This window comes from Rhinatrema bivittatum, chromosome 4, assembly GCF_901001135.1.
Source record: "Rhinatrema bivittatum chromosome 4, aRhiBiv1.1, whole genome shotgun sequence".
NCBI classification, from domain to species: Eukaryota; Metazoa; Chordata; class Amphibia; order Gymnophiona; family Rhinatrematidae; genus Rhinatrema; species Rhinatrema bivittatum.
The window spans coordinates 216,829,917-217,118,274 of NC_042618.1; the positions used below are offsets into that span (position 1 = coordinate 216,829,917).

Sequence of the window (288,358 nt, forward strand, 5' to 3'; positions counted from 1 at the left end):
CTACCTTTATCCATGGATTTACGCCTGCCGGAGGCAGACGTAAATCGGCGCGCGCCAGCAGGCTGCTGGCGCGCCAAGACCCGACCCCCGGTCCCGCCCCCGAAACGCCGCGTTATTCGGCCCCGCCCCGTCCCGCCTCCTTAAAAAAGCCCCAGGACTTACGCGCGTCCCGGGGCTCTGCGCGCATCGGTGGCCTATGGAAAATAGGCGCGCCAGCGAGCAGGGCTTTTAAAATCCGCCCTATTGTGTAAATGCTTTATTGAAAAGCCAAGTTTTTAATTTTTTCTTGAAAGTTTTAGTAGCTTCTTCAAGTCTTATTTCTGTGGGTAAAGTATTCCATAAAGCTGGTCCTGCAATGGAAAAAGCATGCTCTCTTGTAAATTGATGGTGTATCATTCTTGGTGAAGAAGTTAAGAGAAGCCCAGTATTTGTTGAACGTAGGTTTCTAAGTGAGCCTTTAAAAAGAAGTGTGTGTTTCATCCATTCAGTTTTATTATTATCGAGAGCTTTGTGGATTAGAGTTAGGGTTTTATATATTATCCTGTCAGAGATTGGTAACCAATGAAGTTGTTTAAGAATCGGAGTGATATGTTCTGTTCTTTTGCAGTTGGATAAAGATCTAGCTGCTGCATTTTGTAGAAGCTGTAAAGGCTTTATCGTTGAGATTGGAAGACCTAGGAGAATATGTGTGATTTTCTTACTCCCCGTCCCTTGCCAACTCGTATTAAGATTTTATTTGTTGAAAAAGGTAAAAAATCAGACAAACAGGCTAATTGGTTAGACTTCTTCTTATTTATCTATTTATTTATTTTGTTATTTATTTAGCTTTGCAGTTTCTTCTCCCCCCCCCCCCCCTCCCTTCCCCCCAATTTTAGAATCCTACCCCTGGCCCAGCTGTGGCAGTGCCCCATCCGTGGGCAGGAAACCCAGACCATGTCTCCTTCTGGAAAGCAGTTCATGCTCATCCTAAGCCTGGCAGGAGATATTGCCATTCAGCAATGGTTGGGACTCACTTTCAGCCTGCTCCCCCCATCCCCACCCCCGCCTCCACATCCCAGCCTTGGCCAGCCCGGGGGAGCAAACTAGTCTCATGCCACCAAACAACCTACAGCGGGGGAGCAGGGCTGGCGCTGCCCTGTGCAAACAATTACTGTGCTGTCCCTCCCCCCCCCCCCCCCCCCCGCCCACCCACACAGACATGGATTCCAACGGAGCCTTCACAAGCTTGTCCTTTTTTTTTCCTAACAATATCTTTGAATATCTGTAGTGCCAATAGTGGGCAAGCAGTTCATTTGAGGGGAATGGGGAGGAAGGGAGGGAAAGGGGTTTATCTGGTGGACTGTCCCAGTGCAAAACTGTAGTAATCTGCTCTCAAAATATACCTAAAAGCACATTCTTTACCTTTTGTTACTGCTAAATATTTCAAACCCAATACACAAACCTCAGGGATAGTGAGTGTTGCCTAAATACCTGGGAATTATACAATATAACATTCAAATCAGCCAACAAAATCCAAAAACTTCAAAGAATGCAAATTCTGTGTGGGAGACATGTACCAATCATGGACTTTGAACTGGGACCCAGAATATTTTACAATGTAGAGTTATTCATATTCTCTATCAGATAATAGTTTCCAACCTCTGGTGCATCTGGTTTGAATTTCTGGCTCATCCTCTCTTTCTCATTTTCTGCTTTTGTCTCTGTTCTTTTTTTTCCCCCTCACTCTTTGATGTCCTTTTTTCTGTTTGTTCTCTCACTCTCTCTTCCTTCTCTTTCTGCTTTTTTCTCCTGCTTCTCTCCTTTCTTCTCTTCCTTCTTGTCTCCTCTTCCTTTGCGTCTTTCCCCATTTTTCTTCCTTTCTGTGCTCTTTCCTCCCATTCCTCTTCTCTTTCTCCTACATTATCTTCCTGGATTTCCCCATCCCAACAACATCCAGGGTCCCCTCTCTCTTTCTCACCCTCATCCTCTCTCCCTTTTTGTCCACTCAATAACATTTCCCTTTCCCTTTCCCTCTCCCTGTATCCTCATTTTTTCTCCCTCATCTCTCCTCCCCCCCCTCACCTCCAATCCAGTGTACTCTCTCTCTCCTTCCTCCTGGGCCCCATCCCTAGGATTGCCAACTGTCTCTGGATTTTCAGGACAGGTTGATTCAGTCCTGGTTTTACCCCACTGCATGCTTGAACTTATTCTGATTTCCCTAAGAAAAGCAAGACTATAAGTACCTGTATGCATAGGAGTAAAACCAGGACTGGATCACCTATCCTGAAAATCCAGAGCCAGTTGGCAACCCTACCCATCCCTCCATCTAGTCCTCTCTCCCTCTCTTTGCATCCTTTCCCTCCCATCTTGTGTCCTCTCTTCCTCCCCTTCCCTATCTTTCTGTGCCCTCATCCCAGGTTCAATCTTCATTCTTCTCAATCTCCAGCAAGCTTTCCCTGCATTCTTCTCACTAACCAAAAGAAAACTCACCCCACATCCCCACTACCACCCCTGGAAGGCTCTTCCCACATCCTTTCTATCTCAGAAGGCTCTCCCCACAATCTGCTCTGTTCCCTCAAAGCTCTCCCCATGTTCCTGCCTCCCAGAAAACTCTCAATAAATCCTGGTCCCCCCCCCCCACGCTCCTCTCTGCCTGGCAAGATACATTTATTTTATGCCCTGAGAAGCTCTGCCCTTTTGCCATCCCCTTTCCCCCTGCATCTTCTACCTGTCAGGGTGGAGGCGTGGGAGTGGCAGGCTCCCTCATTCCTTCTCCCACTCTTTTGCCCTTTCCACTCCTTTATCGTCTATCCCCCTCGCTCCCTCATTCTCTCCCTTCCCTGTCACACACCCCCTTCCTTCCCATTCTCTTGCTCATTAACTCTCTTCCCTTCCTTTCATTCCACCAGCCTTTCTGTCACCTGGGTGCATCTCCACAGTCTTCCGCTGGTGCGACCTGGGAAAGCCCACCAGCCTTTCTGTCGCGACCATGCATTCTCCATAGTCTTTTGTTGATGGGCCTTTGGAAACCCCATCAGCCTTTCTCCTGCCACTGCTGCATGTGAAAAAAAAATTTCATCCTGCATGGGCTAGAATCATCCAGGAGGGGGGTGGGGAAGCTAGAGATGTGAATCGTGTCCTCGATCGTCTTAACGATCGATTTCGGCTGGGAGGGGGAGGGAATCGTATTGTTGCCGTTTGGGGGGGTAAATATCGTGAAAAATCGTAAAAAATCGAAAAAACGTAAAATCGCAAAACCGGCACATTAAAACCCCCTAAAACCCACCCCCGACCCTTTAAATTAAATCCCCCACCCTCCCGAACCCCCCCCCAAATGACTTAAATAACCTGCGGGTCCAGCGGCGGTCCGGAACGGCAGCGGTCCGGAATGGGCTCCTGCTACTGAATCTTGTTGTCTTCGGCCGGCGCCATTTTCCAAAATGGCGCCGAAAAATGGCGGCGGCCATAGACGAACACGATTGGACGGCAGGAGGTCCTTCCGGACCCCCGCTGGACTTTTGGCAAGTCTTGTGGGGGTCAGGAGGCCCCCCCCAAGCTGGCCAAAAGTTCCTGGAGGTCCAGTGGGGGTCAGGGAGCGATTTCCCGCCGCGAATCGTTTTCGTACGGAAAATGGCGCCGGCAGGAGATCGACTGCAGGAGGTCGTTCAGCGAGGCGCCGGAACCCTCGCTGAACGACCTCCTGCAGTCGATCTCCTGCCGGCGCCATTTTCTGTATGAAAACGATTCGCGGCGGGAAATCGCTCCCTGACCCCCGCTGGACCTCCAGGAACTTTTGGCCAGCTTGGGGGGGGGCCTCCTGACCCCCACAAGACTTGCCAAAAGTCCAGCGGGGGTCCGGAAGGACCTCCTGCCATCCAATCGTGTTCGTCTATGGCCGCCGCCATTTTTCGGCGCCATTTTGGAAAATGGCGCCGGCCGAAGACAACAAGATTCAGTAGCAGGAGCCCGTTCCGGACCGCTGCCGTTCCGGACCGCCGCTGGACCCGCAGGTTATTTAAGTCATTTGGGGGGGGGTTCGGGAGGGTGGGGGATTTAATTTAAAGGGTCGGGGGTGGGTTTTAGGGGGTTTTAGTGTGCCGGCTCACGATTCTAACGATTTATAACGATAAATCGTTAGAATCTCTATTGTATTGTGTTCCATAACGGTTTAACACGATATTAAAATTATCGGACGATAATTTTAATCGTCCTAAAACGATTCACATCCCTAGGGGAAGCATGGCAGAGAGTACTTTGGGTGAACCCTGTCATAGAGTTAATTTCCAGTGCATGAGGCCAGGCAATCTTGTGCTTTGAGCTCCTCATACCATGAAATTGGCCCTGCACTCTAGACGTTAATGCTCTTTTTAGCACTACCTGCTCCTACTGCTGGCCTGGAGGGGAAGAAAATAACAAGACCCCTGCGCATCCTGCCACTGGGGCCTAATTAATCAGGCTCCCTGCCCCTGCTGATTCCACTTGCCCGCTCAGCAGTGCCAGGCTGCCACCCCCTCAGATCTGCTGCCCTATGCAAGGGCATGGCTTGCACAGTGGATTGAAATGACCTTGCCTTTTTGGCCATTCTTGTTAGAAGAGCTCAGGTTCTTTCAAGATGGCTGGGGATCATTTGTGAACTTCAGTCTTCAAGTCTTGTCGCAAATTTTCTGTAGAATTCAGGTCTGGGATTTCTTTTTTTTTTATTTGAGCCCCTTCCTTCATTGTTGCTTTTGCTTTGTGCTTAGGATCATTGTCCTGCTGAAAGGTGATCTTCTCCCTAATCCCAGGTCTGTGGCAGACTGGAACAGGATTTCCTCCAAGATCTGTCTGCACTTTGCACCATCCATCTTTCCCTTATGTTCATAGCCTGCCTGTCTCTGCTGCTGCAAAGCATTCCGACAACCTAGTGGCACCACCGCCATGTTTTACAGTAGGGATGATGTTAGCAGGGTGATATTGCTTAGCATTGAGGCCAACAATCACTTTGGTTTCACCAGACCACAAAATCTTCTCCCACATGCTTGCAGTGTCCCCTAAGTGTTTCTTTGCAAACATTATGTGGCACATCGTATGGCTTTTCATTCTTGCCATCCTCTCATAGGCCAAGTTTATGGAGTAATCTTGAAATTGATAAACAGTCAACATTTTCCCCAGTCTCAGCCAGAGACATCTGTAATTCTTTTAAAGTAATCTTAGGTGTCGTAGTGACCTTCCACAGCAGAATCCTTAACCCATGGCTACTGATTTTGGAGGGACAAGCTGATTGCGGCAGTATCTTGGTGGTGCCAGTTTCCCCTTTCCAATGGTAGACTTGACGGTGCCCTCAAGGGATGTTCAGATGCATTGAACTATTCCTATAGCCTTTCCCTATCTGCACCTTTGAAAATGGTATCCTGGAGTTTTCTCGGTAGCTCCTTATTTGGCACATTTTGACTATTGCTTCAGATTCACTTCATACAACAGAAACAGCTTAATTCTGCAACTAGGAGTATTAAGGCAATGTTTTGAACCAGAGCTCATTTGGGTTTGCTATGGCAAAGAATGTGAAGATGTGCAATCAAGACTATTTTTTTTTTTGGGGGGGGGGGGGGGGCAAGTGCTTCCTTATGGTAAGTACTTTAGGAATATTTCTATAATTGTTATTTCATGATCAAAGTGTATAGAGTATGTTGTGTAGATCAGTGAAAAACTACTTTAATACATTTTGATTTGTATATTTTAGACAACGGAATGTGAAAAATACAAGGGTGTGAAGATTTTTACAAGGCCCAGTTTATTTTTACTAAGATTCCATTGCTGTATTATCTTTCAAATTATAGATTTGAGAAATTGAGCAACATATTCTTCCTTTCTTTTAAATCAGACCAAAACAATCATATTAAAGGGGGTTGGGTTGAATTATACTATTTGGAAAGTTATACAACCTTTTGGCCACTAGGGTGTGGACTCAGATAACTAACCAGTTTGAATTTTTGAAAACACAAATTTTGATAATGTAGCACTAGAGGCAAAAGAACTGTCTCCTTATAGTCATCAGTCTAGTTCCAATTATTATTAATTGGGCTTTTATATAGCACTAGAAGCCAGAGTCCTTTACAATGAATTACATAAGTACGAGTCAATATCCCAGATGGCTTAAACTTTAAAGAGATAATGTTGCTAAATCGAGCAGAAGTTAGCTAACAAAATGCAAATAAGTTACACCAATTTTTAAAAGTTCACTTATGCACATGTCTGCTTTGAAAATTATCCCGACAAAGCTATACACACACGAGCATACCTGATATTTGTTGTGCGAAGTTTTGTCAAGAGAATTTATCCTGATCATTTTTAAGATCAAAAAGTTTGTGCATACGTTCCAACCCTGTCCAGATTCCACCCCATGGAAAATCTCTCCCCATGTGCATAAAATTACACACATACAACAAGTGCAAGTAAATTTATACATATATCAATCACACATTTTTCTAAAGGGCCATTTGTACAGGTAAAGAAGTCCCTTTGGAAATTACCCTCTAAGACAACCATTTTAAAAGTCATTTCAACAAGTAAAGCAGCATTTTATCCATGGAAATGTTGGGTCAGACCAAGGTCCACTGAACCCGGCACTCTGTCTCCAAAAGTGGCCGATTCGGATCACAAGTACCTGGCAAATCCCAAATAGTTGATATATTTCACTCCAAGGGCTAAGAAATGGCTTTCCCAAGTCTACCTGGTTAATCACTATTTATGGACTTTTCCTTCAGGGACTCATCCAGCCCTATTTTAGCTGCCTTGGCCATGTCCTCTGGCAACAGATTCCATAGCTTGATTGTGCACTGAGTGAAAAATGCTTTCTACAATTTTTTTTAAATCTTCCAGTTGCTAGTTTTGTTTGAAAGGGTAAATACCTATTTTCTATTTACTTGTTCCACTCACCTCATGATTTAAAAAAATCTCAATCATATCCCCTTTCAGTCATCTTTTAGCTAAAGAACCCTAATCTGTTTCACCTTTCTCTATATAGAAGTTTTTTTCTATCATTATCATTTTTGTTACCCTCTCTGCATCTTTTCTATGTCCGCCATGTCTTTTTTGAGATGGGATGACCAGAGCTGCACACAATACTCAAGATGCGGTCAGACAAAGGCATAATGATATTAAGAACATAAGAAGTGCCATGCTGGGTCAGACTAAGGTCACTCAAGCTCAGCCTTCTGTCTCTGACAGTGGCCAGTTTGGGTCACAAGCACCCATCAGATCCAAAATAGTTCATCTATTTCTTGTATCTCACCTCCAGGGATAAGTATCGGCTTTCCCAAGACTACCTGGCTAGTAGCTGTTCATGGACTTTTCCTTCAGGAATTTGTCCAGTCCTCTTTTGAACCCCATTTCGCTAGTTGCTTTGAGCACATCCTCTAGCAACAGATTCCGTAGCTTGATTGTGTGCTGAATCATAAAATTCTTTCTCCAATTTGTTTTAAATCTGCCAGTTGTTCGATTCATGGAGTGTCCCCTAGTCCTAGTGCTGTTTGAAAGGTTAAATAACCAGGCCCCATTTACCCGTTTCACTCCACTTATGATTTTATAAATCTCAGTCATTTGAACACATGTTATAAAATCCGGGGTCAGCACGCGCAAAGGGGTGCACACTTGTGCACCTTGTGCGCGCCGAGCCCTGAAATTGGAGCAGCCTTGGAGGGAACTTTCCTTCCACCCCCCCCCCCACTTTCCCCTCCCTTCCCCTACCTAACCCGCCCCCCAGTCCTACCTAAATCACCCCCTACCTTTATTTTAAAAGTTGCGCCTGCCTCCGGGCAGGCATAGGTTGCACGCGCCGGCTGAGTGCCGGTGCGCGATGCCCCGGCATGGCCACTGTACCGGAGGCCTTGGTCCCGCCCCTGCCCCACCCCGGACCGCCCTGCCCCACCCACTCCCTGCCACTTTTTTCAAGCCCTGGGACATACGCGCGTCCCGGGGCTTGCGCGCACTGTATTGTATAACTCGAAGCAGTTCACAAAGTAACATACATAATTAAAAACATCAAAGAGGGCACATCAAACAAAAATAAATAAAAGCAGAAACATAAATATATTAATGACCAGCAACTTAAAAATTATATTTCACTGGAAAATCAAAGCATCCTGAAATTTACTCCACAGGGTCCTGAGATTTTTAGTACTTGTGCCTTCTCAGAATAGCCAGTAGCAGTAGCCTAGTGGTTTGAGCAGTGGGCTAGGAACCAGGCACCATCACTCTCCTCATCCTGCCACTGACCAGCATGGGAGGGGGAAAGGGGGATGTTAGTGGGGAGAAAGGAGGGAAAGTGAGAGGCAGATGGGGGAGAGGGAGAAGGGGTGGGGGGAGGGAAGAACAGTGGCCAGAGAGAGGAGGTGTGCGAGCAGGGTAGAGAGAGCTAGTGGGGTCATGGAAACAAAGGAACAGAGTAGGGAGGGGCAAATCTTGGTGGGCTTGCCCCTCTTCACTTAAGTATAAAGATGTTCTGCTGTCCCTGAGACCTTTCACCCAAATTCGGGAGAGGTTTTCTGGAGGGGAGGAGTAGGGTCTGGATGGAATTTTCATTTATGTAAACGCTTTTTGGTTTAAAGAAGTGCGCGTGTACATTTTCACTGCTAAACTATCTGCACCAAGTAGTAGGCGAGAGGGGGCATGCGAGTAATTTTGCCAGGGTAATTTTCAGAGTGGACTTATGCAAGCTGTTACAAAATGATCTCCTATAAAGTGAATTTTTAAACATTGTGCACAGAAAAACATAGCACTTGTGCACGTAAAATAGCATGTATGTGAGTGTATGCTATTTTAAAAACCTCAACATGCACGCATAAATCAGGGCCTGCGAGTAAATTTGCACCTGTGAGAAAGGGGCGGGCCAGGGGCTTCTGGGGTGAAGCCATCATTTACACGAGTAAGCTGCTATTTTACAACCTGCCAAAGTGACCTGCCTAAGTCTTTTACTCACATATATTTACCCCTGGTCATTATCTGGCGTAAGTATTTGTAAACATCTTAAAAGTGAAAGCATGGCAGCAGGGCCAATGCTAGCTTTTTTGCTGCCCTGTGCAAACAATTACTGTGCTGCCTCCCTGCCCCCTCATCATTCAGTCTCTGTCCCGTACCCATCAGAGAAAGCCAAGCTTCCTCCAGGAATCTATATTTTTAAAAACTGACACCCCTCCCAAAACAGAACCCATGTTCAAGGGAAGGGTTTTAGGTACCTTAAGAAAAACTTACAGCCTTGCACACGCACACACACACACACACACACACCCTCTCCAGATGCACACACACAATCCAATTATGCATTTATAACAGATTTCACATGAAAAAAGAACATTCAAAAGTACAGTCTAGGGAAAAAATATCACTTACAACATGCATATTATATTTGCATGCACTGCTGTGGTGCCAACCAGAAAATCCTGTACAAAAGAGACTTGGAACTTCTATGGAATTTCATTTTTTGTTATGTGTTTTGGGTGTGGGCTTGGCTCTCAGAAAGTCATGAATAAATGGAATTGCCATTATAAAATAGTTAATCTCTCATACCAAAACAACCCTAACTGCCAGCACTCAAACAGTACCAACCTTATCTATGAAAAGGTAGCACTGCACATCTTACACCAGGCTCTAGATTACCAATACACTGCATGTTAGGAAAGCAGAACAAATCAGATTGCATTTGCTATAGATCCCTAAAGATAGATTTTATGGTAGCAAAATACCTCACCTCGGTCACACATGAAGAACACAGACAGATCCTGATCAAATACAGAATAAAGAGATCAGAAAGTATAAACAGAAATGTGCTGAGAAGAACTGAACTGGAACCCACAACAAGCCGGCCTCTATATGCAGAGCAACAATGGAAAAATAGAAACATTATCATTCTTCATAAAACATTAAAAAATAAAATCAAGAATTATTAGACATCAATCATAATAGTAAAATCATAGTCATATAAAGAATAAACATTTCAAACCAGTTAATAGAATATCCCAAATTTCCCAAATATCAATACAATATTTCAAAACATCTAATGAATAAAAAATCAAATAATTAAAATATGTTCTAATATTTCCCCCAAAAAGCAATAAACTATTTCAAATCAGTAGAAACATCAAATTACACCCAATAATTAAAACTAATAAGAATTAAAAAATCTCCTGCTCTCACATTCATTCATTCTCTCACACACTCCATCTCTTATATAAATGCCTATGCTATCACACACACTTGCTACCTCACAGACACATATGTGTGAGCATGCCTGTGAGAACTTATATATGACATAGGCTCTCACAGCACACACACACATGCACATAGGCACTTGCACACAGATTTTCTCACACAGTCATGCATCTCAGGGTTCTGAAGGAACTAAAAAAATGAAATTTCAGATCTATTAGTTAACATTTCTAACCTATCATCAATATCATCCATTGTAACTGAAGACTGGATGGTGGCCAATGTAACCCCAATATTTAAAAAGGGCTCCAGGGGCAATCTAAGAAACTATAGACCAGTGAGCCTTACGTCAGTGCCAGGAAAAATAGTGGAAACTATTCTAAAGATCAAAATCACAGAGCATATAGAAAGACATGGTTTAATGGAACACAGCACGGATTTACCCAAGGCAAGTCTTGCCTCACAAATCTGCTTCATTTTTTTGAAGGGGGTTAATAAACATGTTGGTAAAGGTGAGCCAGTAGATGTAGTGTGTTTGGATTTTCAGAAGGTGTTTGACAAAGTCCCTCATGAGAGACTTCTAAGGAAGCTAAGAAATCAAGGGATAGGAGGCGGAGTCCTTTCATTGATTATAAACTGGTTGAAAGACAGGAAACAGGGAATAGGATTAATTGGTCAATTTTCTCAGTGGAAAAGGGTAAACAGTGGAGTGCCTCAGGGATCTGTACTTGGACCAGTGATTTTCAATATATTTATAAATGATCTGGAAAGGAATATGACGAGTGAGGTAATCAAATTTGCAGATGACACAAAATTATTCAGAGTAGTTAAATCACCAGCAGACTGTGATAAATTGCAGGAGGGCCTTGCGAGACTGGAAAATTGGGCATCCAAATGGCAGATGAAATTTAATGCAGACAAGTGCAAGGTGATGCATATAGGGAAAAATAATCCATGCTGTAGTAACACAATATTAGGTTCCATATTAGGAGCAGCCACCCAGAAAAAAGATCTAGGCATCATAGTGGATAATACATTGAAATCATCATCTCAGTGTGCTGCAGCAGTCAAAAGAGCAAACAGAATGTTAGGAATTATTAGGAAGGGAATGGTGAATAAAACGGAAAATGTCAAAATGCCTCTGTCGCTCCATGGTGAGCCTGTACCTTGAGTACTGGGTACAATTCTGGTCGTCATATCTCAAAAAATATATAGTTGCGATGGAGAAGGTACAGAGAAGGGTGTCCAAAATGATAAAGGGGATGGAACAGCTCCCCTATGAGGAGACTAAAAAGGTTAGGGCTGTTCAGTTTGGAGAAGAGATGGCTGAGGGGGGATATGATAGAGGTCTTTAAAATTATGAGAGGTCTAGAATGGGTAAATGTGAATCAGTTATTTACTCTTTCGGATAACAGAAGGACTATGAGCATTCCATGAAGTTAGCATGTAGCACATTTAAAACTAATCGGAGAAAATTATTTTTCACTCAACGCACAAATTCTGGAATTTGTTGCCAGGGGATGCGGTTAGTGCAGTTAATGTAAGTGGGTTTAAAAAAGGTTTGGTAAGTTCATGGAGGAGAAGTCCATTAATTGATATTAATCAAGTTGTCTTAGAGCATAGCCATTGCCATTACTGGCATCAGTAGCATGGGATCTACTTAGTGTTTCGGTACTTGCCAGGTACTTGAGGCCTGGATTGGTCACTGTTGGAAAGAGAATGCTGGGCTTGATGGACCCTTGGTCTGACCCACTATGGCAATTTCTTATGTTCTTTTGTTCTCACATACACACACACACACACATACACATGAACACAAGCTCTGACACAGATATACACTCAAGCTCTCACACAGATACACTATATACACATGCATTCAAGCTCTCACATAGACCCACAAACATGCAGATGCACACAAGCTCAGACACAGACCCACACGCAAGCTCTGACACAGACACATAAACACAAGCTCTGACGTAGACACACGCTCAAGCTCTGACACAGATATATGAACACAAGCTCTGACACAGATACACACTCAAGCTCTGTCACAAACATACACACATACACATTAACACAAGCTCTGACACAGACACACATTCAAGCTCTCATACAGACACATGCACACAGGTTCTCACACACACACATGGCTTTCTTTTTCCAGGCCATGGTGGGATGGCTCCAGTGCGGCTCCCTCTGTCCTCCTCTTCACGTTGGGCCGTAGTAATATGAGCTCCACTACGGCCCTGCCAGCCTCCTTCTCCCTTAAGTTTGGGCCATGGTGGGATGAGCTCTACTGCGGCTCCATGGGCTACTCTTTCCTTCAGCCTCACCGGCCTTTCTGCAAAGAGGGGAGGGGGCTGAGAGCCATAAAACTGTTGGCGCATGCACACAGCTAAAAGGGGAACTGCCTTTCCTCATTTTTGGCCGCCGGCGGGTTGAGCTATGCTGGTGGTCTGCCTGTAAGCGAACTTTTCTCATATTTGGCGGCCAGTGAGTTGAGCTCCCCCCCCCCACCCCCGGTGTGCCGCCCCATGCAAATGCACGGTGTGCACACTTGGTCATGCAGACCTGGGGATGTGGGTGAAATGGAGGGACTTTAGTCTGAAGAGCCACGAGGGACTTCATGGCTGCAGATGGACTGGGAGAACCGATAGACTAATTGGTAAAGCTGGTTATTTCCTTGCCGCACGCATATTAGAAAATCCCCTGACTTACACATATAAAAGCCAACTTATAGGGAGTACATCTGTTTAAATAATGTAAGTAAAATCTACTAGTATATCCATTTAAAATTTGAAATACAAATACACAGTTACATCGGAACTTAGCTGACTAAGTGTGCAAATGATGAAGTCCCTCGTGGCTTTTCAGACTAAAGTCTCCCTATTTCACCCAGATCCCCCAGCCTGCCATGTAGGCCCAGCACGACCAGGTGTGCACACCATGCATTTGCATGGGGCAGCACACCTGGGGGGAGGCAGCAGCAGCAGGAGAGGCTGTGGGGCTGCCAGCGGAGTACAACAAATTTTAACTTATCTGGATAAGCGGTATGGGAATGAGCAGTGATTCCCACAGGCCTGGAGGCAGAATTTCTGCCTCCAGCCTTTCTTAAAGCATAATCTTTATTCACGCTTCAGTCATATACACAACAGTAGATGGCCTTTATCTTCAGACAGTGTAATTTGTCTACTCACAGTTTGTACTTCGTCATCTCAGTTTGGTGTTTGCAGTGTTACGTTACAGGAACTGCCTTCCTCCCTGAGACCTGGGTCTGGTCTGGTTATCCCCACCTGGATCCCAGCTATTATTCCCCAGTGTTGCGCCCATCAGCCGCAGATGGCTGTGGCTTCTCTGTCTCACCTCTTTTCTGCCTTTCTCCATTCCATTTGGCAAGATGGCTGCCTCCACTTCCACACGCCGACTGCTCCCGTGTCCCTGGACCAGCAAGGGTGATTTGGTTCGCCATTTTCCTTCTGGGATCACCTAAGGCACGCGTGCGCATGTTGCTCTCCTTTTACGTACGTCATGGCGGGAACCTCTGGGGCGTCCAACACCCTTCATCCATGCTCATTCTTCTCTTGACGTTTTTCTCCAGCCAAGAGAAACTATGGAATTGGAGATAAAGAGCTGTTAGCTATTAAACTGGCCTTTGAGGAGTGGCGTCCATGGTTGGAAGGGGCCCAATACCAAATAACGGTGTATACAGATCACAAAAATCTGGAATATCTACGGCATGCGCAGCGACTTAATCATCGACAAGCCAGGTGGCCATTGTTCTTTAACCGATTCGATTTTCTGCTCAAATACCGTCCTGCGGAGAAGAATGTCCAGACGGATGCCCTCTCGCGATCCTTTCTATTTATTTATTTATTTATTTATTTATTTATTTTTAATTTTTATATACCAAAGTTCTTGTATCAGATACAAATCACTCCGGTTTACATAAAACAGTGAGATGCCCAAACGGAAGGGGCTTTACATATAACTATAAAACTATAATAACAATGTACAACTGTAACATGGTATAGAGATAGTTACAAGAGAAGGAAAAACTTTTGATATCAATATCATATTATAGCGATAAATAACAATGGGTATGGTAGATTTGAAAATGAGCTAAAATAAATAAAGGTAAAAGTAATGCATTAAAACAGAAAAAATGCAAAGTAATAAGCGCAGTATATACAAAAAGCATATTATCTTAATGGGGTAACATGTGGAAGCGTTGATTTGATTGAAAACTCTGTTGTATATTACGCAAGAATGCGAGCATCTAGGCTGTGTTAAGTGTCTGGGTAGGCTTGGCGGAAGAGCCAGGTTTTTAGTTTTTTTTTGAAAAAAAACAACTAAAAACTTCTTTCTACCAGAAGATGTGCCTGATGAACCTTGCCACATCATCAGCCCTGAGAAGGTGGTCTTGGCTGCCACCCAAGTGGTGCCAGCCGGTAAGACTGTGGTGGCTCGAGGTATGAAGAAAAAGCTATTAATGTGGGCACATGATTCTCGATTGGCCGGTCACCCTGGCCAAGCCCGCACGCTAGCCATGCTTCAGTGCTTCTATTGGTGGCTCACGATGAAGGCAGATGTACAAGCTTACGTAGCCTCATGTGCTACCTGCGTGAGGCAGAAATCCCCAGCCGGACATCCCTGGAGTCTCCTTCAACCCTTACCAGTGCCTGAAGAACCTTGGACACATATCGCAACCGACCTCATGGTAGACTTACCACCTTCCAATGGGAATAACATGATTTGGGTAACTGTCGATCGCTTCTTGAAGATAACCACTACCAGGGTTACCGTCAGCTGCGGAACTAGCCAAGTTGTTCGTGAAACACATTTTCCGCCTTCACGGCATGCCGAGGCACATCCTGTCAGATAGAGGTGTGCAGTTCACTGCTAAATTCTGGAAGGCACTGTGTCAGAAATTTGACATCTTATTGGATCTAACCTTGGCCTATCACCCGCAATCCAACGGCCAGACTGAGAAAATGAATCGGACACTCAAACAATTCCTACGTTCTTATGTGAACTTGTGGCAAAGCGACTGGGCAGATTTACTTCCCTGGGCTGAATTTGCCTTGAACTCCCATCCTGCTTCCACCACTGGATCAACTCCATTCCAGATCGTCTATGGTCATCAACCTCCACTACCTTTGCTCTTAGCTTCTTAGCCTCTTAGCTTCACCAGCTGCTCAAACCACTGCAGAAGAGCTGCAACAACTTTGGAGACAGACCAAGGACCTCTTACTCAAAGCAGGGCAGAGAATTAAGAAGACCTATGATGCTCATCACCGAGAGGTACCTCAGTTCCAGCCAGGTGACAAAGTCTGGCTCAGCACTAAGTACCTTTGCCTAAAACTATCCTCTGTCTACTTCACGCCACGTCGGACCCTTCCCTATTCTCCGACGCATGGGAGCATTAATTTACAATCTGAAATTACCTTCCTCCATGAAGATTCACAATGCCTTCTATGTGGCACTCTTGAAACTGCTTATCCTTTCTGAATTCTCGACCAAGATTCCTGAACCAGCACCTCTAGATGCTAAAGAAGATATTGCTTATCTAGTTCACGATGTCCTTGATGTGTGCAAGTGAGATAAACACTGAGAGTACTTAATCTCGTGGGAAGGATACAGACCAGAAGAGAATTCCTGGGAACCAGCTGTCAACATTCTAGATAAAGACTTGATTCAACGCTTTCATCAAACACATCCTAGGAAGCCAAACCCCCCTGGGAGGGGCCCTAAGAAGGAGGGGTACTGTTGTGCTTGTCGGCCGCAGATGGCTGCGGCCTCTCTGTCTCACCTCTTTTCTGCCTTTCTCCGTTCCAGTTGGCAAGATGGCTGCCTCCGCTTCCACACATCGACTGCTCTGGCATCCCCAGACCAGCAAGGGCGATTGCGTTCGCCATTTTCCTTTTGGGATCACCTAGAGCACACGCGCGCAATGATCTCCTTTTACGTACGTCATGGCGGGAACCTCGGGGGCGCCTCCTCCGCATGACGTCACTACCTCTGGGTATTTAAATTCCAAATTCCATTTCAGCTACGAGTTAGCAAGGATTTGTTCCTGCTGATTTTGCTCAGGTTACAGACTCCTTCGCTCTGTACACTACTTCAGACGACCCAGGTACCCGCTCCTCGGGGGCCTTGCTTCGTTCCTGTTTTACCCTTCGGGGTCAGTTTGGTCTAGCTAAGGATGCCCTTGGTACCCGCTCCTCGGGGGCCTTGCCTTGTCCTGGGCCTCCACTCCTCGGAGGTCCCTATCTTCATGAGCCTATCTCTACAGAGTGAGTACCCCAGCTTTCCAGCATGTCTCTTTCTCTCACCTTTCCACAGAGTGGATTCACGGTGTACCCTGCTTTGCGGACCTCTACCGGATCTACCTTACAGGTCTGCCATCTACATGTGGATTTATGGCGTACCCCACTCTGCGGACCACTACCGAATCTACAATCTATTGGTGAGAGTTCATCTCCGTGGGTCATGCTGTGGAGTGTCAGTGAGACCACTCCTCTGGGACCACCCTCCTCTGTGCAGAGGCTCTCTGCCCGCTCCTTGGGTTATTTCCATCATCGGCTGTATAATAAAGACTCTCTTGACTGCTGTGTGTGTACCATTAGAGTCAGCCTATCGCAGCAAGTCCCCACAGGGCTCCTCCCTGTGGGAGGTTCCATCTCTTGCTACGACCAAGGGCCCACAACACCACCAAATCATAACACCCAGTCTTTGATTACACCCTGAGGCCCACCTGCCCCGCAGGATCCCACCATAGAGCATTCTCTTTTTAAGGCATTTAAGATGGACTAGGCATCTAGCCCAATCCTGCACAGGTAAATAGAGGAACACTAGGGGCCCTGCCTCACATATCCTTCCTCTCAGCTTGCACCTGGGCCTAGCAACCCTACTCCCTTCTGGATCCCATCCAGGAGATTCCAAGATCTCATAGTCTCCTTCCTCTGGCTTCTCACCAACTATGCCTGGGAGCAGGGACCTCATGATATGCTCACCCTCATCTCTTAGGGTTACCCTCGACTGCATCATGACCACCACCCTGTGTGCCATTCTCGCAGTGCACATCCCCAGTCCTTTAAGTCCTTTGCTGGATCTGGGTTTGAATTCCACCCTGATAGAACATTATGGACTGACTGGGGAACCATCAGTGCTGGTTCGTCTGTAACCAGCTACACCCACTTCCTGGCAACTGGTATCTGTGATATAGAGCCTCTTCTTGGCTCCTCTGTATCTTCAGTTTCTGGAGTCTCCATAGCACCATCCTCTGGGCTCTTTGTGGACTCTTTCTCCAGGTTCTCTGCAGCTCTTCCCTTTTGGCTTTTCATGGTTTCCTCCTCTGTACACTCTGCAGTACCTCCCCCTAGACTCTCTGCAGTTTTCTCATCTTTAAAGTCTGCAGTGCCTCCCTCTGGGCTCTCCGCAGTTTCCACCTCTGTACACTTTGGCCACTCACCCACGCCAGTCACTGGATCCTCTACAGCCTCGCTCACTGATAGCTCCACAGCGCTTCCCTCTGGGCTGTCCATAGCATCTCTTGCTTGCTTTGCCATGCCCTCTCTCTCTGGGCTTCTCAAAGGAATTGGCTCTCGGCTCCCAGCAGTGTTTGGACACCCTCCAGGATCTTCCTCCGGACCTCTTGCAGCATCTCCTTCTGGTCGATCGGTGCTGCAGCCTATTGGCCACTCAATACTGCTCCCCCTGGGTTGTCTTTGTTGCCATCCCTAGGGCTCTCTGTGATCCCTCGCTTAGGGTTTTTCACCGCCCCCCTCTCGGGTCTTCTCACGGGAAGTGTATCAGGACTCCCACTAGTGTTTGGACACCCTACAGGGTCCTCATCAGCATCATCTATAGCGCCAACCTCTGGCTTCTCAATGTGCCCCCTTCTGGGCTCATTGCAGCCTCTCCTCCAACAGCACATTGCCAGAGCTCACTGAGCATCTGGTCAATCTCTGCTGCAATCACATTTATCTCTGCCACCATCTGCACCTATCCATCTCCCTGCCCAGCAAGGGCACCTGAGAGCGGGCTTTCTGGCTTCCCAGCTTCAGCTTTCCTCTCAAGCACCTGAACCTCCAACCTCAGGTTCTCTCTTCCCCTTGGCTCTGGAGAGAAGGGAACTCCTACCAGCTAGACATTCATGGCTGCACACCTTCCCTGCAGAGTAACTTGTTTGCTGGAAAAGGGCCCCACCCTGTTTCCATTCACAACACTTACAGCCCACTCTGGCAGTTTTTCCAGGGCTGCACCAGTGTTCCTTCCTCTCTTCTTTTTTTTTCAAGGCAAAATAAAGGTAAAATCCCCCTGCATAACCAGCAATAACTAAATCACTTTTAATTCCTTATCTACCTCCAGTCGGGCTTCTTCTGTTAGCCAGTACAAACTTTCCACTTCCTGGCTGACCCTGCAACCAGGCCACTCACAGTTTCCTCTCTTCCAGAAACTTTATATTTTGTTTTTTGTTTTTTTCTTCAGTTCAGCTTCTGAGCCACACCCTTTCACACAAAAAACAAAAGGAAGGGTCTACGTTTCTCCCTATTGCAATAAAAGAAATTAACCCTCACCCTTCCCATAGCCATCTTACCCCATCCATGGGGTCATAAAAGTCAAAATGGGGCAGGAGGGATCCCCAGTCATTCATGTTCTGCTTGGCTATGTTTTCAAAATTGGGCCATTCTGTCATACATCCATACAACAAAATAGTGCCAGCTTCAGGCCTAGCTGGCACATTTTGAAAATGGGACCCAATGAGGCAGGAGCAACTGGGGATCACTCCTGTCCCATTTTGACTTCTACAACCCCATGATGGTGTAAGATGGGTAGGGAGATGGGGAAGGCACAGAGGAAGAGGGTATTACATTTTTCATTGCAGCAGTATGGGGGCAGGGAGCTTTGGTGGTGGCAGAGAGACAGAGGCTGCATTCAGAAATAAAAGGCAAAACCCAACAAAAGCATTGGGGTTTTCTTTTTGTTTTGAAATGATGCATAACAAAACAGTGTTTCATTGCATTTTTTATGTTGTTTCAAAATAAATGCACAACCCCTATAGTTGACCTGCTAATATTGAAGGGCCCAATATTGAAAGCGCACTCAGCACTCGATAGCCAGTTAAGTAGGACTTAACCTGCTATCTTTCAGCCGATCAATTTGTGGGTGGGCGGGCTTTGGGCGGATCAGGGAGGAGCTACTTATCCAATTAACTGACCCCTAGATTCATCAAAAAGTGTTAATAACGCATTGATGGACTCTATAACAGGGTACCATTAAGCTAGGGTGAGCTAACATAGTACTAAATTTCATCTTTGTGAGACTTTCCTCACTCCAAATGATGTCATATCTTCACCAAGGTGTACTGTACTGTTCATACATCTCACTCTACATGAGAAACTGGTCCCTAAACCACCACCAACACCTCACCTGGACCTATTATTTGGCCCTCCTATAGAGATATAAATACTTCACTACTATGAGGGCCTTGGAGATAGTCTCTCTCTCTCTCTCTCTCTCTCAATTGGATAAATAGCTATATTTGCTCTTATCTGGTTAAGTTAATCAGATAAGTTAGAACAGCCATAGAGCTGGTCTACTTTAGCCAGATATAACTTATCCTGCTAAGTAGTGAGATATATGCAGGTAGTCGGGGGCATAGCCATACCGCTGAATATCCCTTGTACATATCCAGCTAAATTACTTAACTGGTCAACACCCAATATCGGGCTCAAATTATTGAAATGACATTGGCCTTCCAGATATCTTAAAGATGTGGTCTGGAAAGTTTGTGTACCACAGCCTACTTTATGATGGTCCTCTTAAAAATATTGCAACCAATCAGGAATCTCTACAGCTGTGGAAAGGAAAGAATCAGTTTGCATAGTACCTGGTGCTTGGATAGACAGAAGCAATTCTGTTTCAAGTGTGTTTTTCACAGACACAAAATGCACAGCAGATGAAAAAAAACAAAACCAAAAACGAACAAATAGAAAAAATAATTAATTATGAGGGAAACCAGAACTAACAAGGACAGAAGGAAAAACTCACTTGTAAGCCCAGAGCAGGTATCATAAAGCTGAAAAACAAAGGAAGAGCAATTCAGTTATAAAATATTGTAGCTCAATATTTTGACACTTTCATTTATAATTTAAATGAGGCCTTCTTTCCCAATAAAATCTTTAAAATACAAAGGGCTTCATTTATCATGCTCCACAAACATGGCAAAAGGCTGAGATTTGTAACAGAGCAAAACATTATCAGAGCAATTTGTCAGAGCTCGTTTCAGTTGACCTTGCTGGTGCAAATGGGTGTTCAGTATTGTGGTACACAGCAATCTTTGCCTGATGCAAATTATTTATTATTTATTTAGACATTTCTAGGGCACCTTAACCAGGGCACAACAAAAACGCTACAAAATGCAGAGTTATAAGTGAGTAGTATGCAGGCAAAAGCTGAGGCAGGAAAACAATCAAAATTTGACAAATGTTTGGTATAACCGAATGCAAGACTTGCAGAATCCAGTGAGGGCTAACTCAGTGGCAGTGTTCAGAGTCCTCAGGCCACTGTCAAGCTTGGTCACACATTGATAATTTACTGAAGCTAGCAGATAATTTGAGGGCCTTGCAACAAGGAATCTGTTTCCCATAGCTGAAGAAAACTATTCCATGACAAATTAACCATTTCTATAGTGCTACCCAGATGCATGCAATGTTGTACTGTATGAAGAAACAGCTCCTGCTGCATGGAGCTTGCAATCTAATCAAGGCAAGTTTGTTACCTGTAATTAGGGTCCCGTGCAGGCAGCAGGATGTATTATCCATAGCATGAGGGAGACATCATCTGAGGGTGCTGATGACATGAACCCAGTTCATAGAGCTCACTAAAATGTTTGCAGAGCATACACAGGATTTCCCATGTGCACAAGCTGCCTCGTGAGCCCCTCATTCTTTTCCAGAATTTAAGCTTTAGGGGCTGATGTAATAAGACCCGCAGTGAAATTGGCGCTAGTTGTCTGCTTATATTTCTTTTAGTGCACATAGCAAAAGCAGGGTTGTAATGAAGGAACCATATGCAGAAAATTCATGCAGAAGTAAAACAGGTGTAGAAATGCGTGCAATTTCACATGGTCAAGGCCCTATGAAATAGACCATGCAGAAACCTGTGCTGAAATCCGCATTAATGTCATAATGCCTCTGTATCGCTCCATGGTGAGACCGCACCTTGAATACTGTGTACAATTCTGGTCGCCGCATCTCAAAAAAGATATAATTGCGATGGAGAAGGTACAGAGAAGGGCTACCAAAATGATAAGGGGAATGGAACAACTTCCCTATGAGGAAAGACTAAAGAGGTTAGGACTTTTCAGCTTGGAGAAGAGACGACTGAGGGGGGATATGATAAAGGTGTTTAAAATCATGAGAGGTCTAGAACGGGTAGATGTGAATCAGTTATTTACTCTTTCGGATAGTAGAAAGACTAGGGGGCACTCCATGAAGTTAGCATGGGGCACATTTAAAACTAATCGGAGAAAGTTCTTTTTTACTCAACGCACAATTAAACTCTGGAATTTGTTACCAGAGGATGTGGTCAGTGCAGTTAGTATAGCTGTGTTTAAAAAAGGATTGGATAAGTTCTTGGAGGAGAAGTCCACTACCTGCTATTAAGTTCACTTAGAGAATAGCCACTGCCATTAGCAATGGTAACATGGAATAGACTTAGTTTTTGGGTACATGCCAGGTTCTTATGGCCTGGATTGGCCACTGTTGGAAACAGGTTGCTGGGCTTGATGGACCCTTGGTCTGACCCAGTATGGCATTTTCTTATGTTCTTATGTTCTTAATGTGGTGACCCGTGAGTGATTCTCATGGTAAAAGCCTTCCCCTTTCATAAAACAGTGAAGAAGTTAGAGGTCTGGGAGTGGAGCAATGTCTTACTGCTTCATATTCCATCTCTGATTGCGTGGCAGCTGTATTGGTGAGTGCTGGTAAGCATGGGAAATGCAGCAGAGTAAACCAGCCTCCAGATACATGCTTTAACTTAACTCCTGCCCTGACCCAGGCACTAAAATACCCACGTACAAAAACCTGCACTAAGTGATGCACGGCTTCCTGCATAGCCCATGAATAGTTAATTGCTACTTTGCAAGCCAGTTGCATGCACGTGCGCAAAACTAGCCACGGGTTTTTAAGCGGTTTTATGCACTCGTTTTTCACACACTGAACATGTTATTACATAAACACGTAAGACTTGAACAGGAAAAACGTGTGCAAAAACGTGTGCAAGTATGCACAAAAACCCACGGCAGCTTTAGCACTATTGATTGGCCCCTTAGTGAGGCAGTCGACTATCCAGAGAGGTAGGTAGGAATTAAGTATGTCTAATTCATCCTGCTGTCTAGGGAGAACCTGTTTACAGGTAAACAAACTTGCTTTCTCTGTCGACAAGTAGGCATGAATTAGCTATAACATGTGGGGAGTCCAAAGCTGAGGGCTACAGTGGTGCAACCTGACCCCACCAGTGGAGAATGGACTACTAGGCAAACAGATGTGCAGAACTGCTTGTCCAAAGACATTGTCACCCCAGGACATGTTGTCAATACAGTAGTGGGATGAAAAGTGTGAAGAGATGACCAAGTAGCAGCTTTGCAGATGTCTTCAATAGAAGTGGCCCTGAAATGAGCTGTTGAAATTATCATGGCTCTGGCTTGATGATCTTTGACAGAGTCTGTAAGTCAGCCAGAGCATAAAAGTGTGTGATACACTCAGCTAGCCAATTAGTCAACTGCTCTTCCCAATTTGTTGGGATCAAAGGATACAAACAGTTGAGATGTTTGATGGTGAGGAAGAGTCCTCTTTAAGTAATATGCAAGGGTTCTTCTATAGGCCAAAGAGTGAAGATCTAATTCTTGTTTGTGTGCATACGATCTTGGAAAGAATATAGGTAGCACAATAACTTGACTAATGTTGAACGCAGATAACATTTTATTTATTTATTTATTTAAAGGCTTTTATATACCGGAGTTCATGCACTTGTGCATACCACTTCGGTTTACACAGAACAAGGAACAGAAAATTACATCATTTTCAGAAAAAACATTTGATTATGATAACACTGAAGGTATGATGAATATGAAACCAGAGACTTTAGCTTGCTTACTCATCATACTGAAGTGATGGCCATGAGAAACACTGCTTTCTAGATGAGGAAACTAAAGTCCAAGTTTCAAAAGGAGGTTTCATGAGCTGAGCTAGGATTATATTGAAGTTCCAAGGTACTGGAGGTTTACTAACTGGAGGCTTAAAATGCCACAGTCCTTTCATGAATTTTGATATCAAAGGGTGGAAAGAGATTGAAGCCCCTTCCACCTGCTGGTAGTATGTCACATAGCGGTCAGATGAATTTTGACTGACAAGGTGTTATGATCCCTGCCCGCAGAGCTACTCTCCGCAATCAGGCCTCTCAGCTTTCATGCCACTGGGACCTCTCACGTGGCTGGGAAGCCGCCAAAGCTCAGGCAGCCTGGTCCTCCGTGCTGCTGAGCCCTGTCTCCGTCTTTGCCGCCTGCTAGTGCTGCTGCTGCCGACACCGGGACCTCCGTGGCAGGGCCACCGCTGATGCCATCTTCATGCAGCCTGGATTCCGCACAAGCCAGCTCCTCTCATGGCAGGGAGCCGTGACGTCATCGCTGGAGTCCTCATCGGACGGCAGGAGGTCGTCTCGAAGCCTGCCTGCTCCTCCCTGCGCTGTCTCCTTCATGCGGCTGGGTGCCGCTGTCCAGGGTCCTGTCTGTTCTTCCGCTTCTTCTTAGGTGCCGCACGCCTCTTCTCTGCATTTAAAGGGCCTGCGGTTGGATATGCCCCGGGCTTCACCTGATGACAACTTCCTGCTTCAGCTATATATAAGGGTTCCTCTTCAGTCACTCCTGGCCTTCGGATTGGGTTCCACAGTCATCTGTGTCTTCTCTCCGGTCCAGGTCCTCCATGGTCTTCTCCTGCTTTGACAGCTTCGTCTTCATGTTCCTGATGTCCTTTGTCCAGGTTTCCAATCGTCTTCATGTTCCTGATGTCCTTTGTCCAGGTTTCCAATCGTCTTCATGTTCCTTATGTCCTTTGTCCAGGTCTTCAGTTGTCTTCATGTTCCTGATGTCCTTCATCCGTGCCTTCAGTGTCGTCAGGTTCCTGACTTCCTTTGTCCGTGTCTTCAGATGTCTTCATTTTCCTGATGTTCTTCCTTTGTACCTCCTGATGTCCGATGTTCTTCCTGATACCTTTGTCTTTGCCTCTGCCTCCATGCCTTGGTTCCTTGATGTCCACCTTCCTGGCATGCTGTTGTTGTGGTCCACGACCAGCCCACGGGTGGGCTGTGTAGGGCGCCTCACGGTACAAGGCCATCTTCATCTCCACAGTGCAACCCTCCGGAAGACTTCTGCTTCAGACCTAAGTTTTTAATCCTTGAGAATCTTGAATCCTGTGCTTGAATCTTGTCCCGGTCTTCGGAGCCTATTGCAATTCGTGTCCGTCCATGTCAAGACTCTGTTCGACTCTGCTCCGTACCAGCATGGTCCGCGACCAGTCCCTCAGGTGGACTGTGTGGGGCGCGCCCCGGTGCAGGCCTGTTCAGTATCTTCGTCATGTTCTGGTATCAGCTTCCACTATCTCTCCTAGAGTCTGCTTCGAGCTCAGGCTGGTCTGCGACCAGTCCCGCAGGTGGACTATGTAGGGCGCGCTGCGTCTCAGACTTGACCCAGCGCTTTGATCCTTGCCTTCGACTACAGTGCCTTGATCCTTGCCTTTGTCTTCAGTGTCTTCGCCCGAGTCCTCGTCTACAGTGTCTTCGCCCGAATCCTCGTCTACAGTGTCCTCACCTGAGTCTTCGTCCCAAGTCTTCTGTGTTCTAAGGACTCCCTCTGCCCTTGTCCTCTGTCCGGCCTGCTGCCTCTTGCCATACCCAGCAGCAGGTCCGAAAGGGCTTGGAACGGTCGGAGGACTGTTCAGCAATCAACATTGCGTTGTTGGTCATCCCGGGGCGTGCAGGTCCGGTAGAGGGTCAGACCTTGTATCCTAGTTTTCACTTCAGTCTTGTCCTGCTCTTTGCTACCCATGCTCGCACCAGCTCACCTCCCGTGGTGTGTCTTGGGGCTCCTCCCTGAGTCATGCCGTGGCCAAAGGGCTCACATCACCTGCTTCAGAAACAACCGTGCCTCCACGCCCGTAACTATAGCTGAAGGCCTCCAAGCCCTTGGTTCATAACAGTTGCCAGAGATCATGCTCTAACAGGATCCGAAGGCCCTCAAGCCTTTGGCTTGTAACAGGATCCAAAGGCCCTCAAGCCTTCGGGTTGTAACACAAGGCGCTAAGAACTGAGGATGAGAGAAAGAACAGATACTGAAGCAAGTCCCTTGGGCCACAGAAGGGAATTCAAAAGGTGAGCACTAATTACCAGTGTCACAAGCCCTTGAGGGGACACTTGTTCCTGCATGTCCATCTTGGACAGGAGAAGCTCCAATCTCTCTCTCTCTGTTTGCAGGGCTTAAAGAGGCAATGAAAGTCTTCACCAGCTCTGACAACTGAGTTTCCACTGGTTGAGGAGTCCTCTGTGCATCAGTTAGATGAGAGACATCCTCTTCCAAGACCCAGATAGGCTCATCCTCACTAAGAGCCACTGGAAGAGCCAATGAGGAACTCGGTGCTCAAACAGCTGCCTCAGCTGAGGCCATAGGCAGCTCCAAGATGGTCTGCGCCAGCTGCACCAGTTGAACACACAATGCTTTTCATCTGTTCATGCCATCTCAGGAATGAGACTCATGGGTTTCTGCACCCAAGCATTTTGATCCAATGAGAATGAAAACACCTTGGATTGATGCCCTGGAAAAGAAAACTGCATCAGGGAGGTGCATGTTCTGCACCGAAGAAACCCTGGTCTGCACCGGATCTGGGTAGAACAGGTAATTCAGTTCCAGGGTGCCTTGCATGCTATGAAGAACAATGGCACCTGTGGCAACAAGGCTACTGTTCCTTTCATCATCATGGATGGCCCCAGCTTGGCACAGCTCTGCGCTGATGATACTGATTTCCTCTTTGGTGCTGAGGGCCATGGCCCCAGAGGGGACCCCTTGTGCTGCTTAGGTGCTCTTCTCAGCACATCCACCAGCACCACAAGCTTCTGTATCTTGCTCAACCCCTGACCTGTGATGGATCCAGGAACCGGTGCCAAGAGGGGTGGGAGCTTTCACATGTTTGCAGGAACAGGAGGGGGAAGGTCTCCCTTGATTTCTTGTGACAAGAGCTCGACAACACTTTGCTCTTAGACAAGGATTGGCTCCGCTGATCAGCCTCGATTCAAGACTTCAGACTCTTACTTGCCAGAACCTTCTTCAGGGCTTCATCTTCCAGGCATGGTTTTGCAGAACCCATGGAGACATCCAACCACAATTATAGCAGTTGGAGGAGTTGTGGTTTGAACACAGGTCGTGATAACATGCAGCATGTGTGTCCGTGATGGACATTAGGCATCCACAAATGCAGGCCTTGAAACCGCTAACCACAGACTTCTTGGCTTTGGGCTTCTCGATATTAAAGAATCTTCTTTTATTTATTTATTTGGTGGAACTGAAAAGGCAACAGCAAAAAAGAAAGATGCAATGAGGCATAAAACACAGGCCAAAAGAGGCCAAAATTGAAAACATTTAAGAGACTGGGGCTTGTATATGTGGTAGCTTGAATGAAGAAAGCCTAAGAGGCTTATGAGGCAGTGTGCGCACACGGGAACTCTCATGCATGTGTAAATGTAAATGGTCCACCCATTTGTTGCTTTATCTGTCACTAAAGGGTGATACGGGTTCGAGTTGAGTCTGGACGGGGAGGAAGAATAATATTCCGGAGCCCCTGGTGCGTCTATCCAGTTTCAATGCTCACACTGGAGGTAGAAGACCTCCAACAGGTGCCAAACAGTCCAGAGAAGGAACAATGAAGAGAATTACAGCAACAAAGGTAAATAAATGGATTCACACCAATGTCCAGCCATACAGTTCAAGAACTTAAGAACATAAGAACATGCCATACTGGGTCAGACCAAGGGTCCATCAAGCCCAGCATCCTGTTTCCAACAGTGGCCAATACAGGCCATAAGAACCTGGCAAGTACCCAAAAACTAAGTCTATCCCATGCTACTGATGCTAGTAATAAGAAAATGCCTTACTGGGTCAGACCACGGGTCCATCAAGCCCAGCAGTGGCTATTTTCTAAGTCAACTTAATTAATAGCAGCAGGTAATGGACTTCTCCTCCAAGAACTTATCCAAACCTTTTTTAAACCCAGCTACACTAACTGCACTAACCACATCCTCTGGTAACAAATTCCAGAGTTTAAAAAATCAGGAAAAAAATACTCTCTGGAGTCTAAGCATGGTGTTCAAATAAAATAGTCTTTACTGTAACTTAAAAAGAATAATCCAGGCTACAATGCCAAAAATAAAAAATAGCATCAGAAATATAAAAGCAATGAAGATTACTGTCACTTTGTCCATCTTAGGTGTTACCTCCCTTTTCACTTCTCTTGCACAATTATCCATGGAGGGCTGTTCTCTGCTGAGTGAGATTTAGGAGACTGACCAATAGAGTTCGGGCACGAGCTCTGTATTTCCATGTTTTCAGGCCTCAGGTGTGATTGAATTAAGGAAAGGGACTACTTTATTAACCTATTAAAGCTGCAAGAAACCAGGCTTCTGTCCTTCTATAAAGTCCATACAAGAAAAAACAAGAAGTGATGTGGCTGGGATTCTAAGTAAAACAAATCAACTCTTGAAAGCTAGCTTAGAGTACTACATAAATTCACATAGCCTATACAGTAACCACTTTATAAACAGAGAAAATGCTACATAGGAGTCTATGCATTAGAACTTGGACTAAAATTATTTTACTGTTCATAAGCTAAAAATGTTACTGTGCATACACACAGGCCAGCTTTAATAGTGATTCACACAGATAAAATTTTTACATAAAAACATAAGAACGTAAGACTTGCCATACTGGGTCAGACCAAAGATTCATCAAGCCCAGTATCTTATTTCCATTCCAACAGTGGCCCATCCAGGCAACAAGTACCTGGCAGGATCCCAAGGATTAGATAGATTCCAAGCTGCTTATTCCAAAAATAAGCAGTGGATTTCTGCAACTCCACCTTAATAATGGTTTAGGAACTTTTCCAAACTTTTTTTAAACGCAGCTACACTAATAGCTTTCACCACATCCTCTGGCAATGAATTCTAGAGCTTAATTATGCTTTGAGTAAAAAAATATTGGGGTCCATTTTCAGCTGCTGAGCAGCTAGATAAGTTAGCCGGATACTCCTATCCAGCTAAGTTACCCAGGATGTGGTGACCATGGAGCGATACAGAGCCATTATAATATCTGTTTTATTCTTCATTCCTTTCCTAATATCCATAGCATTCTATTTGCTTTCTTGGCTGCTGCTGCACACTGAGCAGAAGATTTCAAAGTATTATTAACGATGACCCCTAGATCCTTTTCCTGAATGGTGACTCCTAATGGGGAACCTTGCATTGTATAGCTATAATTTGGGTTACCCTTCCATAAGTGCATCACTTTACATTTGTCCACATTAAATTTCATTTGCCATTTGCCTGCCCGATCTCCCAGTTTTGCCAGGACCTCTTGCATTTTCTCACAATCTTCTTATGATTTAACAACTTTGAACAATTTTGTGTCATCGGCGAATTTGATCACCTCACTCATTCTTCCCATTCCAGGTCGTTTATAAATATATTAAAAAGCAGTGGTCCCAGAACAGATCCCTGGGACTGTTCCCTTCCTCCATTGGGAAAATGTACCATTTAGCTTTACTCTGTTTTCTGGGAAATGTCTAGAGTTGGAAAAGTAGTAGGAGCTTGACTGTTGGATCTTTTCTTCATCCCTGGATGAGATTTTTGGATGAGGTTTTAGGAAGAAGTTTGATTCAGCCTGGAGGGAATGGCGTTCTCCCAGGATCCTTAAAGGCTGTAATCAATCAAAGATCTTTTCAACTCCTTCTTAGCAAACAGAGAAAGTAAGGGTGACTAAAAGTTGGGACTCTTGACCAGAATGGATTACAGTATTCAGAGTTTTTTGACCAGTTGGACTTACTAAGTTTTTGGAGCCTGGGGATATTTTTCCAACTTCTGATCAGTGTATGCTGGAATTACACTTCAGTTATCCTACCCTTTAAGGGGAGGGGTTCCTTAACATGGATGGTGGTGCAGGAGAGAGAAGTAAGGAGATCTGGAATGGACAAGGAAACAATGGTTTTCATAACTTTAATATTTTTTATGCCATTCTTAATTGTTTTAATTCTGGCATGGATACACAATTTTAAGCTAATGTTAGCTGCTATTTTGAACACCACTCAGAAATCTGTTTGGTTATTTTCACAGTGCCTTTGCTGTATGGATGGACATTGGGATGATGATTGCTGCTTAATTTTTTTTCTTCCTTGCTACTGTTTTGGACTCTAACGCACTTGGTGGGTATCAAAAGCTGGCATGTGAGTTTGTATACTTAAGAGCTAGTGACTATGCCGGGGGCCCAGAAAGATAACTTTTCCCCCACCAGACTTGAACTCTGATAACCTGTAGCACCTCTGGATGAGGAAAACAGCACAAACAGGGGACTGATTACAGATATATAATCTCAAAATAATATAAACAGAAAGGTAAATAGTTCATTCAACATCATTCAAATGGCAAGTGTCTGCAATAAGATTGCTGATACAGATCTCTTCTGATATTAAACAGGCCTTGCTGTTCCTTGAACAGCTGGCTTTGAAGACTACATAAGAACATAAGACTTGCCATACTGGATCAGACCAAAGATCCTAACCAGTATCCTGTTTCCCACAATGGCCAATCCAGGACACAAGTACCTGGCAGGATCCCAAGGGGTAGATTCCTTGCTGCTTGTCCCAGAGATAAGAAATTGATTTCTGCAACTCCACTTTAATAATGGTTTATGGGCTTTTCCTCCAGGAACTTGTCCAAACCTTTTTTAAATGCAGCTACACTAATAGCTTTCACCACAATCTGCAACTGGACAATTATCTTTGAGCTCAAAAATTCACTTTATTTCATATATATATTAGGCACTGCTTATATTTATTGCTATGTTAAATAGTTATACTTCTTATATAAAATATTATATTTCTTTATTTATTACCAGTTAAAATATTATTACTTTATTTAGCACTATGTTAAATTGTCAACCAATTATACTGTTCCATATGTTATACGGTTCCATGTAAAGCTCCGCTCTTTGTTGAGCAGTTCTTCGTTGTATGTAAACCGGAGTGATTTGTAGTCCCTACAAGAACTTCGGTATATAAAAATTAAAAATAAATAAATAAAATAAATAATCCTCTGGCAATTAATTCCAGAGCTTAACTATTTTCTCTTATTAGTTTTAAATTTATTACCCAGTATCTTCATTGTGTGTCCCCTGTACTTTTTGAAAGAATAAACAACCAATTAACATTTACTCATTCCATTCCACTAATTATTTTATAGACCTCTATCATATCTCCCCTAGTCATCTCTTCTCCAAGCTGAAGAATCCTAACCTTTTAGCCTTTCCTCATAGGGGACTCATTCCATCACCTTTATCATTTTGGTTGCCCTTCTCTGTACCTTTTCTAATTCTGCTTTATCTTTTTTGAGATGTGGTAACCAGAACTGCACACAATATTAAAGATGAGGTTGCTCCTTGGAGCAATACAGAGGCATTGGGATACTCTCTGTTATATTCTCCATTCCTTTCCTAAGAATTCCTAGCATTCTATTTATTTTCTTGGCTGCAGCTTGTAAAGTTTGTGGACCCTTGTTGCTGTGAGGAGGTTGACTCAATTTACAGGGAAGGCCCTGTAGATCCTCCCCAAAGCTGGCGGGACTAGGCTAGTGCGAGAGTGGTCTACCACTTCACTTCTACTAGCCCCTTTCCCCTTAGGTCGAGCCCTCTAGTTCCAAAGACCTACAAGACATAGGGCTTAGTCTCTTGAAGCTTAGTAGCGTGGGAAGTCCCGGTCATGGCTAGGGTCAGAAGTAGACAGCAGGGAAGAATGGTCATGGTTCGGGCTAAGGTCAGAGGAAGGGGGCAGGCGAAAATGGTCGAGGTCCAGGTTGAAGTCAAATCTGAGAGTCAGTCCAAGGGCAGGCTGGGCTAGAAAAGATGAGACAAGCAGGTGTGCAGTCAGGGCTGGAGAGACAAAGTAGGCAGGTAGGGCTAGAGAGACGAGGTACATAAGAACATAAGACATGCCATACTGGGTCAGACCAAGGGTCCATTAAGCCCAGCATCCTGTTTCCATTTCCAATAGTGGTGCATCCAAGTCACAAGTACTTGGCAAGTACCCAAACATTAACTAGATCCCAAGCTACTATTCCTTATTTATTAATAGCAGTTTATGGACTTCTCCTCTAGGTACTTATCCAAACCTTTTTTAAACCCAATTGGGTTTAAAAACATAAAATGACTGTCCCCTAGTCATTTTATTGTCTGAGAGAGTAAATAACCAATTTACATTTACCTGTTCAAGTCCTTTCATAATTTTTTTGCTCTTATCATATTCCCCCTCAACCATCTCTTCTCCAAGCTGAACAGCCCTAACCTCTTTAGCCGTTCCTCATAGGGAAGCCGGTCCATCCTCTTTGTCATTTTGGTCACCCTTCTTTGTACTTTCTCCAGTGCAACTATATCTTTTTTGAGATGCAGCAACCAGAATTGCACACAGTATTCAAGGTGTGGTCTCACCATGGAATGATACAGAGGCATGATGACATCCACTATTTTATTCGCCATTCACTTCCTAATAATTCCTAACATTCTGTTTGCTTTTTTGATCACCACAGAACACTGAGTTGACGATTTCAATGTATTATCCAATATTGTTTTTTTTCTTCTTAATGCAATATCCACTATGTCGCCTAGATCTCTTTCCTGGGTGGTAATTTCTAATATGGAGCCTAATATTATGTAACTATAGCAAGGGTTATTTTTCCCTATATGCAACACCTTGCACTTGTCCACATTAAATTTCATCTGCCATTTGAATGCCCAATCCTCCAGCCTCACAAGGTCTACCTGCAGTTTATCACAATCCTCTTGAGATTTAACTACTCTGCATAATTTTGTGTCATCTGTTACGATGCTGCGTGCGGGCTAGGCCCCCAAGCAGCCTCTCACCTCTCTGCTGCCGGCCTGCCATCTCGACGACGCCTGTTGCGACCTGGAGGCTGCCGCCTGACTTCCACAGCGGTCGAGCTGCCGCCGTTCTGCCATTGCGGCAAGGAGACCGCTCACTTCCCTCTCCTGCGCTGTTTCCTCATCTCATCCAAGTCTCCACATCTCCTCGTCTCGTCCAAGTGCCTCATCTTGTTTCTGTTCCAGTACCATCGCATGTCCTCGATCTCTGTCCATCCCATCGCATCTGCCATTCCCAACTGCAGGTCCGAAAGGGATATCGAGTGGCCAGAGGTCTACCCCAGAGACCAGCATTGCGTTGCTGGGTCTCTTCTGGTGCGATTGGGTTTGGCAGAGGTCAGGGTTCCCGGTCTTCAGCCTGTCCGCCCTTGCTTGAGCATGTCTTGCCTCGGCTCTCCTTCGGAGTTCTCTGGGGTCGTGCCATGGCCCAGGGCACACTAAATCTTCCCGTAATCAGGATCGCTCCCTAGCGCTCCCGCAACATCATCCGCAAATTTGATCACCTCCAAATCATTTATAAATATATTAAAAAGCATCAATCCAAGTACAGATCCCTGAGGCACTCCACTGTTTTCCTTTTTCCACTGTGAAAACTGACCATTTAATCCAGGAAAGGGCATTACCTCCTACCCATGACATTTTAGTTTTCTTAGAAGCCTCTCATGAGGGACTTTGTTGAACACATTTAGAGAACAAAAAGGTTTTTGTTCACTATCTCCATCTGCTGGTGGGGATGCAGGGCCCACTTGTCTGAACTGATCTGAGTTAATTCTGGAACGAAAATTAGCAGTTCAGAACCAATTTTCCTGCATGCCCAGAACTGCTTTTGGTCCTCATTTATTAGGGTTTGGGGATTTTATATACTATTTTGGAATGATTTGCATTTTATGACCACATCCTGTTTTAAAAAAAAATCCCTGCTTCTGTTAATTCTTCAATTTTTCCCGGCACTGACATCAGGCTCAGTGGTCTATGGTTTCCCATATCGCCCCTGGGGCCCTTTTTAAATATCGGGCCACCTTCCAGTCTTCAGGCGCAATGGATGATTTTAAGGATAGTTTTAAGATTAATTGTAATATGTCTGAAATTTCCTTTTCGAGGTAAGCAGGCGGGATGACAGGATCAGGAATGTGGATCAGCAACTCACTGCTGTGGAAGGCAGGTGAACAGTTGTTGAAAGCGTCGGTCTGTGGCATGGCCAGGGTTTAAATACCCGGCTTTGTGACATCATCTTCCTGAGATATCTGGAGGGATTCGTGACACGGAGACTAAAAGGCTTAGGTGCAAGCAGTGCGCACATGCCTCAAGGAGAGCTTCGAGGCGATGATGATGGCAGCAGCCCCACTGCGAGGCTGTGTCGGCCCCTGTGAGCTGGCAAATGTCACAGTGCTGCACAATGAACAGAAGATTTCAATGTAATATGAACAATGACCCCTAGATCCTTTTCCTGAATGAAGACTCCCAATGTGGAACCTTGCATTGTGGAGCTATAATTTGGGGTTACTCTTCCCTAAGTGCATCACTTTGCACTTGTCCACGTTAAATTTAATTTGCCATTTGCATGCCCAGTCTCCCAGTTTTGCAAGGTCTTCTTGCAATTTCTCACAATCATCATGTGATTGAATAATTTGGTGTTGTCTGAAAATGTAATCACCTCACTCATTGTTCCCATTTCCAGGTCATTTATAAATATATTGAAAATCAATGGTCCCAGACGAGAGCCCTGGGGGCACTCCACTATTCACCTTTCTCCATTAGGAAAATGTATAATTTAGCCCCACTCTCTGTTTTCTATTTTTTAACCAGTTCGCAATCCACAATAGGACACTGCCCCATATCCCATGATTTTTTAATTTCTTAAGAAGCCTCTCATGAGGGACTTTCTCACATGCTTTCTGGAAATCCAGGTACACTATATCAGCTGGCTCACCTTAATCCATATGTTTATTTACACCCTCAAAAAAATATAGGAGACTGGTGAGGCAAGACTGCCCTTGGCTAAATTCATATTGGCTTTGTCCTATTAAACTAAGCCTATCTATATGTTCAGCAATTTTGTTCTTTATGTTAGTTACTACCATTCTGCCTGAGACAGACGTCAGACTCAGTGGTTTGTAGTTTCCTGGATCACCCTGGATCCCTTATTAAAAATTTGTGTTATACAGTTTCTCAGGCACCATAGATGATTTTAATGATAGTTTACAAATTACTAATAGCAGGTCTGAAATTTCATTTTTCAGTTCTTTTAGCACTCTGGGATATATATATATACCATCTGGTCGAGGTGATTTGTTATTTTGTTTCTCAATTTGCCCAATTGCATTCTCCAGGTACACTGAGATTTATTTCAAGCAAGATCAATACAAACTGGTAAATAAATATAGGAAAGATTGACTACATGAAAAGCACTGAGAGGCAGCTCAAATTTACTCAAGTGAACAGAGGGGTGTAGCAGCTCTTTTATAAAAATGGGGTGATGGGGGTGGGTTCACAATTGTAATGAACACTAGCGGCTGCATGCAGACTTGGCTTGGTGTGGTGGTGTATGGGAGGACGTGAGGGAGGGGGGAAGAGTTTTATTTCAAGACAATGGATTCCTAGTAAAACTCCACACAGTACCTGAAAAGAATTTCTACAGGGACAACTCTGAAGGTTCATGCCAGGACAAAAAAAAAACAACTCCTAAACATCTCTCATTAAAAACTTGCTATCCCCTGATCCTGCTCACAGATGCTCAGCAAATGTTTGCTTTTGCAAGGATGAAAGCGAGCTCGCATGAGGGTGCCTCGGCTCCTCCGATGAAAAGGGCCTGCAAGCAGGGAAAGGATGGAATGCGCACCCCTGGCCACGTGACAAACACACCCCCCTCACTGCAGGTGAGTCAGAGACCTGCTAGAGGTCCCGATCCCCTCCCCACCGAGGAGTGGCTATATGGCCAGGCTCCCAGGACCATCCGAACAGTGACTGCTAGTCAGTCTGCTTGAGAAGGTGCCACGGGCTGGGGTTCCCGCCCCAACTGCACCCCCTGACCCCGCTGGCCTTGCTGATATGCCTAGGCTGCCGGACAGCGAACCCTCTCATGCTCTGCCTCCTCGGGCTCGCGGTCCTAGCAAGCTGCGGGAGATGCCGCCACAGGACTTCCGAACCATTTCGTGGGAAAAAAACCTGTACTTGCTGATGGCCCTTACGGTGCGCCGCCTCGCCCCTCGGCTTCCATCCTGACACGACCTGGAGGGAAGTGTTGGGACGGGGAGAAGATTGAGGGGGGAGTCCCTGCTGGGAGTTGTTGTACATGGAATTGACTCCCAAAGTATGAAGGGACCGCAGTTGGAGGCTGCTGGTGCATGGAGCCATGGCCACTGGCAGGTTGTTAGCCAAGTTCACCCAAAGAAACTCCTCCTGTCCTTTTTGTGGACAGGAGGAGGATCTCCTTCACCTGGGACTGAAATTCCCAGGTTGACCCCATTCTTCTCTTTTCTCAAGGCATTATTTTGTGGGGTTTTGGTGGAAACTTTGCCCCACAACTCCTGAAATACGGGCGCGTGGCCAGGAAGGGGCCCCTGCGCGCGAGGGACATACCAGTCAACTTTCTCCTGTCTACTACCAAACAGGCGGAGCGGCACTCGAGGCAGGAGAGGGTTGGCCAGGGGCAGTCCCCTGGAGTCAAGGCTGGCGGAAGCACTAGGTGAGCTAGGCCTGCACCTAGGGTGCCAACCATTAGGGGGGCACTGCTGCTGCTCGCGAGTCGTGTCGGGCTGCGAATGGCGGCAGGGAAGGGAAGTGGGGATTTGAATCTCCAATCCTCCTCTATGCCGCCGCCGTTTGCGAGAGGTAGGAGTCAGGGCTGCGACCGGGGGCGGAGCCGGGGGGGGGGGTGGAGGTGTCAGCGTGATAGAGGGGACTGGGGGGGGGGGGGCAGGTGGGCAGCATAAGGCAGCAAGGGCCTAGGCTGCCTAATCCCCTTGCACCAGCCCTGGCCTGGAGTGTGGGGCCCTGCTCAAGGCCATGCTGCATGCCCGGATAAAAGCGGAGCACTTCTGTGCCGTATCCACCGCCAGCCTGGTGGAGGAGTTCGCCCACTGGTGGACAGTGGGACAGGACAGGGTGCTCTGCTCTCCTCCCCATTTTACCTTATTCCTGAATAAGGATGAAGTTCTTTCTTTTGAATTGTTTCTTTCTTCATTTTAGGGTGAGCCCCCCTTCCCCTCCCCCTCCCCTGAGAAGTAGAGCAGGGAGGCCCCCTTCTTTGGTTTTCCCCTTCTCCCTTTAAGGTCAGCAACCCTTCCCCTCCATTCACCCCTCCTGCCCTTTGGGGGCCAGCCCCCCCCCCCCCCCCCCCCCCCCCCCAGGAGAAAAAGGTGTCCTACAAGTGGCAAGCGGTGGTTGATGGGAAAGGTGGCACAGAGTGGTGCCCCCCCCCCCCTTCCATATTTTCCCTATAAATGAGGGCAGGAGTGGATCTGGAGGCTCCCCCCTCCCCACCCCCCCTATATAGGGATGTATAGCCCAGGATCCCCCTCCCCCCCTTAGTTTATTATATGACTTGGGGTGATTCGGGGAAAGGGAGAACACAGACACAAATGCAGGCAAATGTTTCCTTCTGTATTTATTTTTGTTGTGAGATTCAAATCCATCTGGCACTAGGCAGTGGCCTTAATTCAAAGTGAGCTCATTATCCTGAAAAAAAGACACCGGATTTTTTTTTTTTTCCCCCCTCGGTCTCTTGAATATCCAAAAGGGGCGGGAAGGCCCTCTGGCCGCCCATGCTTTGAAACGGAGCAGGTGACCGGAGCGAGGGAAGGGGGTGGACCTGGGTCGTCGGCCTTCGTTTCAAACAGCGTTCAGGGCTGTCAGTGCAGCAGGCTCCGACGGGGCAGGGCAAGCTTGGTCTCCCGCAGTGCGGTTAGAGCAGCAGCAGCAGCAAAGGGCATGGACGCAGGCATCTGCAAACTGAATGGGGTGTTTTCCCAGGTAAGGGGGGGTGCTGCAGACTGGGGAGACCCCCGCACACGTCCAGACAGCTCATAAAAGTCACTTTCCCCGCTGGCCAGCAGGGAGGTGAGAGAAGCGCGCGTCCTGAACTCCTGCATCCAAGGGCACCTGACAATTCATTTCATGATATTCTCTTCTGGGGAAACCCATCACTTAACGTCAGCCAGTGCAAGTTAGGAACGGTAGCAGTTTATATAATACCACTGGACCTGTTCGTGTTGTGCTGTACCTGTGTTGAAAGTTTATTAGATTTAGGCACTGTGCAATGCGGACAGCAAGGACCACACATTGTAAACTGGCGGAAATGCATTTTTTTTTTTTTTTTTACTAACATGGAATGCAAACAAAAGAGGCTAAATGTAAGTACTGATGCAGTGTGTCACTGACCTAAAGGTTAAAAAAAAAAAAAAGGTTAAACAAGTTGTAACAGCATGGCAATTTAAAAGAAAGTGTTTGATGTCTCCATGACCTGTGTGTGTCTTGTGCTTGTTGGAGAGAGTGTGCAGGAGAGATGGGGATGGTGGGAGAGGGGTGTAAGTGAGAGGGTGGTGGGTGGATGTAGCTTAACCCCAGTGTATCTTGTAATTACTGAGGGGGGAGGTGATGGGTACATCCCCCTACCTCTCCTTATCTTTATACATACTCCTCACCCCCATCACTGCTGCTCCACTCACGCTTCCTCATGCAGTCATCTCATCACTCCTCATGCTCCACCCCCCCAACAAAGCTGCTCAGACCACTGCTCCCATCCTCTTCTTTGGCTGGCAGGGTCTGGGGAGTTCCTGCACCAGAGCTTTTGTTTTCACTTTGTCCACCTGCCCCTACTCCCGGCCTGTGATGTCAGTGAGACAGATGTGCTGAAGGACAGATGAAGAAATTGAAACCATAGGCCCTGTTTTATTTTATAAAATGTGCTAAAAAGTATACCTCTGACCATTTTTTCCATTAGAATATTCAACTTAGAAAACATTTAATATTACTTAAAAATAACACTGCATAGTATTTTATTATGAGATAGTAAAATTGAACATAGTGTTACATCTGCATTTATAATAAATACATCTGCTAATAAGGCCCTACTAACCGTTCCTTCTGTTAAATCAGCACGCCTCACTCACATAAGGGAGAGAGCACTCTCACTGGCTGGAGTGGACCTGTACTATGGAACTCCATGCCACTCGAAATAAGGCTGCAAACAAACTTGAAACTATTTAAATCTAAGCTGAAAACATGGCTCTTTAAACAAGCTTTCTTGAAAAACAAAGAGAAGGAGGAAAACAGTTGATAGATAAGGACGCACCGAGCAATCAGCTTTTTTCCCTTATATCTCCCAATACATATTAACGTAGATTTGAACCACTTTATAGTTTCCTAACCAACATTTAACCTGTATTCAACACATAGTCGCAATTATTAAAATATGTTACCGTTCTATGTTGGCACATGTTTAATTTGTAATCTATACCAATCATACTATTTTTATTGTGCCTTTCTGTAAACCGTTGTGATGGTGAATTAACTTAACGATGGTATAGAAGAGTTTTTAAATAAATAAATAAATAAATAAATAAATAAATAAATATAGATTTAAATAATTTCATGCTTCTACATACATACATGGTTTAGTATTATTTAAACAGAGTGGATGCAAAAAGCTTTTTTTCATAATGGCTGTGCGCAGTCATTATATTCTGCACTGTATGAACCACGATGTCCATATTCAGACACAGTTTGGATACCAAAGTTATCCGGATAAACCTATCTGGCTAATTTTGGAGGTATATTCCAATAGTGCAGTCACATTATTGAATAGATCCGGCTATCTTAAAGTTAACCAGCTATTTTTAGCCGGCTAACTTTAGGACAGTTCTTTGGCCGGACCAGACATAGGCCTGGATTTTCTAAGGTCGCAGACCTTAGAAAATCCGACGATAACAGGGGGCGGGGTAGTGAAGTGGGGGGCGGGTCTGTGAAAGCTGGCAACGATCGCACCTCCGTGGTGTGATCGCTGCCGGCTTTCGCGCCCAATAGCGCCATCGTAAAATGTAGTGCTATTGGGCGCGAAACTGGCGGCGAAAAGGGCCCTTACCTTACCTTTTCACCGTCAGCGACATCTTCGCATAGTTGGCCCCAGTGCCGCCCCAACTCCACCTCTTCTGGGGCTGATTCCACCCCGACTCCGCCCCCATTTAGTGATCGCATGCGAAAAGTCGCTTTTCGCATGCGATCGCTTTTGAAAATGACCCCCTTAGCTGGCTAACTCAACTCCTCCCAGTTGAGAGAGTGGGCAAGGGAGACTCTAATCTTTTCAGTTCACAGGCCACTGCAGCAAATGGGCCACTGGCACCAATATGAGCCCCTGTGCTGTGGTGGGGCTACATCTAAGTGCTTGACGTCCGGGTGATTGGCTTGATTAGTAGGGATGTGAATCGGATCCGATATTGGATCCGATTCACATCCGATATCGGATCCGATTCACATCTATAGAGATGTGAATCGGAACCAGAATCGGATCCGATATCGGATCCGATTCACATCCCTATTGATTAGTATTCTGTAGGAATGGCTTGCCAGATGTGGCTCTTTGCTGATTTGTTCTTTTTCTGAGAGTACTTCCCATACAGACAGCTGCTGCTTGCCAGGACTTCCTGAAGAAGCGAAGCAGCTTATTCTCAGCTTTGGTAAACTTGCAACTGTGCAGATGTGCAGACTCTTGTTGTGAACTGGGCCCAGGCTGCTGGTTGGCTTCTGCCTGTGTGGTCAGCTGTGGGCCTCTGCCTGCCTGTTGTCTCCTTCCTCTCTTAGCTCCACTCTCTTTCTCTTCCACCCTGCTCTTGTATTTGGCCCTTCCTCTATTTCCTTTTTCTCCTATGCCCATCCTGCCTGCCTCCAACCCCTCTCATTCTGCAGGCTTGTGCACCCCCTCTCCCCGCTTCCCCTTTTTGGCTGCCCTATTTTCTGCTGCTTTCCATTTCTACACTCCCCACAGGCTGCCATCTGGTGCTCCTCTGCCACTTCTTCACCCTTCACCTCGCCCTCCTTATCCATCCCTGCCCTATCCACATGCACCCCAGTCATAATCCTTTGACACTCAGACATACCACCATCAGTCTCTATGCTCTCACCAGGCACGTCTAATACCCCTCTCAAGCACGCTTTGCAATAATTTTCATGCAGTAATGCTCCCCCCTGATTATGTGAAAAATACCACAAAATAGTTAAATTACACACATTATTTTGTTTTGTGGAAAATAGCGCACAACTGCTATCGCAAACCTCATTTAGATAATATATTCCATGAACATCTTTATGGCAAATTTTGCAAGTTAATTCTTCAGTTTTGCACAAAATCTTGCTGTAATAACTCAGCTTAATACATCAGCCTGGAAGGGAGAGGTGTACTAAAGGGTTCTTCCTATTTTGTATCTATGGGAAAAATGCTCAGTATACCTGGCCCTAACTTGAACAGATATATCAGTGAAAGAAGGGAGGTCAGAAGTGGTATAGTGAAACTGAAAGGTGAGAAGGAGTAGCAAACAAATGTAGAGAATATTAAACAAATACTTTAGTTTGGTATTCAATAAAGAAGATTCTGGAGAAGGACCATTGCTGGTTAAAAAGACCGTAGTTAGGAATGGAGTAGATGAAACTCCATTTACAGAAGAGAATGTATGGGAGGAGCTAGGCAAACTGAAAATGGACAAAGCCATGGGGCCGGATGAGATACAGTCCAGGATACTGTGAGAACTCAGAGATGTTCTGGCGGGTCCGCTGAAGGACCCGTTCAATAGATCCCGGGTAACGGGAGTGGTGCCATGGGATTGGAGAAGAGCAGTGGTGCTCCCACTTCACAAGAGTGGGAGCAGAGAGGAGGCCGGAAACTACAGCCCAGTTAGCTTCACCTCAGCGGCTGGAAAATTAATGGAGACTCTGCTGAAGAAAAGAACAGTGAACAACCTACAATCTGGAGGGTTGCTGGACCCAAGGCAGCATGGATTCACCAGGGGAAGGTCCTGTCAGACAAATCTGATCGATTTTTTTGATTTGGTGACTAGAGAACCGGATCAAGGAAGAGCGCGCAATGTGATCTAAGAACATAAGAACATGCCATACTGGGTCAGACCAAGGGTCCATCAAGCCCAGCATCCTGTTTCCAACAGTGGCCAATCCAGGCCATAAGAACCTGGCAAGTACCCAAAAACTAAGTCTATTCCATGTTACCATTGCTAGTAATAGCGGTGGTTATTATCTAAGATATGTTTTTCATGATTGCCGGTATATAAAAACCTTAAATAAATAAAATAAAATAAAATAAAAACTTAATTAATAGCAGGTAATGGACTTCTCCTCCAAGAACTTATCCAATCCTTTTTTAAACACAGCTATACTAACTGCACTAACCACATCCTCTGGCAACAAATTCCAGAGCTTTATTGTGCGTTGAGTAAAAAAGAACTTTCTCCGATTAGTTTTACTTGGATTTTACTTGGATTTCAGCAAAGCTTTTGATACTGTCCTCCATGGGAGGCTTGTGAATAAAATAAGAAACTTGGCAATAAGTGCCATGGTGGTGCTGTGGATTACAAACTGGTTGTCTAAAAAAGAGACAGAGTGTAATGGTAAATGGAACGTACTATGAAGAGAAAACCGTGTTAAGTGGGATACCACAGGGTTCGGTAATGGGACCGGTTCTGTTCAATATCTTTGTGAGCGACATTGCAGAAGGGATAAAAGTTAAAATTTGTCTATTTGCGGATGATATTAAGATCTGCAATAGAGTGGACATGCCTGAAGGAGTAGAGAGAATGAAAAATAATTTAAGAAAGCTTGAAGAGTGGTCGAAGACTTGGTAGCTGGGATTCAATGCCAAGATGTGCAGAGTCATGCATCTGGGATGTGGTAATCCAAAAGAGTGGTATGTGATGGAGGATGAAAGACTGATGTGCACTGACCAAGAGAGGGACCTTGGGGTAATAGAGTCTAGAGCTCTAAAGATGGTGAAGCAATGTGACAAAGTGACAGCTAAAGCCAGAAGAATGCTGGGCTGCATAGAGAGAGGAATAACCAGTAAGAAAAAGGAGGTGATAATCCCCTTGTACAGGACCTTGGTGAGGCTTCACTTGGAGTACTGTGTTCCGTTCTGGAGTTCGTATCTCAAAAGAGACAAAGACAGAATAGAGGCGGTCCAGAGAAGAGTGACCAAAATGGTGTGGGATCTTTATAGAAGACCTATGAGCAGAGACTGAAAGATCTATATATGTATACACGAAGAGAGGAGGTGCAGGGGAGATATAATACAGACCTTCATATACCTGAAATGTTTTAATGATGCACACTTGGCAAACTTTTTCTGATGGAGAGAAATCAGTAGAACTAGTGGTCATGAAATGAAACTCCACGGCAGGCCTGGTGCCACCGGGTGTGAAAACCGTGCAATTTCACAGGGTGGCACACCCGCGAGATGAGAATGCAGGAAGTGCTAGCACCGCGAGTTTTGAATTACCTTGGGGCCAGCAGATGAAGAAGAGCTGCAGAACGGCTTTTCTCCACTAAGAAGGAACAGGCTGGCAGCAACAGCGGAGGAGGAATGACCCATGGACTCTTACTGTCTGGTCTGCATGTGTGTGTGAGTGAATGGGAGGCTGCCTGGAATGAGTGGGTGTGTAAATGGGAGACTGTCTGGGATGGGTGTGTGTGTGAATGGGAGCTTGTCTGGGGTGGGTGGATGTGTGTGTAAGTGCACAAACATGCATGGGAGCCTTCCTGGGATCAGCAGGGTATGTGTGTGTGTGAGAATGGGAGGCTGCCTGGAATGAGTGGGTGTGTAAATGGGAGACTGTCTGGGATGGGTGTGTGTGTGAATGGGAGCTTGTCTGGGGTGGGTGGATGTGTGTAAGTGCACAAACATGCATGGGAGCCTTCCTGGGATCAGCAGGGTATGTGTGTGTGTGAGAATGGGAGCCTGCTGGGATTTGGGTGGATGTGAATGGGAGTCTGCCTGGGGTGTGAGAGTGTAAATGGAAGCTTGTCTGGGGTGTGCATGTGTGTGAGAAAGAGACAAAGAGAGAGAGAGAATGGGAGCTGTCTGGGCTGTATGTGTGTGTGTGAAAAATTGGGGGCTGCAGGTGGATTCCAACCTGCCAGCAGCTGAAATGAAGATGAGGACCTGGGGCTGCTGGTAGATCCAACCAAAGAACAGCTGGAGACGCCTGCAGGTTTATCTGAGAGGGAGCATAGTTAGTTAGGGCCGGGGGGCGGGTTAGTTAGGGGAAGGGAGGGGAAGGTGCCGGGGGGGGGGAGTGTGGAAAGAAAGTTCCCTCCAAGGCCACTCCAATTTTGAAGTGGCCTTGGAGGGAACGGAGGCAGGGTGCGTGGCTCGGCGCATGCAGGCTGCCGATTTTGCGCAGCCTTGCGCGCGCCGACCCCAGATTTTAAAAGATATGCGCGGCTACGCGCGTATCTATTAAACTCTGGCGTACTTTTGTTTGCACCTGGTGCGCGAACAAAAGTACACGCAGGCGTACTTTTATAAAATCTACCCCATGTGTCGAAAGTAAATGGTTTCCCTGCAAAAGGTAGGCTGAGCACAAGCATCATACCTGTCCAGGAGCAGGTGAGAGTACCTGTTGGAGATATGCCTGCATTTACCTGGAAGGTAAGATGCCCCTTAAAACTTGAAAAACAGGAGTTGGGAAGAGGGTTTGCATTTCCATGTATGCAACAATGTTAATATTTTGAGTTCGAGTGTGATAAAGTATCAGACATCTAGAAATTCTAGATGGGTGATTATGGGGGAGGAGGGAGCAATATTAGTGATGGGACTTCATTCCCTTTCAGTTCTTCTCTGTATTTTGTGTACCCTTAGAAATGATTATATTGACCACCTATTCCATAAGAGAACTATCAGTGTATTATGAACAGAGTGCAACCTAACTTGAAAGATTGATATCTGCTTTTATTGGTTCTGTACCTGAAGTTGCAAGCAAGCTTCTTGGACAATAACAAAAGATGTTTTTTTAAAGATTTGCAACATTGTTTTTTGATGACTTTTCTGCTTCTAAATGCTCATGTCCCCTTAGCTTAGTAAAAACTTGGTATCAACACTATTTACTGAACAGGATAGACAGCGGGATATTTTTTTTTTTGTAAGAAATTTTAATTATTTCTAAACAAAATTAATAGCTTATTTATTTTATTTTTCTTTCCATTGTTGATGCATGCTGGTGTACAAAGGTGATCTATGCTGGTGTGAAAAATACAATCTTGATTCATATTGCCAATGTTGCCTGTCCTAGCAAGCCCAGAAAACAAGAGATATGAGGTCACTTTTAAATCTAGGTCACTTGCAGTGGTGACAGGAGTTAATGATTTCCTGCCGTCACAAGGTTACTACCAAATGAAATTGTCACAATTAATTAGAAATAAGTTGTCCCGTAGTATGGTTGTCCTGAAGTATATAGAGAACAATGTATGGCTCTTGCTTTTCAAAATCTAGAAAACTCAGCAGAAACACCAGTCATGCTGTTGCATGTTACAGAAAAAGAAGCTGTCTTTCGTTATTCCTTTCTAAGCCCTCTTAAACTCTTGCTGTTGTTATCTTTCCTTTCTATTCTCTTTCTTCCAGCATGCCATCTTGGCTATTCTACAAGCCATGTTGTTCTAAAGCTTTCTTTTCATTTAGTGGTTCATATTTCCAATGTGGCAAGATTTTTGTTATTGTTTGTTAAAGTTCCTGGATGGAATAAATTATAGCTTTATGGAGCAATTGGTTCAGGAACAGACGAGAGAGGGAGCTATTTTAGATCTAACTGAGTGCAGGATTTGGCGAAAGAGGTAAAGCTGGTGGGGCCACTTGGCAATAGTGATCATAACATGATCAGATTTGAACTAATGACTGGAAAGGAGAGAATAAGTAAATCCACGGCTCTAGAACTAAACTTTCAAAAGGGTTTGATAAAATGAGAAAAATAGTTAGAAAAAAAAAACTGAAAAGTGCAGCTAGAAAGGTCAAGAGTCTACAATAGGCATGAACATTGTTAAAAAAATACCATCTTAGAAGTGCAGTCCAGGTGTATTCTATGCATTAAGAAAGGTGGGAGGAAGGCAAAACAATTGCTATCATGGTTAAAAGTTGAGGTGAAAGAGTCTGTTTTAGCCAAAAGCTCTTCCTTCAAAAATAGGAAGAAGGATCTATCTGAAGAAAATAGGAAAAAGCAGAAGCATTGGCAAGTTAAATGTAAAACATTTATAAGACAGGCTAAGAGAGAATTTGAAAAGAAGTTGGCTATAGAGGCAAAAACTTATAATAAAAACTTTTAAAAATATATCCCAAGCAGGAAGCCTGTGAGAGTCGTTTGGATCATTAGATTATCAAGGTGTTAAAGGGGCACTTAGGGAAGATAAACCCATTGTGGAAAGATTAAATGAATTCTTTGCTTCGGTGTTTACTAATGAGGATGTTGGGGAGATACCCGTTGCAGAGACAGTTTTCAAGGGTGATGATTCAGATGAATTGACCCAAAATCACAGTGAACTTGGAAGATGTAGGAGGCCAAATTGACAAACTGAAGAGTAACAAATCACCTAGACCAGAAGGTATATACTCAGGGTTCTGAAAGAACTAAAAAATGAAATTTCAGACCTATTACAAGTAATTTGTAATCTTTCATTAAAATCATCTGTTGTCCCTGAAGACTGGAAGGTGGCCAATGTAACCCTGATATTTAAAAAGGGCTCCAGTGGTGATCCAGGAAACTATGGACTGGTAAGTCTGACTTCAGTGCTGGGATAAATCGTGGAAACTATTATAAAGAATAAAATAACAGAACATATAGATAGACATGGTTTATAATGGAACACAGCCAGCATGGATTTACCCAGGGAAATCTTGCTTCACAAATCTGCTACATTTTTTTTGAAGGGGTGAATAAACATGTGGATAAAGAAGAATCAGCTGATGTGGTGTATTTGGATTTTCATAAGGCATTTGACAAAGTCCCTCATGAGAGGCTTCTAAGAAAACTAAAAAGTCATGGGATAGGACATAATGTCTATTTGTGGATTGCAATGCAAACTAGTTAGAAGACAAGAAACAGAGAGTAGGATTAAATGCTCTGTTTTCACAGTGGAAAAAGGTACAAAGTGGAGTGCCTCAGGTATCTGTACTTGGACCGGTGCTTTTTAATATATTTATAAATGATCTGGAAGGGGTACAACAAAGTGAGGTGATCTGATTTGCAGATGACACAAACTTAGAGTAGTTAAATCACAAGCAGATTGTGATAAAATGCAGGAGGACCTTGAAACCTGGAAGATTGGGCTTACATATGGGAGATGAAATATAATTTGGACAAGTGCAAGGTGATGCATATAGGGAAAAATAACCCTTGCTGTATTTACATGATATTAGGTTCCATATTAGGCATTACCACCCAGGAAAAGGATCTGGGTGTCATAGTTAATAATACATTGAAATCGTCGGTTCAGTGTGCTGTGGCAGTCAAAAAAGCAAACAGAATGTTAGGAATTATTACGAAGTGAATGGCAAATAAAACAGAGGATGTCATAATGTCTTTATATCACACCATGGTGAAACCACACCTTGAATAATTTGTGCAATTCTGTATGCTGTGTCTTAAAAAAGATATAGCTGCACTGGAGAAAGTACAGAGAAGCGTGACCAACATGATAAAGGACATGGAATGGCTCTCCTATAAGGGCTTTTTAGCTTGGAGAAGAGACAGTTGAGGGGGAATATGATAGATGTCTACAGATTCATGAAAGGACTTGAAAAGGTAAATATGTATCAGTTATTTACTCTTTTGCATTCTACAAGGAGGCACTCAATGAAGTTAATAAGTAGCACATTTAAAACAAATTGGAGAAAATAATTTTTCATTTAATACACAATTAAGCTCTGGAATTAATTGCCAGAGGATATGGTTAAGGAAGTTACTGTAGCTTTAAAAAAGGTTTGGATAAGTTCCTGGAGGAGAAGTCCATAAACTGCTATTAATCAATATGGAATGGCCACTGCTTGTTTCTGGCATTAGAAGCATGGGATGTTTGGGTACTTGTCAGGTACTTGAGACTTGGATTGGCCACTGTTAGAAACAGGATACTGGGCTTGATGGGATCCTTGGTCTGACCAAGTATGGCATATCTTATTTATTTATTTAAAACTTTTATATACCGAAGTTTGTATGGACATCACATCAGTTTACATAGAATGGATAGAGAGGAGGAAATGGAAAAGATCAGGGTAGAAAAATTACATTATAACAAATAACTGGTTGAAATAATATGGCAACGAGTAGAGGTTAAAAGATAGTGGAGGAAGGATAGGCAAGGAAGTGGTGAAACAATAGTAACAAAGTAACTGGAGTCAAATAATAGAATTAACTCAGAGAGGGACTATGTTCTTTTGTGGTATATATTACCTATATGGACAGTCAAGTATGCAACCATTTTTCCTTTTCTTCTCTTTGATGATTTATTACATTTGTGTCTTCATGATTGTATAAACATTTATTAATTTTAACAAAAAGAAAGTTCAAACAAAAAGAAAGCTGCAAATGCCAGTTTATTCATGAGCAACTGTGAAGTATCTGCCTATGGACTTTGCAGGCATCCCATTCATGTTAATAGGAGAGGACAACTAGCTACCACCTTTGATGGCTCTCTTTGTAGATAGCACAGAGAAATCCCATCATATTGGTATACCACGGAATGGCAGGAAACAAAAGAAACTACTCAGAGTGAGAGATTAGAAAGATGAGTTGTTGCAGCACACCATGTAATTGATATATTCCTAAGGAAAATGTAAGGTTAAAGCAGCATGTCAACAGATAGTAATGACATGGGCCTATTGCAAAATATCAACATGGATTGTGATAGGATTGCTATGCTTTAAGTAGGGCAAGGTTGGTCATCTGAAGTCCTCAAGAGCAGCAAATCAGCCTGATTTTCAAGATATCCACAATGAATATGCATACAAGATATAAGGGCATACAATGAAGGTAGTGCATGCATGCATATTCACTGTGGATATCCAGAAAACCAAACCTGTTTGCAGCTCTTGAGGATTGGAGTTGGCCAACCCTGATGTAAAGAATGATGGCTGGCAGTGGTTACTTCTCCTGTATACCTTCACGTCCCTCTTACCTGGAATTTTGTACTCGATCAGTAATCTTACTTCAACCATTACATTTTTCAGAGCCTACTTAAAAAATGTTGCATGTATATATGAGATTATGTCTCTTATTGTTTCCCAAATGATAAATCACCAACCTAAAAGGCTCTTCAGTGTATTTGTTAAACATCCAAGAATACTCAAGACACACAGGTAATATTTAATATAAATTAATCAACCAAAAAATATGTTTTATCTACTATGGGGCAGATTTTAAAAGGGTTACGTGCGTAATATACGCGCGTAACCCTTTAAAACCCCTCCTGCGCGTGCAGAGCCTATTTTGCATAGGCTCAGCAGCGCGCACAAGCCCTGGGACGCATGTATGTCCCAGGGCTTTGAAAAAGGGGTGGGAAGAGGGCAGGGGCATGGGCATGGCGCCGGTCCGGGGGCACGCCGGGGGTGCGACCGAGGCCTCCGGCACAGTGGCTGTGCTGGGGGATGGTGTGCCAGCAGCCGGCCGGCGTGTGCAAGTTACGCCTGCCAGAGGCAGGTGTAAATCATGAAAAAAAGGTGGGGGGGGGGGGATTTAGGTAGGGCTGGGGGGTGGGTTAGATAGGGGAAGGGAGGGGAAGATGGGGGGAGTGGAAGGAAAGTTCCCTCCGAGGCCGTTCCGATTTCGGAGGGAACAGGGAAAGCCATTGGTGCTCCCCTAGGGCTTGGCGCACGCAAGGTGCACTAGTATGCACCCCCTTGGGCGCGCCGACCCTGGATTTTATAACATGCGTGCGACAGTGCGCGCATGTTATAAAATCGGGTGTATATTTGTGCGCGCCAGGTAGCGCACACAAATGTACCCCGCGTGCGCTGTTTCTAAAATCTGCCCCTATATTTTTTAAACAGTTTTTTTAGTATTTTTAATCTTCAATATTTTTAATGTATTCTTTTAAAAACCTTTATAAACTATTTTTAACCTATCATATATCCCAAGCATCCATCATTTATTTCCCTTAATATATTTTTTCAATGTAACTTAAAGAATTTTTCTTCATGGAAAGGAAAAACCTCAGACAAACTGTTATGCACCCCGTCTGTGCCTGGCCCGCACATGGGCCTGCTCACCTCCATGGTTCCACGGCAGGTCCCGGGTCAGCCTCCCTAGCGGCAGCTACAAGCGCTTCCAGGCCTCGGCGTCCCGCGGCGGCAGTCGCCCGGGCCTTCCACTGTACACCAGGCCTCACACCGGAGCTCGGCGTCCTCGGCTGTATTGGCCACGCCCCTACGCGTGCATACGCACAGACCGCCCGGCCTCTTGTAGGGCCAAAGGCGGGTCCTAGCTCCGTGGCATGCCCTGATTGATTCCCCGATATAAGGAAGTCCCCACTTGTACTTCCTTGCCTTGGCAATCGGGTCGGCTTGTATGCTAGATTGTCACTGTATCTTGCTCTAGTCTGTTCCAAGTCTCGTTCCAGGATACTTCTTTTCCAGTTCTGTTCCTGCCTTGTTCCTGCATCCTAGTTCTCCAGAGCCTTCCTGTTCCTGTTCGTCTGTTCATCTCCCCAGGTAGTACCTCTGGACTGTCTCACTGGTACTGACCTCGGCTTGCTCCTTGACCTGCCTGCCTGCTGCCTGCCTTCTGACCTCAGCTTGTTCCTACATCTGCCTGCTGCTTGCCTTCTGACCTCTGCCTGCCTGTGACCTTGTCTGACCTCCGGAACCTGACCTCTGCTTTGCTGACTACTTCTCGGACTGACCCCTGGACTCTGACCTCTGCCTGCCTGACCACATCTCTAGATTCTGGCTCTGTTCCTAGCCTTGTCATCACCTACACTATTCTGGTCCTCCTCGTTCCATCTGACCTCCAGTCTCGAACCTGACCATGCTCCCCTTCTGTCTGTGGGCACGCTAGACTTCCATCCTTCCAGGAGACCCTGCGAGGCCCACCTAAGTCCAAGTGGCCCGGGTCCCTCGGGTGCCAGTTCTTCCCGGCAGAGAGAAATTATGCCATAGGAGATAAGGAGCTGCTAGCGATCAAGGTCACCCTCAAAGAATGGCGCCCCTGGCTGGAGGGAGCACAGCACCCATTCACGATTTACACGGACCACAAGAATCTCAAATACCTGCACCGGGCACAATGGCTCAACCCACGGCAAGCACGGTGGGCCCTGTTTTTCACCCGGTTTAATTTCGTGCTCCGCTACAGACTGGCCGAGAAGAATGCCAAGGCCGATGCCCTATCGTGGGTATTTGAATCAACGGAAGGCTCAGAGGAACCACGATACATCATCGAGCCGTCCCGCATCTTCTTGTCTGCTACCACGACAATCCCTCCAAGGAAAACCTTAGTTCCCCCGAGCTTGCGGAAACAAGTCTTGGCATGGGCCCACGACTCCTGCTGTTTTGGTCACCCAGGGCAATCCCGGACACTACAGACCCTGCGCCGGTACTACTGGTGGCCGAAGATTAACAAAGATGTCCGGGCGTATGTGGAGTCCTGACAGATGTGTGCCCGCCACAAGAGGATCCCCGGTTCAGCTCCGGGCTTACTTCAACCCTTACCAGCACCCTCAGAACCCTGGACCCATGTGGCAACTGATTTCGTGGTGGACTGCCACTATCCAGCGGCAACACAGTGATTTGGGTGGTCGTTGACTGTTTTAGAAAAATGGCGCACTTTGTACCATTGCCAGGATTGCCATCCGCTCCACAGCTGGCCCAGCTCTTCGTCCAGCATATCTTCCGGCTACACGGCCTGCCCAAAAGTATCTTGTCAGATCGAGGGCCTCAGTTTACTGCCAAGTTCTGGAGGGCCCTCTGTCAGAAATTTGACATCACGTTAGATTATACGTCAGCCTATCACCCACAGACCAATGGTCTCGCGGAGCGAACCAACCAGACATTGAAGCAGTTCCTCCACATCTACGTTAATGAGAAGCAAGATGACTGGACTAGCTTGCTACCTTGGGCCGAATTCGCTCTTAACTCCCATCTCTCCGTGGCTACCGGATCTTCCCTGTTCCAAATAGCGTATGGGAAACAGCCGCGTCCGCCTCTGCCCGTGTTCATCGCAATGCCATCCCCGGTAGACCAGCTCTCTGCCGAAGAACTACACCGCCTGTGGGTATCCACACAACACGCCCTAATCAAGGCCATTCAGGCGGAAAAAAGGTATGCTGACGAACGAAGAAGGCCTTACCCACCTCTCCGGCCAGGCCAAAAAGTTTGGTTAAGCACGCAATTCATACGCCTGAAGCTACCATTCATTGGGCTGTTTCCCATCATCCGGCAGGTGGGTGCAGTCTCATACCAGCTTCGTCTTCCCCCGTCCCTCAAGATACACAACACCTTTCACGTATCCCTCCTGAAGCCTCTAGTACTGTCATGGCCTTCCAGCACGCCTCCGACTCCTCAGCCAGTTGCCTCCGAGGATGATCTCACCTACCAGGTCCGGGAGGTTTTAGATGTGAGGAAGCATCGAAAGAAGTGGGAGTATCTGCTAGCGTGGGAAGGCTTCGGCCCAGAGGAGAACTCCTGGGAACCATTGGCCAACATCCTGGATCGGGGATTGCTGGAGCAGTTTCACCGTGATCATCCAGATAAACCCAGGCCTCCGAGAAGGAGCCCTAAAGAGGGGGGTACTGTTGTGTTCCGTGCCCGTGGACAGCCGTGAGTGCAGCCCCCTACCTCCTCTGGCGACCAGGGCAGCATCGGGGCTGACTGCCCTGCCCCGAGCTCCACACCCCCGCGTGACGGCGCGGGCCTTCGGGCTGGCCATCGGGATCAGAGCCGTCCCTGCTCCTCCCGCACGGCCACTGCTGCTCTCCTCCGTGGCCCGAATCCAAGATGGCTGCCGCCATCCTTGGACGCGAGGCCACACCCCTTCACCAGAGTTAAAGGGGCCTCGCCCCTTTAATTGCCCACAGCTGATTCTTACCTCCAGGGCCAGAGGAAGAATATAAGGAGACTTCCTCTGACCATTCCTCGACTTGGCAACGTCTTCCAACGCTGTCTAGTCTGCTTCCTTCGGTGAGTTCCTGGTGCTCGGACTCTGGTTCCTGTTTCGTCTTGGTGTTCCTGGTTCCTGACTTTGGATTGGCTTACGGTGATTCTCTGGTCCCTGACTTTGGATTGGCAAGCGGTGATTCTCTGGTACTCGACTTCGGACTGGTGAGCGTCGACCCTCTGGCACTTGACCTAGGACTCCTTCAAGACCATCGTCTCCAAGGGCCCACCTAAGTCCCAGCGGCCCGGGTCCCTACGGGCTCCTCCTGGGGGGACCGCGGGCTTCCAGGGCGAAGCTCCAGTTGGCCTTTGCACCAATACCCTGACCTCGCTAGGTCCACCTAAGTCCCAGCGGTCGGGTCCCTATGGGCTCCTCCCGGGGGGACCGCAGACCATCAGTGGTGAAGATCGCTCATCTGCTCATCTCCTTGTCCATCTCCACAGTAGATTCTGTCTTCAGTGCCAAGGGTCAGCTACTCTCCTCTTCTGTCCTGCCTCGCCACCCGACGAGAGAACCTACGGATCCTCCGCAAGGTGTACATCCCCTTGACAGCCCAAGGGTCCACAAGCCTGAGCATAACATAAATGATGGATGCTTGGGACGTATGGTAGGGTAACAAATAGTTTAGAAAAGGTTTTAAAATAATATATATAAATATTGAAGATTAAAAATAATTTAAAACAAGTTTAAAAAAAATATAGTAGATAAAAAATATGTTTTGGTTGATTAATTTGTATTAAATATCACCAGTGTGTCTTTAGTATTCTTATTCTTTTTTTCCATCTGTTGGTTCTATAGTGCTATGAATTATGCTCAAAACTATCTGTACAGGACAAGTTAAAAGTGCAAAACAAGAGAATAACAACGAAAGTAGGTATGCAGATGAGTGCACCAGAATCCATTAGTATTAGGCTAATGTTGGGGGGAAAAATTGTTATTGCTTTAGTTAATAGTTCTATACTAATATTTGAATGCTAAAATGCCAATAAACAGTATTGGTATTTTAATTTTCAATTACTACTAAAGAATACTACTAGCTAATGGATACTTAACAATTCCACACTAGGACTGAAAAGTGAAATTTCTAAATCAAAGAAAATTCCATACAAAACTGTTTTCTCACCATCTTATTTTAATGTGCACCACCTAGAGTAATTGTAACCAAATTAATGGACCATCATATTCAGGAACCATCTAACTCTTCTTAATGATTTTGGCTCAAAAATATAATTATAAGTCCATAGGGTCTCTGCTTTTCATGCTTTTATTTAATTGTGTGTAAAACTTATTTATTTTATTTATTTTGTTATTTATTTATATTTATATTCCGCTTTTCACACTTTTTTCAGCACTTCAAAGTGGATTACATTCAGGTACTGTAGGTATTTCCCTATCCCCAGAGGGCTTACAATTATTAATACAGCCACAGTTTTACTCTTAGTCCATAATTTAATTGCTATTGATTAGAAGCACTAAACTCATCTCTCATCCTGTCACAGATCTGTGTTTCAAGGTATTCTGCATCAGGCATTGATGGCGTCTCTCTCATGCTTATCCTCCATTTTGGATGGAATTTTCTTTTGACTTGGTAATGAATGACATTTGTGAATATGTCTATACTGTTAGATGATTTGAATGCATCATCTTAATATGAAACAGAGAAGAAAAAAAGGAACACAATGAAGTATAAACTGAGTCTTTATCTAAATTACTTATTTTCTTTTTTTTATAAGGACTCTATGTACATTGAAGAAAGCACCCAGAAAAATGGAATGATTTCTTTGATTGTCTCCTTGAAGGAAGAAGTCGGGGCCCTGGCCAAAGTACTTCGGCTGTTTGAGGTAACCGAGTTATTGCAGCTCTGTATTTTTATTTGCATTAAGAAACTTGCACTGGATTAACAGTCATGCTCATACAATTTTGTGTCAGAAGCAACTGCAAAGGAGGAGATGCTGTAACATCTTTTTAGAATGTCACGGTCGTCCTGAGAAATATGACCCTTTGGATTTTCCAGGTTTTTGGTACTGCGGGCTGCCATAAGTTCAGGATCTGCACTGCAAATATTTGTGTTCTAGCTGCTCCACAAATATTTGTGTATTAGTCAAACCCTGCTCAAGGACAATAGACATTGGTCAGTGTAACCACTGGCCTTGCTTCAGGAAACCAGCTAAATTCAATAAGTAAAGCTTGGATTGACTTCAGTGTAGGAGGCATTTATATTCCTCTGTAACCTATTACAGGAGGGCAAGTCATAAATGTGAAATTGAAATCATTTATTGCTATCAACTTTCTCCTCTGCCTGGTTTGCTTTGATGTTGAGCTTTAATGAAGATTTGAGTAGATTTCATTACTGCTTGCTTATTTTTTTTTTTATATACTGACATTTGATCTGAGATATCACATCAATTTACATTCAGGTACTGTAGGTATTTCCCTATCCCCAGAGGGCTTACAATCTAAGTTTTGAGGCAATAGAGGGTAAAGTGACTTGCCCAAGGTCACAAGGAGTGACAGCTGGACTCAACTGCTGGTCTCCTGGTTTGTAGCCCACTGCTCTAACCACGAGGCTATTCCTCCTCCCTGTTTGCTTGTATTATTTTAGTTGTGTTTAAGAACAATTTCTTTTTTTTTTAACTTCTTCACAAACACTGTATATGTGTCTTCTGTATATGATGTGCATCAGACATTTTGTCAAAACCAATTTTATGCTTGCTACGTGTAGGAACTTCTCTTCAAACTTCTTTATATGTACTTATCTTCCAGTTACTAGCAAAGGGGGTCATTTTCTAACTAGGTTCTCTCAACCTAGTTACCTAGATGGACTGCTAGGTTCTCTCAACCTAGCAGTCCATCAAGCTAGGTTGAGAGAACATTGCACAAATCTCATCTTTGGGTGAGTTTCCTCACTCCGAATGTCATCAAATCTTCACAAGAGAGCACTGTTCTGTTCGTACGTCTCACTTTGAATGTCAAAGTGGCCCCTAACCCCTACACTAATACTATTTCCTAAACCTCACCTCGAGTTACTAGGTGGGCCTCCCATAGAGATATAAATACCTATCTAGTGGGAGAGCATTATGGTCTCTCTCTCTCTATCACACACACACACACACACACACACACACACACACACACACACACACACACACACACACACACACACACAGAGTTCCTACCTTTTCACATCCTTAGGAAAAGGGGTGCACTTTTTTGCACTATCACATGCGATATTTAGTGCATTTTAATAAATCCAGGCCTAAATTTGAAGACTTGCCTCTGGAATGCCTCTCTCCCAGCCTCTTTCTTTTTTACCTGGCTAAATTTGTGTGGCTTGTGGTATTAACTAGACATATGTTTAGAGGGGCCATATTTTTAACCTGGTACATTTACCCTGCTAAAACTCAGTTTTAGCCAAGTAAATCTTTTGAATATTGACCACTTAGTGTCAAAGACTATTGAATAAGAACAACATATTACATGAAATATGTAAGGGATGCTAGATTACTGAAAACCTGCTGTGCCTTTTTGTTCTCTAAGACACTTTTCCTTGGTGCTGTTGTTTTAGGGAGCAATGCACATTTTACAAGATTTGATATGAAAATGAAAATCCCTATAAGCAAGTGTTCTTCCATCCAGCCATCCATCCCGCCATCTATCCATCAGTACACACTGTGTTAAATGATATGAGAAAATTAAAAGCATGTGTCAATGATATAATGGCATTGTGGTCCATAATGCATTTTTTCCAACCCACATTTGTACATCTGGTAATTAGGAATACTGTATGGTAGTTGATAGATATTACACTTTGGTAAATAGGAAGAGCTAGCCAGTAGTCCACTTTCTCTAGTAAGACAACTCACAATTCTGGGAAAATACAGTACAAAGGGTATAAGTCTCAGCATCCTTCTTGGATAAAAGTAGTGACCATGGTAGGAGATTATACTCTCTAGATGAAGACCAGAAGGTTGCAGCTTTCCACATTTAGAAATATTCTCTGTGTAAAGCTATTCCAATGTCTTGGAAATAGTGATTGCCAATAATCATTCGATAACATATTATAAAAATAATGTGATTCAGTAAGCACACAGTTAAAATTGGCTGGGTAAGGCACAAGTTTGTACTAAGAATGATTTATTATTATTGCTGCTAAAGAATTGCCCATTATATTTCATAGAATTTTCAGATGCTGATCATGTTTATAATGCAGTGATAGTGCCACAAAATTCTAAACTTCTGTCATGACAGCATGAAAGGGTTCTAAGATGTAGATTCAGAGGTGTGCACAATGCTGAATTTCCTGACATGTGTTTCATATAAGGAAGGCCAAACAACTGCCGGCATGGTTAAAAGATGAAGTGAAAAAGGCTATTTTAATCAAAAGAACATCTTTAAAAATTGGAAAAAGAATCCTTCTGAGGAATATAGGGCAAGTTAGATTTAAAAACATTGATAAGACAGGCTAAAAGAGAATTTGAAAAGAAGCTGGCTGTAGAGCCAAAAACTCATAGTAAAATCTTTTACAAATATATCTGAAACAAGAAGCCTGTGAGGGAGTCGATTGGACCATTAAATGATTGAGGGGATATAGGAGCACTTAGAAAAGATAAGGCCATCGTGGAAAGACTGAATGAAGTCTTTGGTGTTTACTGAAGAGAATTTTGGAGAGATTCCTGTGCTGAAAATTATTTTCAATGGTGATGATTCAGAAGAACTGATACAAATTACTGTGAAGCTGGAAGATGTAATAAGACAGATTTATACATTAAAGAGTAGCAAATTACCTGGACCAGATGATATCTCCCCCCCCCCCCCCCCCCTGAGTTCTGAAAGAACTAAAAAATGAAATTGCTGATCTGTTATTGGTAATTTGTAACCCTTAGTTGGGAACATCCACCATCTCTGAAGACTGGAGGGTAGACAGTGTAACTCTAAACTTTAAAAAGGTCTCTGTGGTGACCCGGAAATCTACAGACCAGTGAGTCTGACTTCCGTGCTGGGAAAAACCATGGAAACTATTCTAAAAAACAAAATCACAGAACATATAGAAAGACATGGTTTAATAGGACATAGCCAGCATGGATTTACACAATAGAAATCTTACCTCACTGATATGCTACATTTTTTGAAGGGATTAATAAACATATAGATAATGGTGAGCAGGTAGATGTTGTATAATTGGATTTTCAGAAGGCGTTTGACAAAATGCCCCATGAGAGACTCCTGAGAAAATTAAAAAGTTATAGGATAGGAGGCAATGTCCTATTGTGGATTGCAAACTGGTTAAAAGATGGGAAGAAGACAGTAGGACTAAATGGTCAGTTTTCGTAGTAGAGAAGGGTAAACAGTGGAGTGCCTCAGGGATCTGTACTTGGACCGGTGCTTTTTAATATATTTATAAGTGATCTGGAAAAGGGAATAAGTGAAGTGATCAAATTTGCAGATGATACAAAATTATTTCAAGTTGTTAAATCACAAGTGGATTGTGGAAACATTCCAGGAATATCTTGTGAGACTGGAAGACTAGGCATTTAAATGGCAGATGAAATTTAATGTAGACAAGTGCAAAGTGATGCCCACGGGAAAAAGTAACCCACAGTGTAGTTACATAATGTTAGATTCCATACTATGAGTTACTGCCAAGGAAAAGTACCTAGGCATCATAGTGGTCAATACTTTGAAATCCTCAGTTCAATGTGCAGCAGCAGTCAAAAAAGCAAACAAAATGATAGGAATTATTAGGAAAGGAATGGAGAATAAAATATCAAATGTCATAATGCCTCTGTATTGCTGTATGTGAGGCCGCACTTACAGCTAAATTTTAAATCCCCTGCATGCGGGAAAAATGGGGGTTATGTGCATTTTAGAAGAGGCCCGGCCATGTGTGTAACCCATGTTACATGCACAGGAGCCAGGCCTCTATCAAGGGGCAGTCTCGGGAGCAGGGAAGGGCGGTCCAGGAGGTGGGGTGGGGGCGGAGCTGGAGGCCGCCGGTACAGCGGCCATTTGCTGCTGTGCCGGGGGATTGTGCACTGGCAGCCTGCCGACGCGTGCAACTTACGCCAGCTCAGAAGCTGGTGTAAGTTCCAAAATAAAGAAAAAAACAAAAGGTAGAGACTTTAAAGGGGTCAGGGAAGAGAGGGGTAGGAAAGTTCCCTCCCAGTCCTCTCCTTTCCTTAATTGGAGCGGACTGGGAGAGAACTGGGGGAGGCCCGATCTCATCATTGAGCATAAACAGGGTACATCTCCCCCCTGCGTGTGCTGGCCCAGATTTTATAACATGCACGCGCCAGTATACGCATGTTATAAAATCGTGCTCACCGGGTAGCGCGTGCACATGGAGGTGAGCATGTATTTTTAAAAAATCTATCCTTTAGAGTACTTTGTGCAGTTTTGGTCACCACATCTCAAAAAAGATATAGTTGCATTGGAAAAGGTACAGAGAAGGGTGACCCAAATTATAAAGGGTATGGAATGGCTCTCCTACAAGAAAAGGCTAAAGAGGTTGGGCGTGTTCAGCTTGGAGAAGAGATGTCTGAGGTGGGATATGATAGAGATTTATAAAATCATGAGTGGAATAGAATGGGTAAATGTAAATCGTTATTTACTCTTCTAAAAAATACAAAGACTAGGAGGTATTCAATGAAGTAGTAAGTAGCACATTCAAAACAAATAAGAGAAAATTATTTTTCAGTCAACGCACAATTAAGCTCTGGAATTCATTACCAGAGGATGTGATTAAGGCAGCTAGCAAAGCTGTGTTTAAAAAAGGTTTGGACAATTTCTTAGAGAAGAAATCAATAAACTGTTATTAACCAAGTAGACTAAGAAATAGCTGTTGCGCTGGAGGTGGACCCTTGGCCTGGTGCAGGATTGGTACGGCCCTCCGGTCAGACCTGGAGAGCGCCTGCCACCAGGAGGCGGAGCACAGGAGGATCAGAGGCTAGCTGGAGCTTCACCAATAGCAACGCGGGGTTCCCTCAGGTTGAGCCCTTGGTTACTCGGGCTGCCTGGTCTTAGGTGGGCCTCGCAGGGTCTCCTAGAGAGAAAGTTCAAGGGAGTGCCCACCATGAACAAGGGTGCGCGGTCGGTGTGCAAACAGGGAAGTCCAGAGGTCACAGGAGGCCAGAAGACAGTGTCCCAGTGTATAGCGAGGATCAAGGCCAGAGTATCAGACTAGAATGGTCAACTAAAGCATGGTCAGTAACAGAGGTCAATCCAGGCGTAGTCAGGTCAGGCAAAGGTCAAGTTCCAGGCGGCGATCAAGAATAGTCAGGTCACAGGCAAAGGTCAAGTTCCAGGTGGCGATCAAGAGTAGTCGCAGTTCAGGCAGAGGTCAGATCAGGCAGCAATCAAGAGTAGTCAGAGAACAGGCAAAGGTCAGTACCGTGAGATCAGTCCAAAGGGTACTACCAGGAATGGAGAGACGAAGGAATAGGAGACACTGGAACAGGAGACACAGGAGATGCTGGAACAGGAGATGCTGGAACAAAGGAACTGGAACAGGAGACACAGGAGCAAAGACACTGGAACGCAGGAAGGCAAACTAGAGACACTGGAGTGTATGACCTGATTGCCAAGGCACCGTTCAAGGGAACGGGCCTTCCCTTTTATACAGAGGGAGTGTGATGTCATCGGGGAGCGCCGGGTTCAGGTTTCCTGTGCTTGGCACTTTAAGTAGAGCTCCGCTGTGAGGCCGGCGTTGGAGACGGGGAGCCGGGGACTCCATGAACTCGTTGCAGCAGCAGAGGGAGTGACCCCGGAGAGAGAGGTGAGCAGGACTGGCTGCAGAGCGGACGCGGCCGGGAAGCACAATAGCCATAACTTAGCACTGCGTGGTAGCAGCATGTGTTCTTTTTGGGATCTTGCCAGGTACTTGTGACCTGGATTAGCCCCTGTTGGATACTGGGCTTGATGAACCCTCAGTTTGACCCAGTATGGCAAGTTCTTATGCTCTCATTGTAACATCTTTCTAATGTAGGACCAATGTACTATAGTGCTTTAAGGCTAATGCAGTGTTAAGCATGTTAACATGCATTTAACATGTTTTTTCAATACGCATTCATGCTATACTAAACTTGTGTTAATGTCAATGTGGACTTTTGCCACAAAATTGTTACTGAGCTACATCACATGCAAAAGCATGCAAAGGAGCTCATTAAAATTCAAATAGATGTAATGCAAATTGAGTTAATCAACTTGATTTGCGATAACCATCTGGTAATATTAAAAAAATGAACTACATCTCCCCAAATTGTAGCTAAACATTTTCATTAGCCCTTGGTCTGCAATGTCTCCTCTTTCCCTCTGAACAGCACAGTAAGGCTGTTCCTGGGCTAGCTCAAGCCCTCCTCACTGCATCTCTCTCCCTTGCTCCAGACTGGGACCCTCAGGCCTACCCTATCAGCTGCAGTGGATCAGGAGAACATTCCTGTTTCTTGCATCGCTGGGCCTACCATGCAAAATGGCACCAACTATCCTCATGCAGTCATTTGCCCCCTCCCCCCCACCAATTTTGATGCTGTATGTTAATGGCCAGTTTTAACACAGCTTACTATATTATCCCCAAAGTTTATTGTGTTGAATATTCATTATTGCCATTACCGCTTTGGCAAACAATATAAAGCTGTCCTACATTTTTTATTGAATTGTCAACATTATAAAGGATATTTTCCTTTATAATGTTGGCTTATTTTGGTTGGCACAACTTTTTTCAGAGGCAATTTTATATCCTCACCTGAAAAACAAGAAAACAAGGAATTAAATAGCATGATAGGAACAAGAGCCGAATGAATGAATAAATAAAGGTTGCCACACTAATGCAGCACATGGAAAATACATTTGGAGGAACACAAGCAAGATCCAAATGTATTAGAATTGTCGGAGATTACAACCTAAGTTGCAAGGTACTTGGATGAGGCCCTAGTTCCAAAAGATTTTTTTTTTTCCCATAGGCAGAGAAGAAACTGTCCTTAAAATAGGGCCCTATATATCTTATTACATAATGTGAAATGCAGGAGTAAAAAAAAAAATAAAAATCATGCGTTGTTCTTGGTCTCTAGGCTTCTTAGATGTAAATCTTTAGCAGGACTGACAGAATGGAAGCAAGCTTTGAATAATTCAGAGTTTTCTCATAAATTTACAGTTCTTCCCTTTGGCTCATTTTGCTGCTTGCTAGCAAGAAATAACTTGTGTTCATTACTCAGCATTCTGAAAATTTGTCCCATAACAATGCTGCAGCTCTCTTCTATTTTGGTTCTGTGCTTACCTCTGCGTGTTCTTTGTTGTTCGGAGGGGAGGCTCATTTGTCTTGGGCAAATAAGTTTCAGATGGCTTTTGAAACTGCAACCTTTGGGCAGGTCATTGCAAGAAGGTCAGCAGACCATAGTAAAACACATTGAGCAATTTGATGGTTAGAAGCAGCCTATGGGTTTTCAGAGCTGGGGTCCACCTCCAGACAATTCTTGCACAACCTATTGGAGAGAGAACAGAGGAAAATAAGCAACCTATCTTCCACATGCATGCCTCTCTTAAATCATTAAACGTCTGTGCAACATTGTTTCTCTTCGTCCTCTGCCCTCTCTGCTTCCCTCCTAAAAAATTGGCCATTGAACATAGAAGATGCTAGAAAATAAAGTCATCTGTTTCTTTACAAACGTACATGGAGGTGTGGCAATGCTTTTTTTTTTTTCTGAAAAAGACAAGCACAATAAATGAAACAATAGTACAATGTCCATGACCAGTTTTTGGCCTACCTGCTGCCTACGGGTGATAATCCATGTTGATTCCTAAGATGCATATTGAAGCTTGGAGATGACTGAAGCTTTACATTAACTTCATGAAGGCTATAAAATATTTATTAGATCATAACTTATGAGAGTAACCTGCTTCTGTATTTGGCATTGTTGAATGTCGATTAATTCCTTGCAGCACTGTCAGTTTCAGCAGCAGTCCATCAGCTACCACCACCTTTCTCTGCCTGAGCCACCAGTCTCCCTTCGCCACCACAGTATGGGCTCTCCTTACATAGGCCATAGCTTCAGTAGTTGGCGGCAGAGGTTTCCTATCAACACTACCCAGAGTTCAATCAAGTGGTACCTTGCAGATCTCATTGAGGTTATGGCTACAGATCACTTGGCACACTGAACACACAAGATCAAGATCTAGCCACATCTCACTAAGGTCACCTAACCTAAAGGAATTCTTAACAGCGCTGATGGAAGCATAAACAATGGGTGCTGGCCCAGCATTTGTACTTCGGGGTGGGTGGGGATCCAGGGTGGAGAAGGCCTTAATTTTAGATCCTTTATAGTAACAGCAAAGGGATAGGGGACCAGGCCTACAGACCAATGTTTGCTTTGGACCCTTGGATGGGATAAGAGGGTAGGGAGAGCATGGCCTGACAGAGCTTTATTTGAAATTGGGGATAGGAGAGGAAGGAGAAACTCGGGCCATAAGTCCATTTAAGGGTTTTTTTTTCAGAGAACTCTTACCCGGGAATCTTTGAAGATACCTGGGTAAATAGCTAGTTATCCAGCCACACAAGGCCAGATAACTTTAGATCTTTAAAATTGACTACGTTAGCCAGATAACTTAATTCCTCGCTGAATTGCCCCTGAATACCTCTTTTTTTATCCGGTTAGATTTTATCCAGCTAAAATCTAGCAGGATAAGGGGCTGAATATCCCAAACCTTGCCATTTAGATGGATAAAGTTATCCATCTAAATGTTGTATTTGTGAACCACTCTGGCCAGATCTGGTCTCTGTTGTGTGGTATATAAGAAATAATAAATAAATAAATGTTTTTTTAATATTGACCTCGTAATGTCTGTATTTTGTTTTTGATCCAAGTATGTTTGTTTTATTTTTATATTTTATTTTATTAAACTTTTGTGATAAAATGTATTTATATTTTCCTCCAGTAGTTTTGGCTATATTTTATTCTGTTTCTGCTAAGGGGGACATAGGCCTTCCTGGAAGTATATGATTCTTATTTAGGGTAGTATTCCTTATATTATGTTTTATTATTATGTACTTTTGATATGCTTGAATTTATTTGCTAATGTTTAGATCTAATATTAAGTAAGTAGAATGGAATGCTATTTTCCATTGGGTGATGTAACCTATTCACTTGCCCTAGTGAGAGTGGAAGAAAGAGATTATCAGAGATTATTATTGCATGAATTATATCGTATGCCATTTTCTGATGTAAAGTGCTCTGGTCCCCTTAAGGGGAAAAGGCTATTCGTGGTCTGAGCCCAAATTATCTTAGGGGTCTTTTTGACCCATATTCAATGCTTATCTTCTATGGTTCACCAAGAATTTATGATTAGTCATTCCCACTTTTCAAAAAATTCCACTTGGTTGACACCTGGAACTGATCCCTATCAATAGCAGGCCCTGTTCTGTGCAACACATTACCACTTCTCGTTCAAGCAGAAGTGGATTACCTTACCCTGGTTGAGAGTCCATCAAGCTAGGATGAGAGAACTTTGTAGAAATCTCATCTTTGTCTGAATTTCCTCACTCCAAATCACATCAAATCTTCACCGAGGGCTACTGTGCTGTTTGCATGTCTCACTCTGCATGTAAAACTGGCCCCAAAACCCTACACCACTACCAAATCCTCACCTCTAGTTACTAGCTGACCCTCCTAAGTGTGCCACCCCCAGAGACTCTCTCTCTCTCTCTCCCCCCCCCCCCCCCCCCCCCCCCCCCTCTCCTTCAAAACAGAATTTAATTGTGTTTTGGGCATATCGCACATCTTAACGACAGGTGTAGCTATTTCTGGCGTTAAACATGTGTATGATACACTACCGCACGCTGCAACAATGCACCTCATTTTCATTGATCACACCCCTTTGGATAAATTTGCAAAATCTGCATGCTCGTTGCGATATCTATTGTGTGTGTTATGATGTTATCTTGAGCGTTAATGCCATAACGCATTTTGATAAATGACTCTGTTATTAAGCTGTGAGCTTCATATTTTTGGTATAATTTTTGGTTCCTCAATCTGAGGATAAATATCTCGAGTTTCAGTTTTTGTTCAGCCACAGGATCACAATTTTCTCTGCATTCAGTTTCAGGTTGTTATTATCATGAAGCCAACGAGAGATGCCAGCTAAACAATCATTGAGTGTAAATATTTACTTCTCTAAGCTTACTTCCTAAGGGTTTAAAGATATGCAATTTTAAAATGTACCTAACTTTCTTAAAATACATGAATTTTGTACATTTCTTTCCTTTTCTCCATCCAGATTTTCATTTCAAATTAGCAAGCAGACTCAGATTATGTACATAAGTTTGCTACTCAGATTATGTACATAAGTTAGTTTCTCAGATTTCATGCCTTTAGCTATCTCTCCCTCGTGCATCTAACTCAGCACCTCCCAGTTCTCTTATAACCTGTTTTTTGTAACTACTCTCTTCCTGCTTTTGTTTTTGTACCCCTGTTATATGTAAACTGGCATGATATCTCTGATGATGGTCGGTCAAGAAAAAAACTCAAATAAATAAATAAATAAATAAGAATATTCACCATTTAATGATAAGGGAGCTGCAAAACAAATCCTGAGAGCTGAGGAAAGTGTCTGGGAGAAAGAAATGAACCAGTTGTACTCCTTAATTAAATCATTGTAATGGCAGTAAGGGTTTTTCTGTACCTTTTTCTTGAGTCTTGGCATTGGAATGGCAGGTTTAGAGATCTGTAAGCCAGTACCCTAGGGCTTTTTGCATTTCATGGCTAAATTACCAAGAATTACACGGTCAAAAGATGGCCACTAGGGGTAGCAGTTGTACTAAAATAAAATCAGAGAGGTCAATCTTCAGTGAGCGGACAAGCTATCTGGCTACAGTTAGCCAGATAACTTGTCCTGGGTATTCAGTGGGATAAACATCCCACTCAATAATATCCCCGATTAAAGTTATCCGGCTACCTGTAGCCGGATATCTTTAAACCTAACTGGCTGTCTTTTGAATATCGATAGTTTAGTCTAAAGTAAGTGTAAAGTATATCAGAGCTGATGCTTCCAATGCTGGAAAAGCTGGGCCTGGTTGCAGTGATCTGCTACCGCAATCCGAGCTGAAGAGAAACAGTGTAAAGGTACCGGGAGGGTGGGAGGGTGAGGGATGGGATGGGACAGTGAGGAGGCCCAGGAAGCCCAAATATTGGTGCTATTTTCGGAGACCCGGGGGCATGCAGGGGAGGGGACGGGCAGCACCGGCCCATTCAGATGCTGTTCTGAGACTGAGAGGTGGGGGAGGGGATACAGGTGAGGTCCAGCAGGGCTATGTATTTCTAGCTCAGGTGGGGGCAATGACTGGGCCACAAGTCTTGCAACATTATTTTTTTTATAAACCTGCAGTTCGGCACTTTACTGGCTACGATCTTTTGAGTATAGCTCTGGTTAAGAATAAAGTTATCTGGCTACATGGGGCCGGATAGCTTTAGATCTGCTCTTAGCTACGTCAAGAGATAGCCAAATATCGGAGTAAGCCAAAAAGTTAGTTGGCCAACTCAACCCCCACCCCAGAACACCCCAACACATTTCTTTCGTATTTGGCTACATCTTATCCGGATAATGACTTTTCGCCTATTAAGTAAGGGGGATATTCATTCAGACCTTGCCATTTAGCCGATGACCAGAGCTTGGAAACTGAGTTCCAGCATTTCTTTTTCAGACTTAAGAGGCCCCTCTTGCTCCTACCGCCCCCTCCCCTCCCCCCCTCCTTTGCTGTTCTCCTGTTCTGCGGAGGCCAGTTTATGAGGCAATGGGAAAGTGGATGAGGGGCAGGAAAAGAAGGGGTAAGTGAGGACGGCATGCACTGCTACTCCCTTCTCTTCTTACTCAAGAAGGCAAAAGGCAGACCATGCTTTTGCGTTCTAAGGTCCCAGTCCAAGGAGGCTGAGGAGAGCAATCTGGCCTTATCCTCCAAGGCTGGATATAGCCCAACCGACTCTGGCTCGAAGGGGAGGAGGCCTGTGTCCTACTGGCTAAGAGGGGAGAAGAGGAGAGTTGCCGGAGAGGGCTCAAGGACTACTACAGAATGGGGGGAGCCTGTGGAATGTAATGTGAACAAATTTGTGGGGCCACAGTATGGGCTTTTAAGCACACGGAGGCTATTACAGGTTTTGCTCCAGTAACTGTTCAGAGTGGACATACTGCCCTAAGCATCTTATTCAAGGTACATTTGCAGAACAGGGAACTATTTCAGGAGCACGTTTAGCTCAGTGGACTTTGTATCTGAGCAACGGGGGCTTACAGTTTGATTCTAAGACTGACCCTGAACTAGGGATGTGCATTCATCCCTACCCTGCACCTTTTGCTTCTTTGCTAATTCCATAATAACATTGTTGTGTTTTCAGGGACCAGATTTTATAATGGGGTGGAGCAATAGAAATTGCTTTTTACAAGGCTTTGGAGTTAGTGGGTCAACTTGATGCATATCATGTATGAGCATTTGAAGGCAGTTCTTCTAATAAGTCAGGTTGGGAGCCCTAGGAACACTGGGGATTCATGGGGGGGGGGGGGGGGGGGGGGGGGGGAGGGGGTTGGGAATAGAGGACCAGGATCTCCAGAACAGAGAGGAGGAGGAGGAGAAGAGTAGAGAGAAAGGGCCGCTATTTCTCTACTCTCCTCCTCATTCCCAGCCCCCAGCAGTGCTCAACCACTAATTAGTGCTCATCAAGCAAAGAATGGCTGAAGATGGAGGATCACTGGGATAAGGAGGAAGAGGAATAGTGTGTTTGCATATGTGTGTGTGGGAGACAGCGTGTGAGTGTGGGGGAGAGAGGGTGTTCACACTGGCCCCTCTGCCAAGCACAGATCATACTTGGTCTTGTTCTGCCTCCTCCTTTCCCCCACTCCACAGTTCCACTTCTTTTTTGTCTACAAACTAATGCAGATAATTTTTATGCCATACTTCCCAGAAAACTCAGAACAGCACAGGACACCTTTCTGCTTAATTGGATTATATATCTTCTTATGCTTTTCCATCGATCCCACTATTATCCAGAACCTTGCTCAAAGACAGGGCCCAACTGATACTCATAGCTCCAACATGGCGCAGGCAAATCACTGGATTGTCCTTCTGCTTCAGGTCTCAGCACTTCATTAGTGAGAGTACATCTAAGCGCTATAGCTGCTCACCATACGCAAATCAATAATAAATCTATTTCCACTCATACATTAAGAGACCAAATTAATGAAAGGTTTGTGGCAGACTAAACCTCCAGTTACAAAACGTCCAGTTCCATAAGATCTAAACATGGTTCTAGCACAACACATTTAAACTGTTGAGTCAAATTCTCTCAAGCTCCTAACCTGGAAAGTAATATTCCTGGTATCAGTAACATCAGCCAGAAGGTTTAGTGAACTTTAGGTTCTAGTTCATTACACATTCTACCTGCATTTCTTCCACAATAGGGTAGGTAATGCTCCGCATCATCCAGAATTCCTACCACAAGCAGTATCGTCGTTCCATATTAATCAAGCCATCATGTTCCCTACATTCTTCCCAAGGCTGCATAAAGATGAAGGTGAAAAAGCCCTTCATATCTTGGTTTATTTACAAAAGAAGAACTTGGCCACATTGTCAGGCTTTACAGTTATTTGTCTCTTATGATCCTAACCAACTTGGCATATCAATGGCCAAACAAACATTGTCCAATTGGCTGGCAGACTATATGGCATATTGTTATACCTTAGCAGGCATCTAGATCACATACTCTATCAAGGTTTATCAAGTGAGAACCATGGCTGCATTAGTAACTCATCTACGAGCTGTATGTATTGAATACATACGCAAAGCTACAACATGGTCATCCATGGTCATCCTATTACTGACTGGACAATCTAACAAACAGTGACAGTAAATTCAGACAAGCATTTTTGTGTAGCCTGTTGACCTAGTAGTCCACAGTCCATAGTGGGATCTTGGCTGCTTTTTCAGTAAACATGCTGCTACAACTCCCCACATGCCATAGCTAATATAGACCTTATTGATGGAAAAAGCAAGCTTGCTTATCATAAACAATGTTTTCTGTAGATAACCAATGAAAGCCATTCTAAAAACCCACTCACCTCCCTGGAGAGTTGACTACCTAGCTAGAGTTAGCTCTCAAATCAACTGAGGGGGGCTCATGAGGCAAAGTCCAAGCAGGAATTCTTGCACATGCTTAGTAGGTCTGTTTGGTAATTCCAGATGACATCAGCCACATGTCATGGAGGGAGTTCAGGCTGAAGAACCAATTAGATCACGATGGCCTGGAGAAAGTCTGGATGAATTGGTGGAGTAATTGTTAAACTGGTAATTTCAATTATGCATGCATGTTTTAAAATATACCAACTTATGTGCATAAATTGGTTTTACAGGAGTAAGTCCTATTTTACTTTCACACATATGTTTTGAAAATAAAAGTATGTGCATTCGATGCATTGAAATACTTGCTTTCAATTCACTGCATGTATTCACGTGTAAGCATATATATGCGTGTATGTTGCAGGGTAGAGAGATGCGTATTTTCCAATATGTGCATATCTATTACATGTGGGTTATAAAATACTATTGTAGATCTATGTGTGGCCATATATGCACATATATGCCACCGCATGGAGTTGTTTGAAAGTTACGCTCATACTTTACAAAATACTGCATGCACATTAATTCTCATAGGCTAATTTTAAAACGCGTGCACATGCTCCCAAACATTCGCATATCAGTGCACGAGCAGAGATACGCTGAAATTTTAAATCGTGCATGCATATGTGCACATATGTTTTAAAAAATACCTCCTGCACTCAAGTATGTGCCTAATCTTAAGAGATTGCTCAAGAAAATATCCTTCGCATATCTTGCCTAAGACTTTGCCAGCTTTTACACATGTATGTAGGTGGATTTTAAAATATACTTGTGTGAGGGACAGTCCAGTTTTTCCAGTTAGTCCACCAGTTTGCCAGTTAATATTGAGGTCTTCAAGGTCCCTGTGTTTCTTCATCATTCTTCACAGTTGACCCAGACCCCTTACCCTGTCCTGTAAGCCCTAAAACTCGAGATCTAGAGACTTGCTTCTCATCTGGAGCAGCAGTAAATTTAAGTGGATAACAAGCCAACGCACGCCACGATCTCTAGTTTTAAAATGCAGAGTTACGTGTGTAACTGTTGACTCCGCCCCAGAATGCCCATGCTCCAACCATGCCCCGCCCCTTTTCCACCCCCTTATTTTTGACGTGTGCACAGGTATATAGGCGCGTACTTCGTGGCTTTTTTAAATCCGCATGCCCACATACATGTATAGTGGGCATTTTGAGCGAGTAATGCTTTTAAAATCAACCTCTTTGTGTTTATTCACACAGTATCATGATTGTGCCGTACATAAACTACATGTGCATATGTTTATAAAACAGGTAGAGAAAGTATGTGTTTGCTTGCATTGGAAATGTTCACAGGTACAGAAACATACACTTGCGCTTATGAAGTACAAATACACAGTATTTTCTAAACTGTGCAGCTCCTACTGCGCAATTGATAAAATACAAGCATTAATCTTCACGCATCCACTTACATGTGCAAATGTTACCATGGATATGTTTGAAAGTTGGGCTCTCTAGGTGTAATTTTCAAAAGCATTTACACATATAAATGGGGTTTTTGAAAATTACCCCAGGAATTATACATATAAAAATACATATGGAAGCAATTTTGTGCCTGGGGCAGAGTTAGGACAGTGAAATAATTTACATGCATGCTTTCTGTTTTCAAACGTATGAGTGTAACCTTCAAACAACTCTGTGCAGCCCCATATACATGTGTATATGGCTGCATGGAGATGATTGACGGTATTTTATAACCTGCGCTTATGACATACGCGCAGATTATAAAATATCCATATGTCTACCCTCAGATTTACATGTGTATATATAGTTACACGCAAATAGCTTCAATGCATTGAAAGTGTGTACTTTTCCTGCCTATTTTAGAAACATGTGCATATATTTTACGGACAGAAAAAATCATGACTTGCTTGCGTAAAACCTTGTTTACATGCAGAAACTCAGTATATTTTAAAGCATGCATGCGAAATTGAAATCACCAGTTTGCCAAAACCTCCCGCAGTTCACCTAGGCCTTCTCCTGGTCATGGAGACCCTCCCAGCTCTTCACTCTGAACTCCCCTCAATTTTCTCAGACCTCCCACCCAACCAACAGTAAACAATAGATGAGACTGATATTGATTACGCAAGATAATTAGCAGGTGTCAAATTACTTGAATAAGTTGGCAAATGGATGTGTGTAAGTCTCTTCTAAAATAAGAGCGTGCATGTGCAGCTCTTGGTTCTGCCCAGAATCCCTTAGACCACCACTCATTTTTTGCACGAAAATGTGCTTGTGAGACCAAAAATGCATGCGTACTTTTGATGATTTTAAAACAGCAGGTACCTGAGTATAAGCTACTTATGCACATGTATGCTAATTTTACGCACACAAATATTTTGAAAATTCACTCCTATGTGTGAAAATGCATGAATTCACATTTACATCTACTCCCAAGCCGGGCGTGAATGTGTGCGCATATGTTGCTCAGGGTTATGGATACTGGATAATTTTCAAAGCGGATTTATATGTACAAGTCTGCTTTGAAAATGAGGGTTGAAGTCCGCATGTTATAAAATTACCTTCTGTGTGTATATAGCATTCCGAAATCAGTCTGATATCCTACTATACATACGTTTCTCATCTGATGTTGTTTTCAATACCACTTGGATAGTTTCAATAACGCCCTGATTTGCTCATTAACCAAATGGTGACAGTATTCAGGTTTGCTTGAGACAGATATATAATAGAACACGGTAGTAAGGGCAAGGGAGAGCGAGGTGGCTGGAGATCAGGTAGGGTCTTCAAAGACACAGTAGGCAGGTGGTCCTTATCTACCACCAGACATGATCTGATGTTACTATGTTACAGTGTTTTCCCATGAACTACTGCAAAAGTGGTCAAATTCTTAATAGGAAGGAGAGTTGCAGAAAACATATGGAGAAGAATGGTCAACAGAAAAAAGGAAGTGATAATACCCTTGTATTCATCCCTGGCGAGACCTCATTTGCAGTACTGTGTACAATTCTGGAGTCCACACCCTCAAAAGGATATAAGTCGGTTGGAGTCAAACTTCAGAATTGCATGTTAAAATGAAGCACAGGGGCACGGCATAAGGTTGTCCCTTTGTTGTTTTTTGCCAAGGTCTGTTACAGGGCAGCAGAGGGCTGTTTTCTGCTGAATGAGATTCAGCAGAGCTGAAAGGCAGCAAATCTTAGCCTGCCTGCTGCCCCTAAATGTTTGCCACCCTAGGCACAGACATAATCGGTGTCTATTGACAAATCCAGGGCTGAAAAGGAAAGCAATTTTCTATCATTGTTCTTTGAAAAATTGCCTTCCTTTACAGCCCTGGATTTGTCAATAGGCACCCATTTTAAGATCATACAACCTATCTAGTCTGTCCATCTACACCAGCTATTCAGCTTTACAACGCCTACCACTCCATTAGAAATGCTCTGTGTTAATCCCATGCTTTCTTGAGTTCAGATACATATTGTCCTTTCTGCCACCGTTTCCATGGGTAGGCTGTTCCATGTATCCACCATCCTCTCTGCAAAGAAATATTTTCACTCTTTGGAAATATTGCCTGGAGGCAAGGACAGTATGTATCTGAACTCAAGAAAGCAAGGGATAAACACAGGAGATTTCCAACAGAGTGGTAGTGATTGTAAAGCTGAACAGTTGGTGTAGATGGGCAAACTAGATAGGCCATAGGCTCTGTTTCTGCTATCCTACTTCTGCATTTCTAATTTGTCCTTGCTAATTTCCAAAGAGAAACAATACAGGTAGTTTCTCTTTGAAAATGTATGTAAATTGGTCTTTGTAAAAGTGCCTGCATTTGAAAAATTGCCAAGAGTGCACTAACTATGGGTGAGCTTGCTAAGGCAGCAAATAGATCTACACAGGCCCATCACCAATGCCAACTCCTGGGCGGCACACCCAGGAGTTGGCATTGGGAACAGGGAGAGGCCCATGTTACCACCAGTGAACCCGATCTCACCGGCGGTGGAAGAAGCAGGAAGCATGTGCGGCCACCAGTAGACCCCGATCTCACCAGTAGTGGAAGAAACAGAAGGCTCGTGTATCCGCCGGCATGCTCCACCCCACTGGCGGCAGAAGATGCAGGTGGCCAGACCAGAAGATGACGTCTGTCTTGCAGCTGCTCCTTATGTGCTGGCTCTGCAGTAGTTCAACACCCGCAGTGCTATCACTTCCTGCATTCTCATCTTGCAATGCACACGATGAGAATATAAAGTACAGGAGGAGCTGCAGGATGGCAACTCTCCCCAATGGCAGAAGCAGTGGATGAGGAAAGACCCATGGGCCCTGACTGCCTGGTCTGCATATGTGTGTGAGTGAATTGGAGGATACCTGTTATGGGTGTTTAGGTGCGAATGGGAGGCTGCCTGGGATGGGTGTGTGTATGTGAATGGGAGCCTGCCTAGGATGGATGGATGTGTGTGTGTGTGTGTGTGCACATGCATGCATAGGACCCTTTCTGGGATGGGCAGAGTGTGTGTGTGTGAGAATAGGAGCTTGCCTGGGATTTGGGAGGATGTGAATGGGAGCCTGCCTGGGGTGTGTAGGTGTGAATGGGAGCTTCTCTGGATAGTGTGTGTGTGTGTGTGTGTGAGTTGCCTGGGTTGTATGCGTGTGTGTGTGTGTGTGTGAGTCAGAGAGAGAATGGGGCTGCAGGTAGATCACAACCTGCCAGCAGCTGAGATGAAGAGGAGGGTCAGGGGCTGCTGGCAGATCCCAACCAAAGAAAGCTGAAGATACCTGGGGTTTGTCTGAGAGGGAGCGTATGTATGTATGAGCTTGGATGTGTGTGCTTATATATAAGAAAAAGAGGAGAAAGTTTGTGTATCCCATGCCCACTAATCCACAGCAATCTCAAGGTGACTGGAAATCAAAAGTTCCTAGGTATGGAGAGCGTGAATTCTTAAAATCCTTTTTAGTTTTATTTTTTGGGGTGTTATTTAATGTGTCTGCTATTTTGAAATATTTTATTGGTGTTTGGGACATTTCAAAAAAATTTTGTGAGTTTTTAATTATTCGATCTTTTATTAGTCATCTGTTTCTGGAATATTTTTACTAGTATGTTTTTACTATTATGATTATGTATTTATTTTATTTCTTGATTTTATTGTTTGATGTTTGAGGTATAGTGATGGTTCTAGTATTTTACTACTGCACTGCATAGAGAGTCTGGCTTCTTGTGGTTTCCAGTTTAGGTTTTGTCACGTTTATATTTCTACTTTATGGTTTCTGTATTCTGTATTTGATGAGGGTCTGTTTATGTTCTGCATGAGTGACTGATGTGAGCCATTCTCCTAATAGGAAGGGTTTTAGGGCTTTTGGAGGATCAAGCCCATAACACATGGGCTGTGCATGGGTTAGAAAAATGGACGCTCATAAAAATTGAGCGTCCTTTTTCCTAACATGACTGCTGTCAAGACTTTTTTTTTTCATGTTGCTGCTTTCTGTGGTTGCTCCAACTTAATATCATCATCATACTAAGTCGGAGGAACAATAGAAAAGCAATATTTTCTGTAAACTTTTGGTGCTCCTCAAGACTCAACATCAGCTCCGGGGCTGGCGTTAATTTTTGAGGGTAAAAATGTGTGCGTTGGGTGCACATTTATTTTTTACATAAGGGGGTACTAGCTAATAGCCTCATCAACATAGAATTTACATGTGATGAGCGCTATTAGCTACGCACTAATTTTGGATGCACTAATCCCCTTATTGCATAAGGGATTATGGAGGCGCGTCCAAAACATGCATCCAACTGCGGGTTAATCTGTGCGCTAGCCCGAGTGCATGGTATTGCATCGGCTTTGTGAAAAAAAAAAAATGTGCACTAAAATAGCATACATGGCAAACAATAATTCATTCGTTTTTTTCTGTCATTTCAGATGAGAAATGATACCAACTAATATACAATGATACAACTAATATTGTGATGCATTGCTTTCATGTCATTTTAAAGCCATAGTACATCCCTAATAAATAGCGCAAATTGTCAAAATGCAACAATGTAATTTGTGAGCTGTAGTAATGCACTCCAAGGGTTGAGGATATGGCTGTCTTTCTATGTAAGGGACTCGTTCTACACAGGTACATCTCAAGTTTTGTGGATATCTCATAGGAATATCCCATATTTCTGTGCAGGATCTTAGCTGGATTGTAATGTTTGTGAATAAAAAGTCTTTCATTTTTCAAAGGAAAAGAATTATTCCATTCTGGAAGGTTTTAGAGCTTAAAAAAAAAAAAAAAAGAAGAAGAAAACAAAACCAGCATTTGGTTAACTGAAACCCTGCCTTTCTGAGTTACTTCCTAATCTGACAGCTGTTTTAAAATGTAATAGGGAAATGAATTTAGGGATTGTGTTCTGCTTAACCATATTAAAAGACAAGCAGGCAAGTTTTACTTCAGCGAATGATCAGCAGAGACGGCTAGATAAGAATAAAGATTAACGAGGAGGTCTCTACTACTTAGTAAATAAATCTGTCTTAAAAAGTTGAGCCCCCTCCCCATGTACTTCATAACCAAAGTAATGATATTCTATAATATAATTAAAAGGACATCTTTTTTGCAGTACAGAAACTTATACAAGTACAACAAATTGTTTCTCAGGGCTTTTAACATCGTTAATTGATTCTTTGCATCTCAGGCACTCAGACTGGGTTGACATCGCTGTAAACAACAGTTGGTGAACGTGCTTTTGACCTTTTCAGCTCAGCAAACTCTTTAAGTTCACCAGTAATGCCAGGGCGGGTGGGTTGGGGGAACTACTATTAATCATTCTGTGGCTGCGAAGAACATGGAAGGATATTATAACCCAGGTTTTGACCCGATATCATCCTTTGCCTTGCCAGAGTGTGTTAAGTCAAGTCTTGTCCCCTAAAGACAAGACCAACAGAAAACAGTCATGGTGCCCTTAGGACCTTGATTTCCCCATAGACACAGAATGGGTTAAAAGTCTTAGTAAATCAGGCCCTTAGTCATTTCAGTGAACAGTCTCTTGTAGCTATTCAGATTTTTTTCCACTGAAACTGTGGTTTTTTTTCATATGCTCATCTCTTATGGCAGGGCATACTGATGTGTCCTGTCAGGCAGAAACAATTATTAACAGAGAAGGAATAAGTGAGAGGCACAATCCCCCTGGTTTAATGGACCCAGTTAAGCTCTCTTATATGTTTATCAATTTATTTCCACAAATTTGTATTCTGCAAAATTCCAATGAAAATTGAGCAAAGCGGATAACAAAACATTCACACATCTGCACAAAGGAATGCAAAACACAAAAAGCAAGATAAAAACATTAAAAGATGAATTTTAAGAGACCTACGCGTGCCAAAGTCGGGAAATACGTGGGTATCTCAGGCCGGCGCACACCGCACGGATTAAAAAAAAACACGCAAGTGCGCGCATATCTCCTGGTACACGCACAAATCAAAAGGTTTAAAAAGGGGGCAGCGCATGGACGTGGTCTGGGCGGAGCACGGGCGGGATATGGGTGTTCCAGGAAGTTGCCCCTAAATATGTGCGAGAAGTATTTAACAGTGGGCTCTGGCAGAATAATGCTGGGATGAAGAGACACCCACTCTCCCCACTGTTACCCCTACAAAATGCTTTTTCTGCATTGGAGAATGAGGAAACCTCAGCAATAGATAATGAAGTGATTTCTAAAAGTGAAGTCACACACAATGCATCCAGAAGCCCTTCAACAGAATCAAATGTCATAAAAAAAAAGCTGCTTCTGCTGGGAGACTCAATAATCAGAGGAACCAATTTGGGAGCACATTTTGATGGTGAAACAACAGTTAAATGCCTTCCAGGTTCCTCAGCTAGTAGAAAGGCAAGCCATTTCATTGAAGAAGAAAGTAGGACATTTGTTATCAGTGTTATCATCTATCTGGGGACCAATGACCTCAATAGAAATGGCATCCATGAAGTACAAAAAGATTTCCAAAATCTAGAAATGCTGATAAGACACACTGCAAAGACTATTGTCTTTTTGAAAGTATTACCTGTTCATGGAAAGGAAAATGAGAAGCAATGCCATATAGATAATTTCAATTCCTGGCTCAAAAACCTGGTGCACAGAAAGTGGTTTGGGGTACATTGGTGGCTAGGGTCGTGTATGGAGCAGTAAAAGGCTTTATGGTAAGAATGGCCTACATTTGTCTGTAACAGGAAGGAGGATGCTAAGAAAGAAATTCAGATCATATATTATCAGACATTTAAACTAAAGAATGGGAATGGAGGGAGATGGCCAATGAAATTGAAATGTCAGCCCCAAGCAATATAGGAAGTGGGAGGAGAAAATAACAAAATTAATCAGTACAAAAAAGCAGAAAAAAGTGTCTAGGAAATGCAACAAATCAAGGGAGAAAAATTGGAAAACTATGACTACAAATGCTTGTAGTTTGGTCAATAAAATCCCAGACCTGCAGGCCCTAACGGTGGAGGTGGACTTGGACATTGTTGCTGTTATGGAGAGATGGTTCATGGACTCTCATGATTGGGATACAGCCATACAGCCAAAGAAATGGCAGAAATATTAAACAAATACTTCAGTTCGGTATTCATTAAAGAAGACCCTGGAGAAGGACCATCATTAGCTAACAAGACTGTGGATGGGGGTGCAGTAGACAAAACTCTGTTTACAGAGGAGAACATATGGGAAGAACTAGGAAAACTGAAAGTGGGCAAAGCCATGGGGTCTGATGAGGTTCATCAAAAGATACTGAGGGAGCTCAGAGATGTGCTGGTGGGTTCACTGCACGACCTATTCAATGGATCCCTGGAAATGGGAGTGATGCCGAGTGACTGGAGAAGAGCAGTAGTGGTTCCGTTTCACAAGAGTGGGAGCAGAGAGGAGGTTGGAAATTACAGGCCGGTTAGCCTCACCTCGGTGGTGGAAAATTAATGGAGACTCTGCTGAAGGAAAGGGTAGTGAACTATCTACAGTCAGGAGGATTACTGGACGTGAGGCAGCATGGATTCCCCAGGGGAAGGTCCTCTCAGTCAAATCAGATTGATTTTTTTGATTGGGTAACTAAAGAATTGGATCGAGAAAGAGCACTCAATGTCATCTTCTTGGATTTCAGCAAAGCTTTTGATACAGTATTGCATAGGAGGCTTGTGAATAAAATGAGAAGCTTGGGAGTGAATGCCAAGGTGGTGGCGTGAATTACAAACTGGTTGACGGACAGAAGACAACGTGTGATGGTAAATGGAACATACTCTAAAGAGAGAACGGTGTTAAGCGGAGTGCCACAAGGATCGGTCTTGGGACCAGCCCTGTTCAATATCTTTGTGAGAGACATTGCAGAAGGGATAGAAGGTAAAGTTTGTCTATTTGTGGACGGCACTAAGATCTGCAACAGAGTGAACATGCTGGAAGTAGTAGAGAGGATGAGACATGATTTAAGGAAGCTTGAACAGTGGTCGAAGATATGGCAGCTGGGATTCAATACCAAGAAGTGCAGAGTCATGCATCTGGGGTGTGGTAATCCAAAAGAGCTGTATGTGATGGGGGGTGAAGGGCTGTTGTGCATGGAGTAAGAGAGGGACCTTGGGCTGATAGTGTCTAATGATCTGAAGATGGTGAAGCAATGTGACACGGCGATAGCTAAAGCCAGAAGAATGCTGGGCTGCATAGAGAGAGGAATAACCAGTAAGAAAAAGGAGGTGATAATCCCCTTGTGCATGTCCTTGGTGAGGCCTCACCTGGAGACTATATCTCAAAAGGGAAAGAGACAGGGTGGAGGCGGTCCAGAGAAGGGCGACAAAAATGGGGGGGGGGGGGAGGGGTCTCCATCAAATGTCTTATGAGGAGAGATTGAAAGACTTAAATATTTATTTATTTATTTTATTTAGCATTTTTTTCTATACCGACCTTCAAAGTTAAATACCTTATCAGGTCGGTTTACATCGAACAGGGACATAAACAGTAAACATAAACAACTTATTATAATCAGGAGAAAAACAAAGTTACATTTAACAAGGACTGCAAAACTTGGAAGCTTAGAACAGCTGGAAAGAAGGCTTAAAAGGGTAGTAAGTTAAGAAACTAAGACCTAAAAGTCCGTGTTAGTGCTAGTTGAGCTGTTATGAAAGTACTGATGCTTGTGAAGTATTTAGAGAGGATCTGGGTTCCATTGCTCATGAGCCGGTTCATCGTCTAATGTGTGTCTGAGGGGTCCGGGAAGGCTTGGCGGAACAACCAAGTCTTGAGTTTTTTCTTAAATGTTACTAGGCAGGGTTCCAGCCTGAGATCTGCTGGGAGGTTGTTCCAGATGGCTGGGCCTGCTATAGAGAACGCTCGGTCTTTGGTCGTGATGAGGCGCGTGGCTTTGGTTGTGGGGGGTTGAAGTGCTCCTTTGTAGTTTTCTCTAATCGGTCTGCTGGAGGTATGGAGTCCGAAAGGGATTTCGAGATCGAGGTGAAGGTGATTATGGATGGATTTATATATTAAAGTGAGTGATTTGTGCAGGACTCTGAAGTTGACTGGTAGCCAGTGTAGGTTTCGGAGGATGGGAGTAATATGCTCTCTCCGGCTGGTGCTGGTCAAAATTCTGGCCGCGGCGTTCTGTATCATCTGCAGCGGCCTAGTGGTTGAGCTGGGAAGACCTGTGAGGAGAGCGCTGCAGTAGTCTATTTTAGCGAATATTAAGGATTGGAGAACTGTCCTGAAATCATGGAAGAATAGGAGAGGTTTGAGTCTTTTTAGTACCTGTAGTCTGTGGAAGCAGTCTTTGGTTGTGGTGTTGATCATTTTCTTTAGATTGAGGCGGTTGTCTAATATGACCCCGAGATCTCTTACATGAGTATGGGTGAGATGGGAGTTGTGGTGTGAGTTGCGTTGGGTCTGTGGAGTGAGGTTGTCTTGGTTGGAGGAAATGAGGAGTAGTTCAGTCTTTGAGGCATTGAGAACTAAATTAAGACTGCTGAGGAGACTGGTGATAGATTGTAGGCAGTTGTTCCAGATCGAGAGTGATTTGGTAATGGATTCTGTTATGGGAATCAGAATCTGCACGTCATCGGCGTAAATGTAGTGAATTAAGTTGAGACTAGTTAACAGATGGCAGAGGGGGAGGAGGTAGACGTTGAATAGAGTGGGAGATAGTGATGATCCTTGGGGTACACCACGGGAAGAATATGTCGACGGCGATTCTTTATTATTAATCTTGACTTTAAAGCTTCTATTACTAAGGAAAGACTTGAACCATCTGTGGGCTGTTCCGGAAATGCCTATGTCTGACAGGCGATTCAGGAGGATGGAGTGGTTGACGGTGTCGAATGCCGCCGAGATGTCAAGGAGAATTAGAAGAAATGAGTGGCCTTTGTCCAGCCCCATAATAATATGGTCTGTTAGAGAAATGAGAAGGGTTTCCGTGTTGCGTGATTTGCGGAAACCATATTGGGAAGGGTACAGAAAGTTGTGATCCTCTAGGTAATCTGAGAGCTGGGAGTTTACCAGTTTCTCTGTAAGTTTGGCTAAGAAAGGAAGATTGGAGATGGGGCGGAAATTAGCTAATTCGCTAGGGTCCAGGTTGTGTTTCTTCAGGAGGGGTTTAAGGGCTGCGTTTTTTAGACTATCTGGGTACATTCCTTGACTTAAGCAGCAGTTAATGATGTTGGTCAGTGCTCCAGAGATTGTGTTTGGGATAAGTAGCAGTAGTTTGGAAGGAATGCTGTCTGCGGGGTGGCTGGATGGTTTCTGCTTTTTAAGGATGGATTCGATCTCTTTGGTGGAAGTTAATTCGAAGTTGTCCAACTTGACTCCCTTAAGGGTGTGTGTGTTGCTGACCGGAGCGGGCGGTATGGTCTTGGTTGGAAGGAGTGCTAGAGTATTTGCAATCTTCTGCTGAAAGAATATGGCTAGTTCATTTGCTTTAGATTGAGCCTGTTCGTCAGGGATCGTTGGTGGTAGTGGCTTTGTGATTTGTGCAACATATGAAAAGAGAGCCTTTGCGTCATATTGGAGATCGTGGATTTTATTAGCGTAGTATTCTTTTTTTGCTTTTAGAATTAATGACCTGTATAAATGTAGAGTTCCTTTGTAAGTTGATAGGGTAGATGGGTTGGGGGCTTTGCGCCAACTGTTTTCTTTGTATCGTAGTTCTTGTTTTTTCTGTTTGAGTTCGCTGGAGAACCAAGGTTGATTTCCTTTTTTTGTTGGATTAATTACTTTGGAGACTGCTGGGCATAGTTTGTTTGCTACTGCTTGTGTGATCTTGTGCCAGGAGAGCACAGCTGAGTTGGGGTTAGATAAATCCAGGTGTGTAAGTTCCTTGGTGAGCTGTTCGCTGAGTAAGTTTGAGGCACACAGTTTCCTGAAGTGGATAGTGGAGAGGTGCTGAGGAGCGTGTGATTGTTTTTTTATGGAGAGGGTGGTTGTTATCAGGAAGTGATCTGACCAGGGGATAGGGGAACATGTGGGTTCCCTGGTGCTGGAGAAATTGGAGTTGATGAAAATAAGATCCAGCGTATGTCCTGCCTTGTGTGTTGGCTTGTTGATAATTTGGGTGAATCCCAATGCACTGATGGCGGTGAGGAGTGTTTCACAATTGGCTGAGTAGTGGGCGGCATCGATGTGGAGGTTAAAATCTCCCATGATTATGGTGGGAAAGTCTGAGTTGATGTGCTTCATTATGGCTTCGATGAGGGGGGAGGCGTCTGCTTCTAGTACTCCTGGAGGTGCATATACTAAGAGAATCTGCAGTTGGTTTGATTTGAATAATCCCAATTCTATTTTGGATTCTGACTTGATTGTGTGCGATGTTAATCTGAATTCTTTCTTGGAAGCTAGTAGCAGGCCGCCGCCTCGTTTTTTGTGTCTGTGAATTGAGAAGAAGTCGTATTTGTGCGTGGGTAATTGGTTGATTAATGCTATGTCAGAGTTTTTTAGCCATGTTTCTGTGATGGCACAGAAGTCAGGGTTACTGTCCAAGAGATAGTCGTTGAGGATATGAGTCTTTTTTGTCAGAGATTGGGCGTTGAATAATGTTACAGAGAGCAAGGTTAGCCCTAGGAAATGTGTCAGTGGCGTGATCATGATTGGGATGAGAGACCTGGGAGTTCTTGCCGGAGATTCTTGCACGTGAGGCATGCTGCGGAGTTGGCGGTGGTATCTGATAGGGATGTGTTGTGTTATCATTTCTTCAGGGGTAAGGCTGGTAGTGTTGTGGTTGAAGAAATAGTCTTATGAAGGTGGAGGGTCCTGAAGGCGATCTATATGGAGAAGACGCTTTGGTGGGATTCTGATGAGGGATGGGTGAACGAGGAATGTTTGGACTGAAGGTGTATTAGGTTAAGCTGTTGAGACTGCTATAGTATTTGTTGGTGTTCGCTGGGTTAAGCTGTTGGTGTTCGCTGGGTTAAGCTGTTGGTGTTCGCTGGGTTAAGCTGTTGGTGTTCGCTGGGTTAATGTATACCCTGGAGGAGAGTAGGTTTAGGGGGGATATGATACAGACCTTCAGATACCTGAAAGGTTTTAATGATGTACAATTGACAAACCTTTTCCGCTGGAAAGCAATCAGTAGAACTAGGAGGTCATGAACTGAAACTCCAGGGAGGATGAGTCAGAACCAATGTCAGGAAATATTTCTTCATGGAGAGGGTGGTGGATGCTTGGAATGCCCTTCTGGAGGAAGTGGTGAACACAAAAACAGTGAAAGATTTCAAAGGGGCATGGGATAAACACTGTGGATCCCTAAAGGTTAGAGGATGGAAATGAGGAAATGAGTGCATGGGGGTAACTTGCTGGTGTGATGGTTACTACCCTTAACAAAAAAGCCTTCAAACTGTTGATGCAACTCTATTATTGCTCTATGATGTAACTCAATTATTGCTCTCTGCTTTAATGGCAGGAGGAAAAGGGGAATTAGATTCAGACAGCAACCAACAAGGACATTGAATTTTACAGTCTGGGAAAAAAATAAGCTTGGGAGAAAACAAGCATGGGGGTAACTTGCTAATGTGGCTGCTGTTACTACCCTTAATCAATAAGCCTGATACTTTTAATGCAACTCCAACATTGCTCTCTGCTTCAACGGCAAGAGGTAACAGCGACTTGGACTCAGTCAGTAACCAACAAGGGCCCTGACTTTGATGGTTTGGGATACTAAGTATGAGGTTGACCTATATGGTGTGGTAGATGGTACCATAAGCTAGCTGGGTAGATTGGTTAGTAGGGATGTGAATCGTTTTAGGAAGATTAAAATTATCGTCCGATAATTTTAATATCGTCTTAAACCGTTATGGAACACAATACAATACAGATTCTAACGATTTATCGTTATAAATCGTTAGAATCGTGAGCCGGCACACTAAAACCCCCTAAAACCCACCCCCGACCCTTTAAATTAAATCCCCCACCCTCCCAACCCCCCCCCCTCAATAACTTAAATAACCTGCGGGTCCAGCGGCGGTCCGGAACGGCAGCGGTCCGGAACGGGCTCCTGCTCCTGAATCTTGTCGTCTTCAGCCGGCGCCATTTTCCAAAATGGCGCCGAAAAATGGCGGCGGCCATAGACGAAAAAGATTGGACGGCAGGAGGTCCTTCCGGACCCCCGCTGGACTTTGGCAAGTCTCGTGGGGGTCAGGAGGCCCCCCACAAGCTGGCCAAAAGTTCCTGGAGGTCCAGCGGGGGTCAGGGAGCGATTTCCCGCCGCGAATCGTTTTCGTATGGAAAATGGCGCCGGCAGGAGATCGACTGCAGGAGGTCGTTCAGCGAGGGTTCCGGCACCTCGCTGAACGACCTCCTGCAGTTGATCTCCTGCCGGCGCCATTTTCCGTACGGAAACGATTCGCGGCGGGAAATCGCTCCCTGACCCCCGCTGGACCTCCAGGAACTTTTGGCCAGCTTGTGGGGGGCCTCCTGACCCCCACGAGACTTGCCAAAAGTCCAGCGGGGGTCCGGAAGGACCTCCTGCCGTCCAATCTTTTTCGTCTATGGCCGCCGCCATTTTTCGGCGCCATTTTGGAAAATGGCGCCGGCTGAAGACGACAAGATTCAGGAGCAGGAGCCCGTTCCGGACCGCTGCCGTTCCGGACCGCCGCTGGACCCGCAGGTTATTTAAGTTATTTGGGGGGGGTTCGGGAGGGTGGGGGATTTAATTTAAAGGGTCGGGGGTGGGTTTTAGGGGGTTTTAATGTGCCGGTTTTTTCGATTTTTCGATTTTTCGATTTTTAACGATTTTTAAACGATTTTTCACGATATTTTCCCCCCCCAAACGGCAACAATACGATTCCCTCCCCCTCCCAGCCGAAATCGATCGTTAAGACGATCGAGGACACGATTCACATCCCTTGGGGTTTTTTTTTTTGCTGTCTTTTTCTATGCTTCTATATTTCTATATATTTACATGCACAAGCACGTGCTGGGGTCCCCTACTGCATAACTTTACTTCTGCTATGGACGGCGTGTAAATATTAAAATAAAATAAAGTGGGTGAGTCAGCGGGGTTTTAAAGGTCAGGATTAAAAGGGTAAAAAGGAGGCTACATAACAGGGGGGTTAGGAAGTCCAGTCCGTTAACTGGGGAACTGGGAATGAACTGGGAAAAAGGACTATTATGTCGGCATGCAATTTTTTAAAAATCCCCCCCACTTACATGATAGAGCTGGCATTTGCGCGCACATGCGCGTGTCCACATGTAACGCACACACGTTATAAAATGGCCGTATGCATTCTCTTGAGCTGGCATACATGCGCACATGTGCGCGGGCCCGGCTGTTTAAAAGTTACCGTCCCCATATTTGCAAATGCTTGTCCAAAATATAAAACTTTCATTTTCTTTCTAAATCTCAGATAGTCTTCTTCCCCTCGCAGCTTGCCAGGTAATGCGTTCCACAAAACTGGACCAGCAACAGAAAACTACCTTACCCTAGATTCTTGTAGCTTACAAATTTTATGAGAGGGTATTACTAGCAGCTTCTGTCCTGATGAGTGCAGTTCATGAGAGGGCACGTCCAAATGTACCAGGTTATAAAGACAATAATATACTCCATTATAGACAATCATATACATTACTATAAGAATTTTAAATTGAATCCACTGATCTACAGGAGCCAATGTAATTCCTTCAAATGTGGGGAAATACACCTCTTATATCCTGCCCCTGTAATCTTCCTAGTGAAAGCATTTTGAACTAGTTGTAGAGCTCATAACAAATTTTTTAGCAGGCCTAAGTGTAAGGAATTACAAGAGTCTGCATAACTTAATACTAGTGCTTGCAAAACTAGTCTAGAATCCTCCTTCACAATGCAATCATCCGAAGTTTAAAAAAAGAAATCTTAGCAATATGTTTTATCTGTGCTTTAAAATCTAGACAGGAATCCAACAAGAATCCTAAATTTCTAGCTTCATATGATTCTGAGATATCCTCCTAATACTGGTGATCTGCTAAGCATCAACTCTGTTTTCTTCACATTAAGACCATGGCTATTAGCTGACATCCAACCTGGTGTGGTTCCAAAACAGTGATTAAGAAAACTCTCAAGAAGACTCCCATCAAGTTTGCAGGACACACAGAACTGAATATCATCTGTGTATATATCATATCACATTCCTGACACTCTCTTTCCGAGTGCCTGTGGATATGGATTAAATAAAACTGCAGAGAATGCCGAGCCTCACAGAACCCCTGACTCTAAAGCTTTCCATGAAGAACGCTTATTTATCCCTATCCTCGCCCGATGCCTCATCCCTATCGAAAAGAACCATCCAAGAACATCACCTGTCCCAAACATTCCCAGCTGAGACAAGATCTTATGAATAATAGTATCAGATGCAAACAGACAAATCCAGCTAATCAATAGTATGCACTAGAGATGTGAATCGTGTGCCCGATCATTTTAACGATCAGGTTCGGATGGAGGGAGAAAAAAATCGGATCGTTAGAGATGTGAATTGGAATCGGTTCCGATTCCAATTCACATCGTTAATTTTTTAGTGAGGCCTGAGCAGATTAAAAAAACCCCACCCCGACCCTTTACAAATGACCCCTTTGCTCTCCCACCCTCCCGAACCCCCCCAAAATGTTAAATTACCTGGTGGTCCAGTGGGGGGGGGGGGGGGTCCCGGTGCGATCTCCCGCTCTCGGACCATCGGCGCCATTTTGGCTACCACTGATAAAAATGGCGCCGATGGCCCGATAAAAAAAAACCCACCCCGACCCTTTACAAATTACCCCTTTGCTTCTCCCACCCTCCCGACCCCCCAAAAAACCTTTTACATGTACCTGGTGGTCTAGCGGGGGGTCCGGGAGCCATCCCTTCAATCATACCCTCGGTGCCGGTGCCGGTGCTGGACTGGTTTTAAAATGGCGCTGATCGCCTTTGCCTCACTATGTCACAGGGAGCGACCGGCTATCTGGCTATCTGACTTACCTGAATAAGTAGTGCTTTTAAAGCCCCTACTTAGCCAGATTAATCGGAATTTAACTGCTATACCACGTATTTTTACTTCTAACTTTAAAAATATACAGGCAGAGATTTTACCTGCATAATTTACCCACATAAGTTGGATTTTACGTGTGTAAGTCGAGAGATTTTCTAACATGCGCGCAGCAATGAAATTTCCAGTTTTACCAATTAGCCTACCAGTTCACCCAGTCCATCTGCAGGCCATCAAGACCCTTCTGGATCTTCAGCTTCAACTCCCCCTATTTCACCCAGAGCCCCCACCCAGTCAGTATTTCACTTTTAAGACGTTTGCTGTCACTTACTCCAGATATAGAGCAGGTGTATAAATTTATGCATGTAAGCTGTCAGATCTACACATGTAAATTGTTTACAAAATAGTAACCTATAAGTATAAATGTTGGTACCTCCCTGGAGCACTCCCAGTCCGCCCCTTTTTTACACATGCAAATCTACTCGCGGATCCTTATTGCATATATTTTGAGGTTTAAAAATTACCTTATATGCGAGTATATGCTATTTACACACGTATTTACTGATTTTTACATGCACAGCTTTGAAAATTCATTTCTAAATGAATAAAAGCCAACAATGCAATCAGTTAGGACTCAGTCCTTTGCCCTTTTATAAACTCATATTGATTTGCATCTGGAACATCATGCTCATCAATAAATGCCTCCAATTGAATGTAACATCTGTTTTTCAAGGATTTTTCTTAGTGTTGGTAAATGAGAGCTAGGTTGGTATTTGGAGTTATCATCTGATGGCAAATCCAACATCTTTTTTATGGGATGAATGACAGCTTCTTTAAAACAGGAGGGGAAACAGGAAACAATCCTGCAAAATCCTTATAACCCAAAATGGGCAAGGAAGCAGTCCCCCAGCTAGCAATTTTCAGTTGAGAGATTACTTTTGAAACCTCCATTAATGTTATAGGTTTAAACTGGGCTCATCTCACAACAGAGCTGAACTCAAATCTGCTAAGTTCATTTTTGGTATCACTGCAAAAATATTTTTGACTTTTATCAGCCAAACAGAAACACTCACACCATCATTCTCTGGATGACATGGTTTCTTATATTTCTTCATTAATTTATGAACTACATAATTCAACCCTTTTTCTGGTTGATAAAGTTCCTTATCTGAGTGGAATAATACATTGTTTTGTCGCATGAATTGTCAACCTGTACATCCTCAGAGTAAATAGATAACAGTCTTTACTGTGACTGATAGGTTACCGAAGGTGCTCTCTTTCTCATAATCCCCTTCTTTTTTAACTCAACTCTGTGGTAAAACAGGGGGCAGAATTTTTGCTACCTCTTTTCCGACTTGGTTATTTCTGGAGCCACCTTATTAAATGTTTTCTGCTTAGCTGGTCTCCAGCTGTCTATGAAGTCAATAACATTGCCACCAGAAAACATATTAAAAAGACTGCAGCCTTTCTTTTTAAAACCTCTGTAGATTTAACTTTGCCCTACCACTTTCTTTATCCTAGTGCATACTTTTTTTATGTTCTTATCTCTTTTTGCAAGCAAGGTATTGCAAAAGTGGGTATATATGACATAAATATAGCTTTCACCAGCTCTTCCTGGCAGAAAAGTGGGTCCAGCGTATGTTCTGCCTCATGTGTGGATGGATGAACCATTTGAATCATCCCACGAGCTCTCCTTTCAGTTAAAACTTCATCAGCAATATGTGACTCACTATCATCTACATGCAAACTAAAATCCTCTAAAATAAATTATTTATCTCCAAATCTAAGCCTGATAACAAGTCAGCCAGCTCCAGCATCACAGTAGAAGAGAGACTTGGGAGCAATAACTCAAACAAAAAAGCCATTTTAAAAGTGCATCAGTATACCTTTCACTCCCTAAATTACATTTTATGGTTATCTCTAAGGAATTAAAATTGACTTAAATATAACCAACCCACCCCCACCCCCACCTCTCTTCCCAATCCAGACTTGACTTTCCCAAATAAATCCTGGTGGACACATCTGATTGAGTAACACCCCATCTGCTTCCATATGCCAAGACTCTTTAATAAAAGAATATCTGAACCACGTGTCACAATTAGTTCTACAATGTGTGTCCCTTTCTTCCAGGCAGACTGAGCATTGGGATACCTAACATTCATCTGATCTAAAAGGAGCAGTTACAAGGATTAAAAGTTTGCATGTGGTGTGGACATTATTTAAAAATACCATTTTGAAGCCCAGATAACCTGCATTACATGCATTAAAATAGGCTGAAGGAAATCCAAACAACTGCCAGCTTGGTTTAATGGTGAGGTAAAGGAGGCAATTAAAGTTACAAGGGCATTGGTCAAAAAATGGAAATAGGAAATAGGAAAAATGAAAATAGGCAAGAACATAAGCACTGACAAGTTAAATGTAAAACAGTAGTTAGACAGGCCAAGAGAGACTTTGAGGAAAAGCTTGCCAGTGAGGCAAAAACTAATCATAAAAACCTTTCGAGTACATTTGAAGCTTGTGAGGGAGTCAATTGGGCCACTGGATGATCAAGGGGCAAAAGGGCTGCTCATTGAGGACAAGGAAATTGCAGAAAAACTGAATGAATTCTTTGCCTTGATCTTTACAGAGGAGAATGTTGGGAACATACTCACCTGAAACATTCATTAATGTTAGCGATTCTGAGCAATTAAAACTAATATCTGTGATAATGGAGGATGTAATAGAGCAGGTTGACAAACTAAAGAATAACAAATCACTGGAACTGGATGGCATCCACCCCAGAGTTCTAAAAGAACAAAAATATGAAATTGCTAACCTGTTACTAGTGATCTGTAACCTATCATTTAAAACAGTTGTGATTCCTGAAGAATGGAAGGTGACCAATGTGACGTGATGCTGATTTTTAAAAAGGGCTCAAGGGGTGACCAGGAAACTACAGGCCAATGAGCCTGATGATAGTGCTGGGTAGAAGCCATTCTTAGAAACAATATCACTGGCCGTGGAGAAGGGTCAAAATATTTTTAGCAAGGGAAGTCTTGTCTCACCAATCTTTTAGAATTTTTGAAGGTGAAAATAAATATGCAGATAAAGGTGAGCTGGTTGATATAGTGTATTTAGATTTTCAAAAAGCATTTGACAAAGTCCCTGTTAGGAGTCGCGGTACTCACCCGCTCCTACGCAGCAGGAACACCACCAGACTCAGCTGGTGTGCAGTGGCGGGAAGTAACGGTCCGGCGCTCATTGATGACATCACTCACCGGCCCTTCTTAAGCCAAAGCCCTGCACTGGTTCCTTGCTGCAGCAACATGGCGTGAAACGGTCCCACTGCAAGTTGCTACTCTTTGCATTGTTTTGTCTTGCTCCCTGCTTGTTCCCTGCCTCCTTCCTTGCTGTAGTTCTTGTCCTGTTCCGTAGCCCCTCCTTGCCTTGTTTGTTCCTTGTCTGAGTCCTTATCTTCCTCGTCGTGTTACCCTTGGCTTGACATCCTGGATCCTGACCCTGGCCTGGACTTGGATCTTCCTTGATCACTGTCCGTACCTGACCTCTTGCTTCGGAACTGACTCTGTTCTGTCTACCACCTGCCCTGATTTCTGGCCTGATACTCGTCCCTGCTGTCTGACGTCTGCCCCAACCGTTGGCCTAGTATCTGCATCTGTCATCTGCTGCCTGCCCCAACTCTCGCCTGGATTTGGTCTCGCATCTTCAGAGAGCCCTAGGGACGCACCTGAGACCTGCTGGACACCAGAACCCAAGGGCTCCACCTGCAGGGGAGGCAGCTAGTATTGGCAAAGCTCCAGTCCGTCTCACTGCAGGGCTTCTCTGCCAGCTGTCGGCGGGAGCCTAGTGGACTTACTCACCAGGCAGCGCCGATCACCCCACAGTACCAAGGGTCCACTATTCCTGTGGGCATTACAGTCACCCCTGAGAAATTCTTCAGAAAATAAAAAAGTCATGGGACAGGAGGCAGTGTTCGATTGTGGATTGGTAGCTGGTTTTAGGGCCGGAAACGGAAGGTAGGACTAAATACACTTAACATGGGTAAAACCTTTGGACAGTTCAAAGGCAAATGTAGTATTTTAAGTTTCAAATGCCATTTAATGTGTGTAAAGTGCATTTATACATGCAAAACCCAGTTTTAAACAAGTATGTTTTTTTTAAAACTCAGGCCCTTTATGCTCACTTGTTGCTCACAAAGGTGTTGACAAAGGAGAAGGCCCTTTAATGGGCCCTTTGGCGAAGGCCCACCAGATGCTGAGTGATGTCGCTTATAGGGTGTGGAGCTAGCAGCTGGGAATGTGGCAGCAGCGGCTTCAGCTGGAACAGGGTTTTGGCCAGGAAACCTCTCTCAGTGCCAGGTCAAGGGCTTCATGCCAGATTGTCCTCAGCAGCAGCAGTTCAGAATAAATTGCACTGTGCTGCTACTGCTATGGGCCACCCCTTTTTTAGGCCAATGGTGACGCCTAGTGATGTCCCTTACAGGGGTGGAGCTAGCAACAGGGAATGCAGCAGCAGTGGCTTCAGCTCTGAGCCTTAAGTTAAAAAACAAACTGTTTCCACTAGGGGGTGGGAGCAGTAGCAGTTGATAAGGAAAGGATAAGACTGGGGTTCTCCCAACTTTCGGCATCTCACACACACACACACACATTCATACACACGAATGCATGCACACACACATACACACACACACAAACATTCATAAACACGAACGCATGCACACATGCACACACACCATTCTAGCATACCAAAGATAAAAAAACTAACCAAGCCAATAGAGACTTTTGCACACTTCAGCACTCCATCAGAAAAAGAGAAGCCAAAGGAAAGGAAAACAGTAAACGCTTAGACAATCCAGAAACGGCACACTCAAAACTCAATCTCTCTTCTCTCATCTCTGTCCAAGCACAATCCTATCTTCTGTATCTCTCCACATCCTCCTTGTGGCACTGAGAGCAAGTGGCAGTTAAGGTCTGGCTTTTATTCTTTTCTAGACGGATGGCCTTTTCTGTCAAAATTTTGCTGGTCTTGCTTAGTCCAAATACTGTGCTGCTGTTATATTTCCCAGGCGAGAAAAAGTTATCATGTGTGGTACTGCAGTAAAAATGCACACTTACAGGTCAGGTAGAGCTTACAAGCATTGCTCGTCCCATACACATTTAACAGTTTTTGTTTTTTTTTGGAGGGGGGTGGAGGGAGAGAGAGAGAGAGAGAATATAAAACTCTATATCTCTCACTGTCAGAGGAGCACTTGCAACTCAGGGTGGGTTTTGGGGGGGAGGGGGCAGTGTTCCATTGGTCTGCCTAGAGCGCAAGGGTCTGTAGACCCTTGTAACACTGCCCCTCCCAAACCCATCCTGAGTTGAAAGTGCCCGTCTTACAGTGGGAGATATATATAGAGTATCTTATTGTCCCTCTCTCTCTCTTCTGCGATTATGTTATTAAAATATGTGCGTAAAGGCTGTACACATACGTGCGGCAGGGACATCTGAAATGATATGCATGTACTTGCATGCACGATATAACATGAAGCATGTTTCTGGGCGCATGCGCGCTCCTTTTAAAATGTATCTGTTAAATGGCAGCTTTCAAATCAGTGCATGTGCGCACATTTGTGCACATACCTTGGCCCACACCCAGGGACATGGCCATTTCATAGCATATGTACGCATATACATGCATAGTATAAAAAAGCTTGGTGGCGCGCAAAGATGCACCAAATTTTAAGTGGGCGCGTGCATTTGCGCGTAAATGCTGCTTCTACCACATAAATTGGGGGATTTTCAAAGGGCTGCACGCTAACGGTGTTCCCAGTTTTACCAGTTCGTTCCCCAGTTTGCCCAGTTAAGAGAGAGAGCCTCCAAACCCCCCCTAGTTTAATAACCTTCATGCCCCCAGTTAGCATCGACCCTTAAAACCCTACAGATCTGCCTAGTGTTCTTTATTTTTTAACTCACACGTCATCCATAGCAGAAGGAAAGTTACATAGCAGGGGGCCTCAGCGTGCACAGGGTCACATCAGTATTTACGTGCACATCTTAAGTTCACGTCTCAAAATGCCCATGCCTCGCCCCTTTTGAAAATTTTTTTAGATGCGCGCTTTGCAGGAGGTACACGCGTATCTCCGTTTTTAAAATCCGCTCGATGCAAGCAAGCCTGACTTCCTCGTGTATCCCCTAATTAATGCATGCATTAGGCTTTTAAAATTCACCTCAATATTTTTACATATCAATTCCCAAGTACATACATTGTATCAGAGGTTGGGGTTACTTTGCATGATAATTTTGGTAGCTCAATTATGGTAAATGATGAAAATGATCACAGTTTAGTACAGCGGCTCCTAAGGAGTTAGATGCAATAAGCTAACAAGCATTAAAATTTGCAGGGTAATGTAAGTTCTGTACCAGTTTTAGTACACTTGGTGTATGAGGCTGTAATGTACAAAATAAATAAAATGCAGAACACTTTTGAGTTAAAGCACCATGTAAGTAGCACATAGCTTTATGTTGTGCAACCTGTGTTTGCAAACCGAACACTTTTTGGACTAGAGCAAATGTTTTGATAAATCGGCCCTGCATTGTCTATCATGTGGTGGAGACAAGGATGAGCTGAAACAAGGAGCTTATGGGGGATGAGAGAGAATACAACTAATAGAAATAAACCTGTTGGGAAATAAAAATCCTTTCATCTTACCTCATGCGCACATGTCATTTTGTGCATTTTCTTAGTAGTAAAGTCACAGAGTAGCTTGGCAGTGCAGAGGGAGAATCTAACACTTAAATGGACATTTCAGATTTGTTTTAGATTAGATAATATAATTCTTATGATAATACAATAATTCATAGCTTTATACACTATGCCCTCAGCAGGGGATCTTCTGAAGGTCAAAGAGTTTTAGGTGGGGATCCTGAAACACTGCTATAAGACATTTGATCCAGAATTAAGATATAGTTCTGTTTTGTCATCTGCAATCCATGTTATTAATATCTGTACTGTCTCTCCATGCCCATAGGAGAAAGATATCAGCCTGACCCACATTGAATCCAGACCATCTCGTCTCAACAAAGATGAGTATCAGTTCTTCATCAACCTGGATGACAGAAGCAACTTTGCCCTAGACGAGATTGTGAGGCGTTTGAGGAAGGACATTGGCGCCACAGTCCACGAGCTTTCCCGGGACAAGAAAAAGGATTCTGGTGAGAAATAAAAGGAATAGCACATTGATCATCAGGCAATTGTCAGTTTATATTAATGGACCTAAATCAGAGGCTACATTGATAGCTCTTCAGAGGCCTCCTTGTGAAATTGGTTGCTGTCCTCACTAGACAGCGGTTGTGTCATCACAAAAACAGTCGTCATGCTTGGTTGTAATTGGCATCACCCTAGTAGGTAATTTCAGCAGAAAGAGCAGGAGCACATGGGCATGGAATTCGAATTCCCTTGTCGGCCTCTTGAGCAGGTCCTCCTGGTTAGGCTGAAGCCCGTTGGCAGTGGGTCGCTGTGAATGCCGGCGGTGACGCTGCCTCTGTCTCTCCTGTTCTGTGGAGCTTTTGCTGAGTTACTGTCAGTCTGACACTCATTGCAAGCTCCTGGTGCACTTGGAGATGTTAGTGAAACAAATAGTCCTAGTCTAAGATGCATATTTCTCATTTTATTAATAGGAGATTTTTAATAAAGTTAGGCTGAATAATTACTTCCAGTCCAAATAATGTCTTTACTGTATTATTTTTATTATTTTTTTGAACATATTTCTCTCTACGCTACCTGCTAAAACAACACTCTAGAAGTATTAGAAAAGTCAATCTAGTTGTAGGACCCTTTTAACATATGGTTAATTACATTATGGGGGCAATTTTCAAAGCCATTTCCACAGGTAAAGCAGTGCTTTAGCTGCGAAATTGTGGTTGGTTTTTTTTTTACAATTACCCACATCTGTTTGTGGGTAGATGGGTGAAGGTAATGTCACCAGATGTATATTTTTACCCATACGTGGAGGAGGAATTCCTAGGAGCAGGGTTGGGGTGGGGATTGATGCAACGCACAATGTTTGGATTTTCAAAAGTATTCGCCTTGTTTTACTTGGTAAAAAATGTATTAGCTCAAAAAGGAGGTGCAAATGTGTGCAAGTACTTTTTCCATAGGGAATTTTTAAAGTAAAATATGCACATACATTTACTTTGAAAATTAGTTCAAATTATGGAGGTAAAAATATCCACATACTTTGCAGATATGCAGGCAGTAGGAAAATTGTAGGGATGTGCGGAGCAAAAGTTTATGTTCATAAGTCCATAAGTCGAAAGGGGGTCCCATTTGCGGTCAATATGGACATATGGAGAATTCCATAAGTTGAGTCCTGACCCCCCCAAGCTGGCCAAAAGTTCCTTTTGGGCCCAACGAGGGTCCCGGAGCAAACCCGCGGGGAATCACGTGACGCCGCGTCACTCCGACGTGGCACCGACGTCACGTGCTCCTCGCAAAGGAGTTCAGAAATGGCGTCCTGACTCCCCGCTGGATCACCAGGGAGTTGTGGTAAGTCTTGGGGGGGGGGGGGATTAAGGAGGGTGAGGGGTTTAAATTTTTATTTAGGATCAACAATCGCGATTTCCAACGTATTCAACATAGCTATGTTGAATAAGTTGGAAATCCGATCGTTTTCGCCTCATCACTTTTTTAAGTTAAAAAAAAAAAAAAAAAGTTGCGTTTTACATTTAAGTTCAAAACGAATGCACACCCCTAGAAAATTGCTTTCTATGACTGTAACTTTTAAAGCAGCGAGTGGGCACACATTGGTGCATCTGCATCGATGCGCACCCAGGAACACGGTGATCTTATAATTTGGGCGCACATATACCTGCATGTTGGGTGTGTGTCTAGGCTTGTAAATCCTGTTTCTACTGCATAAGTCAGTGTATTTTAAAATCGGCCCACGTCCATGCCATGACCAGTTTCACCAGTTTGTTCACCCAGTGTGGAGTGAGGTCCTCCAAACCCCCCTGGTTTAATAGCCTGCACTACACACAGTTATCCAGATATTTTAAACCCTTCCAAAACAGCGTTTTTGTTTTTATAACAACTTACACCTACTCCATAGCAGAAGTAAACATGCGGCAGTGGACCTAGGCGAGTGCCAAACACACATAAATATTTGCATGCACATCTCTTGGCCACACTCTGAACTGGTCATACTAGAGATATGAATCGTGTGCCCGATCGTTTTAACGATCAGATTCGGATGGAGGGAGAAAAAAATCGGATCGTTAGAGATGTGAATTGGAATCGGTTCTGATTCCAATTCACATCGTTAATTTTTTAGTGAGGCCTGAGCAGATAAAAAAAACCCCACCCCGACCCTTTACAAATGACCCCTTTGCTCTCCCCCCCTCCCGAACCCCCCCCCCCCAAAATGTTAAATTACCTGGTGGTCCAGTGGGGGGGGGGGGGGTCCCGGCGCGATCTCCCGCTCTCGGGCCATTGGCGCCATTTTGGCTACCACTGATAAAAATGGCGCCGATGGCCCGATAAAAAAAACCCCACCCTGACCCTTTACAAATTACCCCTTTGCTTCTTCCACCCTCCCGACCCCCCCAAAAACCTTTTACATGTACCTGGTGGTCTAGCGGGGGATCCGGGAGCCATCCCTTCAATCATACCCTCGGTGCCGGTGCCGGTGCTGGACTGGTTTGAAAATGGCGCCGATCGCCTTTGCCCTCACTATGTCACAAGGAGCGACCGTCGCTCCCTGTGACATAGTGAGGGCAAAGGCGATCGGCGCCATACTGGCAGTCGATCGCCTTTGCCCTCACTTTGTCACAGGGAGCGACGGTCGCTCCCTGTGACATAGTAAGGGCAAAGGCGATCGGCGCCATTTTCAAACCAGTCCAGCACCGGCACCGAGGGTATGATTGAAGGGATGGCTCCCGGACCCCCCGCTAGACCACCAGGTACATGTAAAAGGTTTTTGGGGGGGTCGGGAGGGTGGAAGAAGCAAAGGGGTAATTTGTAAAGGGTCAGGGTGGGGTTTTTTTTATCGGGCCATCGGCGCCATTTTTATCAGTGGTAGCCAAAATGGCGCCGATGGCCCGAGAGCGGGAGATCGCGCTGGGACACCCCCCCCCCCCCCACTGGACCACCAGGTAATTTAACATTTTGGGGGGATTCGGGAGGGTGGGGGAGGGTAAAGGATTGGTTTTAAAGGGTCGGGGTGGGTCTAGGGGTTGTTTTGGTGTGCCAGTTTTCCCGCCCTCCCCCCAAATAATTCCCGTACTCGATTAAATGATTTTTCACGATAAATCGAGGGAATTCCTATTGTATCAAGTCCCTTACCGATTAATGACGATTTTAAAATTATCGGACGATAATTTAAATTGTTAAAAAATGATTCACATCCCTAGGTCATACCACACCTCCTTTTTTAAACTGAGTGAGATGTATGCACAGTGGGAGATAACACATGCATCTGGGTGGCTTTTAAAATTCAGTGGGCACACGCAAACCCCACTTTTGTACACATCTCCTGATTTTGGCATGCGATGGGCTTTTAAAATTCACTTTTATTTGTTCTGTATAAAGGAAGTAATCACTTATTATTTGTACAGCATTCTGTACAGAGGAGTTTAGATGATACTTTCAGATCAGACAATGGGGTTTGGAAACCCCCTTGCTTCCCTATCATATTTGTTTTGTGACACAGTAGAGTGGTGTTAAATGTGTGTAGAAAAACATTTTAATTTAGATTTTTTTTTCATTTTATATTTTATTTGTTTTAGCACACACTAACTGGTTTAGCACATACTAATAATATGTGTTAAAACAATTTAGCCTGGATTTAAAATGAAGAAATCAAAATGAACATTTTGGGGCGGATTTTAAAACGAGCGCGAATAGCCTACTTTTGTTTGTGCTCCAGGCGCAAACAAAAGTACGCTGGATTTTAGTAGATACGCGCGGAGCCGCACGTATCCGCTAAAATCCTGGATCGGCGCGCGCAAGGCTATCGATTTCGTATAGCCGGTGCGCGCCGAGCCTCGCAGCCTACCCCCGTTCCCTCCGAGGCCGCTCCGAAATCGGAGCGGCCTCGGAGGGAACTTTCCTTTGCCCTCCCCTCACCTTCCCCTCCCTTCCCCTACCTAACCCACCCGCCCGGCCCTGTCTAAACCCCCCCCTTACCTTTGTCGGGGGATTTACGCCTCCCAGAGGGAGGCGTAAATCCCCGCGCGTCAGCGGGCCTCCTGCGCGCCGGGACGCGACCTGGGGGCGGGTCCGGAGGGCGCGGCCACGCCCCCGGGCCGCCCCGGGCCGTAGCCACGCCCCCGGGCCCGCCCCCGGAACGCTCCCGACACGCCCCGAAAACGCTGCACGGTTCGGGCCCGCCCCCGACACGCCCCCTCCGAAAACCCCGGGACTTACGCGAGTCCCGGGGCTCTGCGCGCGCCGGTAGGCCTATGTAAAATAGGCTTACCGGCGCGCAGGGCCCTGCTCGCGTAAATCCGCCCAGTTTTGGGCGGATTTACGCGAGCAGGGCTCTGAAAATCCGCCCCTTTGTGTGTATGTGTGTGTGTGTGTGTGTGTGTGTGTCATTTCCAATCAGAAGAAATCACAAAATGAAACAATAGATTTTTGTTGCTGTTTCCTTGTCAGTTTCATATGACAGCACATCATTATTGTAAATACAATGTTTCCTATGATTATTTCCTTTTGAAGAATGTTGAATGAATACTGCCATCAGACACTATTTTGCTTGGATGTCAACATTATGAGGACTACAAAAACCTGATGAAAATGTTCAGGACCTGAAGCAAATTAGTTAAAAAAAAAAAAAGGGTCATATGTGAAAATATTTTGCTATTTCCCTATGTAGCGAGGAATTTCTCCTGTTGTGATCTGATCCAGCAAGAAATAGCAACTCATCCAGGGGACATTAGACATGCCTCATCCAGTTGTCTGAATCAGGTCTGCTGCCCAGTATTCATTGCTGAACTGAGCACTGTTTGCCTATAAAGCACTAAGAAGCTTTTTAAAGATTAGATATGATCAAAGAAACACAGTCTTTCCTGACAAAGTGTAAATATCTAACAGCTCTCTGTGAAACATCCTACCACAGCAATTAACATTAGATTTTTTTTTTCAGCCAAGCAGACTGGTGCTTTATGACAGCAGGTTGTTGATAAATGCTTATGAGAAACTTGCATCACTACCTTTCTTTTCATGCGCATGTGGAAAAATCATGAGCCAAGCAAAAACATGGCTTATAATTTAAAATATGTACATGTTAATTATCTTCCCTCCTTAAATACTGTGAATTAAATGAATTTTGGCTTTCTGAGCCAGCCCTGTAGAATGTATAAAAAGAGATACACCAAGAATTAAAAAGTGATGGCAACAAACGGAATTACACAACGAATAAAGGCATCTCTATAACTAAGGCATAGGTCTATTGTTTGTTTTTGTTTGCTCATATGATAAAAAAGGGGGGCATGGTTAGGATAATTTTCCTGGTACCGCTTAGCTATTTTATCCCAAAAATATGCTGTGTTACTACTGGATAGGATTTTCTCAAGTTTCAGGCCTGCTGGAGAAAGAGAGAGATCCTCTTTATAAGGAACACATACAAGTAAACTATTTATACCACTGTAAGAGGGGCCACTAGCAACTCGGAGTGAGGTTTTGGTGGAGGGCTAGGTATTGGGGGGCAGTTTTACATGCACAGTCAGAGGTACGAACAGCGCAGTAGACATCAGTGAAGATTTTATGTGATTTGGAATGAGGAAAGTAAACAAAGATGAGATTTGTACATTGTACTCTCAACCTAGCTTGATGACAGCTAGGTACAGCGTGCATCAAGCTAGACCGAGAGTTCAGAATAGCCCCTCTTACAGTGGTATAAAAAGGTGACTAATAGGTGTGCTTTGCCAAAGGTTCTCTCTCTCTTTCTCTGCCCTAATTCCTCCCAGTTGAATGAAGTTTTCGAATTTTCATATGCATCACAAGATGCGTTATTTATCGCATGTGTTATCGCGGGCATTAGGGCCCTAACACGATTTGATGAATGACCCCCTTACACTGTAAGCCCTCTGGGGATAGGAAAATACCTGTTGTATTTGTACTTAACAACCTTGAGCTACCTTTGAAAAGGCACAAGCAAGTGATTTAAGATTTTTTTTTATCTCTGCAGAAAATCAAATGCCTACATGTACATGTTTTCAACTGTACCACACCAACCAGATGTGCTTCAAGGCTATTCTCAATTTAAATAATAATGGGATAGTCCAGTTTGGAACTGTAATTCATTTTACTCTCTCTGTGTATCTGCTCTGCTTGTTTATACATGAGAGTGATGCGTATACATCCTCTTTAGCTACTGAACAGAGTGACATAATGTAAGTAACCTTAACAAGCTTTCAGCTAGATCTGACTTGAAGAGACTGAAACCTTTAATCCTTTCCCTTACAATTTAAATTCCTTTGAAAGGGCAACACAGAAGGAAGTTAATATCTTTGAAAGACAAACCCTGACAATCCCTTTGCCTTTTTCATCTTGTCCGTGACATTGCATGTAATCAGGACCTCTCTTTAAATGGCTTTAGATTTCCCCTGCTGGAGAAGATGATAGGCTCAGATGTAGGAAGAGGAATCCATAAATGGATTTAACTATTTAGCTTCTCTTAGTAAACAATCGAGATACTATACTGATAGAACATTGTATTGTGCAGCTCATTCTAAGGCTACATAAGTTGATGTGTCCTATAATATTAGTAAAGCACCCAGGGATATTCACTCAGCCAAATTGCTTGACTTATTGAAATAGACCTTACATCCAGTTTTGGTACTGGGCACAGTGAAAAGGCATTTAGACTGTTCCAATGTAGACTGTAGGGGCCCTTGAACCTTCTTCCTCAGCACATTTTAATTTTTATTTTTTTTTATTTAGTAAAAACTGACAGCAAATACTGGCTTTACAGGTGTTTTATGAGAAGTTAATGGTTTCTGGAAATATCTTTTCTTATTTGTCTTCACTCATTTGTTTTGCTAATCGAATCACCTCCATCAAACGTGACATCCTTATATAACATGTAGTGCCACCAACAATACATGTTAACTTATAGATGTGTCATCTGCATTTCTATAAAGAAAATCAAATTTGTGACCAAGTAAGTAGGTCATCGACTGACTAAACTGGGTTTTGAACATTCAAATCTGGGTATTCATCTGTCCTCGGTTTTGTGGAAACATATTGATGCACTTCAGGAGATGAATATCCAGTGTCATAAAGGGTGTTTTAGGGGGAATAGCTGGGCAGACCTAAACAGACTACCTGAAAATGTTCTATTTTCAGCCTTTATATTGGCCAGAAAGTAAAACTAGTTAGAAGCATGATAGCTAGTGACCACAGAAAGGTAAATATAGGGAGACCAGTATTCAGTAAACTGGTGAGCAGAGAAATTATCCAGCTAAAGTTAGCCAGACAACTTGTCCCAGCTATTCAGTGGAGTAAATGTCCCACTGAGTATACCAGCCTAAAGTTCTCTGGCTACATGTAGCCGGATAACTTAAAAATCTAACCGGCAATGTTGGAATATAAACAATTAGATTTTAAAGTTGTATTCAAAGATATCCAGTTAAGGGACACTGTTTAAAATTTAAAAAATATTCAGGTCAGGCTTGTGGCCTGATTCCCACCCCCAGTACTTCACTAATTCCCCTCCTGAATTGAACCCCCCCCCATCCCCAAATCCCTCTGAAACTGATAAAAAATATATAGAGGTTCCAGGTCAGCCCCCACTTTCCCCGTTCCATAATAAATGACCCAAACTGCCCCTTTTCTCCTTCCCACCCATCCCGTACTTTTTGGTATGAAGGGCCCGCTGCTGGGATCGCAGGTTATGAGTGCAATCTCAGGGGCTTCCAACCTAACCTGGGACATCTAAATATTTTTAATCAGTTTCAGTGTGGGTGGAGGTGGAGGTGGGAGCTTGTCCTGGGAATTATGCTGCAGGTCTGAACTGCAATTTTTTAAAATTGTAAACAGTGCCACTTAGCCAGATATCTTTGAATATATCCAATTTAGTGGCAAGTTATCTGGCCACACAAGGCCGGATAATGTTAGGCCTGCCTCAGGGCAGAGCAATTTTCCAGGTAACTTAGCTAGATAGAAGTGAGAATCGGCTAAGTTAGCTAGATAAATCTAGCTGGATAAGTACCACAACATTAAAAAATTTGCCATTTATCCAGATAACTTGTGAATTATCTGGTTAAATGGCTTAAATTATTGACTTCTTTAATTTAAAAAAGATAAAGAAAATAGAAAAAGAACAGAAGTCACAAGAAAGAGGGAGAGGGAGAGAGCCTTTGTGGTAGCACACATAGTAGTCAACTATTTACAGCGCTATAGGAAGGTCATCTAGTATCTTGAAGTATGGTTTTGGTGGTGGACTAGGGTTTTGGGGCCAGTTTTACATGCACAGTCAGACGTACAACAGCACAGTACACATCAGTGAAGATTGGATATGATTTGTAATGAGGAAAGATACACAAAGTTGAGATTTCTACAATGTTCTCTCGCCCTAGCTTGATGCATCTCTACCTGGGCACTATCAAGCTAGGGCGAGAGAACATTGTAGTAATCTCATCTTTGTGTATCTTTCTTCATTACAAACCATATTCAATCTTCACTGATGTGTACCGTTCTGAATGACCCTGTAAATTGGCTGGGCATGTGAGTCCATAACTATGCAATAAATATAACAGGTGTTAAAACACCTACCCATTTCTGAGCAATATTCATCATGCCATCCTTTCTATGGTGGTGAGCACTAGTTCTGCAGCACCCCCTAGATAATTGGAGGCCAGGTTTGCAGGGCATGAATCAAGAATTGAACTTAAGTAGCCTGCATGGTAGCTAATTGCACTGTTACTGGTATAGAAATGTTGTGATAAAATTTCCCTGGTGCCTGCTGATTATGTTACGTGTACTTGATTGAAAAACTAGCATACTAGGTGGAAATATCATCCTTCAATGAATATTGCCCATCTACAAGCAGTGTGTTTTGAACTTCCATGCTGCTTTGAGGAAACACTTTCTCTGTCATTCAGTGTGCATCTCCAAACTCATTGGTCTAGTAGTCAAAAGTAAGGGAGATTCTCATGTCCATTCCCATTTAAATAACTAAAATGTTGTCTAACTCTAAATCTGCTGCATATAGCCAGTCTTATTATCAAGGCTGGCTGGTCTTAAACTAGAATCCTGAGTGGCTCTGAAGCCAGTGCCTTTCCCTCTGAGCCACTGGAGAGCATTGAGACAAGGGAGCAGATCTGTACCTCGAGATTCTTTACTGACTCTGCTTGGAGACCCTGTCATTCCACCCTGTATTGGTCCCCAGGATTGTAAAAGAGGTTGCTAGAAACACTCCACGGCTCATGGGACATGAGCCGTGGAGTGTTTCTAGCCAGGGTGATGTTTCTAGCCAGGGTGATGTTCTCCTCCTCACTCCCAGGCCTCTGACTCTGCGACGGAACACCGCCAACATTCATAAGAACATAAGAAATTGCCATACTGGATCAGACCAAGGGTCCATCAAGCCCAGCATCCTGTTTCCAACAGAGGCCAAACCAGGCCACAAGAACCTGGCAATTACCTAAACACCAAGAAGATCCCATACTACTGATGCAATTAATAGTAGGGATGTGATTCATTTTTTAACGATTTAAATTATTGTCCGATAATTTTAAAATCGTCATTAATCGGTAAGGGACTCGATACAATAGGAATTCCCTCCATTTATTGCGAAAAATCGTTAAATCGAGTATGGGAATTATTTGGGGGGAGGGCGGGAAAACCAGCACACCAAAACAACCCCTAAACCCACCCCGACCCTTTAAAACCAATCCTTTACCCTCCCCCACCCTCCCGAACCCCCCCAAAATGTTAAATTACCTAGTGGTCCAGTGGGGGGGGGGGAGGTCCCGGCGCGATCTCCTGCTCTCGGGCCATCGGCGCCATTTTGGCTACCACTTATAAAAATGGCGCCGATGGCCTGATTAAAAAAAACCCACCCCGACCCTTTACAAATTACCCCTTTGCTTCTCTCACCCTCCCGACCCCCCCAAAAAACCTTTTACATGTACCTGGTGGTCTAGCAGGGGATCTGGGAGCCATCCCTTCAATCATACCCTCGGTGCCGGTGCTGGACTGGTTTCAAAATGGCGCCGATCGCCTTTGCCCTCACTATCTCACAGGGAGCGACGGTCGCTCCCTGTGACAAAGTGAGGGCAAAGGCGATCGACTGCAATGGTGGCTGGCCTAACCCTTCCCTCCTGGGCAGTAGCCCTGTGAGACTTGTCCTCAGTGTGAGAGGACAATACATCACCTGAAGAGCAGGTTCTTGCTACAGGATCACTTCCTGCTACACCAGGGTGATGTTCTCCTACTGGGAGACCTTTCTGATCCAAGGCAGCACTGGCACTGTCATACTGGAGTTGGGACTTGGCTACTATGTCCATGAAGGTCTCATCAATGTACCTCTCTGTCTGTCTCAGCTCCTCCAAGTCTGCTACTCTAGCTTCCAGAGATTGGACTTGTTCCTAGTGAACCAGCCTTTTTCATTGCCTTCATCCTGTCCTGTCTTGTCTCCCCTAGGCTTGATTTCCTGGATTCTGACCTCAGTTCTGGACTGTGACTATTCTTGTTTGTTGCCACCTCTAGCTTGTCTTCTTGCATCTGCTGTCTGCTGCCCACCCTAACCTTCGCCTGGCCTTGGACTCTCATTCTCCTGATCACCCTAGGGACCCACCTAAGTCCTGCCCACCGCCAGAACCAAAGGGCTTGATCTGTGGGGAGGCAGCTGGTATAGGCAAAGCTCCAGCCAGTCCTGCCACAGGGCATGTCTGCCAGCTGTCATTATGGGCCTAATGGGCTCGCTCATTAGGCTGCGCCAACCATACCACTGCACCAAGGGTCCACCGATACTAAGGACATAACAAGAAGATGTTCCCAACAGCTGGATGACTATTTAGCTGTGCTGTCAAAATCATTGAGCTCTGAGACTCTTAATTTGATGTGAAGTATTGGATACTTGGACCTAAACATGAGTACTAACAGCAAAGGAACTGAACCTGTGTATGATTAACTTAATTAGATGACAATGGAATTGGATCTGATGGTGAGTACCTGTTTGCTGATTGAATGGAAGATACCTGGAACTGACATGGAACTTATTTGTTATGCTCAAGGAGAGCTGGTATTTGAGTTATTGAAACCCTGTGGTGAAGTGAGCCTGTATATTTGTGTTATCTAAAGGTCTGAGATTTCAATGCACTCAGGCTAAGAACCTGGCACTTTTGTAGCTTTTATTAAAAAATTGAATTTGGATTTCATTATGTTTAAAATAAGTGCATATGTTCTATCGTATCTCAAATTTTTTAATTTGCATAGTGTGACTGTGCAAGTTCCTAATGTGGCACTCATGAGAGCTTTACAATGACAGAATATTGGAAAAAGGAAATGGATTCTTCTACAAGGTATCAAATTATTCAAATGGAACCTTAAACACAAATCAACATAGGCTAGAGTATTGTACATAAGAACATAAGATTTGCAATACTCGGTCAGACCAATGGCCCATCAAGCCCAGTATCCTGTTTCCAACAGTGGCCAATCCAGGTCGCAAGTACCTGGCAGGATCCAAAAAGGTTGATAGATTCTATGCTGCTTATCCCAGGGATAAACAGTGGATTTCCCCAAGTCCACCTTAATAATGGCTACTTCTTCCAGGAACTTGTCCAAACTTTTTTTAAGCCCAGCTACACTAATGGCTTTTACCACATCCTCAGGCAACAAATTCCAGAACTTAATTGTGCATTGAGTAAAAAATATTTTCTCCTATTTTAAATGCATTACCTGTTGGAATTTCATTGTCTGTCTCTTCATTCTGCGAAGGTGGACATTAGTGCACCCTGACTGCTTTTCTATGCCCCTTCTCGCATGGAATTTTTATGCATAAAGATTCTACAGTGCATTGTGTTTCCTGCAGAACTTTTATCCTGTTTGACTCAATGCCCTCTTTAACATAGAGAGCTATCCCACCATTGGTTTGATCCATCCTGTCATTGCGATATGATTTGTACCCTGCTATCCCAGTGTCCCTTTGGTTATTCTCCTTCCACCCTCCCAACTTATTTTTGGACTTCTAGCATTTGTTTACAGACATTTCAAAGTATGTGTTTTGTTTGTATTAACAACCTGCTTATCAGGGGTAATTTGGAATCTTTCTGCTTCGTCTGATCTTAAAGGTACCTGGGCTACTTTAGCATTTATTGCAACCTCTCTGTCGGGATGCCCTATCTTTCCTGTTTTGTAGTATCCTTCAAAGAAGCATCTTTCCAAACCATGCACTTCTGAACAGCTGTCAGCTTTCCCCCATTTAAAAAGTTATCTCCTTTTCAAAGGTTAGTGCCAGCAGCCTGCTTCCACCCTGGTTAAGATGGAACCCACCTTTTGAAAAAGGGCCCCCCCTTCCCCAAAATAGTAATACAGTAAATGATGGTAGATAAAGATCAAATTGGTCCATTTAGTGTGCCCAGCAAGTTTTGTAGGGTAGTGGCAACTGCCACTTTGTGCAAGGTACCCGAAGCCTTCTGCTAAGGGGGATAGTAACTGCTGTTCCCTGTAGGTTACCCCCATGCAGAATGTAAATTTACGTATAATAGAAAAGATACCCCATTTCTTCATTTCCATTCTCTGGCCAGTAGCGATCATGTCTGTTAATCCCATGCCCTTTTGAATTCCAGTACCATTCTTATCTTCACCACCTCTTCTGGGAGGGCATTCCATGCATCCAGCATCCTTTCCATGAAGAAATATGTCTTCCCTCTTGAAGTTTCATATCGTGACCACTTTTTTACAATTTCCTTTCCATCAGAAATGATTTGATTTTTGTGCATCATTAATTCCTTTCAGGTAATTGAGAGTCTGATTCATGTCTCCCCTGTTTCTTCTCTCCTCCAGGGTTTACATATTAAGGTCCTTCAGTCTCATTTTACATAGCTTTCTATACAGACCCCACACCGTTTTGGTTGCCTTTCTCTGGACTGCTTTCATTCTGTCTTTATTCTTTTTTAGATGATGTCTCTAGAACCAGGGGCGGGTCCATAATGAGGCAGGGTGAGGCAGTCGCTTCAGGCGGCAGAATTTTAAGGCAGCAAAAAAATGCCCCTCTCAGAATGCCGCTGTGGCGTCTGCCTCACTCTGCCTGCCCCTACCACGGCTGCTGATCCAGGCCAGCGGCGGCAGAAAAGAGGAGGGTCACTGAGGGTGGAGAGCTGCCGCCACTGCCGCCAGAGGCCAGGTCGGTGGCATGGAAGAGGGATAGGAGGAGGGAGGAGGGACGATGACGCCGGAGGCTAGGCTGGCGGGGTGGAGGAGGGATGATGACACCGACACCGATGCCTCTGGAGGCCAGGCCGGTGGCGGCTGAAGGGGGGAGGAATGACCCCGCTAGAGGTCAGACTGGCAGCAGCTGAAGGGAGGAGGGAAGGGGCAAGTGGGGGGGGGGGGGAGCAGGGAGAGAGGAACGCCATTTCATCCCTCGCCTCAGGCCTTGAGTCGCTCCTGCCTAGAACTGAGCACAGTATTCCAGGAGAGGCCTCACCAAGGATCTGTACAGTGGCATTATAATCTCTTTTTCCTTTCTGGTTATTCTTCTTTTGATGCAGCTCATTATCCCTCTAGCCTGTGCTACTGCTCTGTGACTATTGAATATTTCTGTTATTTCTTATTTTTCTCCACACCCTGCTCCTTGTCTCCTTTTAATCTTACAATGCAATCTCTGGTCTTCCTCCTTTGTCTGATAAAACTGAAAAATGTTTTGTTACCACCTCATTGGCAATCTTTTCTTCCACTCAGTTTTCACAATTCTGATTTCTTTCTTCATTTCCTTTATCTATAACAGATAATCTTCCCTGTGCTCCTGTTTATGGGTTCCTTTGTACTTTGTGAATGCAAATTTTTTTTTTCCTTTAATTTCTCTGAGAAACATATTGGTATACTTTTATTTACTTTTTTTACATACATGTTTGTCGCCTTTGTTATAGCTCTTTTTTAATTTGTTCCACTTCACCCATCTCCTCTAAGCTCCTGCTTTGAGGTATGTTGCCATTTTACCAAAGCCTATGTTCTTGAAATCTAGGACCTTGATCTTCATATGACTTCCCTCTCTCATACCGTCTGATAATCACTGGTGCCCAGATGGGCACCTTCCCAGACATTGGTGATACTATCTCCATTTGTGAGTACCAGATCTGGTATCACTCCTCTCCTCATGGGTTCCATCACCATTTGTCTTTGCATAGCTCATAAGAACATAAGAAAATGCCATACTGGGTCAGACCAAGGGGGTCCATCAAGCTCAGCATCCTGTTTCCAACAGTGGCCAATCCAGGCCATAAGAACCTGGCAAGTACCCTTGAAGGGCATCCACAAACTCTCTACTTCCTGCAGATTCTGCAGCAGAAATACTCCAATCCTTATCAGGTAGATTAATATCTCCAAGGAGCAACACTTCTCTCTTCCTTTCCACCTTATGGATGTCTTCAGCCAGATCTCTATTCAGTTCCTAACAAACCTAAAACCCTCTTTTCTACACCATGTCTCATCCATGCATTGAGACTCCAGAGCTCTGCCTGCCTCTGGAGTCCCTCGCATGGAACAAGAAGCATTTCTGAGAATGCTAAAGTGAAGTTTCTGAATTTCAACTTTCTACCCAAAATCCTAAATTTGGCTTCCAGAACCTCCATCCTGCACCTTCCTATGTCAATTGTACTCGCATATATCCAAGAAATCTGGTTCCTTCCCAGCACTGTCTAAAATCCTATCTAGGTGATGTGTGAGGTCCACCACCTTCTCATCAGGCAGGCAAATTACCAAATGATCCTCATGTGAACCTGCTACCCAGCTATCTACAGTCCTAATGATCGAGTCACCAACTACAATGGCCCTCTCAGGCACATGCCCCCTGGAGACACATCCTCTGAGTGAGGGGCTACACACCACCATGAGGGCAGGTCCTTGCTACAGGATTGCTTCCTGCCACACCAAAGTAATGTTCTCCTTCCAGGTGGCTTTTCCCTTCCAAGGCAACACAGGGGCTGCCAGAATGGAAGTGGGACTGTTCTACTATGTCCCTGAAGGTCTCGTCTGTATACCTCTCTGTCTTCTTTAGCTCCTCCAGTTCTGCCATTTTAGCCTCCAGAGATCAGACTTATTTTTTAAGGGATAGGAGGAGCTCTTTGCACCGAATGCACACATACAACTCCTCACCAACTGGTAGATAGTCATGCATGTAACACTGTGGGCAAAATACCTTTCTCGCTGCTGGACTGCTGTCTTCATCTTAATTTGGTTGAGTTGTTGTTAATGATTTAACATTTCTAAGGAAGTAGGAATGTTCAAACTAATCTAAAGTACTTTTAATCTATTGATGTATTTTATATTTGTGTGTAAGTTGTCCTCAAGATACTACATTTAGGGGCAGATTTTAAAACATACGCGCAGGGTACATTTGTGTGCGCTACCTGGTGCGCACAAATGTATGCTCGATTTTACAACATGTGCGCGCAGCCGTGCACATGTTATAAAATCAGGGGTCGGCGTGCGCAGGGGGTGCACACTAGTGCACCTTGCGTGCGCCGAGCCCTCGAGGAGACCAGCTGGCTTTCCCCATTCCCTCCCTCCCCACCTTCCCCTCTGTCCCGCCCCCCAGCCCAAAAAAAACCCCAAACCCGTACCTTTGTTTTAGAAGTTACGCCTGCCAGAGGCAGGTGTAACTTGCGCACGCCGGCTGAGTGCTGTGTCGGCGCACTATCCCCCAGCCGCTGTGCCGGAGTCCTCGGCCACGCCCCCAGACCACCCCTGGACCGCCTGGCCATGCCCCCGAACCATCTGCCCCACCCCCATCCTGGCTCCATCCCACCCCCTGCCTGCCCATTCAGAAAAGCCCCAGGACATATGCGCATCCTGGGGCTTTACGCGCGCCACTGGGCCTTTTGAAAATAGGCCCGGCACTCGTAACCTCCATACGCGCATAAATCCTCCTGAATTTATGCGCGTAGGGCTTTTAAAATCTGCCCCTTTTTCTATTTACAACTACCTGCTTACACGTCTTATTGATTCGTGTTTTGAAATAGTTACTTGTTGGTGTATCAAATCTGTTGTTGCAAATTTATAGGAGATGGCATTGTGCTGACGCATGTCTTCCAGTCCCCTGCTGTGGAAAGAGTGCAGGGGCTATAGAAAAAGACGAGAAGAAAATATGGTTGATAGTGCAGAAGCATCTGCTAGAACCACGATGCTGAGGTGGCACAAAAATAAGAGGAATATATGGGAGAAGCACCCACCCTCATTCACCTCAGTTCTGGACTTAAATTCTCAACTTGTAGGAGAGCCAACATTTCTCATGTGTCTCATTCTAGAATTCTGGCCTGTGTGATCATCATGCTATGACGTTTAGTAGAAAATTTTACAATAAAGTGTTGGGTTGTAGACAGAACCTTCCTATTAAAAATTATTTAGAAGTAACATATGATTAAGAGTGCTTGATCTTTTCCATTTATGCACCTTTGATTTTGTAAATTTTTATTGGGTGCTACTTTTTACTCAGGGGCTACCGGTGCCATTGGTCGGCCCCTGTCACATGGTAGGAGCAATGGATGGCCAGCGCCATCTTGTGCTCCTACCATGTGACAGGGGCTGACCAATGGCACCGGCCATCCATTGCTCCTACCATGTGACAGGGACTGACCAATGGCACCGGTAGCCCCTATGACATAGTAAGGTCAAAGGCTATCGGCGCCATTTTGAATACCGGCAGCCAACGGCACAAATGCAGGAGATCGATCCAGGACCCCCACTGAACCACCAGGGACTTTAGGCAAGTCTTGGGGGGGGGCAGGAGGGTGGGGGGCTTATTCGTTCAGGATTCGTTGCATTCGTGGGGGTTCACCATACATTTCGCGAACCCACGAATGCAACGAATAGGGACCTATACTTTGCGGATTGCGCATTCGTTCACAACGAATGCACATCCCTACAGAGTACACCTCAGTGAAGATTTTACGTCATTTAGAGTGAGGAAAGTCAGACACAGATGAGATTTCTACAATGTTCTCTCACCCTAGCTTGATGGACTCCTAACCAGGGTACTATCAAAGCTAGGGTAAGAGAACACTGAAGTAATCTCATCTTTGTGTGACTTTCCTCAAACCAAATGACGTCAAACCCTCACTGATGTATACTATGCTGTTTGTACGTCTCACTCTGTATGTAAAACTGACCCTACACCACCACCAAAACCTCTCCTTGAGTTACTAGCTGACCCTCCTATAGTGATATAAATAGTTGTGGCAAATTTTTTTTTTTTTTTTTTTAGTTTAAACACTAATTTACAAAATGTGTTTGCATGCACCTAACGTAAGAGTATATCTCTCTAAGGCCTCAGTCCCCCAAGGCTTTTCTCCCATTCTTTGTCTATGGGGAAAGGAAGCTTAGTGAATCAGGTCCACAGTTAGGTGAATAAGCTGAAAGAAAAGTCCATAGGTTTCTGCATACAGACTGATGCATGGTCAGGCACATAAGCCGTTCCACAGTCTTCACTAGTGCCTAGGAAAAGGACAGACCATCTTTTCATGACTTTCTGGAACAAATTCTACTCTCTGTAGACTGGAAGGAGCCCAGAGACAGAAGAATTAAATATTATTATACATGGGAAGAAGACAACAGAATATTTATTGCATTTCTGCAACAAGCTAGAGGCCAAGATGTTGCAGAGGCCATGCTTGTTAAGCCTGGGGCTGGTCAGAAAGTGCTAAACCTGTGCCATGAACTGCAATAAATTTAATAGACCTATGTATGACCCTTGCTACAATGGTCACTATGTCGAGACTCTGTACAAACTCCCAAATGCTTCCGTTTTGCTGCCCAACATATAAATAGCTTATTAGCATCCTATTAAGCATTTGACCCCATGCTAATTTGGCCACAACGTGGGTGTCCAGTTCAAACCCATAAATGCTTGGTGCATCCCTTATAGACAAATCAATATTTATTGCTGATCAGCCTCCGTTTCCCCCCTGTCAGTCATCACTGAGAATCTGTGTGTTACACCAGCTTGCTCTAGGGATTCATTCACAGTGGCGCAGACGGTCAGCGCGTCTGGATAGCCAGAGCAGGGTGGAACAACAAAAACCAAATATTTAAAAAATTCACTAATTGGCTAATTGAGTTTTATTGTAATAGGGAGCAGTCACGTTTGTGTCAACAAACCAGAGCTCATCTGGGATGTAACTGTTGTCTGGCTCTGAAACTAAGGAGGTGAAATGAGTTTCCTTTCCTGAATTTGAAAACATCTATTATGAATATCTAATTGAGTGTCTGGGAGAATACAAAATGATTTTTTTTTTGTTTGAGGTTGTATAGCAAATAAATTGCTAATGCAGTCACTAAACTTTCCAGACCATTATTTGTTATAACTTATAACTGATCTGGAAATTAGTAAATAGAGACTCATGAGGCTTGGTTCAGGGTGGCATTTCCTATTTCCAACATTGAAACATTTCTTTGTAAAATATTGTACATATGACCTGGTGTTCTATCTTAATTGTAATAAGAATTATTTGTCTAGTGCCACTGTATATAGAACTAAATCCTCTCAACAAAAAAATAAATAATAATCACATGATTTAAATGCCTTACCCCAAAACATCTTAGATCAGGGCTTCCAAAACTTGTCCCTGACCCCACGGTCAGTTGGGTTTTCAGGAAATGCAAAATGAACATCTGCATGAGTGGCTTCTAAGGGCAGAGTACTTGCTGCTGCATTGTTCCTGGTGGCCAGGTCATGATATCATTTTTTCAAGATACGAATTACCCGGTGATGTCATCTGAAGAAGGGAATTAATCTATTGCAACCTGCAAAGAACCTTTTGTGTCCTAATAGATTTCATGCAGTCATGGTAGGATAAAAGATGGATTTTAAATAAAGGGAAACAGTGTAAACTTCACATCCCACGGTCTAACAGAAGAGAAAAATATGTGTATGTGGTATTGAACCTCTGCTTATATTCAGAAAAGTTTGTGTTAATGTATATATATGTTATTTCATGAAAATATTAACAGAAGTATCCTGTTAAAAGAACATTGCACCTACATAAAGCTAGGCTGTGAGCACAATGCTCCAATTGGTAGCGTAGAGAATTCCAAATATAGCTTTGTTGAATTATTCTTGGTAAAATAAAACATTTATTCTCAGAAGAATGTTTTACGTAGCCCCATCTTTATAAGGGGAATCCACTGTCTTGTGGTCCCATTGAAATGTTGGATACAGCTGGTTCTGCTGCCCTCTAGTGACTAATGTGAGTAGCTGAAAGGATTTTAGAACAATCTGTGTGTGACTAACGCAGACTAGACTAATTCAGGACAGTTTTAGGTAGCAAGAAGCTCCACAAGTAATCAATGGAGCCTATTTTTACAGGACGTGCATACTTGCCTGTGCAGATATGTTGATCCAAAAAAAAAAAAATGCCCCGGCCAGGATCTGCAAGGACCTACTATTATGTACTGAAAATCTGATGTGGATAAGAAACACTAAATAGTTAAGAGGTAAATTTTCAAAGGCGTTACATGCATAAAAGTAGCATAAATCATAGTAATTTTCAAAATCCTATTTTGAAAATTACCTTCAAAGGTTATTGGTGGTGGTGGTGGTGCTGGGGATAAACAGATACATGCACATGTATAATTACACACAAGTCTCGTAGTTAAAACAAAAGTTTCAGAAAAGAGTAATATATTTTTCTCTGGGATTTCTCTTTTGTTACTTCAATACATTGAGAAATATGCTGAAATGAAAAGAAAATGTGAGATATTCAACATTTCATAATATGAAGTCACAGGAAGTAAAGGGCTTATGTTCACAGTTTAAGGTTTGACATTTTGGGTTAGAAAATAAGAACATAAGATATCTCATGCTGAGTCAGACCAAAGATCCCTCAAGCCCAGCATCCTGTCCCTGATAGTGGCATTCCAGGTCATTAAGAAGTACCAGGTAGATCCAAAAAACTAGATCCATTCCTTGTTGCCCACTCCCAGCAATAAGCAATTCTACCTGGGTAATAATTGCTTATGGCAGTGCTCTTTATTGGAAGGCCTGGGAGCCAGTGATAGCTGTTCTGCTTTCATCTGCCACTGCGTGGCTCTCAGTGAGAGCCGCATGCCGCCCAAACTCCAGCGCCGCTCTTGTCAGACTGTGAGGAGACTGCAGGAATGCCAGCACTGCGCAGCTCAAACTCACTGAGAGCCAGACAGTGCTAGAAGAGACAACTGTTCTGGACGCGGCGCCAGCAGCAAGTATCTGGAGAAGGTTTGGGTGGATAACAGACTAGGAGGGGAACTGGCTTGGAGGGGACGGAGCCTGGGGGCAAGATGGTGGAGGCTGGCTGGTGGGAGAAGAAGGCTGGGGATTGAGAATGGCTGGGATGGGGTTGGGAGAGAGGTGCAGGGGGAAGAATGTGTTGGGGAAGACTAGCTGAGGGAAGAGTGTGTGGGAGAGGTGAGAGGAGGGAGAGAGAGAGAGTGTGTGTCTGTGTTAGGGGAGATGGGTGAGGGGGAAAGATCAAGTGTGGGGGAGCAGATTTCATTTTAGTTACACAAGTTTCTGAATGCGGCTAAGCAGCTGGGCTGGCTGCATCAATTGCGGGGGACCCTTCACAACCCCCTCCCCTCCCCGCCCAGCCTGCTTTTCTCAGCGCACCAGCTCCTTTGTCCAGCAATGGTCCTAGCACTCGCATTAAAGGGTTTTGTTTTTGTTTTGTTTTTTTGCCAAAGTGGCTCACACTTGAAAATTAGTAAAGATCACTGGTTTATGGACTTTTCCTCCAGGAACTTGTCCAAATTCTTTTTAAACCCCACTATACTAGATGCCTTGACCACATCCTCCAGCAACAAATTTCACAGTTTTCACAGTGTGTTAAGCGAAAAAATACTTTATCCAATTTGTTTTAAATTTGCTATCTGCTTGCTTCATGGAGTGCTCCCTAGCACTAATACTATTCGCAGTAACAGTCCTCTATATAATTGCTCCACTTCACTCATAATTTTATAAACTTCTATCCTATACTCTCTCAGTTGTCTTTTTCCAAGCTGAAGAGCTCCAACCCTGTTTAGCCTTTCTTCATGAGGGAGCCATCATATCCCCTTTATAATTTTTGTTGCCCTTCTCTTCAAGGTCTGCTACTGTTACTTTTTGAGGCACCCTAAGTCATGCTCAGAAGAGCAAAAAATACTAGGGATGTGAATCGTTTTTTGACGATTTAAAATATCGTCCGATATATTTTAAATCGTCAAAAATCGTTAGGGCCACGATACAATACCAATTCCCCCGATTTATCGTCAAAAAATCGTAAATCGGGGGAAGGGGGAGGGCAGGAAAACCGGCACACTAAAACCCCCTAAAACCCACCCCCGACCCTTTAAATTAAATCCCCCACCCTCCCGAACCCCCCCCCCCCCAAATGCCTTAAATTACCTGGGGGTCCAGCGGCACACTAAAACCCCCTAAAACCCACCCCGACCCTTTAAATTAAATCCCCCACCCCAAATGACTTAAATTACCTGGGGGTCCGTAGCGGCGGTCCGTAGCTTAAATTACCCCCGGGTCCGTAGCTAAATCGGGGGAAGGGGGAGAGCAGGAAATCCGGCACACTAAATCCTGGTGTCTTCAGCCGGTGCCATTTTGCAAAATGGCCGCCGCAAAATGGCGGCGGCCATAGACCAATACGATTCGACGCAGGAGGTCGTTCCAGACCCCCGCTGGACTTTTGGCAAGTCTTGTGGGGGTCAGGAGGTCCCCCCAAGCTGGCCAAAAGTTCCTGGGGGTCCAGCAGGGGCCCTGGAGCGATCTCCTGCCGCGAATCATTTCCGTACGGAAAATGGCGCCGGCAGGAGATCGACTGCAGGAGGTCATTCAGCGGGGGTCGGAACCCTCGCTGAACGACCTCCTGCAGTCGATCTCCTGCCGGAAACGATTCGCGGCAGGAGATCGCTCCAGGGCCCCCGCTGGACCCCCAGGAACATTTGGCCAGCTTGGGGGGGCCTCCTGACCCCCACAAGACTTGCCAAAAGTCCAGCGGGGGTCCAGAACGACCTCCTGCGTCGAATCGTATTGGTCTATGGCCGCCGCCATTTTGCGGCGGCCATTTTGCAAAATGGCGCCGGCTGAAGACACCAGGATTTAGTGTGCCGGATTTCCTGCTCTCCCCCTTCCCCCGATTTAGCTACGGATCCGGGGGTAATTTAAGCTACGGACCGCCGCTACGGACCCCCAGGTAATTTAAGGCATTTGGGGTGGGGGATTTAATTTTAAAGGGTCGGGGTGGGTTTTAGGGGGTTTTAGTGTGCCGGGGGTGGGTTTTAGGGGGTTTTAGTGTGCCGCTGGACCCCCAGGTAATTTAAGGCATTTGGGGAGGGTGGGGGATTTAATTTAAAGGGTCGGGGGTGGGTTTTAGGGGGTTTTAGTGTGCCGGTTCACGATTTTAATGATTTTAACGATACTCTAAACACCCAAACGGCGACGATACAATTCCCTCCCCCTCCCAGCCGAAATTGATCGTTAAGACGATCGAGGACACGATTCACATCTCTAAAAAATACAGCTTTTTTTGTGGTTCCTCCTACTTAATATTGTTGTGATACTAAACAGGAGGAACCACAGAAATCTGCAACAACAACAACAACAAAAACAAAAAAAACAACAACTTGACAGTGGTCAGGTTAGGAAAAGGGGCGCTCAGTTTTCGAGTGTCCATTTTCCTAACCCGTGGCTGTGCATAGCCACTTCTCCTGGGCGCTCGATGGCATGGATGTGCTAGGGACGCGTAAATTATCCATTGCACATCCCTTTTAGCGCCAGCTCATTAGACTATTAGATTGAGTGCCCAAGAGAGGGGGATGTGCGGGCATTCAAATAACATGCTTCCAAGTTGGACGCACATTTTCTTTTGTGCATATGATATTGTATCGATCCCATGGTGTTTTCCTTTCCTTTCTGAATAATTCTTTATATTCTATTTGATTTTGATCACCGCTGCACACCGAGCTGAGGACTTCAACGTACTGTTCACAATAACTCCCGTTTCTAATATGGAACTCAGCACCACGTACCTATAGTTAGGATTAGTTTTCTCTGTGAGCTTCCTTTTGCACTTTGGCACATTAAATTTCATCTGCTATTTAGATGCAAGGTCCTTTTGCAGTTCCTTACAATCCAATTGTGCTTTCAATATTTTTGGGTCATCTGCAAATACGATCACTCATTTCTTCCTTTCCCAGATCATTAATAAATAAGTTAAGCAGTGATCCCAGCACAGATCCCTTAAGCACTCCATTATTTACTTTTCTCCATTGGGAAAACTGATCATTTAGTACTTCTATTTGATTCCTGTTTTTTAACCAGTGGTTACCGATCCACAGAAAGATATCACCTTCTGTCCCATGGCCTTTTAGTTTTCTGAGGAGTCTCTTATGAGGGATTTTATCAAGCATCTTCTGAAAATCCAAATAGCTATGTCTATCAGCTCACCTTTATCCATATGCTTAGTCACACATTCAAAGAAGTTAGCATGTAGCGCATTTAAAACTAATCGGAGAGAATTCTTTTTCACTCAATGCACAATTAAACTCTGGAATTTGTTGCCAGGGGATGTGGTTAGTGCAGTTAGTGTAACTGGATTTAAAACGGTTTGGATAAGTTCTTAGAGGAGAAGACCATTACCTGCTGTTAATCAAGTTGACTTAGAAAATAGCCACTGCTATTACTAGCATAAGTACCATGGGATCTACTTAGTGTTTAGGTACTTGCCAGGTACTTGTAGCCTGGATTGGCCACTGTTGGAAACAGGATGCTGGGCTTGATGCACTCTTGGTCTGACCCAGAATGGCAATTTCTTATATTCTTATGTTCTTAATTCTAATAGGTTAAGAAGGCACAGCCTCATTTTGCTAAATCCATGCTAGCTAATAAGCTATGCTTATCCATATGAGCAGTGATTTTATTTTTAAGCATAGTTTCCACTATTTTACCCAGCACCAATGTCAGGCTAACCTGTCTGCAGTTACTTGAGTCTCTCCTGGAGTCCTTTTTGAAAATTGGCATTACATTATAGATTACTAATATCAGGTCTGCAATTTTGTATTTGAGTTCCTTTAGAACTCTGGGGTGAATACCATCAGGAGCCGGTAATTTACTACTATTTAGTTTGTCAATTTGTTCTAGCACCTCTTCCAGATTCATACTGGTAACTTAAAAACCTATTGTCTTGTCATTAATGTGTGGATGGGAAGCAGTTGAGGAAAATTATAGTTCTGATCCAGCTTCAGATAGCCAAGCTTTGACGATTGGCTGAAAATAGTGTGTGAGGGTCTTTCCTAGAGATATGAATCGGAACCAGAATCAGTTCCGATTCTGGTTCCGATTCACATCATGAATTCTTTTTCGTGCGGCCCGATCGGGGTTTTTTTTATCGGCTGCGCCCGAGCCGATAAACAAAAAACCCACCCCGACCCTTTAAAACAGCTCCCTTAGCTTCCCCCCCCCCCCCCAAAACATTTGAAAATAACTTGGTGGTCCAGTGGGGGTTCTGGGAGCAATCTCCCACTCTCGGGCCATCGGCTGCCACTAATAAAAATGGCGCCGATGGCCCTTTGCCCTTACCATGTGACAGGGTATCCATGCCATTGGCCGGCCCCTGTCATATGGTAGGAGCACTGGATGGCCCGCGCCATTTTTAAAGATGGCGCCGGCCGTCCGTTATAAAATCAGTGCATCCATGTGCCTGCGCCGGGAACCGCGCACACATGGACGCGAGCGCGCTCCTTTTAAAATTGATCCTATAAGTTGACAAATGTACACACGTAAGTCTCTTATAAAACAGTAACTTGAGTACATAGCTCTTGGCCCCGCTCCAGAACACCCCTAGACTGCTCCTTTCATGCATAAATGTGGGCTCAAGACTGAAAATACATGAATAGTTTTGACGATGTTAAATTAGCCTGTACACAAGTTACAAGCCACTTACACGCTGAAAGGTGAATTTTAAAAGCCTGACGTGCGCTAAAACCAGGAGATATGCACACAAGTTGGGCCGGTGCGCGCCAAGTGAATTTTAAAAGCCACCCAAGTACACGCGTATCTGCCGCTACGGACACAAATAAAAAGTTCCAAAAAAGGGATGGGGTCTGGGCAGGCCATGCTTACAGGCACAAGCTTGCACCGGGGTCCCCTGCCACCGAACTTTACTTCTGCTGTGGATAATGTGCAAGTTGTAAAAGAAAGGCAAATAGACAGATCAGTGGGGTTGTAAGGGTCGGGGCTAACGGGAGAAAGGAGGCTATTAAACTAGGGAATGAAATGGGAACAAACTGGTAAAACCAGTAATGTCGTCAGCCTGCCTGTCTATTAAAAAGCCCCCCCCCCCTTACACAGTCAAAGTGGCATTTGCGCACATAGGCGCATGTCCACTTAAAATCGTGCGCACATGTGCATGTGGTCAGGCTGTTTTATAACACGCATGCATATATGCGCGTATGTTATGAAATGGCCACGCCCTTGGGCGCGGGCTGATGAACGTGCGCACGTGTGTGCCTCTGCACACCCGTTTAAAGGTTACCCGTCATATATGTTAATTTTATGCACGTAAATGTTTTGAGAATTCACCCCTAAGCACAAAAATTCTCTCAGCGAAACTGGAGAAGTAGTTTAGTGCAGAGAAGTCAGGCTTCAAATCCTGCTGATGCTCCTTGTGACCTTGGGTGAGCCATTTTGCCCTCCATTGCCTCTCGTACAAAGTTAGACTGCAAGCCCTCTGGGGATGGGGAAATACTTTTCGTACCTGAATGTAATATGCTTTGAAGTGGCTGACTAGTCATTAAAAGTGGAATATAAATTTAAAAATATATATATATATGTGCATGAAATTGTGCATGCATAGTTTTGCCAGAAATGTTTCGAAGTGGACTTACACACGTCAGTCCACTTTGAAAACTGGCGTAACGTATGCACATATTTGACAGCTAACTTATGCGTAATGTTACAAAATTATCTCCTAAAAAGTGAGAATGTCACCTCTTCTGGTGGTTAACTGAAACATAGGGGCATGTTAAAATTACGATAAGGTTGGTAAATTTGTATTGTCCTCTCATTTAACTGACTAGTCTAAGATGTATCTATATTTTTCCACATTTATCTAAAAAAAATGATTAGGAGAAATTAGAAAAATGCCTTCTTTTCTGTCTTGCAGTACCATGGTTTCCCAGGACCATTCAAGAGCTGGATAGATTTGCCAATCAAATCCTGAGTTATGGAGCAGAACTGGATTCAGATCATCCTGTAAGAATAATGCCTTATCCATCTCAATAGAGGATACTTAGGGGGCACTATTCACACGGATTCTCTGCCGTAAATAGGTGTTTACCCACAGTGAAAAACCTCTGAAAATTGCCATAGAGAAAAGGGGACGGAGCTGCGAGCGGGACAGGGCAAGGGTGGGCCAGAGAAAGTAAGCGCCAGGATTTTATTTTTAAATCCCTATTCCTGCTTTCAGCGGCTTTTCCCTGCTTGCTTTGCACCTGCTGGCTGGCTGAAAATGACCTTCTTAATATATACATCTCTTGCTGCTAACCAAGTAAAACGTTTGATAAAGCTTAAATCTTTATGTTTCTAGAGTCCTCCCAAGATAATACCACTCTATGAAGTCAAAGAAAAGAAACCAATTCTACCATGCACATATCTGTCAACTGGCCGTAGAATAGTCATGTGATTTCGGCCAGCCTTATTGTTCTTTAAAAATAATTAAGGTATTCGGTGACACTTAAACCTATTTTCTTTCTAAGAATCTGTAACATAATGTATTGTAAATATTTCTTTCCTTTGTAAAAAAAAAAAACTGAAATGCAGGAAGAATGTATCATATTTTAGTAAGGGCTCAGTTCTGAATGAGAATTACTCAGCTGTCAGTGAAAAAACCAATCCTGGTGCCAGTGAAGTGAATAAATGAATATCTAAGTGCCAGTACAGCTGACAGCTACCTACCCTTAGTTATTCACCCCACAGGAGGAGGTAAGAGCTCCTCATCCTCCTCTTGCTGGAGTAATAGGGGGGCTTTTGAGGATTCTAGGGTGGTGCCCTATCTTTTTAAGAAGGGAAAGGGGGGATAATGCCACTCAGCCCGTGATATCTTTTTTAATATTTTGGGAGGAGAGGGGAGGAACAAGGCTGCTGTTGGCCTGTGAGTTTTGGGGGGGGGGGGGGGAGTTTCCCACTTACCCAGCTAACTTTTGATCTGCGATTTTTCAGACCAGAGTTATCTGTGATAAATTTTGGACATGTTCCCAGAATGCCTCTGCCCTGCCACTTCTTTTATCCTCCTACGTTTGGACTACATAATGTAACAGATATTTTCAAGTTCAAATCAAAGATTCTATGTCAGAAAAAATAGACCTTCAAACAGGAGTACCACAGGGATCCGCCCTAGCTGCTACTCTTTTCAACATATACCTGTTACCTTTATGCCATCTGTTAGCTGGCCTGGGAATCACTCACTATATATACGCGGATGACATTCAATTAATATTACCCATTGACGATACAATTGAGAAAACATTAAACATAGCGAACATGTACCTTGACATTATCAACAACTGTTAAACCAAATGGAACTTGTAATTAATATAGAGAAAACTGAATTCCTTCATTTAGAAAGGAAAAAAAAATGGAGATCTCACACAACCCAATCACACTCCATAACAAACAAATAAGACTAGCAGAGAAAGTACGGAATCTAGGAGTAATAATTGACACAGAACTAAGCTTAAAACAACATATATCCCTAAAAGTAAAGGAAGGATATGCCAAACTCATGGTCCTCAGAAAACTTAAACCACTTCTAACAACCGCCAACTTTCGATCAGTACTGCAAGCGCTAATATTCGCAAGCACCAACTATTGCAATACCCTTCTACTAGGTTTACCATACACCTCCCTAAGACCACTACAAATCCTGCAAAACACAGCTGCAAGAGTATTAACTGGCAAAAGAAAAAATGATCACATCACTGAATCACTGGCCGAACTACACTGGCTTCCCATTGAACAAAGAATACAATACAAAACACTGCACCATACACAAATTAATACACAACGAAAACGCAGACTGGCTTAACACTGCCCTTCGAGTACACATCCCCAACAGAAACCTAAGATCAGCCAACAAAGCACAACTAACCATTCCATCAGTCAAAACAGCGAGACTAACACAGGTAAGAGAGAGAGCATCATCATTAGCTGGTCCCATACTATGGAACTCCATGCCCTTGGAGTTAAGATTACAAAGAGAAAACAAAACATTTAGGAAAAACCTTAAAACCTGGCTCTTTAAACAAGCTTTTCAAAAAGAGAAGGGAGAATGAAACCAGGGAAGTGCATGGTACGAACAAGAAACACCGAACCACACAACAGTAATCACTAAGTGTGTAGTTTTTAAGTGAACTCTGCAGTAAAGGATAAAGCTACAATTAGAGAATGAGTCCTGTACTCAAACTGCTATAGAATTGAACTAGACATGTTTTTTCAACCTCATTTAATAATTAATCTTGCTTAAAAACTGTTACCGAACCGTATGGCACCCATGTAAAATGTAAGATTACAATAGCATTACTTTATGTGCCTTTATGTAAACCGTTGTGACAGTACCCACCTTAACGACGGTATAGAAAAAGATTTAAATAAATAAAAAATAAAAAAAATTTGCCCAGGTAAAATGTAGTCATTCGGTGGGCAGAATATTTAAAAGTTTGCCCAGCTAAGTCTCGAACTTAGCCGGACCATCCCTTTTGAATATCGACCCTTGCTCTACTTGATTGCACGTTCAGATCTTCCCGTGTACTTTTCCAGCAAAGAATCTACCCACAGAAAAAGCAGTTGCAAGTGACCCTGTACTTGTGGCAAATTTAGAATCGAAAGTACATGTAGAATTGCCCCCCCTTTATACGTAACATTAAAGGCCTTTTACTTCTCAGTATCTTATGTGCAAAGAGCACGTTAAAAAGCATCCAAGGACTTTGCACCTGCTACTTGTACAGGGGGCAGTGAGGGGAAGGAGCCAAATAGCGCATGCACGTTTGAAAATGAAGTTTATGTGCGCTGTTTTCTCCCTCTGATTTAAACGCTCTCACAGGCACGCCTCTTTTTAATACCGCTAAAAGTGCAAGTGCTGTATAATGCACACATACCTTTAGCTGTTCGGAGGAGGGCAATGTTCATTCAAACCTTTTGGCTCAGGGACATACCCATTTATCTGGGTTAAATACCTTTGAAAATTGGCTTCAGAGTGTTCAGTGGAAAATCTAAAATGAAAACTTCTGTAACTATAAATACCATACTCCTACAATGTCAGGTTTTTTTAATGAACTTAAATTCTTCATGCTGTCTTTGGCCGCTGTTGTTGGTTGTATGCATTTCTCTTGCTGTAGGGTCGAAGCCTTGGCGATCGACGCTACTGCACACAAGCTTCAAACTGGTGCTAATTCAGCCCATATTTGTTTGTGTCCACTGCCATGTACTCAACATAAGCACACATATGTTTTCATTATAACTGAAAAATATACTTTCAAAACAAAAGTAACATGGTGTCTTTTTCTAAAGGTTTAATTGCCTAACTTCGGGAGTTAGCCACTTAGACCCCACCAGTAAAAATGACCGCCTTCTAACTGGCTAAATTTAACCAGCTAAATGCAAAAGGCACAAACGTTTAGCTGGTCAGAAAATGGGATGTGATTAGAAAGCGGGAATTAACATAGCTGGTTTAGCTTGGACTTTCAATGCTAACCAGGTCACTTACATGCCAGAAACTCAGCTGGTTAGGTTCAGCTGAAATTACACCTGAAGATTAATTTTGCTGCTTAGAAGCTCTTTGAAAATGGACCTCCCTAATCATAGTGTTAGTCTGCTTAAATTTCCCTGCCTTGGGCAATTTGTAAGGGTGGGAAGGCAGTTTATAAATCAATAAATTAAATTAAATATGTAGAAGTAAATGTCAGCAAATAAGCTGCAAGTGATTCTTTTTTATTGAACAAATCTAATTTGTTTCTGACAGGCTCAACGAAGGCACTATAATTGTCGAAATTTAGCCATGAATATGCTAATTTTCCATTGATAAAGCAGGCTGAATTAGCCATTATATATGGGTTATGTCATCCATTGTTCCTGAATGGACTCGTCTCTCCTAGCTTGTACAATTTTAAGCTCTACTGAGCATGTGCATGAGTTCCCACACGAGTGTTGCCTCATGAAGCTTGTCATTTTTTGTCTGAGCACAGCACCGATATATACTCTGTCTCTCTGGATATTTTTTTTCAAAATGCTTTACATTTTTTTATTCTTTTTCATTACTCTCTTCAGTTTTCCTACTTGTAGCTGCCTTGCTGCATTACAGCATCATTGAACCTTTCAGTGCTACCACAAAAAAAAAACCTTTTGCCTTCTCAAAATGGCTGGAAAGAAGAAACTCACAGTAAGCAGGTTCAGAACTCCATCTGTGGTAAGGTGATGTCCCTCACGGAATGTTATCATTGCCTGGGTCAAGACCATGACCAGGCAAACCATTCTTCCTGTGGACTGATGTCCCTGCATTCTCAGTGCTCCAGGGTGCACTGTATAGAGGAACTGCGTAAGTCTCTCAGAAGCCACAGTAGATCCTCCTCCCACAGTGCAGCATCGTCTGTTTCACCGGGACATGAGTTGAGTTGGAGCTCCTCAAAAAGTCCACCATCAGCCCAAATTGAAGCTGTGAGGTTGAGTGAATCAATCCTCCTGCAGTGAGGGAAGACTGCAGCGAGAGAAGGCCCATGCCAGCATAAGTAACATCGGCAACAGCCAATCCACCTCCTGGAACACTGTGCCTCTGTGCAGATTGCCTTATTTTCCTTCTTTTAAACTGTGATGGGAAAAAAAGGAAGGGAGGGATCCAACCTCTTTCACCAGGGTTTGTTTCCTCTCCCCAACCTGTACAGCTCACCATAGATTCCTTCATGCTGGCTACCACTTCAGAATCTGGACATGAGGGAGGGTTTCTCTTTCTGCCCAGAATGAAACATGGTTTCTCTTAGTCCAGAAGCTCAGCATAATCCTCAGCCAGAAGTGGATATATTTCCAGGCACTTCAGTCACAGGGTCATTGAACCAAAGTGTTTATGTACCTTCATCCGCTGGTGAAGAAGATCCTGTAAAACAGGCTATACTGGGAGGGGGTAATACCTCCACTCCCAATATTCCTAGGAACATTTCTGCTTCTCTTCCTTTTGTGATATCATCTCTAATTACCCTTGAAACTTTAGAGACAGCAATAGTTGGACTACAAAACTCTCTTTTAGTATTAATGATCTGTTTCCTCAATTAATGATCTCTCTATAACTGTACCTTCTCATTCTCAAAAACAAATTGAAATATTCATTCTCAAAAACAAACAAATATTCAAATTGAAAATAAGATTCAAGAATTGTCAGAGAGTATCAAGAAGCTTCAGGAGACTAATTTGGCTTTAATTAAGGATAAGGAATATTCCCATCATAGATTGGAAAATTATGAGAACCATTTTAGAAGGCTTAATTTGAAATTCATTTATTTTTCTGGATACTCTTTGATCTCCACACTGGAATTACTTAGGAAGTATTACTCAGATGTGTTGCAAAATCCTCCTTAGTCCTTTCCTCCCTTAACTAAATTGGATTATCTTCCAATGGCATCTGATTCTCAAAGGGAGAATTTGGGTAGGGAGGAGGACCAGACTGGTAACTTAGATTAGTCAAATTTTCTGCAAGGTTCAAAAATTGATTGTCGTGCTACCTTGTTGGTTGTTTATGCTTTAAAATCAGACAGAGAATGGACTTTGAAACAATGTTTCCATTTACAGATTAAGAGTTTTTGGGTCATAGAGTGGCCATATTCCCAGATGTTTCAAGAGAAATGCAATAAAAAAATAGGTTCTTTTGATATATAAAGAGTGATTGCTTTAGGATTTACATTTTTGTTGAGATTTCCTTGCACATGTTTACTTAAGGCTGGGAATGAGAAGGTTTTTTTTCTTTGACTCTAAACAGCTTGAATCATTTCTTCATTCTAGAGTTTCCTCTTCAACTCCTGTTGTTTTTTCTAGGAAATCTCAAGAGCTTGCTTAAATGTAGAATTAGCATTCTTATAATAATTTTTGTATAACCTCAAAGCTTCTTCCCTCAGTTGAGGATAATTTATGTTACATTTTCTTTTTTCTTTTTCTTAAAGATGTATTAGTTAAGATATTTCCTTTTCTTGTAGTGTTTTCTTGATATTTATTTTAAAATTAATAAAGAGATATTAAAAAGACAACAATCCCCCGCATCGAAGGAAAAAACAGCATCATTCGCTGGCATCGGAACCTGCATTGAAAAATCATAAGTCAGCTCTTGACGCATTGATGCACTCAATGCACAGAAAGCTCCGAAGTTCTTGATGCACAGGAAGCTTTGAGGCATTCGATGCACTAGAAGTATCAAAACTCTTGATACACTGGAAGCATTGATGCACAGGAAACATCGATGCACTTGGTACATATCTTTGACGCATCTCGATGCATTAACCCACCTAAAGGCCCATTAATACACAGTTTAAAACAAGCGTGGTTGCCCATTTGAAGTCAATTACTTTGGTGCAAGCAATGTTGACAAAAACATCCTTACTCCACAATCCATCAAAGCATTTGATTCATTGAGCCCAAACCAAAATCATTGAGTTGCATAACCCACACAGCTATATGCAAGCCACTCCAGCTGCTGAAAGGGATCATCTTACCTCTGCCCTCTCTAATTACATAGCCCTCATTCCTTCTAGGTTGATAGTGGAGGACATCTGATTAGAGATTCCAGCTCTAGTATGCTTCATACTGTTGCTTGCTTTCAAAAAAACCCAGCCTCCTATTGAGGTACTGGAACCTATCTCTATCCTTGTCCCTGAACCAGATGTTCCACTGCCTACGCCATATCAAAGGATACATCTGTCGCATGACCAGATTTCAAGTCTAGTGATAGATTTCTTTACCTCTTTATCTAAAGATACAGAAGGAATAATCCAGTTGCTCCTTTCCAGCATTGCTGCATTGATAACTCAGACCACAGTCCCAATATTGCCTTTTGGGTTGAACACTTCATCAGAACCCTTGATACAGGGTTCTTCATCTTCCCACTCAATGGTAGTGGAGTTAAGTCACTTAGAGGCAGCTGACTAGGGCTTTTCCCCTCCAAGGCATTCAGCAGAGCCCGTAGTTCACCTTCAGTATCAGTGAGGTCCTAGGTTATTAAATCTTCACATTCTGGTCTACAGATATACTTTCTAACCCATTTCCGGATACGCCTGACCATACATCACACTGGAACAAGTGTCATATTCAAAGTTTGTGGAAAAGGTGGGAACGCACAACATCAAAGACCCCCGCATGGAAGTCTTCAGGCCCCTCCAGATATTGGATGCCCCATCAGATTCAACAGCCCTCCCAGTGCACAACATTCTAAACTGGTTGCAGATGAAAATGTGGGAAATAGCTATCTCTGATTTCCCTATACCTAGGAAGCTGAATCTCAAATACAGAGTCCAAAAAGCTCTGGGATTAAGAGACATGCTGCATCAGTTAGTTGTCATTGAATCTGCCCTTAGAAAGGCTGCAGGAGAATTTTATCAAGAAAGTCTCCAAAGCTCCTTGCTTACTGCCCAAATCTCTACACACCAGTTCTATATGGTGCAATATCCTCACGACTATATTCCAAATCAGTAGGCTTTTCTACAACCTGCAAGAAGAGGTTCTTATTACCCGCAAACACTTATGAAGGTGGAAGAGTGTTGTTAGGATTTGTGGGTTTCGTGGACCCTTGGCCTGAGGTGGAGGTTGATGCTACCTCTAGTTCTACTTTTATGCCTTTTTAATCCCTTTTTACCTTAGTTTTAATGTATTTTTTAGTGATTAATTCATGAATATTCCTGCTATTTATTTGATTTATTAATGTATATTTTACAGTTTAAGTTTAGTTATTTTATAATGGTTGTTATTTTATATACTGGAGTTTTATGACTGCATTTGTTATTGTATTTCATGCTATATTTTGTGAACCATTATGATGGTTTGTCTTATTGACGATATATAAAACTTAATAAATAAATAAAATAAACTAGTTTCTGCCCCAGTATGGATAGGGTTTCTATTCCCAATATTTCCACATCACTAAGAAATCAGGAGAACTGAGGCCCATTCTGGCTCTGAGACCTTTGAACAAACATCAACTTCGAGATAAATTCAGAATTAATTCCCTCAGCCCAATTCTTCCTTACATCCAAAAGCATTAATGGATATGTGCTCTCAGTCTGAAGGATGCATATGCTCATATACTCATCTATCATTCCCATTGGTGCTACCTTTGCTTCAAGGTGGATTCTCCCAATTACCAGTACAAAGTACTCCCGTTTGCCTTAGTGGCAACCCCAAATGCCTTGCAGTGGTAACTGCACACCTGCATTGCTAGGGGATTAAAGTTTTCCCATATCTGATGACTGGTTAATCACAGCAAGGTCTAGGAATACTGTAAATGTTGCTTTCCCTACACAAGATGGTCTATCTTTTACAAACATTGGGCTTTCTGGGCACTTTCAAGAAGTTAAACCTAGTATCTGCTCAGAGGATTAAATCCATTGAAGAATAGATAAACTTTCTTTAGGAGAGAGCGTTTTTGGTGACAGATCAAGCGTACACCATAATGTCACTCATATACAACCTACTGACCATTCAGCGTTGTTAGCCAGAGCAATTCTCATTGCATCTGGTCATATGCCTGCGGCCACTGCACTTGGTCTCACTGACCCATCTTTATATTCCTTATCTACACTGTCTCTGCTGTTAATGGGATCAGCTGACCAATCATTATCAACCACAATCCATTTTTCCGAGACGAGATTTACGCTGGAGGTAAAACCCCCACGTGTTTCAGGATGGAATGCCACTTTGCACTCTCCCTCATCAAATCTTCTTAGTGACGGACACCTCCTTCAAAGGAGAAGGCACTCACAAGGGATCTTTCCGATCCCAGGGCACCTGTTCTTGCAAGGAGAGCCACTTTCACACCAATCTGTTGGAACTAAGAGCGATTTGATACAAACATCTTTGAGGGTAGAGCAATCAGGTTGCTTTGTTTTATATCAGCAAAAGGGGAGGCACAGAATCATGGCCTCTCTGCAAGGAAGCATTGAAGATTTGGTAGTGCGCAACCAGACATTGGCCTGTACTATCTTCAAGGAATATCCAACATGCTGGTGGATTGCCTCAGCAGGGTATTCTGACTGCATGAGAGGTCTTTGTGACAATTACCTGCTACTGAACTATTTGAATTAGGGGGTCAGCTGTCGATTGACCTGTTTGTGTTGGAACAGAACAGAAAACTAGATCAATTTTTCCTCAGTACCTTCCAATGATCTCAGACTGGCTCAAGACATTTTCCCTCCTCAATCAGCAAACAAGTCTCATGAATGTTTTTCCACCAATACCACTGATTGCCAGAACAGTGCAAAAGCTGCTGCAAGACCATGTTCACTTGATTCTTATAGCTTTAGCATACCCAGACAGACATGATTTGCATATCTCATACAACTTTCCAGCAGTCTCCCAGTATATCTGGGGACTGCCTTACGTTGTTAACTCAAGATGAACAAACACTCTATCATCCAACTCTTCCATACTTCAGTCTAACGGCTTGGATGTTGGACACTCAGGGGTAGATTTTAAAAGGTTGCGCGGGCATACATGTATGCCTGATTTTATAACATGCGCATGCAGGTACGCGCATGTTATAAAATCAGGAGGGCGGCACGCGCAAGGGGGTGCACAATTGTGCATCTTGCACGCACCGAGCCGCACTCCTTCCCCTGTTCCCTTCCAGGCCTGGGAGGGAAATTCTCTTCCCCCTAGCCTGACCTTCCCACCCCTTCCCCTAACCTTTACCCCCCCCCCCAAGCCCTACTCTAACCCCCCTGACCTTTGTCTTACCTTTTGCGCCTGCCTCCAGACAGGCGCAAGTTGCGCACACCGGCAGCCTGCCGGCACACGATCCTCTGACACAGCAGCAATAGCTGCTGTGTCGGAGACCTCTGGCCACGCCCCTGGACTGCCCTTTAGTAAAGCCCCGGTACTTACATGTGTCCCGGGGCTTTATGCGCGTCGCCGGGCCTTTTTAAAATGGGCCCGGTGCGCATAATCCCCCTACGCGGGAAATCCTCTGGATTTACGCGCATAGGGCTTTTAAAATCTGGCCCTCAATAGTTACTCATCCCTCTTTTCCTAGAGAGATCAAAGACATTTTGGTTTCAGCTAAAAAGCCATCCACCAGAAAGAGCTATGCCATCAAAGTACATAACAGCACCCTAGCAGCTTACCTTGTTAAAGTGCACACTAAACTCATCTCTACTCACCCACTGATACCGAAATTTATTAAAGGCTTGTGCTGCATTCAGGTCCCCCCCGACATAGAACACTCCAGTTCTGTGGGAATTGAGTGTACTTTCTCAACTCATGAAGCTGCCTTTTGGGACATTACAGATGGATTCGCTTAAATTCCTGACTTGGAAAGTAGCATTCTTCATCACAGTTACCTCCAGCTACAAATGTCAGCAAGCTCCAAGCTCGTGTCCATTATATGCCTTGTTGCAATATTCCATGATCAGATAGTCATTCCTACTCACCTGGAATTTCTACCAAGGGCTGGCTCGGCTTTCCATATCAATCAATCCATCAAACTATCTTCCTTTTTTCTGAGAGCTCATGTCCATGAAGGAAAAAGAACCCGTAATACCTTGATTATAAAGAGCCATTGCCTAGTATGAGAGAAGAACTCAACCGCGTCACCAGGCTTTACATTTATTCATTGCATATAACCCTAATGGACTTGGCATCACAGTTGCCAAACATACAGGGGTAGATTTTCAAATAGCGCGATTTGGCGTACTTTTGTTGGCGCATCAGGCGCAAACAAAAGTACGCTGGATTTTAGTAGACACGCGTGTAGCCGCTAAAATCTGGGATCGGCGCGCGCAAGGCTATTGATTCCGTTTAGCCGGCGTGCGCCGAGCCACGCAGCCTACCTCCGTTCTCTCCCCTCACCTTCCCCCCCCTTCCCCTACCTAACCCACCCGCCCGGCCCTGTCTAAACCCCCCCCCCTTACCTTTGTCGGGGGATTTATGCCTCCCGGAGGGAGACGTAAATCCCCGCGCGCCAGCGGGCCGCTAGCGCGCCGGGACGCGACCTGGGGACGGGTCTGGAGGGCGCGGCCACGCCCCGGACCGCCCCGGGCCGTAACCACGCCCCGGGCCTGCCCCCGAAACGCTACGGCCCGCCCCGAAAACGCCGCGCAGATCGGGCACGACCTCTCGACACGCCCCCGACACGCCCCCCTCGGAAAACCCCGGGACTTACGCGAGTCCCGGGGTCTGCGCGCGCCGGTAGGCCTATTGAACATAGGCGCACCGGCGCGCAGGGCCCTGCTCGCCTAATTCCGCCCGGATTTAGGCGGATTTAGGCGAGCAGGGCTCTGAAAATCCGCCCCACATTGTCTACCTGGTTAGCGGAATGCATTTCAGCGCTACTTCACCTTAACAGGATTGCAGATCACAAACTGTGGCAAAGCTCATCAAGTCAGAGCTATGGCATTGGCTTCTACTATTGCTTATCTTAGAGAAGTGCCCCTCAAGGACATTTGCAAAGCTGCAACTTGGCCATAAGTTCACACATTTACATCTCATTACTGTCTGGCCAGTCTCTCAAGGTCTGACAATAAATTCAGACTAGCAGTTTTGCAAAACCTGTTCTCATAGTAGTCTTCTCTCCATGGTACAGTCTTAGTTGCTTGTTCAGTAATTGCTCTGCTGCAACCCTTAGCTTGGGATTCCCCACATGTAATGGCTAATTCGGCCTGTTTATCAATGGAAAAAAGCAAGTTTGCTCACTGTAAATAATGTTTTCCATAGATAGCAGGATGAGTTAGCCATGGAATACCCACCTGCCTCCCTGGACAGTTGACTACCTAGCTAGATTTAGCTATGATATAAAATGAGGAGGCTCATGAGGCAATGCCCACATGGGAACCACACATGCTCAGTAGAGCTCAAAGTTCTACTGGCTAGTCTGTTTGGTGTCGCCGGATGACATCACGCTGGATGACATCACCCACATGTAATGGCTAAATCATCCTGCTATCTATGGAAAACACTGTTTACAGTGAACAAACTTGCTGTTTGTGCAATAAAAAGTTATCACCTGCAACTTATTTGCTGACCATTAATTATACATACCCTCAAAATAAAAAATACAAATGAGAGACTGTTGAGTGTGTCCGTCTCTTATGCTGATGTTTTTAAATAACAAATAAGGAAGTATTGGACTTGAACCTTTGAAAACCTAAGTGGGGAGGGGGGATGGGGGCTTTCTCAGGCAAAGAATGAATAGGAAATGGTTTGCCACTGGGTGTCCATTGCAGTCTTTTGTCGCCAAACTCAAATAAATTGCTTTCTTGGTAACCTGGTATTTCTGAAGTCCTTCAGATTGCCCATGAAGAATCATTTTGCTAGAAGGAAAGCATCTAAAGCCTTTACTAATAACACAGACTGATAGCCATTGCAAGATTTTCAGGCAGTGAACATGGAGCTTAACTGACCTCCTGAGCAGTTTAAATATGATGCACATTCCTCAGCACCTGGGGAGACGGTGCTGTCTTTGTTGCCGTAAAGGTGGCCTCTACCAGTCATGGATTTTGTCTCAAAGGATAGGAAAGGAATTAATTTTAAAACTGGTTCCTTGAATATAACAGTTGTACCTTCCTGAAATTCTTATATACTTCAAAATTTGTGGGCTCCATTTATAACACTGAATCACACAATATTTTGCCTTTGAATGAAGAAGAGCAGATTCGTATCTAGCTAAGGGGGTTAATTTTCAAATAGCTCTGAGGGGGTTGTGCGCATAAAATCAGCTTATATGCATGTAAGTCATCTCTGTACACTAGAAACACATTTTCAGAAGTGCAAGAGTATGTGCATACAAAGAGGGCATTTTGAGGGTGTTTTGGGTAAGAGTTTGGAGATACACACTCATTTACAAATTTTATAATTGCAGTACATGTATACATCATCAAACATGCTTGAATGTTTTTACTCCCACTAATCAAGAAACAGATATTAAATCTGGCTTCTCTTTTGTCTGCAGTTTTTGGGTGCGGGAGTCTATAGCAAGTTGGGGGTTGTATGGGTGAACTGATGAAGAACTGGGTGAACATATTCATGATAACCTATTTTTCTAAGGCATTTAGGGGCAGATTTTCAAAGCCTACGCACGTAAATCCAGGCGGATTTACGTGCATGGGGGGGGGGAGGAATTACGTGCGCCGGGCCTATTTTCAAAAGGCCCGGCGGCGCACATAAAGCCCTGGGAAGCGCATATGTCCCGAGGCTCAAAAAAAAAGGTGCGGGGTGGGGCGGTCTGAGGGCGGGGCGGGGGCATGGCCAGAGCCTCCAGGCACAGCGGCCATTTGTCGCTGTGCCCGGGATCGCGGGCTGGTCATCGGCCGGCGCGCGCAACCTATGCCTGCCCGGAGTCAGGCACAACTTATAAAATAAAGGTGGGGGGGATTTAGGTAGGGCTGGGGGCCGGGTTAGATAGGGGAAAGGAGGGGAAGGTGGGGGAGGAGCTGAAAGAAAGTTCCCTCCGAGCTGCCTCGGAGGGAATGGGGAAAGCCATCGGGGCTCCCCTAGGGCTCGGCGCACGCAAGGTGCACTAATGTGCACCCCCTTGCACACGCCGACCCCGGTTTTTGTAACATGCGCACGCATGTTATAAAATCGGGCGTAGATTTGTGCACGCCGGGTTGCGCGCACAAATCTACACCCACGCGTAGCTATTAAAATCCGGCCCTTAGTGTTAGATTTTTCTGATTGTCTTTTTCATTTGTTGATTTTATTATAACTAATTATTGTAGTTAGAAATAAATACACAAAACTAAATATTTATATATCATGTTTATATATTTTGTGCATATTGTAATATATGTTATTTTATTGTACACTGCTTCGATGTAACAAAAAATTGTGGTATCTTAAATAAACTAAACTAAACTGGTGGAGGCTTCGGTGAACTGGAGCCTTGGAAGTACATGCACAAGTAAGTAGATTCATAAGCAAGATATGAGCGTACATTATCCATCTTTATAAAATACCTGTTCTGCACAGAAACTGAGGGTTATTACGAGCACATACTAGAATTATTTAACTTGCACACATTTATAAAACGTGTGTAGAAACTATGTGGGTTTCTGCATTAAAAAATGTGCATGTACTAAAACATATGTGCAGACTTTCAGGATGGTATTTTATAAATGTGGTATTTTATAAACTGTGCAGCTCCAGGCATAGGTTTTGTCACCCTTGCTTATACATGTATGCACTGAGTTATACTTCACACTATTAGGAACATAAGAAATTGCCATACTGGCCCAGCATCCTGTTTCCAACAGTGGCCAATCCAGGCTACAAGTACCTGGCAATTACCCAAACACTAAGTAGATCCCATAATACTGATGCCAGTAATAGCAGTGGCTAATCTCTAACAGGCCGATACAGTAAAGTGGGGCCATGGTTATCCCGCTCCTAACCCGTTTTCTACTCACTTTCCGGCCGCATTAGCCCTTCCTGCGATACACAATCCCCTTTAACCCATCCTCACCGCCTCTTTAAATCACCAGGTAACCCCTTCCACACGCGGCATGTATATTAGATGTAAACCATCGAATTAGCTATTCCCTCCCATACAGTAACGTGCGCCCCGACTATCGCCTTTTTAACCTGGAGTTTAGCCGCGCGTTTAACCTGCTAATTTACCGCCTACCCCTACCCCTACGTTAGAGGCAGGGGTAAGGGTAGACAGCAAACTTTCCCCCAAAAAGAAACCTAAAAACCTAAAATCCCCTCCTCTTGAAGCTACTCGACATGTTATCAACTTACTTTTTGTTGCTTTCAGCCCCTTCAACCTTCTCTGCCGTCCTCCGGAGGGGGCAGCCAGCGGCGAAAGCGGCTTGCAGCGGCCCCCCCCGGTCCCGGTTCTCCTGGCTCTCGACGATGTTCCCGCAGGTACTCCAGCTCGACTTCTGGCTGACAGCTACCCCCCCAAAAAAAGACTGCTGAGTTACAGCCTTGGAAGCGAAGCGAACTTTCATGGGCTTGAGCCTCCAAATTGACGGGCGCTCAAATTGATGGGCGCTCAAGCCAATGAAAGCACAGGTACGGCCGTGACGTCACGCCCGCCCATCCCTGTGCTTTCATTGGCATGAGCGCCCGTCAATTTGGGCGCTCATGCCAATGAAAGCACAGGGACGGCCGTGACGTCATGCCCGCCCGTTCCTGTGCTTTCATTGGCTTGAGTGCCCATTTGGACGCTCAAGCCAATGAAAGCACAGCGACGGGCGGGCGTGACGTCTTATTTTTTTTTCCCCTTGGCTGCACCCGCGCTCTTCTTTTAATTTCTTGGCCGCTGGTGACGTGAGTGCTGGAGGCAGCCCGCTGTCTCCTTTTATTTCCTGCTGCCGCCTATCTGGGGTCCAGTTGTGGGCCGTGGTCTCCTTTCCCTTTCTTTGGCTGGCACTGGCCTGGGCTACGGAAGGAACCCGCAGTCTGTCACGTCACGGCCATCCCTGTGCTTTCATTGGCATGAGTGCCCGTCAATTTGGGTGCTCATGCCAATGAAAGCACAGGGACGGCCATGACGTCACGCCCGCCCGTCCCTGTGCTTTCATTGGCTTGAGCGCCCGTCAATTTGGACGCTCAAGCCAATGAAAGCACAGGGACGGGAGGGCGTGACGGCGCTCAAGCCCAGGAAAGTACGCTTCTCTTTGGTTTCAAGGCCGTAACTCAGCAGTCTTGGGGGGGGGGGGGGAGGAGGGGGTAGCTGGTAGCCAGAAGTCGAGCTGGAGTACCTGCTAGAACATCATCGAGAGCCAGGAGAACTGGGACCGGGGGGGGGGGGGGGGGGCTACACCGCTGCAAGCCGTTTTTGCCGCCGGCTGCCCCCCCTCCGGAGGACGGCAGAGAGGACGGCAGAGAAGGCTGAAAGGGCTGAAAAACAACAAAAGGCAAGTTGGCACATGTCGAGCCGCTTCGGGAGGAGGGGATTTTAGGTTATTAGGTTTTCATGGGTTAAAGTTGGGATCCACTTCCTGGTGCCTGTCATTTCAAATGTCATTTGAAATGACAGGTACCAGCGCACCCAGGATACTGTATAGGCGCTGTATTAAGCGCCTATACAGTAAAATCGGTTGCGCGGACCTAACGCTTCCCCTAACGCTTCGCAGATGCGGCTTGCATTTGCATGCCATTTCAATAGAGTATCGAGCGGTATGTGATCAGAACAGTGCGTGGGGCAAACGAGGGTGCGCCCAGCACTGCCGCACTCTTTCTAACGCGTCCTTACTGTATCGACCCGTAAGTCAGCTTGATTAATAGCAGTTACTAGACTTCTCCTCCAAGAACTTATCCAAATGTTTTTTAAACCCATCTACACTAACTGCACTAACCACATCCTCTGGAAATAAATTCCAGAGCTTAACCTTGCATTGAGTGAAAATGAATTTTCTCCAATTAGTTTTAAATGTGCGACTTGCTAACTTCATGGAATGCCCCCTAGTACTTCTAATATCCGAAAGAGTAAATAACCGATTCACATTTACCCGTTCTAGACCTCTCATGATTTTATAGACCTCTATCATATCCCCCCTCAGCCATTTCTTCTCCAAACTGAACAGCCCTAACCTCTTTAGCCTTTCCTCATAGAGGAGCCATTCCATCCCCTTTATCATTTTGATCACCCTTCTCTGTACCTTCTCCAGTGAGATGTGGTGACCTGTATTGTGCACAGTATTCAAGGTGCGGTATCACCATGGAGCGATATAGAGACATTATGACATTTCCATTTTATTCACCATTCCCTTCCTAATAATTCCTAACATTCTGTTTGGTTTCTTGACTGCTGCAGCACACTGAGCTGACGATTCTAAAGTATTATCCACTATGATGCCTAAATCTTTTTCCTGGGTGGTACTCCTAATGTGGAACCTAACATTGTGTAACTACAGCATGGGTTATTTTTCCCTATATGCAACACCTTGCACTTGTCCACATTAAATGTCATCTGCCATTTGTATGCCCAATCTTCCAGTCTTGCAAAGTCCTCCTGCAATGTATCACAATCTGCTTGTGATTTAACTACTCTGAATAATTTTGTATCATCTGCAAATGTGATTACCTCACTCATCGTATTCCTTTCCAGATCATTTGTAAATATATTAAAAAGCACCGGTCTAAGTACAGACCCCTGAGGCACTCCACTGTTTACCCTTTTCCACTGAGAAAATTGGCCATTTAATCCTACTCTCTGTTTCCTGTCTTTTAACCAGTTTGTAATCCACGAAAGAACATCACCTCCTATCCCATGAATCTATATAAATAAAAATGTTAAATAGTTTGGACAAAATCGCTAATCTCAGAAACCACTGAACCGATTGCTTTCAAATTTGGACACAACCTTCATTTCGCATACAGGAAGGTTCTTCTGTACTTACATTACAGATATGTCACACCTGTGACAGGTAAAATAGGTTTAAAAATTTTTTTGAGAAAACAGCGACATCTGCTGGACGTAAGCGCCATCTTTTACACCTTACACTAACACACGCTACACTAATCATTTCGCCAGTCCAGGTCCACGTTTCACTTCCATTTTAACACATTCGCGCACTTTTTTCGCCGGAAGATAACTATTTTCTTTACAGATAAAATACACCCACCATCCTCCTCACCCCCCCACACACATGCCAAATTGGTTTACTTTCCACAGCCTCCCAACACATACAAAACCACCCTCCTCACACCCCCCACACACATGCCAAATTTATTTACTTCCCAGGCCCTCACAACACACACAAAACCTGACAGAAGTCTGGGAGTCTCCAGCAGGGGGCCAGGACCGGTCCGGGACACATCTCCTGCACTACGGCCGTCGGCTGCCAGCACTCAACATGGCGCCGATGGCCTTTCCCTTACTATGCCACTCAGGGACACCAATGGCGGCAGTAGCCCATGTGACACAGTAAGGGCGAGGGCCCCTCGGCGCCATTTTCAGGACTGGCAGCCAGCGGACCTTTGCCCTTACTATGTCAGAGGACCTACCGCTGCCATTGCTCCACCCCACTGACATAGTAAGGGCAAAGGACCGTCGGAACCCGTTTCAGTGCTCGCAGCCGACGGACCAACGCCAATACATCGCTCCCGGACTGCTCCTGAACGCCTGCTCCACCGACAGACATTTTTATCAGGTCTCGGGGGGTCTGAAGGGTGGGGGGTGGTAATGAATTTATTGCGAACACCTTGGGGAGGGGTCATGAGGGGGGGCAGGTTTAATTCATTCAGCAACTCTGGGGGGGGCAGGGGGGGCTACTGTTTTTCGCAGGGCTGGGGGGGGGGGGGGGCAGGAGAGTGTGGGGTGGTTAGTTTAAGAGAACTTTTCTCATACGGTTGTTTTTGGGGGAAGGGGGAGGTTCACACACAAATACATACACTAAACTTGCACGATCTCGGGAACGCACCAAAATAGCCCTTCCCAGACCATAAAACAAATTTGGAAGTGCAAATTTGGTTAGGCATTCCCCTATTTGGCTACATAACGCGCACAGACGCCCAGGGACAGACCACATGTAGCACCAACAATTTTAATTTCCCAGGTCTTGGGAGGGGGCAGGAGGGTGGGGGGTTATTATTTGATTTAAAGGGTTGGGATTCGGGGGGTTTTTTGGGGGGTGGGGGGGTTCCCACAGAAATAGAAAGACAAAGGTTTTCTGATCTGAAGGGTAGGCAGTAGGCGGGGGGAGGTGACAGTGAGGGGAGGGAGAATGAGGGGGGAGGTGAGTGTGAGGGGAGAGAGTTGGAGTGGGGACAGGGGAGGGAAGGGGGCGTGAGTGACCAAGAGGGAGGAGGATGAGGGACTGAGGTAAATGAGCAAGGGGAAGGGGGAGGGAGGGTAAAGAACCTGACTCTGCCACTGCAACGCGTGGCTGGGTACCGCTAGTTTTTAATATTCTTAGAAGCATCTCATAAGGAACTTTATCAAACACCTTCTGAAAATCCAAATACATTACATCTACCAGTTCACCTTTATCCACGTTTATTAACCCCTTCAAATAAATGAAGGAGATTTGTGAGGCAAGACTTCCCTTGGGTAAATCCATGCTGGCTGTGTCCCATTAAACCATGTCTTTCTATATGCTCTGTGATTTTGATCTTTAGAATAGTTTCCACTAATTTTCCCAGCACTGAAGTCATGCTCACTGGTCTATAGTTCCTGGATCACCCCTGGAGCTCTTTTTAAATATTGGGGTTACATTGGCCACACTCCAGTCTTAAAAATTACTCTCCTTATGTGTGGTAGTGATGTAATGCGAGACTGTGAGTAAGTCCTTGAGAAGCAAATTTAAGTTTTGAGCAAAAAAAAAAAAGTGAAGAAAGCTTACAAGTCAGGTTGCTTGCTCAATTTTGAGATTGGGCACCTTTTTTGCCCAAGGATTTAATTTCCTGCATCTTGTGGGCATTAAAAAACAAATGACCCAGAAGTAACTATTGCACAAAAACCAACCTGGAATTTTACCTGATTCTAAATTGAGGGTTTTTTTTGTTTTTTTAGAAAAGGTTTCACTGTGCTTTTTGCTTCACAATATTTTCTGGGATCGTCTGTCCCACCCTTCCAGAATTTTAGGAAATTAAATCCCTGGCAAGAAATGTGCTTTTTCAGCATTATGCAAGCCAATGATGGGAATTTATAACCCCACCACCCCAATCTGTGCCAGAAATTCAAATCTACTCCTACAGGTTGTTTGTTTTTCCGCTCTCTTTTCTACCCTTTTTGGGTATCAGGGGTTTGGGCAGCCATTGCTCCACCAGGGTGCCTGTGGCCTTTTCTTGGGTAAAATGTGCTGTAGTGGTTTGCCGTTGCCTTCTGTAGCCCACAGCACCTGGTGCTCCCCCATCCAGGCATTACCCGGCCCTCACTGCTGTTTAGCACCTGAGATCTAACAAGTTCAGGCTCACCCAGGCTAGTGTTGCTGGGGCCCCAACATGTTAACAGCACAGATGGGAAACATATAGGACTATTGCCCGTAAATAGTATTAGAGCAGGTGTTGTCTCCTCCTTCCCCTTTTAAACAAACTGTGTAAGTTTAAAGAATTATTTCAGTCTTGTTTGCTTACTCTGTTTCATGAATTTCTCATGCGCTTTTAAGGAACTGTATGAGACAAAATAGGCCTCCCCCCTCTAACAGCTTATTTTCATGTGAAAAAGATATTGAAATGCAAGCGGCCCAACAAAAATTGCTGCTATTAATTTAATTGAGGTGGGAGGATTACAAATAATTAGTCATTCACCAACTGTTGCCTAATCCAAAATGCATTAGGCTTTGTGAAGAATGGTTCATGATATTCATCGTGGTAGCCTAGTAAACAAGATGAAATGAGAAGCAATTACTTTTAAGGAAACAAATGAATGCCATGTTTGCATGCTGCATCTGTTCCAAATAGCGTGTACACTTGAAAGAGAGAAACAAATTAATGAAATCTGTTAGGGAAATGTAGTTAGAAAAGAAGTGGTGTTGGAACTCAGCAGGGTAAGTAAGGAACTTGTGTCTAGTGTTGTAGCTGTAGGAGCATCGGAGGCGGGAGATGGGAATGGTGATGCCATCATACTCTTGGTTTACCATCAACAGACGCAGGAGAGTCATCTGGGGCTCCACTGAGTTCCTGACCTTCGGAAAGGCAAATTCAGAAAGGGAATGGTTAGAACCTGCGTAATTGAACGCCGCTCATGCATCCATTCTGCACGGGCAGAAGCTTCACTTGTTGCACATTGGATATCCATATCCCATTCTGCCTCTGACTTAAAATGTTTTGTACTTGACGCTTTACCTGCCCATTTGTGCAGTGGTGATTTTTCTAAAGCGTTGACCTGTAGGGAACAGAACTGGATATTTACTCTTAAAACATTAGACCAGGTGGTTTGAACTCAGAGATAAAATGGATATATTTTTTATGACTGATTGCCTATGTGTATTTAGCGAGGAGCTGCACGTATTTGATCAGTCTATGGTTTTAGTACCCTTTATTCTGAAATTAGTCTTACTTATAGTAACGGAAGATTTTGATTTTGTTTTTTGCTTTTAGGTCTGTTAAAAGTGTTTTGGGTTACAGTATATTTGTTTCGGTCTGTTTCAATTGGTTTTTCATATTATAATCACCGTATATGAGGGCTGTTGTTAAAAAGCCTTTTAAATTATGGTCTACTGTCACTTCTGTTGTACATTGTGGGCCAAAACATGGTGACCATGTCAGCTTTGAGTTCTCTTTGCGGTCAGAATAGGTCTCCCATTCATGATTGTATTATGGTTGATGTTTTTTTGAGTTCTCTCGTGGTCGGAATGATAATAGACTTTCCATTCATGATCACACTGTGGTTGACATCTTTATATTGTGACATCAAGATAATCTCTGATTGGCTGAATTCTTCTCCCATGAGCCTTTTCTGACTGGCTACATTTTTGGCACCATTTCTTAGCATTCTTAAATGCTCTAAAATGAGTAAGCTCTGAACAAACTCCCGAAAAATAGAATGCGCTGTTAAAAAAGTATGCTCTTATTGTTTGTCTTGCTGTATGTATCTGTATTTGTTTTCTAGTCCTTATCTTTTGTTATATATATATATATATATTCTTTTTTAGCCTTTTAAATCATAGTCTACTGTCCCTTCCGATGCAGCCTGTGGGGTGAAACATGGTGACTGCGTCGGGGGACACTAACCTTCTCTAAGCTGACCATTTTTACTGAAGATTGTAGAGTTTCTATGCAATAATAAAGATTAAGTCTTTTTGCTAAAAATTCATAAGGACTATTTAGTCTTGCCACACTCTGCTTACTTTGCTGATTAGATTATAGAGTGTGTATCTAATCTCCATTGCTTTTGTGGCATGTCATCACCCTCAACATTTTGGGGCTAATTTTGTAACAGCCCGTGTAAATTGAATGACAAATGCACGCATAAGTTACATCAGTTTTCAAAGGGAAAGTATGTGCAAAATTTCCCATTTGAAAATTTATTCCACAAAACTTCTTGCACACAATTACACCTGCTAAACTGTATGCAGAAATTTTATGTATATATTTTTGAAAATACAAAAGTATGTGCAGAAGTGCAAACCCCTTCCTCACTCCCACCCCTGGAACGCACCCACTCAGTTCAGGTAAACGTATGCATAAACATCACATATCGGGCAAGCAGTTTTCGATGCGTTGAATGCTGTTTTATCTAAAGACGTCCCTTTGAAAATTAGCCTCTAAAATCATAATGGTCGATTTTAAATGGCCTACGCGTGTGAAAGCCGGGAGATGTGTGCATGTTTCGGGCCAGCACGCGCTGCACAGATTTTAAAAAGCATGCAAGCATGTGCGTATCTCCTGGTACGTGCACAAATCAAAAAGACCAAAAGGGGTGGGGCATGGGCAGAGTCTGGACAGGGCAATGGCCGGACATGGGTATTCCGTGTCTGAAACCCTTGTACGCGTAAGTATTTACGCGTACAAGCGTGCACCAGGGTCTCTTACCACATAGCTTTACTTCTGCTATGGATGGCGTGTAAGTAAAATTACAAAATCTGGGCTAGTCAGCAGAGTTTGAAGAGGCAGGGTTATTAGGGTAAAAGGAAGGCTATCTAGCTAGAGGGATTAGGAAGTCCTATCCTTTACTGGGGATGAACTGGGAATGAACTGGGGAAATGGGTATTTGCGTCGGTGTGCATGCCTAGTAAAATCCCCCCACTTCCACGGTGGAAGTGGCATTTGTGCGCACATACATGGATCCATGTAAAATAATGCGCACATGTACGTTCGTACAGCCAATTTTATAACATACACATATGTTAGAAAATGTCTGCGTCCATTCGCGCGAGCCGGCATACACACATACATGTGCGCCCGCACGCCGTTATGAAAGTTATCCTCATAAAACTTTAAATAGTAAATGAGAGAATCTCAAGGAGAATGTCTTAAAGGAAAGCCAGATGCACAGTTGTACTACAGAATATTTGAAACATACGAACAGAAGCCAGTAACACTCACCCTTTAGTATTTAAAAATTAAACCTTTAAGTCATTATTTAAATGTTTTAAACCTGCTATCCTGTAACTCCTCCAAACTCCTGGAGGAACATGTTCTGACCACTGTCATGGGGTTACCTGGACACACCAAGGATCAGTTATGCTACTGATAGGAAATCTTATGTTGGAATGGTGGAAATGTTACCAGAGACTTTGTCATCTGAATAGGCCTAACTACTTATGAGCAGGACCCTTCTTTACTCCAACCTTATTAAAAATGGCAAGCATCAATCTGAATAGTTTTCACTATCTATATTATTTTGAGCCCTAAGCAACTTGACACTCTACCCACATTCACCACTAAGGACAATTTCTCACTGCTTTGGAGACAAGGTTATTCTTTTCCTCTTCTCTGTCCACAACTATGGTCCACACCAGTAGTTTCCAAACCACTGTGCCACAGTTTCTGGCCATTATCATTCCCTGGGTTCTCCCCAGAATCCGAAACCGGCCGTAGTTATTGGTGTGAGCCGGGGTAGGAACGGGCATAATGAAGACTATAGTGTGGATAAGCCATACATTTATTTCCTCCTGGGTATTTGGGTATTGCTTCATTCAATTAAAAAAAATAATATGTCAAATTTAATTTTGAAAACTGGCGAACACCAAGCAACAAGGGGCCTGCTGGGCTCCACCCAGCCTCAGCTTGATGCACGGTTATGCCCTCTTCCTGGTTCATTTGACATTATTTTGGAGATGATGCATGTAGCACTATGGTTATATGATGGGTGTAATCCTTGGTCCAAGACCATCTGAGTAAAGGATTCCAGCCCACTAAGTGTCTGCTTGTAATCTTATGACTGAAAGGTAGATTTCTTTCAGACATGAGACAATGATATGTCCTACTGGAGTATTTTGCTTCTGCTTGATGATTTTTATTTTGCTGTACTGTTTTCTCTGTTGTTCGTCATGCATGTTGTTAATATTTTAATTGTTCCCTTCTTTGGCATTTTATCTTGACTTGGGAGGTCATTTACTAAGCATTTTTACCATAGACACAAGATGGGAGAAAAGCCTTAGTAAATCAGGCCCTGTCCGCTTTGTTAGAATTTCTGGTTTAATTTCACTTGCTTCAATATAGGGATCTTGTTTGTTACGCTTTGCGTTTGCAGTTTTAACTTAAAACTGAAAAATTCTGTGGCGTAGCAAGTGCAGCTGGTTCACATAAACTCCATAGTTTCAAGCAAGTTCATTTCTTTTTCTTTATTGTTTGCGAAAAATTTAAAAAAAAAAAAAATTAAATCATTTTTAGTGTAGAAATTATGTAGAGCTCCTTGGGATGACTATAATAAATGGCATTTGAATAAACAGATATTTATGATAAATCAGATTGTTTAGCTTGATTGTGAGCAGACTGATTAGTTAGAACACCAGGTGCTAATCCCCTAGAAATACCTTCTGTTAAAGCATAAATAACTTGGTGGAAGTAAGACAAATGTTGTTTAATGGCAATAATCTTTCAAGACAGGGTATTTATGGATATACAGGGCTAGATTTTCAAATGGATTTATGCACTTAAAACCCAGTTTTATGCACCTAAACGCACTTTTAAACATTGCCCAGGGGGTTTTGCGTGTAAAAGTACGCGCTGGAAGGATTCTGCATGTACTTTTACCTGCACACTAGAAAGAGTTTCTCCAGGAGGGCGGAGTGGGGAAACCATTTATTTATTTATTTATTTATTTATTTATTTTCTTATTGATACTTTTTTTATACCGACCTTCATGAAAAATATCATATCAAATCGGTTTACAATGAACAGTGTGACAAGAAACCTTATCCTTAACAAAAACAAGTTGCAGGAAAGTTACAATAAAACAGGGGTACTTATTGCACGTATCAAAAACTGCTTGCCCAATATGTGATGTTTATGCATACGTTTACCTGAACTGAGTGGGTGCGTTCCAGGGGTGGGAGTGAGGAAGGGGTTTGCACTTCTGCACATACTTTTGTATTTTCAAAAATATATGCATAAAATTTTCTGACAAATTTCTGCATGCAATTTAGCAGGTGTAATTGTGTGCAAGAAGTTTTGTGGAATAAATTTTCAAATGGGAAATTTTGCACATGCTTTCCCTTTGAAAACTGATGTAACTTATGCGAGCATTTGTCATTGATTTTCGAATGTATACCTATAAATGTAGGTGTGCACGTATGCCACACAAAGTAAAACACACACCAGCTAGTTTTCAAAGTAGACTTATGCACATAAGTCTGCTTTGAAAAATCAGGGTAAAGTCTGCAGATACTCTCTACAGGTAGACCTCAGCCCAACATGGGTTGTATGAAATTACCTTCCAAATGCTGCAGGTGGGTTTTAAAACCCTGGACTTTGCCTGAGATGTTCAGTTATTTCAAGACAGGGTGCTAAATGCCAAGAAAGTCCCTGTATGGGGGAGAGGACAGGGATGAGGTGGCGTAATATCCCCCCCTTTAATTATTGATGTGCTGTTATTCTTAAAAGTGATAAAGGTGGGAAAAATACATTTGCAATTGGAAAACAAAGCACTGTTGGACTGTGGTAGGCGCTGACACATTCCGTGGGTTTGTTGGTGGACTTTTCTCGCATTCGTTGTTTATTTTTTTTTTAAACCCTACCAGTATTAGTTTTGCAATCCTGCCTGTTGCCCCAGAAGCAAAGGAGAGACGGGTTTAATGTTTCTTTTTCAGGGATTCACAGATTCTGTATATCGAGCTCGTCGGAAGCAGTTTGCTGACATTGCCTTCAACTACAGACAGTGAGTATGCACCACCCTGGACATGAGAAGGGTCTTGAAATTTGATTTAAAAAAATAATAAATTACAGGATTTGGCATGAGATGCAATACCTCCCATTTCGTGTCTCTGAATATTCTTTGCAAATCTGGATGCTTATCCTTTCCATGAGTGGAAAATGAAACACTTGCAAGCAACATTTTCAGTGTGATATATTTATATATATGTGTGTGTGTGTGTGTGTGTGTTTTAAATCCTTTTGTTAAAGGCCTTCATCAAAAAATTACAGCTAAGGAAAACCAAATTGCATAAGACACACATTCAAATTAGGCTCACTGGCTTTGTTGTGTAATTGTGTAGCATTATCTGATGCTGCTACAAAGACCTGAATCGTGAATAATGCGGCTTCTGGTATTCTTCCCTTTATCTGAAGAGAGAGTGAGGGTATAATTTGCATAGTAGGAGCCGCATACACTATTAACTTAATGAATCGCTTGTATTCCCCCTGCTTAATGTTCCACTTTTATCGTTCCTGACCCAGCTGCACCAAGCAATTTTCCTTTACAACTGAAAAAAAGCAAGCAATATAGATAGATTAGCTGGAAAAGTGCTTGAACTTATTAGTATTTTTTTTTTTATTAAGAGAGAAGGTTGGAAGACAGCAGAAGAAGATTAGATCCTGCAGACATTCTGTGCATTGTTGTAGAAACCACTATATTTTAGTACCATAACGTGCAGCGGGGCTGGATAAGTGTTATGCAAAATTTAGACAGGACTGGTGGGAGAAAAAAGATTATTACAACCAACTATCTTATTTTCATTGTCAGGTGATTTTAGAAAGCAGGCTGCTTCTTTTTATTCATTCATTTACAAAGTAAAAGAGTGAACATCTAATAGGTAGATCTTATCCATCTGTCTGTCTGTCTGTCCATCTGTGACCTCATTTCAACAGGCACACCAGAGGACGGATTGACTTGATATTTGAGATTACAGGAGGGGGGAATAGGTGTAGTTGAATCTGACAGTTGTCATTTTTTTTTTTTGGAAGGGAGAGATACCTTATGCTTTGTTTCCAGCACACTAACAGATTTTAGTGCGTGCTAGCCCATCGTGCGCATTGAAACCTGTTAGTGAAGGGGAAAGTGATTTAGTGCATTTTCAGGCCGATGCAATATAGTGCGCTCAGCCAAGCGCACAGCTTTACACACGATTGGACGAGCGTTTTGGACGTGCATCCATGACCCCCAATGCAATGCGGGGGTTAGCATGTCCAAAACCGTGCGTCCAAACCACAGCATAGCTAATAGCGCTCATCACATGTAATGTAGATGTAGGTGAGGCTATTAACTAATCCCCTCGATTCCAAAAATTTCCCATGTAGCCAATGCGGCAAATTTTACGCCAGCCTGGGTCTGGCGTAAAGGTCTGAGGTGCTCAAGGGCTCATTGGAAAAAAACAAAAACTTCCTGCTTTCTGTGATTCCTCCTCTTAGTATCGTTGGGATGCTAAGTAGGAGGAACCACAGAAAGCAGATCCAGGTTAAAAAAGAAGTCTTGAAAAAACAATTCTGAGCACCCAATATACATGTAGAAGATAAACGGCCCAGGCTGTGTATCTTGTGTATCAATACACAAGGTTCTTCCAGTCATTACCTGTTTCAAATCAGACGCATATCTCCTTACCCCTTATGAACAGTGGCTAAGTTATGCACCCACCCACCCCCTTGTAACAATGTCTAGCCTGTATGTGAACAAAAGGATGATCCCCTGCGGGCAACTGGGTATGGTAATGACTGGCACAATTTGACTGGCACCAGTCAAATTGTGCCAGTAGCGGCACAATATGCGCGCACACTGACAGCCAACTCTCCTGGGTGACTGATGCCGAGCAGGCACTAGGGACGCAAAATTTTCCCTAGTGCCTACTTTTTAGCACGACCCCGCATTTAAACATTGGATCACGGGCCCAGGAGAGGTGGCTGGGCGCGCCTTAGGAAAGCGGGCGCTGAGCATCGAGCACCCATTTTCTACGCGCCCGTATTGCATCGTCCTGTGCGTGCAGAGAGGCAGCGAGTAGGTTGGATGCAACACTCTCTGCACAAGCGAACACCACTCCCACCTCTGCAGAGCCCATGGGGAAACATCCCTTGGGTGTTCTCTGTTAACAGATGTGGATCATCATTGCTTCCTGTTCTGAGCACTGTCCCAGGCCCCGCTGCTGTCAGGTGGCGGAGCCGGGAAGGAGGAGCGTGCCCTGGGCAAGACAAAAGGCAACATCATTTAGGGAGGGAAAGCGACAGGCGGGCCGAAAACTGCCCCTCAAATTTTCAAAACTGGAAAATAAATGACATGGGAAACCTGCCTGAAATAAAATGAGCATTACCTTATAAGACCATTACAGTAGCCTGACTGGTGAGCAAGTTGAATATGCTGAAACCTCTGCATTATTGGAAAACACAGTATAAATGTATATTGGGTGGGGGTTTTTTCTGTTTGAGCTCAGTTATGGTCAGCTTATGAAGGTGTCCCTTACACTGTGATTTGCTAAGTTTTACAAAGAATTTGGTATCGGGGCTGTATGTAGCGTTAAAAAGAAATAATCTACTGTCTCCTGCCTGCAATGGGCTCCAGACAGGATCAGACGGTGGCACTCTCTCTCACATCATCTACCAGCTCAGTTTTTGATTATATCAATCGCCTTCAGAATCAGTAATGTAAAAGTCATTTATCATCTTCTAATGAAAGCACTTGAAATCTCAGCGCTCCCTCTCCCATGCGCCCAATGCAGCCGATGTTTTGGCAGAAATATCTGCCTTCCTCAGGGGGTCAAATAATCGTCTCTCTCTTAATCATTACCCTTCAAGACATAGTTCAAAAATGGTGCCTTTTCTGAAATGTGTCTTGCACTGTAATGATTACATTTTGGTGCTTAATGTCTGCACCTAGAATTCAAATAAAATAAGTAATGCCACCAAATTTGGTAAAAACAAAATAAAGCAAAAACACTGTAACACCTTTCAGTTTTACCCAGTTGCCCACAGGGGATCCTCCTTTTGTTCACATACAGGCTAGACATTGTTACAAGGGGGTGGGTGGGTGCATAACTTAGCCACTGTCCATGAGGGGTAAGGAGATATGCGTCTGATCTGAAACAGGTAATGACTGGAAGAACTTTGTGTATTGATCAGTGAGCAAAGGCAGGACATTAGTGGTGGTGGTGGTGGGTGGAATAGCTTGGGCAGAAGTAGTTTTCTGTCAGGTCAAGTGAGCACTGCAGGGGGTGAGCAAAGGGTCAATAAATAGGAGGCTGATCTGATGAAGGGGCAAATTGCTTTGGGGAGGTAATGTTTGGGCATGCAAAATAAAGGGTGCAGAGTACCTACGTTAGGTCATAGATAATTTCCCTTGGTTTTCCAGTGGGCAGCCTATTCCTCACGTGAGTTACACTGAGGAAGAGAAGAGAACATGGGGCACTGTGTTCAAGGAGCTGAAGACTTTGTATCCTACGCATGCCTGCTATGAACATAATCATGTGTTCCCACTTCTTGAAGAATACTGTGGATACCATGAAGACAATATTCCACAACTGGAAGATGTTTCTAACTTTCTCCAGAGTAAGTACGAGTACTGCTCGCTGTATAAAGCGGGGGAGGGGGGGTGGTGTCCCTAAACTTGTTCTAGGAAGGCCACAGCCCAGTCTAGTTTTCAGGATTTCTATGCTGAATATGCATGAGATCTAGTTGCGTACAATGGAGGCAGCGCATGAAACAGATCTCATGCACATTCATTGTGGCAATTCTGAAACCTTAAGTACCGAGTTTGGAGACCCCTGGTATAAAGGATGTGACGTACTGACTGAAGACATTAATTCACACTCTAGTAAAGGGTGAAGTGAAAAAAAAGTATTTTAGGAACTTTTTGAAAATGGAAAATTAATGGATGTATACTCTTGTTGGTATTGTTTTAAATGACCTGCCCAGTTACAATCTGCATAGATTTCCTTTAAGAATTTATGGACTTGTTTTCCTATTGTTTGCCTATGGATAAAATATAAAGTCCATATTCAGTCACTGTCCATATAGCAAATAAACTTATCAGACTAACTTAAGGACAACTCTTAAGCCCAGTCAGACTTAGTTGGCTAAGGCCTGGATTTATCAAAACGAGATAAGTATCGCATGCGATAGCAAAAGGGGCGTGTTTTATGCTAATGTACGGTTTGTCGCAATTTGCGCTAATTACCTATGCGAAGAGCTAAGTTAGCTCAAATTGCGATAACATTTTCAGACTTTGCGATAAGTGCCAGACCTCTTGTATTTCCTGCATTCAACCACTGGGTGGAGAGAACATTGCACAAATCTCATCTTTGGGTGAGTTTCCTCACTCCGAAGGTCATCAAATCTTCACAAGAGAGCACTGTTCTGTTCGTACGTCTCACGTTGAATTTCAAAGTGGCCCCTAACTCCTACACTAATACCTAAACCTCACCTCAAGTTACTAGGTGGGCCTCTCATAGAGATATAAATACCTATCTAGGGAGAGGCCATTACGGCTAGTCTCTCTCTCTCTCTCTCTCTCTCTCACACAGACAGGCAAGCCCACTCCTCCTCTTTTTCGGATTGTTATCACATGCGATAAGCCCTAAACGCATGTGAAAACGCCTTACCGCATTTTGACATATACCGAAAATATTGATGTTATATGTGCATTTCTGAATATAATGCATATGCTCCACGTATTGATTTTATTGACATCCTATATGTTTATCAATATTATAATGGTGCTTAAGGTCATGTTTTGCGAGGTACTCATAACATATATCATACATCTCCCTCACTTCTCCCTTTTCAGAGGCTGATTGCATTATATTCATCAATCATATTTTTACCAGGACATCTAGACACAAACTTTCAAACCAGTGTGCATGTGTATATTTGCACATATACATTGGCCCACACCCAGGGATGCTGCCATATGTTATAAAATAGCCTAGCCAAGTGCACATTTGTGCTAAATTTTAAGTGTGTGTGCGCATGCGTGCAAATGCTGCTTCTACCATGTAAACTGGGGTATTTTTAAAAGGGCGTGCGTCAGCGCTATTTCCAGTTTTACTACTTCATCCCTAGTTGTCCCAGTTAAGAGAGAGGGCCTCCAAACCCACCCTAGTTTAACAGCCTTCACTCCCCCCAGTTGTCACTGACCCTTAAAATCCCACAAATCTGCCTAGTTTTTTTTCTTTTTTAACTTACACGTCATCCATAGCAGACGTGCCTCAGCGCATGCCAAGTCATGTGAGTATTTACATACATATCTTAGGTTCATGCCCCAAACAGCGCATGCCCCGCCCAGACAATGACCATGCCCTGCCCATTTTTAAAAACTTTCAAGATGTGCATGCTGCGGGAGATACACATGTATCTTGGTGGCTTTTAAAATCCACTCGGCGTGTGCAAGTCCAACTTCTTTGTGCATCCCCTAATTAATGCATGCGTTGGGCTTTTAAAATTCACCTCTTAATGTGTGAGAATTTAAAGATGATGTTTTTGCCCAGATTTTCCCTGACCCTCAGTTAAGCTGTTCAGCTTGGAGAAGAGACGGCTGAGGGGGGATATGATAGAGGTGTTTAAAATCATGAGAGGTATAGAACGGGTAAATGTGAATCGGTTATTTACTCTTTCGGATAATAGAAGGACCAGGGGGCATTCCATGAAGTTAGCATGTAGCACATTTAAAACTAATCGGAGAAAGTTCTTTTTCATTCAACACACAATTAAACTCTGGAACTTATTGCCAGGGAATGTGGTTAGTGCAGTTAGTGTAGCTGGGTTTAAAAAAGGTTTGGATAAGTTCTTGGAAGAGAAGTCCATTACCTGCTATTAATCAAGTTGACTTAGAAAATAGCCACTGCTATTACTAGCATCAGTAGCTTGGGATATACTTAGTTTTTGGCTACTTGCCAGGTACTTGTAGCCTGGATTGGCCACTGTTGGAAACAGGATGCTGGGCTTGATGGACCCTTGGTCTGACCCAGTATGGCAATTTCTTATGCTCTTATGTTCTTACGCAACACAATTCACTAGCTATCAGGATAACCATTTCAGCCAAAGCATTTCTGCAAATCTAAGAGCACTGTTTCTTTATTAGTTATTTCCAGTCCAGCTTTATGGCTTTTTTGGGGTTTATGCCTGCATCTACTCTCTGTTTATGACTAGTAGATGCTTATAAGACTATTAAATTTGAAATAATCGTGCTCTGATTTTCACCTTCAAATGGTGGCAAATTTATAAGGCTCATCATTAGATAATAAGATTTGCTTAGATAAAATGGTTTGCAACCTATATATTCTGTTGTATCTCATCCACCTACAACCTGTTTGTTGGACCTTTAATTCCAAGTGGACCAACACAGCAAGCACAATTCTTTGGTCATCCAGTATCTTTGATTTATGCAGTGGGGCCTTGTGGCTCAGCTCAGTCAACTGTCTTTGCTTGCTTTCCCTTCAAGCCTGCACTGGTTTCCGCTTGCGTCCTGTTGCTGGTCTCTTGTCCTCTCGAGATTTCCTGGCCGGTTTGGCGTTCAGGGTATTTCATTCTACACAGTATATTCGACATGGATCAAAACCAATGTACACACCAGAGCCGTGAGTATTTGAATACAGATGAAAAAACAGAATTACATTACACTGAAACTAAGAAACATTTCTGTGGAAAAAAGAAGATTCAGTGACACCTAATATTCAGAAAGGTATAATATATTTTTTCTCTTCTTTGTTGTGAAAAGCAGTTTCCTCCTGCTCCTTTGAGTTTACAGTTGAATCAGAACAAGCCCTTACTAGGGCTAATGTCCCAGGGCCTTCATTCACAAATACCTGGGGTTTATTGCCACTTTTCGACTCATGCTTGTCAGCTCAGCCATTGCAGCAACTGACTGAAAGGCATGGACTGTGGTTCACTCTTCATTCATTAGAAAGAAGCTAAAGATAAAAATTTAATACCACTTACAATATTTGTGTCCTCTGACATGACATTACATAGGCCCTGATTTTAAAAAAAACATTTACTTGAGTGAAACTGGGGCCACAAAACAGTCTGGGCCCAGGCCAAGTCAGAAGGTTTACACCTCCCATTAAAAAAAAGGAAAAAAAAAATATTGTATTTTGTACTGTGTGCAGGTGAATTTTACCCCCCAAGGCTAGTTAGAGGTTCTCACCTACAAATGAAATAGAAGTAACAAAAATTAGGTCCTATCATTTTTTTTTGTTTCAAAAACATGTTAATGATGCTGGGGTTTTTTTCCAGTGACATCTGCCATGAGCTTCTCGGGCATGTTCCCTTATTTGCTGATCGTAGTTTTGCTCAGTTTTCACAGGTAAGAAATTGAATCGTTCTCTGTTGTTTTGCTTAAAGAATTGCTTTGATAGCATTGCTGTTTAATGTTCGTATTGCTGCTTTTTGGTAGGTCATATCCCTATAGTTACAATAACAGGTAGTGGGCGTCAGAAAGGCTGACACATGGGATGCGTGCACAGCAGTTTTAACCAATCAGTAGAAGTTGCATATACCACAGACATTTGAGATTCAAACCAAGAGGCCAATGTAATTGGAAGAACATTTGCCGTGAATGCAAATTGTTGCATGTGCATCTGTAGCTCACGCACACATGAAATGCTGCATACGTCGCCACAGCCAGGGAGTTTGCCTGTACGTACCCAGCCATGATAACTCTCGAAGCATTCCTGCTGTTGATGGCCACATTGAGGGCTGCCATATTTGAAAAGGGCTGTGCAAGCCATCACACCTCATCCTAACCCCCCCCCCCCCTTAGTCAGAATTCTCTGGTGGTGCTAGTGGCCCCCACCTCGACTCCAGAGCTCCTCATGGTTCAAGAAAGTTAAATGTGTACACACGACAAGTGCAGAAAACGTCTTATTGGTCCGTCAAATATATATAGGGGTAGATTTTATAAATTTGCGCGAGCGCGTACTTTTGTTCGTGCACCAGGCGTGAACAAAAGTACGCTGGATTTTATAAGATACGCGCGTAGCCACGCGTATCTTATAAAATCCGGGGTCGGCACGCGCAAGGGGGTGCACATTTGTGCAACTTGCGCGCGCCAAGCCCGGTGTGCGCTGCCTGTTCCCTCCGAGGCCGCTCCGAAATCGTTCAGAAAGGGCTCCCTGCCCTGTTCCTGTCTCTGTCTGCATCCACTTAGAACAAAAATGATTGGCTCCGGTCCTCCAGGACAGCAGAGAGGTCTGGTTTTCAGTGTAATTTGCAGTAGCCTGGTTACTCTGAAAACCAGGCCTGTCTGTGTGGTCCTCCAGGATTGGAGATTTACACCCCTAACTTAAGAGCTCATGATTTTATGGTTGCTGTAAACTCTCTCTCTCTCATGTCTCTCTCCCACTGGAAGGGTTGTTTACTTATTTATTTATTTATTTATTTGTTTGTTTTTACTATAATAATGTGAATATGCAGAACCCATCCCCTGGCTAGAATTAAGAGTCTGCCCTGCGGAAATGGTAACAGTTGAGAGTTTTTGAGAATGAGATTTAATGAGAAGAAGAAACTCAAGAGCAATATTTTAGTCCCGTAATAACATGCATTGGGGTAGGGGAATTTTCCAGAGCAAAATGGTAGGAAAGGTAAAGCGTTTGGTTTACAAAAGAGTACATTCTTCTTCCCGAAGAAGAAATGTTAGCAGCCCTGGGCCAGCATAAGAATTGCTTCTGAACAAAGCAGGTGGGCGACAGTGTTGGACATTTAAGTGAATCAAACGCTAAGCAACAGTAACGCAGGAAACTCTGATGCTTGCAGGAAATTGGGCTTGCATCCCTGGGGGCTCCGGATGAATACGTCGAGAAACTTGCCACGGTAATTCAACTGTTTTTCTACTTTTTGTGTCCTCAAGCTAAAGGATAACTGTCTTCTACTTAATAGTACGAAGCGCACATTAAAAAATGGAAGTTGATGATCCTACTTGTTCAGTGTTAGCATCTAATAGAGATGTGAATCGTGTGATCGATCGTCTTAACGATCGATTTCGGCTGGGAGGGGGAGGGAATCGGATCGTCGCAGTTTGGGTTTTTTAAATATCGTGTAAATCGTGTAAATCGTGTAAATCGAAAACCGGCACACTAAAACATCCCTAAAACCCACCCCGACCCTTTAAAATAAATCCCCCCACCCTCCCGAACCCCCCCAAAATGCCTTAAATTACCTGGGGTCCAGTGGGGGGGGGGGAAGGCGGGAAAACCGGCACACTAAAACAACCCTAAAACCCACCCTGACCCTTTAAAATAAATCCCCCACCCTCCCGAACCAAAAGTCCAGCGGGGGTCCAGCGGGGGTCCAGCGGGGGTCCAGAGGAAGGGTCCCGGTGTGATCTTTTACTCTCGGACCTCGGACCTCCGTGCGTTGTAGAAACAAAATGGCGCCTGCGCTACCTTTGACCTGTCATATGACAGGCCGGCGCCATTTTGGTTTTTTGTCCCCCGACGTCAGGAGCCTCCTGACCCCCACAAGACTTGCCAAAAGTCCAGCGGGGGTCCAGAAGACCTCCTGCAGTCGAATCGTTTTTCTGTATGGAAAAACGATTCGCGGTAGGAGATCGCTCCCACAATAAAAATGGTGCCGGCCATACACCGTATGGCCGGCACCATTTTCCGTACGGAAAAATGATTCGCGGTAGGAGATCGCTCCCGGACCCCCGCTGGACTTTTGGCAAGTCTTGTGGGGGTCAGGAGGCGCCCCCAAGCTGGCCAAAAGTCCCTGGGGGTCCAGCGGGGGTCCGGGAGCAATCTCCTATGCTCCTGACGTCAGGGGACAAAAAAACAAAATGGCGCCGGCCTGTCATATGACAGGTCAAAGGTAGTGCCGGCGCCATTTTGTTTCTACAACACACAGAGGTCCGAGGTCCGAGAGTAAAAGATCACACCGGGACCCTTCCTCTGGACCCCAGGTAATTTAAGGCATTTTGGGGGGGTTCGGGAGGGTGGGGGATTTATTTTAAAGGGTCGGGGTGGGTTTTAGGGTTGTTTTAGTGTGCCGGTTTTCCCGCCCTCCCCCTTCCCCCGATTTACGATTTTTTGACGATAAATCGGGGGAATTGTTATTGTATCGCGGCTCTAACGATTTTTGACGATTTAAAATATATCGGACGATATTTTAAATCGTCAAAAAACGATTCACATCCCTAGCATCTAATGATATTGCCCTTCTGTTTCACCCTGCTGTGAAAAGCACCTGTAAAATATTTGACCAATAATTATTTTCAAATTAAAAAATTTGAGCATGTCATATGGTACAAACTATCTACATGTTCGATTCACCCAAATGTGGTGCCTAGAAAAAAAAAATAATGGGTAAACTATATTCATTAATTGCGGCAAATAGAAAGAGTTACACCTTAGTTTAAAAAGTATAGTTCACGAGCCTTGCGTATCTTGGCAAAAATGAATAAACCATCTTTATTCAATCTATAGACCAGCTCCCGAGCCAAATCTAGTAATATATTATTATCAGCTGTTTTATAGAACACTTTAATTTAATTATTCTTTACCCCAAATGCAGGCAGCACCAATTTCTGGCATTGGGCAGAGGAAGCGAAATAAGCAAATATCAACCTTGAATGTCAACTCAAACTAAGGGAACTTCAGTCATCACACTAATTCATTGAAATACACTCTGCACCACTTAAGCAGCTCAACTCCTCAGGGGCAATAGGAAAAGAAAAAAAAAAAACATCTAAATCTTTTATTCCTGGTAGAAAAAAAAATCTATCAAAAGTAGAAGGACGTTGAAGACAGTGTAATAAGGAGTTAAGGAATGCTCACATGTATAAGAAAACGAGGCCTGTATCAAAATACTTTGCATTCTTTGCCTTTACATCACTCCAAGGAAGACCATGTCCTTCACTGTACAACTATGAAAACATAAGATGTGCCATGCTGCATCCGACCCAAGGTCCACGGTACCCAGCATCCTCTCTCTACTACGGTGGCCTTTCTGGATCATTAGGAAGTGCTCAGCAGATCCCAAAGAATAGGTTCAGTTTCTTATTGCTCGGTCCCAGGAATAAGTATCGTTCTACACTAAAGCCATCTTAGGGTAGTGAGCACTGATTACTCTATACAGGGAACAGTGAGCAACCTAGTAAAGGAACATGAAAGAACATAGTCATCCAGGACCACACGTGTATATGCAAAAATGTAATTTTGCTTGTGTTGGCAGTCCGATATATGTGAGCATATGTCATGTATCTTCACAACCGTATCAGGTGCATGCTTGCCTCCTCCCTCAATCCCATATAATCTCCAACTCCACTCTCCCGCCACCCGCCTACCTCCCTCTAATTTCTTTTGATTAAGCTGTGAATGAAGCTCTGTGGAACACCAACATTCACAATCTAAGGTCTTAGATTGTGAATGTTGGTGAATCTGTGCTGTGGCTCTCTCCATCCAATAAAGGTCTTTATTGGATGGAGAGAGCCACAGCACAGATCATATTACATAACTAAATTCAACCATTAAAATATTAAACACAGTATGCAATCCCTATAGGGTGATCATGTCCTCGCCTGAGCTGCATCTCATAAAGACTCAATACGTATCATGCGAATGCAATAGCCTCACCCCTCCGATGACGTCCATATCAAGAGCAGGTCTCATTGAGGATCCAGCCCAAATACTGGGGGGTGAGCAGGTCAATCCCTGCCATCAAAGCTGAAGACCTGACAGGCAACTCGTCTACATTCTCACCTACCCATGCAACACAATGACTGGAATACCCATTTGGTATTCACTGCCTGACCAGCTTTCACCAAATCAATCAATTGATCATCGACGAAGGTTCAAAATGTTCAATAGAATTGTCAAAAAAAGTGAACCTGGTATAAACTATTCATAAATTTCACAGCACAACTCTTTTTTTTTTTTTAATTATATAAAGTGAAAAGTGGTGGCTTCATATATTTTGTGGTAGGAACCATCCAAGTTGTCCTGTCCTTTTAAATTTAATCATAAACCAACCCACCTTCCACCTCTTTTTTGAATAAATTACGTGAAATGCTGTGAAGTTTATACTTTGTTAAAGTGCAATTGTAACGTGACATAAATTATTTTTTTTATTTTTGAAACGTGCCTTAAAGGCTTTTCTGTGTCTACATATACAGACCGCCAGAACCAAAACTTAGCTGGATTAAGATGTAATATTTGTCCGCTGCTTGAATGACCAGCTTTCACATCACACTTGTCATAAGCAACGTATCAGCAGAGTACCTAATTGGTATTCTTTGCCTGATCAACTTTCAGAAATAGTACTGCCAAGCCCCCAAAGGATGTGATCAACCCTGGCCCCTATGCCACAACTGTTCAGAATCCCGCCAAGCGACATCAAGATCACACAATCTGTCCCAAAATGGGTTGGGCTGAGTGGGAAAATCCACTGAAAGAAGAGGCTGGTGGGTGGACAGGCCCTGGCTTAAACTGAGCTCACTGGCCCTTCCACCAGCCTTCGCACCTCTCCCCAACCTGGAGGCAGAGCATCTCCATGGTTGTGGACCTCTCCCCCCCCCCCCCCTACACACACACTTACCTGGGATGGGGGGACAGCTCCTTTGTGTGAGGAAATAGTTCAGAAAAGCTCCCTGCCCTGTTGCCCTGTTCTGAAAACCTGATTGCCTGTGGATTCAATAGGATGGATCTGAAAAGGACTTTTATAGGCCCAAGCAGATTTTGAAAGAGTAGAGCAGCCTACATTGCCATTGGGGAAGGCAGCTTTGGCATTTTAAAAGCAGCTTTTGCATGGAAAACATTAGGCAATGTTTCAAAATGGGTGAGATAGCTAATTTTATTTTTTAGTTGAAGGTACTATGATTAAAAGAAGAAGATTCAATATATTTAGCTTTCCTGTTTTTGCTCAAATGTTTCAAAATTTTAAAATTGTCAAAATCCCTCTTATAGATATTAATGAGAACTGCAATACTACTGGGTCCCAGATTTACCCCAGCCTGAAACAGGAATAAATACAGTACATTTGAATCTAAAGGTTTTGGGAAGCAAATACTGCATGCATTTGGGTAAATAGATGTTTGTGGCTGGGGTGGAAGATATTAATGAAGCATCAGCAGCGACTCCGCATCCTACATACTTTGAATATCTGTTTCAGACCATGCCAAATATCTTTCTTTTTTTTATCTAGTGAATATCTCCTTTTACAACAAATGCCATTCAGGAAATCCTGAGTATTTCCTGCCCATCAGTCTCCAGACATCAAAATGAATCAAGTCCAAAATGGTCTGAAAAACTATTGGATCAGGTCTCATCTTTTGTAATTGTATTGCTCATTGTAATTAATGATCATGAGCATAATTGTACTGCAGTGCAGATCAGGCTCTATCACTTTCATAATCTGCTAGGAAAAAATAGCTTGATCGATAGCAAGAGCTTGTGATTCATTTAGATTTATATTAATGCTTCATGCCTCCTGTCGAAGGACTTCCATAGCATGGCAAAAGCATCAGTTCCTAATCAACACTGAGTTGGGCCCTTCAGTTCCTTTAGTTTGGTTCCTTTTAAACTGATTACAAGTCAGAAAAGGGCACAAAGTTTACTGTCAGTGATCCACACCTAAATTGTGCCCATTATACAGACATTGTATGCTGGGCAGGGTCTTCGTGATTACCATGTCAGCTCCAATAAACAAGGGATCTAGGAAATCCACTGGGCATTTTATTTAGCAGGGAGGAAATAATTTTGTATCATAGTATTTTTGCCCCAATCTGTTGCAAAACTAAAAATATTAACATAGACATTTTAATAAAATATGAAGTGGGTTTGTTTTTACTTCCTGGAACCATTCATGCCTGCCTTTGTTTTGCTGCGAGCGATCTGATGCTGGTAGTAGAGAGCAGTGCCACAAACATAATTTCAATCAGTTGGTTGCATTTACAGCCTTTTTGTTTTGGATATTAAAACTAGGTCTACTGGTTTACCGTGGAGTTTGGACTCTGTAAACAGGAAGGCCATATAAAGGCATATGGTGCGGGTTTGCTGTCATCATTCGGAGAACTGCAGGTTTGTTGTAAATCAAAATATAATAGAATACTTTTTCGTGGCCCAACAGAGTTTAATCCTCCTCTTCCTGTGGGCTTTCAGCTCAATTGCAGTCATGCCTACAGTGTCCTCAACCTTCATTTGCAAATCCTCGATGTTTTACCCTATTTTCTGGATTAATACCTATCTCCCGCCTGCCTAACCCTGCCATCATAATGAGAATCCACAGCTAAGGATCGCAGACGGCCACCCCCCTCCAAAACATGTTAAGCATGCAGTCTGAGCCTGGCCACTGGCTAGGGCAGGATTCACGAAAGCTTTTCTCACATTCTGTACCTACAGGGAAACAGTTTAGTGCATCAGGCCCCAGCTATTGCCACTGACGGTGAATTTCAAACTGCCGCGCGGGCGTGCATGTGTGTGTGTTCGTCGGCATGCGCCTAGGGATGCAGCTGTTTTATAACTTGTGCATATATACGTGCACATTATAAAACAGCCTGGCCGAGCCCACATGTGCGCCAGATGTTAAGTGGGCCTGTACAAGTGCACGTAAATGCCGCTTCTGCCACATAAATCGGGAGATTTTTAAAAGGAGGATGCCAAGTCTATAACCAGTTTTACCAGTTTGTCCCCAGTTTGCACAGTTAAGAGATAGATCTTCCAGACCACCCTAGTTTAATAGCCTTCACCCCCCCCCCCCCCCAGTTATCCTTGACCCTTAAAATCCCGCAGATCTGCCTATTTTTCTTTATTTTTTTAACTTACACATCACCCATAGAAGAAGTAAAGGTGCACGGCAGGGGGGTCTTGGCACGCACCGGACTGCATAACTATTTACACACACATCCCAGCTTCATGCACCAAAATGCCCAGCCCCACCCAGACCAAGCTCCGCCCCTTTTTGAAACCTTCTGAGATGTGCGCGCTGCGGGAGATGCACGCCTATCTCGGCAGCTTTTAAAATCTACTTGGCGTGCACGAGCCCGACATATTCGCCAATCCCCTAATTAATGCACTTGTTGGGCATTTAACTTTCACCTTATTGTGTGATAGCCGAGATTGCCATCCCCAGGGGTTGTGGATGCTATCCCTGCATATTGTTATAGACTTGGAATTATTTTCTTATTTCAGATAGCAAAATGCTTTAGAAAACAGTTAGCTATTAGAACAACAACAACAAAAAACCCCCCTGCATCATCAACATTTTCTTTATTTTCATTTGTTTCTCCTAGTCTCTCCCTCCCTCCCCCCCCCCCCCCAAAAAAAAAATAAATAAGGCATTGATTTTCAAACGGATCTAGCAACCTGGCTTTGGTAGTTATGTGACTTGACCTGACATTTGGAAACATTTTCTTAGCAAAATGGCTAAATGTAGCCATCTATTTTCATTAAGCATACTTATACTTTGCCACTTTCAAAAGAGATGTTCCTGGGAGAGAAAGCCAGGCAGAGTGAATTTTCTCTGCTTGCAAGCGAAATTTAGCTGCCTACCTCTGAGCACAGGCCTAGCTTTCTTGAGATAACCGGCTAGGTTACAAGATTGTAGTTGTAACTTCACTATATCTAGTCAGTTATATAATAATAGCCCGCTCTCTTGGCCTCTGAGCAGCGTTCTGGAAATCAGTCCCTGGCTTTGAGACCTCCTGCTACTTTGTCTATCCCACTATATAAATGATCCAAATAAATTAGAGCACCGCAGGGGTGACCATCAGTAGAAACTTGTGGGAACATAAGGAATGAACATGACAAGTAGACATGAAGATGTCTGTGGAGCGGAGATAGTCATAAACAGGAAGTAAGACCACTAAGAAAGCTGGATAGCTTTTATCCCACAAAGAATGTAAATCGTAAGAAATAAAACAGCTTGATGGCAGAATGGAAAGGAGGACAAGGAGGAAGAAATAATACCAATGCAATCAGCTGATAAATTCAAAGAACAAGAGTGGTATTACTCCTTTAACCCTTTCCCTGCTGTCCTGCACATTAGGAGGTCAGTGTTCAGTAAACCCACCTATATATTTTAATTCTGCTGATGAGTCTTTTAAGAATCGTTGTCATTATGAGGCTGACTAAATAAGAACGTCTCCTTAATCCTCGTTTGGCCTTAAGAATTCAAGAGTGAATGAATTCTGTGAGAGACTGACTTTAGTAGACTTTTTGTTTGTCTCACAGTATTGTTTGACAGACAAACCGGAAGTTCGCCCTTTTGAGCCTGAGAAGACCGCAGCTCAAAAGTATCCAATCACTGAGTTCCAGCCTCTTTACTATGTAGCAGAAAGCTTTGAAGATGCAAAGGAAAAAGTGAGGTAAGCATAATGGGCCAGATTTTAAAACTTATGCACGGGCGTAGATTTGTTCGCGCAACCCGGCGCGAACAAATCTACGCCCAATTTTATAACATGCACGTGCAGCCACACGCATGTTATAAAATCTGGGGTCGGCGCACACAAGGGGGTGCACACTTGTGCACCTTGCGCGCGCCGAGGCCAAGGGGAGCTCCAATGGCTTTCCCCGTTCCCTCCAAGGCCGCTCCAAAATCGGAGCGGCCTCGGAGGGAACTTTTTTTGCGATCCCCCCCACCTTCCCCTCCCTTCCCCTATCTAGCCCACCCCCCAGCCCTAACTAAATCCCCTTCCCCCCCTAAATTTTGTTTCCGAAGTTACGTGCGCCGGCTCGCCATTTCTATAATTCAAGTTGGTCTCCAGTGTATGCAGATTGACCTCACACATAGTCATTGTGGATATCCTGAAAACCCAACTGGCTGTGAGGTCGCCAGGACAAGTTTGGGAAGCCCTGACGTAGAGTTACCTTCTCCATGGGGATTCCAGAGCAAGATATGTTTTTGAAATGCACCCCTGTGTTTGTTTCCTGCTGTAGGAAATTTGCTGCCACGATTCCTCGACCTTTCTCCGTTCGTTACAATTCATACACCCAAAGCATTGAGGTTCTGGACAGTGCCCAGCAGCTGAAGAATCTGGCTGACTCTATCAGCAGTAAGTATTATTTTCCAATTCATTTTCTCCGCTTTAAAAAGTACATTGTGAGAATCTTATAGTTCAAAGTAAGCACATGCTAGCTGTTATTTTATTTTTTTCTGGGATGGCAGGTGTGCATGCGGGCAGGGAGCATCCTAGGGGATAGGGAATTCTTCTACGGAGCCCTCTAAGGAACTAATGTCACCATAAAAAAGACCAGAAATTCAAAAATGTATCGAATGTCCAAAATCCTCTTGAAAAGCCTTATAGCTCTTCTTTCATTTATTTAAAAAGACAAGGCTATTTCGTTAGCTTCTTTCTCAGCTAGAAGAGTGGTTACTCTCTCTTGATGGTTAGAACCATCCAAAAAGCCTCAAAATAGAAGCGTAAATCATTTGAAAATAAATTCAGGCTCTCTCTATATAAAAGAACATGTGCAACATGATTTCACGTATACATTTATGCACTAGGGCGCAGATTTTGTAAACTGCGCGCCCGGGGTACATTTGCATGTGCTACCCGGCGCGAACAAATGTACACCCGATTTTATAACATGCGCACACTGCCGCGCGCATATTATAAAATCCAGGGTTGGTGCGCGCAAGGGGGTGCACACTTGTGCACTCCGAGCCCTAGGGGAACACCGATGGCTTTCCCCGTTCCCCCCCCCCCCCCCCCACCTTCCCCTATCTAACCTACCCCCGAGGCCTACCTAAATCCCCTCCCCTACCTTTGTTGCAGGATTTACGCCTGCCTCTGGCAGGCGGAACTTGCTCGTGCCAGTCAGCTGCTGGCGCACCATCCCCCAGCACAGCCGCTGTGCCGGAGGCCTCGGTCCTGCCCCTGGACCACCCCCGGACCGGCGCCATGCCCACACCCCTGCCCTTTTTTCAAAGCCCCGGGACATACACGCGTCCCGGGGCTTGCACACGTCCGGCATGCGCAGGAGCAGATTCTCGGGGTTACAATCATAAGTAACGCGCATACCCCTTTGAAAATCTGCCCCATAGAAAGTAGATGTTCCTGAGGATAGAGCTGGGGCACACATACCTTTGAGCAGGTATAACTTTGAGCATGTTGCCACGCTGAGTTCTGAGCACACCCACAAATTTTTATAGCATATTTATGCACATAAATCCACTTTCAAAATATGGGCTATAGTCTGCTGGTAAAAAGTACATGCAGACTTTAACCCTGCGTGATTTGTCGAAAATTACCCTTCCTATGGAGCAGGTAGAGATATTCACACATATTATTTAATAGAGTATTGTGGATCCCAGGCATGGAATACATATCTCCTGATGATGTCATAGGAGAATAAGCACTAAAGCCATTAATAAATAAACCATTGTTTGCAAACCCTCAAATGGACTAAGGGGAGATAAAAAGGAGACTGTCTTTTGTATATTTCTGTGAGTAGTCAGCTTATCTTGTTGGAAGAGTGGTGAACATTCAGAATCAGGTCATTCCTACCAATCATCATTGCTTTTGGAGAGGCTCTTTCTGTCATTTCGTTTTACATGCTCTCTTTTCATTGAAGCATGATTGCTTTTGCTTGCAATTCCACTGCCCTTTAAGTATAGAACATGAATATAACAAGGCAAAATGTATTGGTTTATTTCAGGTGAAATGGGACTTCTCTGCAGTGCTCTCAGCAAGCTGGAATGAAGATTACGTATCAATCATGTCTACCACTAACTGCTTATTCATATAGATGTATTCAGATATAATGTTGTGTTTAACCATCTCCTATCATTTAAGCTGAAAATTAATGCTAACTTTGTATATGAAATATATAAGATTTCTATTTGTGTGTGTGTATAAACACAGTTACCTATTCCTTTAATTCTAATAATGTCAACCATATGCTATTGGCATTTATATGATTTGTGAACATTCATTCATTCTCTATGTTTAATAAATATAAAATAAATTCATGCCTTTGGTGATTCACATTGAAAATATCTATAAAGATAATGTATCACATCTCTTTTTAGATTATTACTACTTCCCAACAAAGAATTAGCATTTTCACAATGCTAACATTGTCTGTATTTCTTTTATCAAAATTTAGAAATGTTATTTTTTTTCTCAATATTTTGTCCTGAAGATAAAGAGATGAGATTTTATTTCCAAGTCATTCTGTTACGCTTGGGCTCCGGTCAGGAGGCGTGAACACCACCCAGCAGGGTGGCTCCAGGTGGAGAGAGACAGGAAGCTAAAAACAGTGTCTGGTTCCAGGCTGGGTCAAGGCAGGCAGCAATAAGCAGTGTCTAGTTCAGGCTGGGTCAGAGGCAGGCGGCAAGGAGCAGAGTCTAAGTTCAGGCTGGGTCAGGGCAGGCGGCAATGAGCAGAGTCTAAGTTCAGGCTGGGTCAGGGCAGGCGGCAATGAGCAGAGTCTAAGTTCAGGCTGGGTCAGGGCACAGTAAGCAGGGCAAGGCAGGTCAGAAGGCCCGTAGGCCACACACACACAGAAGGCCCGTAGGCCACACACCATAAGCGGGGCAAGGCAGGTCAGAAGGCCCGTAGGCCACACACACACAGAAGGCCCGTAGGCCACACACCATAAGCGGGGCAAGGCAGGTCAGAAGGCCCGTAGGCTCCACACACACAGACAGAAGGCCCGTAGGCCACACACCATAAGCAGAGCAGGGCAGGTCAGAAGGCCCGTAGGCCAGGTGAGAACAACGAGGAAGGAGGCCCGAAGGCCGCGCAAGGCAAGGAAAGGCCCGAAGGCCGCGCAAGGCAAGGAAAGGCCCGAAGGCCGCGCAAGGCTAGAGCAGGGAGCCCAGGTGAGCTCGATGCCGAAGCACCGAGGGAACTGTCAGGCAGGGTTATAAGGGCCAACCCAGAACATAGAGTGGACAGGGGAGATGGCCTGGGCCTGTCAGGAGAGCCAGCACTAGAGGGACCCCTGGTGGTGAGGCGGTTGCACTGCAGCCAAAACTGTAACACATTCATTTAATAGGTCTTGCTTAGGCTGGTAGAGATGGAATGTCATTGTTACATTGCATCTGATTTAGCACACTTAGGCCTGGATTTATCAAAATGCAGTAAATATTGTACCACAATTGTTGCGGTTCCTACCTACAATGAGAGAGAGAGAGAGAGAGCCTAGCTATAAGGCCCTTATACATAGGTATTTATACCTCTATATGAGGCCCATCTAGTGCCTCGAGGTGAGATTTAGGTAGTAGTGTATGGGTTAGGGGCCACTTTGACATTCATAGTGAGACGTATGAACAGAACAGTGCTCTCTTGTGAAGATTTGGTGACCTTCGGAGTGAGGAAACGAACACAAAGATGAGATTTGTTCAATGTTCTCTAAATCTAGCTTGATGTTACCCAGGTAGAGAGTCCATTAGAGCCATTTACCACTGTGCCAAGGGATTGCATGCCGGCAGGGTGCCTGCAACCTGCGCCTGCTTCAAGCAGGCACAAAAGGTAAGATAACTTTTTTGGGATGGGGGTTAGGATAGGGCTAGGAGGTTAGGGGAATGGGTAGGAAGGTTAAATTAGGGGGTAGGGAAGTTCCCTCCCAGGCCACTCCTAAATTGGAGCGACCTGGAAGGGAACAGGGGAAGGCTGCGGGTGTCGGCGCGCACAAGTTGCACTAATGTGCACCCCCTTGCGCATGCCGAACCCCCGATTTTATAACGTGTGCACCTGCGCGCGCATGCTATAACATTGGGCATCCATGTGCAAGCGCCGAGTAGCATGCGCACATTTACGCCCGCGCGTAGGTTTTAAAATCTACCCCTTAGTGCATAGGCCCCATTAAAAATAAGAAATAACGTTTTGTGATATGGTATTTTTAATGATACTGGTAACCATGATGCAACATGGATGATGACATCCAAAGGTTCTTTCACAACACATTTCGAATCTCTACAAAATCTTAAAGGCACATATCCCTAGAGAATATGTAGTTGAAGAACAAAGATATTTTTAATATAGCCTGCATCCATTAGGGATATGGAAAATACAGCTGCCTCCAGCAGATTTAAGGCCTGATTTACGAAGCTTTTTCCCATAGACACAGAACAGGAGTAAAAACCTTCGTAAATCAGGCATTTAGGGAGTCACCAGCTGGAACCCTTCTCAAGATACACACGCAACCCCGGAAAACCTACCCCTGCCTCCCCCTGCGCGCGCTGAGCCTATCTTGCATAGGCTCGGCAGCGCTCGCAAACCCCGGGACGCGTAAGTCCCGGGGCTTCGAATAAGGGGCTGGCCAGGGGCCTGTCGATGGGCCTGGGCGTGTCCTGGGCATGATGGCGGTCTGGGGACGAGGCCGAGTGCTCTGGCTAGCGGCCTGTGCAGGGCAGGGAGCCGGCAGTGCATGCAAGTTACGCCTGCCTGAGGCAGGTGTAACTCCACGAAATAAGTTAGGGGGGGATTTAGTTAGGGCTGGGGGGTGGGTTAGATAGGGGAAGGGAGGGAAAGGTGGGGGGGACCAAAAAAAAAGTTCCCTCCGAGGGAACGGAGGCAGGCTGCTCGGCGCGTGCAGGTTGCACAATTGTGCACCCCCCTGCGTGCGCCGACCCTGGATTTTATAACATGCGCACAGCAGCATGTGCATGTTATAAAATCGGGCGTAGATTTGTTCGCGCCGGGTTGCGCGAACAAATCTGCTCCCTGTCGTAAGTTTAAAGATTTGACCCTTATTTAAAAGCATATAATTTCGGTGCTTTGAAGTTTGGAGATGATTTCTGCAGTATGTTTATTTGTTATGCTCTCTATGTGGTAAATTTTAAAGGCCCGCGTGGGTGTCCATGTGCACGTGGTTCCCGGCGCGAGCACATGGACGTGCCAATTTTATAACATGCGTGCGGTAACATGCGCATGTCATAAAATCCGATACCTGCACGCACATGCGCACCTGATGTTGTATTGGCACGCGCATGGGTGCCCACTTGCGCGTGCAGGAGGGGAATTTTTTAACTCACGCACGGCGAAGTGACTGGGCCTTTGCCCAATTCCATCCCAGTCCATGCCAATTAAGGAGGGGACTTGGAGGGAAACTCCCTATCCCCCTAACTCACCTTTTTCCCTTTTCCCCTCTCCACCTCGACCCCTAAATCTACCCTACCTACCCTATTTTTTTTTTGTTTCAAAACTTGCTCCTTTGCACAAAATGGCGCTGGCCCCCGCCCCGCCCCCACCCCCAGCCCTCCCCTTTTCCACACCCCGGCACTTCTGTGCGTACTGGCAGATACGCGCGTAGCCAGGCTGCTACGAAAATGCGCTCGGCGCCTGCGCAGCCCAGCCACACGCGTATCAGCCGATATTGGCGCGTGCCGGGTTTTGAAAATCCCCTGTGTGTATGAAGGCTTTTTAACACCAGAGATTTACTTTAAAAATAAAACTAGTTCTGCTTTCTCTGCCTCGCATACCCTTAGCATTCTCCTTCCTTCTTGCAGTCATTTGGGCCCTACTTTCTAGGACTGGTTCAAGTGCACACATTTGCACACATGCACCAGCCCACACCCATGGGCATGGCCATTTTATAACATAGGCACGTATCTTATGAAATAGCCTGGCCGTGCGTACATGTGCACCAAATTTTAAGTGGGCGTGTGCAAATCCCACTTCTACCGCATAAATCGAGGGGTTTGAGAGGGGTGCACGCCGACACCATTCCCAGTTTTACCAATTCATCCCCAGTTCGCCCAATTGAGAGATAAGTCCTCCAACCCTCCCCCCCCCTATGATAGATTTCACTCCTCCCAGTTAGCTCCGACCCTTAAAACCCGCAGATCTGCCTAGTTTTCTTTAAATGTTAACTTACAAGGCATCCTTAGCAGAGGTAAAGTTAACACGGCAGGGGACCTCGGTACGCGCTGGGTTGCATCAAGCATTTACGTACACATCGAAATGCCCATGTCCGTGCCCAGACCACACCCATGCCCTGCCCCTTTTGGAAAACTGTTGAGATGTGTGCACTGCGGCATTTACACACATATCTGGGTGCTTTTTAAAATACGGTCGGTATGCATGAGCCCGCCTTATTTGCACAGCCACTGATTGATATGCATGCCAGGCTTTTAAAATTTACCTCTAAGCATTTTTCCCATGGGAAAAATGGAAGAAAAGCTTTAGTATATGAGGTCTCTTAAATAAGAACAATTTCTGGATGAAATAGCCTTATCTGAAAATTACTCTACCCTGCCCAGCTAAAACTGTTCATGGGTTTCCACAATACACATGCTTTTAACTGGAGGAGAGGTAAAACGGTGCCACAATCATTTGATTTTCAAATGCACACTCGCCATTTTGCCCCTGCCCAGCACAAATAGAAGGTGCAAAATAACCTAGACACTTTGTGCATATTCAGCAGCTGCTAATTTTCAAAGGACAACAATGTGGTCAGTTCCCTTTTCAATATTGGCTGCAATTTACTCAGGCTAAAATAACCCAGGCACACTGTAAACAAAGTGAGTTATTCAACATCGGGCCCAGTGTGCTCCAGTGTACAGCAGAAATGATTCCTCCACATACTTATTTTTTTTCAACACAATCCCCTGATGTCTTGGGAGGACAACTGTTAGAAGTAATTTATACTGGTTAAAAAAACAACAGCAACATTTTATCCCTGTTAATCAGCTGTCTGAAAATTGCCCTCCCTAAAAACAGCTAAATGTTCAGATGCTGACTGTAGGAACATTGAGGGGAGGCATTCCCAGGGGTGTGTTTAGGTCTAAGAAAACTAAAAAATCATGGGAAAGAAGGTAATGTCCTTTCGTGGATTACAAACTGGTTAAAAGACAGGAAACAGAGAGTAGGATTAAATGGTCAATTTTCTCAGTGGAAAAGGGTAAAACAGTGGAGTGCCTCAGGGATCTATAATTGGACCCGGTGCTTTTCAATATATTTATAAATGATCTGGAAAGGAATACGATGAGTGAGGTTATCAAATCTGTGGATGATACAAAATTATTCAGAGTAGTTAAATCACAAGCGGATTGAGATACATTACAGGAGGACCTTGCGAGACTTGAAGATTGGGCATCCAAATGGCAGATGAAATTTAATGTGGACAAGTGCAAAGTGTTGCATATAGGGAAAAATAACCCTTGCTGTAGTTACACAATGTTAGGTTCCATATTAGGAGCTACCACCCAGGAAAAAGATTTAGGCCTCATTGTGGATAATACTTTAAAATCATCAGCTCAGTGTGCTGCAGCAGTCAAGAAACCAAACAGAATGTTAGGAATTATTAGGAAGGGAATGGTGAATAAAATGGAAATGTCATAATGTCTCTATATCACTCCATGGTGATACCGCACCTTGATTACTGTGCACAATACTGGTCACCACATCTCACTGGAGAAGGTACAGAGAAGGGTGATCAAAATGATAAAGGGGATGGAATGGAAAAACGATTCGCGGTAGGAGATCGTTCCGGACCCCTGCTGGACTTTTGGCAAGTCTTGTGGTGGTCAGGAGGCCCCCCCCAAGCTGGCCAAAAGTCCCTGGGGGTCCGGGAGCGATCTCCTAATCTCCTCCGGCGCTACCTTTGACCTGTCATATGACAGGTCAAAGGTAGCGCCGGCGCCATTTCTACAACGCAAGGAGGTCTGAGAGGGAAAGATCACACCGGGACCCTTCCTCTGGACCCCAGGTAATTTAAGGCATTTTGGGGGGGTTCGGGAGGGTGGGGGATTTATTTTAAAGGGTCGGGGTGGGTTTTAGGGTTGTTTTAGGGTGCCGGTTTTCCCGCCCTCCCCCCCCCCCACTGGACCCCAGGTAATTTAAGGCATTTTGGGGGGGTTCGGGAGGGTGGGGGATTTATTTTAAAGGGTCGGGGTGGGTTTTAGGGATGTTTTAGTGTGCCGGTTTTCGATTTACACGATTTACACGATATTTTAAAAACCCAAACTGCGACGATCCGATTCCCTCCCCCTCCCAGCCGAAATCGATCGTTAAGACGATCGATCACACGATTCACATCTCTAGTATAGATTCATTGATGACATTTTTTTTTCATCTGATGGGGTTCTGAAATAGTCTTTTTTTTATATATATAGATTGGTTCCCCCCATTGAAAAGAACTGTATTTTTTTTTTTGTCATCCTTAAACCTGGTGCATGTTATGCATGGGAGCAATACTGGAAGGAACCTTTAATAAACCAGTCCCCTCAATATATCATCGAAATGACGATCGATGTTCTAATGAATCTTCAAGGGACCCTATTCCGTTTTTAACATTAATTGATAGGGTAACCTGCTTAGAGACCTCCAGCTGGTTTGTCCCAGAAGTGTAAAGAAATACTTTTTAAAAACAGGGTAACTTTCCTTTAAAAGAAGACGCCTAGGGCTTAGGTATTATTCAGAAGGCTCTTTATTTTCAGATTTTGATTTGTATAGTGTTTCCTGGTAATTTATCAATGTTTATTTTAGCGTTCAACAATATGCATTTTTCTTTTTTTTTCTAAGGAAAAGCACTGGAAAGGGCAAGCTCAAGATGCAACGTGAAAATTTTAAAAAAAAATGTCTCACGGTTTAGCACATCTGAAGATGTAGTCTGCACACTGATGACCTATTGTTATATAATACAAACCAGGGAAACTGTCTCCAGATCTCAACACACATAAACGTGTGTGTGTGTGTAGCCGCAGGGGGGTGATGGGGTAAGATGGGGGCTAAAGGTTTGAACCGTTTTACCCTCCTATCTCCAAGCAGCCCATACTAAGCTCCAGCAAACAACTCATTAATCATGGAAACATCTTTCCATTTACTCAGTACCTTAACTGATGTCATAACCAATCCCCCAAAGTTTTAATAAGAGAAGAAGCATATATACACCAGATAAACTAATTTCCCTTTGTTCCGATTAAAAAAAGCAAAGCCAGACGATACAGAAGCCCCAGGCTGTGTTATATACATTTGAAGAGATATCCATATTGCCCGGTTTAGCACACAGTACATCATGCGGGCCAAAGCCACTGGCAGGTAAAAATTGAGCCTCACTAGAAGTGAAATAAAGTAGAAGAATCTTAAATCCGAATCAGTATCTCACTCATTCCCATGATTTTGCAATACTAATAAATCTGTCGGGTTACTGCTCTAATATTTTCTAGAGAATACTCAGGGGTCCATGGTCAATAATATAGTAAAACATAAAGCTAACATTAAGGATAACCGTGAGCTGGTAAACACTAAACAACTAAAGCTCAAGATTACAGCAATGGTTCAAGCAAATATAATTATTGTGAATCGGGTCAAGTGTGTGTTTCCTTCAAAGTACTGAAGTCAAACAAAAAATCTTGAGAATATGTATCGGCTGGGGCCAGAATATACCCCCTTAGGACGCCAAATTCTGGCTCGCATTTGTGTCTTTATATAAGGATTGTACGATAAACATATGCTGATAATTTACATGTATCGATAGGGATTTCAACCACTGAGACTAATGATCTACGTTCCACAATAAATATGGACTACGTTCTTATAAGAGAAAGATAGGCAAACGGGTAATATCCAGATATGCAAAGGCCGTTCAGCCAGAAGTCATATCGGTGTTTATTTTAAATATAAAAATTCTGAGTGAAAATCTTTACAGAACGAGATAAAGCTGAAGGAATATAGGGTGGATCTATGCCCTAAAGTTATAGGCGCTCTCTAGGAAATGTAACACCCCCTGAAAGAATGAGGGCAATGTGATGTTCACCACCTTGGCACTTTTAAGTTATTCAAGGTTTCCGTTCCGTGGTAAAAGACACAGGTCCATTGCAAATCCCGGAGGATTTTCGTTAACAAACTGGTAAAAGAAAACGAAAGGTTTTGTTCAGCAATTTGTGTTTCAGGCAACAATGAACACGAGCGAAACAACCAAGCCACAATTTGTTACTTGGTGTGCACCATAGCCTTTGACTTTTCTTGCCTATTCTACGTAAAATTTAGCAAATTCAATTTTGGAATTACGGGGGTTGAGGGGGAGGCTGTGGAAGAGGAGTCAAACTTTTCTATGTTGTGGAGAGCTCCTTGAAATTTTTAGTAAGCTCCTTAAAGATAACAGTAAAGCCACAAGAGTGCTTATGTTTTCTCGTACAAAATCGTATGTAATAACCTCCATCTGTTGGTACCTGGTTGCAAAAAAATCGTTTCTCTATTGCACGCTTGAGAACCAGCCTTGAATCTAGCATGGTTAGATTATAAATTGATGACTTTCGCACATCCGTGCTTCTTTTCACAATATATATCCGTTTATTATTATGTATTATTGTATATCATAGAAATAATGTAATGCTATAATTTACTGACCTTCCGAGTAATGTGTGACTAAGAACCTGTATTCCCGATCCAAACACAATTTACGTTTCTCTAATAAAAGATCTGTCTCTTCACTTACTATATCTGTAAATATTGGGAGTCAGACATTCTGAAAATGACAGGAAAGCACAGGGAAATACTAAATTAAAGTCAGAAATCGCCAAAAATGGATATCTTCCCTCAGAGGAAATCTTTGAGCTTTTATTATTATTATTATTATTATTATTATTATTACTACAGTTTCTGGCATTTAAGTATTGCAGGTAAGAACAAACCTTGAAGCCTAAAAAAAAGAGTGTATTCTTTAAATTTCGACAATTAACTAGCGCCCCTCCCCCTTAAATGCCAGAGCACAAATAGCAAACCTTGAAACCTATCAAAAATTCAACTGGGCAGTTTGTTTGCACTGGGAAACCGTGCCATGCTGAGTTTCCTCAAAAACAGTGCCCTTGTCTTTAGCTTTAACGCATCATATGTGTCTTTTAACAATCTCTAGACATTTCTACATCTATTGTACTGCCACTCCCGTCTCGGGAACCTCTCAGAGAATCGGAAACTAGCCGTCGGTCTTCAGGCTTACCAGAACTTGAACTTCAGTTAAACTCCAATAGAGGAAAGAAGGGAGGTCCTCCCATAATCAAATTACAGTGCAGTCTGAAGGTCATTTAATTGCAAGTTTGTCTACAGTCTATTTACTGGTTGGTTACATTGCTTTGTCTTGCTACAGTACTGCTGGGTTGGAGCTCTGCATTCAGAGGTGTCCAGAATTTACAAGATGTGATTGTGTAACAGAAAACTATCTAAATTAATTGTTATTTTCTGTTCTGTTATGGAAGACCGTGTTTTACACTTATGTTACTTTCCATTCATTTTCTTTTGCAAATATTTGAACAGAAAGAAAGTTGTTATAGAAAAAAATGAAGAGGAAATGTTAATACATTTTGTTTCAAACTAATATTTTTATTGTAATTTGAATTTTTCATCTACGTTTCCGTGTGTATTGTAAAGATATTTCTCTTGTCGAATATACATATGGCATTATTACTATTTGGCGGTTTGTCTTATACAGTATTGTTAGAAGATGGAACTAATAAAATATTATAAAATACTGTTGGATTTCAGTGGAAATGCAGTATTGTAACATTATCGTTGTCTCCTTTAATGTAAGCATGTTAGCCTCCACATTATGCACCTATGGATGATTTCGTAACGATAAACAGAGATCCTTTCAATGTAGCTCGACGAGCACAAAGCAACATTTCGCATAAATTCACAAGGCCGGATAGGTTTCTTGAATACCAAGAAAACCAGTATACTATTTTTTTGCATTCGCTGCAGAAGGGCAGATGAAATAACAGGTAAAGAGAAAGTTCCCTTATCCGAAATCTAAGACTGGAGGCGGCGGGTTGAATCATCTGTCACTTGTTGAGAATGTCAAAATGGAAGGCAAACCGATGGGAATCAGCACCTAGGACAGCGGCGGCAAGCTCACTCGCTTAGTGGAGGCTTGGTTCAGCTTGATTAGACTCCTAGCTGATAAGAATACTAAATCGCGTGGTTTATCCAGTTGTGTTCTTTACTTCTAAGACTGCCTTGGTTCTGATGAACATGTTGCCCATATCGCACATACATGGCAAAGAAACAAGCATTACTTTTGGAACACAAGGAGTTAACTAACACGTTCGCCCTTCTCAAGTTTTCGCTCTCATTATTGCCCCTTCTTGAATTCCTCTCCTACGTGTACAAATAGCAAGGTATATTTAAAGAATGTCATATTTTCCTGCTTTTTAAAAGAGCGTTAGTTACACTAATTTTTATTAAAAAAAAAAAAAAAAAAGAAATAATGAAGAAAAAGTACTGAGCACTCACAACTAAAGAGGCTTGGGGCAAAACGTATTCTATTCTTGATTGCGGTTTCCTTAATCAAGGTCTATTTCTTCTTATGGTGTTAGCTTAAATAAATAAATAAGCATTTTATTTCGGTTAAATTGCAATATGCAATTACAAATAACAGATTTTTCTAAACTCATCTTCAAGGAAGACAGGGTGCACGAAGATATTTTTGGCTAGAAAGCTCCACTTCTGTCGATGAGTAAAATAGAGAGCAAGTTCATATTCTGAAGTCAATTGTGCTAAGTACCTACAAAAAAATATATCAGTTGATTAGTTTTCTTTAAAACTTATGAATTGTAGCCAACGTGAAGAAACCTTTACAGAACATCAGAACATCATTCATTGGGGGGGGGGGGGGGGGGGACATTGTGTTCATAGGAAACTTGCTGAATTGTTGATTGGGCTAATGCAAGTTAAGGAGATATAAAAATGTAAATAAATAAAAAAATAAATATGAGGAAGATTTGAGGTGCCAAATTTAGATAATAACAACCTGGGTACTATATTTTGAAAAGTGAGAATAACCATAACGGGAGCTAAAATGGACATATAAAGGAAGAAAGCGATATCTCTTGATTCATTGCAATGGTATACAGTGTGCAAAACCAAACTTACATCCACAAAGCAAACTTAAATAAATTATGGGTATGATTTGTAGCTGTAGAATCATGATTCTTATTTTTTTCTTTATTTAAACCCTCAGTTAATACCTGAAAAACTACTTGAAATTTTAAAAAGATCTTTGAAAAACACTATACACATACTTGTATTTGATGTAGCATATGTTCAGCTTTTGAGTTTTCAATATCAAGCGAGGTTTTTTTTTTTAAATCAAATACTTCTTTCTTTATATAAAAATAGCGCGATACATTCTATCCTCGGGAAGCCAAACATCGTTTCTAAGCGTTACATCATATAGGCATCCTGAAACAAAGATTTTTAGTTTGTTTGCGGTAGTTATTCCTAAGATAAATATGTAAACAATAATAATAATTGCCCTCTCTCTGTAGTGGATGCTATTAGGTGACTGACTTGCAGCTGCCACATCAGTTCCCTATTCCTCCCTGCCAAGTCCAAGGAAGGAAGCCTGCAGCACAGAAGAAAAATTCGAGTCAAACAGCTGCCTTTCCTGTTCAAATCTCAGGACCACAAGGGTCTGCTGCCACGTCTGCAATCTTCCGTATGGAGCTGTGGCAAGCTATCAGTCCTCGGGAGTTTGCTGGATGCAGTTGTGTGCAGGTCGTATAAGCATAAGAACCCTTCTAATAGGCATAGTACCTCTGATAATTTTAGCTGATAAATCAGAAGCTTATGGGATCTCAATTTCAGCTGTCCAACATCGTTTCACATTGACTGTGTGCTTCATTAGAAGCCTGCTAAAAGTGTGACTCCTTAAGCCCCTGGTTTGGCAGATACAAACAGCGGCAATAACTGATCCTAAAAGGAAAGAGTCTCCAGAAGTTGCCTTCAGCAGATCCCGGAGACAGATAAGCTTGCCACAACTCTTTATACGGAAGATTGCGGGCCCTGAAGCAGGATGCCCGAGGCTCTGGGATTTGAACTGGAGAGAATTTTAGTTTCATTTAGTGCTGGATCTTTCCCCCTTGCTGGATTTGAAAGGGAGGGCTTTGAAAATGGTGCTGCCCCGGGTCATTTTGCAAACATGGGCTCTAGACCATCAGCATCAGGTCAGCAACATAATAGGATTCATCACAAAGTAGATTTCTATCAGTATTGTTAGCATAATTATTTGCCTATCATAATAAAACTTTGTCACCTACTTTCTCCTGTGAAGATTAGATAGATACATATACACGAACATACGTGTGTGTGTGTGTGTGTGTGTGTTTGGATGGCTCTAAACAGAATCTAAAGCCGAGTGCCCCACTGTGCATACCTTCTTATGAAAGTTTTACTCCGATAAGGTGAATTTGGGATTAATTGAAAAAAAAACCCATAGATATAGGATCGCACGCCCTTTTCTACACATAATTTTTTAAACATTATTTCCAAGAAATTTAAAATAATCACTTAAGATATTGAAACATAACAGTGTACTTTATCCAATTGTTGGAAAACAGAACAGAAATAGCAGAATTGCTGCAAATGGAGTGAAAAGAATCTTGTTACACAATGCATATATGTATGGTGCATATTAATGAGTGGCACTGAAATTATGGAAAATGCATTTTTCTTCACTGAACAGTCATTATACAACCCAATAAAAATAAAGTAAAACAGTTTCAAAGTGCAAGTCCATTACCATAAAATGCTGAAGACCATGTTCAAAGACTGAGGTCCCCACTGAAATCCCACTTGATCTTCCTATGCAAGACCCTATTTTTGAAAAGTAGAGAATGTCACGCAGTATTCCGTAAACAAAAGATACGTACAGATGAAATGAATGACAACATAAAAATGAATATTCAAAAACCCCTTTCAACTGGCAGCAAAGAGTCTACTTAAAGGAGGCCCATTGTTGAAGAGGGTTGCTTATGGTCCCTTAAAAGGCTCCTCATTCTGCATCTGGGTCTCTGGTTTCGGATGCACTCTCATCCCAAAGATTTCAAAATATTGCCAATCAATGTGCAAAACTAAAATTCACATTTCTCCATGCCCCTTGGTCGTTTCGTCATCTGGTCCTCACGATATGAATCAAAAGAAAAACCACAGCTACCTATCAAGTCAGGAAAGCTTCCTAAGCTTTTAATTTCTTGTAATGAGCTGAAATATAAAAGAAACTAAGATTTTGGAAAGGACACCTCTGGCTGACTTTAAATCTTTCTGAAAAGGAATCCTCTCGTCGATACACTGTGTTGTGTGTTGGGTGAGATCTGGAGTTTGGGACGGGGTGCTCAATGAAGACCGACGCAGGGGGTTTCCAGGGTGCCCCGTACCAAGGCAGAAGGCAGAGCCTCATTGAAGATGCCAGAAAGGAGAAAGACACCTCAGATTCTTCTTCGCTGGGTGCCCTGGAGGACCAGGATGATCCTGTTTTCCAGGCGGAAGAAGCAAAAACCTCTCTGAATCTGCTCTTTACTCTCGGAAATGACATAAAGGCTGGATTGTCCAGAACTATCAAAATCTTTGAGGTATAATATCTGTGTGTGTCTCTTCCTGCTTGGGGTGGTTTGGTTTGGTTTTTTTTTTTTTTTGTTTCTTTGTTTCTTTGTTTTTTTAGTCTTTTCTCTATCCGAAAATAACAGGGAACTAATGGGGTTGGGGGAAACCTATACAAAGGATAGAATACTTATTATAATCTAAACAGATAGAATGAATCATGCATGTGAACTGAATGCACAGGATTATTCCTGGAATCATTTGTTCTGCTATTCTATACACATCTAGATTGTCTAACTTTATAAGATAAATGCAACTTGCATTTTACAGTGGTTTTGCCTCAGTTGTAATTGAGTTTCTCGGGTGGGTGTGGAGGAAGAGTGGGATTTCTGTTTCAATCCAATATGAAAATGTATGCTTAATCATCATGTTTAGTGTACTGTGCAGGAGAATATGCAGGTTAGCGTCCTGATTAAAAACAGGCAGGCTTGCTGTTATACCAAACATTATCAGAATATTGTTTCCCATCACCTTCTACCCCGGCACTCCTCAAGCGGCGTGACAGAAAGTCTCTTTTGAGAGTTGGAGTTTTGCTCTGTTCAAATTATACTCAACTGCAGCCAAAATAAATGTCCCAACCTGGAACGGATTTCTCCATTGCAGACATTTGCAGCTCGAATTCAGCACATTGAAAGTAGACCAGCAAGGGGGTCCGGGAGCACGGAAGAAGATCTGGAGTTTTTTGTGAAATGCGAAATTCATAACTCTGATACCAGCCTGCTCATGAACTCCCTGAAAAGAGTAGCAGGCGATGTGAACTCAGTGAGAGAAGAAAAAGGTACGTGTAATGTATGTCCCTTCGTCTTTTAAGGTGGGTGTGTATGTGTGTTGCGCGCGCAGAATCCAGTATCCAGGCTTTGCAGTGATACTGGGTTTGGCATTTATATGACATAACTACCTTGAACCGTTCTCACAAACATAAAATAATGAAATTGCCGTTAAACTGTAAAATGCCGAGTTCCTCTCTTGTCTATATTTTGCTGCTTGACCCATTTAGATCTAGGGTACTCTTTATGTTCTGGAAAAGTTTGATTATACTGTGGTTATTTATGGTGAAGTGGGGTTTTTTTTAATGCCATGAGAATCTTCTTTTTCCAAAGTTTTTGCCCATTCTCACCTATGCAAATAATAATAATAATAATAATAATAATAATAATAATAATAATAAATAATAATAAAATACAAGACAATAAATCCTAGAGCAATGCTTGCTTGGTTGGTTGGTTTGACTACTGTATCTCTGTAAGCAATGCATGATGAGATAATTCCTATGCCAGGGCTTCCGAAAACCTGTCCCAAGTCCCCACAGCCAATCAGGTTGTTTTTTTTCAGGATATCCATAATAAATATGCATGAGATAAATTTGCATACATTGGAGGCACTGTACATGCAAATTTATCTCATGCGTGTTCCTTTTGGCTATTCTGAAAACTCGACTGGCTGTGGGATCCCCAGGAGAGATTTGCAAAGCCCTCTCCAATGCCATCTGGATACATTGTCAAAAAATGATTTCTAGTCAGATAATATTCTAAATACATGTCACCAATAATAATTAGTACATTAACTGTCGTCTCTATTCTGTAAGTTCAATGAATTGCCCTTACCTGTCAGATCGCATTTTCACTACCAGATTTAAAGGGAGCATTTTATAACAGCCCTCATGAAAAAAAATCTGCATAAACCCTACTTTCTAAGCAAACTTATACACATTTTCACTTGTAAAATTACCCCCCCCCCCCCCCCCCAAACCACCCACATACAATTACATCCGCTAAACTGCACACAGAAGTTTTTCAGGAAACTTTGCACGCACTTTTGAAAATCTAAGAGTAGGCAAATAAGTGCAAACTGCTCCCGAGTTCCAAATTTGGAAATGCCTCTGCACAGTCCAGATACATTTTATGCACATACAAGTTATAAGCATGTAAGCTTACCTGCTTACCAGTCAGGTAATTTTCTAATGAGCCATTTTTAGGGGTACAGCCATGGAAATGCCTTTGAAAATTACCTGCTAAATTTCTGTTCCATAAATATCTCCTGCTACTTATTTATCCACCTTCATGAAATTCCTACTTTCCTTTGCCTTTTGGTTACCTCCTTTATGGCTTTGATTAAGTGCCTGACTGTGTACTTGCTTTCTCATTGATGTATTTTAAGTGCTTAGATTAAAAAAAACTATATAAAACTGACTTGCATCAATGTACAAAGATGTGTGATTGCTCTGAGTCTTTAGGTACAAATCTTCACACTGTGTGGCTTAATCACTTACCTTTACTGATTCCCACATATACTGAGTTCCTGCTCTTCTGAATTTTATCACTTGGTGGGCCTTCAACATGATTTTTGACAGTCAGTTTTTGGTTTCATGCCTACAAGTATGCATCTTATTTCCACATGAACATAAGGCTTGTTTCACCCAAGTTTATGATTTGGGAAAACAGGAAAACCAACTGGATTTAAGCCCCTTCTTTAAGTCCATCAGGTAACGCCCCAATGAAAATATTAATGCCTTTTCCCTAATTTAAAATATTGACTAAACAAAATATTAACTAAGACAAAAGTCAGTTTTAAAGAGCCAGTTTTGATTTCCCCACTAGGGATCATAGTGCTTGCCTTTTGTAAAGCATGTTTGACATAACCTAACATTTATAATCTTATCTATAACATATACACCATCTCCCTTATCTTAATGTACTCCCTTTGTCTTCCACCAATACAATCATACCTCATATGCTTATACTTATTCTTCACACATCTTATACATGCATACAAAACATTTTCCATATATCTACCTATCAGCATCTACAACATAGGGCAAACATACATGCAGTTATGTCAGATCAGAAATGATATTGCTGAGCTATATTAACAAGCATGACACAACTACAAGGAGTACTCGTACCATTAGTTATCACTACTGCATCCACTTATAACTCTAACATTTTAGTTTCACCCCTCCTTACAACCACATACATAACTTCTTTACTCACAGATCCACACTCAAATCTTCCAGTCTATACACATTTTATTTATTTTATTTTATTTATTTATCGAGTTTTATATACCGTCGTTCGGTTTTCCCATCACAGTGGTTTACAACATTACAGTGCAAAATATTCCATGCAATCACTGATACCACACCCTAGAAATATAAGAATAATAAAATAATAAAACTTTATCAAAAAGAAAAAACTCAGCATAAAACTAAGTCCTCAGTTGTCTTATGGCAGTCTGACGGGATGATTTGCGGTATGTAATAGGGATGTGAATCGTGTCCTCGATCGTCTTAACGATCGATTTCGGCTGGGAGGGGGAGGGAATCGTATTGTTGCCGTTTGGGGGGGTAAAATATCGTGAAAAATCATGAAAAATCGAAAAATTGAAAAATCGCAAAACCGGCACATTAAAACCCCCTAAAACCCACCCCCGACCCTTTAAATTAAATCCCCCACCCTCCCGAACCCCCCCCAAATGACTTAAATAACCTGCGGGTCCAGCGGCGGTCCGGAACGGCAGCGGTCCGGAACGGGCTCCTGCTCCTCAATCTTGTTGTCTTCAGCCGGCGCCATTTTCCAAAATGGCGGCGAAAAATGGCGGCGGCCATAGACGAACACGATTGGACGGCAGGAGGTCCTTCCGGACCCCCGCTGGACTTTTGGCAAGTCTCGTGGGGGTCAGGAGGCCCCCCACAAGCTGGCCAAAAGTTCCTGGAGGTCCAGCGGGGGTCAGGGAGCGATTTCCCGCCGCGAATCGTTTCCGTACGGAAAATGGCGCCGGCAGGAGATCGACTGCAGGAGGTCGTTCAGCGAGGGTTCCGGCGCCTCGCTGAACGACCTCCTGCAGTCGATCTCCTGCCGGCGCCATTTTCCGTACGAAAACGATTCGCGGCGGGAAATCGCTCCCTGACCCCCGCTGGACCTCCAGGAACTTTTGGCCAGCTTGTGGGGGGCCTCCTGACCCCCACGAGACTTGCCAAAAGTCCAGCAGGGGTCCGGAAGGACCTCCTGCCGTCCAATCGTGTTCGTCTATGGCCGCCGCCATTTTTCGCCGCCATTTTGGAAAATGGCGCCGGCTGAAGACAACAAGATTGAGGAGCAGGAGCCCGTTCCGGACCGCTGCTGGACCCGCAGGTTATTTAACTCATTTGGGGGGGGTTCGGGAGGGTGGGGGATTTAATTTAAAGGGTCGGGGGTGGGTTTTAGGGGGTTTTAATGTGCCGGCTCACGATTCTAACGATTTATAACGATAAATCGTTAGAATCTCTATTGTATTGTGTTCCATAACGGTTTAAGACGATATTAAAATTATCGGACGATAATTTTAATCGTCCTAAAACGATTCACATCCCTAGTATGTAATAAGACCTGAAATGACCTGCCAGTGGAGGTGGTGGAAACCAGTACTTTAACAGATTCTGGGTGTTCGTGGGACTGAAACAGAAAGCAGTGCTAGGAAAAGGGTTGAAAGTTCAGGAAAAAAAGACATGGTAGCTTGGACTAAATATGGGAATTTGTGTGCTCATCTTGCCCAAGTGGAAGAATTGCAACTGGGCAGATTGGATGAGCCAATTTGATCTTTTTCTGCCATCATTTACCATGTTACTGTGAATGATTAGGCCCCTCCATTTCTCCTCAGCTTCTGCTGCTGGAACCTTGGCTTTGGGGTCACAGGACTAAACATGATATTGTGTGCATGGAAAAGAGATAACAAATGCTTAAACCCTACCTAATCATTTACAATGGGCATTGTTAAAATCACATCTACAGAGAATATGAGAAAGCTGTCAGATGATGAGAGTGGCCAAAGAAGGAAAGAGTAATAAGTGTAGCCAATTAAATCAGACCTGTAGGAAAGAGGGTAAGGATAGCTAGTAAAAGAAGAAACATGAATGTACAAAATCAATATGGTAGATAGGCCTGGATTAATCAATAGGCACTCTGGTACTGTGTCTAGGGTGATACAAAAACCAGGGGTGTTGCAATAGGCTGGCCGAATAATTTACTGCCTTCAAGCTTTGCTGAGTCTCACTCAGAATAGGCCTCTACTACCTAATCTAGCCCCCTCCCTCCCCAAGCAGTATGCAGGGAACAAAATGGGAGAGACGTGAGCCGGGAGCAGAGAGAGCAAAGGGAGATCATTTTGGTATGGTTAGGAAGGGTGAAGGGGAATGATTGGAGGGTGAGATGGGGGATGTGAGTGAATTAGCTGGGGGGGGTAAGGGGACAGTGTTTGTTTGTGTGAAGGAGGAGGGATTGATGCTGGTGTATGTGCCAGATTAAGAGAGGGGATGCAAGGAGAGCAGGAGCAGAGCACAGTAGGGACCCCTGCCTCCTCTCCTCTCCTTCCCCCTCCCCTACCCCCAGTACAATTCAGTCTCTCTCTCTCCCTTGATCTCGGATTCTGTCCCCCAGATCCTAGAACCTCCCTTCCTTCCTCTTCCTTCTCTCTAGATCCTGGAACCCCCCCCCCCCCCCTTCCCCAACATATGATACCCTCTCCTCCTCTTTCTCAATCCCAGAACCTCCCTCCTTCTCACTCTTCCCTCCCATCCCAGATTCTTGATTTTCTCCCTTTCCTCCACCTTCCCCATCTCCTATCCTTCCCATCCCAGCCCTTACTACCTTTTCTCCTCCCATCCCCAGTCCTCTTTCCTTCTCATACTCCTCCCTCCTATCCCCAGTCTTTTCTCCTCACCCCTTCCCTAGCCCTTCTCCTTTCCTTTCCTCTCCCCATCCCTGGCCTTCTCTCCCTCTCCTTCTCTTCTGCCTATCCCTCAGATCTCATCCCTGTACTGATACTTACGATTCCTTTTGATCGCCCAATTAAAAAAAAACATTATACAGACACAAGCAAGGTTGGAGTTTTATAATATAAATGCTGGAAATATTTGCCAGTTTTTGCCACAGAATCTATGCCTGAGCTGCTGCAGCAAACTGTGGGGCAGAACCACATGGCAAATATCCAGCAAGAATGTAAATATTGTTTAAAAAGTATCTGCTTAAGAAGATTTTATAGGCTATCTTGGAGCCTGTTCTTTGTTCAAAGCATTTTCCAAACCATGTCTTACGTCAGTCTTGTGGTTGTCCTAAACCATAACCAGTAGACTTTGGGCATGTGGCTCACAAATTCTAGCACCATCTTGATGTTTGCCCGTTAGCTGGCTTGCCCGTTAGCTGGCTTGCCCGTTAGCATTGGCTGCCTGATATTCCACCTGGCAGTCTCTGATCAGGAGGTTGTCCAGGTAACTCACCCATAATTCCTTTGGCCTTTCTTTTACTGTGGCTGCTCTTTAAAAAGTCTTTACAAAAACTTTCAATATCTTCTCCTCAGGTGAGTTTTAACAAAGCTGGATTCCCAGGAGGGCATCTCACTTTGGCAATCTGTACTGCTTGGGCCATTTGATCAGGGAATCCTCTCATTGCTTTACACATTCTTATAGGACTTACTGTTGAGCCCATTCACCCTACACAAATGTCTAGAGTTGTTGTTGTCCCTCTGATAACAGCTGGTTTAATCATTCCATAGTTTTGACAATTTGTCATGGCTGGGTTGTTAGTCAATTTTTTTTGGCTGAGTGGCAAAAGGAATTAACCCACTACTGACACCACTAGTAATAGCCAGGGCCAGCTGGTACCATTTTGAAATATGACACCAATGGGGCAGGAGAAGCTAGGGATTGCTCCTACTCAATTTTGAGGCTGGAGACAACATGGATGGGTAAGAGGCAGGGCAGGGGAAACAGTCCAGGAGCTCTGGAGGGTCCAGGGGGATCAGAGGTGGGGGTTTTCCTAATCAAAGATAGAGGTTGAATGGTGGGCAGATAGGAGGAGCCTCAGACTCAGTGCCATTATTTAATTCCTTTTGTAGTTTATTTCATTTCAAATAAATGAAAACATATCCTCCCCCCCAAAAAAATCCCCAAAATTTGCACACCCCTCATAAATATTGCTATAAGAAGTAACTACAAATACTGTATGCCAGATACAAGGATGTTACTTATTCTTCTAGTTCCCTGGTTTCCCAAGAAGGTTAGAGATCTTGACAAGTGTCATCACCTGATCAGCAAATATGAACCAGATCTGGACCACGATCATCCTGTAAGTATGAGATAATTGCAAATTCAGTATACACTAACACTAATTGAAGACTTACAAGCCAGTCAGAAGAATAATGTATTGCTTTCTGATCCTCCTCTGTAAATTGTTTCCATGGAGGCATGGCTTTTTGTCTTATAGCAAAGGAATATTTTACTGTATCTATAGAAATGAATGAGCCCCGCTGCTTCTCTGAAATCAGACACTGGAAGATATTAACTTTCTATCAATTAATATTTCACAAAATGTGAACCAGGATATACATTTGTGGGTCAGAGAATCAGATGATACATTCAAATGCCATGAATTAAATTACCATTAGGAAAATTAAGACTTTCATATTATATCACATTTTTAAATACATTAAATGTATCAATGTTAAAATCAATTAAAAATCAATCTTTCTCTCTCCCTCTTTCCCCATATTTATATGCATATGTATGATATATAGATATAGATAAATAAGAGAATAATCTGTTATAGATTTTAACATATTGATACATTTATTTTAATTTATTTAAAAATTATGTATATAAATATATATATATATATATATATATATATATATATATATTTAAAAATTTTATATATATATATATATATATATATACATATATATACACCCAAAAAAACATAAAATAATACCTCCATTAATAAATAAACAATTAGCATTGAATTATTATTCCAAAGGTTACAAAATAGATTATTTATATATATATATACACACAAATACATGCACACACACATTATTTATTACATAATTTTGGCTTCTCTGGAGGACAAATATCAGAAAAAACCTGAATTGCAGCTTCTAGACCAGAATATAGTGGGTATAGATGTGGGCCTGAGCAGAGCACTGCCATCACATCTGATGGGAGCAATTTTAGCCTGTTTAACATTTTACATGTGCTTAAAATAGGAAAGCTAGTATGAACATGCCTCCTATGACCAAAATAGAGCATTGTGTATGTTGTGGTAGTGCACTTGAATTTGTAGAAATTACGGTCAAACAAGTTGTAGGTGAGATAATTTTGTTAGAGTTACCTGAATGTGTCAGGTACATCTGTGACTAGCTTTTGGGAGCTATATGTTACTGACTGACCTTGCAACAGTATTTTCTGAGTTATTTATCTTCGTTTTTATTTTGCATGTTTTCATGAACAATGCAGAACTAAACCTTGGAGAAGTTAGTTTTGGAGCCAATGCAATGCTGGACCAGTGAAATGTCAGATTGGAATAATAAATCACTGTCATGATAAGAGCCTCAGACAATGGCCAACTATAATAATTCTGGGTTTTAATGTGAACAATTACCGCTAGTAATACATGATCAGAGCTAACCAAATATGTCCTTATTGTACAAAAGGCTAACAGCAGAAAATGTTGCTGTTTAATAGCTATGAAGCTGTTAAATGGTATTATGAGGATGTTATATGACACCTTTGTTTAAAATGCCATATAAACGATAAAATTAACCACATAAATAAAGAAAAAAACCCAAGAAAATTAAAATAGTAAACTATAAAGTACAATTTCATTAAGATGCATGCAGGTAATTACAACTGAATGGAATTTCAACTATATTAATAGAATGCACTTTCAGAAGATCAATTGTTTTTCAGTAGATTAGTCTGAAGTACTCTTTCAGATACATAGCATAATTGATCTAATTTCCACAGCACTATATGAGGCAGGTCCTTTGCTTTTCCTGTCCTCTTTCTACTTGTTGTAGAGGCAACTGTAGAGGGGATGTTGTAGACGCCACCTCCTGGAGTGGCGCAGGGTGGCAAGGCTGGAGGCTGAGTGTGGGCAGTCGGGTGAGCCTTGAATGGAGCTCTGGAGCGAGGTGTTGGCTGGTATGGAGCTCTGACGTAGAGTGCAGGTAACTACAGGAACAGACAGGATCTGAGTTCTGGTAAGCGTGGATTGGGAACAGCAGGAACAGACTGGATCGGGTGCAGGTAAGAGTGGAATGAATGCAGGTATATGTGGAACTGGAACGCTGGAAGAGACAGGAACTAAGTACAAGCAAGCATGGAAGTGGGACACTGGAATCAGGGACTAGGGCAAGACAGACTAGGACAAGACAGGGCAAACCAGGACAAGGGCTACACAGAACATGGAACAAGAAAGCCAAAAGGCTGCAAAGGCAAGGCAGAGAGACCTAGAAACTAGGAAGAGACCTAGGAAGTCTCAGGGCTAGGCCAGGGGTCAGGGAACAGAGAGGGGCCTAGTATCACAGGAGAGACCCGTGAGTCTCAGGGCTAGGCCAGGGGTCAGGGAACAGAGAGGGGCCTAGTATCACAGGAGAGACCTGTGAGTCTCAGGGCTAGGCCAGGGGTCAGGGAACAGGAGAGGCCTAGGTTAGACCACAAGGCAAAGAAAGGTCAGAAAGCTTTCAGACCACAGAGCTAGGCTTGGAACAGAAGGTCGGATGGCCACAAGGCAAGACAAAGGCAAGCTAGCATCATAATGTCAGGAGATAGGGCAAAGCAAGGCTGGAGTAAGAAGACCTGGAGACTGTGAGACAAAGCTAGGAATAACTTGAGAAAGCTGCAAGGCAGAGGTAGCTAGAGCAGGGAGCTAAGAAGGACTCAATGCCAAAGCACTAGGGCATGGGGGAGACAGAGTTAAGTAGGGCTGGAGTCTGGGTGTTGTGCAGGCGAGAGAGAAGGGCTTGGCCAGCCAGGAAAATTAATTTATGGAGGTCCCCTGCTGGCATGGAGGCTGAAGCACAGACTGAAGACAGGAGCCAGAGAATGTTGGAGAATAATTCAGAGCCAAGCTCACTGGGATTCTCTGATGGAGGGGAGGCTGTGCAGCAGCTGGAATTGCAACACTACCCACCCATATCTGAGTGCTGACGGTTGGGTAATCATGGCCCCACCACAGTGCCCATGACCTTTTATTTTGGCAGAATACCGCAGAGGTTTGCCATTCCCTTCTCCAGTGCAAGCACCCGGTCTTCCCTGGTAGCCAACCCATCCAACTACTAGCCAGACCTGTTGGTAGACCTCAGACTGTGACCTACTTTGCTGTCTCAAATAACGAAGGAAAGTATGCTGATACAAATGAGGAGACCTGATACAGAGTCTGCTGACAGAACCTGTAATCTTTCCCCTGAAGAATCAGATTGGCCCTCAGAACTAGAAAAACAGGTTACTAGCAAAAGGGAATTTGTTCCCAGCAACATGAAGGCAGTTGAGCCACTGTGGAGCCCAGATACAGAGTGGTTCATGATACCCAAAGTTGTAACTGATGTTGACCAGTCTGTGAATACTTGTTTTCTGACCTCTTGGTCAGACACAATGAAATATGTCTCTCTTTGTCTACAGTGTGCCAATGGCTGGCTATTTGATAACAAGTTATTGCTATTCTAAACATTGAAAAAAACCCAAAATTATCATTTTAAGTAAATTCCCTTTGTATAATGTTCCATCTCACCTCCAGTTTAACAACTACAACATTCCACTGAGTCAACATGTATGTCGCCTTGTGGTTATGATTGATGCAAGTCTATCACTTGAACCATAGATAAAAAGAGTTGCTAAATCCTCATTCTTTATGTTATGGATGGTTAAAAAACTGCACCCATTATTGTAATCCTGAACTTCCATTTGGTCCTCCAGGCTTTGATTTTTTATAGTTTGGACTATTCAACTCTTTACATATGGGGCTTCCTGCAAACCCACTCCAGGTAGTTCAGAACACCACAGTTCCATATACTGATGGGGACGCAAAAGCAAAAACATGTAACATCTATCTTTTTCAAGCTCCACTGGCTGCCTATCAAGTGGTGGATCTTATACCAGCTTGCCTTGACCCTCTTTAAATTAATTCATTGCAACGTTGATTGCTGGGTGAGCTCAGTCCTCAGGATTTACAAGCCATCCCGGTCCTTGAGATCAGAAGGAAAAAACCTTCTAAAGGTTCCATTGCTAAAGTTGGCACACCTGAACATCACAAGGGCTAGAGCGTTTTCAGCAGCTGGACCTATCTTCTGGAACTTCCTACCCGATGCCATCTGGGCCTTGGTCTGTGAGAAATCTTTTTTGAAGCCCTTAAAATCATACCTATTCAAGAAGGCATTCATAGACCCTTAAATGACGAGCCTATAATTCCTTCATTTTGGCAGAGGAGTTCTTGTGTATGTTCTTGTTTTGGTTTTGTATATTTTAATAAGCACATTTGATTCTGTTAGCCCCTTCAAACCTAGGTGATGAATGCTGGTTATAAATTTTAATAAATTGAAATTGACTGTGACTTACTTGAGATTAGAACCGAAGATACGTGGAATTGTTATTGGATGTGCTATATCCCCTGCTCTAGAGGAGTTTGCATGTAAGTTGAATCTTTGTAGTGAATAGAACCTGTATACTTTTGCTTTTTATTCTATTGTTTAAATAACTTCAAACTTGAAACCTGAAAGGGGCTGTATTCCACTGTTCCGAGCTCCCCATGAGAGACTGTGTTATACAGAACTAGGGCACAACAGAGTGTTGAAACTATTCACAAATGGGTTTTCCTATGCTGGATCCCATTGCTACATTAATTGAAAATTCTGATTTGATTGTAAGCTGTTCTAATGTATCTCTTCTTTTCAATGTATCTGCCTTGAGACCAACTTTGGTAAAAGGCGGAATATCACATGTTCATAAATAAATAAATAAATATCTTCAGGCTCAAAACCAGACATACACGGTCAATACTGTAAAGTGCGCTCAGCTAAGTGCACTTTTTAACCCGGTTTGGATGCACGTCTTCAACCCCTTATACAATAAGGGGTGTCCCCCCCCCCCCGAAACTAATAGCGCTCATCACATCCAAATGCATGGTAATGAGGCTATTAGTCATTCACCTGGGATACAGGGAAAAAAATGTGTGGCCCAATAAAGTGAACTTACATCCTCCGACAAGTCGGAAGAAACAAAGTAAAAAAGAAGATTAAAAAAAATAATGTGCCGGCGGGTCAGGCCAGGAAAATGGACGCTCAATTTTACGAGTGTCCATTTTCCTAACCCATGGCTGTGCACTGATTAGGAAAACGGACGCTCGTAAAATTGAGCGTCCATTTTCCAAAGCCACTGACAGCCACCTCTCCTGGGCCAAGGAGGCATTAGGGGGTGCACAATTGTCCCTGGTGCCTCCTTTTAGCATGATCCCTCATTTGTGTTCAATATCGCGTGCCCAGGAGAGGGCATTCAAAGAACGGGCACCAAGAATGGATGTTTTTTTTTAGCACATCCATACTGTATCGGCCTCATAGCGTCGAACTAATGCAAGGACCAATAGTTTAGTACCTATAGATGTTTCTCTTCGTCAAAATATTTATGTCTTTTCTGTTCTGTTGGTTTTTTTCCACCACTTGTTTTGGAGAAACTATGAGCAAAAGAAGAGCCCATAATTTAAATCTGTCATTGAGTGGCACAGTAGTAGGGAAGTGAGTTGCAGTTTCTCCAGAGAAAACATTTACGTCAGACTTGAGGTGCATTCCATGCACTTAGGCCCACGAAGAAAATGCAAAGGTGATGCGGCATCCAAAGGTTACATCTTAGGGTAGGCTTTAGATGATTAAGTAGATACATATGAGAATCAGAGAAATCATGGAGTTGACAGCCGTAAAGCTTGGTTCTTCCTTGCCAGAGAGTGAGCAGATGTCTATTTTTAGTGTCTCTGGGGAAAACCACTTAAGTCTTGGGATTGTTGTTTTTCACATAGTGACAGCTTGCATACTGCTAATTAGCCTTGCAATATGTCTGTTGTTAGTCCTGCAATTCTGACCTTTTCTGAATATACCACTATGTAAATCAGTGGTTCTCAACCTTTTTCGCATTGTGACACACCTGACGGACAATGCTCACATGTGTGACACACTGCTCATTATAATCCAGGGCAAAAAAAAAAATAAGGCCCAGTATTATTTTTATTGTTAAGAATGACACAAGGGAAAGATAAGTACTCTTTCTGAATAGAAATTACCTAATTAGTAAACCAGAACAGCACCAACTTCCAGCACTCAAAACAGTAACCACCTTACCTAAGAAAAGGAAACACTGAAAATATTACCCCAGGCCTTAAAACACATCCTGTTAGGAAAACAGAAAAAGCCAGGCTGCTATAGAGCCCTACCCAGAAACTACATGCAGACAAAAACTGAACTGGAAACCACAACAAGCCAGAGAGACTGAATGCAGTGTAACAAAGGAAAAAGAGAAACATCACCAGTCCTCAAAACAAATCAAGAAATATAAAATCAATAGCAGTAAAACCATACTAACAAAAAGAACAGATTATTTCAAAACAGCTGATGAATGGAATTTCCAATAATTAAAAACTCATAGCAAAAAATATTTCAAAACAGCAGAGACAAAGACACAATAATTAAAAATAAGAATAAAAAAAAAAGCACTGTTCTTCATACCCGGAAATGTTCGATTTCCAGGAGCCCTGAGATTGTTGTGGATTAGAAGGAGGGGTGAGGGTTGCTTGCAACTTTCTTCTCTCTCTTAGTTACATACAAGCTCTCTCTCACACAGCCTCTCAAATACACACATATATACATGCTCTCTTTCACTTATGTAGGCTCTCAATACACAGTTACACACATGCTCTCTCTCTCTTTCACTTATATACACAGGCTCTTAATCATATTTTTTTTATTTATTTATTTATTTATTTACTTATTTGTTTTTATAGACCGAAATTTAGCTAGCTGCCTTCATTCCAGTTTACAGATATAACAACTTAATACAATTTGGCAATAAGTAAACAAACAAGGTATAGCTGTAATCATAACAGGTAACGGTTAACAGCTTAAATTAAATATCTGCAGATTAATACATTTTGGCAATATACATTTTGTCAATAAATAATATAGCTGGGGAGATAGGATAAGTTGGATCATAAAAATGAGATGAGTTTATAATAGTTAATTTTAGAAAGACTGCGAGTATAATATAGTAACATTCTTTTCCGTGACCTATAGACTAATTGTCCTCAATAATAGTCTTGGTATTGATCTATCATAACCGTAGGTGGTTATGTGTTATCTCGTTTATGTGTGTTTAACCTATACCATCTTTGAAAGTTTGACTGTATATCCATGTTTTGAGCTCTTTTTTAAAAGTTTTGATGTTGTTTTGTGAGCTCAGGTAATCTGGGAGCGAGTTCCATAATTTCGGTCCTGCAATTGAGATGGCTCTGTTTCTTGTGTTGGATAGCTTAGCTGAGGGAAGTGATGGTATGACTAGTTTTATTTTACTTGTGGTTCTTGTCACATGCTCTCTCTCACTTACATGCTCTCTCTCACTTACACATTCAGGTTCTCTCACTTACACATACAGGTTACATATACACATGCTCTCTCTCACTTACACATACAGGCTCTCAATCATACACTTACATACATGTCTCTCACACAAAGGATCTCAATCACACACAGGCCCTCAATCACACACACATGCTTTCTCTCACACAAACAGGTTCTCAATCACACATTTACACATACAGGTTCTCAATCACACACATACATGCTGTCTCTCACACACACACACACTCACACACACATACACACACAGAGGATCTCAAACACACATGCTCACTCATTCACTCTCGCCCCCCTAGCAGCAGCAACAGCCTCCTTCTCTTCCAGCCCTCATGGACTCAAGAAAGGAGTCCCATCGGCTGCGGGGGCTGCCGTTGCTCCGGACCGCTCTGCTCTTCTGCTTCAGGCTGATGCTGCAGCACTTGTACCTAGCATGGTCTCTTCTTCCTGTGCACGCAGCCACTGCACATCACTTCCTCTTCCAGGTGGCGGGGGCCGGAAGGAAGAGACCGTGCTGTGAGTGCCGCTGACTCCAGTTTTGCTGCTGCGTTCCGCCCGGTCTATCAGCATTTCAAGCCCAGTGGAGTATGAGTTTGCATGTCGCTGGGGCAGGGGGAGCTGCTGGTCCAGCGGAGGACCGGGAAGTGTGGCGACACACCTGCGTGTGCTTGGCAACAGACTGGTGTGTTGCGACCCACCGGTTGAGAACTGCTAATGTATGTAATATGGAACCTGGCTATTGTAATAAAATGTAGGATAGCAGTACACTATTTCCCAACTGTATTATTTCTTCTTCTGATTTTGTCTTATCCCATCCTCATTTGATTCTTTTATGATGTCATGAATCTGTTCCCATTATTGTTGTTTAAAAATGTTTTAGTTTTGGGCATGTAGAAATAAGGGTCTGAGACCTTTTTATTGGACTAACTGAATACACCTGTGGCTAGCTTTGGTGAACCATGCTCCAGATCAGTCAAGCATGTAGTTCTCCAAAGCTAGTCACACAGATGTTTTCTCTTTGTCTAATATAAAGGTCTCACCTATAGCTTATTTGTTAACCCCTTATTTCTAGAAATTTAAGTGGACTAACACAGCAATTGCAATACTTTCCTGAGATCAGCGAGAGGTAATCTTTAACCAGCTTTCCCATTTTATGCGGGTATAATTAAATGTTAAGAGGCAAATATTAAAAGCGTTGCTCGCCCAAAAAAGGCCAGATACACCTGATTGTGAGCCACGTGCGAGCAATTCAAATTTTAAGAAGCCACAGGAGGTGGGTTGGGGTTGGTGGGGCGTTGTTACAGACACATTCAGAGGTGTTCATGGTAAAATTGACATCAGTGAAGAATTAGAGCCCTTATAAGTGATGAAAAGGAGTAGATTTGTACAATGCAGCTAGCACTGCAGTGTAAAAATCAACTCCTCTTGTTAGACTTTTCATCCCTTTAAGGACTATATTTCTTTACTGAAGTCGGATATAATGGCAGTTTTCAAACACACATATATACCACCCTTAGGGGCGGATTTTAAAAGGGTTACGTGTGTAAATTATGCACGTAACCTCGAGTACCTGCTCCTGCGTGCGCCAAGCCTATTTTGCATAGGCCCGGCAATGCGCACAAGCCCCGGGACGTGCGTATGTCCCGGGGCTTGAAAAAAGGGGCGGGGAATGGGTGGGGTGGGGCGGGGGCGGGACCGAGGCCTCCGGCACAGTGGTTGTGCTGGTGGATCGCGCGCCGGCCAAGTGCCGGCGTGCGCAACCTACACCTGCCCAGAGGCAGGCGCAACTTATGGAGCAAAGGTTAGTGAGGGGTTTAGGTAGGGCTGGGGGGGCGGGTTAGGTAGGGGAAGGGAGGGGAAGGTGGGGGAGGGGAAGGAAAGTTCCCTCCAAGGCCGCTCCGATTTCAGAGCGGCCTCGGAGGGAACAGGGAAAGCCATCGGGGCTCCCCTAGGGCTCGGCGCGCGCAAGTTGCACAAGTGTGCGCCCCCCTTGTGCGTGCTGACCCCGGATTTTATAACATGCGTGCGGCTTCGCGTGCATGTTATAAAATCGGGCGTAGATTTGTGCGCGCCGGGTTGCACGCACAAATCTATGCCCATGCGTACCTCTTAAAATCCGGTCCTTAATTTTTTACATTAGTTACAGTTCAGGCTTTTTCTGATATTTGCCCTCCAGAGAAGCCAAACATTTTAGGGTGAATGGGAATACATAGTTTATTTAAAAAAATATGAAGAGAAGAAGAGTAAGAATAAACTTAAGTGGCTCAATATTCAAAGCACATTCACTGCTATTTAGCCGGATAAGTGTGACTTATGTGGCTAAGTAGCGGCCACTGAATACGCACTTACATTCAGCAGCTGCTGCTTAGCCATATAAATCCCTTATATGGTTAAATGTTACATCAAAAAGTAGGCATTTACTGGGCAGATTGGGGGCGAAGCAAGTTAGCCAATCCACACTCTTACTGTGCTGTACATCTAGACCAGGGGTTCTCAGCCAAGTCCTCAGAACACACCTGCTAGTCATGTTTTCAGGATATCCACAATGAATGTGCATAAGATAGATTTGCATACAATGGAGGCAGTGCATGCAAATCTACCTCATACATATTTTGTATGGCTATACTGAAAACCTGACTGGCAGGTGTGTTCTGGGGACTTGACTGAGAACCCCTGGTCTAGATATACAGCACATAAAGGGTGTAGGTTGGCTAATGATTTTCTAGATTTCAGGCGTTTATTGGTGTACAATTACATTTATTTGGTTTGACCTATTTGTTGATTGTTTATGTATTGTACTTTTAGAATTTTTTTGTACATCGCTTTGGTTGGCCATTATGTGGTTGGAAATGTGGTATAGAAATATTGTAAATAAATAATCCAACCAATATAGAGATCTGAAATTATTCACAAGATTTCAGTTGCATTATATGCCAATCTCTAGAGGTTTTTCCATCTCTGTGTAGGACTAATGGAGGGATAGAATTAACATTTCTAACGCTTTATTTTGATTTTTTGTTAATTCACTTTAGGGTTACACTGATTTAGAATACAGGAAAAGGAGGAATTTCATTACAGACCTGGCTTTTAACTACAAAGAGTAAGTGATTGAATAAGAAAAAACCACAAATGAGTCAACTTTTTATGCAGTTAAGCTAAAGAGCCATGAAAATCTGTTGTATATCAAATTTATTTATTAAAAAAAATTATCAACCATAGCTTACAATTATAACATATATAATCATATAAAATAAAACAATAGATAAAATGACAATAGTCAACTTTGAAAAAAACAAAACATAAATTGCATCAGACTCCAAGTACTTTTCATGATTTGAGTACATGGGGTGAATTTTCAAAGAATTGTTACATGCATAACAATTAGCATATAGGTGTGTAAGTATTTTATAAATACTGAAAGTATGCATGTACTTTATGTTTCACGTGCAAAATTACGTGCAAAATAAAGGGGTGGTCTAATGGCGTTCCAGTGCGGGGCTAACAGTTACACGTGCAAGTTCTTATTTTAAAAGACTTCCATGTGTACATTTTACTCATGTAATTTTCCACCAGCTAATTATCTTGCATGAGTGATATCAGACTTGTTTATGATACACTATTGGCTGGATTGGAGGTCTGGGTGAACAGGTGGGAGTTCAGGCTGAAGAACCAGGGAGGCTCCAGGACCCACGGAAGAACTGGGCAAACTGGTGGAAACTTCAATTACGTGTACATGTTTTAAAATATACCAACTTATGCGCGTAAATAGGCAACTATATGAGCAAGTCTTACCTTTTTTTCATGCATAAAATATATGAGCCTGATTTTAAAAAGCATTTACTCGAGTAAAAACCAGGTTTACTGGAGTAAATTCACTTTACTTGAGTAAGTGGGTTTTTGAAAATTGCTACAATATATGCCATTGACTTGTCTATAGGATTTACTCACATAAGTGCACTTTACTTGAGTAAATGGCTTTTGAAAATTGCTACAATAGTAGCTACATTTACGCATGTAACTCCTTTTGAAAATTACCCCCTATGTGCATATATTTTTTAAATTGGTAGGAAAAGTACACATGTTCAATACATTGAAATACTTGATTTCAATGCATTGCACGTGTTTGCACATAAGCAATACATAAGCATATATGTTGGGGTAGACATATGCTTATTTTATAACATATCTGATACACATTTAACGCCTGATTTTTAAAAGCATTTACTTGAGTAAAACTGGGCTTTATTCGAGTAAATGCACTTTACTCGAGTAAGTGGGTTTTTGAAAATTGCTACAATATATGCCATTGAATTGTCCATAGGATTTACTCACATAAATGCACTTTACGTGAGTAAATAGCGTTTGAAAATTGCTACAATAGTAGTTACATTTATGCGCGTAAGTCCTTTTGAAAATTACCCCCATAGTTTATAAATACTATCGTAGATCTCCATGTGGCCATATACACATGTATATGCAGCTGTATAGAGTTGTTTGAAAGTTATCTTCATAGTCCCTAGATAGCACAATTTTCTTTAGGTAACAACTTAGAAAAAAATGGCAAAAAAACCCCCAAATTGCCCATCCAGTCTGCCCAGTTGCTATGCTTCCATTTTGAGTTGATGCGTATATAAATTCCCATACTCAACCCAACACCAGCATTTCCTCCCACACGTTGCTTTTTACCTGAATTTTAAATCCCTTTCCCATCACTGACCTCCTTATTAGTCTCGAGCATGCTCAGAATCTGGTAAAGACTGACCTTCATTATCTCCATAGGTAGGTCACTTCTGGTCTTCAAATCCAAATCCAGGTCCAGTTTAATTGATCGCATGATGGGGCAAATGTCAATCAGAAACTTTTGAAAATGGCTGACCAGACCTGGGTGCCTAAAGGGCATTCCAGGAACCACTAACCTCCAGGGAGGTAACAGTTAGTGCTCTCTAGGGGATCCTGGGGATTGAAGTACAGTAGGTGAGTCCTGGGGAAAGGAAGTCCTGCAGGATGAGCCATTATTTTTTTAGCACAAGGCAGCAGAGTTTGAGAATGGAGGGGGCTGGTCCACCACTGCTACTTTGTAACTTTTTGGAGGGGACATTTAACTACTTTGGCCTTCTCAAGTGGCAGTGGGTTTGGGGGAAAGGGAGCTTCATAAACCCTCTGGGGATTTTTACTCTGCTAGGGGTGGTATCCAGCAGGCCGCATGTTCCTTTTAAAAATATGGTAGACCTGGGATGTGTGGCTGTCTTTAGGTGGCGCACTATGAGGGTCAGCTGAACTGCAATGTTTTTCTCAGTGGTATCTTAACACTGGGAAAAATACCATGGGATTCATAAACCCGCAGTACTGGGTTTGATATACAGTCTCCTTAGATTCTAGCCCTCAGGCAGGGAAATATCTATAGTACCTGAATGTAATCTGCTTTGAAGCAGCTGACCAGTCACAAAAGGTGGAATGTACATTTTAAATATAATTAAAACAATAAATTAAGTATTGTACAGGTTCTCAATCTTAGCCAAAAGGTCAACAAGGGGCCATTCTCAGCTCATAGCTCAGACCATACACTTATCAATATATTTATTTACTTATTTATTCATTTATTACTCTCTCTCTCTAGATTTATTACTTACACTTGGATCCCAGCACAAAATAGTCAGCGAGCAATACTCATTTTTATTCAATTTAACCATGAACTTGCACAACTTTGAGCTGAACAAGTCTCTCGATACAACAAAAAATACTGTATTTTGAGAAAGAAGGTTTTCCATTGGACTAAAACAGATAGCTGCTGTCTTAAGTATGGAAAATGATTTTTTTTTTTTTTTTTTTGCTCAGTGTTAGAGCTTTTCATTTTCAATCTGTCAGTTTCAAATGAGATCAGAGCCTCCTCACATCTCCTCTATGCTGGAGTATTTAAATTTGTGGAAGTCACTCTGCAAACATCCCAAACTTTTCGATTGTCAATATAATTGAGCTGTTCTCTATTCATTAAACCATTGGTAAGCATTGCAATTTGCATCTACTTTGGTCAAGTCAACAGTGCAAATCAATCAAAAAATCTCTTATCATCTAACAAGTTTAATTCGATAATTCATACTTTTTTACAAAAAGAAAAAAACAAAAGTGGCAAAAAAAAAAAATCACTGTAAAATATAAAAGCCATGACATTTCATCAAGAATGTCACATAAGGCATACTTATTGGTCATTTTTCAAGGGTTGTCTAAATCGTTAAGAGTCATAGGGAGATCTATAACATCTGTGTTGAGTTTTACTCAAAGGTTCCTAGGCTTTCCTTGCTTTCCATTTAATTACAAGAAAAGAGATTCTCTCTGAAAATTATTTTGTCTATGGATAGGTAGAGGCAGGACTCTGGTGAAGAACATGGAGGAGAAGAGCTGAGGGCAGGGTGCATGCACAATGTACTTTGATCCCTATTCTGCAGAATGCCACAATAAGCGAAAAATTATGCACAATAGCAAGTAAGATTGCATGACTCTGAGCCCAATATCTCCATAGCTGGCCCGAGTGTCGGTTATACAGCATGAGAAAATTTAACACAAAGTATCCCTAGATATTGAACTATTCACAAGCATAGGGATTTTACAGAAGGGTGGTCCTTGAGCTGGCAAAGATGATCAGTAAAAAGAGGAGAAGAATGATTTTATGATATGGAAGGAACATAGTTTATTTGTCACCTTCTTAATGAAAAGCACTTGTTAATTAGCTTTTCTCCTCTATTTTTCAGATTTGTTTTTATTTTAGAACATTTTATCATGGGAAAAATCAGATATTTTTGTATGTTAAATGTAATATCTTTCCCAATATTCTATGAGTCAAAGCTAGAATTATGAGTCCTGGTTCTTGCATATAAATAGTACTAAAACAAATATTTAAAATGAAAATATTGTTTGCTTGATTTTAGGGGCGATCCTTTACCCAGAGTTGAATATACAGCACAAGAAACTGCCACATGGTGAGCATATAGCTTTATAAATCTTTATTAAGACTGACTACATTTAAAAAAAAATTAAAATATATATTCTGGGATTAATGGGAAAAAATCTCGTGTTGCATCCATAGGGCCGGATTCTAAGAGGTACACGCGGGCGTAGATTTTATAACATGCATGCGCAGCTGCGTGCATATTATAAAATTCGGGGTCGGTGCACGCAAGGGGGTGCACACTTGTGCAACTTGCATGCGCCAAGCCCTAGGGGAGCCCCGATGGCTTTCCCTGTTCCCTCTGAGGCTGCTCCGAAATCGGAGCGGTTTCAGAGGGAACTTTCCTTCCTCCCCCCACCTTCCCCTCCCTTCCCCTACCTAAACCGCCCCAGCACTACCTAAACCCCGCCACTAATCTTTGTTCCATAAGTTGCGCCTGCCTCCGGGAAGGTATAGGTTGCGCGCTCAGGCCAAATGCCGGTGTGCAATCCCCCGGCATGGCCACTGTGCCGGAGGCCTCAGTCCCACCCCTGCCCCCGGACCACCCCGCCCACTTCCCACCCCTTTTTTCAAGCCCCGGGACATATGCACATCCTGGAACTTGCACGCATTGCTGGGCCTATGCAAAATAGGCTCAGCGCATGCAGGAGCGGGTACTCGCGGTTACGCGCATAATTTAGGCGTGTAACCCTTTTAAAATCCGCCCCTTAGATAGTATGCAATAATTGACTCATTTTCATTGTCAAAATATTCAAAGAAAGCCAGAAATGAGCTAGGACAATCTTTGAAAAATTTGATTGGGCTCTAGATCTTGACTTCTTCAAAAGACATCCTGGCATAGAAAAGATTATCATCATCATTAGAGATGTGAATCGGAACCGGAATCGGTTCGGATTCCGGTTCTGATTCACATGTGGAGTTTTTTCCATCGGGCTCAATCGCGGTTTTGTTTCTCGGCTGCACCCGAGCCGATAAACCAAAAACCAACCCCGACCCTTTAAAACTAACCCCGTAGCTTCCCCCACCCTCCCGACCCCCCCAAAAACCTTTTACAGGTACTCCCCTCTTCCACTTCTTCATTCCCCCTTTCCTCTTGCTCACTCACCTACCTCCCCTTCCCTCTCAGTCACTCACCCTTCCCTGCCACTCACCCCCTTCTCTTCCTTCTCAGTCACTCAACCTCTCCCTTATATTCACCCCCGCATGGGGTCTCTTCTTACTGAGGAGGGATGGGAACCCCTCTAGTGCATCACCACAGGGCACTGCTGCGCAGGGCCAGTGCTAGCTTTTTTGCTGCCCTGCATGGACAATTACTGTGTTGACTCCTTCTCATTCTGGTTTTTTTGGGGTTTTTTTTTAAAAACAATTTATATTCTTTTTCTAATCAGCAGAGCCGCAGCCAGGCAATTTGGCATCTATGGCCAAGTGAAAAACTTTGCCCTCACCTATTACTCACAACATGATACCACAAGTTGGGAGACTCTAGTAAATGTTTGTACAGCAATGTCCAAGGCCGGTGCAAGGATATTAGGTGCCCTAGGGTTAACCTTACAGCATTGCGTCCCGGCCCCCACCCACACCCCCGTTATGCTCTCCCTACACACAATTAAAATGTATGCATTTATAATAACAGATTTTACATGAAAAAGGATATTCCAAGTACAGTCTGCTGAGGTACAGGTATCACTTACAATATGAATATTATATTTATATCCACTGCTGTGGTGCCAACCAGAAAAACCTGCAAAAAAAGCAAATGACACTTGGAACCCATGTGATATTAGGCCTACTTTAATGCATTTTGGGCATGAGAAAAGCCATGAGAAAACATAGTTGCAATACAATAAGAAAATAAAAAGATTTGCCATACTGGGTCAGACCAAAGGTCCATCAAGTCCAGTATCCTGTTTCCAACAGTGCCCAATCCAGGTCACAAGTACATGGCAGGATCCCAAGGGAAGATAGATTCCAAGCTGCTTATCCCAGGAATAAGCAGTGGATTTCCCTAAATCCACCTTAATAGGGATGTGCATTTGTTTCAAACAAATTTAAAAAAATGCAACAAATAAAGGCAATTCATTTTATTCAGGGGCCCCAAAACAAATCTGGAGCCCACCAAATGACACAGACCTTATTTGTTTCATTCATTTGAAATTAATACATTGGGTCTAGGCCTAGGCCCGACACCAGGGTTTTGCCTAGGGCATAGGCTGAGGCCCAAAGAAGGGGCCGCAGCTGTGGCCTAACCCTGAGCACAACACCAGGGTCTCAGCCTACGCCAAGCCCAATGCCAGGGCCTCAGTTAAGACTGGAAATGATGAATACGTGCTTACCTGATCCGTCGGGTATCCAATTGCAAGGCTGAGTCTCAGGTACTGATGCCTGGGATTCGGCCTAGGCCGGAGCCCAGAACCAGGCCTGCTGCTGCGACCCAACCTAGAGGCTGGGTCCCAACTCCTGGGCCTAAGCTGGAGTCCAGACCCAGGCCCACAACCATGACCTGAACCGGATATCAGGTCCTGATGCCTGGGCCTCAGCCTAGGCCAGAGTCTGGACCTGGACCCAGGCCTAACACCACAACCTAGCCCCAGTAGCCGGGTCCCTATACCAGGGCCTCGGCCACGACACAGGCCCACCACTGCGACCCGACCCGGAGACCAGGTCCCGACACAGGAGCCTTGGCCCAGACCCAGGTCCAACACTGGGGCCTGGCATGGAGGCCTAAGGTCAGGCCCAGGCCCAGATGCCTGGGCCTCGGCCTAAGGTCAGGCCCAGGCCCAGAGCCTAGGCCTCGCAGCAACTCCCACTTCATCCTCTTCTTTCTTCTCATGCTGTGTGTTGGGTTTGCAATGAAGTTAATTAACTCCAGTGCATTCACCCCAGTGGATGGTAACATTTCAGTATATGGCAATTGTATGGCAATGCCATACATCAAATTGGCACTGTCTGCTGGAGTGAATGTGCTGGAGTTCATTCCGGAGCAACTCAAACACACGGCATCAGAAGAAAAAAAGAGGATGATGCAGCAAGGCCTGGGCCTGACCCTTAGCTGAGGCCCAGGCATTGGGATACAGACTCTAGGCCAGGCCCCAGGATCGGGCCTGAGTCTGAGCCAAGGCCCCAGTGTTGGGACCCGGTCTCCAGGTTGGGTCATGTTGTCAGGACTGGGTCCGGGCTGAGGCTCCGGCATCAGGACCTGGCCTCTGGGTCAGGTCATGGCATCAGGCCTGGATTAGTGCTCCGGCTTAGGCTGAGACACAGGCTTTGGGATTCAGCCGCCAGGCCAGGCCCCGGCATTGGGCCTGGATCAGGGCCGAGGCCTAGGCATCAGGACTCGGTGTCCGGGCCAAGCCCTGGTGTCAGGCCTGGGTCTGACTGAGGTTTCAGCCTTAAGTAGGCCAAGGCCAAGGTCACGATGACCTACTTTCACCTCGGGCCAATACAAGGGTGAGGCTTTGGCCTGGGCCTAGGCCTGGCCGGAAGATCCCCACTGGATTGGGTAACTAGGGGCTGGAGTCGATCCTGGCCCTGGCATTTTTCTGGGCGGGTGGGTAGAAGGCCCTGGGAGGCCTCGTTTTCGGTTTTTGACTGTTTTGGCTATTTTTTTTATTTTTATTGTTTGATTAATTTTTGTCACACAAATGAAACATGGCAAACAATCCACAAACTGAAATTTGTGGGAAAAAACCTCCCAAAAATGAAATTAAAACAAAATGACATTTTTTCCCCTGCACATCTCTAACACACACTTGCTCTCTCTCTTTCAGACACACACACTGGATCCCTCTCTCTCAGGCATACACACACACATACTCGCTGGCTCTGCCTCTCTCTTAGGCACACTTAGACACACTGGCTCCCTCTCTCTCAGGCATGCACACATAGATACATACATGCCGGTTCCCTGTTCTTCAGGTACACAAACACAGAGACACACACCCACACACAAGTGCTCCCTCTCTCTCAGGCACACACACACACAGACACATGGGTTCCAACTCTCTCAAGCTCACACACGCTGGCTCCCTATCAGGCATGCACCCATCACACACACACACACATTCTGGTTCCCTCTCTCAGGCACACATACACACTATGGCTCCCACTGTCTTAAGCACACACACACCCTCACACAGGCTCCCCTCTCTCTCATATACACACCCACATACCCTCACAGATGCTTCATCTCTCTCTTGCAAATGCACACTCACACAGACTCCTTCTCTCTCTTGCAAAAATACACTCCCATAGGCTCCTTTTCTCGCTTGCACACTCACACACCACTTCACATAGACTCCCTCTTTCACACACATAAATATGCACCTTCATAATATCCCTCTCTCACACACACACCCTCATTCAGACTCCAAATCACAGTCACACACACTCACACAGGGCCTCCAATGTTTTCAGCCACGAGCAGGATGGGCTCCGCCTGCAGCCACCAGGGCCTCAATTATCTTCAGTCTTAAGTGGGATGGGCTCCACTTGCAGCCACTGGGTCCCTCTCCATTTCAGGTATAAGCGGAATGGGCTGCACTTGTGGCCACTGGAATGTTAATTATCTTCAGCTGTGAGTGGGATGGGCTCTGTTTGCAGTTACCCGACCTCTTTCCACTTCAGCTGCAAGTGTAATGGGCTCCACTTGCAGTCATCAGAGCCTTAATTATCTTCAGCTGTGAGCAGGATGGACTCCATTCGTGGCCCATTGGGACTCTCTCTACATCAGCCGTGAGCGGGATGGGCTCTTTTCATGGCTCATCAGGCCTCTCTTCACTTCATCTGGGAGTGGGATGGGCTCCATTAGTGGCCCACTGGGGCCTCCATCATCTTCAGTCATGAGTGGGATGGGTTCTGCTCATGGCCCACCCAGCATCTCCAAATGCTGTGCAGTAGCGTAGAATTCCCCTGGGAGTAAAGATGGTGGTGCACAGCAAACTCCTTTCTAAAGTTGGTGGTGCTTGTACACCACCATGCACTATGGAAGCTATGTCCTTGCTTACACTACTATTTGGCACCTAAATATTGACCTCATTGCCTCTATGCATTTGTATTTCCAGTATCATAAAGTACAGCCTGTTGATGCAGTGGAGTAAAACCAGGACTGGCTCTGTCTTTCTTCTATGACATGGAACATAAATGTTAACCCAAATTTGAGCCCTCTTAAATTTATGGCCATAAAGCACTGTCACAAATGGAGGTCTGGCTAGGACTGGAGGAACTCCCACAGGGACAGCACAGGACTTCTAGGCAGAGCAGAGCAAAGTCTTCTGCCTGGACCAGCCACCTCCTCCTCAGGTTTAGCCCTTGGGTTCCGGTGGCTGGCAGGACTTAGCTGTAACCAATCATCTGCTGGGAGCTGGAACAAGGCCGGTGCTGGAGGTAGGCAAGAGGTAGATACAGAAGGAGCTGGAATCAGAGACGAGGCTAGAGCTGGAGGCACAGCTAGATGGGATAATACAAGGCAATGCCTGGACTGGAGACAGGGACTGAACAGGACAGGACAAGGAGTGGATTGGTTAGGGCTGGACAAGGACTGGATCCCAATCACTCTTGCCCTGCAGTTGCCACTATTACAAAAGGCAATGGAAAACTGAGGCCAGTGCCATTGTAGATTTTTGCTTAAAAACTGGTTCCAGCCTGGGCCTGGACTTGACTGCTACCATTTTGTAATGGCAAAAATTTAAAATTGTGCTACCCTCAGTCTGTTGGTGCCATTTGCAATAGTGGCAATTGCAGGGCAGAAGTGATCCCTCTATATCTCTAAGCAGCTGAATATACAGGACAAGTTATCTGGCTAACATTACCTGGATAACTTATTCACTAAATGGCTTATTGAATATTGGCCTCTCAGAGCCTATCTTACAAACCTATCTGCAGTACAGCATTTGCATGTGTAAGTGGATGCATGGAAATTAATGCAGTATTTTATAAACTGTGCAGCGCCTGCCATACAGTTTATAAAATAATAGTATCATTTTCAAAGTGTACTTACACACATAAATCTGATTTTAAAATTAGCAAATATGTGTGAACCCTTGTGCATGCACATTAATGCCTGCATGGGTTCAGGTATAAATGCTCACATGTACATTTATACGCACACTTTCAGTTTTACAAAGTATAAATATAAATAGTTTCCCGTCCTTTGCTCCTGGGAATGCCTCTTTCAAGTTGCGTAAATGTGCACATACAATTGTTTTCATGCATACTTTTACATGTATAGCCCAGGGGTAATTTTCAAAAGGTCTATATATGTGTGCAAAATGATATTTTATGCACATATATGCTTTCAAAAATTGAGTCCTAAAGGATTATTACACATTATTGTGTATACTGTAGGGCATTTTATTTTCAGGGTCTCCAGAGATAGCAAGCAAACCAAAAATTGTCTAAAATCCAAGATCATAAATTGGATTGCGGGAGCTCTCTTCACACTGAGGAAAGAGATGGGGACATTGAATTGGTAGCTACATGAAGCTCTATGTGCTGGCGGACTATCAGGATTCTCTAGCTTGATGGCCTAGTGGAAGTGTTTGTGCCAGTAACCCATTGAAGCTCCCTGATGCAACAAAGATCCCAGTGTATTTGATTCATTGTATACTGTATCACTGGCCCTCAAGATGATGAAGTACACATCAAAGTAGAAATGGACATTCTGTGCCAAGTCCTTTTCTGCTCTTGTACAGAATTGCTCCATTCCAGTAAAGTGATTTGTGAATTTTTTTTTTTTTTTAATAGCAATCCAGAATGGATGGGTAGCAAACTATTCACAATCATCTTTCCCCCCCATCTCAAGACCAAAAGAATGTGAATACAATATTTTTGCAGAATCATATATATGTCTAATGCCCACAAACTTGCACCCCTAAAACAAACAAAGCGAAAAGAAAAGTCTAGATGGTCTAATTAACAGGCAACATTTTCTAAGTACATTGACAAGTATAGCCAGTAGTAGCCTTTGTTTAGTTCTGAGTTTTGTACGTATTTTTTTCTGTTACGTCCTATGGGTATGCTTTCATTTCATTTTGAAAATAAAACTAAACAAATGCAAATTAAATTTCATTTGTTTTTGTTTCTTTTCATTCTCAAATGGAAAACAATGCCACCACCAAAGCCCCCTACAGTGCCCTGTCCGGGGTTGCCCCAGAGCCCTCCCAACCACTTACCCCTGTTGCTCCTGCCCTGCTGAGTCTCCATTTCAAAATGGTGCCAGCGGGCTTTGCGGCCAGTGCCATTTTGTTGTACAGAGGTGTATCTATACCTCCTTACAAAGATACCTTCATTCAGCAAAATGGCACTGGCTTCAGGGCCCACTGGCACTATTTTAAAACACAGACCCAGCGGGGAAGGCGTGACTGGTGATTGCTTCTGCTTCTCAGATGTGTTTGTTACAATGTTGGAGTATGGCTCCAAGGGAGTATAGAGGGTGTTGTGGCAGACTTTGGTTGTCATAGAGGTAGAGGGGAAAAGGGCGGGGTGGATCCCAAATTTTTGTTTATTGTTTGTTTGGTTGTTTGTTTTTGGTTTTTTCATTTGCTTTGTTTCATTATAAATAGACAAAATAAAAAAAAAAACAGCAAACAAAATTCAACAAAAATTGAAAGAAAGAAAAAACAAAATGAAACAAAAAATATTCAGTTCACACCCCAATTACACTCCCTGATTAGCAAAATAAATGTCAGAGTGGCGTGAAGTTATTATTACCATAGAGTGGCTATTACTTTCCTAGCAACAATGTAAAACAAACTACAATGTAAGAACATGAAGAGCTCGTTCTCGCCAAGAATGGGCTGCCAAGAATGATCTCAGTTTTCATTAAACGATGTTCATAAATGTGTTCAAAAGACCCCAGTGCTGTGTTCAGGAAGACATAACTGTCCTTACAGGACTTTATAGTGTTGTCTGCATAATTAAAATAAAAAAAAAACGTCCATTGTATGAGGTCGTACACTTTAACCCCTCTTCCACATCTGCAATCTGAAGCTCTACATGAGCCACCCACAAGCACGCTGCTGGAGTTCAGTAAATCGCGCACTGGCCCTTTAGCTTGTAGAGACCACTTGGGATCACGAAGTTATGGGAGCAGAGCTCCAGGTGCAGCCAATAATGCATTTGTTGTCCATCCAGGAGAGAGGTTTACGGAAAGCTGAGCAGCCTGTATCCCACCCACGCCTGCAAGCAGTACCTGGATGCTTTTCAACAGCTGGAGAAATATTGTGGATACAGAGAGGACAATATCCCTCAACTGCAGGACGTGTCCAAGTTTCTAAAAGGCAAGAGATTGTCTTCAGTTAGTATTTTGCATAGCTGTATTTTTGTATTTTTTTTAATACATTGTGATGCACAGCCACAGAGTTTGGTTTGATATAAGGCTGCTTCATTGGTGACTATCATAATTAATTTGAATATCCAATTAGCAGTTTTTGATCACAATACTGTTATTGATTGTTTTCCAAGTTAAGGAAAGATGACACTGAACACATGTATGGGTGTGCAATGTATAGTGTAGACTGTACAATTAATCACAGTTTTTAGCGTATGGGGGTTTAAGGGAAAAAATGCATGGTTTTTTTTTTAATGAAATTTGAGTGGTTTGTACTTCACGTACTTTTTCATGCACCTTTACATAATCTCATATAGAAATATAAAATATGACAGCACATAAAGACTGCAAGGCCCATTAATCTACCAACTTTCTCTTCTTGTTACAATACTGCAGCCCCTACTCCTTCTCGGGTAGGCATGTGCAGAAGCAAAATTTTAATTTGTTTCATTCATTCATTTGTAAGTCATCTCCATTTGTTTCATTAGTTTCAAATAAAAAAAAATATGTTTATTTGTTTCATTCATTTCATTTCTCCATTAAAGCTTCAAAATTTGGATTTTCTAATCAATTCTAATGAAACCTGTTTATAGATAGCATAAGAAGGTAGATAAGAACCCCCAAGGCACCATGGCAAAGTGCCACCAAAAGTGGCATGAATTGCCTAAGGCACAGTAAAGGGGCAAAAGGGTACCAGCAATGGCAGGAGTTCTCCAAGGCACCATTTGAGGAGCAAAACAATAGTAAGAGCATCAAGAACGTCTAAGGCTTCAAAAGAGGGCACTGATAACAATGGCATGAACCCCCAAAGGCAGCACAAAATGGGCAAAGTGGTATCAACTGGCATGAACATCCTAAGGTACCGTGAAGGGGGAAACAAAGTAGCAAAGACGCAGAAAACCCCATGCACTGACAGAGGGATAAAGCAGGACAGAGTGGCATGAAGACCCCAAAGAACTATGACAGATGTAAAGGAGCCATCCACAATGGCAAGAACAAGGTATAGAGAGTCTATGGAATGGCAGCAAGGCAGAGTGGCAGAAAAAACTCCCAAGGTGTAGCATAACGGACATAGCAGCAAACAAGAGTGGCAACAAAATTCCCAAGGTGTAGCATCAGGGTAATTGATGGCAGCAAGCAGAGTGGCAGCAAATGCCCAAGTTGTAGTGCAAGGAGCAGGGCAGCAAGGCAACAAGACTTCCAAGGTGTAGAGTCTGGAATATGGCAGCAAGGCATAGTTGCAGCAAGACCTCCAAGGTGTATCATAAGGGGTAAAGCAGCAAGGAAGAGTAACATAAAGACCCCCAAGGTGTAGCATAATGGGTATAGCAGCAACACAGAGTATCAGACCCCAGGGGCCTGGCAACTAGGCTGTGTGAGAAGAACCTCAGAAGTATTGACAGAAACAGGATAGCTTTGCCTTGATTAATTCTGTGTCCTGTCTAGTCTCTTGCCTTCTTCTCCCACTTTTGCTCTGTCCTGGCTACTGCTTCACTCAGGAATTTCTTGGTTGCTATACTTACTAGTCTCACTGCAGCACTTTTCAATAGGCTGGTAACATGAATGGGAAGCATACTGTAAATGAATGAAACTAATATTGTTTAATTTGTAGGCACCTTTCATTTGTTTCATGGGCTCATGAATGAAATGAAAATGGTGTCATTCATTGCACTTTACCCATTTGTTTCAAACAAATGCATAATTCTAGTCTCAGGCTTTACACACAAATTCTAATATCTAAGGATCCTCTGTGCTTTTCCCTTTCTTTCTTCAATTCTGATACTTTTTTTTGCCTCCATCACCTCTGCTATGAGGCTGCTTCATTGCCCCCACCAACCTTTTTTTGAAGAAATATTTCCTTACATTACTCTTGTGTCTGGCTCCCTTTCTGCCTTATACTATGACTCCTTTTGTTCTAGAATGTTCTCGCTCACTGAAAATTTTTTGAATGTTTTTAACTCTTCAAAAACAAATGATATTGCAATGTTAGATGGAATAAATGGTAGAATCAGAGGGATCTGAACATAATTGGAAAATCCATTTTTCTTCCATTGTTTGTTGATGATTGTTTTGGAAAGGACTCCAGAAAAATAGCCTTTCTCCCTAATTTAAAAAGGAGAGATTTGTCTGGTTAACTCCCTACTTTAGCTGAACAATCTTGGATTTTAAATATGTTCCCCCACTGTCCAGCCAAGTTTTAGCCGGATAAGTCATTAGCTGGCTAAAACTTAGCCAAATAAAAATGCAGTGGTATGGGGGTATACTGGAGCAGACCAATGTTATCTGACTAATAGGGTCATGAATGCAAATTTTTGGAAGGGGTAGGATTAATTTAAATGAGAAGCACTGTGTGATAGCATAACACATTTTTAATGCTGGAAATAACTATACCTTTTTTTTTGAGAGAGAGAGAGAGAGAGAGTGAGAGAGAGAGAGAGAGAGACTTTTTATAAGGTCCTCATTGTAGTCAACTATTTATGTCTCTATAGGAGGGCCAGCTAATAGCTCGAGGTGAGGTGTCGGTCGTGGTTTAGGATTTAGAGGCCAGTTTTTACATGCAGAGTAAGATGTACAAACAGCACAGTGCACCTTGGTGAAGATTTGAAGTCATTTGGCATGAGGAAAGTCTCACAAAGATGAGATTTCTACAATGTTATCTTGGCCTAGTTTGATGGTTCCCTGTTGACTACTATAAGGTCCTTATAAATTTCTTGCTCTCTCTCTCTTACAAAGTGCTGTGGTAATCCTAAATATACCCCTTTACTGTGGGTTTTATACATGTGATATTATAGCATTTTGATTAATCTAGGGGTAAGCAAGCCAAATAACTGTAGGACTGCTTCAGAACAGTCCTGAAATTAACCAGGAGTCTGCACCTGGATAACTAAGTAGTTGGACTATATTCAGAATATAGCCTATTAAAAAAATACCTTCTGGGCCCCTGCCCCCTGCCCCCAAAATACTGAATGATACTGTGGGGTAGCACCCAATCACTTTCCCAACTCTCTTAAACACCAAAATTGAATAAAAAGATACAAGTCATAGTGACCCAAGGCCAGCCCCCCTCTCTCCCTGATATTACATGAAAATTGAGGCACAGCTACTCCCCCTACCCCCACCTCACACTCCTGATACCTCAATGTTAACCCTTTTGTACCCCTGTGCATCCCCCCCCCCCCCCAGCTGGGAGTGTGGTACTGTCTTACCTGCTCTCAGACACTTCCAGTTTTGCTCTGACAGCACAGGTTAACAATGTTTCTGTCAAAGTAGCAGAGGAGGTGGCTGGGAGTGGGCAAGATCATAACATGCTCCCGACTGGGGTTTTGGGGGATTTGGGGTGGGGAGGGTGGAGCTGATTTTCTGTGTGGATGGGAATGTGGAGTGGGGGACAGGAGGGGGATTGGTGAATGTTCATGTAATATGATAGAGGGAGCATTGGAGGGGGGGGGGCGTGGCCTTGGGTCACAATTAAAGTTTTGGTGGTTGGGAAGGTTGCTAACCTGCAGTTCCTTTCAATATTTTGTGGGAAGGGGTTTCGGGGATCCAGCTGGAAGGCCCAGAAGGTATTTATGTTTTAGGTACTGAGCTATATTCTGAATATAACCAGATAGGGATTAAACTTACCTGGGTAAACTTTCCCAAATACCTTTAAACCTACTCAGTTAGTAGGGATGTGCATTCGTTTTGAACGTATGCGCAATCCGCAACATATAGGTCCCTATTCATTGCATTCTGGGGTTCTGAAACGTATGGTGAACCCCCACAAATGCAACGTATTATTAATGAATAAAACCCCCACCCTCCTGACCCCCCCCAGACTTGCCAAAAGTCCCTGGTGGTCCAGCGGTGGTCCTGGAGCGATCTCCTGCACTTGGGCCGTCGACTGCCAGTACTCAAAATGGCGCCGATAGCCTTTGCCCTTACAATGTCATAGGGGCTACCGGTGCCAATGGTCAGCCCCTGTCACATGGTAGGAGCAATGGACGGCCGGCACCATCTTGTGCTCCGGATTTGGGTCCCGACGAATACGAATACTGAATCAGACGAATCCGTCCCTGCTGCATATCCCTATCAGTTAGGTTTAAAGATATCTAACTAAAGTTATCCACATAATATTAAGAGAGTATATTTTTTGGGAAAGTTCTCCTACTGAATATCCTTTGAGAAAGCTAAATTTAAGAAGATAACATATCTGCTCATGACAGCCTTAATTTGATGCCTAAAATTAAAAGCCTCAAAATTTAGAAGACCTCATCAACTAGGCTCTTCCTTTATCATTTGCAGAAAGGACTGGATTTCAGCTGAGACCAGCTGCGGGATTACTTTCAGCTCGTGATTTCCTTGCCAGTCTGGCATTTCGAGTCTTTCAAAGCACACAATACACAAGACATCACTCTTCCCCCATGCATTCTCCAGAACCGTAAGCATTATTTTTTTCTTTGCATTCAGCTAAAGTAGCTCAGAAAGAACTTCAGATTAAGAAACAGAGAAAGTGATGACAGTGTATGTGGCTATAAAATTGTGCTTTTTGAACCAAGCATTTAGAACAAGTCTTTGTATATGTAACCCCTGGGCTGATGGTCCCAAACAAAGGCCCCAGGAACCATACCTCAAACACGGTTTCTGATTTCCAAACTTCCCACCCTGTTACTTTTAAGTTTATTTCCAGGATTCCCGGAATGGGGGAGAGGAATTCTTTTCTAGGCCCAGTGCATTGCATTTAGTAAATCCCAATGTGAAAGTCAGTTCTTAACAGCATTAACAATTACAGCAGCAATAATCTCACTGGAAGCATTAGATAGTTTTCAACATAATTTTACTGATAAATGTTGAAATAGATGAAAGTTTTTTACAGCATTTTGTGTTTCAAATAAACTGTTACAGATTTACCTCTAGATTTATCAAAATGCTACATTTATAGCAGAAATAGCACCCGCAATAAAAAAGGGAGTGGTTAGGCTAATTTCCCTACTCCCGCATGTGCTAATTTTCACTTCGCACGCTGATGAATCCATCGTGGGTGCATTACAACCAAAAGATTTTTATCAGTTGTTTGAAGCTAGGCAGAGAGTGCATTGTACAAAACAACTCTTCTTATACCTTTCATCGATTCAAACAGCAGAAAATCTTCAGTGATGTCAACTTTGCTGTTCATACCTCCTACTGTGTATGTAAAACTGCCCCCCCCAAAACCTACCCTATCACCCAAACCCCACACAGAGTTAAAAATGCCCCCTCTTACACTAGTATAAATAGTAGAGTGGCATATTATTCTCTGTAGAGGTCTCTCTCACTCTCTCTCTCTCTCTCCAGTTTTTAAGCTTTTTAATTTTAATCAAATTCCAAATAGAAAAATCCCAGTCACTCCTACCTTTCCTGAAGCTCTTCTTCCTTCTCTTTACTCACAGTAGAGCATATTTATACTCCTCCTTGAATTTCCATGGGATGATAGTCCACCTACTACTGGGTTTAGGCAGGCCTTTTCTAACCTCCACCCCCTCACCCAGGAATGGATGAGAATCCAATCTTCTTCAGAACTCCTCACAATTCACCCATGTTCTCAGACTGAGAAACACCCTTGCTTTATATACACTTAGCCTCTGGGTGTTTACTCTGACATGTTGAAAAAAAAAAAATGTTTCAAAAGGCAAACAAAAAATATGACGAGGAGGGTGGAAAAACTCCTATCTCTGAAACTCAAAATATTAACAGGTGTCCAGACATTAACAGGTGTTTGCGCTGTTTCAGACACAGTCCTTCAACAGGATGAAAGCTCCCTGTCACCTTTCTGAACCCAGATCGTGATCCAAAAACCCCAAAAGTCTTCCTCCTGAAAAATAAACAAAACCAGGGAACAGCCAAGAGCATGCTGTCCTGGGAAAGGTCAACTTAAGATACCTTAAAATGGGAGCAGGGGTTTATATAATGAAAGAGTACATCATTCTAGGTTCCCACATTGGGGGAACTACATACTCACATTAACTATTGTTTCCTCCCATTCAGTAAATACATCATTCCTTCCAGTAGAAATCTGGTTCTAGTAGAGATCCTGGAAGATTTCTACAGAGATTCCTCTACCCATTGATATTATTATTATTATTTAGCATATATCGAATTTGCTGTTGAATACTTCTATGGAACATGCATTAAATTAAATGAAAGAATATTCTAGTTTTATCACTGTTTTAAAAGAAATTTTCTTTGATTTATTTTAACCTATGCCACTGGTCCTACCAGTTCAATCTGTCTCGAATAGTATGTCACATAAATATATGTATGACACTTATTAATACACTTATACCTCTTTAATTTGTAACCCCCTTTCTTCAGGGCATTCTCTGTTTAGGTAAGGTACCCCCTTCCAAAGCTGCAAAGTACTGACCAATTAGGTACAACTTTGGAATTAGGATTCTCCAATGGGGAACAGCTAAAGTTGTAAGACCCAAGGGGATGAAGCAAAATCTCTCAATTAAAAATTTCCACACAGTGGGGTTATGTTCCATAACAAAATATGCTTTTACTGAACACAAACTCCAAAATGTTTCAGTATTACCAAAATATAAAAGACAATTGTGAAGGTCAACAATCGAAAAATTAGGGATGTACATTGGTTTCTCCATTCGTTTCAGCAGAAGGCACGGTATCACGAATGGATAATAGGCACGCCAAAACGGATGGTATGCGCATATGTATGCACCGACTAGATATGCGTACACCATCTGTTTTGGCACACCTACTATCCATTTGTGAGAGACACACCTACTGCCAAAATGAATAAAACAACAAATGTACATTCCTACCAAAAATAGAAAAGTACAGTGTCTCATATTGCTTGAGAAAATTAGTAGGAAAATTGGGATCTCTTCTGGTTTTTCACAAGGCCCTTTATCTTTTAGAACCCCAAATTGAACTAGAAGCTCCTCTTCCCCCTCTCAGCAAGATAGGTTCTCAAATACCTTGTTGGTAGACACTGCAGCAAAGAAAAGTATCCTATCCCCAAGACCTGGGAATATTCACCCTCATAGGCAGTGCTTTCAAAGTACCTCCTGGCATTCCCTTTAGCTGGTAGAGAGAGAGCAAATGTATTCACTCTTGGAGATGAAAGGCAAATACCCTTTCCCCTCCTGGAACCTGGAGAGCCACAGCTCTTGCTGTCTCTCCATAGCCCCCTTCATCAATGAACTTCAATTAGTGACTCATGGTGTCACCTATAAAGAATTTGAATGCAAACCCACTCTGAAAGGGATAGACCCTATCGCTCAAAGAACTACACACCCTGGAAGTTTCCACATTCTACACAATTGGTGAAGCCTAGCGGGCTTTACAAATTCCATAACTAGTATAAAGGTTTGCGAAAAATGACAGGATCAAAGCAGCATAAACGCGCGTACAAAATTTTCCCAAATTCCCCTCACCTCCGGGAACACCTTCTCTACTACAAATAGACAATGCGTGCGCATAATTGTTGCAGGGGGTAAAAGAAGGCAAGCTGTTATACAGTGCATATACTTGTACCTACTGGATGTGGTTAGTGCAGTTAGTGTAGCTGGGTTTAAAAAAGGATTGGATAAGTTCTTGGAGGAGAAGTCCATTACCTGCTTTTAATTAAGCTGACTTAGAAAATAGCCACTGCTATTACTAGCATCAGTAGCATGGGATAGACTTAGTTTTTGGGTACTTGCCAGGTTCTTATCACCTGGCAAGTATCGGCCACTGTTGGAAACAGGATGCTGGGCTTTATGGACCCTTGGTCTGACCCAGTATGGCATGTTCTTATGTTCTTAATGATGGACAATATTCAGAAGTACAACTTATGCCCATACACTCATGCGTGCCCATGAGAAATTCAGAGAAGGCAAAAAGATTTTAATTGCAATTTCTTTTTTGTTATGATTTGAAAGTGACAATTTTGATGGGATAATGTATGTACCCATTAAAGAAATGAAATCAAGAATTAAATGGCCTTAAAAGCCAGTGCATTTTTGAGCATGACTGACAGCCTGATCAACACACAAACCTAGGAAATTATATAGAGAAAAATGAATGTGCCGTCTTGTTAACCTCTCGGGAAATGTATGAAGTGCTAGTTCATTCCCCTTAATATCTTAGCGACTTTTCTTTGTATTCCCTTGATTTTACTCACATGTTTTTGGTACAGAGGTGACCAGCACTGGACCCCGTATTCCAGAGTATTCCTTACCATAGACTAGTTCTGTGATAATATATTACCTCCTTTTCCCTACTATTAATCACTCATTTCTAGCATCCTATGGTTCTTCAAATGTCTATAAAAATGTGATTTTATTTTTACAGTGACTGTTGTCATGAATTGTTGGGTCATATTCCCATGTTAGCAGATAAGGAATTTGCACAGTTCTCACAGGTATTTACTATTTATCTACTCTACTTCTGCTGTTATTTTATTTTCTTTGATAAATTAAAAATATGTAATAAATTAATAAATTAATATTTAATAAATTAACAATATTAACTCAACAACAAACACTAAGATTCCTCTACAGTTGTGAACTGATAGGGGCTCAATGTCACAATTTATCACCAATATTGTGGTTTTACTGTACAGATTTTTAATCTGTGCCCAAGTCACATATTGAGGGCTCTAAACATAAGCATATTAATCTTGTAGTACCAAAACTTTGCTGTTTAATTTTACTTAACCAGATAAGGCTGAATATCAGCACCTATCTGGCTAAGGGGGTCAGGCATCAAAGGGTGTTATGGTGTTAATGCATGCAAAAAATACTGTAGCACAAATACAAATTTTTGGGGAGGCGTTTTGGGCAGGAATTAGTTAAATTAGGGGTGCTATTGCACAGTTTTAAAGAGAGAGGGAGGGAGAGAGAGAGAGAACCTCACTGTGTGCACCTATTTATATCTCTATAGGAGGGCCACCTGATAGGGTTTAGGGGCCAGTTTGACATGTAGAGTTAGACATACAAACAGCACAGGACACCTTGGTGAAGATTTGATGTCATTTGGAGTGAGGAAAGTTTCAAAATGATGAAAGTTTGTACTATGTTCTCTCAACCTAGCTTGATGGATTCTATAACAGGGTACCATCAAGCTAGGGTGAGAGAACATTTTTTGTGAGACTTTCCTCACTCCAAATGATGTCAAATCTTTACCAAGGTGTACTGTGCTGTTCGTAGTCTAACTCTACATGTCAAACTGGCCCCTAAACCCTAAACCACCACTAACACCTTACCTCAACCTATCAGGTGGCCCTCCTATAGAGATATAAATGCTTAACTACTATGAGGGCCTTGTAGGTCGTCTCTCTCTCTCTCTCTCTCTCTCTCTCTCTCTCTCTCTCAAATGTGTTATTGAGGAATCTAGGCCTAAGTTAGCTGGATAAGTGGGGACATGTTAATCTAAGATTGTTTTTAGCCTCCCTCTTTAGTTTTATATAGAGTGACCATATAACTCTATATCAAAAGAGTCAGGCTGACTCCATTCAAGTTTCATCCTATTATGTGCATGGAGTTATAATCCTGTGGTGTTTGTCCTTTTTTTCTCGATATATGTAATGATTCTGTGGTCCATGAGTTCACTAATTACTATTTGGCATACCATGACAAGATCACCTGATCATCAAGTGACTAGAGTCCTCAAGTCCATAATTGGTAATAACATGGAGAACATTATTGAGCATGCTAGGTGGAACACAAATACAGCTTGGATTTTGTTATCTGTAGGAAATTGGACTTGCTTCACTCGGAGCCTCAGATGCTGATATTGAGAAGCTGGCCACAGTAAGTAAAAATTAAGACAACATTCTATTTACCTGGGTCAGAGGTAGCAACACCAACACATGCTATTTTAGCCTCTTAGGGTTTGATTCACAAAGCAGCTTTACATGCATTAACCTGTTTTATATGCGTGATGCTTTGAAAATCAGGGGGTTGTGCATTTAAAAGTATGAGTGAAACCCCATTTCCATGCAAACATTTACCTGCACTACCAAGATGCATTCCAGGGATGGAGTTAGGGAGGAGAATGCACCTATAAACACTTTCAATTTTCAAAATCATGTAAATAAATGTACATACAAAGTTATACTTGCTCGGGAGCAAGTGTAACATTATGCTCGTAGGTGTACGCATGTAGTGGGAGAACCCATGAATTTTAAAATCAGACTTATGCTCATAAGTCTGCTTTGCAAATTCCTGGCTAAAATCTGTGAGTTCAGTACAAAGTAGCTGAAGACTTCATCCCTACATGGGCTGTTATAAATTAAAATTACCCTCCCTAAGGGTATTTTTAATGATGTAAATCAAAATGCTATCATATGAATAAACTATTGAAAACATATTTTCACAATTTCAGATGAGATTCGATCCTTAAAATTCTGGAGTCTGTTATTCAGATACGGGATAGGACTTATCTGGCTATCTAGCAGCCACTGAATATCCAATTATGTTCAGTGGCCGGCCGCTAAATAGCCACTTTTCTGGCTATCTGGCTAGCCAGCTAACTTGGGGTGGGGAGTAGGTGGTCTAAACTTAGATGGATATAACTTATCCGACTAGGTAGCAAATTCTACACGGATATTCAGTGGCATAGTTGTGCCGCTGAATATCCTTGTAACTTAGCTGGATAAAATGTATCTGGCTAAGGCCTGGATTTATCAAAATACGATAAATAATAAGGACTGCTATCAGGCACAACCAGACTTAGCTAGAATGTCAGAGTTAGCCAAATAAGCTATCTGGCTAACATAACTCCACCCCAGAACGCCTGAAACTTATCTGGCTAATATTATTTATCTGGATGAACAGTTAGCCGGGTGTTGGAATGTTCAGAATGGCAGGAAATTTAAATCCCACGGTTTGTCAGGAAAAGTCCTGAACTTAGCTGGGCAAATTGTCTGAATGTTGACTCTTTAAAGCTTAACTTGCATACTAGGACTAAAATTATATCTTGCCACCGTTCAACCTGCAATGAAACATTTGCATGTGTTGTAATCCTCTGCTTGGGCTATTTCCTTTACTTCTACTGAGCTAATCCTAATCACTTTGATGCCCATTTTTAAACTGAGTACATGTAAGTAAGGAAGCATCATATGCAAATGAGACTTGACAGCATACATGGATACTGCATCCATGGAAAATAGTCTGGCATGCAGCCTCCTCCCAGTGAAGACAAATATTTAACACCTGCATTGACCCAGATATTCCGTTTTTTTCCTGTAATCCCCCATTAACTAGTCCTTTCGTTCTGGACTAGTTAGCTTGGGGGATTCCCTCTCTTCCTTAACCCAGTGAACAGAAAGTGGTTCCCTCCTGAACTCCTCCTCTCCCCAAATCAAACACCATTTCCCTTCTCTCCTGACATAGTAAGAACCCCCTGAAAGATATCCCCCAGCACACAGCAGGAAACCCTGCGGACATTATTGTGTTAACATCCATGTTAATATTGCGACCACATTATTGAGGGCAACTTTTACCGGGCCCTTGCAAAAGCCCATTTTAACCGTGCATGTAAAAATTGTACTGTTTATTTATTTATTTATTTACAATCATTTATTTATTGCCTAACAGATGATATCTTCCTAAGCGATTTACAACATAAATTCAAGCAATTAAAAATAAAAGCACTACAACTCAATCAACCTTGCTGAATAATTTCTTTCATCAAGCAAGTTTTTAAAGCTTTTCTGAATTTGAACCCATCCACTTCTCTCAAGCTGGATGGTAAACTATTCCAGAGTTGAGGGATCATTCCTGAAAAAGATCTTGCCTTCAGGCCGGAATGTCAAAACATTTTAACCTCCTGAACTCTCAAAAGATGCCCTTTCATAGATCTCAAACTTCTGCTAGGCTTGTACCAACTTAAGAGGTTTTTCAGTTGCTGCAAACCTACTCCTTTTCATGCTTTAAAAGCCAGGGACACATTTTTTTTTTTATGTACATGTAAAAGTTCTACTGAGTTCCATGGTAATACTTTTTTTTTTTAGCAAAAATATTATTGCATAGGCTGTCACTTTTAAATTTAACATAAATTTGTATTGAGGCCCATGTGTGAAAATATTCTAACTGCAGCTAAATGTTTTGACCAGAGCTGACTGTAATATGAAGGCTTTGTGGGGAGAGGCCCTCCAGTTATTTTGGATACCTCTCCCTTTTACCCCTACAATCTTCTCTCTCTCTTCCCTTCCCCTACGTGATTCTTTCTCTCATCCGCACTCTGTACCCTCCGTGACTCTTTCTGCCCCTCCGCCCTGCGTGATCCTTTCTCTCCCCGACTTGCACGATTCCCTTCCCCCCTCTGCTGCCACTCCCGTGATCCCCCCCCCCCCCCCCTCCCTCCATTCAGGAGATCAATACTTTGTGCCACTTGTGCTTTTCAAGCCAGCTCCACTCTTCAGTTTGAACGCGGGGTGCTAAGCGGTCCCACGAGCCTACGGGCACCCGCAAGTTGGGATCACCAGAGGGAAGCCAGCTGGCCACGGAGGATGGCGCAGGCAAGCGCTCTCTCCTCCTGCTGGCCAGAGAGAGGGAGAGAGAGGATTGTGCAGTGACGGGTTTGGCATGGGGTCAGAACTGGGGGGGGGAGGGGCCTTGCCTTCCAATGCCCTCCATGATTGTGGGTCTGATTTTGGCACATAGATTTCCTAGAAATTTTCTAAAGCACACATTTACCATGGCAACAAGTGGAAGATTATCTTTTGTACACCATATATATTCTGAACTCAAAATGCATCTGTGCAAAATTGCTTACATTGGCAGAAAGAAGCAGGGCACTGCATATGTATTTCTCAGTCAGCACTGCTGTCTCTGCTATTTTGCATTTTAGCTGTATTGGTTCACAATTGAATTTGGTCTCTGCAAACAAAATGGAACTACAAAAGCCTATGGGGCCGGCCTTCTCTCATCATACGGAGAACTTATGGTAAGCAAAAACATTGGGACTATTAGCCATTTTGGCTAGGATCTAGTGTAGTAGAGTTGTGATTTTATTTATTTAGATTTTTATATTATACTTTTTGGCACTTCAAAGCAGATTACATTCAGGTACCGTAGGCATTTCCCTATCCCCAGAGGGCTTACAATCTAAGTTTGTACTTGAGACAATGAAGGGTAAAGTGACTTGCCCAAGGTCACAAGGTGTGACACTGGGACTTGAATCCTTGGTTTGCAACCTCCTGCTCTAACCACTAGGCTACTCCTCCACTATTTGAAAGGAAACATGACATTTTAGCTAAATTTTCTATTTTTGTTTCATTTTGTTTGGAAAATGAAACAAACAAAATTTCATTCATTTTTTTGATCCCTTTTCCTTACTGAGCAGCCATCATCCCTGGACCGGGGCCCTGCTTCTCCTTGTTACCTCAACAAAAATTGTAAAATTCTTGGCCTCCATGGGTCTGCCCCCACTCCTCGGAGGCCTCCTGCTCCATCATTGGTCTTCAGTCCAAATGGGGCAGGAGCAATCCCTATTCGTTCCTGCCTTTATGGCGCTGGCTGGCCGTGAGTCCGGTGCCATTTTGTTATACAGATGCAGAACAAAACATTCGTACCACAAAATGGCAGCTGCCTCTAAGCTGACCAGGGCCATTTTAAACTACTGACCTGGAGTGGCAGAAGCAACTAGGGATCATTCTTGCCCCATTTGCAGGCCAATGCAATACTGGCGCGTGTTAAACGGGTGCTCATGATTGAGCGCCTGCTCCCTTAATGCGTGCCGATCCACCTCTACCAAGCGCCTGAATTAATATTTAAATCAGTTGCCGCGGTAAAAAGGAGGCATTAGGGGAAATTGCGCGCCCCTAGTGCCTCCTCAGCAGTGGGTGCCCGGGAGAGGTGACTGTCAGCCAGTTAGGAAAGAGGACGCTCATTAATTGAGTGTCACTTTTCATAACCTGACCGCCGGCACCCTTACTTTTACATTTTTTTTTCCGGATATTCTAATTTTTTACTTCCTCCGACTTAATATCATCATGGCTCCAGGATCTCAGTCTTGATTTTGAATGAGCTGGAAGTACAAAGGAGCAGAAAGAAACTGGCAAATTAAATATCCCCTCACAGCCCCTCCGCCACCATATACGCATATACACACACACACAGCATCTGGGTGCTGAAAATTCTAGTTTCCAAGAATAGACGACATATCAGTGTGATGAACCAGCCCAGAGAAGAAACCACTGACAGGCTCTTGACAGGGTCAACTTCTTGTAGTAGCATATCAACTAAGTGCAGTGTTCAAGTCTAATGTCTGGGGTAAGCAGAGCTCTGGTGCGCCATGAAGGTGATGCTTTCAAGCTCAGACAGGGAAAGCAACTCTCTGTATTATCACAGACCCCGTCAACTCATAGAATGGTGCTGAGAATAGTATCAGAAGATACTTTCCTTCAGCTGTTGGGGCCAGTGATGCTATCTGTGCATGCCATCTGGGGCAGGGGATTTACGGTAATGAGCAAAATATGGTGGGGAAAAATAAATAATAAAAATAACCCAAGTCCAACTGCTGGTACTTTTTGGGTGACACAGCTCCTTAAACTAAGCTGCCTTTCACCTGTAAAGGGAAAGTGTACACCCCATTTTATTGACTTGCTTACTACGGCGATTACTACCCCAAATCAATTAGCTAGATACTTGACTTAGATGCAGCTCCAGCACTGCTATCTATGATGGTGGGGGGTGGAAGGGAAATAGAACCAAAAAAGTTATTTAATGGGACAAGAGTAACAGAAAAGCATGAAAAAAATAAGTGTGAAAGGTTGCTGGGCAGACTGGATGGACCATTTGGTCTTCTTCTGCCGTCATTTCTCTGTTTCTATGTTTATGTTTCTATGTTTAAGTATGAGCTTTAAAACTATCTTTGGCAGCTTGTGTCACTGAAATTAATGAAAGTATTGTTTAAAATTTGGAATGCATTGGTTACAGCAATTTCTTATAATCTACAAAAGCTACCAAAATTATTATATATTCTACCAAACTATTTGTAATTTAAGTTTTTCTTATTTATAATTATTTTAACCTTCACCATTTTTAAGGGGAACAAAGCATTCCAGGTTGTATAATGGTACAGGTATGCATGTAATTCTCAGGTGTGAGTCACTCAGCCTTTGGCCCTGTACCTCACAACATTACCCTGGATTTTAGGCTTGCATTTATAAATTTGGGAGGCTCTGTGGTCCTGTAGAAATTCTATAGATTATCAAAGGTTAGTGACCAAAATATTAATCACTTTTTACAAAAAAACATTTTTTTAGAAATACATTTCACATGTAAAAAATCCAGAAGGTCGATATTCAGCCATGGAGTGGCTAGTTAAGTTAGCCGGATATAGGCGCTGAATATTTCCAGCTATCTTAAAGTTAGCTGGTTATGTCAAACCGGGTAACTTTAGGACAGCCCTATGGGCTGACCAGACGGGCTGATACAGTAAAGTCCGCGGGAGAGCTCTCCCTGAGCGCACACCGGCCCTTCGACCTTTGGGTCGGCGCTAATTTCTGAAAGTAAAATTTGCGGCTTGGCTGCACATTTTACTTTCTGTATCCCGCACACATACCTAATAGGGCCGTCAACATGCATTTGCATGTTGAGGGTGCTATTAGGTGCTGCGGGTTGGACGCGCGTTTTCCTCCCCTTACTGAATAAGGCCTGATTGTTAGCCATATTGGTTAAGTGGCTAACTCCGAATATCAGAGTTAGCTGCATAACTTATGCAACTAACTTTGGCCCACCCTGAAATGCCTGCCACCCACCCCCAGAATGCCTCCGACTTATGTGGCTAAAATGTAGCTGCATACGGCTCTCAATATAGCTGGGTAGCAATTTAGACGGATATCTTTTTCAGCTATCCATTTAAATGGCTTCTGAATATCAACGTCCAGGTTTATTTATGCAAATCTATAGATCTCCTAATATTGATCCTATCATGTATTTTCTTATAGCAGGCACGAGGAACCTCCAGTCCTTGAGGGCCGCAAACTGTTTGGGTTTTCATGATATCCCTGATGAATATGCATGAGATACATTTGCATGCACAATACTTCATTTGTGCATAGAGAAAACAAGAGACAAATAAGCAGAAAGAAGAACGGAGAGAACAAGAGAGAGAGGAAAGAAGAGAGGGTGCGAAAAGAAGAGATGAAGAAAGAGAAAACAAGAGACAGTGACAGAAGAAAGAACAAGGAAGAGTGAGAGAAGAGGCAGAGAGAAGATGAGACAGAAGGAACGAGAACAAGAGCCAGAAAGGAGAGAGTAGACAACAAGAAAGGGAGAGAGAAGAAGAAATGAAGAGAGAGCGGACAAGAGACAAAGAGACAGGAAGAAGACTAGAGAGAAAAAACAAGAAACAGAGCGAGAGAACAAGAATCAAAGTGAAAAACAAGAGACAGATAGGAAAAAGAAGGAAGAGATAGAACTAAGAACAAGAGACAAAGTGTCAGAAGAAGAGAAAAAGAACAAGAGACAGAGTGAGACAAAGAGAGAGAGGGAGAAGAGACACAGAGAGAGAAAAAAAGACAGATGGAAAAAGAAGGAAGAGATAGAACTAAGAAGAGACGGATGGTGACAGAACAAGAGACAGTGGCAGAAGAAGAGAGAAAGAACAAAAGACAGAGAGACAACAAGAAAGGAAGAGAGAAGAAGAGATGGGGAGAGAGAGAGAAAAAACATAGTAACATAGTAATGACGGAGGAAAGACAAAATGGTCCATCCAGCAAGTTTCTTATGGTAGTAACTGTCAGTCCGTGGAGGATACTCCCATGTTTCGAGTAGTAACTGCTGCTCTGTGCAGGTTACCCCCAAGCCTTACGTTAAGGGTCACAATAGTAAAAATCAAAACTAAACAACTGTCAAACCCATACCAAAATTACTGCTAGCAACTTTTTTACAGGGTGAGCAGCCTTCTTGATAATTCATACAAAACTGCTGCTTGAATGTGTTTTGCTTTTGGACTTGGCCATAGAAGCAGTCCTGCGCTTTTTCTCTAATGGTCTGTGCATCAGTACCTTGGTCCATAAAAGTCAGGGCCCAGCGTTGGCCATCGTCTGAATACAATTCCTCTTTTTTCCCTCTGCTGGCAAATCGGAGAGCAATGCTGCAGCTATGTCAAAATCATGTAAGCTAATTGGTTAATGGTAGTAATCCCCATGCCTTCTGTTAGGGGTAGTAACTGCCGCTGCATACTGGTTACTAGAGATGTGAATCGTGTCCTCGATCGTCTTAACGATCGATTTCAGCTGGGAGGGGGAGGGAATCGTATTGTTGCCGTTTGGGTTTTAAAAATATCGTGAAAAATCGTTAAAATCGTGAGCCAACCCCCTAAAACCCACCCCCGACCCTTTAAATTAAATCCCCCACCCTCCCGAACCCCCCCCCAAATGCTTTAAATTACCTGGGGATCGAGCGGTGGTCCAGAACGGCGGCGGTCCGGAACGGCCCCCTCAATTGAATCCTTTTGTCTTCAGCCGGCGCCATTTTGCAAAATGGCCGCCGCAAAATGGCGGCGGCCATAGACAAAAACGATTCGACGCAGGAGGTCGTTCCGGACCCCCGCTTGACTTTTGGCAAGTCTTGTGGGGGTCAGGAGGCCCCCCCAAGCTGGCCAAAAGTTTCTGGGAGTCCAGCGGGGTTCAGGAAGCGATTTCTTGCCGCGAATCGTTTTCCGTACGGAAAATGGCGCCGGCAGGAGATCGACTGCAGGAGGTCGTTCAGCGGCGGTCCGGAACCCCCGCTGAACAACCTCCTGCAGTCGATCTCCTGCCGGCGCCATTTTCCGTACGGAAAACGATTCGCGGCAAGAAATCGCTTCCTGAACCCCGCTGGACTCCCAGAAACTTTTGGCCAGCTTGGGGGGGCCTCCTGACCCCCACAAGACTTGCCAAAAGTCTAGCGGGGGTCCGGAACGACCTCCTGCATCGAATCGTTTTTGTCTATGGCCGCCGCCATTTTGCGGTGGCCATTTTGCAAAATGGCGCCGGCTGAAGACAAAAGGATTCAATTGAGGGGGCCGTTCCGGACCGCCGCCGTTCTGGACCACCGCTGGATCCCCAGGTAATTTAAAGCATTTGGGGGGGCTTCGGGAGGGTGGGGGATTTAATTTAAAGGGTCGGGGTGGGTTTTAGTGTGCCGGTTTTCCTGCCCTCCCCCTTCCCCCGATTTACGATTTTTTAACGATAAATCGGGGAAATTGGTATTGTATCGTGGCCCTAACGATTTTTGACGATTTAAAATATATCGGACGATATTTTAAATTGTCAAAAAACGATTCACATCCCTACTGGTTACCCACATGCACCCTTTTCTTAATTTTCAACTCCAGCCTTTAGGGATCCACAGTGTTTATCCCATGCCTTTTTAAATTCATTTACCATGTTTTCATCTTTACCCCCTCTTCCGGAAGGGCATTCCAGGCATCCTCCACCCTTTCCATAAAGAAATATTTCCTGATGTTGATTCTGAGTCATCCCCCCATAAATTTCGTTTCATGACACCTATTTCTACTGTTTGCTTTCCAATGGAAAAGGTTTAAGAACATGCAACATTAAAACCTTTCAGGTAACTGAAGGTCTGTATCATTTCTCCCCTGCACCTCCTCTCTTTCAGGACATACATATTCCTTCAGCCATTTTGAGATAACGGTTTCCAAAACTGAACACAATACTCCAGGTGAGGCCTCACCAAGGACCTTTACAAGAGCATTATGATCTCTTTTTCTTTTTTACTGGTTATTCCTCTCTCTATACAGCCCAGTATTCTTCTGGTTTTACCTATCATCTTGTCAAATTGCTTCGCTGCCTTCAGATCATCAGACACTGTCACCCCAAGATCCCTTTCCCAGTATGTGTGCATTAGTCTTTCACCTCCCATCACATACAGCTCTTTTGGGTTACCGCACCCCAGATGCATGACTCTTTACTTTTTGGCATTGAATCCCAGCTGCCAAGTCATTAACCACTGTTCAGGCTTTCTTAACTCACTTTTAATTCTTTTTACTCCTTCAGGCATGTCCACTTTGTTGAAGATCTTAGTATCATCCGTAAATAGACCAACTTTACCTGCTAACCAGTCTGCAATGTCGCTCACAAAGATATTGAACAGAACCGGTCCCAAAACTGATCCTTTTAGCACTCCACTCAATACCATTTTTCTTCAGAGTAGAATCCATTTACCATAAATGCTGTCTCCTGTCAGTTAACTAGCTTTTAATCCATTCCACCACCTTGACGCCCGCTCCCAAGCTTCTCATTTAATTTACGAACCTCCCATGGGGGATTGTAACAAACGTTTTGCTGAAATCCAAGTAAATCACATTGCGCGCTCTTCCTTCATTCAATTCTCTAGTCACCCAATCAAAAAAATCAATCAGATTTGTCTGACAGGACCTTCCCCTGGTGAATCCATGCTGCCTTGGGTCCAGCAACCCACCAGATTGTAGATAGTTCACTATCCTTTCCTTCAGTAGCATCTCCATTAATTTCCCCACCACCAAGGTGAGGCCAACTGGCCTGTAGTTTCCAGTTGAGACAGAGAGACAGAAAAATGAGAGAGAGAAAAAGAAAAGAAGGGAAAGAAGGAGAGAGAGGTCAAGAAACAGAGCGAGAGACAAGGGATGAGTTGGAGGGAGAGAGAACGTTCAAAAGACAGAGAAGGGAGAAGTGAGAAAGAGAGAAAAAACAAGCCAGATAGAAGAGACGTAGAGACAGATGTAACCACCCTAATTGCTGACCTCCCGGAATGCAGGGGCTCACTGTTGTCCCCGGGGCCATTTCTGCTCCCAGCTCTTTTTCTTCTCACCAGCACAGAGCGCAGCAGGCCAGCAGGGTGCTGGAATTCGTTCTGGTAGGGAAGAGGATAAAGCTCTGAGGCCTTAGGCTCATACGGCTGGGGACCTACACAATCTCTCACTTCCTTTGATCTTTCTTGGATCACAATACTCATGTTCGGAATGTCCTTGCTTTAGGGCACCTCTTAACTTGAATGAAGTTGCAGGACACTCTGATTGGATGTTCAACGAAAATTTACTGTAACCAAAAATGCTTAAAAGTCCAATTCACAAAATTAGCAGTTCAAAAATGCCTTTTTCTCAGTTTAGTTAGTTGAGTCAGTGTCTCTTTGGATGGCCAAAACTAGGAAAAAAACACAACAGAAGAAGAGAGGGTGAGAAAAATAAAAAAAAACAGAGAGACAGCACAAGGCAGAGAGAAGAATGAAAGAGATAAAACAAAATGACTACCCATTCGAAAGAGGTTTTATTCTCAGGGATCAAGTGACAGGTGAAGGGTTTCTATAAGTCATTGTTTCTCAAACCAATCCCAAACCAGTCTGGTTTTCAGGATATCCACAGTGAATATGCAAGAGATACATTTGCATAGATTTCCATGCATTGCCTCCACTGTATCTCATGCATATTCATTGTGGATACCCTGAAAACCTGACTGGCTAGGGCCGGCCTGAGAAACATTGCTATAAGGAATGAGATTAGGGGGAAGGGTTCAAATGCTGCAATTTGGGGCAAAGTCGATGGATACGTCTTGCCTGTGGACTTTTACTCCAATTTTCCAAGTGAAAGAATGCCCGTTATTTTCAGTTTGGAAGGTGCAGCGGGTGCAACATACCCATGGATACTGTGTCCTGTACAGGTACATAGTCATGGAAAATAACATGCATAGAGCAGAAAATGCAATCTGCACGCATTCATTTCCACCCCCAACCAAAACACGCTTGTAATTTTAGGCGCGTTGAGAGATGGTGATTTTCAGACAGCTGATTTAGGCCAGTAAATGAATGGCTTTGGACAATTGATCTCCCTAATCATGTATTTGTTATTGGTTTAACGGTTTCTTTTTATTGTCTATTCATTCTAGGTATGTTTTCTTAGCCTTGTAACATAATTTTCTTTTTCTGGTTTGGGCTTGCACAATATCAATTTCATGACAAAGCTGGGCTTTTCAAACTGTGTGGTCATCCTGTGCTCCTTTCACAGTATTCACAAAATCAACTATAAATGCCCATGCTGAATTGCCTCACTCACCATCCTCCCCTCTAGCGGAAAAAGCACCGTGTAAGGATAGAATTGTCGAGTTACTCAATTTCTTAAGGAATTTTATAGTTTTAAATTACATTGAGCAGGATTGTAATCAAACTAATAAAGGGTTTGGGTCCTTGGCCATAGTATATTTCGTTCTGAGATGCTTAGATTAAATGTGGAAAGAATAGCGAAGATTGGTTAAAGGTCAGAAGAACACCAGAGGTTAAGCAGCAGTTTTATTGGGGGTCCCATGGGAGTTTGGGTAGCGCCTTAAATCTCCTTATTCAAGCACAATGGACAGATATACTGAAGTCCTAGGGCTATGTTTATGGGTATGAGAAACGAAGGACTTGACCTTTGTTTGCAAAGGACAGTGTTAAACAGGAGGGCTGTAGCATCTGCTGATTTACCAAATGTGTCACTAGGCCGGGGATTTACATTTCTCTCCGCTCTGCCCTGTTTTTCGACTCTTACAGCACTAAGGATGCTATTCACCAAAGCTTTTCTTCTCTCTTTTTTTTTTTTCCATGGCAAAGGTCCTCGATGGGCAGAAGAGTTTAACTATTAAAAATACAATGGTGATATCTTATAGTCAGGTCTATAAATCGTTGGTGTAAATTCCCAGTGGACTTCAGATGTTGTCACAATGCTAATTCCAGAAAAAAAAAAAAAGCCTCTAAGTAAGGAGCCACAGGATGAGAAACAGAGAAACATGGAAGATGCTGTTATACAAAGACTGCTTGACCAATTGAATCTGTCCATTTTACCTTTCCCACTGCAATATTGCACAGGCCGTCTTACCCCCGACTTTATCATTAGAGCCTCCTAACTAAGGATCCATGCCTTTTCTGAATCACAGTATAGATTTTAACCCCATCACCTCCCCTCGGAGGGTGTTTCATTTATTTCTCACCCTTTCTGTGAAATGATATTCCCTTGGAGCCTCACCCTATGGTCTTTTGTGTGTACAGCTACCCTACTTCCTGCTTTCTAACCCTGCTTTTCTGTTTGTTTTTTAAGTATGCTTTATCAAGCAAACCAGAATGCAGGCCCTTCGATCCTGAAGTAGCAGCAGTTCAGCCATATCAGGATCAAACTTTTCAGCCCGTTTATTTTGTCTCTGAAAACTTTGATGATGCCAAACACCAACTGAGGTGAGTGTGGTGGCTCGCTCTCTCCCTCTTCTCTGCAAGTATATTTCCCGGGAATCTCCTCCCCACCAAATACCCTTTTGTAGAAATAACTTTTGCTTCAGAACTTAAAAACCATTGTTTACCAACTGCACTCTATAAAAATAACGACCCTTATTCCACCTTATATTGCTAAGTCTCTCTCTGGGCCCTCTTCCTGGTTTCTTTTCAGCATTTTGCTTACTTGAGCAGCGAGGACAAACCTCCTGCTGAAGAAAGAAAACATCATGGGAATGTATCACCATCTAGTGGCCAGTCTATGTATATTTGCACTTGTTCATCACTTGAGGGGCCTATGTACTAATGGGTGTTAAATCTATACTAACGTAGGTGTTAGCTAACATGTGTGTAAGAAGGAAGTTAATATGCACTATTTGATGCACATTAGCATTATTCTAATTTCACTAATATGCATAGGCTCATTAGGTATTAATAAGCAATGAAATGGCACTGGTGCCATTTTGAGATCAAGCTTGGCACCAGTCTCAGCGCTGACCAGTACAATTTTTAAAGAGATACCAATGGGGCAGGAGCGAGTGGGGATCGCTTTTGACCCTTCCAAGGATAGAGACTCCCACAGGAGGGGGTAAGTGCGGGCTGGGGAGGCCTTGGTCCTGACTTCTGCTTCTTTGTGGAGGGAAGTGGAGCTAAGGGCACTGAGGGGGCCTGGGGAGGCCATGGCTGGGCTTGCTTCTTATTGACTGGGGGAGTGGAAGAGCAGAGGTGCCAGGGGAGGCTCTCAGGACTTTAGGAAGCAGCGGTAAGGCCCAGGGAGGCTCCATTTTATTTTATTTTTTTAGATTCTTTGTAATGAACCAAAAATACCCTTACATTTTCAGATTTTTTCAGGCAAGTTTATTTTTGGTAGACTTATTCATTCCAAAACCCCATTCATTAAAAACTGAATGTACATCCCTAATCCACACACACAGACACAGATCGCCACTCACTGAATCATGAAACATGGGCAGAATCCATCCAAGACCTATTGTAAGGATAAAGCAGTTTTTGTTTCCTGATTAAAAAGTTATTCTTTCTCTTTATCACACTCTAGGCCGATACAAGTAAAGTGCGCTCCACTAAGCGCGCTGTTTAACACGCTGTTGGACGCACGTTTTGGAAGCGGTGTACCCAACCCCCTTATACAATAAGGGGTTTAGCACGTCCATAACGCGCGCCCAAACCCCCACAAAACTAATAGCGCTCATCACGTGCAAATGCATGTTGATGAGGCTATTAGTCATTCGCCCCAGATACCGTAAAAAAAATGTGCAGCCCAAAAAAGTGTACAGAAAAAGCAGAAAATACTGCTTTTATGTACATCCTCTGACTTAATATCCTAACGATATTAAATCAGGGGAACCAAAAAGCTTAAAAAAAATAAAAGTGCAGGTGGGTCAGGTTAGGAAAACGGACTCTCTATTTTACGAGCGTCCATTTTCCTAACCCGCTGACAGCCACCTCTCCTGGGTTTCCACTGCTAAGGAGGCACTAAGGACACGCTGTTGTCCCTAGCGCCTCCTTTTTAGCGCGACCCCTCATTTAAATACAGTGTCGCGCGCCCGGGGGAGGTGGCTGGGCTCGCTTTGGGAAAGCGGGCGCGCAACACTGAGCGCCAGTTTTCCCGCGCACTTCACAGTATTGGCCTGTCTGAAGGATTTATGATTTTCACAAGGTATCGGAATCCTGTTTACGCTTTTATTTGAATGAAATAGGGCTTTTAATTGCAAATGAGACCAAGTCTGAACATGCTCAGGCATACTCAGATCCGCAGAAAAATCAAAACGTTTCTTGTGCTTCTGTTTTCCATAGGCAATACGCATTGAAGATTAAAAAGCCCTTCTCTGTCCATTATGATCCATTTACCTGCAGTATTGAAGTTCTCGATTCACCCCAAAAAGTCAAGAATGCACTCAGCCAAATGAAAGATGAACTGAAGAGCCTTTGTTGTGCCTTGGAGAGAGTTTTGTGAATTTCCCTTTAGTTAAATCTTGGCTTGAACCTAGAGCGCTATGTAGAAATAATTGTGAAAACTGGGTGAATAATGTTTGACGTACTGAATATGCAGTCGGGACGCTTTATAGAATGCATTTACCTTACTAATCTTGTCTTACATATAAAATGCTTTCAGATTATATCGACTGCTGTATGTTGCACTTGAAACTCTCAATTCACATAAATAATATCTAAAATAAGTGGGTGAAAAATGGCAGCACCTGTGTTCCTCCTTTATTGCAGGGAACTGCAGCCATTTCCCACCTGAAACCACCTGAAAATCCAATGAAATTTCATGTCGTCTTGTTATGTTCTTTTCGCACATGCTGAAGCATTTTGGAGTGTGCCAAACTGTTCTAGCTTGCACTATTAGAAAAGCAGGCAGGTTGGAAAAAAAAATAAAAGTGCCAAGCATTGCAGAAAGATAGCGTGAGGCACTGTGCGCTCAGACAAAACTAAGGAACACACTCACAAACACAGGAAAACAAAATGATAGAAGTGTAGATCTAAAACACAATGACACATAACCACAGAAAACAAGCATTTCTTTTCTATCCATACCTCTACTTTATTACCTATCCTGCATCTGGCAATTTTAGGGGCGGGTGCCTCCATGTAGTTTCCTATATTTTTGTATAGAGTAGTAGTGGTGGTTTACAGTGGAAAAAGTTGTATTTTGATTCGCTTTTGGGTTTGTTTGCTGCGTATGGAATGTTAAATAAAGAAAGAGAAAACCAAAACCAAACCAAATTCTGTGTGGGGCCTTTTTCCTCTGCCTAGGAAAACAGATCGGCCCCTCTGTCACCTGTATCTGCTGTGGATTTGAGTGGGGTCGAAATAGGGCAAGGTGAGATCCCAGGTTGCCCTTGCCCCGCTGGTGCCTATTCCAAAATGGCACCAGCTTACTCGAGGCCAGCATCATTTTGGAATATGGGCACCCTCCAAAATGGCACTAGCCTTAGGTTGGCTAGCTCCATTTTGGAATGGGCAATGGTGGGACAGGAGTGACCGGCTCCTACTCCATTTCCACCCTTCTAAAACCACAGAAGGGGCAGGGGTGGTAGTGCAGTAGAGAGGTTCTGTGTGTGTGTGTGGGGGGGGGGGGGGGGTCAAGGGGAAAATTTTCCCATTTATTTTTGCAGGTTGGATGGGGAGGAGAGGAGATGCCTGGACTGGTGGGAGATTTTTTTCTTTGTTTGGAGGCGGGGGGGGGGGGGGGTGTAAGTTCCTTTCTGCCTGTGAAAATAAATTGGTCCCTCTGTCACCTGTATCTGCTGACGTCTGAGACCTTATGTCCGTGGAAGAACATAACAGTCTACCCATTTCTGAATGGCACGAGGAAGCTTTTTGCGAAACACCAGCCATCGTTGGGTTAATAGATATAAACGGGCTTGTTGATACCTTTGGGAATTTGTGCAGGGCTGACCGCTTGATTTTTAAAAAATGTTTGCTTCCCTTCTTTGTTTGATAGGAATACGCTAGTTGTTGTGAGGCAATTTTTTCGACGCTTAAATAAATAAATAAATAGATAGAAAAATAAATAAAGGAATATCTAGAGATACGATGTAAAAGCGGCGATAGAAGCAGTAAGTGGGGGCCCAGCTGGGTCCTAATAAGGAAATGCAGACGCCGCGACACAGCGGCGGCTCGTCTCACCAGGCCGGCAGCGGTTATGGCGTCCTCCATCCCCCCGCGGATACTCGGAGTCGCGGCAGGGAGTCAGCCAGGCTGTAAGCGGGCCGGCGGTGGGGGCCCAGCTAGGGAGGAGAGCCAGTGCAAGGAGATGCCAGCGTATTAGCGAAGCACCACCTTGAATTGCCCTTAGTCGCATGAAAGGGAGGTGGGCATGCCACAGAGTCAGAGGATGCAGGAAAAAGATGCAGCACCTCCACAGAGCGCAAAGCAACTATGGCAGCAGGAGAGGAGACGAGTTAGGCCGTAGATCCGGGTGCGCAAAAGGTCATAAGAGCAAAGGAGATCGCGCGCGGAGGGGCGGTCAGGAGGAGGACAGAGTTGCAAGGGACCAGCTTGGCAGAATGCGGCGTGCGGAGAGGACGGCCGAGAGGAGAGGAGGAGAGACTCGGTCGATGGGAAGCTGGACGAGGTCGGAGCGGAGGTCTTCATGGAGCGAGGATAAGGGGGAACCGGAGCAGACACCAACACAGAGGAGCGGCCAGCATGGCGTGTGGTGAGTGCGGACGGAGGCAAGCAGAATGCCGGGTGCATGCGCCCAGAGAGAGTACAAGTAGCGCTGAGCAAGTGTTCCATCCTACCAGCTGATCCTGGAGGGCATGGGATTCATGGGATGGCCTGTGTGGTCGTCGTGGCGGGAGGGGACTCAGGGGCATCATGCTGCATAGTCGGATGAGACAAGGGATGGGGTAGCGCTGGGCACAATGGGTGATTATGGGAGGTTACAGGAAAGCTCAGGGAGGTGAAGCCGGGGTGAATCACAAGTGAAGCCTGGGATGGGTGCTGCAGCCAGTCTTTTTTTGTCTTGCAGGAGCAGAAGAGCAGGAGTATCCATGTACTTCAAGGGAAGAGGCCTGGAGGGAGAGGCAGCCGGAGAGTGCAGCAAGACGAGAGCCTCAGCGTGTGGTTTTCCGGGACAGAGGAGGAGGAGAGGTGGCGACGAGCAGGTCAACCAGCAGGAAGGAAGATAAAGCAGGGGAGGGCTCCATACCTGAGAGGCGGAAGAAGGGTTCTAAGAGAAGAAGACGTACTTCATTCAGTCCCTCCACAGATAGCAGTTCTTCAACGGAATATTCTTCGGATTCCTGTACCAGGGGAAGAGATGACAATAGTGGATTCGGGCCGAGCTAGCATATGCCATTGGAAGGTCAGAAAGGGGTCAGAAAAGGCAGAGGAAGGGTATCAAGAAGAAGGGATAGAGATTCGGGAATCAAAGTGGCAAAAAAAAAAAAAAAAACAACAAAAACCTATCCTCACTTGGAGGCGGGGATTCTTACTGCTGGCCTGCATAGTGGGACATTACCAGCCGGAGCAACACGGGGAGCTTTTAGCATACAGAGACATCATCCCCGGGGCTTTTAAGGATTTACGAAGGTTGGGCACACCTCAACTACGAGGATCAGTTCAGGGTATGGATGGCGGGGAATATAGTCATGTCCTGGGACAAGCAGGACAGTAACCTTTGGCTTTCACAGATGACGGAAAAGAGCGCCAAGCTAGCGAAAACAGGGTCAGGGACACCAGGAGGATCCGGTGTAGGAGCAGGAAGTTCGAGTGGTAACGCGTGGGTGGTTAAAGGGACGGGGGTCAGTTGTTAGGTGGGCAAGGAGCAAAAGGTTACAGAAGAAGCAAGGATGTTTGTTGGCGATTTAAGAAACTTAACATGTTTATTCCCCGAGTGCAAGTTCTGACCATGCCTGTTCGGCTTGCAATGGCGCCCACCCCAGTTAAAAATGCACACTGGCCAATGCCAAAGTGCACAGGAAGGGAGCAAAAATCATAAGGGCTTTTCGCAGGCGATAAGGCCAGCGGGAGCAAGTATTTGGGGTTAGGAGGGTAAAGTAAATAAAAGGGGACATAGGGATCATAGGGGTTGGGTGGCCAAAAAAAGGACAACGAACAGTGGGAGGAGGGGGAGACGATAGGGCAAGGGGTCAGGCAGCAGGTCAGCGATCACAGGAGCCCTGAACACAGCAGAATCACAGGTACGGTCCCGAATTAACAGAGTTTAATGGGCTTTGGGCTAGGCTTATCTTAGCCAGTTTACAAAAAACAAAAAAGCAAAGGATACAAGAATAGTCTATATTCCGAGGCGCAGATCGCAATATGAATATTGTCGGCCTGAAAGTATGGGAGGGGAGTGGCTAGTGGAGCAAGGGGCTAAGAGAGTGGACAGCAAAAGGGGCGAGAATGGGGAGTCAAATAGGAACAGGTGAGGCGGATGCCTTGTTCGTTTCACGAAAGTTCGAGGTTCACAAAGCTCGGGGCTGCCAGCAAATCTTTCAGGAACCACAGGAGGAAGAGGAGTGGGCATTGATGCCGAGCTCCCTGGCACCGAACGTGCTGATGGCGTACTTAAAGGGAAACGCAGCGGTGACGGGTTATTGGCAAAAATGTGGGCGGGACGGAAGGCAGTTCAGCAAGGATGTTCATGCGTTCACAAGTCTGCGGTTCATGGGATAAAGTGGCTTTATTCCGAGTGGTGTTTTCGTGGGCGTTCTTCGGTGCCATGCGGACCAGTGTGTCGGTGTCAAAATCGTGGCAGAATACCCAAGGAAACGGGAATTACCGTACAATGCGTGTAGGTTTTCGATGGCGTCGGTGACATTGTTTCTCCCATGGTCCAAGATAGACCAATAAGGGAAGGGTACACTCATTAAATCATTACCAGCCAAGCGGGCAGCAGTGCGGCCGGTGCAGACCGTAGCACATTAGTGGCGGAGACGTCCGGAAGCGGAGGGTGCATTCCTGGTACACGAAGATGGAACAGCGCTAATAAGATATCAGTTCGTCCAGGTGTTATGCATGGCAGTTAGCAATGGAGGGCCGAGATCCAAGGCAACTCAGCCCGCACCCATTCCGCATCGGGGCTGCCGCTGAAGCGAGTTCAGCAGCAGCAGGGATTCAAAGCATAGGCCGGTCGGAAGTCCTAATGCCTTTCGGGCATACATTAGAGCGGAGGGGGGGGGGGGGTCAGTAGGGCGGCAATGAAAGGGGAATAATAATTTAAAAAAAGGCGGGAGCAGGGGAGGAGGGGAACAGAGTACATGTTTTGTTTGTTTTCTGTTTTCAGAGTTATGAGGGAGAAAGTGGGGGACTTGGAAATGCCAGGATCGTGGGACATCCGTATATCCACAGCACACAGAGAAGAGCTTTGAAACGCCCGTACGGGGAGAACTTAGACCAAGGAGCACATGGTATAGCAGTTGGCGTGGTTCAGTCGGCGGGGCACGCGGTGGGATGATCTCTTGCCGTTTAAACAAGGGTGAATTGAAATGTGTGGAATACCCAACATTTTAAGGATTCACCTAGGGCAGGGGTGGGCAATTCCAGTCCTCGAAGGCCACAAACCTGTTGAGGTTTTAGGATATCCTAATGAATATGCATGACATAGATTTGCATACAACTGGGGCAGAGTGCATGCAAATCTCTCTCATGCATATTCATTAGGGATATCCTGAAAACCAGACTGGTTTGTGGCCCTCGAGGACTGGAACTGCCCACCCCTGACCTAGGGGGTACTTGATATCGGCTCCAAAACGCCGAGCATTACTCACATATCAAGAAGGACCTGGCTCGGGTTGTGAGTTGATGGCCACAGGTGCAGGTGGGGTGGTCAGGCATCACAATCCGGTTAAGGAATAAGGAGGAGGATTTAGAATTCGGGGGTGAAGAAATTAAATAGGCAAATGGGGCAACGGATGGGAGGGGAAGGGGGATTTTTGGTTCCCATCGCCCTGGGAGGTAGAGGCAGGATTGTTTAGCGGGGGATGAGGTCCATCTCCCAGAAGTGAGGATGGACCTGTTTTAATAACTCCCTGCAAGAGGGTTTAGAGAAAGAACTTAGCAAGTGGTAAGCGGCCGCAGTGGGGGAACAAGCCGGCTGCATCGGCTTGTTTAGTGGCAGAAAACCCGAGCCCATGTTATGTTGTAATGCTGGGGGAGGAGTTGGTTGGTGGAGGGGGGGAGGGCCTCGTGTAGTTAGGGGGCTGCTACACGGGAGGCCCGGAGAACCATAGGGCTAAGGTTCACGGTAGAGCTTGCTCTCGCTGGTTCGAGGCGGAGCAGGTGGAACAGGGGGAGGGGCTGATCCACCACTGGGGTCAAGGTGGTGGAGGAGAAAGGAAAGGGGGGGGGGGGGGGGGGGTACTTGGGGGAGGGGCATGTTTTATGAGTTAATGTTGATTGTAAGGGCTCGGGTTAGTTTGTAAATAAACTGTGGCCTATTTTAAAACCAAACGGTTGTCAAGTGTTTACTTGGGGGGCTGCACGGGGCAGCAAGTGAGCGCAGTGTCTTTCCTCCCTATATGTTAGGCCACGTTGTTGTCTGTCAAATCTATGCCCTTCCTGGCTCTTAAAGCAAGCCAAAGCAAGTGGATAACATGATGCTAATTAATGTAGCATTGTGTAATCCTTTTTTCATGGTTTCTTACTGTTTCTAAGGGCACACAAAAGTATTTGTATCTTGGGTTGTCTCTTTCCCCTCCAAATACGTCTTAAGATGTGAGTTCTTTCTGTGGGGGGAAGATGATGCTTATGGCTAAGGTGGTGGGGTGATTTTTCTCTTCTGGTTGTGTTACAACACCTCTCTATTTCAGTTCTGTGATGCTGTGCTGCAGCTGGGACAAATAGGCTGGACACAGATTGGGTGTTCAAATTCAATTTACTGATTCTTCAATGTGCAATCAATGTCCAAAATAAGTCCAAAAGTGTGAAATTACAGCTGTCTCTTTTTACAGTGATCTCTCTTTCTCTAGGTAAGTGTCATTGTGGTAACTTGGGCGATAGCAACTCGGAAACAGCCAGAGAAATAAGGAGGCAGATCCTGGCTGTTCCTTAGATGCATTTTATTTACAGTGGAAAAAACAAAATGAAAACAAACAGTGCAGCTCACCTTAACTTCAGGTAACACAGTCCTTAAATATAACAGGTCTTGGCATACTGTGGCTATCTGCCTACTCCCTGAGACATTATTAACCCTTTTAGGCCCTGAGTTCTTATACTCTGGTGAAGGGCTCCTTCCTTTACCCAGGATTCTCTGTGGGTCTGGATCTTAAGAAGGACTGGTCAAAACATCTGTGCCCAGTCCCTTAAGGTAGTCTGAGAGAGTTTCCCATAGACTCCCTCACTGTCCTATCTCTCAGGATCCTGGGAGGTGGCTTATCACTCCTCTGCTGAATGCATAAATTGTCCCAGTGGGCCAAGGAAATCCTGCTAGTGGGGAATCCCCTAAATCCTGGAAAAATCCTACCTGAGTCCAAATATTCAGACTCTTGTACCTAGCCTGTGTCCTGGTCCCTTGGAGTGGAGATACTATTGGGGTGTCTCCAGATCTTGCTCCTTCTTCCTGACCTTCTGATATTGTGACTTCTCTGAAGGAAAAGACTGATGTACATAGGAAACTATCTATCACATCCCAGCTTCCCTGTGAGCAGGGGTGGATCCATAAATCTCCTCACAACTCAAAAGGAGAACACTCTTCAAAACCAAAACTCTCATTCTAGAGTGATGCTGTCACTAGTCTTGTTCCTTCTTTGAAGTAGAAGGATGGCTCACAGATCTTCAGTCCTTATCCTCTGAATCCAGGGGATGACCATCACCAAAAGGGCTCAAGGTTTCACATCAATCAAACCTCAAAGAAATAGTCAAAAATCTTAAACAGTCTCTATCAAAAAGGAGGCAGACTCTCACAGTCAGGGAGTGCACTGCTTGGAATCTCCTCATTGACAAAAACTATTGAGTGAGGTGAATAGGCCTCACTCAAAACCAGGGAAAACACAAAATAGCTCCTTAATCCTCGGATGCTAACTTAAATTGTCCACATAACTCCCCCGCCCCAGTGGACTAAGAGACTACCAATCACAGGCAACCTCAAGGGGAGGTACTGCATAAGAATGTTGTCTCCCTCTAAGCTGTTAAATCCTAAGAATAAGAATATAGTGACATCTAGTGGCCGACCTATGGGTCACCACAATTATATTGCAACATTTTAAAAAGATGCTATTGTCAAAACTTTAATGAAGAAATCTACTTTATAGCCTATGGTATTAGCCAATTTTTTTCTTATGTCCAACTTTCCATTCTTGTAAAAAGGTATAGAGAAGGTTCTAGCCGACCAGCTAAATTGCTTTCTTGAAGATAACTCGATTCTTGACAGATGGCAATTTGGAGGTAATTATAGTAGAGACATATTCTATCTAGTAGTTATATTTTGACATGCTTCACAGGAATTTTGATAAAGGTATTGACTCCACTCTGGTCTTATTGAGGTCCATATTCAAAAGCATTTAGCTGGCCAACTGAGAAGTTAGCTGGCTAAATAAATATTAGGGCACATATCTGGCTAAACACTAGTTGGATAATAAATTAGGGAATAGAATTTAGCTGGATAAATTAGAGGCATTCCGGGGGCATAACTGGGAGGAGTTGAGTTAGCCCCCACAAGGGGGGCGCCATGCTATGAACAAATTAATCTATTTAACATAGTAAAGAATTTGACTACGGATAAAACAGAAGAACCCCATGCCCCACAAGAGAATAAATGCAATGAAATTGCACATTATTTCTCTGATAAAATAACTAACCTCAAAGCTAAGATATCAATATCGACAAAGCAAGAAATTAAGATGCACAAAAGAGATGTAACACCATGGTCCAAATTTGACGAAGTATCCCAGATCGAAGTGGAATCCATGATAAAAATTTGAACCCCACCCCTCATAAAATTGACACCATTCCCACCATGGATATAAAAAAACTAGCTGACATAACCTCCCCCACTATAGCAAAAATAATTAACCTATCACTTAGTGAAGGCCTTATGCCAGACTCTCTTAAAGGTGCAATAATTAAACCGTTACTGAAGAAAAAAAACAGCGACCCAAACATCTTGAGTAACTATAGACCTGTTTCAAACCTACCCATGCTCACTAAATTAATAGAAAAAACGATACAAAAACAGCTAGCTGAACACCTAGACAACAACGGCATACTTTACCCCTCACAACACGGCTTTAGGAAACACTATAGTACTGAAACATTACTTATCGCTCTAACAGACAATGTACTACGTGGGTTTGACAGCGGAAGACACTACATTATGATATTATTAGACCTATCAGCAGCATTTGACACAGTAAATCATAACATACTACTAAACAGGCTTGAAGAAATAGAACTACAAAACAAAACAATTGAATGGTTCAGGTCCTACCTAAACAATAGATTTTTTCAGGTACAGATAAAAAACACTATATCAGACAAAATCGAGCTAAAAACCGGAGTCCCCCAGGGATCAGCACTCTCGGCAACTCTATTTAATATTTACATGCTGCCCCTATGCCACCTCTTGGCAGGTCTAGGTATCATACATTACATATATGCGGACGACATCCAGCTAATTTTACCAGTAGACGAAACAATTGAAAAAACGTTGAACCTAGCAATGTTGTACCTAGATATAATTAAACAACTGCTGTGCCAAATGGAACTAGTAATTAATATTGAAAAAACAGAATTCATACACCTTGAACGAAAAAAAACTGAATTAATCCAGAATCCCATCAAAATTAGAAACGATCAGATAGTGGAACTAACCGAAAAAACTCAAAACCTAGGAGTAATAATTGACAGTGAAATCAACCTCAAACAACACATATCATTGAAAGTCAGAGAGGGGTATGCAAAACTAATGGTCCTTAGAAGGCTAAAACCATTACTAACCCTAGCACACTTTCGAACTGTTCTTCAAGCACTTATTTTCGCTAGCACAGACTATTGTAACACACTCTTCCTTAGATTACCACAGTCAACACTAAGACCACTCCAAATCTTACAGAACTCTGCAGCCAGAGTTCTGACTGGAAAAGGCAGAAGGGACCACATCACTCAAACTCTTGCGGAATTACACTGGCTCCCAATCAAACAAAGAGCACAATTTAAAACACTTTGCACAGTCCACAAGCTAATCAATGAAGAAAATACAGATTGGTTAAACACTGCATTAAGACTACATATTCCCCAAAGGAATCTCAGATCAGCAAATAAAGCCTTACTAAGCATACCCTCTGTAAAGACAGCTAAACTGACACAAGTAAGGGAAAGAGCATTATCATTAGCTGGCCCTATATTATTGTACTCAATGCCACCCAAAATAAGACTAATAAGAGACCATAAACTCTTCAAAAAAAAGCCTAAAAACATGGCTTTTCAAAAAAGCATTTCATAATGAGAATGGGGAATAGGTAGTACTAAGAAACTAGAAAAGGACTTATACACACAGGCAAAAGTCACCAGATAACATATATACATTCCTTACCTTTATTTTTATCACACTTAAGTTTTAAGTTAAAGAATTACAGTATATCGCATATATGGATAGCCTATTAAGGGAACTTCAATACACACTACATATAGCTTATAATATTTTGAATCATGTATCTGAACAATTTTGGCACCCACTGTTTAAAGTAAAATCTATTTCAAATTTATTTATGTGCCTATTTGTAAACCGTTGTGATGGTATATCACTTAACGACGGTATAGAAAAGTTTAAAAAAAAAAAAAATAAAAAATTATGGGGTCGCGCTAGCAAGGAGGCTCCTTGCAAACACGACCCCATCGCGGCTGCCAGTTACGAAAACCAACACCAGTAAACTCGGCATCGGTCTTCATAACTTGGCGGTCTGCTGAGGTTTGTTTTTTTTTTTTTTTTTTACTTAAGAAAAGAAGTACAGAAAAGCATTTTTTTCTGCTTTTCTGTACTTCTTTTACATGCTCTCAGCTACTAACGCACACTTTTTTTTTTAATGCAGAGTTAATGAGTAATAGCCTCATTCACATGCATTTGCACGTGATGAACGCTATCGCATTCACTCCGCGTCGGACACACGTTGAATAGGTGCAATCCCCCTATTGCATTAGGGGGTGGATTAGCGCCTATTTAGCCTGCGTCCGAGTGCAGGTTATACAGTGCGCTCGGCTGAGCACACTGAATTGCATCAGCCCCTATGTCAGTTTTACTGAAAGGTCTTATTTTCCAGCCTCTAGCCACAAGGTGGAGCTGCTGGGCAATTATATAGTCATCTGTGTTTTTCAAGAGCAAATACTGATAAATGTGGTGGATGTTTATTTTATGTATTTTAAGGTAATTGTTATATTTCTGTTGTATATCGCGTTGGGTAATTTTATCTAGAAAGTGATTGATAAATGACAAGAAATGAAATGTGAAAATTAAACTAAAATGGAACATAGACACATTCCATTTAATGAGTGGAGTTGCTGATAAGCACTGCAATTTTCTTATCATATCCACAGCTCTCTTCGTCAAAAGAGTAAACGTGTCCACAGGAGTGCATTTGGGGCATGCAGAAGCTCTTTTGATAGCTAACGTCAAGAATGTAGTGGACCATGTGGAGTTGAAGGCCTTTAGCATGTTTGCCAGAGCCCATGTGACTACCCAGGAAAATCTGTTTTGGGGCAGACACTCAGCTTAGCATGCTGAGATAACAACACTTTCAGTGCTAATTATGCTAGAAACTCCTTCTATTTTAAACATTATGGAGTACATTTTCTAAGGGATTGTACATGGAAAAAAATAGCATATATGCTTGCAAGAAGCATATAATCATATACAACCTATTTGATAAGCATCGAAAGTATGTGCACATATTTTGTTTCACAAGCACAATGACACAAAAAAAGGGGTGGTCTAGGGCATTCTAGGTGAGGTCAAGAGGTACACATGGAAGTTACTATTTTAAAAGAGATATACATGCATAAATCATTGAATTTATTTCTACAATTGTATGCCTGATAATTAACTAGTGCATGTGAAATCAAACTTGTCTGTTGTCTGCAATTTTTGGGAGGGAGGTCTGGATAAACTGGGGGTAGTTCAGGATAAAGTATTAGATGGCCTAGGTAAACTGGAGTCAAATGAGTGAACTGGAATAGATATTGGCAAACTGGTGATTTCAAGAACACTGCAAATATTTTCAAAATGGTATACATGCAAACTTTAAAATATGCCTGCCTCTGCATAAAAATCAGGGTTTTGACATAAACATCGGGGGGGGGGGGGGGTTAGGTAGGGCTGGGGGGCAGGTTAGGTAGGGGAAGGTAGGGGAAGGTGGGGGGCGGAAGGAAAGTTCCCTCCAAGGCTGCTCCGATTTCGGAATGGCCTCGGAGGGAAAAGGGAAAGCCATCGGGGCTCCCCTAGGGCTTGGCGCGCGCAAGGTTCACATGTGTGCACCCCCTTACGCGTGCCGACCTCGGATTTTTTAACATGCGCGCGGCCGTGCACACATATTATAAAATCGAGCGTAGATTTGTGCATGCACGTAGGTATTAAAATTTGGCCCAAATTATACATACATATGTTTATAAAATAGGTAGAGAAAGTAAGTGCTTTACTTGCATTGCAAATATTCATGCATTTTGAAACATTCGTGCATTATGTATTGATTTATAATCCGATATGAACATTTTTTTAACATAGCGGAATATAAATCCTTTTAAATAAATAAACATGCACCTACTTTCAGAGCAGAACTGCACTATATTTTATAAAGTGGGCAGTAACCCACTGCATGGTATATAAAATACTAGGATAAATTTCCACACCTTCATTTGCACAAACAAATCCAGTTCCGCAAATAGGCTTGAAAATTAGGATCTCTGATATTAATTTTGCTGCTTTGTATGTGGATGGTGAGCAACTCCCATGAAAGCCTCTCCAACCTGACTTTGAAAGGGAAGCTGTGTCAGAATATATGCACTTGGTTCAAGCGACAGGTGAACATCTGAAAGGCAGTATGTTACTGATTAACCGTCACGAGTTTTACAGGTGTTACACCTTAATGGTCTTTGACTAATCACCTAACCAGAAGTATACAAACACTACTCACTGATTAAAACAGTAACATGTTGGCTGAAATCTTTTTTGCCAGAGCTTTGCCCCACACGATGAATATGACTGTGTATGGCATTTTTATCGATGTGATAGAAATTACTTATAAAAGGATTGCCCTTTTTGATTATCTGTGATAATGAATATTGTACAGATCATTTTTATTTAAAAGGAGGATTTACATATTGCAGAATCATTTTTAGCTGTTCTGCCCAGCGACTGGCTATCAAATGCACAAATATAAAAACAAAAAACAAAAAACAATCCACAAACGAGTTTGATGGTAAATACTCTCATGACTTTCCTGGAGAACATTGGCTAGCCATCTATGTGAATGAGAATGGTGTAGGAGAATTTTTCAATTTTTAAGGACCACCCCCAGACAGTTTATTTTTTCCTACCAGGATTATGAACTTTTTAAATAAACATTGTGAGGATGTTTTATACCAAAACAAGCAGTTGCAGCATCTTCTGTATATGGTTATCATTGTGTGTTTTCCTTCCTCATCGCTCTAAAAGGAGTGTCTTTTGAAAATATTTTACAATTGTATTCTGAAAACGTAATGCAAAACGATAAGATAGTGTTTTGTTTTGTAAAAAAAAAAAAAAAATGTAGAGAAAATGATGCCTGTCTAGATCTTTGCCCAGCCTGTTTCATAATCCCCAGATGTGTGTTTCTTATCAAGAATGTTATTCTGATCCTAACTAAAAATACCCCCTTTCCACGGTCTTTTTTGTATTTTTTAAAGCATTTTTATTATAAAAAAAAAAGACATCATTATACACTCAGTCATTGGTATCTGGTTTTTAGAGTCTTTGTGAATATTTCAGCTGCATTGCTTCTCACGGTGCTTTTGGGTATGGCTGCTTCTGTTTGAACTCCTTTGCCCTGTCATGATGCTTTGAGCTATTCATGCCATTTTTGGTGCCACTCTGACACCACCTTAATGTCTTCAAATGCTCTTCCCTCTTCTGATGACGTCTACTCACAAGTTTCATTAGAAAACCCCGCTTTAGAGAAAAAAAATAGGACGATGTGATTGCATAGATGGTTGTTTGTAGAATTGTTATTGAAGCTACATCTGAATATGAAAATAAAATAAAGAGAAAAACATCAGAAAAAATCATTAAAAATCTTTATTAAAGTTTCAAATTGAAAGCAAGATATAGTTGAATGTAGCGGGGTCACCAGAAATATTTTGCTAGTGAGGAGCAATGCGTTATGACGTCAAGACATTTTTTACATCATGACGATTGAACGCAAGTGTGAGAGAAATCTGTTTGGTCTATTTTGAAGCTATTGGGAGTGCTTTTAAGAGACTCTGGAGCCATATGTTAATCAGTATATCTCGACGGAATATGGAATAAGAAGTGCAATTCCATGATCAACAAAAAGTGAGTAGAAAAATCTTTTTGAACAAAAGTTTGATTTGAAAGTGTGAGTGAATGCTCAATGATATTTTGTGAAATACTCTTTAGAATATAGAAATTGCCCTGATGCAGCATCTGTGAAACATAGGCTATGTTGGCATTTTTCAGAACTCTAATCATTGGCGTTGAAGAATGATCCCTGACAGTTGAACAAGAAGAAATCTGGGATATTAAGATAAGTAAACGCTGTTGTTTCTGATTCATATGGAAATCAGTTTCCTCTGGCGGGCATACTTCTGCTTAATGTGAGTTTAAATGGAATATGGACTGAACTAAAGAATTAAAAGAAAAGTATTGGATTTTTTAATTTAAAATAAAAAAAGAGAGGTTTTTCTAGACCAGTGACTGTACCAACTGGATTTGGAATCAGTGTTTCAAGTTTCCTACCAGTACTGAGGTCTTTTTCTCTCAAAAAATAAATTTTCTGTTTAGCAATAGAGAAAGAAACCAATAAAGCAGGGGGTAGTACAAATAGAATACAATGGCCATTTCTTGTTATTGGATATTTTTTTGATACCAGTGGTTCCCTTAGGGCGTCATTTTCCAAGCGGACAGCACACGATAAGGCACGTTTCGCACACGAAAAGTCCCTCTTCGCGTGCGATACCAAGATGGGGGTGGAGTCGGGGCGGCGTCAGCCCCGGAAGAGGAGGAGTCGGGGCGGCACCGGGGCTGATGCCGCGAAGATTTCGCCGACAGTGAAAGGTACGCGTCTTTTTCGCTGCCAGTTTCGCGCCAAATAACTACACCTTTTATGGTGTAGTTATTTGGCGCAACGCCGGCAGCGATCGCACCACTGAGGTGCGATCGCTGCCAGCTATCGCAGGACCACCCCCCGTTACGGCGGGATTCAAAGAGCCCGGCGGTATTAGTAAATCCAGCCCTTAGGGGTAGATTTTCAAACCGCGCGATTTGGCGTACTTTTGCTGGCGCATCAGGCGCAAGCAAAAGTACGCGGGATTTTAGTAGATACGCGCGTAGCCGCTAAAATCCTGGATCGGCGCGCGCAAAGCTATCAATTCCGTATAGCCGGCGCGCGCCGAGCCGCGCTGCCTACCCCCGTTCCCTCCGAGGCCGCTCCAAAATCGGAGCGGCCTCGGAGGGAACTTTCTTTTGCCCTCCCCTCACCTTCCCCTCCCTTCCCCTACCTAACCCACCCGCCCGGCCCTGTCTAAACCCCCCCCTTACCTTTGTCGGGGGATTTACGCCTCCCGGAGGGAGACGTAAATTCCCGCGCTCCAGCGGGCCGCTAGCGCGCCGGGACGCGACCCCCAGGCCGAGTCCCGGCGTGGCCTGGGGGTCGCCGGTCCGGAGGGCGCGGCCACGCCCCCGGACCGCCCCGGGCCGTAGCCACGCCCCGGGCCCGCCCCCGGAATGCTCCCAACACGCCCCGAAAACGCCGCGCGGTTCGGGCCCGCCCCCGACATGCCCCCCTCAGAAAACCCCAGGACTTACGCGAGTCCCGGGGCTCTGTGCGCGCCGGTAGGCCTATGTAAAATAGGTTCACCGGTGCGCAGGGCCCTGCTCGCCTATATCCGCCCGGATTTGGGCGGATTTAGGCGAGCAGGGCTCTTAAAATCCACCCCTTAGTGTCTTACAGACTATCCTTAGTCAGTGCCTAGTTTAAGACCTGTGGGAAGTGTAGGAGTGGAGCATACCTCTTTCTACGGCACTCCTGTGTGATTGCTGGAATGGAGGTTCCTGCCTGCTGAAGAGCAGATGGGATTAGAGATTGGTGCGGCATTTTAGTTCAGCTTTTGAATGAGAAGGAAATTTTGTGTTGCTTTCCCTGTTCTAGTGCAACTGGGCCTTACATCCCTAGCTACACAGGATAGGAAGTGAGGCGATACTTGTCTCATCCACATCCTGGGTAGTAAGGTGCCTCAGAGTGTTTTGATTGATTAAGGATTTTAAAATTTGATTTTTTTGAGGCTTTTCTGGAACCCTTGCCCTGGCTCGGGGGGGGGGGGGGGGGGAAATCACCCTGACCTGTGAAGGATAGGGCCTGCTGATTCCAGCTCACACTCAGTGATTGGACAGTGGTGACTCTGTGCCCGTGAAGCCATTTTTGGGAACTCTTGAGTGTTTTTGCCTTTTAGTTCAGGAGGACATTCCGCCCAGCCTTCTTAGCCAGGAGTGGAGAAGAGAGGAGTTTTCCCTTCTGTGCTGATTTTTTGGGACTTTCATCCGGAAAGATCCAGTTAACATCGGAGAAGAGGCTTGGGAGTGAAAAATATTTCATCTGAAGATCCCCCACTGAAGTCTCTAACCCAGGAACAGGAAGGACTGTGAGAAGCGGAGGCTGCAAGAACATTGAAATTATATGCCCCTGCCTGCCAGTTTCGCTAACAGGGGCAGAATTTCTCAGAAGTGCCTTATCAGATTGTGCAAAACAGGAGAATACGTTTTTTGCTGTCGCCGGTCTGGCCCTCTGGAATTCATTACCCGATGGCCTAAAGGCCAAGGTAATCATTAAAGGGTGAATTTTGAAAAGCTGCATGCATAGACATCAACATATACACGTATAAATAGCACATACTCGCATATATGCTACTTCAGAATCCTGCGGCATACATGCGTAAGGTTGCACAAGTAAATTTGTGTGTGCAAAAAGGGGGCGGTCCAGGGGTGTTCCTGGGAGGGGCCAACATTTACATGTGCAAGTTACTATATTATAAGAGATTTACGCATGTACATTTGGCAGCTTACTGACATATATTTGCACCAGCTCATTATTTGAAATAAATGATTGCAAGCATCTTAAAAGTGAAATACTGACCTAGGTGAGGGATCTGGGTAAAAAGCGGAGAAGTTGAGGTTCTAGAGCCAGGAGGGTCTCACTGACCTGCAGATGGACTGGGCGAACTGGTAGACTAATTGGTAACACTGGTAATTTTATTGCTGCTCACGTGTTAGAAAAATCTCCCGACGTACACATGCAAAACGTGTAAAATCTCCACATGCATATTTTTAAAGTTTGAAATAAAAATATGCGTGTATAGGGGCATGTGTGTGCAGTTGTTTTAAAGTTGTCCTCCCTGTCTTTGAGAAAAAAAGCTCAAAGGCTTTCTGTTTGAACAGGCTCTGAGGGAATGCTAATTCTTTACTGCACTATGTCATTATTTAACTTGATGGTCGATTCCACAGAAAATGTCAGTTTTTTCAGCCCATGTCCATTATGTTATTGGCTTGATACTGTAATTGTTTTATATGATTGGGTATGTTTTACTGTAAGTCACCTAGAATTACAGATAGGCAGGATAAAAATCTTTTAAAATAAATCTGTGACCTTGGGTACTTTTCTACCTTGGGAAGGGAGACCCATCGCCAGCTGGCAGATCCATGCCATACTGGGAGCCACATGGACACAGAAGGAGAATCAAGAGCATGAACTAATCATGGATGTAAATAAGAAGGAAGAATTTTGAATGTCATTTGATAACCACTGAAGATACTTTGAAGTTAACTTCACTTGTGGAACCAATGCTGTTGGAAGGCTGTCCAGCTGCCCTAGGCGGTGATGTCGTCACTTGATGTCTCTCTCTCTCTCTCTCTCTCTCTCTCTCTCTCTCTCTCTCATCGCATACTGATAAACGACCCCAGCTCCTCAAAGAAATACATACCCAATAAATGGAAAATGCCTTCCAGCCCCCATGCCTCACCCACGCCACTTCTCACCTCGTCTGTCCTTTCAAAATTGCCACCTTTACTGGCTACTCTGCTGCCCTGCCCACTTACGGTGCCCTAGGCCACCGCCTACCCTGCCTAATTCTTCTGCCAGCTCTGTTTGGAACACCCTACTCGAATGTCCAGCCGGGTTATTTGGGAACTGGTGTAGAGAATGCCCAAGAGACTGTGATTATATCCAGGGAAAAGATTTCCCCCTTGTATTTTGAGCTCCCTTTTTGGAGAATCCATGCCCCAAGGCTGTTGGGACTGTGCAAGGACTTCAGCCTGGGACTGAGTCTCACCCCTGCCTTCCTAGATAAATATCAGACCTCATAAGGCTATATTAAGGGAGCAAGTTCTGTCACTTTACTCCAGACACATGGCAGTGTGAAGTACCTAAAGAGGAACTGTTCTAGCACCCTACAACAGAAATAGAAAAATGAATTGCCATTCTCTATACCTAGATATGTTTTATGGTCCAGGTACAACTTTGCATAATTTTTGTCCACTTTATTTCCCTTCACTTGTACAGCATTATTGTTTAAAGAATAAATTATAATTATAATAAACACAACAATAACATGAATGTGGGACGATCATGGATTTAACGGCTATTTCTCTTTTGTCCACAAGGTGGTAGCATTACATTGAATTTGAAGAACTGTAGCTCACTTTTTATCAGCTCAGGTTTATCTCATCGAAAAAAACACCACTGAACTTTTATCCAAATACTTCTTATATTTTATGATTGTTGGATTTCCTGCTATGCAAACCCATAGCAATTCTCAGTAGTGGCTAACTTTGTTAAACTGAAGCAACCAAACCTTTCAGGCCCTGAAATGGTTGAGAGGACGTACATGTACCACAGCTGAGGGTGGTTCTTGTAGTCTATAGTGAGCTGGGATAAACAACGGCCTGGGTTTGCAAGTAGGGTCTGTACTAACCTTCTCTGCTGTAGGTCTGATCTCATGGCTGCTGAAACCTTTCGATTTTACAGTTGGTCTACCCAGTAAAGTTACAATATACTGTAACTCTAAAGGTACTTCAGATCACCCAAATTCAGGACTCGGAAGACTTTTTGGAGGACAGATGTCTCCTTTTGTGACTAAAGCTAATTAGATCCTATGTTTGTTTACTGCCTGAGGAAATCAGACAATTGTTTTCTTTTTCCTGCATCCTATATCCAAAAAAGTCTAAATGGGAAGTTTGTAACCATGAAATAAACTCCCACCATGAGCTGTTTTGTATTTATATGATTCCATCTAATAATTTGTGGCTTGTGATTTGTAGTTTGTGTTTCAAAGGCCGTTATGATTAATGCAATGTGATTTATGGTTTGGATTTTATTTTTTTTTTAAATGATAAAAGCTGTCCCTAGTTTTGATATATATTTCATTCTTGATGAGAAATAAGCACTTGACATTTCTGAAAGCTGTGCTTACAAAGCAATCTCCCTCGTTAATAATTTAAAGGGGCACAATATACTGGTAAAAAAAAAACAAAATGCCTGCTAACAGTCACATTAATTCTGGAAAAAATTGATTCTTTCCTGGTTGTGACACCTTTTACTCCGCCATCATAAGAATCATCCTGAGGCGATGATGCAGTACATCAGCTTTCCCAAAGTACACAGATCCTTTCTTCAGATGACTGCCTGGTCCAGTCATCTGAGTGACGGTCCTTGGCTGGGGCGGGATCACAGACCATAACTCTCTCCGGAGCCCACCACACAGGCAACCCAGGTCTAGTCAGTCTGTGTCACTATTAAACAGTGGCTAAATTCCTCCACCCCATCAGGGGTTGCCAATGCTGCCGCTGTAGCATCCCCCATCCTGGAGGGACCCAAGAACCAGAAACCAAGCTCGGGAGCCTTGGTCTTCTGCTGTATGAGGCAATGTAACCATAAAAAGAATTTGTTTTCTGTGGGAATAGGAAGGGATTCTGAATGCAACACTGAATTGCTGATCTCTATGGTGCACTATTGTTGTTCTACAGTAGAGAGCCAGACTCTTCACTGTCTTCATTCACAACCTGTAGAGTTACTCCAGGTCTTTCCTTCCAGATTACCACTATTCGGTGAATATTTGCATGTAAAACAGCTGCCCTTTGAACATCTTTATTTATGACCAGCTCACCTTTATCATGTATATTTCAAAATTTTATACAGCATGAAAACGAGTTATCCTACGAAAACCAAAAATATTTTTCCCACTTGTCTTAGCCTTCCCACGTGCACCTCTGTGTTGGACTGGTTTTAGTCTCTGTTAAAGCAGTCCTCATCTGTCTCTTTGATGCTGTATATTGTGATATAAATTAGGTCACCAGACTATGCCGGGAAATTACAGTCAGACTTCTTGATGTCCAGAAACTACAATAACAGACATGACCACCTCTACGAATGCAACCGGATCAACAGCATCCTTTTCCCCATAATTGAGTGGTTGGGATACAAGTTTTACACTGGATGGGAGGGTAGCCAAAGGGGAGGGAATGCCCCTGCCCCCTTTGCAACATCACATTTAGCTTTCTTATGGAATTCTAAATGGCATTTGGTAGTTACTTCCATGACTGTGAGAACAGACGAGATGGAGGGGAGGGGAGATTTTGGAGGGATCTGGGGTCATTTGGGAAAGCAGACTTGGAGGTTAGTTTGCAACAAGGGTGGCCTCTTTTGATATTGGACAAAACAGATCTGCCAAAAGCAGAGATCATATTTAAAAAGCTGCAGAGGCAATGAACATTGTTGCAAAGCTTGGAGAGAGAAAAGACCAGGTGCACAGGAGGCCATTTGGGAGGCATCTGCATACCGGGTCCCACAAGTAAGCATTGTGTGAACAGCTGCTGCTCACAGCTCATCAGAGGAGAGAGCAAGTGACCTGTTGGAAGAGGACTGAACAGAGGAAACGGAGAGGGCATGTTGGGAATTGTAGTTCTCCACATCGGCCCTGGTCCCAAAGTTTAGTCTAGAGTTTGTATGGCTTGATCGGAGGGACCTTAGCTGCACTAAAGCTGGCATGGAATGAGATGATGGAGCCATTTTCAGACTACAAGTTGGAGGTTTCCCAAGGGTGCTGGGAACGGTATGATTAGCCCGACTAAATAGTTTTGTGTTGTTTCAGTAAAGGCATTAAACATACAATTTTCCTTGACAGTTAATTGTAGCAAGCGCTGTACTTTATTTCATTTATCTGGTAGGAAGTGAAGCTGCCTGACAGCAAGATCTGAAAAAAATCCAGAACTCTTAAGCATTTTAAAAACTACAGTTTCTTAAAGAAATCATCTTTATTCCTGGAATTTCCACTGTCATCTCCCTGCTTTTATTTCCGCAATGAATTGTAATTTCTCTCCAAGATTTCACTACAAACTTTGCAGCCTGTCCCCTTCTAATGCTCTATTGACTTTAAGCATCACTCTAATGGATATTGGGGTCTGCCCTGTCTGCTTTCAGTTTAATTACACGGTTAAATATTATGGGTTTCTTCTTCAATTGCAGTAGTTCTCTTTCAGCTTCTACTTTAAACTGCGTCAAGTCTGAAGGTGAAGGAAGTGTCATCAGCAACTGGTGTTTCCATCTCTTCTCCATCTCCAGAGGAGTGCCAGTAGCAGCTAGGGGTTGCTTCAAAGCCACACCACCAGCATTTTCCATGAGGTTCTGTGAGCATCATGTCGAGCAGGTGGAGACCCAAAGCTCTTCCCAAACTCAGATCTCTTGCATGGCATGCTAACTACTTCATCCCTAGGATGACAGCAGTATGAAAAGAAAAAGTGAGGTTTAAAAGCACAGAGGAATGAAATACAACAAATATATCTTCCCCCACCCCCTTTTTTTTTTTATTAATCCAGCAAGTGAATTCCCCCAGATTTGCATAAATCTAGCTTCAGTATATTTTATTACTCATTTGTGTTGTAGAATATGCTTTTTTACAGGTTCATATTGTGCTTTATGAAGAGGTTGGAAGGGAGACTGTTCTTTGAGAGCTTGGCCCTGACCATTGGCAATAAAACAGTAAAATGACTTTTATCCTTAAACCAGATGTTCAAGTTGTTTTAATAATATCTTATGTTTCCTTCTCAAATAAAACACAATCTCGCTGTTTCAGAATGTTCCGCAGTACTATATGATGTGGCTTTCATGGCCATGCACATGTTGTCCACATGATGGTGGTATAGATGAGACTGTCTCATTTATACTCACCATATGCCTTACAAACTATATATTGCAACTATTTATTTATTTGATTTATATTCTGCTTTTCAGCATTTCAAAGTGGATTACATTCAGGTACTGAAGATATTTAGCACTGAAAGTTACAACACTATATTTATAGTATATTGTATTACATGCACAATTCTATATAGCCCATCCTTCATTTTCTTAGAAGCTAAGATTTGTTATAGTCCTCAAAATATCAATACTCTTAATGGTTCTACTTTTACATCATGTTATGTTTGGTACAAGTGTTAACCCCTGGGCCAAGGTGAGAGGTGTCTCCACCTACAGGGAGGAGCCCTGTGAGCCTCACCGCCGGTAGGCGTGGTCTCAGCGATGTCAGATACAGCTGTGGAATAGAGTCTGTATTGATAACAGAGAAAGGCACCACCCATGGAGCGGGAGATGCAGTAAAGTAAAAGTTCTGAGCAGAGGGGTATACCCAGATGATGCCTCAGACGTGATGATCCGGTAGTGGCCCACGGACTGGGAATGCCAGGAAGTCTTGCAGTAGTGAATCAACAACTTAGACATGCACGCCAACGAAGAAACTGGAACCGGAAATCCAAGGAGTGGAATTCAGCAAGAGGGAACTCCTTGCTCACTCGTCACAGTGAAGGGCCAGTCAGCTTAAGTACAAGAGATGGGTGACATCATCTGGAGGGGACGCCCCCCAGGTTCCAGCCATGATGTGTACAAAGGTGGCCCATGTGCGCATGCTCGCGCCTAGGTAATTTCTGGAGCAATATGGTGGTCAGCAGCGCCCACGCTGTCCCGTGAATGCCAGGCTGGTTGGTGGTGACTGGCGGAGGCCGCCACTCCTCCAATGGATGACAATGCAGCAAAGAAAGAGGTGAGCAGTAGTGGTCGCAGCCATCTGCGACCGACAGGCATAACAGTACCCCCCTTCTTATGGCCCCTCCCCGGGAGTTTTGGTTTCCTAGGATGAGAAATGTGGAATTGTCTGATCAACTCCTTGTCAAGAATGTTGCTTGCAGGTTCCCAACTATTCTCCTCAGGACCAAATCCCTCCCATGAGATGAGATACTCCCAACGCCTTCCTCATTTTCTTACATCCAAAATATCCTCGACTTGATAAGTGATGTCCTCTTCTGCAGTCAGAGGTTGAGGTTCAGGTGTTCTCTTTGAAAATTCTGAGAGAATGAGTGGTTTTAGAAGAGAGATTTGGAAACTGACTGGACCCAGGCAGCGAAGTACAGAGAAGGGTCCAATGTATCTGGGCGTGAATCGAGTAGAGGGCAGCTTTAAGCAGATGAAACGGATGCTGAGCCACACCTTTTCTCCGAGATTCAACTGCGGAGCTGCACGATGGTGAGCAGCCTTTTGAAGTAGTTGCTTGGTATGCTCCCACAGTTGGTGCAGTTCTTGTGCCGAAGCCTGTGCTGGGGGGGACAATACCGACAAAGGCACTGGGAGAGGAGGTAGAGGTTGACGTCCATAGACAATTTGGAAAGGTGAAGATCTAGATGAAGCAGACTGGTGTGAATTTATTTATTTATTTATTTAAAGAGTCTTCTACATTGATATTAGAGCAGACATCATATCTGTTTACATTGAACTAAAGAGCGGAAATTACAAAAATACGCAAATTCGGCCCAGGGAAGCAATTCGGACCAATCACTCTGTCTGGAGGTAACGTTTGCCTGGAGAAACTGTTTTAGCATACGGTTCATCCTCTCAGTCTGTCCATTGGTCTGCGGATGGTAAGCTGATGTGAGATCCAGGGAGATGTCAAATTTTTTCCATAGGGATCTCCAGAATTTTGCTGTAAACTGGACCCCTCGGTTGGAGAGTATATGTCTTGGCAGGCCATGAAGGCGAAAGACATAGTGGATGAAAAGCTTTGCTAATTCAGGAGCTGAAGGTAATCCAGGTAATGCCATGAAATGAGCTATCTTTGAAAAGCAGTCCACAGTGACCCAGATGGCATTGTTGCCATTGGATATGGGTAAGTCAACAATGAAATCCGTGGTTATATGCGTCCACGGTTCACTTGGTGCGGGGAGTTGCTGAAGAAGTCCCCAGGGATGACCAACCGGTGGTTTTTGTCGAGCACATGTAGGACATTACTCTACATAGGTCTGGACATCTTTCTTCATGGTGGGCCATCAGTAGAACCTTTGCAGAGTGGCAAGTGTTCTGGCTTGTCCAGGATGACCTGTGAGCAGAGAACCATGTGCCCATCTGAGGATTTCTTTTCTGAGTGTCTGGGGGAACCACCGTCTTCGCAGCTGGAACTGTGTGGGTAGCAGAGAGGAGTACTCTTGTAGGGTCAATGATGTGACATAGAGTATCAGGTATATCTTCCGTGGAAAATGAATGGGAGAGTGCATCAGCGCAGGTATTCTTGTCTGCGGGACGGTATTGCAAGAGGAAGTTGAAGCGATTAAAAAATAAAAACTGGCGGGCCTGCCTATGGTTCAGGTGTTGCGCGTATTCGAGGTTTTTGTGGTCGATGTAAACTGTAATTTGATGTTGTGCACCCTCAAGCCATGGACGCCATTCCTCAAATGCCAATTTAATCGCCAATAACTCTTTATCTCCAATCCCATAGTTTCGCTCGGCTGGGGTGAAGCATCGAGAAAAAAACGAGCAGGGATGTAAGATGTTGTTCTTATTATGTTGGCTGAGGTCACCACCAACCCCGATGTTGGAAGCATCCACCTCTACGATGAAGGGTCGTCGAGGATCTGGGTGGCATAGGCATGGCTCTTGGAGAAACGCCTCTTTAAGTTCCTGAAAGGCGGTCACGGCTTCTGGAGACCAGTGAGAGGGATTGGCTCCCTTTCGAGTCATGGCTGTAAGAGGTGCGGTCAACGTAGAATAATGGTGAATGAATGATCTGTAATAGTTAGTAAAACCTAGGAATCTTCGCAGAGCCTTGAGGCCAGTGGGTTGTGGCCAACCCCGAATACTCTTGGTTTTTTGCGGATCCATATGAAACCCTTTGCTGGATACCACATAGCCTAAAAAGGGAACAGACTCCTGGTGGAAGGAACATTTTTCCAATTAGGCATATAGGCAGTTGTCTCGTAATCTCTGCAGAACGTTAATGACATCTAATTGATGGCTCCGGAGATCTTGAGAGAAGACCAATATGTCGTCTAGGTATACTACTACACAGCTGTAAAGCATGTCCCTGAAGATTTCATTCATCATGTTTTGAAAAACAGCCGGGACATTGCAAAGGCCAAAGGGCATGACTAAATATTCAAAATGGCTTTCGCGGTCTTCCATTCATCACCCTGATGTATCTGGACCAAGTTGTACGCCCCTCTGAGGTCCAATTTAGTGAATATTTTGGCCCCTTGGAGCCTATCAAAAAGTTCAGAGATCAATGGCAATGGGTAGCGGTCCTTCATGGTGATCTCATTTAAGCCGCGGTAGTCTATGCACAGGCGAAGGGATCCATCCTTCTTTCCCACAAAAAAGAACCCGGCTCCAGCAGGAGACTTAGAAGGCCGAATAAAACCCTTTGCCAAGTTTTCTTGAATATAATCGGACATTGCCTTAGTCTCCATCAGAGAAAGTGGGTACACCCTTCCTCTGGGGGGTTTGGTGTTATGTGATAAATTTATGGGGAAGTCAAAAGATCTGTGAGGTGGCAAAGCATTCACTGCCTTCTTGAAGAATAATTCTTGATAAGAGGAGTACTGTGGAGGTAAACCCGAAAGAGTTTGTGGTGGTGGTCAGGCAAGGCATAGGAGTCACAGTCTCTAGGCACTTTCCATGGCAGGACTTGCCCCATTGAGACAACTGCAGGGTACTCCAGTCGAAGTGGGGTGTGGTCATTTGTAACCATGGCAGTCCGAGTACCACTGGGTGGATTACTTTATCTAAGACCAAGAAGGAGATGGTCTCTGTGTGTAGAGATCCAGTGCGGAGTCTGATAGGTTGCGTGGAATAGGTGACTTCGCCAAGCAATGGCTCGCCATGAATAGATGATAATAGCAGAGGTGTAAGTGTCCGAATGGTGGGAATTCATAGGTGCTCCACGAGTTCTTTGAGTATAAAGTTCCCCACCAGAGCTAAAGTATGGAATCAAGGGCGTCCAAGTTAATGGAGACTGGAAGTGTCAATGGAAGAGATGGAGAGGTGAGATCTAGGAGGAGTCCTCTGGCGGATCCTAGGTCTGAGAGTTTCCCGGACAGATAGGACAAGAGGGCACAGCATGTCCTGGTTGACCGCAGTACATGCAGAGGCCTAATCTTTGCTGGTGAAGTCTCTCTTTAGCAGATAGGTGACTGTGGCCCATTTGCATGAGTTCTTCCTCCTCGATACTGGGTGTGGGAGTAGTCTGGGTGACCGGTGTTGGACGAGAGCATGGAACCCCCGAAGATAACTTCTTGGATCCCTTAGTCTCCTGGGATTGCTCACCCATGCTCCATGGGTGATGCATTAAAGTAAATGTTCTGAGCAGAGGGCTATACCCAGATGATGCCTCAGACGTGTCGATCCAGTAGTGGCCCGCAGAGTGGGGTATGCCAGAGATGAGTCTCAGTGATGGAATGAGAAATCTGTCTGAGGTGCAGGAACCCCAATGAGGTTCCTGTAGCGGTAATGCAGTAATGATACCGAAGTGGTTTCTTCTGGGATGAAGCGGTAGTGGCCCGAGCACGGGGTACACTGTAGAGAATCCCACAACGAGGCTAGATAGTTGAAGTCTATAGAAATAGGTACTTACAGAAGTAGTTCCAGGAGAGGTCCCGGTTAGTGGAACCGATAGCAGACCAAGGCAGAAGGTCCTCCGAGGAGCTGATAACCAGAGAGGAGATAGAGCCCCCGAGGAGGGGGTACCCAGAGTGTCTCATGCCAACGAAGAAACTGGAACCAGAAGTCCAAGCAGCGGAATTCAGCAAGAGGGAATGCCTTGCTAACTCATCACAGTGAAGGGCTAGCCAGCTTAAGTACAAGAGATGGGTGACATCATCCGGAGAAGATGCCCCCGAGGTACCCGCCATGATGTGTACAAAGGTAGCCCATGCATGCGCGCCTAGGTAATTTCTGGAGCAAGATGGTGGTTGGCAGCGCCCACACCATCCCAGGAACGCCAGGCTGGTTGGCGGTGACTGGCAGAGGCCGCCACTCCTCCAATGGATGACAATGTGGCAAAGAAAGAGGTGAGCAGTAGTAGTCGCAGCCATCTGCAACTGATGGGTGTAACACATCGCTGTATCTTTTCATACTGTTGCGTTCATGCCTATTCTCGCCCTTGCTCCACCCTCTCTACCTTTGTGGCGACTCCCTTCGGCTCAGACGGACAGATGCAGCTGCGGCTTCTCCCCGCCTCTTGTTCCCGGTATCCCCAGGCTGGCTTGACGCCACGGATCCGCCATGTTCCTGAGGATGTAAGGGTGCGCGCGTGTGCTCCAGACTTTGTACCAGCAAGGGCACGAACCTCGGGGGCGTCCCCCCGTAGTGACATCATCCGTTTTCAATTTAAAAGGTCTTTGTTTGCTAACCTCAAACGAGTTAGCAAGGAGCTCCATCGGGACTTGCTTTGGCAGTCCACGCTACTTGCAACAATGATCCGAGTCAGCAAGGGGAAACCTTTCTCCACTGCTCAGCCTTTTCAAACTTACCAGGAGTACCCGCTCCTTGGGGGCTCCGCTCTCTTTATTCTTGTTTTCAGATTGTTGGATGGGATCTGGTACTCGCTCCTCAAGGGCCTACGTTCCCGAAGACTCAGAAGACTCCTATTACCTGGAGGCGATTGCAGACGTGAACATAGTGAGTCCTATTACAGACAGGAACCGGTACTCGCTCCACGAGGACCCTTGTTCCTAATCGCTAAGGCTCCCTTCAGTCTAAGACGTTATCGCAGGTACGGAGATCGTGAGTTACCCTTGCAGATTGCAGATAGGAACTGGAACTTGCTCCACGAGGGCCTATGTTCCTAATTCCTTTCTCAGAAGATATCGCATACCAATATCTTATGGATTATTATTTCAGATTAACAGACAGGAACCAGTACTCGCTCCATGAGGGCCTACGTTCCTAAATCTCTTCTAGCCTCTTTTCTATTCCAGAAGCCATCCCATACACAGTTATTGTGAGTTCTATTTCAGATTGCCTATAGGAACCAGTACTCGCCTGCGGCTCCTGTTCCTGAATACTGAAGACTCTCTGTTGCATAAAGAAGACACTTCAAAGATCTACAATTGTGAGTATATCATCTATCACAGGTTATGTCCAGCATACCCTGTCTACTCACTACCTATAGTCTCTCCTTACAGCTCAGCAGCTCAGAGATTGTAGTTCCAGTATCAGAGGGACTTCAGCCCTGATGGGCATATCTACTCACTACTGCCACCTCTGGTGGTTCTACTTCCAGTCTAATAAAGAACTATCTGTGTTTGTCTCAGTACTCCAGTCTAGGCGGTGGTCCCTCTCAAGATCTCCACTTGAGGGCGCTGTCATCTGCCATTGGCCCAGGGATTCACTATTTCTACTAGAGATGTGAATCGTGTCCTCGATCGTCTTAACGATCGATTTCGGCTGGGAGGGGGAGGGAATCGTATTGTTGCCGTTTGTGTGTGTAAAGTATCGTCATAATCGTTAAAATCGTGAGCCGGCACACTAAAACCCCCTAAAACCCACCCCCGACCCTTTAAATTAAATCCCCCCCCTCCCGAACCCCCCCCCCAAATGCCTTAAATTACCTGGTGGTCCAGCAGCACACTAAAACCCCCTAAAACCCACCCCCGACCCTTTAAATTAAATCCCCCACCCTCCCGAACCCCCCCCCCAAATGCATTAAATTACCTGGGAGTCCTCTGTAGTGGCGGTCCGTGGCTAAATCGGGGGAAGGGGGAGAGCACGAAAACCGGCACACTAGATCATGAGGTCTTCAGCCGGCGCCATTTTTCAAAATGGCCGCTGCAAAATGGCGGCGGCCATAGACGAAAACGATTCAACGCAAGAGGTCGTTCCGGACCCCCGCTGGACTTTTGGCAAGTCTTGTGGGGGTCAGGAGGCCCCCCCAAGCTGGCCAAAAGTTCCTGGGGGTCCAGCGGGGGTCAAGGAGCGATTTCCTGCCGCGAATCGTTTTCCGTACGGAAAATGGCGCTGGCCATACGCGTATGGCCGGCGCCATTGTCCGTACGGAAAATGGCGCCGGCAGGAGATCGACTGCAGGAGGTCGTTCAGCGAGGTCCGGAACCCTCGCGAGATTTCCGGACCTCGCTGAACGACCTCCTGCAGTCGATCTCCTGCCGGCGCCATTTTCCGTACAGAAAACGATTTGCGGCAGGAAATCGCTCCTTGACCCCCGCTGGACCCCCAGGAACTTTTGGCCAGCTTGGGGGGGCCTCCTGACCCCCACAAGACTTGCCAAAAGTCCAGCGGGGGTCCGGAATGACCTCTTGCGTCGAATCATTTTCGTCTATGGCCGCCGCCATTTTGCGGCGGCCATTTTGAAAAATGGCGCCGGCTGAAGACCTCACGATCTAGTGTGCCGGTTTTCGTGCTCTCCCCCTTCCCCCGATTTAGCCACGGACCGCCGCTACGGAGGACTCCCAGGTAATTTAATGCATTTGGGGGGGGGTTCGGGAGGGTGGGGGATTTAATTTAAAGGGTCGGGGGTGGGTTTTAGGGGGTTTTAGTGTGCCGGTTTTCCTGCCCTCCCCCTTCCCCCGATTTACGATTTTTTGACGATAAATCGGGGGAATTGGTATTGTATCGTGGCCCTAACGATTTTTGACGATTTAAAATATATCGGACGATATTTTAAATCATCAAAAAACGATTCACATCCCTAATTTCTACTAAGTGTTACTTCTTACACTAATAGAGCGGTATTATCATCTGCCACTCTGTGGGAGCCAACCCACATCAGACCATTAGTCCTCTTTCTGCGGAAGCTGATTCATATCACATAGCTATCTTCCCGTGGGGATCGTACAGGTTGCTGGCTCATCTTTCTACAGGAACAAAGCATAACAGTTGCTACTCCATCCATCTGGAGGAGCAGAGCACTAACAGATCACTACTCCTTAGCAAGATCCGTAACAGAGTGCTAACTGCGCCCCCTGGCGGGGTGTTCACTAACAGATTGCTAATTCCTCCTTCAATGGGAATATCTAGCAGCCAGATTCACTACAGATTGCTAACTCCTCCCCTCTGGAGGAGCAGATCTATAACAGATTGCTAACTCCTCCCCTTTGGGGAGCCGGTCTTTAACACATACCACATTGTTTCCTTATATTTTTGCTTTTCAAATCATTCATCTTTTCTTATACATATTATACATATTATAAGGTTTGCCAAACCTCATTTCCTAAGATCACTCCTTGACTGTTCACGCTGAAGTTATACTTTGGATCTACCATATCGGAGTGACACTAGTGCAGAGGTTCCTGACAGGCATCAGCACAGCATTCCCATGAGCATGCCATTTCCTCCATGCTCAGGATGTCCAAAACAGGTTATAGGGTTGCTTTAGAAAGGAGGGAAGAAGTTGGAATAGAAGAGTAGCCCAGTCATTATAGCAGCAGGCTGCAAACCAAGGAAACCAAGGGTCAGTTCCTGCTGCCACTCCTTTTGACCTTGGGTAAGTTACTTAACTCCCCATTGCTTCAGGCACAAACTTAGGTTCCTATTTTCCCACAGACACAAAATGAGCCAAAATCTTTAGTAAATAAGCCCCTTAGATTGTAAGCCCTCTGGGGATAGGGAAATACCTACAGTACCTGAATGAAATCCATTTTGAAGTGTTACGAAAGGCAAAATATAAAACATAAACATGGGTTTGGTGGCTTGAGTGACCTATCCAGCAGCAGAAATGTAACAAGGTGTGGAATCCTTCCTATCTTTGATATGGGTCTGTTTGACTTCCACCATGCAGTCAAATATGCAAGACTGGCTAGCAAAAGATATCACACAGGGTCGTAATGTACATGGAAGACATCAGACCTGGAAGGCATAAATAATGCACAAGAGGTATTCATTTTCAAACGGAAAAGAAGTTCTATGACAAGGAAGAGAGTCATGATAAATGGCTCAAAGGAGATACATTCAGCAGTAACATTAGGTAATGTTTCTTTACAGACAGAGTGGTGGAAGCAAAAAAAACAGTATCAAAATTCAAGAAACCAGGGGTTAAGCACAAAGGATCCTTAGTTGCAGGGATGCAAAAGTAAAGCTGGAGATCAAATTGTATCTGCAGTATTGCAACAGGAAGGAATAATGGTCCGACCTGATGTGCCCAGCAGTCATAATCCTCCATCAGATTTTATGTTTTTTTTGGAATTCATTTTAGAGAGTCTTAATTCTGTATAAGTAAAAGCACAGAAATACATTGAAATGCATATCCTCTACACACTAAACAGTACCTATGCAGTATGTTTGAATTGTATTTAGGATCCCTGTGTATGGAGCATTTTTCCCATAGGCACTAAATCTAAGAAAATCTTTAGCCAATAGGCTTCTCAACAACCCTTATTTAGCCTATTTGCCTCTACCACAGATGCTTGAAGCAGACTCTATTAATTAACCCCTAGATTCATCAAAATGTGTTAATAACAAAAAGAGCCATGTTTAGGGTAATTTTTTAATTACCACATGGTATGATAATATACCACTTTGTATAGGTACACATCTTATTTTAGAGAAAGCAAGAGAGAGAAAAAGATAATTTATAAGATACTCATAGTACTCACCTATTTATATCTCTATAGGAGGGCCAGCTAATAGCTCAAGGTGAGGTGTCAGAGGTGGTTTAGGGTTTAGGGGCCAGTTTTACATGCAGAGTGAGACGTATGAACAGCACAGTACACCCAAGATTTGATTTCATTTGGAGTGAGGAAAGTTTCACAAAGATGAAATTTCTGCTATGTTCTTTCACCTTAGCTTGATGGACTCTATAACAGGGTACCATCAAGCTAGGGCGAGATAACATAGCACAAATTTTCATCTTTGTGCAATTTTCTCTCAGCCTAGCTTGATGTTACCCAGGCAGAGCATCCATCAAGCTAGGTTGAGAGAACATTGCACAAATCTCATCTTTGGGTGAGTTTCCTCACTCCGAAGGTCATCAAATCTTCACAAGAGAGCATTGTTCTGTTCATATGTCTCACTTTGAATGTCAAAGTGGCCCCTAACCCCTACACTAATACCTAAACCTCACCTCGAGTGACTAAGTAGGCTTCATATAGTGGTATAAATACCTACCTAGCATGAGGCCATTATAGCTAGTCAAGCTTGCTTTGATTGGCCAGCACTTGAGCAAGCCTTTTTGAACCAGATATTAGAGTCCAGCCACCCTTGTAACTGGGCACTGTACAAAGGGCTAGAAAACCGGGCTGCTCAGTCCAAAACTGGGCAGTTGGACACCCTCTTTCCTGCTCTCCTTGTGTGAAATTGCTTAATTTTTCTCTGCTTTTCTTTTTTTTTTTATTAGTAATTTTTATTGCTGTCAATCATAAACATTTGTAATCAGTATCAGCAAGAAGCAAACATTGAACAGCATTATACAATCATAACTCATAACTTATAATTCGTGATTTTCCCCCCTCCCCCCCCCCATTCATGCTACACAAAGAAAAACAATGCCATATCTTGACTACAATGCATTGTTTTTCTTTGTGTTGCTTCTTCCATTTTGTTTCATATTTTCAGCACTGTAGTCCAGAAGGCTACCTACATATCTTTGTATCAGAGGTAGTGAGCCTTGTTCAGAATAGGATTTTTTTCACTCTGTGCTTATGGGGAAAAAAATCTTTATTGAATAAAGATCCATGGAGCCTTATTCAATAAGAATGAAGGGTAAGAGTAGGGAGCTGTGAGAGATGTACAGGACTAAGAGGGAAGATCTTCTGAAAGTGGAACTTGCTAGTTCTATGTGAATAATTTATTATCCTAGAAGAGCAAGTGAAAAAGCTCTTAGGCATAGGCAAACATTATGCCGTATATTACAATTTAGATTTTCTAAAGAATCTTGTGTGATTTTATATATATAAAACTCAGATCTGCACAGAGCTTGCCATATTAAATATGAAATTGCTCCAACACAAATAATTTTCCTGGCACATGAACTGAAAGAAAGTCAAACTTGGGCTTCCTCGTACTACTTCTGAGTTTTCTTTATCACCCGGAGTGGCACTGTTATATATGCTATAACTATCCAAAATTAGTTTGTTGAGGAAGGAAAGTACCTGGATTAGGGATAGCAGGTAAAATAATTATTTTTTACTATCCATAATCAAGATTAGTTTTCACCTGCAATTTTGTTTTGTTTCTGCCTAGTCACTTCAGAGCATTTCTCCATATTTCAGAAAACCAATGCAAACTGCATAACAGCATGTTCTCATGCAAGACAAAATGACAACACAGACTACAACAGGAGTCCCAGTATTTATGCAATTTCAGTTTTAAAGCTAGTGTTCCAGTTAGTGTGCACTGCCGCCATTTTAATAGTCTTGAATGAAGAAAGCACTTTTTGTTCTATTTTTTTAATATTTAGAATGCAGAAGAAAGCAGTAGTTAAGAGGTCAGTAAGTGAAATAAGATTACTACATATAGAATATCTGAGATTCATATTCAGCTACTGCATGGCAGTGCTAGCTAGCCGGTTATACATAACTGGGTAACTAGTGGTTTATATTCAGTGGTGTAGCTCCACCACTGAATATACCCAGATATCTTAAAGTTAGATGGTTATGCATAACGGTTAACTTTAGGGCACCCCTATAGCCCAACCAGAATTAGCCGAATTCGTTAACTGGCTAACTCTGAATATCAGAGTTATTCAGTAACTGGCTAACTCTGAATATCAGAGTTAGCCAGTTAACTTATCTAGCTAACTCTGCTCCTCCCTGGAATGCCCAACTTATCTGGATAAACTAGTTACCCGGCTAGAATTTAGCTGGACACGGCTGAATATAGCTGGGTAAGCCATTTAGACAGATACCTATTACATTATCTGTCTAGATGGCATTTATATATGGATCTCTCTTTTCTATTTTTTTATTGAGGTCCATATTCAGTTACTGTCTGGATAGCACAGCTAGCCAAATAAATTTATCAGACTGACTTTGGAGGTATATTCAATAGTGCAATATAGCCGGCTAACTTTAACCGGATAACTCTAGGTCAGCTCTTTGGTCTGATCAGACTTAGCCAGCTAACTCAGCTCCTCCCAGTTACACCTCTGGAATGCTCCTAACTTATCTAGCTAAAGTATAGCCAGCTGATAAGTGCTCAAATCTTCATTTAGCTGAATAACTTCTGAGTTATTCAGTAAATGCCTTTGAATATGGACCTCGATGTTACTTGAGGCACAACATAAGAACATAAGAACATAAGAAAATGCCATACTGGGTCAGACCAAGGGTCCACCAAGCCCAGCATCCAGTTTCCAACAGTGGCCAATCCAGGCCATAAGAACCTGGCAAGTACCCAAAAATAAGACTAGGATTGCCAAATAACTTCAAGTCATCAGGGGCATGTTGAGCCATTTCCGGTTTTGCCTCATGGCCTCGATAGATCTAATTTCCCTAAAAGCAAGACTACCATGTCCATGGATACAACAGGGAAAAGCAGAGCTGGTCATGGTAACATGGAAACAACTTGTAACCCTACACTAGATTAGGGTGATTAGATTGTAAGTTCTATGGAGAAGGAACTGTCTTTTATGTGCATTTGTACAGTGCTGTGTGTGTCAAGTATTTATTTATTTACAATATTTTTATTAGCTATCTCTCAAAGATTCTTTCTGATGCGGAGTACAGCATGATAATTTTTTTTTTTAAATATATACTTTACATGATAAAAATAACACAGTAATTAAAACTATATAAAAACTATCTGCACATTAATTTCTACAAACTGCTGCTCAGAGCTCTTAAAAAACTACTTGGCATATGCCACTTTTTTATGCCCTTCTGGAACCTCATTATATTACTTTCCTTAATATCTAGTGCAAAACTACAAATCTTTTATGAAGCAATTGAAATCTCACCTGTTTTAGGAAGCTTTATAGGTTGCTTAATTAGAAGTATTTTAGCTTCATTTTATTTGAGATGTTTTTATGAATGTTTGTGTGTTTGTATGTTTTATTATGTTTATGTTTTATCTTTTGTGATCCACCTAGAACAGATGTACTGGTAATAGGCAGAAAACAAATGACTGTAAATAAAGAAATATATAATGATGAGTAGTAGTAGCAATGACCCAAAGACATCTTACTCTAGTCCTTCACCTTCAATATTCTAATCTCTAGTGTAGCTCTAAATTTGGAGAATGTAGGTATACTTTTAATTGTGCTCTACCATAATTGTTTTAACCTCAATCATTAGTCAGATAGGATGGAGGTTTCTGGTACAGGATAATCTTATCATTGATTATTTCTTTAAATAAGTTTGTGGAACAATGACCCCTAGAAGGGGGTATGACCTATATATATATATATATAAATCTGAGATTCTGCATGATGTAGGAGTTCCTGAATTAGATTCTAGGAGGGAGAAGGACCCATCCTGGGTTCAAGTATATCCCTTAAGACCTGCTGGTACTTCCATTCACGGTAAATATACAAAAAGGGTAAATAACTACAACTCTCTATCCACTTGTCGTATAATTACATATAATATAGAGAGCCCAACAATAATACGTGGAATACACAAATTTTATTTAAAGATATCACACAAATATACCTATATAGACAATAAAACTGAACTAACACACTCACACATTCATACCCACAAATTAAAAAATATGTTGTATTGAGATACAATATATAACTTTGTTTATGTTACCAATTAAGTTTACAAATAAGATTTCAATTAAAACTCAATAAATTATTATAAACTTTAAATTGGAATTGTGTACTGTTTGTGTCCGACAAAAGCAGATGCAAGATCTCTTCGTTTCACCCCCGTCTTTTGGGGCTTCCTCAGGGACTGATGTAAATATACACTTTACAAGTGTATTTCCACACTGCAAAGCACATATCAACAATTAATTACACAATTCAAAAAAACATACATTGTCTTAACTATTGCACTTCAAGAACATATACCAACCCAAATTTGCTAAAACCTGTAGCCACTAACAAACACATATCCACAACACCACTAGCCCCTTCATTAATCACCACAAAGCATGTTACCCACCACACATAAAAATAAAACGCTTTTCTGTATATCTTATCTCACTTTATTTTTCTATTATTTAAATCCTAAAATCTTCTCCGCTTTTAATGACAACAACAATATATCATTATTTCCTATACCGAAACCCAAATATATTTAATACAAGCTGTACCTACCTGAATCACAACAATTTATTCAACCTCTTATACTTCAAACTCCTTGCAAAATTCCTTCAGCACAGCGTTCCCCTATATTCATTAATCATGACTCTCAGCCATCTGTATTTAGCGGCGTTTCTTTTAACCCTTGTAGTTTTCTATACTTCCTTCCTTCTTACATGTTGATCAAATAGAATACGCCAACCTATGATCTCAAGCCAAACATATTCTGCAACAATATAACCAAAAATTTGTTATAAAAAATAGAGCAGTGAATCCTCCACCCCAAACTTCCAGGTTTACAGAAATAAAGACTTTCAACACTCACGTCTGATCGGAAGTGACGTAACACGACGTCACCCGCTGAAAAGTAAACTACTAAGCTTCCCAACAAGCTTATATAAGCAGAGCAATAAGCCGTCGAGTAATTGATTAAATTATTAAACCTTAACCAACATCATTCCAATCCCCATGTATCTCAAAAAATACTTTATAGAATTTACCCCTAAAACTTACCACGGACCTTGCCTAATAAACCTTGAATAAAATCCAAAGGTTCTCATATCCATATGTTAGTAAAATGCGTTCCACTCAATTGGTCCATTCAACCCCAAAGGGGCAATCGTACGCCAACTATAAATAAATTGCTGTTCAATTTTCCTTAACCTTAGGGACAAATCTCCCCCATGTTGGAGCGTGACTTGTTTAATCACAAAAAACCTGATCTCTGCCACAGTGTGCTTATTCTCAACCCAATGTTTTACTAAGGGCGCGTTTTCACGCAAAGCATTAATACGACTCCTATGCTCAATGATCCTACATCGAATGGGGCGAATTGTTTGCCCTATATAAATTAAATTGCAAGGACATACAATGGCGTATACAACACCACTAGTACTGCAATCAAACAAGCTAGGAATTGAATAAGGATATCTCAAATTGGGGTGACTAAACAACTGACACCGAAGTGTCAGTGAGCACACTGAACAAGATCCACATGGTATTTGTCCGTGGTGAGGAACTGAATCCTCAGATTCCCTCCCACCCTTGAGTTTATTGTGTAAAGATTGACGTTTTTTAATGGCAAAAATCGGGTTTTCTACAAAACATGGCATCGTGGATAAGATGTGCCAATGAGTCAAAATAATCTCCTTAATTTGAGTAGTTTTTGGAGAAAATGGAATGGTACAAATCATGCGATTTAAAGTTTCCTTTGTGGTATGGATCAATAAATTCTCCCTATTAGAATATAATGCCCGTTTATAGGCTCTTTTTACCACAGACTTTGAATACCCTCTAGCTATAAATCTTTCCTGTAATTGAGACGCCTGAGTTTTGAATTCAGCAGTGGAGGTACATAACCGACGATATCGTAGAAATTGACCTATTGGTATATTGTCCTTAAGCTGTTTTGGATGATAACTCTGATAATGTAACAATGTGTTTCTGTCCGTACTTTTTCTATATACCGTCGTGACCAATCTACTTTCATAAACATACACTTGCATGTCCAAAAAAGTTATTGAATGATGGCTCTTAGTGAAAGTAAACTGTAAATGTTCATCCCAAGTATTTAAAACGGTCAAAAATGTCTCTAACTGTACCTCATCACCACTCCAAATGACAAACAAGTCGTCGATATAACGTTTCCAACATATAATATATTGAAACCAATCCGACTTATAAACCCATTGATTCTCAAAACCAGCAACGTACAATCCAGCTACACTCGGGGCCATAGGGGACCCCATCGGAATACCTTGAGTTTGTAAAAAATGATCTGATTGATAACTGAAGCTATTCTGTGTCAAGGCAATATCTGCAATGGAGATGAGAAAATTCAACCTCCTCTGTGAAATATCCAAATTAGCCAATTCCATTTTTATAATCTGTAGGGCTTCTCTCTGGGGAATGTTGGTATAAAGCGACGTTATGTCAGCTGTAAGTAACATCCAATGGGACTGTATATCCGGCAACACTGTCAACTGGTTTATAAAATCAGTTGAATCTTTTACATAAGAAGATACACTACGGACTAAAGGTTGCAAATAGTGATCAATCATCTGGGCCAGAGGCTCTAAAACTGTCCCTATGCCCGCCACAATTGGTCGCCCTGGCGGATTCACCAGTGTTTTATGAATCTTTGGTAAGATGTACAAATAAGCTGTGGTAGGATGTGATACCTGTAAAAATCGATGTTCCTTATTGGTAATAATTTTGTCCTTATAAGCTATTTCCAAAACCTCAGTAACGTATTGATGTAACCTCGGGGTAGGATTTTGATCCAATTTTTTATAAGCCTGTAAATCTGACAATTGACGAAAAACTTCATTATCATAATCCCTCTGATTCATAACCACAACTGCTCCTCCTTTATCTGCGGCCATAATACGTATAGAATTGTCATTGCGTAAATCAAGCATAGCTTGCCACTGCTCCTTGGAGAGATTATACTTAATAAAATCTCTTTGACATTCTATTTGATCCAAATCCCGAAGTACCAAACTTTGAAATGTTTGGAGCAAGTGGCTTGGCGGGGATGGTGGAATCCATTTGGAGGGTTTATAAAGACCATCTTTATCACAAGTTTTAACATCATCCATAAAGAATTCCTTAATATGAAGACGTCGAAAAAACTTATGAAGTTCAATTCGTGTGAGAAATGAGTCATGTCTACAAGCTGGAATGAATGTAAACCCTTTATTTAACACTTCTAACATGGATGTAGTTAAAACTTTGTCAGATAAATTAAAAACTGACATATTGCCAATTTCTCCTCCATGCACCCCTACCGGCGCAGATTGTAATTGGCGTTGTATGGCCTGTTTTTTTGGAATCTGGATCCCCGAACCCCTCTGTTGCTCGCGGCCCCCCGAGCACGCTGTTCTAAAAAATTAGAATTGTGTGATAAATGAGATTCATCAGGACAATTAGTTTTATCCCCTTCCACAAATCGTACTTGCCTATTATCCTTCTTATGTTCCTTATGGGAATCATCATCCGTCGAGTCATCAGAGGAAGAAAAGTCTCCCTTCTTTTTATTGTATTTCTGTTTTCTATTAGTCTGCATCCAATGATACACGTAACCACCATTATAATCCTTTTCATCCCTATAAAACTTACTAATTTTTATTTTCTTAGTTTCTTCACGAAACTCGTCCAATTGTTTTTGTAAATCACTCATCTGACTCGATAAAGTATCAGTTGATAATTCATTCTGAATTTTCACTAATTCAAGATCCATATCTTGTTTTAGCTCTTCAAGCTTAATTTTAGTTGTTTCAATAATTAAAATCATCAAGTCATGTGAGCATTTATTTAGGACAGAGTTCCATTTCTGAACGAAACTTTCATCATCTGCAAAAAGAGAAGGCACCTTATTAACCCTTAACCCACGCGGTATGCGTTTAACATAGCAATACTCAGCTAATGTTGAAGCATGTAATTCCATGCGTACTGCCTTTTTGCGATTTTTTGCATAATCATCCCAGTTACCTGTATCATTGTGTGCAGTATTTTCATGCGACGAATCAAACAAATGAAAACCCGAAAGAATGGTACTAGCCGCTTGTTCAGTATAGGAATGCATGTTGTCCATAAACCCTTAATTAGGTAACCAACACGGTAAATATACAAAAAGGGTAAATAACTACAACTCTCTATCCACTTGTCGTATAATTACATATAATATAGAGAGCCCAACAATAATACGTGGAATACACAAATTTTATTTAAAGATATCACACAAATATACCTATATAGACAATAAAACTGAACTAACACACTCACACATTCATACCCACAAATTAAAAAATATGTTGTATTGAGATACAATATATAACTTTGTTTATGTTACCAATTAAGTTTACAAATAAGATTTCAATTAAAACTCAATAAATTATTATAAACTTTAAATTGGAATTGTGTACTGTTTGTGTCCGACAAAAGCAGATGCAAGATCTCTTCGTTTCACCCCCGTCTTTTGGGGCTTCCTCAGGGACTGATGTAAATATACACTTTACAAGTGTATTTCCACACTGCAAAGCACATATCAACAATTAATTACACAATTCAAAAAAACATACATTGTCTTAACTATTGCACTTCAAGAACATATACCAACCCAAATTTGCTAAAACCTGTAGCCACTAACAAACACATATCCACAACACCACTAGCCCCTTCATTAATCACCACAAAGCATGTTACCCACCACACATAAAAATAAAACGCTTTTCTGTATATCTTATCTCACTTTATTTTTCTATTATTTAAATCCTAAAATCTTCTCCGCTTTTAATGACAACAACAATATATCATTATTTCCTATACCGAAACCCAAATATATTTAATACAAGCTGTACCTACCTGAATCACAACAATTTATTCAACCTCTTATACTTCAAACTCCTTGCAAAATTCCTTCAGCACAGCGTTCCCCTATATTCATTAATCATGACTCTCGGCCATCTGTATTTAGCGGCGTTTCTTTTAACCCTTGTAGTTTTCTATACTTCCTTCCTTCTTACATGTTGATCAAATAGAATACGCCAACCTATGATCTCAAGCCAAACATATTCTGCAACAATATAACCAAAAATTTGTTATAAATATATATTTGTTATAAAAAATAGAGCAGTGAATCCTCCACCCCAAACTTCCAGGTTTACAGAAATAAAGACTTTCAACACTCACGTCTGATCGGAAGTGACGTAACACGAGAGTCATGATTAATGAATATAGGGGAACGCTGTGCTGAAGGAATTTTGCAAGGAGTTTGAAGTATAAGAGGTTGAATAAATTGTTGTGATTCAGGTAGGTACAGCTTGTATTAAATATATTTGGGTTTCGGTATAGGAAATAATGATATATTGTTGTTGTCATTAAAAGCGGAGAAGATTTTAGGATTTAAATAATAGAAAAATAAAGTGAGATAAGATATACAGAAAAGCGTTTTATTTTTATGTGTGGTGGGTAACATGCTTTGTGGTGATTAATGAAGGGGCTAGTGGTGTTGTGGATATGTGTTTGTTAGTGGCTACAGGTTTTAGCAAATTTGGGTTGGTATATGTTCTTGAAGTGCAATAGTTAAGACAATGTATGTTTTTTTGAATTGTGTAATTAATTGTTGATATGTGCTTTGCAGTGTGGAAATACACTTGTAAAGTGTATATTTACATCAGTCCCTGAGGAAGCCCCAAAAGACGGGGGTGAAACGAAGAGATCTTGCATCTGCTTTTGTCGGACACAAACAGTACACAATTCCAATTTAAAGTTTATAATAATTTATTGAGTTTTAATTGAAATCTTATTTGTAAACTTAATTGGTAACATAAACAAAGTTATATATTGTATCTCAATACAACATATTTTTTAATTTGTGGGTATGAATGTGTGAGTGTGTTAGTTCAGTTTTATTGTCTATATAGGTATATTTGTGTGATATCTTTAAATAAAATTTGTGTATTCCACGTATTATTGTTGGTACTTCCATTCAAGCAGGGCCTCTCCCTTTTATTGTGGATGCTGGTGTACCAAAGACCAGCTTCTAGGCATAGATGCCTAGCATCTTATCAAGAGCCCTATAGGGATTATAGACAATGCTTGCAAGAGCAATTTCCTGCCAGAAGGGCCCTTTCGCTGATGAGATCAGGCTATTAGTGAGTTGTACCTAGCTTATCAATGAGGTCAGGGCTAAAATTATTTTTCTTGTGTGGACATAGAGCTAAGGAGTAGGGATATGCACACTAATTTTTTCCATCTTCATTTTGTTTTTTCAGTTTTTAGAGATTTATTGTTAGTTTTCATTTTTGTGGTTTTTATTTTTTCATTTTTTGTGGGGGGGGGGCGGTTTCTGGAAATTGTGCACTCTGTTTACAAATGCTACATATCATTTTGCTAATAATGTGCCCTATTTGCAAATAATGCACACTATTTGTAGTGTGCACTATTCCTGAAAACGAAAAATTGACAAAAACAAATTTTTTTTGTTTATTTGAAACACAACGAAATGCCACATTGTGCACTTTCATTTCCAAAGAATGCAGATCCTTAAAATGGTTTTGCTACTATCATGGTGTAGAATCTGTATGTATACAAGGAGATCTGTGTAAGAGTTCTGCAGTAGAATTCTGTGTCTCACATTAATGCTATTTTTTACTGCTGGTGTTCCAAAAGAACAGATTAAAGTTTAACAAGTTGGAACAATACTTTATTGTGTGAAACTATCTTTGTGGATCCCAGGATGTGGATTTGATAAAGAAAAGACATTCTCAAGAATTTCTAGGAGTGTTAAAGATCCACTTTGGGGAAGGCAGTTAGGTGTTAGGGGGAAAAGTGTTTTGTTTCATTTTTCTCTGTGCTGCAGAGAAATGCCCACATGAGCCAAGTCCAAGCCAACATTATACCTGGCCATTTTATTTGCAAACCCACAGAGCTGGTGCCAGAACAGGATACCTCAGCGTCAGGACTCTTGATTTTATGAGCCCCTATTAGGGTTGACAATGTTTTATGGGCTCAATAAAAATTGAAGAATTAAACATCCCAGCATGATTTTGGGAAGGAGTCATTGTAAAATACAGGACTGGAGCTTAAAGGTTGATTTTGAAAAGATCTTGCGTGCCAAAGCCGGGAGATACGCGCGTGTCTCGAGCTGACGTGCACAAATCAAATTTTTTTTTTAAAAGGGGGTGTGGGCGTGGTCTGGGCGGAGCATGGGCAGGACATGGGTGTCCCAGGAAGTTGCCTTGAAACATGCACATAAGTATTTACACTCACAAGGGCATGCCGAGGTTCCCTGTCACGTGACACTACTTCTGCTGTGGCCGATGTGAAAGTATTAAAATAAAAAAATCTTGGCAAGTCTGTTGGAGTTTTAAGGATCAGGGTTAAAAGGGTAAAAAGGAAGGTACATATGATGGAGGGATTAGGAAGTGAACCACAAAATTATCATTTATCTATTTATTTATTTATTTGTTTGTTTGTTTGTTTGTTTAAATCTTTTTTATACCGTCGTTAAGAGGGATCCGTCACAACGGTTTACAATAGGGCACATAAAATAAGGATGCTGCAATATATTAATTTACACATATCATGGAGAGTCAATATAGTAACCCAGAAAATAACTGGAAACAATGAGGGAAACCAAAAAGAAAATATATAGAAAATAGCCTAAGTGACGGTGTCAGCAAGCCTGATGTTGTGATTTCTAAAGAAGAACCCAACCAGTCTTTTAATCATTCACCATCACTTTCAAAAGGAAAATTCTTTTTTATTAAATCTCAAAAATATTTTTTATCATATTTTTTTATCTTTTCATTAAAAATCTTTATAAACTTCCTGCTTCTGCCATCTGAAATCAATGCTGCAGGTACCAGAATGCATTATCAGGATGGGTTTTGTCAGAAATCCAAGCTTTGCCTGAAATCTCCCTCCAGTAATTGGCTCTCCTGGCAGCTATGTATTATGTATTTGTCACTACACTGAGGGAGCAATTTTCAAAGGGGTATCTGTGGGTAAACAGGTATTTAAATATGGAAAATCATCCTTTTAAAAAATTGACCTCCCTGTTCTGGAGGGAAAAGAGGTAGATCCTTGGGTGGAGCCAGTGTGGATCAGCTGAAGTATGCCCTGGGATTTCATTTACCCCGTATTCTTTGTACCTCTGCAGCACTGGCCATCCATCGGATTTTTAAAGGGAAACGCTGTAGGGATTTTTTTTTTCCTGGTTTGCAGGTCCAAGCATACGATTCGCCCATGGGGCCTGCAAGCTCAGCGGGGAGGCTGAAAATGGGCCTCTGGAAATAGCATTGTTGGGTAGACAGTGACATGGAGTACATAAGGGTAAGCAATGGTTTTGTCATTTTCTGAAATGTGTAGGATTAGGAGGCAATAATCTGAATGATTTATGCAGATAAACCAGTGTGTATTTGTGTAAAATCATGGGCTGTTTATTGCCTCCCCCCCCCCATCTTCTCCGAGGAAGTAAAACTACTCATGCTGATGCAGCGCACCTATTTTTACTGGCTGGAACAAGTGAGCGGGGGAGGGGTATTACACACAGAGATTGCATAATCAATCTCCTCGCAATATTTCTGGTGTGTACTAAAGTATCTGAGCAATTTGTATACACATTCTATGAAGAGATTCCCTTTGAAAATGAGCTTGCAATCCCACAGCCATGCAGTCCAGACATATTCCACTTATGAAGAAAGGTGGAAAGAAGTTCCCAAGCACCTGAAGGTTTGGTTAAAAGGGGAGGTGAAAGAGGCTATTTTAGCCAAAAAATCTTCCTTCAAAAATTGGAAGAAGGATCCATCTGATGAAAATAGGAAAAAGCATAAGCATTGTCAAGTTAAATGTAAAGCACTGATAAGACAGGCTAAGAGAGAAATTAAAAAGAAGTTGGCTGTAGAGGCAAAAACTCATTAAAAAAATGTTTTTAAATATATCCAAAGCCTGCAAGAGATTTGGTTGGACCGTTAGATGATCGAGGGGTTAAAGGGGCACTTAGGGAAGATAAGGCCATCGAGGAAAGAATAAATTAACTCATTTCTTCGGTGTTTACTAATGAAATTTCAGATCTATTACTAATAAATTGTAACCTATCATTTAAACATTCCATTGTACCTGAGAACTGGAGGGTAGCCAAGATAACCCCGATGGCTTGAGGTGATATGGGAAACTATAGACCGATGAGCCTGACTTCAGTGCTGGGAAAAATCATGGAAACTATTCTAAAAATCAAAATTACAGAACATATAGATAGACATGGTTTAATGGGACATAGCCAGCAAGGATTTACCCAAGGAAAGTCTTGCCTTACAAATCTGCTTCATTTTTTTGAAGGAGTTAATAAACATGTGGCTAAAGGTGAGCCAGTAGATGCGGTGTATTTGGATTTTCAGAAGGTGTTTGACGAAGTCCCTCATGAAAGGCTTCTAAGAAAATTAAAATGTCATGGGATAGGAAGCAATGTACCTTTGTGGATTGCAAACTGGCTAAAAGACAGGAAACAGAGCATAGGATTAAATGGTCAGTGGAGAGAAGTAAACAGTAAGGGCCGGATTTTAAAAGGGTTACGCGCATAAGGTACGTGCGTAACCCTTTTAAAACCCCCTTGAGCGCGCCGAGCCTATTTTGCATAGGCTCGGTGGCGCGCGCAAGTCCCGGGACGCGCGTAAGCCCCGGGGCTTGCAAAAAGGGACGGTTGGGGGCGTGGCCAGGGGACATGGTGTCAGATCGGGGGCGTATTCGGGACATGTGGGCGGTCCGGGGGTGTGGCCGAGTGCCCCGACACAGCGGCACGTGACACAGCGGCCCCGACACAGCTGCGCGCGTAAGTTACTTCTGCCCGGAGGCAGTAGTAACTTTTTGGATAAAGGTAGGAGGGGCTCTAGATAGGGCCGGGGGTGTGGGTTAGGTAGGGGAAGGGAGGGAAAGTGCGGGGGGGGGGGGGGGGGGGTGGAAGGAAAGTTCCCTCTGAGGCTACTCCAAAATCGCAGGGCTCGGTGCGCGCAAGTTGCACAAATGTGCACCCCCTTGCGCGCGCCGACCCCAGATTTTATAAGATACGCGCGGCTATGCGCATATCTTATAAAATCCAGTGTACTTTTGTTTGCGCCTGATGCGCGAACAAAAGTACGCATGCGTGCAATCTTTTAAAATGTACCCCTAGGGGTGTGCATTCGTTTGAAACGTATTGGCAATCCGCAATGTATAGGGTCATATTCGTTGTATTCGTGGGGAAGCGAAATGTATCGCGATTCCCACAAATACAACGAATCTTCACCGAATTATTTGGCCATCTAAAGGAGCGAATTTAAACAAAACCCCCAATCTCCTGACCTCCCCAAGACTTGTCAAAACTCCCTGGTGGTCCAGCGGGGGTCCAGGAGCCATCTACTGCACTCACGCTGTCGGCTGCCGGTATTCAAAATGGTGCCGATAGCCCCTGTGACATAGTAAGGGCAAAGGCTATCGGCGCCATTTTGATGACTGGCAGCCAATGGCTGACCTCCCCAAGACTTGCCAAAAGTCCCTGGTGGTCCAGCGGGGGTCCTGGAGCCATCTCCTGCACTCGGGCCATTGGCTGCCGGTATTCAAAGTGGCTCTGATAGCCTTTGCCCTTACTATGTCACAGGGGCTACCTGTGCCATTGGTCAGCCCCTGTCACATGGTAGGAGCACAAGACGGTGCCGGCCGTCCATTTCTCCTACCATGTGACAGGGGCCGACCAATGGCACCGGTAGCCCCTGTGACATAGTAAGGTCAAAGGCTATCGGCACCATTTTGAATACCGGCAGCCGACAACGTGAGTGCAGTAGATGGCTCCTGGACCCTGTCGGGAGGGTGGTGGAGGCTAAAGGAGCAGTTTTAAAGGGTCGGGGTGGGTTTTTAGGTTGTGTCCTAACTCCCGTTAGTGTGACTAACCCGATTAACGATTTTTTCACGATAAATCGGTGGAATTTCTATTGTATCGCACTCTTTAACGATTAATGACGATTTAAAAAATATTGGACGATATTTTAAATCGTCAAAAAATGATTCACATCCCTAATAAGCATAATGCAATATCTTAAACTGGGTTTCACACAGCATCGCATCAGTATGTGTCAGGATCTATAACATTCCTTCATCCTAACCTGCGAGATGTCAGTATTAAGCTACCTGGACCAAAAATCACTCAAAGTTGAAATCAAGCCTGATGGTCTCTGCTGCTTACAGATTGCATACCATTGTGAAATAGAACTTTTAGACTCCCCCATTGATTGGAATTCAGACAAGGCATCATATTCACCTTTAAGCTCTGTAGCAGACCACCGCAGTGATTCCAAATAGTGACGTGCTTGTAAAAATGCAAAAACTTGTGACCTTGGCATGTCACATTGTTGTGACCGCCGGTCGCGGCAAACCACGACCGGGGGGCCAGTCACTCACCTTCACAGCATTGGGGCCATCGTCGGCAAGCCGCTCCCGAGGCAGCGTTGCTGCTCTGCAAGATGGCCACGGCGTCTTTGACGCGGCTAAGCCACGCCCCCCGGAGATCTCCTAGAGCCGCGCGGGCGGCAAGTGCCCAGCCTTAAAGGAAACCCTACAGGAAGTGTAGGGGGTTCCTTCCTGCTGACTCCATCTTCCCTGCACTATTTAAGGCAAGGTCTGGGCCTTCAGACCTTGCCTTGGCTTCGGGGCTCTTGTTCTGGTTGCTTCTTCATTTGTTTCTTGGACTGGCTGTCGTTCCTGTTTGGCTCCTGACTTCTGGATTGGCTGCAGACCCTCTTTGATTCTCGTCTCCTGGACTGGCTGCGGATTCTTCTGGCTCTCGACCCCTGGACTGACTGCGGATTCTTCTGGCTCTCGACCCCTAGACTGGCTGCAGATTCTTCTGGCTCCTTGATCCTTGGACTGGCTGTGGAGTGCGTTGGTGCGTGTTTTCTGGACTGACTTCTGATTCTTCTTCGGTTTCCATGACCTGCTGGAGGCGCCAGCTTCTGTTTTTATGGCCCACCGGAGGTGCTCACCCCCATTTTCTCGACCTGCTGGAGGCACCAGCTATCTGGACAAAACGACCTACAGGAGGCGCGTGCATCCAGATCTTCTTCTAGTACCTCCAGTGACCTTTGTGATTGGCCTCGCCCACCGACGAGGGGACGTTATTCCTCGCCAGACCAAGGGTCCACCTCTCAAGTCACAACAGTAAGCCAAGGCCATGAACCCGGCCGAGGCCTCCGCCCTACAAGCAGTCCCTGGATTGGCTCAGAGGATCATGGAGCAACAGAGCATGTTAGAATCCATGGCTGCCTCAATAGAACGACTCAACGCCCGGCTGGACACGGTAGTCGCAACGCAGTCTAGTCTTCCGGCTCCCATTCTTCTGCCAGTACCAGCTCCACCGGTTACTCAAAGCTACCATCCGCCTGTTCTTCCTCTACCCACACCACCCCGATATGGCGGGGATCCTCGTCAATGCTTGGGGTTTCTGGATCAGTGCAGCATGCACTTTCGTCTTCAACGATCTCTGTTCCCGGATGACATAACGAAGACCACCTATATTCTTTCTTTACTTGAGGGTAAAGCTCTGACCTGGGCCTCTCCGCTGTGGCAGCGCTCAGATCCAGTACTACAGGATTTATCACGATTTCTTGAACTATTCTGAATTGCCTTTGAGGAACCAGGGAAGCAAGCGGCTGCCAGTACAGATCTGTTGCATCTTCGACAAGGAGGACGATCTATTTCAGATTACAACATCGAGTTCCGGACTCTGGCAATGGAACTTCATTGGGAAGAATCTGTTCTACGATCTATTTATCTAGAGGGACTATCTGCCAGAATCAAGGACGAGCTAGCCGCTCGCGAACTTCCATCTTCTTTGGATGCGGTAATTGAAATAGCTACCAGAATCGACCGACGCTTACAAGAAAGGGCCCGCGAGACATTAGGATCACGGAGACGCCCGGCTACCCCTTACATTCCGCCTTTCACCTCTGCTACATCAAGAGAATCCTCCATTCCTGAGGGACCTGTGGGCGAACCTATGCAATTGGGCCGCGGACCTCTAACACCAGAAGAACGTCTGAGACGTCGCAAGGCGGGCCTTTGTCTTTACTGTGGGGGAGCAGGCCATCGTATTGCCACATGCCCTATTCGGCCGGGAAACTCCAAAGCCTAGGGTGCTCAGGGGGAGTCACTCTAGGTCTTGCCTCTCCATCTCCCCCACTCACTGTACAAGTCAATCTGGACATCAGTGGACATGTATTTAACACTTTGGCGTTAATAGACTCTGGTGCAGGGGGAGAATTCATACTACAGGAACTAGTGGATCAACTCCGGATTCCCACTCAACTCTGCTCCACGCCATTGATCATCTCTTCCATTCATGGGGAACCTTTACCAGGGAGGATCACACATCACACGGTACCTATAACCTGCCACATTGCACCTGATCATACCGAACAAATCATCTTCTACGTCCTCAGCAAAGCCATCCACCCAGTTGTGCTTGGAATTCCCTGGCTTCAACGCCACAATCCACAATTCGACTGGACATCTTTGAGAATTACCCAATGGGGACCCAGATGCCAGGAGACTTGCTTACAGAAATCTATTTCCGATTCTAGCTTCCTCTGCACTTCGGTACTGTGGAGAATACCCCCACAGTATGCACAATTCACTGACGTTTTTTCCAAAGAGGCTGCGGATATTTTACCTCCGCATCGTGAATTCGACTGCGCTATCCGATTGATTCCAGAAGCCACCCCTCCGCGGGGTAGAGTTTATCTTTTATCCGCTCCTCTCTCAACTCTGCCCCCTTAGGTGCGTGCACGCGCAAGGGGGAAGAATTTAAAGGTGCAGTGGCACGAAACCGCGGCCGGCCCCCGAGATGACGTCAGACACCAGCAGGACATTTAAATTCGGCGTCTGCATGAAGTCTTTGCCTTGCAACGAGGTTCTTTCCTGGAGTCGTCTAGTTGCAGTTCCTGTTCCAGCCTCCGCTCCTGTTCCAGCCTCCGCTCCTACCTCAGCCTCCATTCCTGACTCAGCCTTGCCTTACCCTCGGACTGATTTCCTGGTTTCTGATTCTGGTATGTCTGCTGTTATCCTTGTCTGCTGCCAACACCGACCTTGGACCATCCTCTGTCCTGCTGTTCTTCTGCTCCGGGAGACCTCTCCTAAGTCCCAGCGGCCCGGGTCCTCACAGGCTCCTCCCGAGGGGACCTCGGGCTTCCAAAGGCAAAGCTCTTGTCTGGTCTTTCAGATCCGTGCCGCATCCCGGCCATCTCATCACTGCGGACTCCTCTTCAAGTTCCCTCTTCATCCGCATGGCCGGCCCAAGGGTCCACTTATATCAGTAATAATAGCTGGCGCTCAATCAGCATATGCTTTCCGCCATTACAAATAGGATAACTAACTTCCAATTCTTTTAATACTGAGATTCCCCCCCCCCCCCCACATCAAATTGGGTAAGAAAATCCTTATGAGATAACTAATAAGGAGAATTCACATCTACTCATATGCCTGTTAAAAAGATAGGTCTTGTAAGTCTTTTTGAAGTCTTAAATTATTTATTTATTATTTATTTATTTTGAATTCTTATATACCGGCGTTCCTGAATAGAATACAGATCACACCGGTTTACAATGAAACAGAACAGTCGCATGGGAGCGTTACATGGAACAATTTAAAAACAAGGAACATTTAACACAAGTGGGTTGAGAACTGCAGCACAGTTTAAAAATCAGGGAACAATCAAGTAAAAACTAAAGAACCGAGAAAACTAGGAATACTGCTGAATATTAGGAGGAGGGCTTAAAACTTTGACATGCTGGTTGAGGGAAAGACAATGGGATGCAAAATGAGCTCTGATGAGATACAGATTAATTACAGGTTACTTGATCATGAAAAATAATGCAATAAGTCCACTGGTCTAGGGTGAGATGTGGAAGATTGAACGGGGCCCCAGATATCAGTCTTTCTCCCCTGCCGTTGAAGCAGAGAGCTATGCTGGATATGCATTGAAAGTGAAGTATCAGGCTTATTTGGTTTGGGGTAGTAACCGCCGTAACAAGCAAGCTACTCCCTGCTTTTTTGTGAATGCAAATCCTTTTTTCCACGTTCATTCACTTCCTCTAGACTTTATGGATCCACAGTGTTTATCCCACGCCCCTTTGAAGTCCTTCACAGTTCTGGTCTTCACCACTTCCTCCAGAAGGGCATTCCAAGCATCCACCACCCTCTCCGTGAAGAAATACTTCCTGACATTGGTTCTGAGTCTTCCTCCCTGGAACTTCAAATCGTGACCCCTGGTTCTGCTGATTTTTTTCTGACGGAAAAGGTTTGTCGTTGTCTTTGGATCATTAAACCTTTCAAGTATCTGAAAGTCTGTATCATATCACCTCTGCTCCTCCTTTCCTCCAGGGTGTACATATTTAGATTCTTCAATCTCTCCTCATAAGTCATTCGATGAAGACCTTCTACCTTTTTGGTCACCCTTCTCTGGACCGCCTCCATCTTGTCTCTGTCTTTTTGGAGATACGGTCTCCAGAACTGAACACAGTACTCCAGGTGAGGCCTCACCAAGGACCTGTACAAGGGGATAATCACTTCCCTTTTCCTACTCGATATTCCTCTCTCTATGCAGCCCAACATTCTTCTGGCTTTAGCTATTGCCTTGTCACATTGTTTTGCAGACTTCAGATCGTTAGACATTATCACCCCAAGGTCTCTCTCCTGCTCCGTGCACATCAGCCTTTCTCCCCCCATCGAATACAGTTCATTCGGATTTCCACTCCCCATATGCATGACTCTGCCCTTCTTGGCATTGAATCTCAACTGCCATATCTTCGACCACTCTTCCAGCTTCTTTAAATCCCATCTCATTCTCTCCACTCCTTCCAGCATGTCCACTCTGTTGCAGATCTTAGTGTCGTCCGCAAAAAGACAAACCTTACCTTCTATCCCGTCCGCAATGTCGCTCACAAAGATATTGAACAGGACCGGTCCCAATACCGATCCTTGCGGTAGCCCGCTTAACACCGCTCTCTCTTCAGAGAGAGTTCCATTTACCAACACACATTGCTTTCTGTCCTTCAACCAGTTTGCAATCCAGGCCACCACCTTGACACTCACTTCTAAGCTTCTCATTTTATTCACCAGTCTTCTGTGTGGGACCGTGTCAAAAGCTTTGCTGAAATCCAAGTAGATGACAGAGTGCTCTTCCTTGATCCAATTCCTTGGTTACCCAGTCAAAAAAGTCAATCAGATTTGTCTGACAGGATCTTCCTCTGGTGAATCCATGCTGCCTCTGATCCAGCAATTCTCCTGATTGTAGATAGTTCACTATTCTCTCTTTCAACAGTGACTCCATTACTTTTCCCACCACCGAAGAACCCATAAAGATTCAATTGTGCATTTAGTCTCATGCAAGATCTTTATCCTGTTGGATTCTATGCCATCCCGGATATAAAGTGCCACCCTGCCACCAAGATGCTCCTCTCTGTCATTACAATATAATTTGTACCCCGGTATAGCACTATCCCATTGGTTATCTTCTTTCCACCATGTCTCTTATATTTAGCTTGTATTTAGGACTACCTGCCTCTACAGTACAACCTCTGCAGTTCCCTCTCAATTCTTCAGCTCGTCTCCTTACTGGTACTAAATATAATCAGCACATGACTTCAGTTCTAATGGATTTAAATTGGTTGCCCATTAAACAATACATTGCCTATAAAGTCAGTATGCTTATTGCTAAACTGCTGAACCCAAATACCTGTTCTTGGGTGAATGCTTTATAAATAAATAAACATATTAAAAGTGTATAAACCACCCAGAGTGCTTCAATCGTCTCAGCAGGGTTTGTTAGACATCCCCTCAGTGAAGCTTACTCGTCTTTCTTCTACTAGAGACTCAGCGTTTTCTGTAGCAGCCCCAATGATATGGAACTCTCTACCAATTGAATTGAGACTGAATCCTTGCGGCAAGTTGTTTAAGGCGATGCTCAAGAGTTTTTTCTGTAACAGGCCTCCTAGAAGATTTTTTATTACTTTCTCATAGGCATTTGATACAGATGACTTTTAAATTAATTTAACCGTTCTTATATATATTTATTGTAGTTGTTTTAACTATTTTTATTTGATGTCCTTATTTTATTTATGTACATCATTTCAGCCTTTTAGTGTGAGGTGATTAATAAATTAATTCATTCATTTTTTAATGAATGCCCATCCCTAATAGATACACAGATTCCCCCTGAGGCCTCTACCCGACATAGATTTTCTCCAGAATAAGTTTTGGTGGCCTTCCTTTTACCTTCCTACCTCACATGAAAAATGTATTTTTAATATTGTTTTGCTCACATGGAAAATCATGGGATCTGGTCCATGCCACCCTCTTTTCTTGTATTCTATTAAATTCCACTGGAACAGAATCACAAAAAAAAAGTTTTGGGAAGGAGCTTACAAAAAGTCCTGTTTCAGACCATTTCTCATCATTTAAAAGTGTGCCATAGCAGATCAATGCACTCATCTTTTGAAAAGCAGCTTGCTATCCTTACCTATCTGGGCAAGCATCCTAATAGATAGTCAGGGTAGTCAAAAACAAAGAGAAAATGTGGGAAGAAAAGCTACAAGCAGGTAACAGTTACAGTAGCAAGCATGAACAAAGAATACAAAACAGGAATGCACTGAAGGGAGAAGAAATACAATTTAAATAAGAAATACATGCACCATGACAGATACCATTCAGGGAACACAGAAACAGCATGTATCTTTCCAATGCATGCAACAGAGGACCTCCAGCACAGAAAGGAGATAGCACCACAACACACAAATACACATAAGAACATAAGAACATGCCATACCGGGTCAGACCAAGGGTCCATCAAGCCCAGCATCCTGTTTCCAACAGAGGCCAAACCAGGCCACAAGAACCTGGCAAGTACCCAAAAACTAAGTCTATTCCATGTTACCATTGCTAGTAATAGCAGTGGCTATTTTCTAAGCCAACTTAATTAATAGCAGGTAATGGACTTCTCCTCCAAGAACTTATCCAATCCTTTTTTAAACACAGCTATACTAACTGTACCAACCACTTCCTCTGGCAACAAATCCCAGAGTTTAATTGTGCGTTGAGTAAAAAAAGAACTTTCTCCGATTAGTTTTAAATGTGCCACATGCTAACTTCATGGAGTGCCCCCTAATCTTTCTATTACCCGGAGGGACAAAAGGAGGGAAAATATACTCTAGAAAAGTTGAACCAAATGTCATACATAAAGAAGACAGGAGAATATAGCAGGTGGTCAGCCATCAGACTGTCTAAAAGGGGAAGGTCCCTGAGTTGCTGTCTAAGGAAAGTATCAGACTCATCTGTTTCTATGTATTCAATTCCATAGCCTGTATCCAGAAGAGTAGGTACCAGAGTAAGTGCCCAGGGAGGGTTTTCCTACACCCAGAGTGCCTACGTGCCAGGGTGTGCAGCTTTGCTAAATCTCCCCTTTCTTTTCTCAGCCCCCTTCTGTTGACTCAGTAGGTGATGCTGGGCTCCTGGTAAAAGACAGACGAGATTTTGCCTGCCTGCTGGCAGGAGAGTGTAAACTACAAAGAGGGGGGGGGGCACTCTTTGTCTCTGCCTGAGCCCCTCCTCCCAGCAGGCAGGCTGAATCCTCTCCCTCTTTCCCCCAAGGATCTAACATCATCCCTCTTCTCTTTCCCCCCACTTCCCTGCCCAGGCAGTAAGTCTTCCCCCCAAATCCTTCCTCCTCCTCCTATCTCTGCTGTCTGACACAGGATCTCCACCTTTCCTGGGGGCAACATCCCAACTCCTCCTTCAGCAGCAGTTACTGAAGCTCTTCGGCCCTAGGAGAGGGGCCTCCGCTCCTGATGGCAGGGACAGCATGCCGGCAAAGGATACTTCTCACACGAGCCCATGGAGAAAGGCCAGAGATGCTGCATTCTCTTGGAGGCCTGCAGGGATTGACTGGAGGTGCCGCAGCTACATTCTCCTGCCAGCCTGCACAGGAGAGAAGATACAAGAGGAGGGGGGGGGGGGTCTTATAGCAAAGGCATCGTCTATATTGAGTTCATATTTATATCTTGGGGAACATGGGGCAAACCAATCAGGCAGGGGAAAAGGTACCAGTAGTCAGTATCAGCACATACCACTTGAAAAAAAAAGCCCCGCAAATAAGTATCATGCATGCTCCCTAAAGATATCCTGAAAACCCTACCTGCTGGGTGGTCCCCGAGTTCTGGGCTCTATTGTGCTAGAGGATCTTTTTCTTCTTTTGAGTCACAATGGTTTCTGTTGCTGCTAAAATTATTTTACATCCTGTTCTTTTGCTTTATTATGGGTTCTTTCTGATCTATGTGCTCTGATCCCAGTCGGCCCTGCCAGGCTGCTCCGGTCCTTTGCTGGCCCCTTTGCCTCTCTGGGCTTGCAGCTCCTGCTTTTTGGATAGAACTGGGACCTATGAATGCACAGACAGCTGCGTGTTGATTTTTGGCCTGAACAGTGCCTAAACCTAAGTATATACCTAATTATGTTTAGATGCTATCATAAATTAGTCTTTTTGCATATGTAATGTTATAAGTAGGCTGCCCAATAGCTGCCAAAGACTGGGCTATAAAACTGTGTCCACTTAAATTGCCTAAAATAAACATTGAAAAATGAACAATAAATATTTTATAAGCACATTAAGGCACTTAGGTCAGATGTACTAACGGAGTCCTAGCACTTTGTATCTGTGGGAATGTGTTTAATACATCTGGCCTGTTTTTCCCCATGTCAACAGTCTTAGGGACTGATTTTAGAAAGCATTTACGTGCTTAAAATTGGGTTTTACACGTGTAAATGCACTTTACCCACGTAAGTGGGCTTAGGAAAATTGCTACAATATATGCCATTGAATTGGCCTTAGATTATACATAGGAAAGTGCACTTTACACGCATAAATGGCCTTTTAAAATTGCTACGATAGAGCCGGGAGGAGAGCTAAGCGGGAGCCGGGAGAAGAGCTAAGCGTCTTCTTTTTTTCCTACCTGAAGCGGATACCGGGGGTAAGCGGTAGCTTGCCCCGACAGCTTGACTTTCATCAACCGCTTCATTTCCTGAGTCTGAGGGGGCGTTTCCAGTGGAGGCGGGACCAGGGCTTGGACCTTTAAATTGCTGTCGCTGTGCCTTGAAACCCGAGCCGGGAGGAGAGCTAAGCGTCTTCTTTTTTTCCTACCTGAAGCGGATACCGGGGGTAAGCGGTAGCTTGCCCCGACGGCTTGACTTTCATCAACTGCTTCATTTGCTGAGTCTGAGGGGGCGATTCCAGTGGAGGCGGGACCAGGGCTTCGACTTTTAAATTCAAGTACTGTAGCAGCGCGCAGCAGAGCCGGCGCGCGGCTAAAGCCGCGAGCATTTAAGGGGCACGCGGCAAAGTAGGGCTTTGCCGGGCTTCGCCGGGTCTTCGCTGGGACTTCGCTTTAGAAGATTGGATGTTTACTACATAGAAATTGCTCTGAACAGACTGAAGAACAAATACCTTTAGGTAAGAGTTAGACATCCTTCTGACTCCTTAAGTGAAATCTTATTTAATATATATACATCTACCATTGAATACTTCTCTTGTTCCTGGTGATCTTATATATTTTCCTTTGAAATGCCGCACACTAAGAGAAAGGCCAGAATACGGCCTCCTAGTGAAGTGACAGTTCCTGAAGCAGGACAAAAGACAGTATTGGACTGGCTTGACCCACAGAATCCCCTACAGGTGTTAGTTGCTGGAGGAAATCCACTAGAACGAAGTGCTTCCTCCCTGAGATATCTTTGAGCCCAGGGGAACCGGCTCCTCCATCTCCGCCCGGAAAAGGGGGTGTGTCCCCAATTAGTCCGAGCGGTATATTAGAGGGAACTTTGAACCCAAAGGATTCTGGAGAAGAAATAGAAACAGAAAAAGGAAAAGTTAATGGGAAGTTGGACTTAAGTGATTTGGAACAACAAGTAAGATTGGGTATATTGGAAAATTCTTCTTTAGTACCGATAGAAACTAGTACACCTGGAAATGCTGACTCTGTTAGAAGTAAAACTGATAATATTGAGGTAATAATAAAAACAAATAAGAAATGGTCAAAACCTGTAAATGTAACTATGGATAGTTTATGGTCATATATGGAAAAACTAGATACTGCTATAGGTAAATTAACTGAAGTAGTACTAAAGACATCAAATTCTTTATATCAAAATACTAGTGAACTGGGTAAACAAAGAGAGGATATAAATAAGATAGATAAACGGGTACTCCAAATAGAAAAGATTCAAAGCCATCAGATTATTAAAGAAGAAGTAATAAATAAGAGATTAGAAAATCTGGAAA

At 43.4% G+C, this 288,358-nt stretch overlaps 2 protein-coding genes across 4 annotated transcripts; both read left to right on the plus strand.

Annotated features, from left to right (window-relative positions):
- The first annotated feature begins 37,241 nt into the window (after positions 1-37,241).
- Positions 37,242-164,094, plus strand: PAH (phenylalanine hydroxylase). 3 transcript variants are annotated; one of them, XM_029599684.1, is made up of 13 exons: positions 37,242-37,378; positions 54,267-54,374; positions 93,050-93,233; positions 119,373-119,461; positions 145,090-145,157; positions 148,551-148,747; positions 151,638-151,773; positions 152,432-152,501; positions 153,950-154,006; positions 159,112-159,207; positions 161,359-161,492; positions 162,064-162,179; positions 163,786-164,094. In XM_029599684.1, the coding sequence occupies exons 1-13, from the start codon at positions 37,337-37,339 to the stop codon at positions 163,827-163,829; spliced, it is 1,341 nt and encodes a 446-aa protein (XP_029455544.1). In that variant the 5' UTR covers positions 37,242-37,336; the 3' UTR covers positions 163,830-164,094. The 3 variants fall into 3 exon arrangements, with proteins under 3 accessions (XP_029455544.1, XP_029455545.1, XP_029455548.1); XM_029599685.1 differs by lacking the exon at positions 37,242-37,378 and adding an exon at positions 37,717-37,758; XM_029599688.1 differs by lacking the exon at positions 37,242-37,378 and adding an exon at positions 47,157-47,193.
- Positions 164,095-177,187: 13,093 nt separating this feature from the next.
- Positions 177,188-231,301, plus strand: LOC115089382 (tyrosine 3-monooxygenase-like). The gene is made up of 12 exons (XM_029597474.1): positions 177,188-177,421; positions 178,053-178,227; positions 184,458-184,546; positions 194,900-194,967; positions 198,791-198,841; positions 206,941-207,086; positions 211,421-211,556; positions 215,450-215,519; positions 216,853-216,909; positions 219,953-220,048; positions 229,160-229,293; positions 231,142-231,301. Exons 1-12 carry the CDS (start codon positions 177,188-177,190, stop codon positions 231,299-231,301), a joined length of 1,416 nt encoding a protein of 471 aa, XP_029453334.1.
- The last annotated feature ends 57,057 nt before the right edge of the window (positions 231,302-288,358 follow it).

What these genes read in the sequence shown, in the direction of transcription:
- PAH (XM_029599684.1), top strand. Translation starts at nt 37,337, where the DNA reads ATGGACGCAGGCATCTGCAAACTGAATGGGGTGTTTTCCCAG. An exon ending in CCAATGTACACACCAGAGCC is followed by an intron (nt 151,774 to 152,431) that starts GTGAGTATTTGA and finishes GTTTTTTTCCAG; the next exon opens with TGACATCTGCCATGAGCTTC. An exon ending in CATCATTCGGAGAACTGCAG is followed by an intron (nt 159,208 to 161,358) that starts GTTTGTTGTAAA and finishes TTTGTCTCACAG; the next exon opens with TATTGTTTGACAGACAAACC.
- LOC115089382 (XM_029597474.1), top strand. Translation starts at nt 177,188, where the DNA reads ATGAAGACCGACGCAGGGGGTTTCCAGGGTGCCCCGTACCAAGGCAGA. An exon ending in GAACTATCAAAATCTTTGAG is followed by an intron (nt 177,422 to 178,052) that starts GTATAATATCTG and finishes TCTCCATTGCAG; the next exon opens with ACATTTGCAGCTCGAATTCA. An exon ending in CATCATACGGAGAACTTATG is followed by an intron (nt 220,049 to 229,159) that starts GTAAGCAAAAAC and finishes TTGTTTTTTAAG; the next exon opens with TATGCTTTATCAAGCAAACC.